Source organism: Lissotriton helveticus, chromosome 2_2, assembly GCF_964261635.1.
Source record: "Lissotriton helveticus chromosome 2_2, aLisHel1.1, whole genome shotgun sequence".
Classification (NCBI taxonomy): domain Eukaryota; kingdom Metazoa; phylum Chordata; class Amphibia; order Caudata; family Salamandridae; genus Lissotriton; species Lissotriton helveticus.
The window spans coordinates 53,117,149-53,405,506 of NC_136060.1; positions in this window are offsets into that span (position 1 = coordinate 53,117,149).

Sequence of the window (288,358 nt, forward strand, 5' to 3'; positions counted from 1 at the left end):
CCACACCCAAATGACCACTTTGGCCTCCGTGTCCTAACGATGGGTTTCCTTTGCATCTTTACAGTCAATACGTCTAAGAATAATATTTATAAAACAGTGTGCGCCTAGCTGAGGACAGAACCACAGTTTCAAGCTTTTTCTAGAAGAAAAGAAAGTATTTTTAAATAGTGCACTCCGAGTAGGTAAGATACATAAATAGGATCTCGGGAACAACCATATTCTTAACAGTTCTAATGTGATTGTCACTTTGAAAGAGAAATATCCAAATGGCAAAACGGCACAAAGAAGGTGAGGGAGAACTCATACAGACTGTGGGCCGTGCGTTTGTGGTTGGTCATTAAAGGAGGCAGAGAACAAGAGCGAGATCAAAACGCAAAATCAAAGGCGCCGAGAAGCTGCGAAGGACTAGGAGTGAGGCAAGTGTCGAGTTTTCAAATTGCATAGTACAGTCCAAGCCTCAAAAGAAACACAGTGGAGAGTGAGGTCAGAGGTGAAAAGCCACAGTTTAAAATTAATTTGAGACCTTGGAAGTATACAACAATGTGGTAGATCGAACTGCAAGACCGGGCAGGAATATAAAACGTGCGGACAGACGATAAAGGGGCCCTTTACTGCCGAGCTGCTCTCACAGAACTCAGGTCAGCTGCGAAAGGAGTTTGAAGGTCTGATTTCCATCTGGAGGCGAGAGAGAGGGGGGAAGGGGGCATTCCCACCGGGCCGCAACACTAACTCTATTTCGGCACAGGATTTTATCCTCTGGTTTATAAAAAAAGCTCCAATTAGATAAAAGCCTCCCCTGTTCCGTTTGTCTAGATTAGTGCCTAGGATCCTCAATGCCATGTACCTGCATTATTTCCATGTTATAAATGCATGGCATAAGGAATGTTCCATATTTTTAAAAACTCATACACTACTTATATTTAGATTGTTTTGGTGGTTTGGTAGTTTTTTAAGAAGGTCGGTAAATCTATCTTTGATTCCTTAACCATCTGAGTAAAAAAAAATATAAAGTATTAGAGGATCGATCCGGATGAATTGTACGAACTATACAATCTAAAACAAGAGGCAAGAAAAGTTCAAGGGACTACTGCTTGCTCCTTATGGAGGTTTAGTCAAGTGGGACATTTTGTGTTTTTCTGAAACGGCATCGGTTTCTTTGAAGAACTTGGGCTTATTTGGGAGTGCAAGCAATGGGATTGTGGTCTACTGTCCACTGTAGGCTACCATCCTTGTTTTTGCAACCAATCACAAGGAGCTGCAAATTGTGGCCTGCCTAATGAATATTAAATAGACAGGTCGTTTAGTGACGCCCTGTGAATGGTGATTTTCAAAAGAACCTAAAAGTACATAGGTTAGTTTGTAAAATCAGATTCCATTTGCAAAAAGTCAATGAACTACTCACACCACTTATTTGAGAATGGAATTTTACTACATAATTGTGTTAGAGTGCTAAACCCATAGTGCCAGCCTCAGCTGTGTAGCACATTCCTTTATGGCAAGCATTACAGTGATAAAAAAAGGCAACATATAATATATATCTGCACACCATGGTTAGTCCCATCATTTGTACTGCTATCATAGAAGGTGGCTCACTGTATATACATAGAATTAACCATTGGAAAACTGCAGCGATAATGCAAGATACTGCTTTATTTCTTATTTCTCGCCTGCGACCCCACACCTGAATCTAATCACCATCCACATACACTGCTGTGGTTAACTACGAGAAGGCCTAAGGTGCTTTCCCCTGACAGCTCAAAAACAGAATCAATTTCCTGGTCAATATATTTGTATTGAATGTAATTGATTGGAAGTAGGCGCAAGCTACATTCCTCGGAAAGAAGTCGTGGAGTGGAAAACATTTTAATGGATTTTAAATGTTGAAAAAGCATTTTGCTTTGTGTGCAGCTGGAAGAAGGTAATTGTAAATAAATCATTTCTGTTGACCCCCCTCTATCTGACTGTTAAAACATTAACATCACCCCTGCCTGTCTGTTTTATTCACTACTGTATGCATAAATGAAGCGCGCCTTTTGTTTCTTATCAGTTTCTTTAGCATTTCAGTTAGTTTACTGCTAGCCACAAGAATAAAAGAATTCCGTTTACAAAGGTAAAATGAGGCACTTTTGTAGCTTGCTTATCTCAGCATCAAGAGAAAATGTTGGGCACTTGAGTGAATGGTTGCTGTATTTAAATATAGATGCTGTGTTTTTAGAGACACAGTGCTAAAATAAAAACAGCCATTCTAATCGTTTTCACCGATGTCAGATTGAAAAGGAATGTTTAAACATTGAATTGAAAGGAGGACTGTCACATTTAATTTCATTTAATACTGCAATACAAGTCTATAGGGGTGTATTGTTCATAGGCATTAAGTAGTTATTTATTAGTACTAATAAACGGCACAACTTATGGCTGTGCAGGGAGCAGGGGATCGAAATGCTGGGCTGAGGGGAATAGTGACCATAGTCATTGTATGAGCTGTGAGAGCACTCCCACAAGGCCAAAATAATCTGATCGACAGAGGTACACTGATTTGTGTCAGGTCATACTGGCTTTGGTTACTTCTCACAAGCAGCAAGGCCTTCCTAAGTGAAATACACTTAACATAGGATTTGTAATTTCCAAACCAGGATAGTTACAAAGGCAGAAACTCAAACTAAACACCAGACAAATAGGGATTGAACAAAGGTGTTAAATATTACCTGGTTGTATGACAAAATATCAACCATCAAAATATTGTTTTTGCTTGCAATGTAAAGGACAGAAATATTGTTGTCAAAAATATCATTGTCGAAAAATGTATGCTTATAATTGAAACATTAAAGAACAAGTCCCATAAGGAAAACAAGGGCACACTCACCAAGTTGAATTTAAAACATGGCTTTATTGAGGCAGAAGCTTACCAACACGTTTCAGCCACAAATGATCATGACATAAAAGCCAATTCACTTGCTGCACGGTAAAATAAAAAAAACAGGGGGTTGCAAGTGTGCAGGTCTGTTGGTGTTTCTTGATGTACTCAGGCCCTCGCAATGTTCAGTGTCCTCAATGGATGTATTGGATGAGTCAGAGAAAGTTATTTGTTTGTTGTTCCGGAATCTGCCCCAATTGTGTGTTCTGGGTGGATTGTATGGGGTGTTATAGAATTCGTCACAGAGGTATGGGTTACAAATGGCGCAAGGACTATTTCAGAAAATCAGACATCCTTACAAACAAACTCATCTCCAGGGGTTACCCAGCATGACTTGTGAAACGTGCACGAAAAAGAGCCTGGTATTGCCACCGGGATGACCTCTTGACACCCCAGCCCAAAAGAACCAACACCCGCATCCCGTTCGTCACCAAGTACAGCCCCTGCAGTAACCAGGTCAAGAAAATCCTTACCTGCAACTGGTCCATCTTACGTTCACAAGGCCCCTTCCTTGAACCCCCACTGTTTTCATACCAACGTGGACAAAATCTTGCAAACCATCTTGTCCATGCCATCACATGGCAACCAGGACACACGAAACCTGACTCGTTAACAGCTGCCTGGGGACTACCACCAGTGATCGGACACTACCGGTGCCAGTCTTGTATTGTTTGTGATCTCACCCATAACACAAAGAATTCCGACACAACAACAAGACCTATCCACTCAAAACCTTCACAAACTGCAGATCCCAGAACGTGATCTATGCAATCCGGTGCCCATGTGACTTAGTTTACATCGGCCAGGCAACCCAGATGATCAAACAAAGGATTACACAACACAAAAGCAAAATCCATTCCAAGATCATGACGGCACCCTTGGTCTCACACTATGTTGAAATGAATCACACCGAACTCAAAATGTCCTGGCAAGTAGTTGAACAGCCTCCCCAACCAATCCGTGGTGGCAATCTCCAGTGCCTCCTGGATCGCAGGGAATGCAAGTGGATCACAATCTGCAACTCTGTGAACCAGGGGTTAAATACACTTGATGAATTGAACATCACCATACAATTGTAGAGCCCTCCGTTCACCAGTTCACCTCTGCAAACTTCTGGGCCTCTAGATGCCCTTTGTGTCCCAGGCCCATCAGTGTATCTAGGGCCGCCCTTAACCCAACAGCAACCTATTCTCATAGCGACAACCCTGCACAGCCACCCATTATGTACCAGCCCTGCCCTTATTGCAAGCAATCTATCCCATGAGCACTAATGGTGCCTGTCCTCTCGACCCTGACCCTTAGAGGGTAATCCCAGTCTTCCGCTCCAGGCTCATCGCAGTCATTAACACACACAGTCCATCACCTTACATGAGTTGCTAGTCATTGGACTATTACGACTTACTGCCTGCCACTAAGATAATCCTTCTCTCTACCATTACTGTGAACATATTGCATCATGACCTCTTGACCCCACTCAATTCCAAACGCATTGACCTCTGTGCTCTGAACATTATGTTAACCGCAGACATTGGTGATAGCTGTGCTATCATTTAAATCTGTATAAATTGTATTCGCTGAGACTTTTTGCGATGTACCATGTATATCAAGTATGTACCATGTATATTAAGTATGTACTGTAACACGTGTTCATACAATTCAGCCTCTAGATACCCTTCCCACCACCTCTGGCGAGGTGCGAGAGTCAGGCTTAACCTCTGTTTCCCTTCCGTAGCCCTCTGTGCAAACACATACTCCTCAGTACTTCTCTGCTGGTCCCTACCCCCTCCCGATGATGCCTAGGGCACACACGTCCAATCAACCCACCCGCGTCACAGGCCACGCCCACCCTGGATCTGTCTGCAGCCGGGTTCTCTTGATCACGCCACACTCCCTTGCCCGGCATGTAACACGATCTACTCATCAGATCTCCCACCGCCCTGCGGCCCCAGACTCTGACGGTGGACCACAATCCTTCGGTAAGCACCCGCACTCTGTGCGGTTCCCCCTGAATCAGATTGTCCCTACTTCATTTCAACCAGCCTCCCCTGGCTTCTTTATCCAGGTACCTTAACCGGACCCAGGCAGCGGATCAAGTGAATCCAACCCTGCTCCCCAACCCCTTAACTGCAACTAGACGTATCCCAGAACAGCACAGGGCTCCGTGTCCAAGCCCATGCCCTAATTATCCCGTAAGTTTCTCCTGCCGCGCTTTGTTGTCATTTCACCGACCTTCCGCAATCCCCCTCGCCCCTTTCCCCGACCTCCTTTGCTTTTCCTCACCACCCCTTTACTCTACCCCCTAGGAATCCACCCCGTACTCTGACGAACCCACACTGGCCATCGAATCCTTTCCTCCTCACGGTAGAGGTTTCCCCACCTCACCGCACCACTCGACCTTCCGCGATTATACCGGCCAGTATACGCCCGGTAAGTTCCTCCTTAGCCCACACCTCTTCTCCCACCCCTCCTCCTACCATCCTCCTTGATCTCACCCAAACCGCTCAGCAACCGGTCGACTGCCAGGCAGTTTACCACCGCACTTGCTCCTCTCTTCAACCAGTAGCATCTTGCACGCCTGGTGCCAACACGCACACCCAGTTTCCCCACCAGACCATGCCATGAAACGCTGCATAAGCATCTCTCATGCCGCGCTCCAGCGCGCACACCCTGTTGCCCCACCAGACGATGCCATGAAACGCTGCATAAATACCTCCTTGTGCCAGGAGCTCATACCCTGCTCCCTCCTTTACGGACTCACTCCGGGGCGGTTTTAACTTGTGTAGCCCCTGGACTTCCACTTAACACGTGCATTTAGCTCTCATGACACCAGCGCTATGTCCAGTCCTTCCCATCCTACGGTCACACTGCCCACGTCCCCACGCCATTGCATATTCCATGAACCGCCTCCACCAGCCTTCCCAGGGCCTGTCACCTTCAGGTCCTTCCCAGCTTTCCTCATTGACCTTGGCCAACGGTACCCCGTCCACCATGGACCTCTCTCCTTGCCCTCACTGACCCTGAGATCGCATTGCGTCCCTTCCCACCTTCCTGATCCCTTATTTGTCCTTTCCTCCCTCTGCAACCCTGGCCTGATGAAGATCCTGACTAGATAGGATCGAAAGGCCGTCGACCCTCAATACAGCACGACTCATGACGCACCATCTACCTTGGTTCCCAATCAAACATTAATGACTCATCCAGTGAGGAAGAACCATTGCTGTTGTACATATTGGTTTTTTTCACCATGTCACTCTGCGTCCTTTGCTGTGTTCACCCACTTGTCACTTGCGTCGTCACTCTTTGCTTCACTATCAACTAGTGCACAAAGCCCCCTTGGGTTACCACTGCATTCTATGCCTACAATGCTGCTTTAACTGTCTCGTATAAAATGTGGTCCTAAAATATATGATGCTCTATGCACTTTCTAACATTGAAAATTCTGTGTCTCTTTTTTTACCTGCGCTTTTTGTAATGTCTTGTACATACATATATACCTGCTGTTTTACTGAATCCGATTGAGATATTGTTGCTAAATACATATGTACACCCAGATCTCAATCTGGTCTACGGGTTATACTCCTGTCGCCTTGCCGGCTCACAACATAGAAACACTTTTGGAAATAAATGGCTTCAAATCAACTTGTGGCAATTGACAGGATCTTAATGGAGCCTTCTTTAAATATTGTACACATAATCAGTATTCAGGTTATCATCTGGTGGTGCAGGCATGTGCCTGGGTCCTGGCCCAACCAAGAACTGAGACGTAAAAAAGCATGGGAGACTGCATTTTTTCTTTTCAATTTTGCCATAAATTAATGAATTTGTCTCAAATGTACAGCAAACTAATTTTTTAATGGTTTTGGCCCTGGCGGGGTTACTAGGGGACCCCAGGACCTGGGCAGGGGTGTCAGGTCATTCCTACACTGCTCCATTCTCTTTTTGGTTTACATTTTTGTGTGATTAGGCTGAAGCCAAGTCCCAAAATGGCTGTCAACACTTCCTGGTTGAAGCAATGGCAGCCAATCAGAACTCTGCATTTCACCTCATGAGCTTGTTATTATTCACAAATTAGCTGCAATCACAGTTATATAAATTAGAATTTCCATAAACCTTTCAACAACTAATGAATGGATTTACGGCAAATAAGAAAAAGCACAATCTGCAAACCAAAACCTACCTTTCTTGGTGTAATTCCGTCTAGTAGTTCAGGCTGTAGTCGTTTTCAAAACCCCATTGGATTATCATAGGAAACACACTATTTTTGACACACCCTTTTTCTCGGCTCCCACTTGAGGGATCACCCCGGAACTCTACATGCACAACAAGAATTATCAGATTCATCAATCAGCGCCAAAGGTATAGGTAAGTCAAAAAGTGCTATTCCTGTGGAAACATGGCCCTAACTATAACAACCTACTGGCTATATATATATATATATATATATACCTTGGAAATTCACTGAAAAAACCATAGGTTTCAGGGGTGTTATAGTTAGCCGGACATTTCACTTGTACAAAACCATAGAAATTTGTCCTTTATAGTCAGTTCTGTTAACTATAACTCGCGCCCTGCAATGCACTGCTGATGACGTCACATACTACATCACTCATGACATGGTCAGTGATATCACTGATGACATCTCAAATGACATCACTGATGACATCATCCAGTGACTGTGTGTTTCTGTAAAGTTTAAATATGTTCAATATATATAGGGAAAGGCTTATTGAAGAATGAGTGGGAGTATAAGTGTCTGAATGGATGATTTAGTAGGTGCATAACTGACTCTATAAGTGTGTGATTAAACGTATTTTACTGAATGCATGGGTTAGTGACTAAACTGTGTGAATGTCTATTAGTTATTCATGCATTTATATGGATACTTACGGCGCTATAATGCCAAATATTCTCCTTGTTAGTTTTACCATTCAAATTTTAAACAAACACGTTATTTCACTTTAGCACCTTTTGCACATTTTGCATAACTAAAAACTTTATTGCACACTGTCACACCAAACAGACAGACAGTATCCGTCTGTCTGTTGGTGTGTAACCGGCTACATCAGTTTGTGAATAGCTACATGAGTGTCTATATGTGTTATTGATTGGTTGTCTTAGTATCTGTATGGGTGCCTGAGTGTTTATGTGGGTGGCGTGTGAGTGACTCTGTGCATAGATGTGTGAGTGGGTGATTCACTGGGTGCATGGTTTCAAGAGTGCATCTGTGATAGACTGTATGGGTGGGTGAGTGTGTGTGGGTGTGTTAGTGAGTGAATGTATATCTCAGTGGTATGTGTGAGTAACTACATAAGTGAAATGCAGTATCTATGTGTTTTGGAGTACATAAATGGCTATAAGTGAGAGTGTGTGATTCTGAAAGTGGCTGTATGGATGATTGTGTGCTTGTATCAGTGATTGTATAAGAGAGTAAGAATGTGCTAGTATTTGTATGAGCTGGTGTGTGTATAACTGTATAGGTGAGTAAATGGCAGTGTGATTAATTATTTGCATGACTGACTAGGTGTGTGAGTACCTCTATGGATGAGTGATAGTGTGTGAGTGTTTATATAGGTGTATGAGAGCATATACTAGTCCTGTACTGAGCAACCATAAGTATGAGTGATTGTAAAGGTGAGTGAGTAGATGTGTGTGTAAACCTAAGAATCAGTGAGTGTGTATGTAGCTATTGCTGTTAGAGTGTCTATAGTTTTGAGAATGGTAGTCTGTAATTTAGAGTGGGTGTGTCAAAGATTATATTAGGGTGTGAGAAGATGCATCAATTTATCACATGGATGATGTCACTGACCATGTCATGAGTGATGTAATATGTGATGTCATCAGCAGTGCATTGCAGGGGCGCGAGTTATAGTTAGCAGAACTAACTGTAACAGAGGATTTTCTATTGTTTTGTACGAGTGAAATGTCGAGCTAACTATAACACCCCTGAAACCTATAGTTTTTTTTAGTGAATTTCTAAGGTTTTTTAAATGCTAATTTCTAACTATAACTTGGCTGAAACCTATATTTTTTCAGTGAATTTCAAAGGTTTTACAAATGCTAGTTTCTAACTATGCCTACAGAGGTAGGACATGTGAAGTAAGCAGAAAAAACACACAGAAAGAACCAATAGAAATGCAGAAAGAAGCCACAGAAGTCCACAAAGACAAAGAAAAGTGCAGGAAAAAGCAAGACATGTGCAGAAAGAACCAACAGAGGAGCAGAAAGAGGCCTTGTTACAAAATCATCCTGTGCCTACAACTTTTTCAGATGGGTACTGGTGGTAATTGACTCTGACTAACCAGGCCTAGAGCCAGTGGTATGCTAAAAGACCCTTAGAATACAGTGAAAACACCTACATACACTAGGGAACACTATGCATTGGGGCACCCCTGTGATTAGCATAACCTCCTCTGTAAGGCCCTATAACATAATAGGGCAGGGGGATTAAAACTACCTCTTAAAACGCGATACGGGGCGCTTTTGCACAGTGATGATGGGAGGGGGGCCTGAGGTGATGTGTGCAAACACGCCCTGTGTCCGTTTTAAGTTGGGAGATTAAGTCCCCTTGAATCCTGAAGGTCCCTTGGGTCCAACTAGCCAACCAGGTACCTCCAGTAAGCGCCACCGAGCTGCATTGCAGAGAGATGTAAAGAGGGGTGTGGTCTGGACCACCTCTCTGCAACGCAGGCCTCTGGCACTTATTGGAGGTACCTGGTGGGCTAGTTGGCCCCCAGGGGCCCTCAGGATTGAAGGGGAATGAATTCCCCACCTGAGGGAAATCACCGGAGAAACTAAAAGAGCAATTAGTTCGTTCGAGTATACCAGTACAGCTTCTGGATGCCGGCTCCTCCTCTGAAGAAAGCCTAAGTTAGGCAGAAATGCATTAGGACAATAGAGCCTCCACGGAATGAAATAAAATGATTTTAAACTCACCACGAGTGTGCGATTCATACTTTCCCGTCGAGGAGAGGTGTTTTGCAATTTAATGTGGCTTGGTCCCGCCACGGAATACCGCACCATCACGAGAGAGCACCATAACTGCCCGCAATGGACCATCTTGTTTGTTCACCGAAATGAATCAGGGCAGCGGCAGCCACCGTGACCGGACAATGGCAGTGATTTACAACACGCACGAAAATGGCATGTAGACAATCGCGGTGGAAAATGAAAAATAATTGGTGAAAATCTTTTGAGCATCGCCCACCAAAGGTAAGGAATTGCATGCTGTAATTGGACTACTAGGACCAGAAGGCTCTGCACCTCTGGCCAACGCGGCACCCACCTGAGGGAAATCACCGGAAAAAACTAAAAGAGCAATCAGTGGGTTCGAGTATACCAGTACAGCTTCTGGATGACGGCTCCTCCTCTGAAGAAGGCCTAAGTTAGGCAGAAATGCATTAGGACAATAGAGCCTCCACCGAATGAAATAAAATGATTTTAAACTCACCGCGAGTGTGCGATTCATACTTTCCCGTCGAGGAGAGGTTTTTTGCATAGCTATATCAAGCTATAAATGTGCGTTGATGTGAACTCGTCATTCTGAAAATAAAACAGAGTACGTTTTAAATCCTACCTTGGAGTGCCGGATGATTGTCTGTTGCCTGTTGGATAATCCTATATTCAATATATATATATATATATATATTCACTGAAAAAACCATAGGTTATAGACCATATATAGTTAGGAATTAGCATTTAGAAAACCTTATTTTACTCACACAAAACCATTGAAATTCCATATATAGTTAGTTGCACTAACTATATATCGCGCACCCGCAATCCACTGCTGATGATGTCACATATTACATCATTCATGACATGGTCAGTGACATCACTGATGACATCACTGATGACATCTCAAATGACATCACTGATGACATCACTGATGACATCTCATTTGACATCATTCTTGTGCTAATACGATAAACCTCTTCAGACTCTAATATAACCTTAGATACACTCAGTGTATACAGACACTCACACACTGTCACTCATCCATGGAGTTACTCACACACCTAGTCAGTCATGCAAAGAAACAATCTCACCTCCATTTCCTCAACTATACAGTTATACACACCTTACTTATTCAAACATATACTAACACATATTTACTCTCTTATACAATCCCTGATACAAGTTCACAATGATCCATACAGCCACTCACACATTCAGTGGCTCTCATGCACAGTTATTTATATATGCCAACTCTCACATGTACTGTGTTTTACATATGTACTTACTATGACATGTAGCATTGAGATATCCATTCACTCATCAATACACTCATGCACACAGTCAACCGCCCATGTAGCTTTTTCCACATGCACTCTTGAACTCATACACCTAGTGAATCAACTGCTCACACATCTATGCACAGAGTCACACACCTCCCAGCCACCCCCACACAAACTCAATCTCCCATAGAAATACTTGGGCAACCAATTAATAACACATATAGCCTCTCGTATAGCTAATGATCAACACATGCAGCAGTTTACATCACAACAGACATAATGATGCACAAATTAAGACAGTTTAGTCACTAACCCATGCATTCAGTGAGACACATTTAATCACTCACTCATACAGTCAGTCACGCACCTACTAAATCCTTCATCCAGACACTTATACATCCACTCATTCTTCAATATCTAAGACATATTTTAACTTTACAGAAACATACAGTCACTGGATGTTGTCATCAGTGATGTCATTTGAGATGTCATCAGTGATGTCATCAGTGATGTCACTGACCATGTCATGAATGATGTAATATGTGACATCATCAGCAGTGGATTGCGGGTGCGCGATATATAGTTAGTGCAACTAACTATATATGGAATTTCAATGGTTTTGTGTGAGTAAAATAAGGTTTTCTAAATGCTAATTCCTAACTATATATGGTCTATAACCTATGGTTTTTTCAGTGAATTTTCAAGGTTTGTAAATGCTAATTCCTAACTATATATGGTCTATAACCTATGGTTTTTTCTGTGAATTTCATTGGTTTTTTAACAGCTAATATCTGTAGCTGTAAAATGTATTCTTCTTTAAATCCAAAAATATATTTTATATGTTTATGAATAATTTTTTTTTTAAATATTTTTTTTTCTTCGTTCCCGCTTCGCGAATCGGGAAGCTTCCCGTTAGCTGACCTTGATGCCGCGAAATAGACCGCGAGCCGGTAAACGTTTCTTTACCGCAAGTGCCGCGTTAGAAAACAACATCGTGACGCCTCCCGTCCGCATGACGTTTCACGTTGTCGCGTGATACGTCATATGACGTGCTACGTTAGCGAACTGGTACGCGAAGCGAGTCGCAAAGCGCAGGTTTCTGGAAGCAAACCGTGAGGCCCTGCAAAGCGCTTAACGTAAACACAGCAAGTCATGTGACTTGGTAATAACACTTTTCATTGGTTCATTTCACTTTTGGTTTCCTAATGATGTAAGACTAGGTCATATAATCTAAAATGAACACTTTTGATTGGTTGAGAACTCTTGTTTTTCCCAAATGATGAAAATCCCTCCTTCTTTCCTCACTCTGACTTTCATCATTGTGAGAGAAAGACCCTTTGTGATCACTGAGCAATGGCTTCTTTAGTAGCTTCAGCTGGTGCTTCCCCACCACCTCCACCACATCCAAGGAAGAGTGGACCACCTGCTCAAGTTGTAATTCAACAAGAAGAAGAAGAAGAGGAACAGGAGGACGAGCACGAAGAGAGGCAGTTTTTGCCTGAGCAGCCCAAGACGTCTCACCGGAAAGAAAACTTCATTTGGCAATTTTTTAAAATTCCCAAAGGTCAGAAAAAAGTAAATGCAAGATACGTAACTTGCCTTATATGTCAAGATAGACTGTCCAGAGGGACCGACAAAAAATACAGTTTCGGAAACTACACAATGCATCGCCATATGACTAGGTGGCATCCTAACAACTACAGTGCTGCACAGTTTCGGAACGACCTAGATAATCTCCCTATTATGGCCAGAAGATCTGTTGTACCGGAAGTAACGGGACCAGAGGGCAGGGAGATGGTGCCAAATATACAAATGAGATTTGGTGATGTAAAACACACCTGCGCATTTTGCGATGGATTCATTTCCTACGGAGAAAAAAGCATCACTCTGATCAACAGAGCTATTGACTATCATATGCAAGTTTGTCCGAAACGCCCAAAATAATAAATACTTCTTTTTTTTGTTTTGTTGCTCCTGTTGAGCCCTTTACAATGAATCGTTTTCATTGCCCCCTCCAAGAAAAACCCCAAAAAATATAAAACTGTTCCGAAAAATTCAAAAACAGTAAAAAAATGTTCAGAAAAATAAAAAAAAAAGTTCTTTTCAGAACTACCTCCCCGTTATTAAAAAATTGGTACAATATTTGGAACTGTGCCAACCTCTATTTCTCTTAGTTCGCTTCCTAGTTCGCTCGCTGGTACGCGAACTGGAAGCGAACCAAAAACAGTAAGTATAAGGGAAGGAAACACACACTTATGTTAAAAGAAAGACAGCTATAGGGGAGTAAACTAGAGATACCATTACCCATAATCCACTGCTGATGATGTCACATATTACATCATTCATGACATGCTCAGTGACATCATCAGCAGAGGATTGCGGGTTTTTTGGCAACATGCCTTATCCACGGTTTAATAACGCTGCCTTTTGCTTTATATAAGTTTTCAAATTGTATGAAATATATACCAATAGGTCGTTATGAACCTTTAGGTAGTGCTTTTCTTCATGAGGTCTGGTCGCTTCCATACACATACAGATGTTTCAAAGATGATCAAGAAGTTTATCTGAATGGAGAGGAATGCACTGAGACGCCAGATCATTCACTAATGTGTAGGCACATACAGTTACACGATTCATGCAACAAACACCGACCAAATATGGCTTGCGTGTTGCAAGGCACGCCAGTTCCTGCTATCATCCCCACGTTCAAGTTGTTGGAAAATGGTAGTTATTTGATGCTCAATAATGAAGATTGTTCTGAGTTAATTAAAAGTATTCCTTTTATCGTAACAGTAAGTGAACGGGTTATTTGCTGCAGAAATGTTCTATTTCCTCCCACACATGAACATAGGGAGTTTTCAATCTGGCCACAAATACCAACCTTGGGACACGTTTCAACGGCATGGCAAGAATAAGAGCTCTTTTGTCTCAGAGAGAGGTGGCCTTGAGTTCGGCCCGTGAAACTTTCGTACTTCACATAGCGAACACCCGTACACAGGTTTGCCTTTCAATTTCAGCAACATGTTTCCGACTATCTTTAACGCATCCTCCACAAAATCCCTGGCACACTTTTTTAAAGTTGTTACCAGTGGTCTCGTGACTTCATTTGAGAAAATCTTTGGAGTCATCCCTGCTTCTTTTCATTGTATTTTCTGCACTCTGGTTCGTGGATTGGCATTTTTACTTGCATTACCAGCGGACGCTCTTGTGCTTTTTTACATTTTTAAATATGGATGTCCCTCCTATGCAACCTCCGACCCTGCAGCTGCTGACACTGTTCCGCAATCGCATGCTAGAATATTATGGCACAATGCCGTTGGCGATATTAAGCACGGCATATGGATTATCTTTTCGGTTCTCCTACTTCACCTGTGTCCAGCCTGTATTTCACTGCCTGACCTGTGATTTCGATTGGGCCATTGATTTGTGTCTCTGCGGACCGGTTTCTCCTGACGTCGACTTTAATCAGCTGATGACTCCTATCATTACTCACGAGTTGGTTTGTCCTGGCGAAAGGATTATGGCTGTGGCATTGATGCATGGACTACTTGGTCCCTGGAATTTACTGGCGGCAGCACAGTCTTTCTTGGAAGAGAGCTTTCTTGAAAACCCACCGAGCTGTCCTCTGATGGTGATAGAGGATCCGGTGCTGGGAGAGCACGTATGTTCTTTTCCGCTTTTAAATTGGATGGCTGAACTGTTTTCGGATGAAGACGGTGACTTCCTATTGGAGGCTGTTGCAGCTTATTTTGCATACACAGTTATGTCATAGACCTTTTTCATGTTTGATATGCTGAGTACTAGCATTTCATTGACAATTCATTGACTTATTTGTCAAGTTTTTATTATTTACCTTGCCTATTGGCTTAAGACTCGATAAAGTACTTGGCTGTTTTATTTTTCTTTAGCATTGAATTTTCCTAGTTTTTAATGCTTTACCTTGCGGACCGTCCACATATAAACTTGCAATCTGCTCTCATGAGATGGCACTTCTATTATCTTATTCAGTTCGTTTCCGGATCATGAGGAGGTGTCATCTAGGTCCTGGATATCTTTACACCATGTTAAGTTAGCATGGGCTCATTACCGGTTTAAACGCCATTTTTCCTTTTTTGCAACTTCTGCACACGACACTTAGTTGTTGCTTTAGCTTTCCACCTAGTAGTTCATCGTGGTTTACATGAGAATAATATGTTATTGGTCTACTATCTGCTTTACTTGTTAAACTATATCTGTACAGCGAGTGCTAAAGTTTCAAGAACAACACGATACAGAATTGTTATGAGGTCTGATCTCCACGACTTCATACTCATAACATAAGTGCAACTTCTGCCAATTCTGGGCATGAGGCGGGTTTTATATTGCTTTGCCGAACACACATACACAACAGTTGATGCGGTTCACATGAAGAGAGAGCTGGTGTATGCTGATGTGATTCCTTCAAATCTAAGACACTAAAGTATGGGCACGCCCTAAACCAACACAAAGAGACCTTCTTAGCAAATAATATAATATGTGTATTAGGGAGGGTGAGATATAAGCAGCCGCGGGCCGTGGAGGGAGTTACGATGGGGCAGGGAGGCGGGGAGGGGGAGAAGCAGGGTGGAGCCCTCTCTACCTTGCCCCTCCCCCTCCCCGCCTCCCTGCCCCACCGTAACTCCCTCCACGGCCCGCGGCTGCTTATAAGTGTTGCTAACTCTTATTCATTTACAGCATGTTAACATACTGTCACCATTCGCTTTTTATGTACTAGTAACTATGCTGGTAATTTTGCTACTGATAATATGTGTACTTGTATTCTCCACCCTGCTTCTCCCCCTCCCCGCCTCCCTGCCTCACCGTAACTCCCTCCACGGCCCGCGGCTGCTTATAAGTGTTGCTAACTCTTATTCATTTACAGCATGTTAACATACTATCACCATTCACTTTTTATGTACTAGTAACTATGCTGGTAATTTTGCTACTGATAATATGTGTACTTTTATTATCTAAGGTACTACGCCTGAGAAGACGGCATTAGTAAATAAACATTTCAAATACACATCTGTTCTTCTTAACTCCATGTTCTGGTTTCTAAGAAATCTATAACGACCGACTGTTCATGAGTTCCACGTATCCTGAGGTACTATAAGTTCATATTCTGGATTGTCTAAACATTGAGAGTTTGTTATATCCAATGTGACACTGTACCTAGCTTGCTAAATAGTTTTTGATTACTAACGTGAGTTTTGGGACACCCTAATTCGCCGAGGTTCCAATCCTCTGTCCACAGTTCTGTGTGAGAACAGAAACCCTGCGACAGGGGCACCCCCGACCCTTGCTGGAGCTTCATCACACTTGCGATACAACTCCAGCAATGCATTCGCCGAGGTTCCAATCCTCTGTCCACAGTTCTGTGTGAGAACAGAAACCCTGCGACAGGGGCACCCCCGACCCTTGCTGGAGCTTCATCACACTTGCGATACAACTCCAGCAATGCGCCACCTTTACGGCACAGATACATCACGCATCTGTGCTGTTTTTGCCCCATGATGCGCCGCATTGTAAATGCAGCACACCATAGGTGACGGAACAGCGGCACAGAATGACTAACACATCCCTGGTGATGCGCCAGTCATCATAAATGTATCCCTATGCTTCTTATCTTGTTAGAGATGAACCGCCATATGTATCATCAAAGTTATTTGCATTTCCTAAATAGCGAACTTTAAGGAATAAATAGCGATTCTTTACCATTCCTAGTTTGCGATGAGCTATTTGCTAATTAGCCGAATGTAGCCCAATGAAGCCCAATGTAGCCCAATGTAGCCCAAAGATGGCCGCCAGACACACAAAAAAACAAATGTAGCCCAAATATCAGCCAGATGTAGCCCAACTATAGCCCAGTGACAGAATGACCAATCAGCTTCGCAAACCTCCGTTACGCGAAGCGGAGCGCTGTTACAGATATATATCTTTTTTTGAATGTTAATTTCTCAAAATCCACTGGAGCACATATATTGAGACCTAGCAAAGGCACATCGGGCTACCAGTCCCTAATATTTTGCCAAGTTTCGTGCAAATCCATTCAGCCGTTCAATTATTATTTTTATTATTTTTTTTTGCCCCGCGGGGCCCTTTTAAAACCTCCACATCAAACCTAGGGGGTCAGCGAGGATCTACTATGCCCCCTTATAGTTATTTCCCCCTTTGTTTTGACCTCCTCTTGTCTCTCGATCCTACCGAGAGACAAGATGGCGGCCGCTACGGACTGTTTGGAATGTTGACAGACGCCGGAGAACCAATCAGCTTCGCTTCACAAAGCTCCGTTGCGCGAAAAGTCCGCGAACCAGAGCGCTGCCTGGTCCGCGCTTACAGATATATATCTTTTTTTAAACGTTAATTTCTCAAAATCCACTGGAGCACATATATTGAGACCTACAAAAGGCACATCGGGCTACCAGTCCCTACAATTTTGCCAAGTTTCGTGCAAATCCATTCAGCCGTTCGGGCTAAAAGTGAGGCCAACCGCCCTATGGAAAACTCAATGTTAAAAACACGTTTTGGGACCCCCCTTTTTTCTCGGCCCCCACTGGACGAACCCCCCCCAAATTTTCAAGGGCTGCTCAGAAACAAAATGTGCCATTTTCCTGAAAATTTCAGCCAATTCCGTCCACAAACGCCAAAGTTATTAGACATAGAATTTTCAAAAAACCCATAGAGAAAAAATCCTAACTATATATACCTACTGGCGACCGCCAGTAGGTAATATATATATATATATATATATATTACCTACTGGCGGTCGCCAGTAGGTAGTTATAGTTAGGATCGTTTTCCATAGGAAATCCACAACATTCTATTGGGAATAACTTTGGCGCCGAATGAGGGATCTGCCTGTAATTTTCCTTAACTTTGCCTCGCAGCGCTCCGCTCTTTCCCTGAAAGTTTCGGGGGGATCCGTCTAGCGGGGGCCGAGATAAAAGGGGGGTCCCAAAACGTGTTTTCCCCATGTTAATTTCCATAGGGCGGTTGGACTCACTTTTAGCGCGAACGGCTGAATGGATTTCCACCAAACTTGGCAAAATTGTAGGGACTGGTACCCCGATGTGCCTTTGCTATGTCTCAAGATATATGCTCCAGTGGTTTTTACGAAAATTAACTTTGAAAAAATATATATTGAGCTACATTGGGCTATATATATGTTAGAGCCCAAATGTAGCCCAATGTAGCCCAATGTAGCCCAAACATGGCCACCAGAGACAAAAAATGTCCCAGAGTGTTCTAAAGAACACCTAGAGCGCTAACAGTCTTACTTATGGCACACCTGAAGTCATCTTGATTGGAATAAAGTGTTAACACTTAAAACATTTAATTTGCAAAGGAACAAAATGAGGGGGTTCATTTTGCCATAGAAATTATGATTAGTGCTGAAGAAAGAAAAATGAGGGCACATTTTGAGTGACTTCTCAAATCCTCTTATATTTCATTAAAACAATTATGATATGCAGTCTCCCACGATGGCCACCAGAGACAAAAGAGCCCAAATGTAGCCCAAATATCAGCCAGATGTAGCCCAACTATAGCCCAATGACAGAATGTCCCAGAGTGTTCTAAAGAACAACTAGAACGCTAACAGTCTTACTTATGACAAAAGTATGGCACACCTGAAGTCATCTTGATTGGAATAAAGTGGTAACACTTAATACATTTAATTTGAAAAGGAACAAAATGAGGGGTTTCATTTTGCCATAGAAATTTTATATATATATATATATTCACAGAAAAAACCATAGGTTATAGACCATATATAGTTAGGAATTAGCATTTACAAAACCTTGAAAATTCACTGAAAAAACCATAGGTTATAGACCATATATAGTTAGGAATTAGCATTTAGAAAACCTTATTTTACTCACACAAAACCATTGAAATTCCATATATAGTTAGTTGCACTAACTATATATCGCGCACCCGCAATCCACTGCTGATGATGTCACATATTACATCATTCATGACATGGTCAGTGACATCACTGATGACATCACTGATGACATCTCAAATGACATCACTGATGACATCACTGATGACATCTCATTTGACATCATTCTTGTGCTAATACGATAAACCTCTTCAGACTCTAATATAACCTTAGATACACTCAGTGTATACAGACACTCACACACTGTCACTCATCCATGGAGTTACTCACACACCTAGTCAGTCATGCAAAGAAACAATCTCTCCTCCATTTCCTCAACTATACAGTTATACACACCTTACTTATTCAAACATATACTAACACATATTTACTCTCTTATACAATCCCTGATACAAGTTCACAATGATCCATACAGCCACTCACACATTCAGTGGCTCTCATGCACAGTTATTTATATATGCCAACTCTCACATGTACTGTGTTTTACATATGTACTTACTATGACATGTAGCATTGAGATATCCATTCACTCATCAATACACTCATGCACACAGTCAACCGCCCATGTAGCTTTTTCCACATGCACTCTTGAACTCATACACCTAGTGAATCAACTGCTCACACATCTATGCACAGAGTCACACGCCTCCCAGCCACCCCCACACAAACTCAATCTCCCATAGAAATACTTGGGCAACCAATTAATAACACATATAGCCTCTCGTATAGCTAATGATCAACACATGCAGCAGTTTACATCACAACAGACATAATGATGCACAAATTAAGACAGTTTAGTCACTAACCCATGCATTCAGTGAGACACATTTAATCACTCACTCATACAGTCAGTCACGCACCTACTAAATCCTTCATCCAGACACTTATACATCCACTCATTCTTCAATATCTAAGACATATTTTAACTTTACAGAAACATACAGTCACTGGATGTTGTCATCAGTGATGTCATTTGAGATGTCATCAGTGATGTCATCAGTGATGTCACTGACCATGTCATGAATGATGTAATATGTGACATCATCAGCAGTGGATTGCGGGTGCGCGATATATAGTTAGTGCAACTAACTATATATGGAATTTCAATGGTTTTGTGTGAGTAAAATAAGGTTTTCTAAATGCTAATTCCTAACTATATATGGTCTATAACCTATGGTTTTTTCAGTGAATTTTCAAGGTTTTGTAAATGCTAATTCCTAACTATATATGGTCTATAACCTATGGTTTTTTCTGTGAATTTCATTGGTTTTTTAACAGCTAATATCTGTAGCTGTAAAATGTATTCTTCTTTAAATCCAAAAATATATTTTATATGTTTATGAATAATTTTTTTTTTTTATATATTTTTTTCTTCGTTCCCGCTTCGCGAATCGGGAAGCTTCCCGTTAGCTGACCTTGATGCCGCGAAATAGACCGCGAGCCGGTAAACGTTTCTTTACCGCAAGTGCCGCGTTAGAAAACAACATCGTGACGCCTCCCGTCCGCATGACGTTTCACGTTGTCGCGTGATACGTCATATGACGTGCTACGTTAGCGAACTGGTACGCGAAGCGAGTGCCAAAGCGCAGGTTTCTGGAAGCAAACCGGGAGGCCCTGCAAAGCGCTTAACGTAAACACAGCAAGTCATGTGACTTGGTAATAACACTTTTCATTGGTTCATTTCACTTTTGGTTTCCTAATGATGTAAGACTAGGTCATATAATCTAAAATGAACACTTTTGATTGGTTGAGAACTCTTGTTTTTCCCAAATGATGAAAATCCCTCCTTCTTTCCTCACTCTGACTTTCATCATTGTGAGAGAAAGACCCTTTGTGATCACTGAGCAATGGCTTCTTTAGTAGCTTCAGCTGGTGCTTCCCCACCACCTCCACCACATCCAAGGAAGAGTGGACCACCTGCTCAAGTTGTAATTCAACAAGAAGAAGAAGAAGAGGAACAGGAGGACGAGCACGAAGAGAGGCAGTTTTTGCCTGAGCAGCCCAAGACGTCTCACCGGAAAGAAAACTTCATTTGGCAATTTTTTAAAATTCCCAAAGGTCAGAAAAAAGTAAATGCAAGATACGTAACTTGCCTTATATGTCAAGATAGACTGTCCAGAGGGACCGACAAAAAATACAGTTTCGGAAACTACACAATGCATCGCCATATGACTAGGTGGCATCCTAACAACTACAGTGCTGCACAGTTTCGGAACGACCTAGATAATCTCCCTATTATGGCCAGAAGATCTATTGTACCGGAAGTAACGGGACCAGAGGGCAGGGAGATGGTGCCAAATATACAAATGAGATTTGGTGAAGTAAAACACACCTGCGTATTTTGCGATGGATTCATTTCCTACGGAGAAAGAAGCATCACTCTGATCAACAGAGCTATTGACTATCATATGCAAGTTTGTCCGAAACGCCCAAAATAATAAATACTTCTTTTTTTTGTTTTGTTGCTCCTGTTGAGCCCTTTACAATGAATCGTTTTCATTGCCCCCTCCAAGAAAAACCCAAAAAAATATAAAACTGTTCCGAAAAATTCAAAAACAGTAAAAAAATGTTCAGAAAAATAAAAAAAAAAGTTCTTTTCAGAACTACCTCCCCGTTATTAAAAAATTGGTACAATATTTGGAACTGTGCCAACCTCTATTTCTCTTAGTTCGCTTCCTAGTTCGCTCGCTGGTACGCGAACTGGAAGCGAACCAAAAACAGTAAGTATAAGGGAAGGAAACACACACTTATGTTAAAAGAAAGACAGCTATAGGGGAGTAAACTAGAGATACTATTACCCATAATCCACTGCTGATGATGTCACATATTACATCATTCATGACATGCTCAGTGACATCATCAGCAGAGGATTGCGGGTTTTTTGGCAACATGCCTTATCCACGGTTTAATAACGCTGCCTTTTGCTTTATATAAGTTTTCAAATTGTATGAAATATATACCAATAGGTCTTTATGAACCTTTAGGTAGTGCTTTTGTTCATGAGGTCTGGTCGCTTCCATACACATACAGATGTTTCAAAGATGATCAAGAAGTTTATCTGAATGGAGAGGAATGCACTGAGACGCCAGATCATTCACTAATGTGTAGGCACATACAGTTACACGATTCATGCAACAAACACCGACCAAATATGGCTTGCGTGTTGCAAGGCACGCCAGTTCCTGCTATCATCCCCACGTTCAAGTTGTTGGAAAATGGTAGTTATTTGATGCTCAATAATGAAGATTGTTCTGAGTTAATTAAAAGTATTCCTTTTATCGTAACAGTAAGTGAACGGGTTATTTGCTGCAGAAATGTTCTATTTCCTCCCACACATGAACATAGAGAGTTTTCAATCTGGCCACAAATACCAACCTTGGGACACGTTTCAACGGCATGGCAAGAATAAGAGCTCTTTTGTCTCAGAGAGAGGTGGCCTTGAGTTCGGCCCGTGAAACTTTCGTACTTCACATAGCGAACACCCGTACACAGGTTTGCCTTTCAATTTCAGCAACATGTTTCCGACTATCTTTAACGCATCCTCCACAAAATCCCTGGCACACTTTTTTAAAGTTGTTACCAGTGGTCTCGTGACTTCATTTGAGAAAATCTTTGGAGTCATCCCTGCTCCCTTTCATTGTATTTTCTGCACTCTGGTTCGTGGATTGGCATTTTTACTTGCATTACCAGCGGACGCTCTTGTGCTTTTTTACATTTTTAAATATGGATGTCCCTCCTATGCAACCTCCGACCCTGCAGCTGCTGACACTGTTCCGCAATCGCATGCTAGAATATTATGGCACAATGCCGTTGGCGATATTAAGCACGGCATATGGATTATCTTTTCGGTTCTCCTACTTCACCTGTGTCCAGCCTGTATTTCACTGCCTGACCTGTGATTTCGATTGGGCCATTGATTTGTGTCTCTGCGGACCGGTTTCTCCTGACGTCGACTTTAATCAGCTGATGACTCCTATCATTACTCACGAGTTGATTTGTCCTGGCGAAAGGATTATGGCTGTGGCATTGATGCATGGACTACTTGGTCCCTGGAATTTACTGGCGGCAGCACAGTCTTTCTTGGAACACAGCTTTCTTGAAAACCCACCGAGCTGTCCTCTGATGGTGATAGAGGATCCGGTGCTGGGAGAGCACGTATGTTCTTTTCCGCTTTTAAATTGGATGGCTGAACTGTTTTCGGATGAAGACGGTGACTTCCTATTGGAGGCTGTTGCAGCTTATTTTGCATACACAGTTATGTCATAGACCTTTTTCATGTTTGATATGCTGAGTACTAGCATTTCATTGACAATTCATTGACTTATTTGTCAAGTTTTTATTATTTACCTTGCCTATTGGCTTAAGACTCGATAAAGTACTTGGCTGTTTTATTTTTCTTTAGCATTGAATTTTCCTAGTTTTTAATGCTTTACCTTGCGGACCGTCCACATATAAACTTGCAATCTGCTCTCATGAGATGGCACTTCTATTATCTTATTCAGTTCGTTTCCGGATCATGAGGAGGTGTCATCTAGGTCCTGGATATCTTTACACCGTGTTAAGTTAGCATGGGCTCATTACCGGTTTAAACGCCATTTTTCCTTTTTTGCAACTTCTGCACACGACACTTAGTTGTTGCTTTAGCTTTCCACCTAGTAGTTCATCGTGGTTTACATGAGAATAATATGTTATTGGTCTACTATCTGCTTTACTTGTTAAACTATATCTGTACAGCGAGTGCTAAAGTTTCAAGAACAACACGATACAGAATTGTTATGAGGTCTGATCTCCACGACTTCATACTCATAACATAAGTGCAACTTCTGCCAATTCTGGGCATGAGGCGGGTTTTATATTGCTTTGCCGAACACACATACACAACAGTTGATGCGGTTCACATGAAGAGAGAGCTGGTGTATGCTGATGTGATTCCTTCAAATCTAAGACACTAAAGTATGGGCACGCCCTAAACCAACACAAAGAGACCTTCTTAGCAAATAATATAATATGTGTATTAGGGAGGGTGAGATATAAGCAGCCGCGGGCCGTGGAGGGAGTTACGATGGGGCAGGGAGGCGGGGAGGGGGAGAAGCAGGGTGGAGCCCTCTCTACCTTGCCCCTCCCCCTCCCCGCCTCCCTGCCCCACCGTAACTCCCTCCACGGCCCGCGACTGCTTATAAGTGTTGCTAACTCTTATTCATTTACAGCATGTTAACATACTGTCACCATTCGCTTTTTATGTACTAGTAACTATGCTGGTAATTTTGCTACTGATAATATGTGTACTTGTATTCTCCACCCTGCTTCTCCCCCTCCCCGCCTCCCTGCCTCACCGTAACTCCCTCCACGGCCCGCGGCTGCTTATAAGTGTTGCTAACTCTTATTCATTTACAGCATGTTAACATACTATCACCATTCACTTTTTATGTACTAGTAACTATGCTGGTAATTTTGCTACTGATAATATGTGTACTTTTATTATCTAAGGTACTACGCCTGAGAAGACGGCATTAGTAAATAAACATTTCAAATACACATCTGTTCTTCTTAACTCCATGTTCTGGTTTCTAAGAAATCTATAACGACCGACTGTTCATGAGTTCCACGTATCCTGAGGTACTATAAGTTCATATTCTGGATTGTCTAAACATTGAGAGTTTGTTATATCCAATGTGACACTGTACCTAGCTTGCTAAATAGTTTTTGATTACTAACGTGAGTTTTGGGACACCCTAATTCGCCGAGGTTCCAATCCTCTGTCCACAGTTCTGTGTGAGAACAGAAACCCTGCGACAGGGGCACCCCCGACCCTTGCTGGAGCTTCATCACACTTGCGATACAACTCCAGCAATGCGCCACCTTTACGGCACAGATACATCACGCATCTGTGCTGTTTTTGCCCCATGATGCGCCGCATTGTAAATGCAGCACACCATAGGTGACGGAACAGCGGCACAGAATGACTAACACATCCCTGGTGATGCGCCAGTCATCATAAATCTATCCCTATGCTTCTTATCTTGTTAGAGATGAACCGCCATATGTATCATCAAAGTTATTTGCATTTCCTAAATAGCGAACTTTAAGGAATAAATAGCGATTCTTTACCATTCCTAGTTTGCGATGAGCTATTTGCTAATTAGCCGAATGTAGCCCAATGAAGCCCAATGTAGCCCAATGTAGCCCAAAGATGGCCGCCAGACACACAAAAAAACAAATGTAGCCCAAATATCAGCCAGATGTAGCCCAACTATAGCCCAGTGACAGAATGACCAATCAGCTTCGCAAACCTCCGTTACGCGAAGCGGAGCGCTGTTACAGATATATATCTTTTTTTGAACGTTAATTTCTCAAAATCCACTGGAGCACATATATTGAGACCTAGCAAAGGCACATCGGGCTACCAGTCCCTACAATTTTGCCAAGTTTCGTGCAAATCCATTCAGCCGTTCGATTATTATTATTATTATTTTTTTTTGCCCCGCGGGGCCCTTTTAAAACCTCCACATCAAACCTAGGGGGTCAGCGAGGATCTACTATGCCCCCTTATAGTTATTTCCCCCTTTGTTTTGACCTCCTCTTGTCTCTCGATCCTACCGAGAGACAAGATGGCGGCCGCTACGGACTGTTTGGAATGTTGACAGACGCCGGAGAACCAATCAGCTTCGCTTCACAAAGCTCCGTTGCGCGAAAAGTCCGCGAACCAGAGCGCTGCCCGGTCCGCTGTTACAGATATATATCTTTTTTTAAACGTTAATTTCTCAAAATCCACTGGAGCACATATATTGAGACCTACAAAAGGCACATCGGGCTATTAGTCCCTACAATTTTGCCAAGTTTCGTGCAAATCCATTCAGCCGTTCGGGGTAAAAGTGAGGCCAACCGCCCTATGGAAAACTCAATGTTAAAAACACGTTTTGGGACCCCCCTTTTTTCTCGGCCCCCACTGGACGAACCCCCCCCAAATTTTCAAGGGCTGCTCAGAAACAAAATGTGCCATTTTCCTGAAAATTTCAGCCAATTCCGTCCACAAACGCCAAAGTTATTAGACATAGAATTTTCAAAAAACCCATAGAGAAAAAATCCTAACTATATATACCTACTGGCGACCGCCAGTAGGTAATATATATATATATATATATGTATATATATATATATATATATATATATATATATATATATATATATATATTCACTGAAAAAACCATAGGTTTCACACCAGTTATTGTTGGGAATTAGCATTTAAAAAACCTATTAAATTCACTGAAAAAACCATAGGTTTCACACCAGTTATAGTTAGGTGGAAATTTTACTCGCATAAAACCATTGAAATTCCCACGTTATAGTTAGTTGGACTCACTATAACTTGCGCGTGCAATGCACTGCTGATGACGTCACATATTACATCACTCATGACATGGTCAGTGACATCACTCATGACATCACTGATGACATCTCAAATGACATCACTGATGACATCATCCAGTGAATGTTTATCTTTCTGAAAAATAAATATTTTTTATATATGTATATCTAAAGGTTGATGGAAGAATAAATGGGTGATTGGTTAACTGACTTATTAAATGTATCTTAGTGAATACATATATTAGCGAGTAATGTTTAAATATTTAAATATCTGTATCTGTGTCTCACTTTGTGTATAAGTGGCTGCATGGGTTGGTGAGTAGCTACATGAGTGTGTATATGGGTTATTAGTTGTTTTTTTGAGTATCAGTATCAGTGTCTGTATGGTTCGGTGGGGGATATTACTTAGAGCACAGATGCATGAATGAGTGACTCACTATTTGTATGTATTTTGAAGACAGCATGTGTGCAAGACTGTATGGGTGGATGATTGTGTGTATGGGTGGGTTAGTGAGTATGTGTTTTTATAATTGATTGTTTAAGAGAGTAAATATGTTTCCTTTTCTGTAGAAGTATGTGTAGTGGTGTGTATATAGCAGTATAATCAAGTAAATGTTTTTTTGATAGTTTATTTGCATGTGTGAATTTGTGTGTGAGTAACTATATGGATGAGTATTAGTGTGTAACAGGATGTATAGGTGTATGAGTACACATGATGAGTAAGTACATGCATGAGTGACTATGTAGAACTGTTGGTGAATGAGTGGATGTGTATGTAGATGTTGGAATTACCTAATAAGTTGTTGTAATTGGTATTGGTTTCTCCTTTTTAAAGAAAATTTTAGTTTCTATTTTTGAATGTGTGTGTCAAAGGTTATTTTATGCTGATAGGAGGTCTGCCACTCTGTCACAAGGATGTTGTCATCAGTGATGTCATTTGAGATGTCATCAGTGATGTCATGAGTGAAGTCACTGACCATGTCATGAGTGATGTAATATGTGACGTCATCAGCAGTGCATTGCACGCGCAAGTTATAGTGAGTCCAACTAACTATAACATGGGAATTTCAATGGTTTTATGCGAGTAAAATTTCCACCTAACTATAACTGGTGTGAAACCTATGGTTTTTTTCAGTGAAGATATATATATATATATATATATATATATATATATATATATATATATATATATATATATATATATATATATTTTCAAGGTACTCTGCTTCTATTGCTTGTGTTTCTTTTCCAGAAAACAGATACGGACCACAAATTAAGTAGCAGAGTTATTTTATTTCAGTGCAAGATGTCGCCATGACGCGCTTTAGCCCTTCCTACGGGCCTTGATAACATGAAACAGTACAGCATTGCACATTGGCTTATAAAGTGCACATTGCGGACGTAGTCATTGGTGCAACAAGCATACAAGAATGGTCAATATTGGAAACAACCTCTCTAAGAACTACAAATCTTTTCTCTTTTTTCCTTAACAAATCATGAATGACTGGCTATGTAAAATATAAACAAAAGTCACTGATTTTGGGATAGACAATAATACCTTGCGATAAAATCATGATGAATTAAATGCATATACGTCTGCACAGGTAATGAAATGTGCAAAAAAGTTTTTAGTTGTGCAAAATGTGTAAAAGGTGCTAAAGTGAAATAAAGTTTGTTCAAAATTTGAACGGTAAAACTAATAAGGAGATTATTTGGCATTATAGCGCCGTAAGTATCCATATAAATGCATGAATAACTAATGCCATTGTTGGTGAACACTAGTAAATACATGGGTTACTGGAGCCCCAGTAATCCTTAACCAAGCATGGTAGGCATGAATTTACAAATAAATTCATGTATAGAGCATTGCGGTGGTCTCAACTTCGAGACAGTTGTGGATCACAATTTTGATCAGAGCCTGAACAAATATTGGTTTAAATACCAGAAGTCCTTACTTATTAAGCATACAAGATCATAGTGCTATTGATAGTGACTTTCAACAGGTGGAAAATAAAGTGTCCCGTTGATTTCTATGGACAAGCCCTGATCTTCACACACATATTAAATAAGCAATACAATGCAATCCATAATAAATAAAATCTGCTTAAATATTCTTATATGTAACAAATAAATATGTACGTAGAAAAATCACTTAAAGTTTTATAAATAATCAATAAATATGATTATAAAATCCACAATCATAAAATCTCATAAATATTGCTCCAAAAAATATCTAAAATTCCTGGTATATTCCTAGTATAAAAGCCGCAGTTTAAATTAGTGGACAATCTGGAAAACATTCTACAGGCATGTAAAAAGATCCTCTGTTACATTCAAACCAAAAGGCTACATTCCTTGTCAGTTTCATCAATGTTATTTTTTGTTCCAATTACTGAGGTATTGGTCCTAGATTCTGTCTCACATAATAAACCTACTTTTTCACATGGATTTGTTAATGGCATTATCTATAATCAATTAAGAGTATCCCCTTTCTATAAACCTCTGTTTACTCTCAGTCTGGGCTGTCAACAAATCATTATCCTTGCTATGAATACGCCTCAGCCAAAGCATTTCACCATAAGGAATACTGGTCACTAAGTGTTTCACATCAGAGCTGCTCGCATGGAGTGTCGAGTTACCAGCGGTTTACTTACGGTGAAGTTTTGTTTCAATTCTGTTGTTGTCAATATAAACCTTTGTATCAAGGAAACTCACTGTTGATGCTGGCAGTAAAATGCAAATTCAAATCATTTACATTAATAGCTTGTACACACTCCTGGGCTTCATCTGTACTACCGTCCCATATAATGAACAAGTCATCAATAAAGCGCAGCCATAACTTGACATTAGTTGTCATAGCCCCCCGGTGTTCAGTCATGAGGACCAGCTCCTCCCACCAACCCATGTGTAAACATGCATAGCTGGGGGAGAAGCTGGCCCCCATCGCAACACCTCCGAGTTGTCTGCAGAGTAGGTTATTGAACATAAAAATATTGCTCATGAGACAGAAATCAACCATTTCAATAAGCATCTTTTTGTGGTCTCTCCTTTTGCCCATTGTCTTGTCCAAAAAGTAATCAAGTGCCCTTAGTCCAACAGTGTGTTGGATACTCGTGTAGAGTGAGCTGATATCAAGAGCGATAAGCAAATAACTTTATTTCCATACGAAGTCCTTGATTTTCCGTAGGAAATCGTTTGTGTCGCATATATATATGTATATATATATATATGTATATTACCTACTGGCGGTCGCCAGTAGGTATATATAGTTAGGATTTTTTCTCTATGGGTTTTTTGAAAATTCTATGTCTAATAACTTTGGCGTTTGTGGACGGAATTGGCTGAAATTTTCAGGAAAATGGCACATTTTGTTTCTGAGCAGCCCTTGAAAATTTGGGGGGGGTTCGTCCAGTGGGGGCCGAGAAAAAAGGGGGGTCCCAAAACGTGTTTTTAACATTGAGTTTTCCATAGGGCGGTTGGCCTCACTTTTACCCCGAACGGCTGAATGGATTTGCACGAAACTTGGCAAAATTGTAGGGACTAATAGCCCGATGTGCCTTTTGTAGGTCTCAATATATGTGCTCCAGTGGATTTTGAGAAATTAACGTTTAAAAAAAGATATATATCTGTAACAGCGGACCGGGCAGCGCTCTGGTTCGCGGACTTTTCGAGTAACGGAGCTTTGTGAAGCGAAGCTGATTGGTTCTCCGGCGTCTGTCAACATTCCAAACAGTCCGTAGCGGCCGCCATCTTGTCTCTCGGTAGGATCGAGAGACAAGAGGAGGTCAAAACAAAGGGGGAAATAACTATAAGGGGGCATAGTAGATCCTCGCTGACCCCCTAGGTTTGATGTGGAGGTTTTAAAAGGGCCCCGCGAGGCAAAAAAAAATAATAATAATAATAATCGAACGGCTGAATGGATTTGCACGAAACTTGGCAAAATTGTAGGGACTGGTAGCCCGATGTGCCTTTGCTAGGTCTCAATATATGTGCTTCAGTGGATTTTGAGAAATTAACGTTCAAAAAAAGATATATATCTGTAACAGCGCACCGCTTCGCGTACTTTTCGCGTTACGGAGCTTTGCGAAGCGAAGCTGATTGGCTCTCCGGTGTCTGTAAACATTCCAAACAGTACGTAGCGGCCGCCATCTTGTCTCTCGGTAGGATCGAGAGACAAGAGGAGGCCAAAGCGAAGGGGCAAATGACCATAAGGGGGCATAGTAGATCCTCGCTGACCCCCTAGGTTTGATGTGGAGGTTTTAAAAGGGCCCCGCGGGGCAAAAAAAAAAAATAATAATAGTAATCGAACGGCTGAATGGATTTGCACGAAACTTGGTAAAATATTAGGGACTGGTAGCCCGATGTGCCTTTGCTATGTCTCAATATATGTGCTTCAGTGCATTTTGAGAAATTAACGTTCAAAAACAAGATATATATCTGTAACAGCGCTCCGCTTCGCGGAGATAAAATTATATCTGTATTACCTAGCTGTTGCTAACACCAGTTAGCGACGCCTAGTAGTAGATAGCGACCATCTTGGGTCCCACTTTGCATGTGAGTGATATTTATCACTAATGACATGCAAAGTGGGCATGCCAAGATGTTAGCGACTGGAAACAGTCGCTAACATCGCTATCTCCTATTATCAACTTTTGGAAATATTCGAGATAAGCGCGAATATCTCCAAAAAGTAACAGCTGCCCTGAGCAGTTCTTAGCCATGTTATCCAATGGGAGGTGGATAACATGGCTAAGAGCATTAGCTCGGTAATGCATGAATATCGCGGAGTTTTCAGCGATATTAATGCATTGCGCTCGTTTTTTATCGTATTTGCGATAAACCTTGATAATAGCAAGGTTTATCTGCGATAATTTCTGACGGTAAAAAAATCTTTGCAATGCATCGTTAGGGATAAATATCGCTTAACTTTGGTAATATGCCCCAACGTCTGTTAACGTTCGATTCGAAGGAAATCAGGAATTGTTGAAAAACATTGTGTGCGCCATCTTGTCTTTTTTCAAATGCCACACTTTTGTCGTGCACGGCAGCCATTTTAGATGCCTTGACCAGACCCACTCTGTGCATGCTGTCGATCCTTAGCATGGCTCCCCACCCTCGCAAGCATCTCACCCAGGCAGTGGTCACCCCCGCTCTCTGTCTTATGCATGGGTAATAAACCTCCCCCCATCTGCGCTGCTCTTCCCTGAGAATCACACCCTGTGCCCGCCCGACACCTCCCTTTCGCCCTATTCACTACCGCACCCTCTGACACTCCTTTTCCTCTGTGTCCGATTGTCCAGGCCGGTCCTAGGCTATCAGCTAGCCCTGCAGATGTAGTTTATGGCCACAGCTGTAAAGAATCACCCCTCTTCAAAGGAGTTATAGTAGATCAAGGCCCACACTCGATGAGATCCGTCACAGCAGAAGCGTTGCTATTATCTGAAAACCATCCTGTATTGTGATTGGGGAGGGGACCGAGCGTGAAGCGGAAGATTCCAGGGATGACTCTTTGTACATCAAAGTTTTTACAATTATGTGTCACATTAAAAATATATAGCACTCCGACAAAGTAGTAAGATTATAAAACTTTAATAATTTATAAATATATACAAGAAAACAAAAATAGTAATAACATATAAACATTTTTAGAGAAAAACAACGAAGTAGCGGTCGGCTGTGCGAATAGTCCCAACGCAGCACAACGTCCAGATTTCCGGCGTGGGGCGTCGCGGGGGGTGGGTCATCAGTAGCAAACTGTTGTGCGAATAGTTCCAAGGCAGCAGAACGCGCCGAAATCTAGATGACACGAAAGTGATGTCTAGTAAGTTGCCACCCAGCAAATAACGGCGTGGGGCGTCGCGGGGGGTGGGTCATCAGTAGCAAACTGTTGTGCGAATAGTTCCAAGGCAGCAGAACGATGGCACCAAGGTGATGTCCAGTAAGTTGCCGCACTGGTTTTGGTATCCTACAATGCTGCTCCGAATAACGGCGTGGAGCGCCCCGGGGGAGGCGGCGTGAACGGGCCTCTCCAGGTGGAGTCTCATCTGTTTTAGTGGGGCGCCCCTTTACCGTTTCAGTTGCCATTCCGTCCGCTTTTGGTCCACTGTGTCAAAATCCGCCATTCAGCTGAGTTGCGCCCACTCTTGCGGTGCAGCGATAGGCGGCTGCCACAGGACTCTCAAAATGGCGGCAGGCTCTTTCCTTTTTGGGCGTGGTCCACTGAAATGGCCCTGGGACACCTTGGAAATCGGACGCTTGTCTGCTAGGTCTTGGACCCCATTCTCGAAAGCGTCCCCTCCGCCTTGAGAATTCATCAAAAGTTTTGGGGGCCCCGACTCCTGCAGGCTTCTGGTGGGGAGCGGCTGCCATGATTGCTCGCGGAATGACCACGACGGAGCTACGAGATGGTGGTGCTCTCATGCTGACGCCAGTTTAGTCTGAAACATCCAGAAACAAGGTGGGGCTTTCATCGTTTGGGGGAAAAAAAAAGTTTTCATCCAATGAAAAGTGTTGTTTTTAGGTCATATGATCAAGCCTTCCATCATTCGGAAACCAAAAGTAAAATGAACCAATGAAAAGTTTTATAAACAAGTCACATGACCTGTTATGCGGCATAGGGTATAAAATGCGGAGAAAATACGTTGGCACGTGAGGCGGCGTCAGTAGCGGACCGATGTGCGAATAGGCCGAAGACAATACAACGCGCCAAGATCCGGATGGCACCGAGGTGGTGTCATAGTTGAGAGTTCTGAGCAGCGGTTGTAACACTGTCTGAAGCTTATTTGCAGCTGCTGCAGCTTCACTACGCGCCAAGATCCGGATGGCACCGAGGTGGTGTGTAGCAAGTTGCCGCACTGGTGTGGCCATCCTACAATGCTGAAAGTCGGCGTGGGGCGCCCCGTTGGCCTGTGAGTTTGCGTCAGTAGCGGACCGATGTGCGAATAGGCCGAAGGCAGCACAACGCGCCAAGATCCGGATGGCACCGAGGTGGTGTCTAGTAAGTTGTCGCACTTCTGTGGCCATCCTACAATGTTGAAAGTCGGCGTGGGGCGCCCCGTTGGCCTGTGAGATGGCGTCAGTAGCGGACCGATGTGCGAATAGGCCGAAGGCAGCACAACAATATTTTCTGACTGACACCAGAAGGCGCTGAGATGCCAAGATCCGGATGGCACCGAGGTGATGTCTAAGTTGCGGACTGATGTGCGAATGGGGCCAAAGGCAGAGTAACAATATTTTTTGTATGGAAGATACCACTAGGCGTTGAGATGCCAAGATTCGGATGGCACTGAGGTGATGTCTAGCAAGTTGGTGTGGTCATCGTACAATGCTGAAACTCGGCGTGGGTCGCCCCATTAGCCTGTGAGATGGCGTCAGTAGCGGACCGATGTGCGAATAGGCCGAAGGCAGCACAACGCGCCAAGATCCGGATGTCACCGTGGTGGTTTCATAGTTGAGAGGCACTTCATCTGCAGTGGGGCGCCGAGATCCGGATGGCACCGAGGTGATGTCTAGCAAGTTGCTGTACTGGTGTGGTCATCCTACAATGCTGAAACTCGGCGTGGGTCGCCCCATTAGCCTGTGAGATGGCGTCAGTAGCGGACCGATGTGCGAATAGGCCGAAGGCAGCACAACGCGCCAAGATCCGGATGTCACCGTGGTGGTTTCATAGTTGAGAGGCACTTCATCTGCAGTGGGGCGCCGAGATCCGGATGGCATCGAGGTGATGTCTAGCAAGTTGCTGTACTTGTGTGGTCATCCTACAATGCTGAAACTCGGCGTGGGTCGCCCCATTAGCCTGTGAGATGGCTGTTCTTTGGATTTGGGCCTGGTCCACCAAAATGGCCCTGGGACACCTTAGAACTCGGACGCTCGATTTTTTTTTCCTTTCCTGTACATGCAAAAAAAGGTAAATGCCCGGTACGTTACACGCTTCATCTGCCACGATGAACTCTCCAGAGGAACCGAAAAAAATATAGTTGTGGTAACTATACCATGCATCGTCATATGGAGAGGTGGCACCAATTAATTATAGTGCTGCATAAAAGAGAGATTTGGAGGAGAACCCCTGACCTGCTAGTACATTCATCAAAGAAGTGGCACTGAGAGCTTCAGAGGCAAGGGAAACGGTCCCAAATATTTAGAAGAACTTTGGAAAGATTAAAATGACATGTTTAGATTGTGGCAAATTAATTTCATGTGGACAGATGAGTGTTACTCTAATAAATACAGCATATGAACATCATCATAGTCGATGGTTGGTAGAGACATTTTGACTATATCCTGGACCTGCCCGTCCTCGCCCAAAATGGCGCCGGAATAAATGGGACTCGTAACTCCTTGTTGTGTACTGGTTGCAGAACCTTGAAATCACGAGATACGTATGCAGTTTTGAAGCACATGGCGGGCGGGGACGAGAATTGATTGAATATTTCGACATCCCTATTGATATTAAGTTCTGATGTGTTATTGATTACTGTACTGTTGAAAGTTCGAATTAACGTCACCCATGGTACTTGCCCGCAAATGTATATCTAGATAATTTTATTGTAACTGGCCCTGTCGTATTTTAATTATAAAATGTACGTCCACCGATTCCGTAACTGTTAGACACCTTAGTTCTTGCAACCTAATGGCCCGCCCGTTACGTTCCTCTACAGTGTAAATGTCTATTCATCATATACGATTACAGTTTGCTCTGTGGCAGGCCCACGTGGTTATAGGCTCGTATTTGTATAATGAAATTTTCACAATAAAGGTTTTTAAAAGAAAACATGGTAGTAGTATATACATTGGTAAAGTTTTTAATAATAGTGACTGTTTTAGAATCATTAAAAGGCAAGTGAAATAAAGCAGACCAATTACATGAAGGGTAAAAGGTATAATACGAAGGAACGCAGTAAAGATAAATGGTCAAGGGCTGTTGTGTTTTCTATTCCTGCAACATAAAGTGATCGATAAGAATCTCATATTCAGGCGTATCGGCGACTAAGACAGCAGGTCGACCCTCTTTTGCTCAACGGCTCCGTCATGGGACGAAGAAACGCTCTTTTTCTCGAAAAAAGAATATATTTTACTTGCAGGACAGTTGTAAAATTTCCGGGAAAGTACATTAGCCTGGAACATTATAACATATATTTAAGAAAAAATAATGTTCGGAAGTAATGAAAAGCGTAATTTTTAGGTCATATGACCAAGCCTTTCATCATTACAATAAGAAAAGTAAAATGAACCAATGAAAAGTTTTATTAACAAGTCACATGACTTGTTATGCTTACGTTACGCGCTGCGCGCCCCGGATGACTTCCGGATGCGCTAACGCGGCGCGTCATATGACGCATTACGCGACAACGCAGGTACAGAATATAGTCAAAATGTCTCCACCAACCAGCGGTCGGAACACAACCCCTTTCAGCAGGCTAAATAGTTCTGTTAAATGACAACAGAAGGGACAGGCAACAAGAACCATCAGTCAAAGAGGGGAGAGCTAGTTCTTCTCTACCGGGTTACATTGGGGCGCTACCGGAACTGATCGAATTGGTAGTCTACAGTGTTTCTGGATGTTTCAGACTGAAGCTGGGGTTAGCATGAGAGCAGCACCATTTCGTAGCTCCGTCGTGGTCATTCCGCAACCAATCATGGCAGCCGTTCTTTATCGTTATTTTGGGCGGGGTGGGTGGCGGAGCCGAGCTGTTTTGCAGCCATCATTGTGTGGAGTTCAGTTCATCTCACTAGTTTTGTATTTGTCATGAGGGGTTGTTCCTAATGTTTCTATTTTAGCGAGGTCAAAAAGAGATCCCATTAGTGGCCTACTGATTTTGCTCGATTCCTTTTCTTTTTTTTTTACACGATTTTTCGTTATCTGCAAAGACTAAACAGAGTATTGCGACTCTGTGTTTGTTTGTAAATAGAGAATGAACCAAAGAGAACTAATTCTAAAACAGTAAATACTTGGATAACAATCAATCAAATGGAGAGAGAAGCAGGCACGACGGATTACAATGGGGGCAAAGACCTGCGTTAACTACCTTTCACTATCTGCAAAGAGAGAGTACTCCTAATAGAAATGAGGGGGGGGGGGGCACCATTCAAAGCAGATCAGTGTGCATAAACACGAAAATGTTTTCACTTACCACGTACTTGACATTCGACAGCTTATGATATTTGCTATTAAAAAACCATTGAAATTCACTGAAAAAACCATAGGTTATAGACCATATATAGTTAGGAATTAGCATTTACAAAACCTTGAAAATTCACTGAAAAAACCATAGGTTATAGACCATATATAGTTAGAAATTAGCATTTAAAAAACCTTATTTTACTCACACAAAACCATTGAAATTCCATATATAGTTAGTTGCACTAACTATATATCGCGCACCTGCAATCCACTGCTGATCATGTCACATATTACATCATTCATGACATGGTCAGTGACATCACTGATGACATCACTGATGACATCTCAAATGACATCACTGATGACATCACTGATGACATCTCATTTGACATCATTCTTGTGCTAATACGATAAACCTCTTCAGACTCTAATATAACCTTAGATACACTCAGTGTATACAGACACTCACACACTTCCACTCATCCATGGAGTTACTCACACACCCAGTCAGTCATGCAAAGAAACAATCTCATCTCCATTTCTTCAACTATACAGTTAAACACACCTTACTTATTGAAACATATACTAACACATATTTACTCTCTTATACAATCCCTGATACAAGTTCACAATGATCGATACAACCACTCACTCATTCGGTGGCTCTCATGCACAGTTATTTATATATGCCAACTCTCACATGTACTGTGTTTTACATATGTACTTACTATGACATGTAGCATTGAGATATCCATTCACTCATCAATACACTCATGCACACAGTCAACTGCCCATGTAGCTGTTTCCACATGCACTCTTGAACTCATACACCTAGTGAATAAACTGTTCACACATCTATGCATAGAGTCACACACCTTCCAGCCACCCCCACACAAACTCAATCTCCCATAGAAATACTTGGGCAACCAATTAATAACACATATAGCCTCTCGTATAGCTAATGATCAACACATGCAGCAGTTTACAGAACAACAGACATAATGATGCACAAATTAAGACAGTTTAGTCACTAACCCATGCATTCAGTGAGACACATTTAATCACTCACTCATACAGTCAGTCACGCACCTACTAAATCCTTCATCCAGACACTTATACATCCACTCATTCTTCAATATGTAAGACATATTTTAACTTTACAGAAACATACAGTCACTGGATGTTGTCATCAGTGATGTCATCAGTGATGTCATTTGAGATGTCATCAGTGATGTCATCAGTGATGTCACTGACCATGTCATGAATGATGTAATATGTGACATGATCAGCAGTGGATTGCAGGTGCGCGATATATAGTTAGTGCAACTAACTATATATGGAATTTCAATGGTTTTGTGTGAGTAAAATAAGGTTTTTTAAATGCTAATTCCTAACTATATATGGTCTATAACCTATGGTTTTTTCAGTGAATATATATATATACATATATATATTACCTACTGGCGGTCGCCAGTAGGTATATATAGTTAGGATTTTTTCTCTATGGGTTTTTTGAAAATTCTATGTCTAATAACTTTGGCGTTTGTGGACGGAATCGGCTGAAATTTTCAGGAAAATGGCACATTTTGTTTCTGAGCAGCCCTTGAAAATTTGGGGGGGGTTCGTCCAGTGGGGGCCGAGAAAAAAGGGGGGTCCCAAAACGTGTTTTTAACATTGAGTTTTCCATAGGGCGGTTGGCCTCACTTTTAGCCCGAACGGCTGAATGGATTTGCACGAAACTTGGCAAAATTGTAGGGACTGGTAGCCCGATGTGCCTTTTGTAGGTCTCAATATATGTGCTCCAGTGGATTTTGAGAAATTAACGTTTAAAAAAAGATATATATCTGTAACAGCGGACCGGTTAGCGCTCTGGTTCGCGGACTTTTCGCGCAACGGAGCTTTGTGAAGCGAAGCTGATTGGTTCTCCGGTGTCTGTCAACATTCCAAACAGTCCGTAGCGGCCGCCATCTTGTCTCTCGGTAGGATCGAGAGACAAGAGGAGGTCAAAACAAAGGGGGAAATAACTATAAGGGGGCATAGTAGATCCTCGCTGACCCCCTAGGTTTGATGTGGAGGTTTTAAAAGGGCCCCGCGGGGCAAAAAAAAAAAATAATAATAATAATCGAACGGCTGAATGGATTTGCACGAAACTTGGCAAAATTGTAGGGACTGGTAGCCCGATGTGCCTTTGCTAGGTCTCAATATATGTGCTTCAGTGGATTTTGAGAAATTAACGTTCAAAAAAAGATATATATCTGTAACAGCGCACCGCTTCGCGTACTTTTCGCGTTACGGAGCTTTGCGAAGCGAAGCTGATTGGCTCTCTGGTGTCTGTAAACTTTCCAAACAGTACGTAGCGGCCGCCATCTTGTCTCTCGGTAGGATCGAGAGACAAGAGGAGGCCAAAGCGAAGGGGCAAATGACCATAAGGGGGCATAGTAGATCCTCGCTGACCCCCTAGGTTTGATGTGGAGGTTTTAAAAGGGCCCCGCGGGGCAAAAAAAAAAAAATAATAATAATAATCGAACGGCTGATGACCATAAGGGGGCATAGTAGATCCTCGCTGACCCCCTAGGTTTGATGTGGAGGTTTTAAAAGGGCCCCGCGGGGCAAAAAAAAAAAATAATAATAATAATCGAACGGCTGAATGGATTTGCACGAAACTTGGTAAAATATTAGGGACTGGTAGCCCGATGTGCCTTTGCTATGTCTCAATATATGTGCTTCAGTGCATTTTGAGAAATTAACGTTCAAAAACAAGATATATATCTGTAACAGCGCTCCGCTTCGCGGAGATAAAATTATATCTGTATTACCTAGCTGTTGCTAACACCAGTTAGCGACGGCTAGTAGGAGATAGCGACCATCTTGGGTCCCACTTTGCATGTGAGTGATATTTATCACTAATGACATGCAAAGTGGGCATGCCAAGATGTTAGCGACTGGAAACAGTCGCTAACATCGCTATCTCCTATTATCAACTTTTGGAAATATTCGAGATAAGCGCGAATATCTCCAAAAAGTAACAGCTGCCCTGAGCAGTTCTTAGCCATGTTATCCAATGGGAGGTGGATAACATGGCTAAGAGCATTAGCTCGGTAATGCATGAATATCGCGGAGTTTTCAGCGATATTAATGCATTGCGCTCGTTTTTTATCGTATTTGCGATAAACCTTGATAATAGCAAGGTTTATCTGCGATAATTTCTGACGGTAAAAAAATCTTTGCAATGCATCGTTAGGGATAAATATCGCTTAACTTTGGTAATATGCCCCAACGTCTGTTAACGTTCGATTCGAAGGAAATCAGGAATTGTTGAAAAACATTGTGTGCGCCATCTTGTCTTTTTTCAAATGCCACACTTTTGTCGTGCACGGCAGCCATTTTAGATGCCTTGACCAGATCCACTCTGTGCACGCTGTCGATCCTTAGCATGGCTCCCCACCCTCGCAAGCATCTCCCCCAGGCAGTGGTCACCCCCGCTCTTTGTTTTATGCATGGGTAATAAACCTCCCCCCATCTGCGCTGTTCTTCCCTGAGAATCACACCCTGTGCCCGCCCGACACCTCCCTTTCGCCCTATTCACTACCGCACCCTCTGACACTCCTTTTCCTCTTTGTCCGATTGTCCAGGCCGGTCCTAGGCTATCAGCTAGCCCTGCAGATGTAGTTTATGGCCACAGCTGTAAAGAATCACCCGTCTTCAAAGGAGTTATAGTAGATCAAGGCCCACACTCGATGAGATCCGTCACAGCAGAAGCGTTGCTATTATCTGAAAACCATCCTGTATTGTGATTGGGGAGGGGACCGAGCGTGAAGCGGAAGATTCCAGGGATGACTCTTTGTACATCAAAGTTTTTACAATTATGTGTCACATTAAAAATATATAGCACTCCGACAAAGTAGTAAGATTATAAAACTTTAATAATTTATAAATATATACAAGAAAACAAAAATAGTAATAACATATAAACATTTTTAGAGAAAAACAACGAAGTAGCGGTCGGCTGTGCGAATAGTCCCAACGCAGCACAACGTCCAGATTTCCGGCGTGGGGCGTCGCGGGGGGTGGGTCATCAGTAGCAAACCGGTGTGCGAATAGTTCCAATGCAGCAGAACGCGCCGAAATCTAGATGACACGAAAGTGATGTCTAGTAAGTTGCCACCCAGCAAATAACGGCGTGGGGCGTCGCGGGGGGTGGGTCATCAGTAGCAAACTGTTGTGCGAATAGTTCCAAGGCAGCAGAACGATGGCACCAAGGTGATGTCCAGTAAGTTGCCGCACTGGTTTTGGTATCCTACAATGCTGCTCCGAATAACGGCGTGGAGCGCCCCGGGGGAGGCGGCGTGAACGGGCCTCTCCAGGTGGAGTCTCATCTGTTTTAGTGGGGCGCCCCTTTACCGTTTCAGTTGCCATTCCGTCCGCTTTTGGTCCACTGTGTCAAAATCCGCCATTCAGCTGAGTTGCGCCCACTCTTGCGGTGCAGCGATAGGCGGCTGTCACAGGACTCTCAAAATGGCGGCAGGCTGTTTCCTTTTTGGGCCTGGTCCACTGAAATGGCCCTGGGACACCTTGGAAATCGGACGCTTGTCTGCTAGGTCTTGGACCCCATTCTCGAAAGCGTCCCCTCCGCCTTGAGAATTCATCAAAAGTTTTGGGGGCTCCGACTCCTGCAGGCTTCTGGTGGGGAGCGGCTGCCATGATTGCTCGCGGAATGACCACGACTGAGCTACGAGATGGTGGTGCTTTCATGCTGACGCCAGCTTCAGTCTGAAACATCCAGAAACAAGGTGGGGCTTTCATCGTTTGGGGGAAAAAAAAGTTTTCATCCAATGAAAAGTGTTGTTTTTAGGTCATATGATCAAGCCTTCCATCATTAGGAAACCAAAAGTAAAATGAACCAATGAAAAGTTTTATAAACAAGTCACATGACCTGTTATGCGGCATAGGGTATAAAATGCGGAGAAAATACGTTGGCACGTGAGGCGGCGTCAGTAGCGGACCGATGTGCGAATAGGCCGAAGGCAATACAACGCGCCAAGATCCGGATGGCACCGAGGTGGTGTCATAGTTGAGAGTTCTGAGCAGCGGTTGTAACACTGTCTGAAGCTTATTTGCAGCTGCTGCAGCTTCACTACGCGCCAAGATCCGGATGGCACCGAGGTGGTGTGTAGGAAGTTGCCGCACTGGTGTGGCCATCCTACAATGCTGAAAGTCGGCGTGGGGCGCCCCGTTGGCCTGTGAGTTTGCGTCAGTAGCGGACCGATGTGCGAATAGGCCGAAGGCAGCACAACGCGCCAAGATCCGGATGGCACCGAGGTGGTGTCTAGTAAGTTGTCGCACTTCTGTGGCCATCCTACAATGTTGAAAGTCGGCGTGGGGCGCCCCGTTGGCCTGTGAGATGGTGTCAGTAGCGGACTGATGGGTGAATGGGGCCAAAGGCAGCGCAACAATATTTTCTACTATATTTCCGGTGTAGAAGACACCACAAGGCGCTGAGATGCCAAGATCCGGATGGCACCGAGGTGGTGTGTAGCAAGTTGCCGCACTGGTGTGGCCATCCTACAATGCTGAAAGTCGGCGTGGGGCGCCCCGTTGGCCTGTGAGATGGCGTCAGTAGCGGACCGATGTGCGAATAGGCCGAAGGCAGCACAACAATATTTTCTGACTGACACCACAAGGCGCTGAGATGCCAAGATCCGGATGGCACCGAGGTGATGTCTAAGTTGCGGACTGATGTGCGAATGGGGCCAAAGGCAGCGTAACAATATTTTTTGTATGGAAGATACCACTAGGCGTTGAGATGCCAAGATTCGGATGGCACTGAGGTGATGTCTAGCAAGTTGGTGTGGTCATCCTACAATGCTGAAACTCGGCGTGGGTCACCCCATTAGCCTGTGAGATGGCGTCAGTAGCGGACCGATGTGCGAATAGGCCGAAGGCAGCACAACGCGCCAAGATCCGGATGTCACCGTGGTGGTTTCATAGTTGAGAGGCACTTCATCTGCAGTGGGGCGCCGAGATCCGGATGGCACCGAGGTGATGTCTAGCAAGTTGCTGTACTGGTGTGGTCATCCTACAATGCTGTAACTCGGCGTGGGTCGCCCCATTAGCCTGTGAGATGGCGTCAGTAGCGGACCGATGTGCGAATAGGCCGAAGGCAGCACAACGCGCCAAGATCCGGATGTCACCGTGGTGGTTTCATAGTTGAGAGGCACTTCATCTGCAGTGGGGCGCCGAGATCCGGATGGCACCGAGGTGATGTCTAGCAAGTTGCTGTACTGGTGTGGTCATCCTACAATGCTGAAACTCGGCGTGGGTCGCCCCATTAGCCTGTGAGATGGCGTCAGTAGCGGACCGATGTGCGAATAGGCCGAAGGCAGCACAACGCGCCAAGATCCGGATGTCACCGTGGTGGTTTCATAGTTGAGAGGCACTTCATCTGCAGTGGGGCGCCGAGATCCGGATGGCACCGAGGTGATGTCTAGCAAGTTGCTGTACTTGTGTGGTCATCCTACAATGCTGAAACTCGGCGTGGGTCGCCCCATTAGCCTGTGAGATAGCTGTTCTTTGGATTTGGGCCTGGTCCACCAAAATGGCCCTGGGACACCTTAGAACTCGGACGCTCGATTTTTTTTTCCTTTCCTGTACATGCAAAAAAAGGTAAATGCCCGGTACGTTACACGCTTCATCTGCCACGATGAACTCTCCAGAGGAACCGAAAAAAAATATAGTTGTGGTAACTATACCATGCATCGTCATATGGAGAGGTGGCACCAATTAATTATAGTGCTGCATAAAAGAGAGATTTGGAGGAGAACCCCTGACCTGCTAGTACATTCATCAAAGAAGTGGCACTGAGAGCTTCAGAGGCAAGGGAAACGGTCCCAAATATTTAGAAGAACTTTGGAAAGATTAAAATGACATGTTTAGATTGTGGCAAATTAATTTCATGTGGACAGATGAGTGTTACTCTAATAAATACAGCATATGAACATCATCATAGTCGATGGTTGGTAGAGACATTTTGACTATATCCTGGACCTGCCCGTCCTCGCCCAAAATGGCGCCAGAATAAATGGGACTCGTAACTCCTTGTTGTGTACTGGTTGCAGAACCTTGAAATCACGAGATACGTATGCAGTTTTGAAGCACATGGCGGGCGGGGACGAGAATTGATTGAATATTTCGACATCCCTATTGATATTAAGTTCTGATGTGTTATTGATTACTGTACTGTTGAAAGTTCGAATTAACGTCACCCATGGTACTTGCCCGCAAATGTATATCTAGATAATTTTATTGTAACTGGCCCTGTCGTATTTTAATTATAAAATGTACGTCCACCGATTCCGTAACTGTTAGACACCTTAGTTCTTGCAACCTAATGGCCCGCCCGTTACGTTCCTCTACAGTGTACTTTACTTTACTTTGTGTAAATGTCTATTCATCATATACGATTACAGTTTGCTCCGTGGCCGGCCCACGTGGTTATAGGCTCGTATTTGTATAATGAAATTTTCACAATAAAGGTTTTTAAAAGAAAACATGGTAGTAGAATATACATTGGTAAAGTTTTTAATAATAGTCACTGTTTTAGAATCATTAAAAGGCAAGTGAAATAAAGCAGACCAATTACATGAAGGGTAAAAGGTATAATACGAAGGAACGCAGTAAAGATAAATGGTCAAGGGCTGTTGTGTTTTCTATTCCTGCAACATAAAGTGATCGATAAGAATCTCATATTCAGGCGTATCGGCGACTAAGACAGCAGGTCGACCCTCTTTTGCTCAACGGCTCCGTCATGGGACGAAGAAACGCTCTTTTTCTCGAAAAAAGAATATATTTTACTTGCAGGACAGTTGTAAAATTTCCGGGAAAGTACATTAGCCTGGAACATTATAACATATATTTAAGAAAAAATAATGTTCGGAAGTAATGAAAAGCGTAATTTTTAGGTCATATGACCAAGCCTTTCATCATTACAATAAGAAAAGTAAAATGAACCAATGAAAAGTTTTATTAACAAGTCACATGACTTGTTATGCTTACGTTACGCGCTGCGCGCCCCGGATGACTTCCGGATGCGCTAACGCGGCGCGTCATATGACGCATTACGCGACAACGCAGGTACAGAATATAGTCAAAATGTCTCCACCAACCAGCGGTCGGAACACAACCCCTTTCAGCAGGCTAAATAGTTCTGTTAAATGACAACAGAAGGGACAGGCAACAAGAACCATCAGTCAAAGAGGGGAGGGCTAGTTCTTCTCTACCGGGTTACATTGGGGCGCTACCGGAACTGATCGAATTGGTAGTCTACAGTGTTTCTGGATGTTTCAGACTGAAGCTGGGGTTAGCATGAGAGCAGCACCATTTCGTAGCTCCGTCGTGGTAATTCCGCAACCAATCATGGCAGCCGTTCTTTATCGTTATTTTGGGCGGGGTGGGTGGCGGAGCCGAGCTGTTTTGCAGCCATCATTGTGTGGAGTTCAGTTCATCTCACTAGTTTTGTATTTGTCATGAGGGGTTGTTCCTAATGTTTCTATTTTAGCGAGGTCAAAAAGAGATCCCATTAGTGGCCTACTGATTTTGCTCGATTCCTTTTCTTTTTTTTTACACGATTTTTCGTTATCTGCAAAGACTAAACAGAGTATTGCGACTCTGTGTTTGTTTGTAAATAGAGAATGAACCAAAGAGAACTAATTCTAAAACAGTAAATACTTGGATAACAATGAATCAAATGGAGAGAGAAGCAGGCACGACGGATTACAATGGGGGCAAAGACCTGCGTGAACTACCTTTCACTATCTGCAAAGAGAGAGTACTCCTAATAGAAATGAGGGGGGGGGCACCATTCAAAGCAGATCAGTGTGCATAAACACGAAAATGTTTTCACATACCACGTACTTGACATTCGACAGCTTATGATATTTGCTATTAAAAAACCATTGAAATTCACTGAAAAAACCATAGGTTATAGACCATATATAGTTAGGAATTAGCATTTACAAAACCTTGAAAATTCACTGAAAAAACCATAGGTTATAGACCATATATAGTTAGGAATTAGCATTTAAAAAACCTTATTTTACTCACACAAAACCATTGAAATTCCATATATAGTTAGTTGCACTAACTATATATTGCGCACCCGCAATCCACTGCTGATGATGTCACATATTACATGATTCATGACATGGTCAGTGACATCACTGATGACATCACTGATGACATCCCAAATGACATCACTGATGACATCACTGATGACATCATCCAGTGATTATGTGTTTCTGTAAAGTTTAAATATGTTTTACATATTGAAGAATGAGTGGATGTATAAGTGTCTGAATGAAGGTTTTAGTAGGTGCGTGATTGACTGTATGAGTGACTGATTAAATGCGTCCTACTGAATGCACGGGTTAGTGACTAAACTGTCTGAAAGTGTGCATCAGTATGTCTGTTGTTGTGCAAGCTGCTGCATGTGTTGATCAGTAGCTATATGAGTGGCTATATGGGTTATTGATTGGTTGCACAAGTATTTGTATGGGAGACTGAGTGTGTGTATGGCTGGCTGGGAGGTGTGTGACTCTGTGCAGATCAATGTGTACTTGTATCAGTGATTGTATAAGAGAGTAAGTATGTGTTAGTATATGTTTCAAAAATGTAAGGTGTTCTGTGTTTAACTGTATAGATGAGAAAATGGAAGTGTGATTGATTCTTTTCAGGACTGACTAGGTGTGTGAGTAACTCCATGGATGAGTGGCAGAGTGTGAGTGTCTGTATAGGTGTATGAGTGCATATGATAGTGTTTTAAAGATGAGTGATTGTATGTATGAATGATTGTATGGGTGAATGAGTGAATGTGTGTGTAGACATAGGAATCAGTGAGTGCGTATGTAGTAACTAGTATTGGTGTGTCAATGGTTTCAAAAATTATACTCTGTATTTAACACTGGGTGTAACGGAGGTTATATTAGAGTGTGAGGAGATGCATTGTATTATCACATGAATGATATCATCAGTGATGTGATCATTGATGTCAAATGAGATGTCATCAGTGATGTCATCAGTGATGTCATTTGAGATGTCATCAGTGATGTCATCAGTGATGTCACTGACCATGTCATGAATGATGTAATATGTGACATCATCAGCAGTGGATTGCGGGTGCGCAATATATAGTTAGTGCAACTAACTATATATGGAATTTCAATGGTTTTGTGTGAGTAAAATAAGGTTTTTTAAATGCTAATTCCTAACTATATATGGTCTATAACCTATGGTTTTTTCAGTGAATTTTCAAGGTTTTGTAAATGCTAATTCCTAACTATATATGGTCTATAACCTATGGTTTTTTCAGTGAATATATAATATGTATATATGTATGTATAAATATATATATAGGCAAATCAGCTCCTCTCAACTTCCAGCTTCCAGCAGGCAGACAAGCAAACCACGCCGCGCCGGCGACGAAGGAGACGGACCACCAGGTGCAGAAATGATGTTATTTTATTGTGCCACAGACAACAGCTACGCGTTTCGGGCTAGGTTGCCCTTGTTCACACTGTAACAGTCATTATATATATGTTATGTTATGTTATGTTATGTACTATCTCTTCTATAGCGCGCGGCTACCCAAAAGGGTGTCCCGGCGCTTTGGCAAAGAGACCTGAAACTGAAAACACAACACGGCAGCTCACAGTGGTCCAAAGAATCATGCAGAAAAAAGCCTAGTCTTCAGCTCCCTTCTAAAAGAAAGGAGACTGTTGGCTTTCCGAAGGGTGACAGGGAGCTCATTCCAGCGGCATGCCGCCAGATACCGGAAGGACCGTCCTCCCATCCGGGCACGTCTAATAGGCGGCACACCGGCCTTGGCCAACCCGGCCGACCGCAGCGTCCTCCGCGGTGCATAGAAAGCCATGCGCTTCCTGATGTAGTTCGGGCCAATTGAATGAAGGGCCTTAAACTCCAAAGTAAGAATCTTAAATGCGATTCTTTTAGAGATGGGCAACCAATGCAACCTTTTGAGCAAATCCGAGGCTCTTGCTCTCCGTGAAAGGCCAAAGATGGCTCTTGCCGCCGAGTTCTGCACTATTTGCAGCCTGGGAAGCAAGTATTTAGGCAATCCTAAATATAGGGCATTGGCGTAATCGAGTCGTGATCCAATTAACGCCTGAACAATGATTTTTTTGTACTGCAAAGATAGCAGCGGGAGAAATTTTCAAAGCATCTTCAAGATGCCAAAGCATTTCCCCGACAGCCCAATGATCTGAGGTCTGAAAGAAAGGCCGTCATCGCGTCATCGCATATATATATATATATATCCTCGCAGCTTCTGTAAACGGCGTTTGGACCACAGAATAACAGACCACCAAGCAGCAAGTAAGTATTCCAGGAAGATTTATTATCTCTCATACGGTTTACTTAGGCATGACGCTTTTCGGTTGAATATATAGATATATATATATATATATATATAATATATATATTTTATAGCTAGGACCTCTTTTCCATAGGAAATCTGCAACATTCTATTTGGAATAACTTTTGCGCCGGTTGACAAATCTTCGCGGAATTTTCAAAACTGATGGGGCAGTCCAGTCCGCTTCTATCCTGAAAGTCTTGGGGTGATTCGTGAAGTGGGGTTTGAGAGAAAAGGGGGTCCTAAAACATGTTTTCCTCATGCAATTTGACATAGGTACCATTCATCGCGGCTACAGCCTGAATGGCTGAAAAGAATTACACCAAATTTGGCAAAGTTGTAGTCCTTGGTTCAGACTCATGCCTTTTGCTTATATGGTGTAAATCTGTTCAGTAGTTCCTGAGAAAATTACAATTAAAAGTACATATATATATATCTATTGCCTCGGTGGATCCATGCAACTTTCGCGGATTATAAGCGCACCGTCCCGATCACATGCAGAATGCTGATTGGCTGTGAAGTGGTTGTTAACATTCAAAACCAGGAAGTGTTGGCAGCCATTTTGTGCCTCGGTAGAAGCGAGGATCTAGTAATTAGTGGAACAAGTGTTTAAAACGTATAAAGGGGGGCAGGTAAGACATATTTTGACCCTCTAAACCTGCTTAGGGGGTACAACAAGGACCCAAAGGGCCCCAAAAAGATTTTTTTTTTTTAAAACAGAGAAATGTACGCTGGCTGCATGGATCCATTGTAAATAAAAAGTAAAACTAAGCCCGGGCTCCTGTGCTAGTTTAAAAATTAGCTACCTCGGAAGGAGAAATCCCGGGGTCTAAAATATTGCATTTGAAGCGGGGCCGAGAAAAAAGGGGGGTCCCAAAATGTGTTTTCCCCATGCAATTTTCCATAGGAATGGTTCATCACAGCTACAGCCCGAACGGCTGAACGGAATTACACCAAATTTGGCAAAGTGGTAGTCCTTGGTTCAGACTCGTGCCTTTTGCTTAAATGGTGTAAATCCATTCAATAGTTCCTGAGAAAATTACAATTAAAAATACATATATATCTATGACCTCGGTGGATCCGAGCATCTTGCGCGCACTCGAAGCGGACCGTCCTCATCACGTGCTAAATGCTAATTGGCTATCAAGTGGTTGTTAACATTCGAAACCAGGAATTGTTGGCAGCCATTGTGTGCCTCGGTAGAAGCGAGGATCTACACAATAGTGGGACAAGTGTTCAAAATGTATAAAGGGGGCATGTAGAAATATTTTGATCATCTAGACCTGCTTAGGGGGTCCCACGAGGACCACTAGGGTCCCCAAAGAAATGTTTTTGTGGGGTACAAAACGGAGAAATGAGCGTTGGGTGCATGGATCCGCCGTAATAAAAATAAGAGCAAAAAAAAAGCAGAGGCTCCTGTGCTTGCTTAAGCATTAGCTACCTGGGAGGGCCAAATCCCGGGGTCTAAAATATTACATTTGATGGGGGTCCAGAGGGGCACTGTAGCCAGGGGACCGCCATTCCTCGGTGCTGCAAAATAGATGGGTGAGGGAGCTCAAAGGTCCCCCTAAATCTCGGGAATTACCACCCTCCGGGGTTTTTATGTTTTGGGAGGGGACTGCTTGGTCTCCATTCTGGAGCAGTCTAAAGCCTTAGGGAACACCACCTCCCAGGAGCGGCTCCTGCTGTGTCTCGGGGTGTCTGCCCCCGGAACACTGCTGTTTTCTATGGCAGGGCGGGATTCGAGGATCCCGCTGTGTCATAGCAAACTTGTTGGCATATTAACAAGTGCCATTTCACCACAATTTTTGTAAAAAAGCCAAAAATGCTGAGAAAATTATATTGTCCTATTTACTAGGTGAAGCTAAGATGCATTAATGCATGTTAGCAGCCGGTTTTCTAAGGGCTCACCTCGTATCTCCAATGAGTTGCAATGTAGGTGTTCTCAGTGGGAAGGTAGGTGTTTCTATGAGAATATAAAAAGTAAGAGGGAGGTATGACAATAGCGTTGTATTTACAAAGCGGCCCTGGATTTGAGGACCAATAGGAAAACTCTCGCTATTTGCGGTTTATGTCGGATCCTACCATCTTTTCTGAAGTAGACTTAAGCATTTTTAATATGCGCGGTGAATTGATATGTTAAGTCCACAGTCTTATATTAATAAGCTTTTCACTTGCAAACATAAATTATCTATGTATATCTCACGATATTGGGGCATATTTACAAGGATAGCGTTAAAATGATCGTCGCTTTAGCGTTAGGAAAGTGTTGTTAAAGCTGCCATAATGGCTTAATAATAGGCTTTTGAGAATTCGTGAGAATTCCAATAGAATCCCAGGGTTACATCAGAACATGTTAACGCTGTCCTTAATACTATGCTCCCAAGTTTGCTATGGCAGGGCAAGAGTCTCGGCTCTCAACCTTGCATATCGAACAGCAATATTGAAAAAATCTTCCGGTAAGATAAGAAAGGATTTTGAAGTCCATTATCGCCGTTTCAGTTGTAGTTTGCTGCCGTTAAAGCGGTGACAATTTTAACGGCGTCCTTGTAAATATGCCCCTAAGTTTTGTAATGTCGACAATCCGGTCTCCCATTTAAATAGGCACGAAGTATTTAGTGAAGTGTATTATGAGTCGTGAAGCAACACTGTCTAATTGTGATCAATAAAGAATTCGAATGGTTGTGTCCTTCTTTTGCTCGTAATGTGCATAGGGGCAGATTTACAAGTTCCTTGCGTCACTCTTGCATCACTTTTAACATGGGAAAAGTGACACGAAAGTGGTGCAAGGGGCTTGTAAATCTGCTACACAGTGTTCTGTCTTAGTTTGCTTTCCTTTCTGTCATGTAGAGGATCCTGGGTAAATATAGTGGTTTCTGTACAGCCAGTACCTTTCAACCCTACCCCCAAACTGCTTACTGCCTGTTACCATTGCAACAGTTCATGGAACACTTAAGTGAGCACGCAGGTTACAAGTTCACCACACAATGTTGCTAATCCAAACGGTTACTGTGCTGGAGTTTTTAAAATTTTCCATAGGAACCGTTAATCGCAGCTACAGACTCTGGTAAAGAGCTGGTAAAGAGTTAGCCTCAGTATTATACTTCTAGTTATAAACATCATTTGTATTTTAATTGTTTAATGTTTTCTAAGCATATGATTATCACACTAAATAATAGTGAAATGTTGTCAGAAAAAGAAGACGTATATACTTTTTAAAAATTAACTTTTAATAAAACAACAATAAATAACTAGAAACGTAACTTTAAAATAACAATATAATAAATAACTAGAAACATAACAATATAATACAATGTGCCTACTGCGTCAGATTTACAGTATAGACCAACAGTTCTTTAAAATGACTCTGAGATGAGACAGAATTAGGTGAGAGATCACGTCATTATGCAAGGACAATATTCTTTATTTCTAATGTATTTAATCGGAGGCATTGTGTATCTAGGCCACTCTGCTTACCTTGTGTAAACACTGTGGCGAACAGAGTTCACAACTAGAACTCAGCTTTGGTTCTACACTGCAGACTATATTAAATTCAGCCTTGATTGTTTTATCGGCAGAGTGAACAGCAGCGTCCATAACTTTAAAAGAGAAAGAGAAACAATGTGAGAGAGAGTGAGAGAAGAAAGAGAGAAAAAACAACATTAAAAGTGTGAGAGAGAGAAAGTAATAGATGGGGTAGTTAATACTGGAGAAAATCTTTGTAGCTCACCTTTTTGCCTCCGTTGTGTGTCCAAGCACGTGCTGGTTCATAGTGCACCCTCAAGTTTAGTATCCTGAAAGATAGTATAGAGTTAGTAATAGCATAGTACATACAACTGCACAAGTATATTTTTGCTTTATGTCTTTGTACACTCGGGATACTCTATTTCATCAACATCCACTGCAAGGAGGTGTCTGCGCTGTTTTTCTTCCAAAGTACTATACCCCATGCACTCCCATTGCGTAGCGGTGAGTTCTCATTACTTCGTACCCAGACTGTTGCACTCCATTGACTCCCAGAGTCCGGAGGTGAGTGCTTTTTCTTGCGCACTCAGGGGCAGATTTATAAGCTCCTTGCTGCTGCACACTATCCACTCACTCCGCCCACAGGTGACTTCTCGTTGCTTCGGAAACAAGCTTCTTTGCTCACCTTGTGTCATTGGCGTGATTGAAAGAGGGTGCACCACATGTTGAAGCAGCCTTATCAGACGTTGTTACGATGGCCACGCATCATCGCAGAATCCTCGAACAATGAGCTTTGGAGCTGTTGGGGGGGGACGACAATTTGTGAAACACAACCTGTAAGATAAAAAGGAAGTTAACATTGTGCGTCATTTATTTTTCAAAGGAGAGAGGAAGTGAAAGAGTGATTGAAAAGAATATTCACAGCTCACCTTTCTGTCACCGGTGTGTCTTTCACCACTTGCTGGGACATGATGCACCCTGAAGCTTTACATCTAAAAGATAGTAAAAGAAAGATGTTATGATTGGTAATTGTTACTATCTTAATGTGGAGTAGAATTACATCGCCCTTTCACACACCTTCCCTCCCGCATTTAAAAAACAACTTGTTTATTAGGCTTCAATTTTTATAAAATTACTATAGTGGTAATGTTTTTTATCCGGTTGTGAAAGTAAGTGGTGCGCAGTGATACATGTGGTTTCGATCATCACAAGCGACGGACATTTGACCGATTATAAAAACTTTCCTGCTATTGAAAAAAATACAAATGCATTAAGATACGGTAAATAGGACTGCGTACGCCTAAATTGATGCGTCACCTTTTTCTATCCAGTCTTGTGCACCCCATCTACTCCCTTCGCTGCACACCCAGGTCTGACTGCTCACCTTTTCATGGACAGGGCACCTTCTACATCATGCAGTTCTGCCTGCCACCAAAAAATCTCACATATGGTGCTGAGTGTTGATATCGCTATGGCAAAGGACATACTCGTGCTCTCATCATCATCGCAGGTTGCTCACATGCTCAGTCCTTGCGGTACCACTAACTCAGTGACCAAAAAGGCCACGCACGTAGTGGTTGGCCCTCCTGCTCTGTGATTCAGGCCTATATGAGGCATCCGAACCATAAGGACGGGCCATCACAGCGCTTGCGATGGGAGCAACTCTAAAATGGCATAGAGCACATGCGCCCCATCTTTTTTATTGGTAGGGTCCCTTGTGTAGTGACGTATGTGCTGGATGGGTGTGGTGTGGGTGTATAGCAGCCATGAGGGAGTGTGGGTGTGCCGTTCTGACACCTAGACCTGAAAGTAAGAAATCACTACAATGGAAATCTGCGCCATGTACGTACCGTTGTTGTGTTTTCCTGGAAGCGTAAGCGGAGTGGGCTGGACTGACGGACGTATGCTAGTGCTGCACGAGGCTGTGAACGATGACTCCGGAGCTATGGGCATGATTCCGTTGTGAGCTATATGAAAAATCGACTGATTTGGGTGTCTGTGTTTTAGTGCTGCCGTCCCCCGGGTGTTACACGCAAATGTGTCATTATGTCTGTAAAGTCCCACAATATGGCTAACATGGAAGGTACGGGGTATCACTGACCCTATATTCATCCATAGATGCACACATAAAAGATGGTGGACATGACGTATTTCTGCAAATATGAATGTTTGTTGTACATTCAGTGGAGTGTTGTAGCTGTAGTAGGTTTAGGTTGCAGTTTTTAGCACATGAACTACAGATAATATATATACGTATGTGGTCATTCAGGTGTACTCTCTAACTTGGTGCTAGAAATCATTGTTTGAGGCTCGGAGTCACGTCCACATCCTCTTATTGTAGAGTAATGATGTAATCAACGCCTGCCTGAAAATGTACTGTAAATACGGTGCTCATGTAAATTGTTGATATAGTTTTAGGGCGACTTCGCGGTATATAAATATGCTTAAAAAAAATAAGAAATAGTACACATTTATAAATTGACTATACAGTTTATTCGCGGTATTGTAATGATCCACTTTGTACCTTCTTATTTGTAGAATGAGCGAGAGAAAGTTATGTAATCGATGGTTGCAAACGCTATTTACAGCACAATATAATGTGGTAGGGCACAGGAGCAGCATTTTACAAACATAATAACTACACAGACACAGATAGATAGTTGAAGTGGGTACGGGCATGCGTGCTCGACTCCATTTTATTTTGTTGCTGTTGGTAACAAGTAGAATAGTAATCATCATATCATACAGATATTCAATCATAAATGGTTTATGACTTTTGCTGTACAAAGGTAGGAGCACTGTATGTGAAATTATACACAGAAGATTCTATTGTAAAGGGTTCATGAGTTGTGGTACACTGAGGTAGGGGCGATTTGTGTAGAGCCTGCGATGATGCGTGGTTCAGGCAGAACGCACTGGTAATAATGTCTTTTGGTAACTGAATTTTGTCTTAATAAGGCCATGTGGCGATTATTTATGGTGCACTGAGTTAGTGGTACGTCTGGTGCTCAGTGTGTGCTCACTCTGCCATGATGCGTGGTTCTAGCGGTCTGTACTCAAAGCATTGTTTGATGCATACTGTACTGCATGAACTTTGAGGGGAAAAAAAACTAGGTCTAGTGATTATTCCCCATAACAAATTAAACGATTGCATTTCACACAGTGCATTCTAACTTTTTCAAAATGGGGACTTATGTCTGGTAGCGTGTTGCAGGTGATGCCCCAGAGGTACTTGGTATTGGCGGTGGTGGAGGTATATTTTGGCACTGTGTTCTACATTTTTTGTGAACATAGTTCACAGGATACAGGGATTAAAGTTGTTTGTGCATACTAGCTGTGCCACAGGAGTATTTCCTGTCTGTTCCTTAAATAAATCCAGGCTAAATTCCCTACTGTCTGTAGTGTAGATACAAAGCTGTATTCAAGTTGTGAATCCTACTGTCCACAGTGTACATCGAAGACACTAGTCAGCACAGTTATAGAGAATGCTTTTTTTCACTTATTTTAACAAAATGTGAAAACATACAGTATAATTGTCTCTGCATTAAGTACATCAAGGCTGAATTAACTACTGTCTATGGTGTAGATGCAAAGCTGAATTCAAGTTGTAAACCGTGCTGTCCACAATGCAGATCTTAGGGTGGACTGCATCATCTGTAATCATGATTGAAAGGAAAGATAGAACATGTATATAATACATTATTGAAATATGTATTTTTAAGGGACATTTAAAAGGGACAGTATGTCTCACTTTGACATAACTGTTCACTCTTCTTTGCGATGATTTATGGTGCACTGAGTCAGTACTATCTTTGGCGCTGAGCTCGTACGTATCCTGCGATAATGCGTTGTGCAGGGAGGCTGCACTGGGAGCAATGTTTTTTGCCTAGTGAATTCTGCCTTAATAAGGCTACGGGGAGATGACTTGTGGTGCAGGGAGTTAGTGGTACCGAAAGAACTCAGCGTGTGTGCACCCTGTGATGATTCGTGGTTCAGGAGGGTCGTAGTGATATAATGTCTCTTGTCTACTGGAATGCGTCATGTACAAACTCAATTCTACCTGAATCGTGAGCACTCACAATGTAGATCGAAGGCAGTAGTCATCACTGACATCAAGAAATTCTTTTTGTCATATCTTTTAACAAAATCTGAGGACATAAAGTACAATTATCTCTACCTTAAAAAAATCAAGGCTAAATTTCATGCTGTAGGTAGTATAGATTCAAAGCTAAATTCAAGATGTGAACCCTGCTGTCCGCACTGTAGATCGAAGGCAGTAGTCAGCAGAGATATCGACTAATGATTTTTGTCACTTATTTTAACAAAATCAGAACACATACAGTAAAATTTTCTCTGCATTAAATACATCAAGGTTGAATTTCCTTACTGTCTGTAGTGTACATGCAAAGTGGATTTCAAGTTGTGAACCCTGCTGTCCGCAGTGTAGATCGAAGGCAGTAGTTGACACAGACATCGAGTAATGCTTTTTTTGCCAAGTACTTTAACAAAATCTGAGGACACAGTACAATTGCCTCTGCCTTAAATAAATCGAGACTGAATTCAATGTTGTTTGTAGTGCTGATGCGCCACTGGTATCAAGTGGTAAACTCTGTTGATCGCAGTGTACATTTGAAGGCAGTAATCAGAATAGCTATTGAGGAATGTTTTTGAGGCATCCTTTAACAACATTGTCTCTGCCCTATATAAATCAAGGATAACTTGTCTACTGTCCGTAGTGTAGATGGAAAGCTGAATTCAAGTTGTGAACCCTGCTGTTTGCAATGTAGATCTTAGGCTGCTCTTCATTATCTGTAATGCACTCTATACATTGACTGTTGCATACGGGTCTGATGAACTGGTATCAAGTGGTGAACTCTGTTGATCGCAGTGTATATTTGAAGGCAGTACTCAGTACAGACATTGAGTAATGTTTTTTGTTGCATCATTTGACAAAAGTGTCTCTGCCTTACATAAATCAAGGCTAACTTGAATCCTGACCGTAGTGTAGATGGAAAGCTGAATCCAAGTTGTGAACCCTGCTGTCAGCAGTGTAGATCGAAGGCAGTAGTTGACACAGACATCGAGGAATGCTTTTTGTCACTTATTTAAACAAAATCTGAAGACATATAGTACAATTGTCTCTGCATTAAATAAATCAAGGCTGGATTTCCTACTGTCCATACTTTAACAAAATCTGAGGAGATAGTGGAATTGTCTCTGCCTTAAATAAATCGAGACTCAATTCAATGTTATCTGTAGTGCTGATGCGCCACTGGTATCAAGTTGTGAACCCTGCTGTCCACACTGTAGGTCGAAGACAGAAGTCAGCACAGATACCGGCGAATAATTTTTATCACTTATTTTAACAAAGTCTGAGGAGGTAGAGTAGAATTGTCTCTGACTTACATAAATCAAGGATAACTTCAATGCTGTGCGTAGTGTAGATCCAAAGAGGAATTCAAGTTGTAAACCCTGCTGTCCGCAGTGTAGATCAAAGGCATTAGTTGATACAGACATAAGTCTGCGGTGCTGTGGCGCTGAGTTCGCGATGGCCCTTTATCGATGAGGCATGTGGTCATGGCGGCAGCCATGTGGCAGGGTGAGTACCTTCACTGTGGCAGAGTCTTCTCTCTTTGCAGAAGTGAACCACGCCCAAGGCATAGGCTAATGATTTATACTCTTAGCCTGGAGTTGCGTACGTTGGATCAGCCCACTCCGCTTCTGCTTCAAGGGGGGGGAGACAACACAGGTACATGACCGAGATATTCCCCAGAGTCTGAGATAATATGGTTGCTTCCACTGTGCAGTACACACGTATCAATGCTATATCTACACACTGAAAAGTTTTTGGTTTGTATAGTGAGTTGTGTATAGCATATCACCGGTATTATTAGCAGTGTGTACATTATTGTTGATGTGCGAGTTCCTTCCCTCATACATAGTTGATTGCCACATCTCTGAACATTAAGCTAGTGTGCTGTTGAGGGGATATATTATTTTGGGAAGGTCCGTTGTCCTGTGTTGCGCTGCCTCTGAAGTAGTAGGATGGAGGGGTCCGGGGGGTGGTTGTGGTGGTGGTGGTGCTGGGTGTTGTAATTTCGTTGGGTGTCGGAGGTGCATGATTAGTACCTCTATCACATATTTGTCTTTAAATATGGGTTTGAGTTGGGTGTAATTCACGCAGCAGTTAGTCAACCTCCTTACACCATTACTGGTAAGTGGAGCTATGGCTTGTCTTTTTGGTGGTTTGTGGCGATTTTGTTGGCAGAAGGAATCAATTGAAGAGTGGTGATATTTGCAGTTTTTACTAGGTTGAGAATGGGATGATAATTAAAAAAGATAGAAAAAAACAGATATGCTTAATGAACATTATAATTGGAATTATCATTTAAAAAAACCTTTGAAATTCACTGAAAAAACCATAGGTTTCAGGAAGGTTATAGTTAGGAATTATCAATCAAAAAATCTTAGATATGCATTGAAAAAACCATAGGGTTCAGGGGTTTTATAGTTAGCTGGACATTTCACTCATACAAAACCACGCTTGTTTTTGATTTCAATGAGAATAGCTATTCTAAGCAGTATTTCTTTAATGTCTATGAGGGAGGAAGGGCTATATATACTCCCAGATGTATGGCAGCAATTTGATTGACAAAGGCTTCAGTGAAGCTGTGACGCGTCTCTTTTTACTTCGATATATATATATATTCACTGAAAAAACCATAGGTTATAGACCATATATAGTTAGGAATTAGCATTTACAAAACCTTGAAAATTCACTGAAAAAACCATAGGTTATAGACCATATATAGTTAGGAATTAGCATTTAAAAAACCTTATTTTACTCACACAAAACCATTGAAATTCCATATATAGTTAGTTGCACTAACTATATATTGCGCACCCGCAATCCACTGCTGATGATGTCACATATTACATCATTCATGACATGGTCAGTGACATCACTCATGACATCACTGATGACATCTCAAATGACATCACTGATGACATCACTGATGACAACATCCAGTGACTATGTTTCTGTAAAGTTAAAATATGTCTTACATATTGAAGAATGAGTGGATGTATAAGTGTCTGGACGAAGGATTTAGTAGGTGCATGACTGAATGTATGAGTGAGTGATTAAATGTGTCTCACTGAGTGCATGGGTTAGTGACTAAACTGTCTTAATTTGTGCATCATTATGTCTGTTGTTCTGTAAACTGCTGCATGTGTTGATCAGTAGCTATATGAGTAACTATATGGGTTATTGATTGATTGCCCAAGTATTTGCATGGGAGACTGAGTGTGTGTGTGGCTGGATGGGAGGTGTGTGACTCTGTACAGATCAATGTGTACTTGTATCAATGATTGTATAAGAGAGTAAGTATGTGTTAGTATATGGTTGAAAACGTAAGGTGCTCTATGTTTAACTGTATAGAGTAGAAAATGGAAGTGTGATTGATTCTTTACAGGACTGACTAGGTGTGTGAGTAACTCCATGGATGAGTGGCAGAGTGTGAGTGTCTGTATAGGTGTATGAGTGCATATGATTGTGTTGTAAACATGAGTGATTGTATGTATGAATGATTGTATGGGTGAATGAGTGAATGTGTGTGTAGACGTAGGAATCAGTGAGTACGTATGTAGTAACTAGTATTGGTGTGTCAATGGTTTCAAAAATTATACTCTGTTTTTAACACTGGGTGAAACAGAGGTTATATTAAAATGTGAGGAGATGCATTGTATTGTCACATGAATGATATCATCAGTGATGTGGTCATTGATGTCAAATGAGATGTCATCAGTGATGTCATCAGTGATGTCATTTGAGATGTCATCAGTGATGTCATCAGTGATGTCACTGACCATGTCATGAATGATGTAATATGTGACATCATCAGCAGTGGATTGCGGGTGCGCAATATATAGTTAGTGCAACTAACTATATATGGAATTTCAATGGTTTTGTGTGAGTAAAATAAGGTTTTTTAAATGCTAATTCCTAACTATATATGGTCTATAACCTATGGTTTTTTCAGTGAATTTTCAAGGTTTTGTAAATGCTAATTCCTAACTATATATGGTCTATAACCTATGGTTTTTTCAGTGAATTTCAATGGTTTTTTAATAGCAAATATCATAAGCTGTCGAATGTCAAGTACGTGGTAAGAATTTTTTTTTTCGTGTTTATGCACACTGATCTGCTTTGATTGCTGCCCCCCACCCCTCATTTCTATTAGGAGTACTCTCTCTTTGCAGATAGTGAAGGGTAGTTAACGCAGCCCTTTCCCCCTTTGTAATCCGTCGTGCCTGCTTCTCTCTCCATTTGATTGATTGTTCTCTTTGGTTCATTCTCTATTTACAAACAAGCACAGAGTCGCAATACTCTGTTTAGTCTTTGCAGATAGCGAAAAATCGTGTAAAAAAACAAAAGGAATCGAGCAAAATCAGTAGGCCACTAATGGGATCTCTTTTGACCTCGCTAAAATAGAAACATTAGGAACAACCTGTTGAAAATAGCAATGCGTATGTATATAAGCGGCGTTCATTTGTGTTCACAGTACCCCTTGTTGATTGTTTCAATCGAGCATTGAATTGTTCGAAGTTAATTCTCTTAACGATCTTCTCTACCTGCAAACGAGGAAGAATAGGAATATTCTATCTCCCTTTGCAGATAGTGAAGGGTAGGTAACGCAAGCCTTTAACACGTCGTACCTATTTAATTCCTCATTGATTGATTGATTGTCCGAACATTGACTGTTTGGGAATTAGTTCTTTTTGGAGGTATTCCCTGTTTGCAAATAAACGTAGGAAAATCTTTGCAAGTAGTGAAAGGGTACGTAATGCGGACCGTTCTCCCCCGTTGTAATCTGTCATGCCTATCTACTCCCCACTGATTGATGCACCTTTTTCACCCGGACCATTTACTAGAGATACGTCATCTGGCCCGACCAGAGAGCACCCCTAGTGAAAAGGACATATGCAATAATAACGAAGTGATCACTGTATCCTGTTAACAGAAACTTTACCATGAAACAACCTGGAAAGAAAAAAATAGGAAAACGAAAATCAGTAGGCCACTGATGAACATGAACTTTTATTAAACAACGAACAAAGAAACGATAACATAACGTAATGATAAAACCTATTAATGTCCTAGAAACAAGAAAACGTTAAAATATGCCAGTGGTGAGAGACCAGAAAAACAGTAAGAGAAACCAAATCACCCCTCGCTGTCCCACCGCCTGCCACGCCAAAAAAATCGATAGACTAGGGAAAATGCAAGTCAGTAGAACATCCACCCCCACTCTGGAAACTTCCAAGGTGGGGCAGGGTTCCGGCTACGCCCAGCCGGGAGCAGCCCATATAAGGCAGGTCCTGCTGCCACGCCTCGGCCAGGAGATCCTAACGTAGGGTGTAGCCGGAGGAGAGGCCGAGACCAGCGGGACCCGGCCAGGGGATTGCCTTTACAACGCTGAACAGTTGCAGGGGGGGGGAATGTCTCCTCGACCCTCCCCTCTCTCTCCCAGTCCGGCCGCGGTGGCCCTTGAGAGTTGCAGGTAGTCCCGCCACATGCTCTTCTGGTCCGACCACCAACGGTCGGGGGGCCGAGGCCGACGGGATCCGGCTGCAGCCGATAAACCAAGAAACCCGTTCATGGGGCCAGAGCCAGGGGCGTCCGGCCGACATCCACCGGAAGCCCGGCCCGAAGACGGACGGGACACTTCTTTCTTTTATAATGGCTGCGACAACACTGGAGGGGGATGTCTTGCACATGCCTCCGACCCCCCCCTCGTCCTCATCGCCTGGTCCGGCCATAACAAATCTCAAGCGAGACGCCGTGGGGTGCACTGGGAGGGAGAGACGGTGCGAACAGGCCTCTCCCGCCTCCCCAGGTGGAGGCTTCCCAGCTGCACCCTCAGCGCTCCAGGCGGTGGCATCCTAACAACTACAGTGCTGCACAGTTTCGGATCGACCTAGATAACGGTTCTTCCACTGTGGCCATGCTGCAACGTCTCGCCCGGCAGGGTGGAGCCCGTCCGCTCATGTGACCCCGCGATCGCCGGTAGCTGCCGAACTCTCAAAATGGCGGTCGACCTGGCAAGAGCGGGCCCAACATAAAGAAATGGCCCGGTCACTGGTTGACTCCACCACCGTAGTCCTCCACGACCTTGAAGATTCTAGAGGAGCCGCGGGAGTCTCCGACCCCCGATGGGGAATGACTGCCATGATCGCCCGTGGAGTGACGAAACTGTATCCGCGGGACGTCGGCGCTCCCATGCTGGCGCCAGCCTCACTTTGAATTACTACAATCCTGCAGACCTCACTTCCGGTGAAAGCACAGTGTGACCCGGTAGGAAAAATTATTGCACCCCCTCCCCTTTTTGACTGATAGTTCAAACCACCGATCCTTTCCTTTGCCCTTTTAACGGAACTTTGGACTGCCTCCCCCTCTTTTACATTTTCTAGAGAAAACAAAACATTAACCACTACATTAGCATAGCAGTTGACACCAGAACTGTTTTCAAATTGAAAACCAACAACATCTTCAACAGAATCCTTTTTGTTTCTGCTGTGACCCTGCTACAGCACAGGCATTGTCCCCAGCAGTAATTCTGCAATGCCGGTAAGAATAGCTGTGGTGCCTACTGGACTCACTCACCCCCGCGGCGCCCCACGCCGTTTTTTGCTGGGCGGCAACTTACTAGACATCACTTTCGTGCCATCTAGATTTCAGCGCGTTCTGCTGCCTTGGAACTATTCGCACAACAGACCGCTACTGACAAGAATATTTCATTATTGGTGCTGTCAATTTCAATAAATCTATTGGATAATTAAAAAGAAATTGCCACAGTCTCTTCGTTGTTTAAATGTTTTTACTGTTTTTGTTTTGTTGTATATATTTATATGTTATTAAAGTTTTATATTCCTACTACTTTGTTGGAGTGCTATATATTTTTAATGTGACACATAATTGTAAAAACTTTGATGTACAAAGAGTCATTCCTGGAATCTTCCGCTTCAGGCTCGGTCCCCTCCCCAATCACAATACAGGATGGTTTTCAGATAGTAGGAACGCGTGTGCTGTGACGGATCACATCGGGTGTGGGCCTTGATCTACTATAACTCCTTTGAAGAGGGGTGATTCTTTACAGCTGGGGCCATAAACTACATCTGCAGGGCTAGCTGATAGCCTAGGACCGGCCTGGACATTCGGACACAGAGGAAGAGGAGTGTCAGAGGGTGCGGTAGTGAATAGGGCGAAAGGGAGGTGTCGGGCGGGCACAGAGTGTGATTCTCAGGGAAGAGCAGCGCAGATGGGGGAAGGTTTATTGCCCATGCATAAGACAGAGAGCGGTGGTGACCAGTGCCTGGGGGAGATGCTTACGAGGGTGAGGAGCCATGCTACGAATCGACAGCGTGCAGAGAGTGGGTCTGGTCAAGACATCTAAAATGGCTGCCGTGCACGACAAAAGTGTGGCATTTCAAAAAAGGCAAGATGGCGCAGACAATGTTTTTCAACACTTCCTCATTTCCTTCTAATCGAACGTTAACAGACGTTGGGGCATATTACCAAAGTTAAGCGATATTTATCGCTAACGATGCTTACCAACCAATTTTTTACCACTAAGCATCGTCAGAAATTATCGAAGATAAACCTTACTATTATCAAGGTTTATCGCAAATGCGATAATAAACGGCCGCAATGCATGAATATCGCTAAAAACTCAGCGATATTCATGCATTACCGAGCTAATACTCTTAGCCATGTTATCCACCTCCCATTGGATAACATGGCTAAGAACTGCTCAGGGCAGGTGTTACTTTTTGGAGATATTCGCGCTTAGCGCGAATATCTCCAAAAGTTGGTAATAGGAGATAGATATCTTGCATGTTGTAATGCAAGTTATTGTGGTATATGGAACTCATACCATAATCTCTCAGGAAAGCAGAAACTGATCCTTTTGGGACCGCCTAAAAAGGCCTAGGGGGTGAGGAGTACTCTACTTTGCCCCCTTTTCACGTTCCGAACTATTTTATTTTACTCTCTTCTGTAATTACACAAAATACCAGCGATAAGATGCATCGGAGACACACAGTGAGAGAAAGGAGGCCGGAGATGAAGAAGACATGTCAAATACACATTGGAGATAATATAGTGGCAGAAGGGAAGTAAATATGAGTAAACTTACCATGTAACATAAAAATGTTGCACTCTATACTATAAGTCTCATTTTATACTACAATCACTTCGCTACAACCTCATAAATTAAAAATAAAAATGAATAATGTCTCAAACAATTTTTGATTTCTAAATATAAATTTATTCTTCAGAATTTTCTAAATTTGAAAGAACTAGTAACATGTCCTCATCAGTAATTTCCTCTTCAATCATCTCATCTGGAATCTCCTCATTAAAAGTCTGCAATGATGATTCTTGTAACTCTATGGTCTCCAAACACTCGATAAATTCGCCATCAAGAGATTGATCAAAAAAATCATTCAAGTCATCTCCTCCTTCTGACAATATTTCATTATTGGTGCTGTCAATTTCAATCAATGTAGTGGAATCATTCAAGTCATCTCCTCGTGACAATATTTCATTATTGGTGCTCTCAATTTCAATCAATGTAGTGGAATCATTCAAGTCATCTCCTCCTTGTGACAATATTTCATTATTGGTGCTGTCCATTTCAATCAATCTAATGGAATCATACAAGCCATCTCCTCCTTGTGACAATATTTCATTATTGGTGCTCTCAATTTCAATCAATGTAGTGGAATCATTCAAGTCATCTCCTTGTGACAATATTTCATTCTTGGTGCTGTCCATTTCAATCAATCTAATGGAATCATACAAGTCATGTCCTCCTTGTGACAATATTTCATTATTGGTGCTCTCAATTTCAATCAATGTGTTGGACAATTCAAAAGAAATTGCCACGGTCTCTTCATTGTGAGCCATTTTATTTTGAAATTGCTTGCTGTAAATTGCAGAAAAAAATAATCACTTTCATTTATCGTCTTTAGTAATACATAATATAAAACTAACTTTATCAAGTATTTAGTATAACAGAAGGACTGCAAATAAATAACAGAAAACATTTTTCAAATTATCTTCAAGTGTACAACATAGTTCCCCATACAAATTAACAACTCACCTTTTTAAAAGTAGCATAAGTGTTAGTACTGTGTAAATCAAACACCAGAAATTCACCACCAAAAATTCCTCACAAATGTACCTCAGACAGTAGTATCACAAAATGGCTGTGGTTTCCTCTCATTTGACATATATACATAACCAATTAACTTTCATCACACACAAATACAAAACCAAAGTAACATTTTAATTGGTTCTAAATTTCAACACTTTCAAATGTGTTTTCCCCATGCAATTTTCCATAGGACATTTACATACGTCTACAGCCTGAATGGCTGAACGGAATTACACCAAACTTGGCAAAATGGTACATCAAACCTAAGAGGTCAGGAAGGATCTACTATGCCCCCTTATGGTCATTTCCCCCTTCGCTTTGGCCTCCTCTTGTCTCTCAATCCTACCGAGGGACAAGATGGCGGCCGCTACGGACTGTTTGGAATGTTGACAGACGCCGGAGAACCAATCAGCTTCGCAAAGCTCCGTAACGCGAAAAGTACGCGAAGCGGAGCGCTGTTACAGATATATATCTTTTTTTCAACGTTAATTTCTCAAAATCCACTGGAGCACATATATTGAGACCTAGCAAAGGCACATCGGGCTACCAGTCCCTAATATTTTGCCAAGTTTCGTGCAAATCCATTCAGCCGTTCGATTATTATTATTTTGTTTTTTTTTTGCCCCGCGGGGCCCTTTTAAAACCTCCACATCAAACCTAGGGGGTCAGCGAGGATCTACTATGCCCCCTTATAGTTATTTCCCCCTTTGTTTTGACCTCCTCTTGTCTCTCGATCCTACCGAGAGACAAGATGGCGGCCGCTACGGACTGTTTGGAATGTTGACAGACGCCGGAGAACCAATCAGCTTCGCTTCACAAAGCTCCGTTGCGCGAAAAGTCAGCGAACCAGAGCGCTAACCGGTCCGCTGTTACAGATATATATCTTTTTTTAAACGTTAATTTCTCAAAATCCACTGGAGCACATATATTGAGACCTACAAAAGGCACATCGGGCTACCAGTCCCTACAATTTTGCCAAGTTTCGTGCAAATCCATTCAGCCGTTCGGGCTAAAAGTGAGGCCAACCGCCCTATGGAAAACTCAATGTTAAAAACACGTTTTGGGACCCCCCTTTTTTCTCTGCCCCCACTGGACGAACCCCCCCAAATTTTCAAGGGCTGCTCAGAAACAAAATGTGCCATTTTCCTGAAAATTTCAGCCGATTCCGTCCACAAACGCCAAAGTTATTAGACATAGAATTTTCAAAAAACCCATAGAGAAAAAATCCTAACTATATATACCTACTGGCGACCGCCAGTAGGTAATATGTATATATATATATATATATATATATATATATATATATTCACTGAAAAAACCATAGGTTATAGACCATATATAGTTTGGAATTAGCATTTACAAAACCTTGAAAATACACTGAAAAAACCATAGGTTATAGACCATATATAGTTAGGAATTAGCATTTACAAAACCTTATTTTACTCACACAAAACCATTGAAATTCGCATATATAGTTAGTTGTACTAACTATATATCGCGCACCCGCAATCCACTGCTGATCATGTCACATATTACATCATTCATGACATGGTCAGTGACATCACTGATGACATCACTGATGACATCTCAAATGACATCACTGATGACATCACTGATGACATCTCAAATGACATCACTGATGACATCACTGATGACAACATCCAGTGACTGTGTATTTCTGTAAAGTTAAAATATGTCTTACATATTGAAGAATGAGTGGATGTATAAGTGTCTGGATGAAGGATTTAGTAGGTGCATGACTGACTGTATGAGTGAGTGATTAAATGTGTCTCACTGAGTGCATGGGTTAGTGACTAAACTGTCTTAATTTGTGCATCATTATGTCTGTTGTTCTGTAAACTGCTGCATGTGTTGATCAGTAGCTATATGAGTAACTATATGGGTTATTGATTGGTTGCCCAAGTATTTGTATGGGAGACTGAGTGTGTGTGTGAGTGGCTGGGAGGTGTATGACTCTGTGCATAGATGTGTGAGCAGTTGATTCACTAGATGTATGGGTTCAAAAGTGCATGTGGAAACAGCTGTATGGGCGGTTGACTGTGTGCATGAGTGTATTGGTGAGTGAATGGATATCTCAGTGCTACATGTCAAAGTAAGTACATATGTAAAACGCAGTACATGTGAGAGTTGACATATATAAATAACTGTGCATAAAGAGCTAGTGAATGTGTGAGTGGCTGTATGGATCATTGTGAACTTGTATCAGGGATTGTATAAGAGAGTAAATATGTGTTAGTATATGTTTGAATAAGTAAGGTGTGTATAACTGTATAGTTGAGAAAATGGAGGTGTGATTGATTCTTTGCATGACTGAGTAGGTGTGTGAGTAACTCCATGGATGAGTGACAGTCTGTGAGTGTCTGTTTACACTGAGTGTATCTAAGGTTATATTAGAGTCTGAAGAGGTTCATCGTATTATCACATGAATAATGTCATCAGTGATGTGCTCAGTAATGTCATCAGTGATGTCATCAGTGATGTCATTTGGGATGTCATCAGTGATGTCATTTGAGATGTCATCAGTGATGTCATCAGTGATGTTACTGACCATGTCATGAATGATGTAATATGTGACATGATCAGCAGTGGATTGTGGGTGCGCGATATATAGTTAGTACAACTAACTATATATGCGAATTTCAATGGTTTTGTGTGAGTAAAATAAGGTTTTGTAAATGCTAATTCCTAACTATATATGGTCTATAACCTATGGTTTTTTCAGTGAATTTTCAAGGTTTTGTAAATGCTAATTCCTAACTATATATGGTCTATAACCTATGGTTTTTTCAGTGAATTTCAATGGTTTTTTAATAGCAAATATCAAAAGCTTTACAATGTATTCTTCTTTAAATCGAAAAATATATTTTATATGTTTTTAATACAATTTTTTAATGTATTTTTTTAATTATTTTTTTTTGTTTCGCTCCCGGTCCGCGAACCGGGTAGCTTCCCGTTAGCTCAATTTGGTGCCGCGACCCAGTCCGCGAACCGGTAAACGTTCCGTTTGCGCAACTGCCACGTTAGAAAACAACATCGTGACGCGTCGCGTTAGCGCGACGTATGGCGTTCTCGCGTAATGCGTCTTATGACGCGCCGCGTTAGAGCACCCGGAAGTGCTCCGGAGCGCGAACCGAGGCGCGAAGCGCAGCTCCCCGGAAGCGATCCGGGGCGCGGCGCGCAGCGCGTAACGGAAGCGGAACAGGTCATGTGACTTGTTAATAAAACTTTTCATTGGTTCATTTCACTTTTGGTTTCCTAATGATGTAAGGCTAGGTCATGTGACCTAAAAATAACACTTTTCATTGGTTTAGAACATTTTTTTTTCCCAAATGATGAAAGCCCCCACCTTTTTTCTCACTCTGACTTTCAACTTTGTGAGAGGAAGACCTATTTTGACTAATAAGCAATGGCTTCATTAGTAGCTGCAGCTGGTGCACCCCCACCACCACCACCACCTCCTAGGAAGAGAGGACCACCTCCTCAGGTAATCCTCAATCAAGAGGAGGAAGAAGAGGAAGAAGAGGAAGAGGAGCAAGAGAGGCAGTTTTTGCCTGAAGAACCAAGGAGGTCCCATGTAAAAGAAGATTACATCTGGCAATTTTACTCATTTCCCCGGGGCCAAAAAAAAGTTAATGCCCGCTACGTTACCTGTCTCATCTGTAAAAAAAATCTGTCCAGAGGGACTGATAAGAAGTACAGCTATGGCAATTACACCATGCATCGACATATGGAGAGGTGGCACCCTATAAATTATAGTGCTGCGCAGGTACGTCACCTGCAGGAAACCCCCTCCTGTGGCCAGTACATCATCTGGAGAGGCAGTGACGGGACCAGAGGCAAGGGAGATGGTCCCCAACATCCAGTTGAAGTTCGGGGAAGTGAAGCATGTGTGCATTTATTGCGGCAAATTAATTTGCTACAGGGAGAGTAGCATAAATTTGATCAACGTAGCAATTGAAAATCATAAATGTCCAAAACGACCCAGAAAGTAAATTATCTTTTTTTTTGTTGCTCCTGTTGAGCCCGTTATAATCAATGATTTTCGTTTCCCCCCCAAAAAAAACAAAAAAAATATAAAACCGTTCAAAAAATACAAAAAAAGTAAAAAAATGTTCAGAAAAAAAATAAAAAAATATAAAACAACAAAAACAATAAAAAAAAAGTTATTTTCAGAACTACCTCCCCTTTATAAAAAATTGCTAGAATGTTTAGCACTCTGGCAACCTCTATTTCTTTTGATTCGCTTCCCGGTTCGCGCGCCGGTACGCGAACCGGAAGCGAAACAAAAATTATTTTTTTTTAAAAACGAAGAGTGAGTATAAGGGAAGGAAACAGAGAGTAATGTTAAAAGAAAGACAGCTAGAGGGAGTAACACAGAGATACTGTTTAATACATCTATTTACCAAAGAAAAGATGTAAGAGGGTATAATTGAGAAACACAAAATAGATAAGGAAGTGAAAGAAAAAAAGGAGAGTAGAAGAATAATAAACAAGAGTTTCTTGGAGAATATGAGTGAATGTTCAAATTAAGAAGAAAACAGTAAAGGATGTGGAATGAGAGGTAGGGATAGAACCGGACTAAAAGAACAACCCTGAGGGAAAGTGTTAAGAAAAGAGTGAGTGAAAGTAAATAGGAATAAAACAAGATGTATGACAGTGACTAAGGTTAAAACATGTGGAATAACAGAGAGAAAAAACAGAAAGCAGAAAAGAAGAAGTGAGAGAAAAGGAATAATTGAAACAGCAATGAAATGTAAATAACATAGTGTGCTTGAACTACAGGGAGAAAGCATAATGAACAAGTAGTGAAAGAGTGATCAGTCAGAGACAGTAAGAGTAATAGAGACGGAGTGAGTGAACAGGAGTGAGGAACTATGAGAACAGAGGGACTGAGAAAAGGAGTGGAAGGAGTAGAGTAAGTAAGTAATAGAGAAAGGAATGAGGGAAGTAGCAAAGGCAGGAAACTGAGGGTTAAAGAAATGAAGCAGTGGAACTAATAGAAGTTAAATGTGATAGAAATGTAACGAAAAGAGTACAAAACACTTACCTTATAATTGTCGTTAACTTAGTCACTTGTTATTTTTATACTTTCAATCTGTGAAAGAAAGAACAAAAATTTGAAAAATGTTAAAACATGTATTTAAAAATTAGAAAAGACAAGGGAAAAGATTGAAAATCATCCAATTTTACAAAGAAATAAAGTTAGAGATAAACATGCAGAAAAAAAAAGAAAGAAACGGTGATAGACAGTCAGAGACAAAAAGAAATTGTAATAGAGTAAATTACTAAGAGAATAAAAAGGAAGATACTTTCAGTGACAGAAAAGAAGGATAAAAGAGAAAACTAAATTGAAGTTGTGTAAGCTACTAAAAGAAAGTGAGTAAGGTAAACTATATAAGGAAAGGGTGAATAAGGAAAAGAGAGTGAGGGAGAGAGGAGACAGAGGAAGTGAAGGAAAGAGTGTCAGATACAGACTGAGTGAGGCAACAAAGAAAGATAAATGAGTGAGGGTGAGTTATACTAACTGATTGCACCAAAAAAGGAGAACCCAAAAATATTTAATTTAGAAAACAAAGGGAGGAAAGATGGAAAAGACAAGCGAAGCAGAAGGTCTAAAAGCTGAAAAATGGTGCAAGGGAGAAAAGAAAAAAGCAGAGTTGGATTAGGGAAACAAAGGTTGAAAGATAAGTGGAGTTAGACAGCAAGGGTGAAAGAGAATAAAACAAAAGGCAATGTGAGTATGTAAGGAGGATTGATAGAAGGTAGTAAAACATGAGTGAGCATGAGATAAGACGAGTACAAAGTACAAAATTAATTATACATGTTAAATGGTTTATTTTTGCTGTTCTCAGAATATATCAAATTTCACTAAAAACAGTGAGTTGAAGGTATTCATCATATAACAGCGGGGAAAAAAACCACAATCAAAATGATTGTGTTTAAAAAACCCATATAACATAACCAATCAGAAATCAGAACTCCTTAAAAGTAACTTACTTTCCATGATGTCGAAGGATGTCCTATGAACAGCTTATACTCTGTTGTGCTGTTATTATTTTCAGCCCGCCACTTTCTGAAAGAAAAGCTCCATCGTTTTGACAAATATGTTACATACAATAAATGACTTCTCGCTCTCTACCGCACTTCTCCTCAAGGCCAAATCGTGTAAGAGCCATTTATAACTCTTGGAATTCTTCAAAGCAAATCCCGTCATTTTCTTTTTCCGCAACTTTCAGAAAGAAAACGTTCAAGATCACTTTCACAATCCTGTACTAGTAATATCTCACCCTTCTTGCTCACTCATGTTCCACATTTCCTATGACACTGATACTGCTTACTATGAGGCACACTTACACTACCTCTATGACTACTACAATTATTTAATTCTCTACATCACTTTTAATCACAAAGCAATTTAAAACAGTATATACAATTATATCAACTCCTAGAATCATTATAGGCCAGTTACCTACCCAAAATTCTCTCTTCTGAAAACAGAAAGTAAGAATATTTTTAAGGCAACATTGTTTCAAAGTCAAATGTGAATCATTTCCGAAACATCAGCTTGTTTTACATTTTAAATAGGCAGTGTAATAAGCGGATGTTGTCAAAGGACCATTATGTCATATAATAGCTGCAGTTACAAATGTTCTTCCTAAAATCAACGACTGTGTAGCCACAACATTTGTAATTAAAGTTGAAAACTTACTTTCATCAGGTTTATATAGTTGGAATTTTAAAATGACATTATATCCAAAAGTTTGTACAAATAATGTGGACAGCATTGCAGACTTACATTACCTCTACTCCACGTTTTGATTGGCTGCTTGAATTAGCTTATTAAAAGAAACAGTTTTTCTGAACTCATTCAAAGTGCAGTTATTTTTCCATGACGTCAAGTGTTATGGTAAGAACACCGTTTGCTTTGGGAAATACTCTGTTGTCCTTTAACTAATCCGTGCCCACCACTTTCTGTAAGAAAACCTTCTTTTTTCTCAGGAACTACTTAAAACTCAAAAATAACTTTTTACTCTGTACTACACTTATCCTCAAGGCCAAATAGTGTAGGAGCCATTAGAACCTCTTGAAATTCCTCAGAGCAAATCCCGAGATTCTTTCCCTAAAATTTTGGTTGTAAAAACACCAGGTAAGAATTTTTAAGGTCAAAAGGCAATTTTGTTTTGAAAGTTAAGTTAAAACAGAATCATTGCAGAATGACCAGCCGGTTCTAGACTTCAAATAAGCTGTGTAATGTACTGATGTTGTTGAAGGACCGTCATGATATATAATTGCTGTAGTTACAAAAGTCCTTCCTGATATTGACAACTGCGAAGCCACAACATTTTTAATTAAAGTTGTCAATTTTGTTCCATCAGGCCTACATCGTTGGAACATTAAAATGACATACTGGCCATATGTTCGTATAAATAATGTGGACAGCATTGCAGACTTACATTGGCTACACTCCATGTTGTGATCGGCTGCTTTTACTAGCTTATTAAAGGACACTGATTTACTGTCTGGCAAAGTTAAATATATAAATCTTTCTAAGTCTACACTAGTAGTACTTGATACCCTACAGTTCTCACAGTCATGCTGCCATTGATAAGAAAGGCCAAACAGATGATCTACATCTACACCTTCATCTTGCAATACATCAAGCATATACATTAAAAACTCCTGACAATCTTGCTGAATATTTTGAGAGAATTGCGTTTGACCTGAACATTTGTCTAACAGATTTCGAATTTCAGACACACTTTCTATTTTTGTTCTATCAGTGCTACATTTCTCTAACACAGAGTTCAGTAAACAGCAAAAACTTTGATCCGAATTGATCACAATCTGTTCTTTTAAAGTTTCTAGAGAAAAGACAACATTAACCACTACATTAGCATAGCAGTTGACACCAGAACTATTTTCAAATTGAAAACCAACAACATCTTCAACAGAATCCATTTTCTTTCTGCTTATAATTTCGGGTTCATCGACTTTTTGTCTTTTTGCTACAACCTCCCTACTATTGGTCACATTTCTTCGTTTCCGGCCTACCACACGTTTCTCAAACAAAGGATATTGAGGCAAATGTGGTGCATACTCTCTTCTTAACCTATTGTATTCCTTAACACAATCTAGATACGCACAAATGTTTGTGACATCACACTCAATCAAGTATAATCCCGATAAAGTTCTGACTCGTGACAATGCCACATATGCCATTCCCTCCTTGAACACAGAACTGCCAATATTCACCAATGCACTGTCTACACTTAAACCTTGCGATTTATGGATTGTCACCGCATTTGCCAAGCAAACAGGAAACTGCTTACGGCGAACATATAAGCCTTTTACAAGCAAAAATCTAGCAGAGCAACGACCAATTAACTGTACTTCCTCAATGCCATCAAATTTAATTTTTAAAAATTCAATTCCATCTCTATTTCTGTATTTCTCAAAATCAACAACATTACCCATTGATCCATTTACCAGACCTCTTTCAACATGTAAATTCCTTCTCAAAATGATACGGCAATTTAAGCACACATTCAGAGTCTTTTCAAAACCAGCAGTTTTAGATATAGTCTTCTCTAATGAATCCAATTTTGATTTCAAATTCTCAGACAAAATAATTGTTGCTCCCATATGCTCTATTCTGTCAATATCTTCCAGTTTCACAATCTCTTGGTTTTCTAAATTCAACATTTTGTTGTTGAAGATGGCACATTCTGCAAGAGTTGGCATCAAACATATTCCAGATTTCTTCTCAGTAATTTTCCGAAAAATATTCTCTGGCACAACGTCTTCTTCTGGATACAAATTTGACAGTAATTGTGCATGTAAAGCTTCTTTCCCATGCTCGGTCACTTTTCCGATTCTAACATCTTGTAGAATATTCTTATAATCTTCATCTTTCGCTTGACGCATATTTTCACGCAGTTCAGCATAATTGAAGTTTAACCATATATTAACGTTGCCAATGCTCCCTAGGCACTTCCTGGTATCTTCATGTGTAAGTAGTTTAAACACTGGTTGTCCTTTCACTGGTGTCAGCTGCAGAAGATCACCGAAAACAATGATGTGTTTGCCACCAAATAACACATCATACTCTGTTTTAAGAACTTCTTGCATTCTCAAATGCACAAAGGCAAGCATGACATTGGAAACCATGCTTACTTCGTCAATGATAAGAAGTTTCATTTTCCTCAAGACTCTTGAAACTTCACAACAAGCATCTCCAGATAACTTGTGGTATTGTAATTTGTTATCATGCTCCACTGGCAGCATCAGTAGACGATGCAAAGTAATACCTTTAATGTTATGTGCTGCCAGTCCAGTTGGAGCGGTGACAACACAAGACAGCGATGACTCAGTTCTTTTCTGCAAATAACATGAAATTGCTTTAATGAGGAAACTTTTTCCAGTTCCTGCTTCTCCACTCACGTACAGTCGGACAGGCTTCAACGACATACATGAGCACTCTTTCTTCTCATGACTTAATCCATGATCAATTTGGTTGGTAACTTCATCATATATTTTCCTTTGCTCAACGTTGAGTTGTCTTTCCAAATCTTCTAAGTTAACCGCATCCTCCTGAGCATGTGCCATGGCTCTTTCCACTTCAATCATGGCAGTGGCAGCTTCATTTTCGATAACTGGTCCTCCTAGTGGATCCTGACTCAATGAAACAGAACTCTGACTGTCCTGAGAACTGTCTCTAGCAATCCCGGCTGCAATTGTTGCTTCCTGCTCGATTTCCGCATTCAACATTTCTAGATATTTTGGAAAAACAGGACATTCTATGGTGTCCTTGGCTGCATTGAAAGAGTCTTCGTAACAGAGGAAATCTCCAAGCAGTTCCTCTTCTGCACGCCAAGGCTTGAAAAGTTGCAAAAGAGCTAAATAGAAAAACTCTTTTCTTTCAGGAGATTCGCCACTCAATTTTCGATGATTTACCAATTGGCATTTTCTTTGCTTGACCAGACATCCCTCAGTTCCACTTACAGCATACACTCCTTTATCAATATCTTCTTTGATGTTCCTCTTGAATATGTAATTTTGTAGAACCTCATACAGACAAACATTCTCGAGGTGACTGCTTCTATTTGGATAATATGTATCCAACATGTTGGTCTTCAAAATATCTGTACTGTTTGGCTCCTTTTCCGCCAAATACTCAATTTCCCGTACAGGTTTCAGAACTCGATTACGTGTTGCAGCAAGACCAAGACTCGCCCAAATGATACTCCTAGATTTGGCATAGAGACTTGCTGAAGATAACCGGTCAGAACATTCGTAAGCTCCGATTTCTCGATGCGACAACATCTTCAAACTGAAACTGTACAACTTCTTACTGAGGCTCTTTTCATGGGAAATGTCCTCCCACATATCCTTCAATTCTGTCTTTTCTTTTTTTGTGATGTAAGATGTCACATACCGAGCCACAGCCATACAGTTATCAGCCACAAACTGTATATCCATGTTAGCATTCCACATGGACAAAATCACTGGGTTGTAGTCGTTGATGTACTTGGACTCTTCGTTTCTTTTCAAATTGTATGTATTTTTGGGTGATTTTCTCGTCACATTATGTCGCAGCGAAGACATCAAAATGTTCACTCTTCCTTTAGAAATCACCGGTCGTGGAAAGCTGAAACAACATTTTGTGTAGAACTTGTCCTTGTTTCTGAATTTACGACGACAGTACTTTCCACAACGATGGCTTTGAAAGCGTAAAACTTGTTCTCTTAGGCTTTTGTCTTCCTTTGTCTTTGGAACAGCACATGTAGAATACTGTTCTATGAAACTCATCACTAAGTCATCCGGATCTGTTCCAAATTTGGGTGCATCTTTGATCCACAGCAGCATATGTATATGAGGAGCACCTCTTGCTTGATACTCCTTTCTCCAGAAGAAATCCAACACCTCTCCAAGAGGTGGATTTTTCTTGTTCATGATGAAAGACATCATAGCTTCAAATCTATGATTGAAGTACCTGCATACATTCACTGGATCCAAAGAGCACAGTTCTCCGGGTGTCTTGAATTCGATATTTTCAATGTTTCCATTTGCCTCTCGTAGAAATTCAAGTAAGTCTTCCCAGCCATACTCGGCACAGCTGAGAGTGAGGAACCATGTGGGAGTTCCTAAGTTCCTCAGCATACATTTTAAATCTCCATGTCGACGGTACCAGTACTCATTAGTACCACGCTGACATGCCATGAGATTAATCAGGTGAGAATCCAAAATACTGTCTTGCACATTGACTTTATCCATAAAGTCCCTTGCTGAGATATTTTGCATCTGTATACCACTTTTCAAGATGTGGTTCACTGCATATGACAGTCCAGACAGATCGCTTTCAAACAGTAGATGAAACAAATAGGGAATGCATTGACGAAACCTAGGATCTTCTGCATACAATCATAAAGTCCGGTATTCAGAAGCAGGAATTTGATCAGGTCGCTCATCATATCTTCCTCCTTGACCTGTTGGAAATAGTTGTGGGAAACACCGAGCTTCCAAACTTTCCTCCCAAACACTAATGGGACTCCCTTTGGCTTGTTTCATTTGAAACAACTCAATAGCATTCCCCATGACTTCCTTGGAATGCAAAGGATGAACACTGTAATGTTCATATATTTCTTCATTTTTAGAGGCTTCTACTTTCTCAATTTGTCCAGCACACAAATCGCTGTCCTCTTCTTCACTTACTTTCTCTTCTGCAACATATACATTCTTGTAGTACTTATTGTTTTTCATCAAATACAATGTTGCCTTTTTGACTTTCCTAACATCCACTAAATCTTGCCAGATTTTCTTACTCTTTGTTGGAACCCCATTAATTAAGATAACCAGAGGTTCCTCTTCCACTTTCTCCACTCCAATTGTATTAATATTTTTCTTCAAATCTAGAGGCAAATAAACAACTCTTCCCTTTAATCCTCTCTGTAAATCTGATGGAGGCAATTTCCCTGTCTTTGGCTCCATTCGTACAATAGCCTGAAAGGGATGGACACTTTGAATCAAAATAGATTCATAAGTATTTAAATCCTTCAATTCAGAAGGAATGTCAACCAATTCCAGATTATTATGAACCGCTCTAGCAGGCATCTGGTTTTGATTTAATTTGTTACAACAATAAGTACACACACGTTGATCCGATCCCAAATCAAAACAATTTTCTACCATCAAGTATGTTGCGAAATCCTTCCATTCACTATTATTTTCCCTTTCACTTTTTGCATATAAATCCACTAACTTAGTCTGATTCTTATAATAAGTGCGTCGACAACACACACAAGTGAAATTAGGCCTCTCACTTGATTTCACCTGAAACGTGGCAATTTCCTTCTGAAAATTATCTATACTGGAAACCTGTACACTCTCTCCCACATTACCTTCTTCTTCTGGGTCAATTTCAATATTCTTCTCTTTACTTGCAAAGTAACAAAACTCAATTTCTTCATAAATATTCTTCACATCTACTTCAGAACCATGCAAAAGAGCAGTGCATAATTGTTTAAGCATAATTGCTGGACTCTTAGCATAATACAACATTCTAACTAATTTCCTCACTTTATTATGATGCACTGCTAGCATTCTGAAATGATGAAAAACACTCTGGCATACTCTCCTGGAAAGACAAGACAGTGAATGACCATGCAAACCTGTCACTTCTCTCACTCTGCAAGGATCTAATTCTTGCAACAACTTCATTTTCTGTTTTAAAGTTTTCTTATTAAATGTCCGTACAAAATCACAAAGCAAATTGATGGAATCCTGTCGCACACTGCAAATACTACTACACTTCCAGGTGTACACTGGTCCCTTAGGACGTCTTCCTAAAACCTCATTACCTAACACCTCTTCTGCCTCTGTTGACACAAGTATTTCTTTTTCAACCGGACAACCATCTTTCACCTCATATGCTCGACCACTGGTGTCAACTGCATGCACCAAATCATTATCCTGGAAATAACTCTCCTCATTACAAAATGCCTCACAACTTGAACTATGCATCCATTCTCCTGAAAAAACTTCACAAAAATTACTACGATTAACTGTTCTCTTCCATCTACTATTTGTTTTGAAATCATAAATTACCTTGTTTAGTTTCCTAATTCTATTGATTATCAAAATAAATAACTTTCGCTTAATTTCGAATGCCTGATCAATAATTTTCTCAATGTTTCTCTTTCTCTTATAAAAAGCCACTTTCTGTTGACGTTTCTTAATATTTTTTAACAAATTGCCAATTATCCTGTTGCGGAACATTCGTCTACGAATGTCCCTAAACTGATTTTTCCTTCTACTACCATGCACAGAGTTATCTCCTGCTCTAGCAGTAACATTTTTGAGTGGCCTTTCCTTTCCGTTTAAATTGGCTCTCTTTTTCTGGACTAAAACATGTTCTGTAGTGATACTTTTTTTTCTGGAAATGTTTCTTAGGAAATATTTCGTTCTCTTACCCGGAGCTTTTTTGGTGACTTGACAAGTTTTTATTGTAGAGGACTGCTGCAAGCATGTAGTAAGCTGCTGTGTTTGACGTTTTGTAGCCTTTCTCCTTCTTTGCTTCGAAGGCATTGTGTAATTTTGAAACGATCTGCAGTTGAATCTGTGGTAAAATATAATAAAAAATGTTATTAACCACTATTACCAAACAGTAAATCAATAACAGTCGTCAAAAAATTAACACACTACTTGTCAATTCTACATACAATAATTTTTAGTGCATTGGCAAATTTAAAACTCACAAATAGTAGCAAAGAAATGGAATGCTTCTACATTTGACCTGTGCTATTTTATATGTGAATCTGAACTAATTTTATTAGCATATTTCACTATTTTATTAAAGACACTTCACACAAGCTGTTTTTGAAGTTGTATTTAATTTTAAATGAAACGGTTAACATGGTTACTTTTCATTTCCAGTAACTTTTAAAAATAAGTCTTTATAGTTTCATAGGCTCGAGCAGGTCAGCTTCCCACCCTATGTCATACAATTCTGACAAATCGGCATCCTCATCATATTCTTCATCATCCACAGGATTTAAATCATCCAAGGGATCTACTTCCACTGATGTTTCAATGACAAGTTCAATGATAAGATCGAGATCAACAGGATGCTCATTATCACTCATGCTTGATGTTGTCGTTATCTTTAAAGAAAGAGAACAACAATGAGATGTTGCAGAGTAAGAGACAAATCTCAGAGACTATAATAGTAAAATTGTTTAACAAGAGTAACATTTTGCAGATATTATTTAACCATGTCCAGCGATGCTGAGGAGGTGAGGCCTATGTCCAAGTTTTCAGTGAACAGGACTCATCTCTTCTTAACCTTGGATAAGCCTCACCAACTCTGTGTCCCCTGCTCATACTTAAATGTAAAGGAGCAGATTTATGTTAACTGGCGCATCCCCAGGGATGCACCAGTTAATGTGCGCCGCTGCTCTGCCACCCATGATGTGCCGCATTTACAATGTGGAGCACCATTGAGCAAAAACAGCACAGATACGTCACGCATCTGTGCCGCAAAAGCGGCGCATTGCAGGAATCACGTCCTAAGCACGACATGTCTACTGCAATGCACAGGGGCAAGCCATACATTGCATGGTGCATCACTCCTTATGCCTGTTTCAAACAGGCGTAAGGATTTGATTCAGCAATGCCATAAAGCTGACTCAGTGAAATCTTCTAAATTTCACTGTGTTAGTTTTACAGGGCTTTCATGCAAATGAATGCCCACCCTGCAACAAAACTCCCACATGAAACCTGACGCAGGTTTCATGTGGCACAGGACTTTACACCGTGACACATCTGCCTAGATGCATCAAGTTGTAAATATGTCGCAACATAGCGCATCTTTTGCGCCGCCGCTGCGTCACAAAAGTGACGCACAGCGGCGCAAAAGAGGCACACGGCCATCATAAATCTGCCCCTAACATTTTAAATGATTGGTTCAGGATGCCGATAAGGTGTGGCCTATCCAGGGGTTTGTTTGAGGTGAGGCCTACTCAGGGTTACAGATGAAATTTAGGCTTGTTGAAGAGTACAGAGGAGATAATACATGTGCAGGCCTACCAATGAAGTGAGTCATGTCCACTGCACTCTTGAACAAAGGTCAGACCTCCTCTGTCTCCCTGGACAGGCCTAAACCTGATCTGCACAATGCGATTCGTAATGTTAGGAAACACAGGTGATGTAATTGAAAAACGTGCAATTTATTTTGCTCATTTCACAATCACATCACCTGTGTTTCCTTTGCTTAGGTATCTCATTGTGCAGATGTAGTCTAGCATATGAAAGAGTACGTAGAAGGTGAGCACTGTATGCAACAACTTTGACACTTACAGAAACCTCAGCTTCTCCATGCCCCCTACACAGTCCTAAATGTATACAGTTTAAACTGACGGTATCTTGTTGCAGATGAAGTGAGGCCTATCTTGCAACATGGTGCATCTTTTGGACCACTGCTGCGTCACAAAAGTGACGCAACAGCGGCGCAAAAGAGATGCACGGCCATCATAAATCTGCCCCTAACATTTTAAATGAATGATTCAGGATGCCGATAAGGTGTGGCCTATCCAGAGGTTTGTTTGAGGTGAGGCCTACTCAGGGTTACAGATGAAATTTAGGCTTGTTGAAGAGTACAGAGGAGATAGTACATGTGCAGGCCTACCAATTAAGTGAGTCATGTTGACTGCACTCTTGAACAAAGGCCAGACCTCCTCTGTCTCCCTGGACAGGCCTAAACCTGATCTGCACAATGTGATTCGTAATGTTAGGAAACACAGGTGATGTAATTGAAAAACGTGCAATTTTTTTTGCTCATTTCACAATCACATCACCTGTGTTTCCTTTGCTTAGGTATCTCATTGTGCATATGTAGTCTAGCATATGAAAGAGTACGTAGAAGGTCAGCACTGTATGCAACAACTTTGTCACTTACAGAAACCTCAGCTTCTCCATGCCCCCTACACAGTCCTAAATGTATATAGTTTAAACTGACGGTATCTTGTTGCAGATGAAGTGAGGCCTATCTTGCAACATGGTGCATCTTTTGCACCACTGCTGCGTCACAAAAGTGACGCAACAGCGGCGCAAAAGAGATGCACGGCCATCATAAATCTGCCCCTAACATTTTAAATGAATGATTCAGGATGCCGATAAGGTGTGGCCTATCCAGAGGTTTGTTTGAGGTGAGGCCTACTCAGGGTTACAGATGAAATTTAGGCTTGTTGAAGAGTACAGAGGAGATAGTACATGTGCAGGCCTACCAATTAAGTGAGTCATGTCGACTGCACTCTTGAACAAAGGCCAGACCTCCTCTGTCTCCCTGGACAGGCCTAATCCTCATCTGCACAATGTGATTCGTAATGTTAGGAAACACAGGTGATGTAATTGAAAAACGTGCAAATATTTATGCTCAATTCACAATCACATCACCTGTGTTTCCTCAGCTTAGGTATCTCTTTGTGCAGATGTAGTCTAGCATATCCAAGAGTACGCAGAAGATAAGGACTGTATGCAACAGAGCAATGTACATTACTCACCTCCCTTGACACTTACAGAAGCCTCAGTTTCTCCATGCCTCCTACACAGTTCTAAATGTATATCATTATCATCATAGTGACTATGAAACTCTTGCAGAACATATTGTGAAACCTTAATGACTTCAAGAAACGTGTTTTTAAACCGGCAAACAAGGAAAATTATTCTCACATATTCATGGTGGAAAGTAAAATATTTATTTAAAGAAGCAGACACCATTATGACCTTCTCATAAATGTGAAAAGCATTTCTTTTTAAAAAAAAACGATTTTCTGGTCATAATTTGAAAACACAACACAGCTCCTATGTAGAAGCACACCCTGTCAGTACTTAAATTTGCCAAGCACACATGGGGGCGTATTTACAAGGACCTTGCACCACGGGGAAATGACTTAAATTAAAATGGGGAAAATAACATCAAAGTGACTCAAAGGCCTTGTAAATATGCCCCAAGCAGCCTATGAAACTCTAGCAGTACATATCAAGAAACCTAATTGACTTCAAGAAACGTTTTTAAACACATCAAGTAAACCAATTATTCACCCACATTCATGGGGAAGTGACTTAAAATGCCCTAACACACATGAAAGCGTATTTTTAAGGCCCTTGCACCATTTTTGCGTCACTTTTAACATGGCTATGTAACTCAAAGAAACAAAATCTAAATTTGCCAAGCACACATGGGGGCGTATTTACAAGGACCTTGCACCACGGGGAAATGACTTAAATTAAAATGGGGAAAATAACGTCAAAGTGACTCAAAGGCCTTGTAAATATGCCCCAAGCAGCCTATGAAACTCTAGCAGTACATATCAAGAAAACTAATTGACTTCAAGAAACGTTTTTAAACACATCAAGTAAACCAATTATTCACCCACATTCATGGGGAAGTGACTTAAAATGCCCTAACACACATGAAAGCGCATTTTTAAGGCCGTTGCACCATTTTTGCGTCACTTTTAACATGGCTATGTAACTCAAAGAAACAAAATCTAAATTTGCCAAGCACACATGGGGGCGTATTTACAAGGACCTTGCACCACGGGGAAATGACTTAAATTAAAATGGGGAAAATAACATCAAAGTGACTCAAAGGCCTCGTAAATATGCCCCAAGCAGCCTATGAAACTCTAGCATTACATATCAAGAAACCTAATTGACTTCAAGAAACGTTTTTAAACACATCAAGTAAACCAATTATTCACCCACATTCATGGGGAAGTGACTTAAAATGCCCTAACACACATGAAAGCGTATTTTTAAGGCCCTTGCACCATTTTTGCGTCACTTTTAACATGGCTATGTAACTCAAAGAAACAAAATCTATTTGTAAAACACTTGACACAAAGCAACATTTAAATACACAACTTTCTTCATAATTTTCTCCCTAAAGCATACTATTCTCTATCTAAATTAAATGAATCTTTTCTCACCTTAGCAAATACTTTTTGAGTTTCAAAACAGTCTCAGACACACACCAATTTTTCTTTAGCAGAGCAAAGGGTATGCACTCCAGAGGCTGCAACCAACAATGGCACAGAAATGCTGTAATTCATCACACATATCTCTCATGTCACCCAATCAAAACTCTTCCCTCACTTTTTTCAAATCAACACCCTTCCCCCCTCTGCCCTTTCTGCCTTTTTTCCATAGCAACCACCTCCTGAAAGACTCTCATGTTTACAAGTTCACACAACAATGTTTTAATTGAACTCTGAACTCTCAGTACACCTGCGTATCCAGTGCAATCTTTCATAAAATGATTTTTTCTTGACCATTCAAATTACATCTTTCAAAGAACTCATCCATGCACCCTAACTTTCTGTTTTCAGCAATCAAAATCCACCAATCACTGCTACTGAATCATTAGCACAGAAACTCCACAGTTTTTTTCATTATAAACTCCTACTGTTTCAACTGCCATTTCATACCCACACTTCATCTGACTGCAGCATAACCTCCTCTCACCATGTTTTCTGTCTGGATTGTTGGACATAGTTACATCCACTGGGCTCAAAGGTATGCTGATAACAGAAATTTACACAACCTCAATTTACAAAATGTGGAAATCAACTGGATTGGCCACAGAGGATTAAGATGTCACCAATTGATACCATTGGTGAAAACCTTTTTGCATTTGCCAAAACCTGACCTGTTAATTGTGCACTGTGGAGGAAATGACTTGGGCACTTTGACTGGGGTAGGTCTGGAAATGCTTTTAAAGGACACCTTTGAGCAATTGATGGCACTTTTTCCTCAAACTGCCTTGGTATATTCAAATATATGCCAAAGACAGAAATGGAGGTGGTCCAACCAATTTTGTCCACAAATTGAGAAATCGAGGAAGCATGTAAATAAGTCTGTTTCAGCTTACATGAGAGACCATGGAATGGGCTCCATCTACAACAATAACTTGCGTTACTACATGCAAGATATCTACAGAGGAGATGGAGTTCACTTCTCAGATGAGGGGAACAGAGTTTTCATCCTGAATTTAAGACTATGTATTGGTACCTACTTATAAGTACCTAAATCTACCACATACCCAAAAGCTCTTCTCAGAGCTACCCTAACTATGATAACTCTAAACAAATTTTAAATGTAACTTTTTTTTTTCTCTAATTTTCACGATTTACGCTTTCCGGAACGCTACCCGGTTCGCGCACCGGGCGCTAACCGCGCGAAAAATGTTAAAAAAATGTGGTTTTTTTTCTCGCACATATGGGCCTCCTCAGCCACCCTCAGAAAACCTAGGGGGTCAGGATACGTCTCCCGTGCCCCCTTATACCCATTTCCCACATTGTTTTTCCTCCATCTTGTGATTAAATTTCACCGAAACACAAGATGGCGGACTCCCGTTACGCTACCGGTTAGCTACCCGGTTCGCGTACCGGGTAGCGCCTCTACCGCGAAAAAACGAAAAGATTATTTTTTTTTTTTGCCCCGCGGGACCCTTTAATAACCCCCTCATCAATCCTAGGGGTTCAGGAGGGGTCTACCTTGCCCCCTTTCATTAATTTCCCCCTTCGTTTTTCTTCACCTCTTGTCTCTCGATCCTACCAAGAGACAAGATGGTGGCCGCTCCGGACTGTTTAGAATGTTGACAGACACCAGAGAGCCAATCAGCTTCGCTTCGCGAAGTTCCGTTACACGTCAGGTACGCGAACCGGGGCGCTAACCAGAGCGCTGTTACAGATATATATTTTTTTTGAACGTTAATTTATCAAAATCCACTGGAGCACATATATTGAGACCTAGCAAAGACACATCGGCCAAACAATATCTACAATTTTGCCAAGTTTCGTGTAAATCCATTCAGCCGTTCGAGCTAAAAGTGAGTCCAACCGCCCTATGGAAAATTGCATGGGAAAAACGCGTTTTGGGACCCACCTTTTTTCTCAGCCCCCCCTTGACGAAACCCCCCCACATTTTCAGGGGCTGCTCACAAACAAAATGTTCCATTTTCCTGAAAATTTCAGCCAATTCCATCCTCAAACGCCAAAGTAATTCGACATAGAATTTTCAAAAATCACATAGAGAAAAAATCCTAACTATATATACCTACTCGCGACTGCCAGTAGGTAATATATATATATATATATATTTTTTTTTGCAGCAAGCGTCCCAAGATGAGAGGAGCGGCCACAAGCTGGTGCAGGCGGCGAGGTTCAGGACACCCTCGCAAATCAATGATTACAGCAAAGTTTTACTTCAAATGAAGACGCCGCACACCACCTCAAATTTATGACTTGTTTGTTTATTTCTTGTAGGTTCCCCACCTACGCGTTTCAGACAGGTAAACTGTCCTTGATCACGGTTACAAACACGTGTCCATCGTTTGTGTCTACCATTTATACTGATAAGCTCCACCTGGCAGTTTAGGATGAATTGTGGGTTCAGTAGTTTATTAAGCATTTGAGTATCTTGCAATGCGTTTTGACCAACCGGATCGCGGCAATACAATGGCATTGGTGAACGTTTGTTATTATTGGTCAGAAATTGTATCATTGAAGTAATTTCATGATACTGTTAATATGACCAAAAAGGAGCGATCATGGACTGAGTGTCCATGTGGGATGTTACACGGCTGAGTGCCCGTTGGCCCTAAAATTTGCTCATAGTGTTATTGAGGCTAAGTGCCTCCGTTCGGTAATGTCATTGTATACTTTGATCAACAGCAGGTTAGGCGCAGAGTTAAAAGCTATTAATTACATTAGGTCAAATTAAATTGCACGGTCAATCAGGTTATGAAACTTTTGGCTTCAACAAATAGTTATCTACAAGGTCAATGTTCAGTTCAGAAAGGATGATTATAAGTGTACGCTCAGTTCTTCGTCCATATTGAGACCCCACGGCTGTCTGGTCTTAAACCTGATGATCAGTTTGGATTCGAGGCGTCTCAATTTTGTTACTCGATCACCTCCTCTTTCATTTTCTCCCACCATGGCAATTCCTGCATATTTCATATTTTTCCATGTTTTGCCAGGATGCGTCTTCAGATGTTTTGCCGTTGCGTAGCTCATGTCATTGTTCTGGATGGCTCTAGTGTGTTTGAGTATTCTTTTTTTGAGTGGGCAGATGGTTGAACCAATATATTTCTTTCCACAGAAGCAAACAATCTGATATACTACGAATGATGACTCACAAGTTATCTTGTCCTTTATATCAAATGTTCTTCCTTTCGGATCTTTTATGGTTTTTATGTTCTGGCCAATCGTACATGCTTTGCATGTTGTGCATTTACTGAATCCCAGCTGTCATTTTTCTAGCCAACTCAAAGTTTTGATTTGCTTTTTAAAGTGGCTATTAACTAGTGTGTCTTGTAGGGAGGGCGCTTTGCGAAAAGTGATTAGAGGTCTATCGCCTATTAACGCTCCTATCACATTGTCCTTTTTCAGTACATTCCAGAATTTTACCAAAATTTGACGGATTTTGTAACTTTCTCGTGAGTATGTTAGAATCAGTCGTGGTTTTTCTTCATCATCGTTCTGTAAAGGTTTGCCTTTGGGTATCAGTGTTTCAGCTCTTGTTTTGGCTCTTGCTTTTTGCTCGCCCTTAATTATGTCCGCCTGTTTGTATCCACGCCGGATAAAGCGATCTCTAGTTTCTGTAAATTTGTTTTCCATTTCAATCTCTTCCGAGCAATTCCGTTTCATTCGTAGGAATTCCCCGTAGGGGATGCTTTGTTTGAGTGAAGTGGGATGGAAACTTGTTTCATAGAGCACACTGTTTGTAGATGTTTTTTTTCTGAATACTGTGGTTTCCAGTTTATTGTTGTTGATGTAGATTTTCGTGTCGAGAAATTCGATTTCATTCTTTTGGATGTTTGATGTGAACTGTAATCCTACCTCGTTCACATTCAAAATCTCGATGTATTCCATCAGTTTTTGTTTAGTGCCTTTCCACAGGAGGAACAGATCATCTATGAATCTGAGCCAAACAACCACATCCGTGGTGTATGGCTCGTTCTCCTCTCTCCAAGCTATGTTTTTTCCCACCAACCCATGGTGAGGTTGCACTCAGCCGTGTAACATCCCACATGGACACTCAGTCCATGATCGCTCCTTTTTGGTCATATTAACAGTATCATGAAATTACTTCAATGATACAATTTCTGACCAATAATAACAAACGTTCACCAATGCCATTGTATTGCCGCGATCCGGTTGGTCAAAACGCATTGCAAGATACTCAAATGCTTAATAAACTACTGAACCCACAATGCATCCTAAACTGCCAGGTGGAGCTTATCAGTATAAATGGTAGACACAAACGATGGACACGTGTTTGTAACCGTGATCAAGGACAGTTTACCTGTCTGAAACGCGTAGGTGGGGAACCTACAAGAAATAAACAAACAAGTCATAAATTTGAGGTGGTGTGCGGCGTCTTCATTTGAAGTAAAACTTTGCTGTAATCATTGATTTGCGAGGGTGTCCTGAACCTCGCCGCCTGCACCAGCTTGTGGCCGCTCCTCTCATCTTGGGACGCTTGCTGCAAAACTATTGACTCATGAGAGAGAGCCCAGCATTATTTGGCGTGCTTTGACAGAAACAGATTTGTAAGGGTGTATCGTCGCAGAAGATTTTCTGTGGAACCAGAACGGCGCTGCACGGATTTCCGCTACTTGCCGGCTTCTAACCCTTCTGCCAACGGAACCTCGTCCTAGCACGCAGATCTTTCAACCCACGCGCTAGCAAGACGCCACTGGTCTTTCCGCCGGTTGAGCGCCGACTGGAAGTGTCGGAGGGCACCACCAGCGACGGGAGACTCCCGGGTAAGTGAAACGGCGAAAAAGCAAAAGAAAAACAAATCTTGTGGCGTGTCATAGCGCATGGGAATGCTGTAGCGAGCAATTGGCATAGCGCGCCTTCTAACTACTGAAATGCGCTGTTATTTTGTCACTGCTTCCAGACAGGAACCAGACTTTGCTCACCTCAAAAATACAGTTTATTTCTTGTGTTGGGTATCACTAACAACAACATCGCATTTCTCAACTGCGCAAATCCCCATATAAAATAAATAACAACCACGTGTAAAAAAGGTCACGAATGTTAAAATTGCACAATCAGAAAATCGTAATTTATACCTGAATCCCAAACCCCCTCAAATTAAAATGGAACAACGCACAGCGAAACGGCTAGAAAAAGCTGAGAGTATATTTGTTAAGAACACTGCAGCATCCAGTTCAACAACTGTCAGAAGTGCAACCAGCACAATTGTCAAATTAACTACTAAGCAACTCTTTTACCAACTAGAGAAACTCCAAAGAAAAGAAATCTCCAAAAGTTGGGAAATAATAACCCTGAATAAATACACGGAGCTAGGATTAGTTCCCAGGGGACTTCGCATTTTCACCCTACCGAACCACCCAGACACCAGTGCAGAAATGCTTGAAGAGTGGGGAGAGAACAACATGGAATGCTCACGTAGAATGATACTTATCATTGTTAAACATGCCAGAAAAGACTTAGAAGTCTTACATACCAAGATACAAGAAATGGAAGATCAAATCCAAGCACAAGGAGAAAGCGAAGAAACCATCAAAAATCTACGGCAAAACATGGATAAAAATCTCGACAAACATGACAGTGAAATTCAAGATAGAAAGGAACGCAAGTTCAGGCGTGATGAAGCAGACTTCGAAAATGGGACCATTTTCACCTTTGCTAAACGCTTTGAAACGCTAAAAATGCAACATCAGACTGGACCAACAAATGCACATCAAGACAATACTGTCAGTGAAACCGAGTCTGAAGTAAGCGACGGGGAACAAACTAGAGTGCCATCAAAAAAGCTTACTTTTTTAGAGGAGCTAGAAATGCTCCACAAAGACCAACAAACCCCAAAAACACGGGGAAGAGGACGTGGCAGCATAAGAACAAGAGGAGGTGGAAGGGGACAGGCATCAAATCCTACACAAGGAGGAAAACCCGGAGAGGCAACAAATCAAAGATACCCTCTTCGCAACAGGACATTCAAAAAGTAAAAAAGGTCAACAAATTGGATCAAAAGTTAATAATCAACCTATCTGACTATAAGCTGACAACTATTGAAGAGACTATTCTGAGCAAAGGCTTAACCTTTTGCCCTGACAAGCACCATGATGAAGTTGAGACTAGAATTGACATCTATAAATATGTGCGAAAGCTGAAACTAAAGAAACTCTTCTCGCGAAAAAAACAAGGAGAGGAGTTGCCTACAACCAGCATCAGCGCACAAACAAAACATCCAGAAACCTTTTCAGTCGCGGATGCGACAAGTTTACAAACAGCTCTTGAACTAGCTCACCAAGTGGAGCAAACGGACTTGACCAACACTCAATTCCTGTCTCAAATGGGTCAAGTGATAGGTACACATCCAAAGACCAATTTGAAAAAGAAGTCTAAATTCTGTCCTGTTCTTTACCCTGGCAATCGTATTGATACATTTCATGATTTGGTAGTGGCGGAACTGGAGACAATGAAAAATACAATCAACAACAAAGAAAACGTAACTAAGAACGAACGCATCGCTCTAAAAAATCTCCAATCTAATCCAATGATTGAAATAAAGCCCGCAGACAAGGGTGGGAACATTGTTGTTCTTAACAAAACTGATTACTTAGAGGAAGCACATCGCCAACTAAACAATGGGACCAATTACCAACTATTGGAGCACAATCCAACAATGGATATGATGCGGACTTTACATAAACAAATTGAGACATGGCAAGGAATTGGCTTAATAAGCAAAGAAGAAAAGAACTTCTTAACAGTCACCCATCCCATCATGCCAACAGTATATTTCCTTCCAAAGGTCCACAAGACCCTGATCAAACCACCTGGACGCCCGATAATATCGAGCTGTGGCTCTCTATGTGAAAACGTATCTTCCTATGTTGATTATTTTTTAGCTCCTCTAGTCCCAACCCTGAGCTCGTTCATTAAGGACACGGGCGACTTCCTACGAATCATCATGGGAGTTGAATGGCAACCAGAGTATTGGTTAGCAACCATAGATGTCGTGTCATTGTACACATCGATCCAGCACGACATAGGCATGAACGCAGTAAAATACTTCCTCAATCAGAGACCGATATCTGAGTTAAGACACACAAACATGCTGACTGACATGATGTCGTTCTGCCTGGAGAACAATGTCTTCACCTTTGACAAGAAAACTTACAAACAAGTCTGTGGCTGTGCCATGGGAGTCTCCTTCTCTCCGAGCTATGCCAACCTCACCATGGGTTGGTGGGAAAAAAACATAGCTTGGAGAGAGGAGAACGAGCCATACACCACGGATGTGGTTGTTTGGCTCAGATTCATAGATGATCTGTTCCTCCTGTGAAAAGGGACTAAACAAAAACTGATGGAATACATCGAGATTTTGAATGTGAACGAGGTAGGATTACAGTTCACATCAAACATCCAAAAGAATGAAATCGAATTTCTCGACACGAAAATCTACATCAACAACAATAAACTGGAAACCACAGTATTCAGAAAAAAAAATCTACAAACAGTGTGCTCTATGGAACAAGTTTCCATCCCACTTCACTCAAACGAAGCATCCCCTACGGGGAATTCCTACGAATGAAACGGAATTGCTCGGAAGAGATTGAAATGGAAAACAAATTTACAGAAACTAGAGATCGCTTTATCCGGCGTGGATACAAACAGGCGGACATAATTAAGGGCGAGCAAAAAGCAAGAGCCAAAACAAGAGCTGAAACACTGATACCCAAAGGCAAACCTTTACAGAACGATGATGAAGAAAAACCACGACTGATTCTAACATACTCACGAGAAAGTTACAAAATCCGTCAAATTTTGGTAAAATTCTGGAATGTACTGAAAAAGGACAATGAGATAGGGGCGTTAATAGGCGATAGACCTCTAATCACTTTTCGCAAAGCGCCCTCCCTACAAGACACACTAGTTAATAGCCACTTTAAAAAGGAAATCAAAACTTTGAGTTGGCTAGGCTATAAAAAATGACAACTGGGATTCAGTAAATGCACAACATGCAAAGCATGTACGATTGGCCAGAACATAAAAACCATAAAAGATCCGAAAGGAAGAACATTTGATATAAAGGACAAGATAACTTGTGAGTCATCATTCGTAGTATATCAGATTGTTTGCTTCTGTGGAAAGAAGTATATTGGTTCAACCATCTGCCCACTCAAAAAAAGAATACTCGAACACACTAGAGCCATCCAGAACAATGACATGAGCTACGCAACGGCAAAACATCTGAAGACGCATCCTGGCAAAACATGGAAAAATATGAAATATGCAGGAATTGCCATGGTGGGAGAAAATGAAAGAGGAGGTGATCGAGTAACAAAATTGAGACGCCTCGAATCCAAACTGATCATCAGGTTTAAGACCAGACAGCCGTGGGGTCTCAATATGGACGAAGAACTGAGCGTACACTTATAATCATCCTTTCTGAACTGAACATTGACCTTGTAGATAACTATTTGTTGAATCCAAAAGTTTCATAACCTGATTGACCGTGCAATTTAATTTGACCTAATGTAATTAATAGCTTTTAACTCTGCGCCTAACCTGCTGTTGATCAAAGTATACAATGACATTACCGAACGGAGGCACTTAGCCTCAATAACACTATGAGCAAATTTTAGGGCCAACGGGCACTCAGCCGTGTAACATCCCACATGGACACTCAGTCCATGATCGCTCCTTTTTGGTCATATTAACAGTATCATGAAATTACTTCAATGATACAATTTCTGACCAATAATAACAAACGTTCACCAATGCCATTGTATTGCCGCGATCCGGTTGGTCAAAACGCATTGCAAGATACTCAAATGCTTAATAAACTACTGAACCCACAATGCATCCTAAACTGCCAGGTGGAGCTTATCAGTATAAATGGTAGACACAAACGATGGACACGTGTTTGTAACCGTGATCAAGGACAGTTTACCTGTCTGAAACGCGTAGGTGGGGAACCTACAAGAAATAAACAAACAAGTCATAAATTTGAGGTGGTGTGCGGCGTCTTCATTTGAAGTAAAACTTTGCTGTAATCATATATATATATATATATATATATATATATATATATATATATATATATATATATATATTCCAACAACGTATTCCAAAGGAAAACAATGAAGCCGCTACTCCAGTCACGAATTGTATTTAGACACAGTTAATTTATTCTTGAATCCATTATCAGCGATTCAGCACAGCGAAAACCAACGTGTTTCAGTAGCTCCCCACTACCTTGATCACGGTTGTTAAACCTCTGTTTGCTGATTGTGTTTTATAAAACGGGAGATCCCACCCACGTGTAACACATGACCAACATCATTCTCATTTCCCTTTTAGGAATTCTGGGATATGTAGTCCATCTAATTCATGAAACATCCCTTCATTATCATTTTATGTATACAATCATGATTGGTTTAAAATACATACAAATAAACATTTAATTCACGATGAATTATGTCACTTAATAATAGTTCTTTTCAGTTGTGTTCCTTCACCCAACTGATTCGTTTATGCAAGTTATCGGGATGTCTCACGACCATTGGATAAATCAAGAGTTCTCTTAAAATGGACAAATTTGTCAAATGCATTGACTTTACTGAAAACGATAATCATGTAAAGTATAAAACAATGGTAGCAGAATTGCGGATAACATAATGATAACATAATGAATGTTTGAAAATAACCTCCATGAAAGGACAGTGAATGTAAATAGAATTCTTTCTTTTCCTTATTATTATGATTTTGATTATCGAATAAGTAAATCACTACAATGCCCAGAATGCCCCATAATGGTTGACTAGGCTTAAATAGTTGGGTTGGGTTCGTTTTTGAATAAACAAGTTTAAGACTTCCACTCTGGAGTGCTGTGCATTTTTGCCCGTAAAATTGAATTTCGGGGCCAGGATCCGGCTCCCACGCCAAGCACCCACTGCTAGAGCGCGCTGAAAGAAGGATCACTTTGTGGGTATTTAATTTGTATTTCACTGCTTTAAGATGGCGCTTATGATTTCGGACGTGTAGTCCTATTTTTATGTTTGCTTAATTTCGCCATTATTTATGTTCACCTCACGGACGCCAGTGTGAAACTGACGAAGGCAAAAGCCGACACACGTTTTTCTTTTACAGTGCAAATAAACCTAAAGGTTTAAACTCACTGGGAGTGCTGGATTTCTGACTTTGTCAGGGGGGAGCTGTAATATATATATATATATATATATATATATATATATATATATATATATATATATATATATATATATATATATATATATATATATATATATATATTCAGTACCAGTTGCCCTTGGGTAGGTATAGTTAGGTCTGCCTTTCCATTGACATAGCGCTTTCTTGATTTGCTAATAACTTTGGTGCTGTTTTATGAACTTTAAAAAAAATCTGTTTTGTCCACCTCAGCTCCTTCCTGAAAAGTTTAGTGGTGATCCATGAATTGAGGGCAAGAAAAAAAGGGGGTCTCAAAAGCAAATTTACTTATGCATTTTCCCTACACAAAAACTGCTGAACGACATTACACGAAGGTTTGCAGGAAGCTAGATCTTGGTCCAAAGATTACGCTTTTTGTGAATTGGTTTGCAGTCTCACTTAAAATGTTCTGATTAGCCCATGGATCTTTTTTCGCCTTGGGCCAGAGTGAGCGTTCTGATTAGCTGCCAGCTACATGAGAAAAATTTTGTTGGCAGCCAATAAAGGACTCGGGGACTCCCCCGTCCTGAAGTTTAAAAAAACATTATATAAGGTGGTAGGCATACCCTGCCCCCATAGGCCCTGTGGGGGGTGACCCAGATGGACCACCCTCTGGGGCAAAAATCATAAACAAATTTGTGTTTTTTCTCTCGATCCAGCTTGGCTCCCGCAAGAACGTGGCAAAAAAAAATGCCACTCTCTATTTTCTTTATTGAATATATAGGGAGGACGGTATGAGTAGGGCCCCCCTCCCCAAGCTGAGCTTTGAAAGACCCCAGGGACTCCAGCCCCTGGGACGGGATACATTTAAAATAGGAAGGGTGGTGGCTTGGAAATATGGGTTTGTTCCTGTCTGTTGGGAGCATTTTTACATCTCCAGCTAGATGGTAGCAAAATGCAAGTCTGCTCCACTCCGGTTTGAAATTTTAGTATGTTCCTGCTGGCTGGGAGCAGAAAAAAAACCCTTATTGCACCCGACCAGAGGGAGAAAGCCAAAAACTACTGCTCACTCCGGGCTGAAGCAATGCTGACTTCCACGCCATAGGGGGAGCCAACTGGGACTGCTGGGGCCTGGGTTTCCACCTGCGGTCCTCACTGTGGGTGTTCATGGGTGCCCCAGATGGGAACCTACCTATATAGTTAATGCAGGCCCCAGGGATGTTTTCTTCAGGGACAAAAGAAGCTCAGGAAGGGGGCCGTGCAGCCCCCTTCCCTCTTTAGTATATTTGGCCCTGGGGTATGTGGTTACTGGCCCTAATAAGGCCCTGGAAGGTGGCTGCATGTCCCTCCACTGTTCGATTGTTTTTGCCCCGGGGGTGAGGGTTCTTGGGCCTTTTAAGGATTGGGGAAGGGGATACATGCCCCACCCTTTTTATTGGAATTTGGACCCATAGCACACCCCCTCCCCTTAATATGTATGTTTTGGTCCTGGTGGATTGGGTGCCCAGGCCCAACGGCCAACCCTATGCCACACACACCAAAGGCTTTGTGTGGCATGGGGTTGGCTGCCTGCTTGAGGTTTGGGCACAGGGTCTGGTGGAGGCCAAGCCCTGTGGCCAACACCCCATTGTGTCTGGCTACAGACTGTTTGCAACCTGCAGTTGGCTTGCCCCTAGGGAGTTGGATGCCAGACCTGACTGCAAGCCAGGCCCTGCCACCAATCCCACTCCATACATAACCAAAGGCCATGTGCAGCGTGGGACAAGCTGATTGCTGGGGGGTTAGGAGCAGGGCCTGGCCATGCACTGCATGTTGTTGGCTGTAAGTATAGTATTAAGATATTACTGTTCTGTGAATTTCTAGTTTTTTTTTAAAATATAAAGTGATTAAGGCTTGCTCATCCTTTAGATATGCATCCTTGCTGCATATTCATGTGGTCCCAGGATTTCTCAGTATAGAATATTTTGTTTTAATGGTTGTGGATGGAAACCTCGGAGCATGAAGTGTAGTGTTTCCTGAAGCCAGTTTTCTATACACAAATTCACAGATTTTCTCATTTAGTCTTTTCATTTTTGTGTTCCTGAATTCCAACACCAGGTTACTTCTTGAAGTCGCAATCTATGAACTAAAGCCAGATGATGACTTTTTATTTATGATTTCAAAGCCAATATGCAAATTAGCATAACTGTGGCTGAAACAGGTGCCCATCACAGTTCCCTGGATCTGCTGATACAACTAATTATTGAAAGAGAAGATGTTATGTGTTAGACAGAGGCATATCCTCTTTAGAAGCATTTCAGCATGTCTGTACATTCTCATTGATCTTATTTTCAACAAAAATTCAACTGCTGTAATCCCATCATCGCGATTATTACTTATGTAGAGTGAGGTGATGTCTAGTGTCACTAATAAGAATATTTCCTCCCACTCCATGTTATAGGTTCTTTTGAGGAATTCTGAAGTAACATTGAGATAGGGCAAATGGTCAAAGAAAAAAATGGACATAGTTAAACACTTGGACACTCTCCCAATAACCGAAATATTATGCATCCCAGAGGGATTATGTAATTCTGTGGGTACTTTTGAAAGTGAATTTATTTTAGGTACAATGGGTTGGTCAATTCATAAAAACATGTATTCGTCATGTGTGTATAGACCTTGTCCATACCAATCCTGTAGGGATAGAAGGATTAAGCCTTTCATATTATTATAATTGAAACAATTGATACCTTCATAACATGTACTTTCACTTAATTGCCTTTCAGTCTCTCTCACACAGTCCACAATGCAATATTTTTCCCTTTATTTGAGGGTTCACTCACAAGCTGTGATTCCCTATTTAGATAGTTAACCAGTACAAAAAACAGAATATTGTATTTTCTCTTCATACTGTGCTTTTCAGATCATTAGTGAGCATATCCTTAAAGATATCAATAGCATCTAGTGTTGTCTGTGGTATTAATTTTTATATTAGTATGACATGTGTATTTGCACAAACACTAATCCATACCTATTCTCATGAGGCCAGGAGAAATGTCTTTGAATTTATTTCAAAGTTAATCAGAGTACACATCAATCCTATATCTCCAGTTTGAAGATTACTTACAACATTTCCATCAGTCCTATTTTATTGAACCATTATTTTTTTCTTCTGCAAAGTAAAATATTTTATTAATTTCACTTTATGTATGAACTTAAAAACTTCAATCCATGTTTGGCCATAGTCAAAACAGGTTTCAGGGCAGTAGGATAGAGAAATTGATCAAATGTAGGTTTTTGCCTTAGTCAATGTTCTGCCTATCCATCTGGCTTTCCTCACTATTGCTTGATATTGGTGGTCTTTATTGTCTTCTCATTGTTGAATGCCCTCTCCCTTGGCCTTCCATAACTGCCTCGCCTAAAATTCACTTTCTCTTTTGAGTAGTCTTCCCTATGTCTCTGACTTTCTTTCTGCTTCTTTTTGGATTGTTTGAATTCTTTTAAAAAAAGAGATTTCTATGATTCACTGTCTAGCTACTATTTGTTGGTACCACATCCATGTCAGAACACACTATTGACCCTCTTCCTGTTCAAGATTCCTGTCTTTGCCTATTTAGATCACAGCTGTTCCTTCTGTATATGGTCGAACCACCGACCAAATGCATAGACTATTCCAATGACAGAGTACATTTTATTCCATAGATACTTTTGTCGTTTCTTTTGCTCAACCCCAACCTTGAATTTAGTCAGGCGCTTTTCCAACTCTTAACAAAATTTCTCTAATGTATGTTTATGAACTTCATTCGATAATTCATGCCTTAAGTCCTCTATTTCTTTTAAAACCTTAACTCTGTCAGTTGTGGCGTATTTCAAAAATATTTTCAGCAATTCTTGGACATAAGCTATCCGTGAAGAAACAGGTAAAGTCAGTCTCATCTTCCTGCTTCCACACCCTATGCATGCTCTGCATGATCGTCATGTGTCTCACAGTCAACAGCAGAAGATGGTCACACAGGCCATTGTCTCCAGCAGGTGAGACTGTGGGAACATACTCTACGTAGGAATCATAGCTCTAATCCTGAAGAATTAAATTAAAAAATGTACAGTGCGTGTTGTGTTGAGCTGTCCGGAGCAAGAGGATATGCCTGGCGGCTCGCTGTAATCCTGAAAATCACTAAGGTTCCCCTGTCATCACTGTTGGATGTATACTGTATTGGTGGATGAGTGCTCTGAGCACCATTGAACCTTGGACCCTTGGTGGACTTGTACCCTTGGGATCCCTGTAACAAGACTTACCTGTGTAACCAGGCTTGGCACCAGGATGAGGTTGCCACTCCATGTCCTGAAGTAGACTCGCAGCTGAGGCTTCACCTTTCCTCAATGTGTCAGACGAGTCGAAACGTCGACAATCTCCACCTGTTAAGACCTGTACCTACTTCCATCCCGTTATCCCATTGAAAATGCATTGATTGCACATGTACATATTTACAGATTACATGTAAATAAACATATTGGGACAGGTCCACTCTAACTGGTCTCTGATTACCAGTAATTCTGAATTGTCTAAACTGTTCGTATTGTATTCCTATGATTCAACCCTTACCACATCCCTCACTTCCTGATCCCCTTTTCCTACTTGCAACCTTCTCAGATTGAAAATTATTAATTCTGGTGACAATTAAATATTAAATATTGTTGTTGTGAACAATCTAAAATTGGCTGGTGCTTAATTTGTACTTTTTATGTGGGCTTTCTACACATGTATTCATGAATGACGATTGAGTATATGTATGTAGGCTTTATATTGATTATTAGTGTTGTAGTACTCAACACAACACGCACTGTACAATTTTGAATTTATTTCTTGTAATAATTTGTCACAGACCAATTGTAATTCCTGTATTGTACCCAGGTCCGTACTGACTTTTTGGGTTACCCCATTTTATATAATGATGGTCAAATCCTGAAGAGACTGCAGACAATTCAGCTTCAAGACTCATCCTCGACCTTACTAGATGACCCACATCAAACCTCACCTCAAGAAGCTACACTGGTTCCCGATCCAGAAGAGATGCTAGTTCACGATGCTACTTCAAAAAGTTGACCCATGCATACAAAGCCATGGACTCTGGCTGTTTGAGTGAGCAGATCACCATGAAGCCGTTAGCAGCTCCAGCACCTTGATACGCTCACGGGTGATTTGCCAAGCTTTATAAATCATGATTGATTGAAAAATGTTAATTTATTAAGAACAACATTTTAATATTATACATTATAAATAACAATACACTTATAGAAAAGTAATTCCGAAATAAATATATAATTATTCTAAATTATATTAAATAATAAAACACTGTAAAAACCTTTTGTTCATTAAACATATTTTAAAAATAATAAACCAATATAAATCTATGTAAATATAAAAACTTAATATTCTTAAAGTACTGCAAAATACCCTGAACATATATTTGAAATATACAAAACAATGCAGTATATAATAAACTAACTTCAATCCAAAGTAATTAAAAATCAAAAAACAATTCAAATACCTAATTCTAACTAAAATCCTACAAAAATTGGGAAAAACACATACAATGTGAGATTAAAAATTCTAACTCCAAAAAATCAAAAACCTACGGGCAGTGCATACACTAATAAAAAATATCAAAATAGGACAAAACTAGCATTTAATTTAATAAATGGAGAATAATTTAAAAAAGCAATGTCCCTTGACCACCAGCCAACATAATACAGAGAAAGAAACGTAAAAAATCTGTTACAAGAAAATCTTTTTTTTACTTAAAGTATACCATTTTTATTTGAATAAAGAACAGTACTCACTAATTTGTCAAGATACCCCACATACCAAAAATACATTGTAATGTAACAAACAAATTTAAATAAACATTTTAAAAACAAGTAACAATTATTAATATGCACCTTAAAAATAATATTCATGCCCACACAATTGCCAATATGCTAGACTATAGACAAAAATGCATAAAATAATGATTTAAGAAACCATATATACAAATATTCCACAAATTTAAGTATAGGAAGTAATAGATACAAAATTTGAATATGTTGGCATAATTAATTAATTGATTAATCAGTTGTTGTCAATTTGAATACACTTGGCTTAAATACTACTGTTGGACTTGGCCCTTCTGGCAGGTTCACCCCTAATCTTTTTGCTTTTAATATGTGATCTGTGTTAGTGATTTTTGGGTCTCTGCGCACTTTTTCCCTGTGTCCCAGGGTAAAGTGCTTGCGTGTAGTATGGCTGGCCTGCCCTCCCATAGGAATGCATGGGGAATGTGTGTGTCCATGTTAGTTCCTGATGTGTGGGTAGTGCAGGCTCGAGTTTGGTATGTGTGAACTCGTGAGAGTGAATGCTGCGCGATGGTATGTGCGGCTTGTATGTGTCTAGTAGGAAAGTGCCACTTCTAGACATTGATGTGTGTGTGCAGTGAGGGTGCTGGAGCGTGATTGGCTGGAGCTGGATGGCAAGCCTGGCTCCAGGAAGTCTGGATGGGTCTGCCCAGGAGTGAGTGGAGAGATCAGCATGAGTGATGTGTGGGAGGGCTGCACCTGGTTCCTGATGGGGCTGGGCTTTCCCCACACAATGCTGGCTCCGCCCCCTGTGGTGCGTCTAACGACCCTAGCCTCCCCAGTGAATGAAAGGGATGGTTGGGCCATCAAGGGTGCTCCAAAACCAGCTTCGACTGGTTTCCCCCCACCCTGCACCCTGAGACAAAGGATTTATGAGTATAAGAAGGGGCTGTGTCCCCTTACAATTTGTTCTGCTTTTTGGGTCCTAGCTGAGGGGGCTGCTGCTGTTGCTGGGGCCAGGAGGACCGCCACTTGGATTGTCTCCCTGCCTGGAGACCCAGTGAGCTGGCTCTGGGCCCAGCCTTGCCCCTGCCTGCCTCCAGACCTTTGCTGGAGCTATACTTTACCAGAGCGCCTGGAAGTGCTTTTATTTGACTGATAGCACTAGAAGCGCTTTATTTTTGCCCTAGCGCTCATAGCGCTTTACTTTGCCTTCTGGCGCCTCAGAGCGCCGAAATTGACTCAGCGCTCAGAGCGCTGTTACTTTTGCCCAGCCGGTGCCCACCCAGCATTTGCGGAGTTCTGCTGCGCTTGTTATTGATTTACGAGTGCCCACCTCGCTTTACAAAAAAGAGCCGGTGCCCACCCGGCATTGCCCTGTGTTTTCACCGCCGCAGCCCCGGAGTGTTCTCAGACGTTGCCGGGCCGCTGCCTAGTGCGACACGGAAGTGTTGGGCCAGCCGGCCAATCGCTGCGCGTCCTGAGAGAGGAGGCCGGAAGTCCCGCCCCCGCAGCCAGGCAGCGAGGAGGGAAGCGCCGCCAGCGAAGCCCCGGGAGAGGAGAGCCGTCCCGCCAGCGAGACAGCCGGTGAGTGGAGTGAAGGGAGGAGGGCGTCGGGGCACATTGCCAGTGCCCGCCCCTCCCCTCTAGTATGCGGGCCTGGCGGAGCGAGGCCCCCGTTGTGTCTAGAGCCCTGTGAGGGCTCCGGGGGCATCACTGGCTTTTGAGTCCCCCGTGATGGACTCCGACGTTCCGCCCACAATTGCGAGGGAGCCCAGAGAGGCTTCAGGGGCATTTTCTTGTGTGTAGAGCCCCGAGGCTCCCGCCCATATTCGTTACGAGTCCCGAGAGACTCGAGGGGGCAGTTCTTTTGTTAATCAGAGCCCACGAGGCTCAGGCGGCATCTCTGCGTTTTCGAGCCCACGAGGCTCCGTGCCCCCCCCATTGTTCTGTGAGCCCTGAGAGAGGCTCATCGACAACAGTTAATTTATGAGCCCCAGACAGGCTCTTGAGTGACATTATATTTGTTAGAGCCCCGCGAGGTTCTTGAGGGGTAGTGAGTTGGTTAGAGCCCCGTGGCTCCCACGCTGTGTTTCCCTCCCCATTGTTCTTGAACCCACAAGGCTGCAACGTTGTCTCATCATTGATTTACAACTGTCCAGCACTTAGTGGACAGTTGCTACGTTTAGGCTTGTGTTCCTGGCTGCCTGCGCAGCCTCCCTGACATTGTGGACTAAGGGCATTTGAGCCCTGGTGAGGCCAGTTGGCCTGGGGGACATTTCTAGTATTGTGCCATGTGCACCTTGCGCAATTTATGATTTACTTGCTTATTGAGTCCTGCGCAAATGTTCTACCTGCACCTCTGAATGTGTTTCAATGCCTCATGTGCAATGTTTTTTATGTTTCTTCCCCTTTGCTAAAAGTGACCTGCTTAGAGGATTGTTTATGGTTTATTACCTTTGCTAAATGTGACATGCTTAGGTGATTGTTTTTCTTCCCCTTTGCTAAAGGTGACCTGCTTAGAGGATTGTTTTAGGTTTCCTTCCCTTTGCTAAATGTGACATGCTTAGGTGATGGTGTGTTCCTTCTATAGGTCCTGAGAATAAGGTCCTGGTTCCCTGCGTGATTGTCCTACAGTGTTTAGGGTTGCGTAGGAGGTATTTACCCTTTACCAGTAAGTACTGGTTGTGTGCTACATTTACTATTTTAATGCTACAGTCATTATATGTCTATGTGTTAAGTGTTATACCTACAAGTGCTATTTCTAAAAAGTGCATACCCCTGACAGTGGTCCAGATGGCCCTGTCCTGTACATAATCCTTTGTAAATTCTGCCCATGCCTGTTGGCACATTGTAAAGTGTGTGGTGTTATCTACTGTGTTTTTATTATAATACAAAGGTTATTTTTGATATAACCTTGTGTGGAGTTTCCTTTGGGGTGGGCCTTGGGTGTTGTTGCTGGGTGCGCGCGCAAACGCTTTACACATCGCCTCCGAGATTAGCCTTGCTGCTCGCGTCACGTTACCTAGAGGGTGAGCAGGGGTTATCTTGGTGTGTAACTCCCTTGCCCTGACTTAGAAATGGTGATCCCTGACTGACTTTGGCGTGAGCAATTGCCGGCCGGGGGTCCCGTTTCTAACATTGGTGGCAAGCGGTGCGGATTGGACTTTCGTTTGCGCTGTACCACAGTGGCGACAGGCCACACTACAAAGCTCTACATTTTTAGATAACCACATTTTGGGGATTATTGTTTTTTAGTTGAAGTTTAAGTATTTCTTCTCCTGAAAGGTGTCATTTTGTAATTGTGTCCAGTACATTTGTTCCCCACCCTGCTTCCAGATTGGTACCTGTGTCGCTTATGGTCTGGTTGAGAAATCAGGGGTGGTAGAAACTGCCTTACCGAGGGGGGGGGTGTGAATGAGTGGTGTGTTACACTGGACAGAGGAGTGCAAGTTCTCTGAGATAGGAATCTTGCTGAATTTTTGTAATTGTGTACTCCTGTTAAGCTCAGACCCCCAGGTTCCCTGTGTCAAACTCTTCTTGAGAACGTCCGCCAAAATGGAGCCTGCTTTTGATCTCTGTGGTCTTTTTAGGTACAGTAGGTCGGAGCTGGTCAGATTCTGTGAAGAGGGAGGCATGGAGGTGAGTGAGTCGGATACTCAGTCCCAGCTTAGGGACAGCCTGATCCAATGGCAGAAGTATCAGTGGGATCTTGAGCACAGTGAGAGAGAGAGGGCCCGGGCCGCACGCCATGAGGGTGGTGAGTCTGTGGGGAGCCCTGGAGAATGTGATGGAGATGACAGTGAATGGGCACCAGCAGATGGTGAGGACCCCATATATAGGGAGTCCCTTGCTGGGTCCAGTGTCAATACCAGCACCCCATCCCTTTTTCTGTCCCCAGATGAGTGGCTGGATAGGAGGGAAGAGCGGGAGCATCAGCTAGCGATGGAACAGCTCAGGTTAGAGCACGCCAAGCTAGAGGCTGAAAGGGCCTTGTTCAGGGAGAAGGTAACCCTAGAGGGTAGGTTATCCCCTGAGTACAGTTATAATTTTCTGGATTCCCCAGGGAGGGTTGAGTCCAGTGGTGGCAGCTATTTAGATTTAAGTGTAGAAAGTCCCACTCCCAGTTCCCACAGTATGCTACCTGTTCCCCCAGAGGAGGAGTTCAGGAACCTTAGGAAACCACCCCACCAGGAGTGGAAGTATTTTGTGGATGACTGTTCTGATGCCATGTGGGATTGGCTGACGGCTAACTCAGACAATGAGGTGGACGGAGTAGTGAATATGTTCCTCAAAGAGAAGTTGCTCAGTGTTGTTTGTCCAGAGTTGCGCCAGCACCTTTTGAGGTGTGGTTCCTTTTGTCCTTGGGACCTTGCAGAGGAAGCAGAAGGCTGGGACAGTGCGAGAGGTTCTTTAGAGTCACTAGTGAGTGATTCCAACAATAGTGGGTCAGGTGTCCTCCAGCCCAGCGTGGTGGAGGAGGGTGAGAGTAGCCCAGCTAGGTCCCAGTATAGTGAGGAGGGTGTAGGGGCTTACTGCCTGTCTCAGTGGAGCGGGAGTGAGTGTGTGACCGAGAGTCCCCAGGCGCCCGAAGCCCTGCCTCAGAGCCTGGATGGTTTCTTTAGGGAACACCAGGATGGGAACCTAGGCTTGCCTGTTAGTTCACTTGAGGGAGATCTCCTAGTGTGTAGAGGACCTGGAGCATCTGTAAGCGGAGCTTCTATGGTTCTAGAGTCTGGCAGTACCGCTCCAGTAGGGAGGGTACAGGAGTCCAGCGAAAGGAGTGATTGGGGATAGTATGTGAGTCCCCAGAAGTCCTGGAGTGCCAGGCATTGGTTCCACCAAAGGTTTTAGACAAGAGGTTGGAAGGACAGGTTCAGGATCTGCCTGACCTGAAGGGTGGGACTACTGTAATCAGTGTCCTGACCAGTTCTTCTTCCAGAGGTACCGCCCCGGTTGGGAGGGAGCAGGACTCTGGGAGGGGGTGCAGAGGGTGGGAGAGCCCACCTCTGACCCCGGTGCAACCTGAGGGGTTAAACCCTAGGTTGGGAGAATGGTGTTTTGAGGGTACTCCTCGCAGGAGGAGGAGGAACCCTAGAAGAAGAGGTAAGGGGAGGAGAGCCTTCCCTGAGACTCCTGGTCCACCTGAGGTTGTTGACCCTAGGCTGGAGAACCAGTGGCAGTCTGGCCTTGTCTTGCAGACAGGAAGGGTGGAGAATGGCTACTATGTGCCAGGGGTTACTACCCCCCACTCTGTGAGTAGGCAGGAACCAGTGGCACCTGGGTGGCCCAGGGCCTGGTCCTGGCAGAGGGCAGCTGGAGAGTACCAGTGGGGTAGCCCAGTTAGTCCCTACAGTAGTTTTAGAAGGAACCCCAGGGGTTCACCGTGGCATAAAACAGGAGGGTGTCCCTGCAGTTGCGGGCCCGCGTCCGTGTTTTATCGCCCCAAGCAGGGAAGTCCATCACGGTGGTGATTGGTCTGCCCTGCGTTTTGGCTGGAAGGGGGTTGTGTTGGACTTGGCCCTTCTGGCAGGTTCACCCCTAATCTTTTTGCTTTTAATATGTGATCTGTGTTAGTGATTTTTGGGTTTCTGCGCACTTTTTCCCTGTGTCCCAGGGTAAAGTGCGTGTAGTATGGCTGGCCTGCCCTCCCATAGGAATGCATAGGGAATGTGTGTGTCCATGTTAGTTCCTGATGTGTGGGGAGTGCAGGCTCGAGTTTGATATGTGTGAACTCATGAGAGTGAATACTACGCGATGGTTTGTGCGGCTTGTATGTGGCTAGTAGGAAAGTGCCACTTCTAGACATTGATGTGTGTGTGCAGTGAGGGTGCTGGAGCGTGATTGGCTGGAGCTTGCTGGCAAGCCTGGCTCCAGGAAGTCTGGATGGGTCTGCCCAGGAGTGAGTGGAGAGATCAGCATGAGTGATGTGTGGGAGGGCTGCACCTGGTTCCTGATGGGGCTGGGCTTTCCCCACACAATGCTGGCTCCGCCCCCTGTGGTACGTCTAGCGACCCTAGCCTCCCCAGTGAATGAAAGGGGTGGTTGGGCCATCAAGGGTGCTCCAAAACCAGCTGTGACTGGTTTCCCCCCACCCTGCACCCTGAGACAAAGGATTTATGAGTATAAGAAGGGGCTGTGTCCCCTTACAATTTGTTCTGCTTTTTGGATCCTAGCTGAGGGGGCTGCTGCTGTTGCTGGGGCCAGGAGGACCGCCACTTGGATTGTCTCCCTGCCTGGAGACCCAGTGAGCTGGCTCTGGGCCCAGCCTTGCCCCAGCCTGCCTCCAGACCTTTGCTGGAGCTATACTTTACCAGAGCGCCTGGAAGCGCTTTTATTTGACTTATGGCGCTAGGAGCGCTTTATTTTTGCCCTAGCGCTCATAGCGCTTTACTTTGCCTTCTGGCGCCTCGGAGCGCCGAAATTGACTTAGCGCTCAGAGCGCTGTTACTTTTGCCCAGCCGGTGCCCACCCAGCATTTGCGGAGTTCTGCTGCACTCGTTATTGATTTACGAGTGACCACCTCGCTTTACAAAGAAGAGCCGGTGCCCACCCGGCATTGCCCCGTGTTTTCACCGCCGCAGCCCCGGAGTGTTCTCGGACGTTGCCGGGCCGCTGCCTAGTGCGACCCGGAAGTGTTGGGCCAGCCGGCCAATCGCTGCGCGGCCTGAGAGAGGAGGCCGGAAGTCCCACCCCCGCAGCCAGGCAGCGAGGAGGGAAGCGCCGCCAGCGAAGCCCCGTTAGAGGAGAGCCGTCCCACCAGCGAGACAGCCGGTGAGTGGAGTGAAGGGAGGAGGGCGTCGGGGCACATTGCCGGTGCCCGCCCCTCCCCTCTAGTGTGCGGGCCTGGCCGAGCGAGGCCCTCGTTGTGTCTAGAGCCCTGTGAGGGCTCCGGGGGCATCACTGGCTTTCGAGTCCCCCGTGATGGACTCTGACGTTCCGCCCACAATTGCGAGGGAGCCCAGAGAGGCTTTAGGGGCATTTTCTTATGTGTAGAGCCCCGAGGCTCCCGCCCATATTCGTTACGAGTCCTGAGAGACTCGAGGGAGCAGTTCTTTTGTTAATCAGAGCCCACGAGGGTCAGGCGGCATCTCTGCGTTTTCGAGCCCACGAGGCTCCCAGCCCCCCCATTGTTCTGTGAGCCCTGAGAGAGGCTCATCACAAACAGTTGATTTATGAGCCCCAGACAGGCTCTTGAGTGACATTATATTTGTTAGAGCCCCGCGAGGTTCTTGAGGGGTAGTGAGTTGGTTAGAGCCCCGTGGCTCACACGCTGTGTTGCCCTCCCCATTGTTCTTGAGCCCAGAAGGCTCCAACGTTGTCTCATCATTGATTTACAACTGTCCAGCACTTAGTGGACAGTTGCTACGTTTAGTCTTGTGTTCCTGGCTGCCTGCGCAGCCTCCCTGACATTTTGGACTAAGGGCATTTGAGCCCTGGCGAGGCCAGTTGGCCTGGGGTCATTTCTAGTATTTTGCCATGTGCATCTTGCGCAATTTATGATTTACTTGCTTATTTGAGTCCTGCGCAAATGTTCTACCTGCACCTCTGAATGTGTTTCAATGCCTCATGTGCAATGTGTTTTATGTTTCTTCCCCTTTGCTAAAAGTGACCTGCTTAGAGGATTGTTTATGGTTTATTACCTTTGCTAAATGTGACATGCTTAGGTGATTGTTTTTCTTCCCCTTTGCTAAAGGTAACCTGCTTAGAGGATTGTTTTAGGTTTCCTTCCCTTTGCTAAATGTGACATGCTTAGGTGATGGTGTGTTCCTTCTATAGGTCCTGAGAATAAGGTCCTGGTTCCCTGCGTGATTTTCCTACAGTGTTTAGGGTTGCGTAGGAAGTATTTACCCTTTACCAGTAAGTACTGGTTGTGTGCTACATTTACTATTTTAATGCTACAGTCATTATATGTCTATGTGCCAAGTGTTATACCTACAAGTGCTATTTCTAAAAAGTGCATACCCCTGACAGTGGTCCAGGTGGCCCTGTCCTGTACATAATCCCTTGTAAATTCTGCCCGTGCCTGTTGGCACATTGTAAAGTGTGTGGTGTTATCTACTGTGTTTTTATTATAATAAAAAAGGCTATTTTTGATATAACCTTGTGTGGAGTTTCCTTTGTGGTGGGCCTTGGGTGTTGTTGCTGGGTGCGCGCGCAAACGCTTTACACATCGCCTCCGAGATTAGCCTTGCTGCTCGCGTCACGTTACCTAGAGGGTGAGCAGGGGTTATCTTGGTGTGTAACTCCCTTGCCCTGACTTAGAAATGGTGATCCCTGACTGACTTTGGTGTGAGCCTTGGCCGGCTGGGGGTCCCGTTTCTAAAAACTACCTACCCAATCCTTCACTAAACCCTATAACCAAATTATTGAAATCTTTTGAAATATATATACACAGACAAACTTGTATGCCAATTCATCAATTTGTTGTATATATATATATATATATGACTGGAACTCCTCCCATGACTGAAGAAGCAGAGGCCACAACGGGGGTAGCGTTGGAGACACTTTTAATAGCAGAATCAGCATAATGCATTTCGGCCAGAAACGGCCTTCCTCAGATGCCTTAAAAATAATCCTGTAGACTGGTTTACAATTAAATACTGCCCCGCCACTGTCCCATTGGTCTAGGGTCGCCACACCCCCTCGCACACTGCTTGCAGACCATCGCAACTACAAGCCCCAGAATCCATTGTCCAGGTAAGTGCTGCCTTTGGGGTGTCCAAATGGAATGGTGATATGTGGCAGAGTCTAAAAGAGCCAACACAGTCAAAATGCAGGAAAAATTAGATGCTGAGCACCTCCTCCGGTCCCCTTGACGTTCCAGCCTCGCATTCACAGAAATCAGCCGGGCATGGATTGAAATGACAATGCTGATTTCCATCCGTCGTGAAGTCACGGCCCACAATACAGCCGCCCTGGATATCACTGTGTTTTGAGGCAGGCACCGGGCTATTGCAATACCTTGCACCAACAAACTGCCATAGCAGACACCAGATAAGCCCGGGCCTCTTGATAGAACGGGGTCTCTGTAGCGCGTTACTGGACACCGCGCGAAACATGACTGGAACTCCTCCCATGACTGAAGAAGCAGAGGCTTCAACGGGGGTAGCGTTGGAGACACTTTTAATAGCAGAATCGGCATAATGCATTTCGGCCAGAAACGGCCTTCCTCAGATGCCTTAAAAATAATCCTGTAGACTGGTTCACAATTAAATACTGCTCCGCCACTGTCCCATTGGTCTAGGGTTGCCACACCCCCTCGCACACTGCTTGCAGACCATCGCAGCTACAAGCCCCAGAATCCATTGTCCAGGTAAGTGCTGCCTTTGGGGTGTCCAAATGCAATGGCGATATGTGGCAGAGTCTAAAAGAGCCAACACAGTCAAAATGCAGGAAAAATTAGATGCTGAGCACCGCCTCCGGTCCCCTTGACGTTCTGGCCTCGCATTCACAGAAATCAGCCGGGCAGGGATTGAAATGACAATGCTGATTTCCATCTGTCGTGAAGTCATGGCCCGCAATGCAGCCGCCCTGGATATCACTGTGTTTTGAGGCGGGCACCGGGCTATTTCAATACCTTGCACCAACAAACTGCCGTAGCAGACACCAGATAAGCCCGGGCCTCTTGATAGAACGGGGTCTCTGTAGCACGTTACTGGACACCGCGTGAAACATGACTGGAACTCCTCCCATGACTGAAGAAGCAGAGGCCACAACGGGGGTAGCGTTGGAGACACTTTTAATAGCAGAATCGGCATAATACATTTCGGCCAGAAACGGCCTTCCTCAGATGGCTTAAAAATAATCCTGTAGACTGGTTCACAATTAAATACTGCCCCGCCACTGTCCCATTGGTCTACGGTCGCCACACCCCCTCGCACACTGCTTGCAGACAATCGCAACTACAAGCCCCAGAATCCATTGTCCAGGTAAGTGCTGCCTTTGGGGTGTCCAAATGCAATGGCGATATGTGGCAGAGTCTAAAAGAGCCAACACAGTCAAAATGCAGGAAAAATTCGATGCTGCGCGCCTCCTCCGGTCCCCTTGACGTTCCAGCCTCGCATTCACAGAAATCAGCCGGGCAGGGATTGAAATGACAAGGCTGATTTCCATCCGTCGTGAAGTCACGGCCCGTATGTATATATATCAAAACTAAAGTGCAATAAATTCTAAATATATTAAAAATGCAAGCATATACATAACAAATAAAATCAAATGAATCAATTCAATTCAATTGAATTCAATGTCTTTATTCGATCTGATTAAACATAGACCATTAAAGTACGTAAAATATAATACATATCCACAGTCTCTCAAAAGCCTAAAAACAATTTTACCTTAAATTAAAAATGGTTAAAAATGTAGATGCGGAGGGGCGTGGTCTCACTGCGAATGGCGTGAGACGCACACTGTGGGAGCTCCGGTCACCCGCTGCATCTTTAAGCCATTATCACGGAGTTTGGGGCGCTGGTGGCACCTATCTATGGGGCACTTGTGTGGCAGCCTGTGAGGGTCACCTTTGGAAGTGTGGATGACAGTCGGGGCACGATCATAGTGGGGGGCCGGCTGCCTTGACCTGGACCCTTGCCCGGATCACGGCAGCTGCCATCTTGAGACTTCCGAGCACTGCCCTTCCTCGTGGCTGAGGGGTGAGAAACTGAGCCCCCCCCGGACCCAGCGGATGCTGCACCCATCAAGAGAAAACCTGCCCGCATGATTGCGGCAATCGTGACAGCAGCGATGCTGGGGGTCCGAGGGTGACTACCTCACCACGCGTACTGGAACCTCCATTTTGAGTCTGGAATCGGGCCTGACGGAGCCCAATTTTCCCTGGCGTGAGAGACTGAAGGAGCTGTTCCCTGGTCCCAGCACACACCAGCTGTGAGTGGAGCTGCTGTGCGACGGGTGGTGGGAGGGACAGTCCTGCGGATGGGCCCCAGCTGGGGGAGCACACTTTACAGAGGGCAATACTGCGCCCGGGTTTTGGCGCAACCCTCGCAGGGGCTCGAAGCTCCCCGGGGTAGGGACTCTAGTGGCGCTCCCCACCCTCTCTACTTGCCTGATCACCTCCCTGAGCTGCCTTTGTGGGGAACCTGCTGGGAGCTGTTCTCTCCGGGACCTCACGGAGCCGCGCTGCACCGCGCTGCTTGAACGGAGGCTGAAACAGGCCTCCTCACGGACGAATCACCGTCCGTGAGGAGGCCATTGGCTGGGGGCGCAAAGGCAGGTGCCAGGTGTTGCTGTGGGAGTCCGTGGGCTGCGGTGCTCCGGTGGTGGCCTGAAAGTGCCTGGGTTGCATAGGCCCTGAGGTGGGCGCAATCATACTGGAAAGCATTGCAGAGGGGGGGACTTAACCTTACACCCCCCACAGAGACTCTACTGGAGGCTGGGGCCTACGCAGGTGCCTTGGTTCTGTGCTGGTCCCTGATTTCCGCGTCTTCTGCACAAACTGAGTCTGCCTTGTACTTTGCGGCCTCAACACCACAACTTGCCCGGGGGCGCCACATCGCGGCTTACTCTTCCCTTTGCCCCCCAGATTGCGAGAACGATACCACCTGAGGTGGAAGTGCTTCCCTTAATTTTACTGGAGGCCTGCCCCTTATAACTCTACCTCTTGCGACTTCTGACCCCCCCTGCCTACATAACCTGGAATTGACGGGTGTTGACCAAGGCCTGCGACTGCTGCCCACCAGTGTGGTGGAGGGAGTGACTGCATGCTAGAGAGGTGAGCTGCTGTGAATATTGCTCTGGACCGCATTCAACTGTCTAACCCTGGCGGAAGGCGAGGGGCAATTAGCGTTAGCCCCGCAAGAGCAGGCCCCATCTGTAGTGGGTCGGCTGGAAGGCTGCGGTGCGGTGGGCCCGCCTGGTAGCTGGACACCCGGTGAGCTGTCTCGTGAACCCCCGTTGGGTCTTTGGGACTGGTACCCAGCTGGACAGCTTCAACTCGACAATGACAAGCACCAATCGCAGCAAGGACACCCCTGGGCCAACCTCTAAAGACATCTATGTTGCGGCAATGTGGGGTAAGACAGGCACGTCCGTTCCCATGGAGATGACTCCGCAGCCTGGAGGGGACTTGCAGCCGGTGACACAGGCATTCATGACCTCCTTAATGACCAAGCTGTAATCTAAAATCAGGTCCTTGCGCACCGAGGTCCATTCCTGTGTCCGATAGCTCAGGAAGGAAGTCACGGACTTGGGCGAGCGAGTGGACGGACTAGAGAGGACAGTTGACGCCCGCATAGAAGATCAGGAGCAACTCTGGCAATGCCTGTCCGCCCTAGAAGACCAACACATAGATTTACAACTGAAGCAGGAGGATCTGGAAAATCGAAGTCGCCGGAACAACCTTTGCCTCTGGGGAGTTGCTCTTGGGGCGGAATGAAAGAACATACTGACCTATGTGGCACAGCTCCTCCATGAGGTCTGGGGGGATGCGGACGCCTCCCCGCCGGCTTTGGATCGGGCACATCGGGTCGCCGGGCTCGCGTGCAGGCTGGGTCTCCTCCCGGACATTTTAACCAGGGTCCACTTTTTTACAGAGAAGGAAGCCATACTTCGGGTGGCGAGAGCCAAGCAGGACCTCAAGTATGATGGACATAAGATACAGATTTTCCAACATTTGGCACCCAATACCCTGTGACGCCGCCACGATTTCAGGCCTGTAAAGGACAAAATGCGAAGCCTAGACATCCCCTACCGGTGGAGCCACCCAATTGCCATTATTTTCCAATGGGAATCCAAACGTAAGGTGATACGGTCCTACCAAGAAGCGGCTCAACTGCTCTGACTGCCCACCTCTTGGCCTGCCACCCCCACCCATCCCCTGCCTACTGCACGGGTACCTGCTAAACCCTCTTAGTCCACTGTGTGTTGGAGCAGACGCTCACCACCTCTGGATGAGCAAGCATCTTTGCAGGCTAAAAAGGACATCATTGAGCATATAAGGTCCCTGGAGGGGGACAAGACTGACATGGTCCCGGACTCCCCAGTTCCTAGCTGAACAGCCTATGTGCCCATAACGAACTCTGGGACTTCTTCTCTGGCCGACCTTACTGTATGCTGCTGAATTCTAGACACTGCCCCAACTCCCCTTTCGCAGAGTAGCTGGTGCTGGAATGCCCCACCTGAATGGACTTAAGTGCAGCAAACCACCTACCCCCATCTGTTTCTCAGAGAGTGACAACTCTGGGTTCCTCCAAACCCTAGAGTGCAGGATGACCCACGACTGGAACAGAACGATGTGGCCCGGTTGGCAGATGTTGATTGTTCTTCTTTTTCTCTTCTTTCCTACTATTTATCTGACTCTTTCTTTCTCCCCTTTGCTGCTTCTTGGGTGTTCCGGGTGGGTGACTGCATGGCTACAGTGGGCACCGGTTCTTGGGCGGACCCCCCTATACTCTCTTCTTCCCTTATTTGGACATGTCTCTTCAGGGGGCACAATGGCCTGATCCATGATCTGATGAGTTAATGGCTCTTCCTGACCCTTTAAAGGTCCTTTCCCTTAAGGTTAAGGGGCTTAATTCAGCCAACAAGAAACAGCAAGTGTGGCGCTACATACTACAGCATAGTCCAGACATCATTTTCCTTCAAGAAGGACACAAATATCCTCTCCAATTCTGGGCCGCAGCAGACACCAAAACAGCGGGAGTGGCAATCCTATGCAGAAAGGGTATCAGGCAGGGGACCCCAAAATCTTTCTGTAGCACAGATGGACGTTTTGTCAGGGCAGGGTAGAGGTTGGGAAATGCCTACTCACATTGTGTAATGTTTATGCACCGAACCAGATGCAGGACTTCTACCTCCAGATGCTATTACGGGAACAGGTACCACAGAGCGACCCCTCTTTGATTGTGGGAGGGGTTTTTAACTTGGTGTGGGACCCTACGCTGGACCGTAGTGAGGCCTCCTTGAATGGATCGGGAGCCATTTCCTCTGCACTCCGAAAACAGATAACGGACCTTGGCCTAATAGATTCTTGGCGTTACCACTTTCCTGAGGTGCAAGACTCCTTGTACTACTCGCATATCCACCACTCGAACTCGCGTATTAATTATTTATTTATATTGCACTCCCTTATAAGGGATACGTTGGCGGCAGCCCTGTCTGACATCTCGATCTCCGATCATGCTCACGTTGAACTTCTCCTGCAGGATCCAGCCGCTTGCCCCACCCGTCAGCCGCGGTGGAGCCTGCCGTCACATATTCTGCAGGACTCGCCCAATGTGGAGTCTATATGGACTGCCATTGACTCTTGTTTTGCAAGCAATGACCTACCCGAGACCCCATTCCCTGTGGTGTGGGATGCCTTTAAGGCGACAATCCGAGGCCACATCTTGTCCATTGCGATCACCCGGATGGGGAGGCTTGCAGCCTAGAGGATAGCATCCCCACGGATATTAAGAAGCTGGAGAAGCAGGATCGGGAGTGCCCTTCCCTCGCAACCTGGTGGAAACTTGCAAACCTTCGGAGCCAGCTCCGCACTTTGCGAACCAATAAAGCTGAATGGGCCTTGCTTGCCTTGGTACAACAGTACTTCACAACAGTACTTCGAGGGGGGGACAAAGTGGGTAGGTTGTTGGCGAGGCGTCTGCGGGTCCGGGCAGCAAAGGCTTACATTGGGAACATCCAATTACCTGATGGAGGGCGGGTCACTGCAGAGCGAGCTAAATGTGCGGCCTTTAGGGGCTATTATTCCACGCTCTACGAGGCCGCAACGCCCTCTCAAGCTCATATCGATGAGGTACTGAACCAATGACCCTGGACCCCAATACACTCACACTACGTTAAACAACTGGAAGGTCCCCTAATGGCGGTGGAACTGACAGTGGCGCAGAAGGACCTCCCCCTTGGGAAAATGCCAGGCCTGATGGCTTGCCAGTGACCTTTTATTGTATGTTCATATCGCAACTCCAGCCTTACCTGCTGCGACTATATAATTCCTTCTCGGACACGGTGGGGCCGTAGCCTTCCAGGGGTATGGCAGAAATAGCTCTTATCCCCAAACCAGGAAAGGACCCCACGCTATGTGCTTCTTACCGTCCCTTAGCATTGCTAAACACTGACCTCAAACTTTACACCAAAATGCTAGCTAAGCGCCTGGATCCCCACATGCCTGGCCTTGTGGAGCCAGATCAGGTCGTCTTCATCCGCAACAGACAGGGGGCGGATAATTTGTGTAGAATTGCGCATTTGGCAGGGAAAGCACACCACTGGAATATACCAGCCTGCCTTCTATCGCTCGGCGTGGAGAAGACGTTCGACCGGGTGGACTGGGGTTTTCTTCGCGCGGTGTTACACAAGGTCGGTCTGGGACAAAACATGATTTCTATGATCATGGCTCCCTATCTCTCCTCTCAATCACAGGTCCACGTAAACGGGCAGCTTACGGATCCCTTCTTCATACACAGGCAGGGCTGCCCTCTATCACCTCTGCTATTTGCCCTGGTAATAGAGCCGTTGGCGGAGATGATTAGGCAGAGCGCGGACATCCACAGCCTCGCTTTAGGAGGTCGACAGAATAAAGTAGCATTATTTGCTGATGACCTTATTCTCACGTTATCGCGCCCACATACCTCTCTCCCGGCGCTCCGTACTCTTCTACGGACCTTTGAAAGGGCATGCGGCCTTAAAACTAATCATGACAAATCTTGGGCTTTAAACCTCACGATCCCGAAAGAGGAGCTGCCAGTCTTGAAAACACTGGCTCCCTATCAATGGACTGTGGACCATATTTGTTATCTAGGCCTCCAACTGACCCCTTCCCTGAACATGTGGTCTCGAATAAATTGGTGTGAATGCAAGAAAGCCGTCCAGGAAGACCTGCGTAGGTGGAAATCTTTAACTATCTCTCGGCTCGGTAGGCTTAACGCTGTCAAAATGACGATGCTCCCTAAAATCTTATACTTGTTCCAATGTCTTCCCACCCCTATACAACAACAACAGATACAGGACCTCCAAAAAGAGATCACTAAATTTATTTGGGGCGGTCAACGACCGCGGTTCTCCCACAAGATCGTCATGTTGCCAAGGGATAGAGGGGGACTAGCGTGCCCTGACCTTTTGGACTATTACTGGGCCTCACACCTTCGTATTGTCCCGGAATAGACAACCACTGAAAGCGAAAAGGTGTGGGTCCATATGGATAGGAAGGTAACGGGGCGTACTGTATGGGATCTTACATGGCTCCACCGTGTGGCGCGCTCCTGCAGTGCCTATATGGCAGTGCCTACCAAAAAGGTCCTTGATATCTGGGACAAAATAACCGTGCTTAAGGGGCTGATGACCTTCCCCTCACACTCCCATATTGGGCAGCCCGCTCTTCCCTCCGGCCCGCCATACACAATCATTTGCCAAATGGCTATAGGGAGGGTGCAGAGTGAGTGGAGATATGTTTGTGGGGGGAATCCTAAAGACATTTGCCCAGTGCAGAGAAGAATTTCATCTCCAATCAGAAGTGGGCCTACAGTATGCCAATTGCGGCACTGGGTATCGTCACCCGAAATGCTACAGGCTGCTACTCGGCCATACACACCCTTTGAGTGGCTGGTCTGCTCCTTTGACGATTCGAAGGGCCTTATATCTCGGACATAGCAGAACCCACAACACCCTCCTGTGCTGACTGCGCACCCATATCAATGCCAATGGCAAATGACGTCGCCTGGGCAGTGGAACCGTCTATGGCGAGACATTCCTAGGGTAGCATCTAGTACACACAACTAAGGGAAACAGCGATCATGTAGCTATGAATGATTGAGCATATCTAGGAAAGGCCAAGAAGTATCTTTAACCCTGATTTGTGGTTTTTATGACAAAAAATAGTGTCTGTCTTTCTGTCTCTCTTTTGTGGTGTAAGGCCTATGAGTATTGAGTTTAGGTAATTGTTTTGTTTGTTTTAAAAACCTGTGTTTCGAAATATAGTGCTTGTATTAGACCTATGAAATTCAGTTGTACACAAATGCGTAATAACAGTATATGCTTTTAATGACAAGGTATTTTTAAGATTGATTGTTGTAATGCTTAAGATGTTGTTTTTAACCAAAAAATAAAGAATCTTTATTAACTAGTTATTTTGCAATCTATGGTGTTAGTATTAGATGGTCATTCTAATACATGGGCTACAATTGGTGTGAAGAGCACACAGAGTAGTGTAAGAAAGTTTGGTCCACCAAGGGATTTTCTTTTTTGTACTGTTTGAAAGTACCCTAATCCCCTGGTTTCATAAAGGGGCCTCTCTCATTTATTTATACACTATTGTAGCATCCCACAGAGAGAAAATGCATACAAAATTATGACATAATGGTACTATACGCCCGTCTGGCTACACAAAATGTTCCCTGCCATGTCCCCCTTGTGCTGGAATGCATATAGCGACTTCATTCACATTTGGTGGGCCTGCCCGCTCCTGACCCTGCTCTGGAAGGAAGTCCTTAGTCATATTAAGGAGGTGCTGGGCTTCCCCTGCCTGAATCTACAGCCACGATCCTCTTTGGCCTCAAACCTGATAACTTAAAAGCACTCACTCACAGCCACGGGACTATAGCTTTACACATGCTTGGGGCGGCTAAGCAACTCCTAGCACTATATTGGAAAAAGACAGAGGCACCCTCAATTGCTGCTTGGTTTGTGCACCTGTGGCACGTCATAACTATCGAACTTTTCACAGCACGACTGCAATTGCGAGACATCCCATTCAACAGTGTCTGGCGTCCCCTAGTTCGGTATCTCTGTAAAATAGAACATGCGCGACATTTACCCTCCAAGCTTAGAGCGCTGCGATTCTTTGAGGATGCCCTGCTCCCGCCAAATCCCGATAAGCTTCTCGCATGCCTAGACCGGTCATAATCACCCACCCTTTTAATAATAATTAAGGTCCCCATTGCTACTCAAGCTGGACATAGCCACACAGCACTTCCTGTCTGTCCACTCACTTACCCAGGTAGCTGTTTACTTCTCCTTTATCTCCTTTCTTCTTTTTTCTCTGATTGTTTTCTGTCCATCTACCACTATCCACTTTATAGGGGCTCCTAGCCCTTGGTTACAACGTTACTGGTTCTCAATGAGTCCTGAACTATTACACAGTCTGTTACTATTGATATATGTACTAGTGCACGCGGCCGGCCCAACAAGGGTTGTAGGCGACACGCTGTGTTACCATTAGTTTCCTACTTCCTTTGTCTACACTGAGAAGCATTTAATAACAAAGCGGCCGGCCCTAAATGGGTTGTGGGCTTAACGCTGTGCATGCATGGACTCGTGATGTATTTTTTCTATTTTGTTTTTAGAAAATATAACAGATTTCAAATAAAAATGACTCCACGGGGCAAAACCGTAACAGACAGCGATAAATATCGCAAATCGCACTTAGCGCTTTTATATTTATTGCCGTCTATCGCTGGAATTTATTGCCCGGTTAGCGCGTTATCAACAACGCGTTACTCAAGGGAGATATTATTCCAGAGAAATGGGCCAGCATTGCTGGAAAACCAGCGATGTTGCACCCAAAACGGAGATAGCTTTGGTGATACGACTATGCCTTAGCCAAGAATTTATCAGACTTTAAATTTCTGCGTTAAGGCATAGTTAAAAGAATTTAAAATATCGCTACCCCTCGTTGATGATATTACGAAGCTGGGGTAGCGATATTTTCCCATGGTGTTTGGTCAGGCACGCCTCCTTTGCGTCTCATTAGCGATGCAATGGGAGGCTTGCTTACAAGGGGCGCTAATGCAAGGAAACACACACTAGCGTGTCGTAAATTGTCCATCCGAGCACTCGTTCAGTATCACAATAGTCTTTTACGGTTTTCACCAGTCCATTTAATATCCAATTTCTTCAGTTGTATCACAAATCATAAGTCCCAGTCGTATTCCAAATCATAAATCCAACATATGAAACGATGCAGCCAACACGTGTTTCGTCTGGTCAGTAAGACCATTGACTTCCTCAGGGCTCCAAACTTTAGTATCCAGCACCGTATTCCAAACTGTGTTTCCGATATCTATTCACGTAACATCCTCCTAGTCTCAATTCAATATACTCCTTGTATTCCAATCCTATCTTTAATCACCACACGTGTACGTGTCGTTTGTATTAGTTCTCTCGCGTGTCAAATGGCGTTGAGCACCACATTTACTTTGATTCTAGATTTCACTTGTACCTTTACTGTGCTGAGCGCTCATACTAACTGTTACCACTGAGAATTACACACTAGCGTGTCCTTGTTGATAATGTTATCGCCGCCCCTACATTTAATTAAATATGCAACTTTATAAAAGAACGATAAGTGCAATTCGCAATCAGGTTTTTAAGGCATCAATACACTCATCACAATTGGTCGAGGTTAAAGGAGAGTAAGGGAAAAAGAAGGAGAGCAAAAACCTCAAATAGGGTCCGCTATGTGTCCAACTAACACAGGAGTTAACCGACCTATCAAAGCCACGCTCTATATGAGTCATGGCTATCTAAACGTTAGCGAATAAACAGAAAAGAGCTAACACAGAAAATCGCACTCCACCCATGAGGAAAGAAATATATTGGCGTCAACCTAGTGACCCACGGCATGCATATGGTTCCGAATGGTAGCCAATCTTAGTTGTTATGGGCCGAATGACTGCTTTCAAAAAGGCGCAGACACTGGAGGATATTTAAAGTTAGCTTAAAATGTGTAAGTGGAGCAAAGCTACTGTACACCATCGGAATCCTAACATGCATAACAAAGGTGTCAAAAAGTGCTTTTGTGTTAAACTGTGCAATTTGCAAAATAAATAAAGGGCAAAGGTGATTGTGCAGATTGATTGTCACAGGGATAAGTAGGCACTATCTTTCACTCTTGGTCTAAACATTTTTTTTAAAACCAGGACCAATAAATTGACCCTGCCCTAAAGTGGAAAAGGAGTGATAACTCCCATCTTGTGAGATCTAAAGATTAGTACATGGGGGGGTTCACCTGCGAATACATATCTACAGTATTTCAAAACTGTGGGTTATGCTAACTGTTTTTCATTATCGTGTCTACGCAGTGCTCCATGAATGATGTTTTCACCTCTGCCTTCGCAGTTCTGGAAATGATGCAAGGTTCGCTGAACTAATAGGATAAACCCAGGGTTCCTAGAGTGTCCCATATATAACTTAACCATGAAATAGAGTAGACCTTATCCAACGTTACACAATCAAGTATAATATCCCTGCATATCTTTGCTGTTGGGTTCATCCAGATACTAGCCCATACAAAGTGCAACCAAATGTACCTTGTCCACTATGAAACCCTGATTTAATTCAGAATGAGTAACAAGACTAGAGATGGTTGGTGATAAACTCAGCAACCGCTAAAGAAAACACTTTTCCTCAGGAAGTAAGGCGCAATTTTGGTTAAAAACCCTAGACTTCTGCGCCATAAGTGACTGCACTGATACACTGCAAATTATACACCTTGAATGGTGGTAAGACAGTCCTCCTAAAGTCTGTTCTAATAAGGTTACAGACTGTCCAAGCAGTTTTACTAAGCTTAGGGCTAGTAGGACCAGGATTCCATGACCCTAACGAGCTAAAGTTAATCCTAGATAACAAAAATTATCAACACATGTTAATTCTTGCCCATTGATACTGATTTTGTTTAGCCTTAATTTACCCGGTCCACAAGACATACTTTGCGACTTGGTGTAGTTGGTTTTTAAATTCAGATTGTGCATAAAAGAAGTAAAACGGTCCACCTGGTGTCTCAGTGGGTTAGGGGTAAGGGGTAGCAATATCGTGTAATCAGCATAAAGTAACACTGAAATTGGAGTGCCTGCTCTTCTGGGTATATCTACATATACTATTCTAGGTATATATGCAATGAATAGTAGGAGAGCCAATATGCACCCTGTCGCACTCCACTCTTCAAAGGAAAATCAGAAGAAAGCTTGCCATAAGAATTAAAATGAACTTAATCACAGTTTATCAAAGTAGGGTCCACTCCTTGATCCAGAAACATTAATCATAAATTGGTTCCCTGAATCAAAGGAAGTGGACAGATCCATGAAAGCAAGATAAATAGGAGAGCGCCTGGCATTTGTGTATTTAGAAATTGAAAGGGCCAGAACCAGATATTGTTCATTGGTGCCTAATTTCAGATGGACACCAAATTGAAAAGGGTAGAGAATGTCCTTATTAGCTGCCTATTTAACCAAACAGTCATAAATGACTCTAGCAATGATTTTAATTGTGCTGTTGATGAGTGAGGACGATAGCACTTAGGGGACATGCGGTTGCACCTATTTGAATATTGGCACAACCGCTGCTAGAGTCCAGGAAAGAGGAATATTTGTTGTTAAAAAAGAATTAAATGTGTTGGTAATAAGGGGATTCCATATGTCAAGCTTGGATTTCAACAAATCCATAGGTACCCCATCTGGGCATATCACTTTTCTGCCCTTGCTATGTTGAATGGCCAATTCCACTTCCTGCAATGATATTAAAAGGGTAGGGAGTTCTGCAATCTATTGCGCAGGAAGGTTAGCGTACTTGGAACATCCTTGCTATAATAAATAGAGACAAAGTGAGTGACCCAGTCGGAGACTAAGATATTGTTTTGCAGAATGTGATTAGTAGGCAAGTTTCATGATCTTTTTTGTTTTACTAAATCCAAATATTATTTACCATCGTTCCCCAGGGCTGCATTTTCCAGCAGCTCTCAATCACTTTTATATTTATAAACCTCTTCCTATTTGAGAGCGTGGTTTTATATTCACTTCGTGTCAGGGATATCTCACTCCTTACCCTGGGCTCTGCAGTTAGAGCTTTCCTCAGCTTTCGATTTGCCTTAGAACAGGCCCCAACAAAGCACCTAGGGTCCACATTGGATGTGTAGATTGGCTTAAGCATAGACTCCCTGATTATGCGTGTTAATCTATTGTAATGCAAGGTTGTCGACTCTTGTCCACTCTCAACTACGCAACTGAGAAATACGTCTAGGTGTGTCTTGAGTAGAACTGATAATGAATGATTCTATAGGTTTTTTAAGGTGCCACACTAGTCTTCAACCATCCAAAGATTGTTGTGTGATGGAAATTAATCAGTTACAATGAATTACAATATAATAAAAAATAAAAAAAACACTATCCATCCAATCATCCAATAACTCCAAAACATGAAGAAAATTGAACAATACTAAAAAGTATTGATTAAAAAAAATTACATTTTTTCCACATTAATAAATACTGAAATAAAATATATTACACATCAATACAATAAAACAGTCAACTATATTTTAAACTCTGATATTATTGTAAAAAAGTAATACGCAGACACCTTTAATAATTTTGTCCACAATATTTTTGTATTCATTAGATTTTGACCAAGATTTTATAGTCCAACAATATCATTGTTTTGATATATAGGGGGAAAACTGTATTACACTACGCTGAATGCAAAAGCTGTAAAAAAACATAAATAAAACAAAAATATCTGTAAGTCAGGCGCTCAGACATCATTTGAAAGGTAAGACTGAAAGCTGGTTAAGCTGCCAAAGGTTCAGCTATCTGGTGTAAACATTAGCCTAGAATTTACCATCAAAAAGCTCCAGACAAGAATAAGCGCAAAGACGTCAATTGTGCATTTATTGGGGACGTGTGTCAGATTCTACCTTATCTTCTATATACAGATATTTAACTTAAAACATCTTACAAATGTTCTCCTATTAAAACCACATTCATCAGTCCACATTTTATAGTTGCAGGAGAATTCCCTCAATACTGTTTTCAGATTTACAAGAAATTTCCAATTCTTACTGGTCCACTGGATTTCTTCCATGCATGAAACAGTCTTTCCCTGTTCATGGATCCTTTGCATGCTTCTGTCTCAGGAAGAAAGGTTCATAGAGTAAATTAGAATAAATGTTCAGTACAAGCTAGTGCAAAGCAACACTAAACGGCAGATCACAGCATCTTCTGTCTCAGAACACTTGAACCCTCCCAGTCTCATGAGGGAATTTCCATGGGGACAAGCAGTGTTACTTACAGGATTATGACCCCTTTAAGCATTTCTGTCATCATAAGACTGGTCGTACCAGTCCTGCAGCTTCAAATCAAATCTTCTCTCCTTAGTCAATACTTGGTCCAGACTTCCTGTCCATCCTGGTTGAATGAATCTACTTTTATGATCTTAAATCTTAAGATCGAATAAAGTTACTTTGGGTTGAGTTGAGTTGAATGTGCTTAATGTAAAATACTATATGGCAGTCCATTCACGCTGTCAATTACATATGTCTCACTTGGCAGCCCTTAGGAGATTCCATCCAACCTGCTCATTGAGTGGCGAGTCCTTTAAAGTGATAGCTAGCAGACACATCCAGCAACATGTATGAATGGGTTATAATCCCATACAGAAAGCTAAAATGCCATAAGCATGCACTTTAGCTGAATTCACGGAGAGTAGTAATTCATGTTCCCCCCATTCCTTTCAGTTCAGATCAGTTACCATGTTGCAGAAAAATATATTTTGATAGTCCTTTTCAATTAAACGTTGCAGATTCAAGGTTACATTACAGATTGTGTACAAGGAAATATATATAATGAGTTATGTTTTTGAGGTATGTTGGCCAAATATTTCTCTCATTTCCACTTCCCATTACTATTCTCTGTGCAGCAGCTTACTAGTTGGGCACACAGCCATTTGCATTGCTAAATTGTCAACCAAGGTAATTTGCAAGAAAAACTTCCTGTCAATTGAAACACAACACTCTCATGTGTTCCTGTTTGGCAGATGAGAACCTTTACCAAAATGTAGCGAGCAACCCATCCACCAAGTGCCAAAAGCTATTTGACCACCGCCATATTTGTGACAGAGTATCCCATCCACCAAACTCTAAATAAGGCATTATATTGCTGAAATGTCCAGGGAAATTAAATGGGAAGACTCTAGCAAAAGGTTAGATTTCCTGACAAAGTTATTTTTCTTTTTAGAAAATATTTACTGTTTTATGAAAACCCACTTTTTTACCATAACAAGTGGTGTGCCAGCCTCTTACATGTGTTGAAAATTGGCACAACAGTTTTTTTTAATGTATAAGTTCATAATTTGCCAGCTATTGACAACCATATTACTTATGTCATATTATGTCATCTGGTATTTGCATAGCGCAAAATTATCAATGATGTGGAATCATATCTCTTTTACATTGTCTGAGAGCAATTGCAAGCCAGAACATGAATATATAGTTTCAGAGGTGCATATGTGGAGCATTTCTTTACTCTTAGGGGCTGTATTATAGGAAGTGGTACAGGGCCCAATAGGCGTTTGCACCCGCTTAACGCGCCCTGGGGCACTTTGGTATTACAGAAGGAGCCACAGACACTTGTGCGACCCCTTCTGTAATACCAATAGCACTGGCACACTAAAGTAAGAATAAATAAAAGTAAGTGTCGACTTTCCATTTGCTGTGTAGCCAGAGTATCATATCCTGCAACCCTGCATTGCTGCTATCCTCAACGTGCTCGATGCAGCTGTGGCCCAACACAACTTTTGTGCGCCATGGCATCACCTGTAGAATCTGTGCGCTGCACCCCATGGTGCTTGCTGAGCGTGCGTGAGTCCAGTAGGCACCACAGCCATACTTACCGGCATTGGCAGTATTACAGCTTGGGACAATACCTGTGCTGTAGCAGGCCGGGTCACATCAAGCAGAGCAGTGAATGCCAATGCCGTCGCCATCCCTGGACCTACTAATTACAGGCAGCACTAGTAGTGACATCACCTGCTGTGCTCGAGCAGCTACCTGTTCTACAAATAACTCAGTTATACTGCACTGATTAATATATGCAAAAAAAGAATTTTCCTTTGGTGTATATTTTGTTTTTGCACTCGGTGTAGGTGAGAAAGTAAAACACATGTCACCTTCCTCTTCTTTAGGAAAGACAACAAGAAAACGCAGAGTTCAAAATAGCAGGGACACGTACAGGCTGACGACAGGGGTCACAGGCAGCAGCTGTGTTTTAGATGAGAGAGAGAGAGCAGGAGTAAAGAGGAGAAAGAAACAACAGGAGAGGAGAGAGATAGACGGAGTTAAGTGGAAGAAAAGGAGAGCAAATCAGATAAAAAGAGAAAGTAGCCATGATGTGAAGAAGAGAGCATTAAGAAGATAGAATGAAAGGATGCAGAGGACAGGACAGAGGAAAAAAGGCAGACAAATGATAAAACGGAAACACAGCTAATCACTGCTAGAAGAGTGATCGTAAAGAGCCAAGATCGAGGGGAGAGAGAGTAGAGCATGGATAAAAATGAAGAGGAAAAATGGCAGGGGTAGAATGAATAGAGGGCAAATCAGAAATGCAGGGAATAAGGTAACACACCAGGTGTGACAAAGATGATAGAAAACAATTAGAGAGGTAAGAAGATAGACTCTTGGAGCAAAGACGTAGGGGACAGACAAGAGATCAAGGTTAGAAGTTAGAGACTGAGGTGGTGAGAGTGTTGAAAGGTGGGACTCACCGGAGGAAGAAGTGAGCTGTGGCCTCCTTGGCAATATTTTCAGCACCTGCTCTTCTTTTTTTACAAATTAAGCACTGTGTGACTCTGGGCAATAGCTCACTTACTTTCCACGACTGCCCCCAGCCCACAATCGAGGGATACTGTTGAAACTTAGTGTGAGTCCAAAGCAACATTGGATCTTATTTGTTCCAAAATTTTCTGAGTTTGCTCAATCAGTAGACTTTAGGTCTGATATCAAAAAGATAATCATAACTGTTTTGGAGTCCCAATCCAACTCACATTTGGTAACCATAAAAAGCATTAGCCACGATATTCAGAACGAGGTTCAAAAAGAGCTTCATTAAAAAAAAACATTTTATTAAATGTTGTCCATAGTCCAGGTCACACCAAAAGGACAGGCTCAGTAATAGCGAAATGAAATATATAAGCATGTCTGTAACAGTCCCTCTACCCTCCCTGCCTGGAAGCCTATTCCCCAAATTTGCTTCAATCGAGGTTCTAATTTTGGTGTCTAAGCACCTATTTGGACTCCCACTAAGTTCCAACAGGATCGCTCTATAGTGGGCCTAATTTCTACAGAATTTTTAATATTTGTGTAGGTATCCCCTGGCAGTGTAAGCTGTAGGTATCCCCTGGCAGTGTAAGCCGGGTCCTCCAGGCTCATGGGTGGTCAAACCCTTTTTTCCAATGCATCAGTGGAGATATTATGCACTTTCATCACTATTCATTTGTTTTTTTGTCATTTCTTCTGCTCACAAATCATCATTTCATATTCATAAACCATCATCTCATATACTCTTCCTCTTACATTTCTTAAATCTCCTGACTGATGCCCTTTCCCTTCCTATCAACCGGGGTACATAAAAATGCCCACCAACCCACCAGCACGTGCCTAATGGTTGCACACCCCACCTCTGCCACCTCCAGAGGATCTTCTGAAGGGATATTAAGGCCTGCCGTTTCCCAGAGGGTGTGTCAAGTCCCTTTCACACAAATATTCGACAGCTGCTGGGCTTATTCTTCCTACATGTCATCATTCAATCTATATTCCTGGAGTCAATGTCTTATCAGATGACCGGTGGGTCTGAACACTTTCTGATGGGCCTTGAAATGACGGGGCATATTTTCCTATACTGTCCTCCTTGCATTTTGTTTGCTGTATACTACCGTACAGTAGGCACCAGAAACCTAGTCAGGGTACATCCGATACGCAACCTAAATTATACTGTGCTCACCCTCTGCTTGCTTGGCACAGAGCAGTCAGGCTTAACTTAAGAGGCAATGTGTAAAGCATTTTTGTAACACTTAAATTACATTAACACTGTGAAAACACCACAACAAGTCTTTACACAAGTTTAGAAAAATAGAGACTATTTATTTGAGTAAAACAAGATCAGAATGACAACAATCCAAAAAGAAGAACTCTCAGTTGTGAATTTTAAAGGAATAAACTGCAATATACTGCTTTAAAGTCAATAACGCTAAAAGGTTACTTGAGATCATGCTAGACCATGGTAACTCGCCAGTTTAAATGACATCGATGGAGGGCAGGCAGGCTACAGGACTCAGACATGTCTCTCTGACAAAGAACATTGGATAGAGCAAGCGTCAATGTCGAAGACTCAAGGAGTTGAGGAGGCGCTGTGCCATTGTTGATGAAGGCTTCACCACAATGCATCGTCGACGTGCCATGCTGTTCGTCGTGGAGATATCATTGGCATCGAACCTTACAGAGGGGTATTTGGGTCAGAGATACATCGGCGTTGAACCTCGCAGTCGGGACCCACTTTGTCATTGTCAAGATGCACAAGTATGTCCTCAGCTCAGCACTGCCTCCTCATTGAAGGGCACTGCATCACTTTCGATTAGCACAAAGTCATCACTGCGACGACTTTGAAGCAAAAACAGCTGCAGAACTCACTTCTGAGGACCGGACTGGATTGGCACCTCAGGCAGGGGAGGGCTCACAGATAGCAGAGTCCAGCAGCTGAAGCAGAGTTGAAGGAAGTCTTTGATGGCCCTGAGACTTCAAGAACAGGGTGTAAGCCAGCAAGCCCTTGGAGAAACTTGGGTAAAGGTATAAAGAGAGCACATCTAGGGCCAGATGTAGGAGAGCAAATACCGGTCGGTAACGGCCGAATTAGTCCGTTACCGACCGGTATTTGGGTTTTCAGATGTAGGGGCCATTATTTTACAGAATCGGTAAATTTACCGATTCAGTAAATTTACCGAATCTGTAAAATACCGAATCGGTAATTTTACCGATTCGGTAAATCCAAATGTAGGTGACACTCCTGAGAGTGTCACAGGCCCTTAAGAGTTGGTATTTTACCACACAATCCTGACTCTAGAGAGCTCATCTACCAATAAACGGTGGTTCCTCCGTGCAATGAGAAAGCGCTGAGGCTTAAAATATAAGCTTTTAAATGTGTGACAATCATCAGAACAAAGTCCACTACAAGACAACGACTTGAAGCAATTGATAAGCTTTATTTTTTAGTCAAAACACAGATACGCCCAAAAGTTTTTTGTCCTGATGAAGGTGCAAAGACTGAATGGCACCGAAACGCCACGTCGACTTTTTGGGAAATTTTGATTGTAATTGATTGATTGTGTTACCTTTTAAAAAAGGTTTTTAGTTGGTTTTAATTCTGTTTTAGATTGTAACCCAGTTGGGAGGCTTGAATAAATTTCGAGATTAATTTTTATTCGGTTGTATGTGCCCATTACTTAATTATAGTGCATTTCTGTTGCTTGCCTATATTGGATTGTCGTTTGGACCACCTCTTGAATTGTGTAGAAACCCCTCAGGGATAGTTTCCCTCAGCAATTAGAGGCTGCTACGTACAACAGGGATTTTCTTGATACATGTTTAATTCCCCCTCCCTGACATCCGTCATAAGGGGATCCTCCGTTTTTTTGAGGCTGTGAGCCACATGTCACACATGCCTTTACTTCGGGTGCTAGAGGGTGTCAAAGTGACACCCCCTTCACCCTTGCAACATTCGGTATTTACCGATTCGGTATTTCCCATTGATTCCTATGGGCTTCACAGCCCATAGGAATCAATAGGAAATACCGATTCGGTATTTAACGATTCGGTAAATACCGAATATTACCGATTCGGTAAATCTAATTTAAAAATTTGCTACATCTCCCTCCTTCATATTTACCGATTCATAAATACCGAATCGGTAGAATTCGGTATTTATGAGTCGGTAAATGTCCCTCACCTACATTTGGCCCCTAGTCCTTATCACTCTCAGGCAATAAACAGCAGGCAAACACAGCAAAGAAGGTAGAGAAGTGGCAGTCCCTTCAACAGAACAGCAATCAGCAGGCCAACATAGCAAAGCAGTTAGCAAAGTGGCTGTCCCTCCAACAGCACAGTAACTCTTCTTCCAGGCAGAATGTCCTTGGTTCCAGAAAAATTCTGCTTTGGTGTTGTTAGGGTTCCAGTGCTTATACCCAGTGGTGCTCTTGAAGTGGGGGAGGCTTCTAAGAGGCCTTTGAAGACCACAAGGTCCCTGCCTGTATGACCTGGTTTCAGACTCACTACAGGGCGTCATTCAGCTCTTTGTGTGGGGACAATGACAGCCCAATTCAGGTACAAGTGTAAGTTCCTCCCTCCCAACCTGCCTCAGGAAGGCCCATCAGCCTCTTGTTGGGCCACCAGGATGCAAATCTCACCCCCCAGCTCCCTTTGTGTGTTACTGTCTTGAGGAAATACACAAGCCCAGATGTCAATCACCCCAGAAGTGTATTTAGAGTAACCCTGGGCGAAGCACTACGCTACGCTCGCGTAGTTTGCGAAGTTTGCGCAACTTCGCACTACCCGAGCTGCACGTAGCACAGTGCGAACACGCATAGCGCAGCGTAGCGTAGTGCAGCGGACATTTTTTGTATGTTCGCGTTCCTCAACGTCATGTTCGCGACCGCGAGCAAGCAAAATGACATCCTGGCGAGACTCTCAACGCGGGTAGGTCAGGTTTCTCATTGCAAGTGGTCGCGCATGCTCGCGACCACTCGCGATGAGAAACTACCAGTCCGGGTTGAGAAAGCTGCCGCTCGAGTAAAAATCTACTTGAGCGGCAGAAAACTACAGCTCGCACTGTGCAAGATGCCGTTTTCAATGATTGCACAGTGCCGGATGCTTGTCCGCACCGTTCAATCATTGATAACGCATCTTGCACAGTGCGAACATGCTACTACGCAGCTCGCGTAGTGCTACGTGAAGTTTGCGTAGTGCGAAGTGCACTTCGTGTAACTTCGCGTAGCGCTACTTCGCGAACAACGCCCAGGGTTAATTTAGAGACAGGCAGTGGCACAGAATGGTTAAAGTAAGAAAATACCAACTTTCTAAAAGTGGCATTTTCCGACTTACAATTTAAAATCTGACTTCACTATAAGGTGTGATAATACATTGTGAGTCCAGTGACAGTAAACTACACATCACTATATTTTCCCAATTGGAAATTACACTAAAATGATGTTTGAAGGCAATCCCAATATTAACCTATTAGCGTGATAGGCTTTGCACTAGTGAAAAATGAATTAAGCATTTTTCTACTACCAGGAGATGCAAAACTTAAAGTATATCTACTGCCTTTTAAATACACAGCACTTTGCCCATAGGGCTGCCTTGGGCCTACCTTGGAAGTGACATATGTAATATTTTTTTGCGGATTTGCACCAAGATCTTGAAGCAACAGTCAGATTTAAACAAACAGGCAACCTATCACGCAGCATTCGCATTATTAAAAGGGTGAGGCAGGGTTGTATTCTGGCCCCAATTGTATTTACTTTATATATCAATGATCTTGAAACAGTTTTATCAGGTGCTAGCATGGACATTCCCCGCGTTGGTGAGAAATCAATTCCAGCTCTCCTTTATGCAGATGATGCTGCTTTAATAGCCAGAACATTGCAAAAAACACAGTTGATGGACAGAATGTAGAACAATGTCATACATTCACCCCAGTACAAGGATCTGGGCCTAAATCCATTGTTTTTTTGCACTCCACACCACCCTGGGTTAGACACTGGCTATATGCAAATCAGCTCTGACCCTGTGCCTCATGGGAACAGTCCAGTCCGAACTACCAAGCCATGTCTTTCCCAGACCGGAGTCAAGCATCCAAGGACCGGTTTCTGGCTATCAGCCTTCATTCAGCCTGGATAGCTTGACTCCAGTGGTGTGGAGAGCCTGGGACTCACGTCTGAGCATACCCAGCCCACTCGGGGTGAAAATTGCAAAAAAACACAGTTGATGGACAGAATGTAGAATAATGTCATACATTCACCCCAGTACAAGGATCTGGGCCTAAATCCATCGTTTTTTTGCACTCCACACCACCCTGGGTTAGACACTGGCTATATGCAAATCAGCTCTGACCCTGTGCCTCATGGGAACAGTCCAGTCCGAACTACCAAGCCATGTCTTTCCCAGACCGGAGTCAAGCATCCAAGGACCGGTTTCTGGCTATCAGCCTTCATTCAGCCTGGATAGCTTGACTCCAGTGGTGTGGAGAGCCTGGGACTCACGTCTGAGCATACCCAGCCCACTCAGGGTGAAAATTGCAAAAAACACAGTTGATGGACAGAATGTAGAACAATGTCATACATTCACCCCAGTACAATGATCCGGGCCTAAATCCATCGTCTTTTTGCACTCCACACCACCCTAGGTTAGACACTGGCTATATGCAAATCAGCTCTGACCCTGTGCCTCATGGGAACAGTCCAGTCCGAACTACCAAGCCATGTCTTTCCCAGACCGGAATCAAGCATCCAAGGACCGGTTTCTGGCTATCAGCCTTCATTCAGCCTGGATAGCTTGACTCCAGTGGTGTGGAGAGCCTGGGACTCAAGTCTGAGCATACCCAGCCCACTCGGGGTGAAAATTGCAAAAAACACAGTTGATGGACAGAATGTGGAACAATGTCATACATTCACCCCAGTACAAGGATCTGGGCCTAAATCCATCGTTGTTTTGCACTCCACACCACCCTGGGTTAGACACTGGCTATATGCAAATCAGCTCTGACCCTGTGCCTCATGGGAACAGCCCAGTCCGAACTTCCAAGCCATGTCTTTCCCAGACCGGAATCAAGCATCCAAGGACCGGTTTCTGGCTATCAGCCTTCATTCAGCCTGGATAGCTTGGCTCCAGTGGTGTGGAGAGCCTGGGACTCACGTCTGAGCATACCCAGCCCACTCGGGGTGAAAATTGCAAAAAACACAGTTGATGGACAGAATGTAGAACAATGTCATACATTCACCCTAGTACAAGGATCTGGGCCTAAATCCATCGTTTTTTTGCACTCCACACCACCCTGGGTTAGACACTGGCTATATGCAAATCAGCTCTGACCCTGTGCCTCATGGGAACAGTCCAGTCCGAACTACCAAGCCATGTCTTTCCCAGACCGGAGTCAAGCATCCAAGGACCGGTTTCTGGCTATCAGCCTTCATTCAGCCTGGATAGCCTGACTCCAGTGGTGTGGAGAGCCTGGTACTCACGTCTGAGCATACCCAGCCCACTCGGGGTGAAAATTGCAAAAAACACAGTTGATGGATAGAATGTAGAACAATGTCATACATTCACCCCAGTACAAGGATCTTGGCCTAAATCCATCGTCTTTTTGCACTTCACACCACCCTGGGTTAGGCACTGGCTATATGCAAATGAGCTCTGACCCTGTGCCTCATGGGAACAGTCCAGTCCGAACTACCAAGCCATGTCTTTCCCAGACCGGAATCAAGAATCCAAGGACCGGTTTCTGGCTATCAGCCTTCATTCAGCCTGGATAGCTTGACTCCAGTGGTGTGGAGAGCCTGGGACTCACGTCTGAGCATACCCAGCCCACTTGGGGTGAAAATTGCAAAAAACACAGTTGATGGACAGAATGTAGAACAATGTCATACATTCACCCCAGTACAAGGATCTGGGCCTAAATCCATCGTTGTTTTGCACTCCACACCACCCTGGGTTAGACACTGGTGGCCTCATTTATGAGGCCTTGCGTGAGTTTTGCGCATCCGATGCGTCACTTTTTGTGACGCATCGGCGGCGTAAAACATGCCTCCTGATGCGCACTATTTACAAAGTGACGCATCTAAGCAGATGCGTCACTTTGTAAACCCCTGCGCTACATTATACCTGCGTCAGGTATAATGTATGCAGAGGGGGCGTTCACCCGCAAAAAGCCTCGTAATAGTGACGCAGTGAAATCTATGAGATTTCACTGCGTCACTTTTAGGACGCTGTTGCGTCAAAATCTTGCGCCTGCCTCACAGCAGGCGTAAGAATGACGCAAGCCCTTTCACATGGGGCTTTCCCCATGTGAAAGGAAGCATTGCTGGAGTTCCGTCACTTTTGTGACACACTCCAGCAGTGCGTCACTTTTGCGCCTACAGATCCGTCAGAAATACTGACGTATCTGTAACTCCTTGCGACATGATGCGTCATATTATAAATATGACGCATCAATCATGTCGCAGGGAGAGCGCAGTGAAAAGTGACGCATCGCTGTTTTCACGCAGCGATGCGTCACTTTTCATAAATGAGGCCCTGGCTATATGCAAATCAGCTCTGACCCTGTGCCTCATGGGAACAGTCCAGTCCGAACTACCAAGCCATGTCTTTCCCAGACCGGAATCAAGCATCCAAGGACCGGTTTCTGGCTATCAGCCTTCATTCAGCCTGGATAGCTTGACTCCAGTGGTGTGGAGAGCCTGGGACTCACGTCTGAGCATACCCAGCCCACTCGGGGTGAAAATTGCAAAAAACACAGTTGATGGACAGAATGTAGAACAATGTCATACATTCACCCCAGTACAAGGATCTGGGCCTAAATCCATCGTTTTTTTGCACTCCACACCACCCTGGGTTAGACACTGGCTATATGCAAATCACCTCTGACCCTGTGCCTCATGGGAACAGTCCAGTCCGAACTACCAAGCCATGTCTTTCCCAGACCGGAATCAAGCATCCAAGGACCGGTTTCTGGCTATCAGCCTTCATTCAGCCTGGATAGCTTGACTCCAGTGGTGTGGAGAGCCTGGGACTCACGTCTGAGCATACCCAGCCCACTCGGGGTGAAAATTGCAAAAAACACAGTTGATGGACAGAATGTAGAATAATGTCATACATTTATCCCAGTACAAGGATCTGGGCCTAAATCCATCGTTTTTTTGTACTCCACACCACCCTGGGTTAGACACTGGCTATATGCAAATCAGCTCTCACCCTGTGCCTCATGGGACCAGTCCAGTCCGAACTACCAAGCCATGTCTTTCCCAGACCGGAATCAAGCATCCAAGGACCGGTTTCTGGCTATAAGCCTTCATTCAGCCTGGATAGCTTGACTCCAGTGGTGTGGAGAGCCTGGGACTCACGTCTGAGCATACCCAGCCCACTCGGGGTGAAAATTGCAAAAAACACAGTTGATGGACAGAATGTAGAATAATGTCATACATTCACCCCAGTACAAGGATCTGGGCCTAAATCCATCGTTTTTTTGCACTCCACACCACCCTAGGTTAGACACTGGCTATATGCAAATCAGCTCTGACCCTGTGTCTCATGGGAACAGCCCAGTCCGAAATACCAAGCCATGTCTTTCCCAGACCGGAATCAAGCATCCAAGGACCGGTTTCTGGCTATCAGCCTTCATTCAGCCTGCATAGCTTGGCTTCAGTGGTGTGGAGAGACTGGGACTCACGTCTGAGCATACCCAGCCCACTCGGGGTGAAAATTGCAAAAAAACACAGTTGATGGACAGAATGTAGAACAATGTCATACATTCACCCCAGTACAAGGATCTGGGCCTAAAATCCATCGTTTTTTTGCACTCCACACCACCCTGGGTTAGACACTGGCTATATGCAAATCAGCTCTGACCCTGTGCCTCATGGGAACAGCCCAGTCCGAACTACCAAGCCATGTCTTTCCCAGACCGGAATCAAGCATCCAAGGACCGGTTTCTGGCTATCAGCCTTCATTCAGCCTGGATAGCTTGGCTCCAGTGGTGTGGAGAGCCTGGGACTCATGTCTGAGCATACCCAGCCCACTCGGGGTGAAAATTGCAAAAAACACAGTTGATGGACAGAATGTAGAACAATGTCATACATTCACCCTAGTACAAGGATCTGGGCCTAAATCCATCGTTTTTTTGCACTCCACACCACCCTGGGTTAGACACTGGCTATATGCAAATCAGCTCTGACCCTGTGCCTCATGGGAACAGTCCAGTCCGAACTACCAAGCCATGTCTTTCCCAGACCGGAGTCAAGCATCCAAGGACCGGTTTCTGGCTATCAGCCTTCATTCAGCCTGGATAGCTTGACTCCAGTGGTGTGGAGAGCCTGGTACTCACGTCTGAGCATACCCAGCCCACTCGGGGTGAAAATTGCAAAAAACACAGTTGATGGATAGAATGTAGAACAATGTCATACATTCACCCCAGTACAAGGATCTTGGCCTAAATCCATCGTCTTTTTGCACTTCACACCACCCTGGGTTAGGCACTGGCTATATGCAAATGAGCTCTGACCCTGTGCCTCATGGGAACAGTCCAGTCCGAACTACCAAGCCATGTCTTTCCCAGACCGGAATCAAGAATCCAAGGACCGGTTTCTGGCTATCAGCCTTCATTCAGCCTGGATAGCTTGACTCCAGTGGTGTGGAGAGCCTGGGACTCACGTCTGAGCATACCCAGCCCACTTGGGGTGAAAATTGCAAAAAACACAGTTGATGGACAGAATGTAGAACAATGTCATACATTCACCCCAGTACAAGGATCTGGGCCTAAATCCATCGTTGTTTTGCACTCCACACCACCCTGGGTTAGACACTGGCTATATGCAAATCAGCTCTGACCCTGTGCCTCATGGGAACAGTCCAGTCCGAACTACCAAGCCATGTCTTTCCCAGACCAGAATCAAGCATCCAAGGACCGGTTTCTGGCTATCAGCCTTCATTCAGCCTGGATAGCTTGACTCCAGTGGTGTGGAGAGCCTGGGACTCACGTCTGAGCATACCCAGCCCACTCGGGGTGAAAATTGCAAAAAACACAGTTGATGGACAGAATGTAGAACAATGTCATACATTCACCCCAGTACAAGGATCTGGGCCTAAATCCATCGTTTTTTTGCACTCCACACCACCCTGGGCTAGACACTGGCTATATGCAAATCAGCTCTGACCCTGTGCCTCATGGGAACAGTCCAGTCCGAACTACCAAGCCATGTCTTTCCCAGACCGGAATCAAGCATCCAAGGACCGGTTTCTGGCTATCAGCCTTCATTCAGCCTGGATAGCTTGACTCCAGTGGTGTGGAGAGCCTGGGACTCACGTCTGAGCATACCCAGCCCACTCGGGGTGAAAGTTGCAAAAAACACAGTTGATGGACAGAATGTAGAACAATGTCATACATTCACCCCAGTACAAGGATCTGGGCCTAAATCCATCGTTTTTTTGCACTCTACACCACCCTGGGTTAGACACTGGCTATATGCAAATCATCTCTGACCCTGTGCCTCATGGGAACAGTCCAGTCCGAACTACCAAGCCATGTCTTTCCCAGACCGGCATCAAGCATCCAAGGACCGGTTTCTGGCTATCAGCCTTCATTCAGCCTGGATAGCTTGACTCCAGTGGTGTGGAGAGCCTGGGACTCACGTCTGAGCATACCCAGCCCACTCGGGGTGAAAATTGCAAAAAACACAGTTGATGGACAGAATGTAGAATAATGTCATACATTCATCCCAGTACAAGGATCTGGGCCTAAATCCATCATTTTTTTGCACTCCACACCACCCTGGGTTAGACACTGGCTATATGCAAATCAGCTCTCACCCTGTGCCTCATGGGACCAGTCCAGTCCGAACTACCAAGCCATGTCTTTCCCAGACCGGAATCAAGCATCCAAGGACCGGTTTCTGGCTATAAGCCTTCATTCAGCCTGGATAGCTTGACTCCAGTGGTGTGGAGAGCCTGGGACTCACGTCTGAGCATACCCAGCCCACTCGGGGTGAAAATTGCAAAAAACACAGTTGATGGACAGAATGTAGAATAATGTCATACATTCACCCCAGTACAAGGATCTGTGCCTAAATCCATCGTTTTTTTGCACTCCACACCACCCTAGGTTAGACACTGGCTATATGCAAATCAGCTCTGACCCTGTGTCTCATGGGAACAGCCCAGTCCGAAATACCAAGCCATGTCTTTCCCAGACCGGAATCAAGCATCCAAGGACCGGTTTCTGGCTATCAGCCTTCATTCAGCCTGCATAGCTTGGCTTCAGTGGTGTGGAGAGACTGGGACTCACGTCTGAGCATACCCAGCCCACTCGGGGTGAAAATTGCAAAAAAACACAGTTGATGGACAGAATGTAGAACAATGTCATACATTCACCCCAGTACAAGGATCTGGGCCTAAAATCCATCGTTTTTTTGCACTCCACACCACCCTGGGTTAGACACTGGCTATATGCAAATCAGCTCTGACCCTGTGCCTCATGGGAACAGTCCAGTCCGAACTACCAAGCCATGTCTTTCCCAGACCGGAATCAAGCATCCAAGGACCGCTTTATGGCTATCAGCCTTCATTCAGCCTGGATAGCTTGACTCCAGTGGTGTGGAGAGCCTGGGACTCACGTCTGAGCATACCCAGCCCACTCGGGGTGAAAATTTCAAAAAACACAGTTGATGGACAGAATGTAGAACAATGTCATACATTCACCCCAGTACAAGGATCTGGGCCTAAATCCATCGTTGTTTTGCACTCCACACCACCCTGGGTTAGACACTGGCTATATGCAAATCAGCTCTGACCCTGTGCCTCATGGGAACAGCCTAGTCCGAACTACCAAGCCATGTCTTTCCCAGACCAGAATCAAGCATCCAAGGACCGGTTTCTGGCTATCAGCCTTCATTCAGGCTGGATAGCTTGGCTCCAGTGGTGTGGAGAGCCTGGGACTCACGTCTGAGCATACCCAGCCCACTCGGGGTGAAAATTGCAAAAAACACAGTTGATGGACAGAATGTAGAACAATGTCATACATTCACCCTAGTACAAGGATCTGGGCCTAAATCCATCATTTTTTTGCACTCCACACCACCCTGGGTTAGACACTGGCTATATGCAAATCAGCTCTGACCCTGTGCCTCATGGGAACAGTCCAGTCCGAACTACCAAGCCATGTCTTTCCCAGACCGGAGTCAAGCATCCAAGGACCGGTTTCTGGCTATCAGCCTTCATTCAGCCTGGATAGCTTGACTCCAGTGGTGTGGAGAGCCTGGTACTTACGTCTGAGCATACCCAGCCCACTCGGGGTGAAAATTGCAAAAAACACAGTTGATGGACAGAATGTAGAACAATGTCATACATTCACCCCAGTACAAGGATCTGGGCCTAAATCCATCGTCTTTTTGCACTCCACACCACCCTGGGTTAGGCACTGGCTATATGCAAATCAGCTCTGACCCTGTGCCTCATGGGAACAGTCCAGTCCGAACTACCAAGCCATGTCTTTCCCAGACCGGAATCAAGAATCCAAGGACCGGTTTCTGGCTATCAGCCTTCATTCAGCCTGGATAGCTTGACTCCAGTGGTGTGGAGAGCCTGGGACTCACGTCTGAGCATACCCAGCCCACTCGGGGTGAAAATTGCAAAAAACACAGTTGATGGACAGAATGTAGAACAATGTCATACATTCACCCCAGTACAAGGATCTGGGCCTAAATCCATCGTTGTTTTGCACTCCACACCACCCTGGGTTAGACACTGGCTATATGCAAATCAGCTCTGACCCTGTGCCTCATGGGAACAGCCTAGTCCGAACTACCAAGCCATGTCTTTCCCAGACCAGAATCAAGCATCCAAGGACCGGTTTCTGGCTATCAGCCTTCATTCAGGCTGGATAGCTTGGCTCCAGTGGTGTGGAGAGCCTGGGACTCACGTCTGAGCATACCCAGCCCACTCGGGGTGAAAATTGCAAAAAACACAGTTGATGGACAGAATGTAGAACAATGTCATACATTCACCCTAGTACAAGGATCTGGGCCTAAATCCATCATTTTTTTGCACTCCACACCACCCTGGGTTAGACACTGGCTATATGCAAATCAGCTCTGACCCTGTGCCTCATGGGAACAGTCCAGTCCGAACTACCAAGCCATGTCTTTCCCAGACCGGAGTCAAGCATCCAAGGACCGGTTTCTGGCTATCAGCCTTCATTCAGCCTGGATAGCTTGACTCCAGTGGTGTGGAGAGCCTGGTACTTACGTCTGAGCATACCCAGCCCACTCGGGGTGAACATTGCAAAAAACACAGTTGATGGACAGAATGTAGAACAATGTCATACATTCACCCCAGTACAAGGATCTGGGCCTAAATCCATCGTCGTTTTGCACTCCACACCACCCTGGGTTAGGCACTGGCTATATGCAAATCAGCTCTGACCCTGTGCCTCATGGGAACAGTCCAGTCCGAACTACCAAGCCATGTCTTTCCCAGACCCGGAATCAAGAATCCAAGGACCGGTTTCTGGCTATCAGCCTTCATTCAGCCTGGATAGCTTGACTCCAGTGGTGTGGAGAGCCTGGGACTCACGTCTGAGCATACCCAGCCCACTCGGGGTGAAAATTGCAAAAAACACAGTTGATGGACAGAATGTAGAACAATGACCTACATTCACCCCAGTACAAGGATCTGGGCCTAAATCCATCGGTTTTTTGCACTCCACACCACCCTGGGTTAGACACTGGCTATATGCAAATCAGCTCTGACCCTGTGCCTCATGGGAACAGTCCAGTCCGAACTACCAAGCCATGTCTTTCCCAGACCGGAATCAAGCATCCAAGGACCGGTTTCTGGCTATCAGCCTTCATTCAGCCTGGATAGCTTGACTCCAGTAGTGTGGAGAGCCTGGGACTCACGTCTGAGCATACCCAGCCCACTCGGGGTGAAAGTTGCAAAAAACACAGTTGATGGACAGAATGTAGAACAATGTCATACATTCACCCCAGTACAAGGATCTGGGCCTAAATCCATTGTTTTTTTGCACTCTACACCACCCTGGGTTAGACACTGGCTATATGCAAATCAGCTCTGACCCTGTGCCTCATGGGAACAGTACAGTCCGAACTACCAAGCCATGTCTTTCCCAGACCGGAATCAAGCATCCAAGGACCGGTTTCTGGCTATCAGCCTTCATTCAGCCTGGATAGCTTGACTCCAGTGGTGTGGAGAGCCTGGGATTCACGTCTGAGCATACCCAGCCCACTCGGGGTGAAAATTGCAAAAAACACAGTTGATGGACAGAATGTAGAATAATGTCATACATTCACCCCAGTACAAGGATCTGGGCCTAAATCCATCGTTTTTTTGCACTCCACACCACCCTGGGTTAGACACTGGCTATATGCAAATCAGCTCTGACCCTGTGCCTCATGGGAACAGCCCAGTCCGAACTACCAAGCCATGTCTTTCCCAGACCGGAATCAAGCATCCAAGGACCGGTTTCTGGCTATCAGCCTTCATTCAGCCTGGATAGCTTGGCTCCAGTGGTGTGGAGAGCCTGGGACTCACATCTGAGCATACCCAGCCCACTCGGGGTGAAAATTGCAAAAAACACAGTTGATGGACAGTATGTAGAACAATGTCATACATTCACCCCAGTACAAGGATCTGTGCATAAATCTATCGTTTTTTTGCACTCCACACCACCCTGGATTAGACACTGGCTATATGCAAATCAGCTCTGACCCTGTGCCTCATGGGAACAGTCCAGTCCGAACTACCAAGCCATGTCTTTCCCAGACCGGAGTCAAGCATCCAAGGACCGGTTTCTGGCTATCAGCCTTCATTCTGCCTGGATAGCTTGACTCCAGTGGTGTGGAGAGCCTGGGACTCACGTCTGAACATACCCAGCCCACTCGGGGTGAAAATTGCAAAAAACACAGTTGATGGACAGAATGTAGAACAATGTCATACATTCACCCCAGTACAAGGATCTGGGCCTAAATCCATCGTTGTTTTGCACTCCACACCACCCTGGGTTAGACACTGGCTATATGCAAATCAGCTCTGACCCTGTGCCTCATGGGAACAGTCCAGTCCGAACTACCAAGCCATGTCTTTCCCAGACCGGAATCAAGCATCCAAGGACCGGTTTCTGGCTATCAGCCTTCATTCAGCCTGGATAGCTTGACCCCAGTGGTGTGGAGAGCCTGGGACTCACGTCTGAGCATACCCAGTCCACTCGGGGTGAAAATTGCAAAAAACACAGTTGATGGACAGAATGTAGAACAATGTCATACATTCACCCCAGTACAAGGATCTGGGCCTAAATCCATCGTCTTTTTGCACTCCACACTACTCTGGGTTAGACACTGGCTATATGCAAATCAGCTCTGTCCCTGTGCCTCATGGGAACAGTCCAGTCCGAACTACCAAGCCATGTCTTTCCCAGACCCGGAATCAAGAATCCAAGGACCGGTTTCTGGCTATCAGCCTTCATTCAGCCTGGATAGCTTGACTCCAGTGGTGTGGAGAGCCTGGGACTCACGTCTGAGCATACCCAGCCCACTCGGGGTGAAAATTGCAAAAAACACAGTTGATGGACAGAATGTAGAACAATGTCATACATTCACCCCAGTACAAGGATCTGGGCCTAAATCCATCGTTGTTTTGCACTCCACACCACCCTGGGTTAGACACTGGCTATATGCAAATCAGCTCTGACCCTGTGCCTCATGGGAACAGTCCAGTCCGAACTACCAAGCCATGTCTTTCCCAGACCGGAATCAAGCATCCAAGGACCGGTTTCTGGCTATCAGCCTTCATTCAGCCTGGATAGCTTGACTCCAGTGGTGTGGAGAGCCTGGGACTCACGTCTTAGCATACCCAGCCCACTCGGGGTGAAAATTGCAAAAAACACAGTTGATGGACAGAATGTAGAACAATGACCTACATTCACCCCAGTACAAGGATCTGGGCCTAAATCCATCGGTTTTTTGCACTCCACACCACCCTGGGTTAGACACTGGCTATATGCAAATCAGCTCTGACCCTGTGCCTCATGGGAACAGTCCAGTCCGAACTACCAAGCCATGTCTTTCCCAGACCGGAATCAAGCATCCAAGGACCGGTTTCTGGCTATCAGCCTTCATTCAGCCTGGATAGCTTGACTCCAGTAGTGTGGAGAGCCTGGGACTCACGTCTGAGCATACCCAGCCCACTCGGGGTGAAAGTTGCAAAAAACACAGTTGATGGACAGAATGTAGAACAATGTCATACATTCACCCCAGTACAAGGATCTGGGCCTAAATCCATCGTTTTTTTGCACTCTACACCACCCTGGGTTAGACACTGGCTATATGCAAATCAGCTCTGACCCTGTGCCTCATGGGAACAGTACAGTCCGAACTACCAAGCCATGTCTTTCCCAGACCGGAATCAAGCATCCAAGGACCGGTTTCTGGCTATCAGCCTTCATTCAGCCTGGATAGCTTGACTCCAGTGGTGTGGAGAGCCTGGGATTCACGTCTGAGCATACCCAGCCCACTCGGGGTGAAAATTGCAAAAAACACAGTTGATGGACAGAATGTAGAATAATGTCATACATTCACCCCAGTACAAGGATCTGGGCCTAAATCCATCGTTTTTTTGCACTCCACACCACCCTGGGTTAGACACTGGCTATATGCAAATCAGCTCTGACCCTGTGCCTCATGGGAACAGCCCAGTCCGAACTACCAAGCCATGTCTTTCCCAGACCGGAATCAAGCATCCAAGGACCGGTTTCTGGCTATCAGCCTTCATTCAGCCTGGATAGCTTGGCTCCAGTGGTGTGGAGAGCCTGGGACTCACATCTGAGCATACCCAGCCCACTCGGGGTGAAAATTGCAAAAAACACAGTTGATGGACAGTATGTAGAACAATGTCATACATTCACCCCAGTACAAGGATCTGTGCATAAATCCATCGTTTTTTTGCACTCCACACCACCCTGGGTTAGACACTGGCTATATGCAAATCAGCTCTGACCCTGTGCCTCATGGGAACAGTCCAGTCCGAACTACCAAGCCATGTCTTTCCCAGACCGGAGTCAAGCATCCAAGGACCGGTTTCTGGCTATCAGCCTTCATTCTGCCTGGATAGCTTGACTCCAGTGGTGTGGAGAGCCTGGGACTCACGTCTGAACATACCCAGCCCACTCGGGGTGAAAATTGCAAAAAACACAGTTGATGGACAGAATGTAGAACAATGTCATACATTCACCCCAGTACAAGGATCTGGGCCTAAATCCATCGTTGTTTTGCACTCCACACCACCCTGGGTTAGACACTGGCTATATGCAAATCAGCTCTGACCCTGTGCCTCATGGGAACAGTCCAGTCCGAACTACCAAGCCATGTCTTTCCCAGACCGGAATCAAGCATCCAAGGACCGGTTTCTGGCTATCAGCCTTCATTCAGCCTGGATAGCTTGACCCCAGTGGTGTGGAGAGCCTGGGACTCACGTCTGAGCATACCCAGTCCACTCGGGGTGAAAATTGCAAAAAACACAGTTGATGGACAGAATGTAGAACAATGTCATACATTCACCCCAGTACAAGGATCTGGGCCTAAATCCATCGTCTTTTTGCACTCCACACTACTCTGGGTTAGACACTGGCTATATGCAAATCAGCTCTGTCCCTGTGCCTCATGGGAACAGTCCAGTCCGAACTACCAAGCCATGTCTTTCCCAGACCAGAATCAAGCATCCAAGGACCGGTTTCTGGCTATCAGCCTTCCTTCAGCCTGGATAGCTTGACTCCAGTGGTGTGGAGAGCCTGGGACTCACGTCTGAGCATACCCAGCCCACTCGGGGTGAAAATTGCAAAAAACACAGTTGATGGACAGAATGTAGAACAATGTCATACATTCACCCTAGTACAAGGATCTGGGCCTAAATCCATCGTTTTTTTGCACTCCACACCACCCTGGGTTAGACACTGGCTATATGCAAATCAGCTCTGACCCTGTGCTTCATGGGAACAGTCCAGTCCGAACTACCAAGCCATGTCTTTCCCAGACCGGAATCAAGCATCCAAGGACCGGTTTCTGGCTATCAGCCTTCATTCAGCCTGGATAGCTTGACTCCAGTGGTGTGGAGAGCCTGGGACTCATGTCTGAGCATACCCAGCCCACTCGGGGTGAAAATTGCAAAAAACACAGTTGATGGACAGAATGTAGAACAATGTCATACATTCACCCCAGTACAAGGATCTGGGCCTAAATCCATTGTTTTTTTGCACTCCACACCACCCTGGGTTAGACACTGGCTATATGCAAATCAGCTCTGACCCTGTGCCTCATGGGAACAGTCCAGTCCGAACTACCAAGCCATGTCTTTCCCAGACCGGAATCAAGCATCCAAGGACCGGTTTCTGGCTATCAGCCTTCATTCAGCCTGGATGGCTTGGCTCCAGTGGTGTGGAGAGCCTGGGACTCACGTCTGAGCATACCCAGCCCACTCGGGGTGAAAATTGCAAAAAACACAGTTGATGGACAGAATGTAGAACAATGTCATACATTCACCCCAGTACAAGGATCTGGGCCTAAATCCATCGCCTTTTTGCACTCCACACCACCCTGGGTTAGACACTGGCTATAGGCACATCAGCTCTGACCCTGTGTCTCATGGGAACAGTCCAGTCCGAACTACTAAGCCATGTCTTTCCCAGACCGGAATCAAGCATCCAAGGACCGGTTTCTGGCTATCAGCCTTCATTCAGCCTGGATAGCTTGACTCCAGTGGTGTGTAGAGCCTGGGACTCACGTCTGAGCATACCCAGCCCACTCGGGGTGAAAATTACAAAAAACACAGTTGATGGACAGAATGTAGAACAATGTCATACATTCACCCCAGTACAAGGATCTGGGCCTAAATCCATCGTTGTTTTGCACTCCACACCACCCTGGGTTAGACACTGGCTATATGCAAATCAGCTCTGACCCTGTGCCTCATGGGAACAGTCCAGTCCGAACTACCAAGCCATGTCTTTCCCAGACCGGAATCAAGCATCCAAGGACCGGTTTCTGGCTATCAGCCTTCATTCAGCCTGGATAGCTTGACCCCAGTGGTGTGGAGAGCCTGGGACTCACGTCTGAGCATACCCAGTCCACTCGGGGTGAAAATTGCAAAAAACACAGTTGATGGACAGAATGTAGAACAATGTCATACATTCACCCCAGTACAAGGATCTGGGCCTAAATCCATCGTTTTTTGCACTCCACACAACCCTGGGTTAGACACTGGTTATATGCAAATCAGCTCTGACCCTGTGCCTCATGGGAACAGTCCAGTCCGAACTACCAAGCCATGTCTTTCCCAGACCGCAGTCAAGCATCCAAGGACCGGTTTCTGGCTATCAGCCTTCATTCAGCCTGGATAGCTTGACTCCAGTGGTGTGGAGAGCCTGGGACTCACGTCTGAGCATACCCAGCCCACTCGGGGTGAAAATTGCAAAAAACACAGTTGATGGACAGAATGTAGAACAATGTCATACATTCACCCCAGTACAAGGATCTGGGCCTAAATCCATCGTCTTTTTGCACTCCACACCACCCTGGGTTAGACACTGGCTATATGCAAATCAGCTCTGACCCTGTGCCTCATGGGAACAGTCCAGTCCGAACTACCAAGCCATGTCTTTCCCAGACCGGAATCAAGCATCCAAGGACCGGGTTCTGGCTATCAGCCTTCATTCAGCCTGGATAGCTTGACTCCAGTGGTGTGGAGAGCCTGGGACTCACGTCTGAGCATACCCAGCCCACTCGGGGTGAAAGTTGCAAAAAACACAGTTGATGGACAGAATGTAGAACAATGTCATACATTCACCCCAGTACAAGGATCTGGGCCTAAATCCATCGTTTTTTTGCACTCTACACCACCCTGGGTTAGACACTGGCTATATGCAAATCAGCTCTGACCCTGTGCCTCATGGGAACAGTCCAGTCCGAACTACCAAGCCATATCTTTCCCAGACCGGAATCAAGCATCCAAGGACCGGTTTCTGGCTATCAGCCTTCATTCAGCCTGGATAGCTTGACTCCAGTGGTGTGGAGAGCCTGGGACTCACGTCTGAGCATACCCAGCTCACTCGGGGTGAAAATTGCAAAAAACACAGTTGATGGACAGAATGTAGAATAATGTCATACATTCACCCCAGTACAAGGATCTGGGCCTAAATCCATCGTTTTTTTGCACTCCACACCACCCTGGGTTAGACACTGGCTATATGCAAATCAGCTCTGACCCTGTGCCTCATGGGAACAGCCCAGTCCGAACTACCAAGCGATGTCTTTCCCAGACCGGAATCAAGCATCCAAGGACCGGTTTCTGGCTATCAGCCTTCATTCAGCCTGGATAGCTTGGCTCCAGTGGTGTGGAGAGCCTGGGACTCACATCTGAGCATACCCAGCCCACTCGGGGTGAAAATTGCAAAAAACACAGTTGATGGACAGTATGTAGAACAATGTCATACATTCACCCCAGTACAAGGATCTGTGCCTAAATCCATCGTTTTTTTGCACTCCACACCACCCTGGGTTAGACACTGGCTATATGCAAATCAGCTCTGACCCTGTGCCTCATGGGAACAGTCCAGTCCGAACTACCAAGCCATGTCTTTCCCAGACCGGAGTCAAGCATCCAAGGACCGGTTTCTGGCTATCAGCCTTCATTCAGCCTGGATAGCTTGACTCCAGTGGTGTGGAGAGCCTGGGACTCACGTCTGAATATACCCAGCCCACTCGGGGTGAAAATTGCAAAAAACACAGTTGATGGACAGAATGTAGAACAATGTCATACATTCACCCCAGTACAAGGATCTGGGCCTAAATCCATCGTCTTTTTGCACTCCACACCACCCTGGGTTAGACACTGGCTATATGCAAATCAGCTCTGACCCTGTGTCTCATGGGAACAGTCCAGTCCGAACTACCAAGCCATGTCTTTCCCAGACCGGAATCAAGCATCCAAGGACCGGTTTCTGGCTATCAGCCTTCATTCAGCCTGGATAGCTTGACTCCAGTGGTGTGTAGAGCCTGGGACTCACGTCTGAGCATACCCAGCCCACTCGGGGTGAAAATTGCAAAAAACACAGTTGATGGACAGAATGTAGAACAATGTCATACATTCATCCCAGTACAAGGATCTGGGCCTAAATCCATCGTTTTTTTGCACTCCACACCACCCTGGGTTAGACACTGTCTATATGCAAATCAGCTCTGACCCTAAGCCTCATGGGAACAGTCCAGTCCGAACTACCAAGCCATGTCTTTCCCAGACCGGAATCAAGCATCCAAGGACCGGTTTCTGGCTATCAGCCTTCATTCAGCCTGGATAGCTTGACTCCAGTGGTGTGGAGAGCCTGGGACTCACGTCTGAGCATACCCAGCCCACTCGGGTGAAAATTGCAAAAAACACAGTTGATGGACAGAATGTAGAACAATATCATACATTCACCCCAGTACAAGGATCTGGGCCTAAATCCATCGTTTTTTTGCACTCCACACCACCCTGGGTTAGACACTGGCTATATGCAAATCAGCTCTGACCCTGTGCCTCATGGGAACAGTCCAGTCCGAACTACCAAGCCATGTCTTTCCCAGACCAGAATCAAGCATCCAAGGACCGGTTTCTGGCTATCAGCCTTCATTCAGCCTGGATAGCTTGACTCCAGTGGTGTGGAGAGCCTGGGACTCAAGTCTGAGCATACCCAGCCCACTCGGGGTGAAAATTGCAAAAAACACAGTTGATGGACAGAATGTAGAACAATGTCATACATTCACCCTAGTACAAGGATCTGGGCCTAAATCCATCGTTTTTTTGCACTCCACACCACCCTGGGTTAGACACTGGCTATATGCAAATCAGCTCTGAACCTGTGCCTCATGGGAACAGTCCAGTCCGAACTACCAAGCCATGTCTTTCCCAGACCGGAATCAAGCATCCAAGGACCGGTTTCTGGCTATCAGCCTTCATTCAGCCTGGATAGCTTGACTCCAGTGGTGTGGAGAGCCTGGGACTCACGTCTGAGCATACCCAGCCCACTCGGGGTGAAAGTTGCAAAAAACACAGTTGATGGACAGAATGTAGAACAATGTCATACATTCCCCCCAGTACAAGGATCTGGGCCTAAATCCATCGTTTTTTTGCACTCTACATCACCCTGGGTTAGACACTGGCTATATGCAAATCAGCTCGGACCCTGTGCCTCATGGGAACAGTCCAGTCCGAACTACCAAGCCATGTCTTTCCCAGACCGGAATCAAGCATCCAAGGACCGGTTTCTGGCTATCAGCCTTCATTCAGCCTGGATAGCTTGACTCCAGTGGTGTGGAGAGCCTGGGACTCACGTCTGAGCATACCCAGCCCACTCGGGGTGCAAATTGCAAAAAACACAGTTGATGGACAGAATGTAGAATAATATCATACATTCACCCCAGTACAAGGATCTGGGCCTAAATCCATCGTTTTTTTGCACTCCACACCACCCTGGGTTAGACACTGGCTATATGCAAATCAGCTCTGACCCTGTGCCTCATGGGAACAGTCCAGTCCGAACTACCAAGCCATGTCTTTCCCAGACCGGAATCAAGCATCCAAGGACCGGTTTCTGGCTATAAGCCTTCATTCAGCCTGGATAGCTTGACTCCAGTGGTGTGGAGAGCCTGGGACTCACGTCTGAGCATACCCAGCCCACTCGGGGTGAAAATTGCAAAAAACACAGTTGATGGACAGAATGTAGAATAATGTCATACATTCACGTCAGTACAAGGATCTGGGCCTAAATCCATCGTTTTCTTGCACTCCACACCACCCTGGGTTAGACACTGGCTATATGCAAATCAGCTCTGACCCTGTGCCTCATGGGAACAGCCCAGTCCGAACTACCAAGCCATGTCTTTCCCAGACCGGAATCAAGCATCCAAGGACCGGTTTCTGGCTATCAGCCTTCATTCAGCTTGGATTGCTTGGCTCCAGTGGTGTGGAGAGCCTGGGACTCACGTCTGAGCATACCCAGCCCACTCGGGATGAAAATTGCAAAAAACACAGTTGATGGACAGAATGTAGAACAATGTCATACATTCACCCCAGTACAAGGATCTGTGCCTAAATCCATCGTTTTTTTGCACTCCACATCACCCTGGGTTAGACACTGGCTATATGCAAATCAGCTCTGACCCTGTGCCTCATGGGAACAGTCCAGTCCGAACTACCAAGCCATGTCTTTCCCAGACCTGAATCAAGCATCCAAGGACCAGTTTCTGGCTATCAGCCTTCATTCAGCCTGGATAGCTTGACCCCAGTGGTGTGGAGAGCCTGGGACTCACGTCTGAGCATACCCAGTCCACTCGGGGTGAAAATTGCAAAAAACACAGTTGATGGACAGAATGTAGAACAATGTCATACATTCACCCCAGTACAACGATCTGGGCCTAAATCCATCGTTTTTTTGCACTCCACACCACCCTGGGTTAGACACTGGCTATATGCAAATCAGCTCTGACCCTGTGCCTCATGGGAACAGTCCAGTCCGAACTACCAAGCCATGTCTTTCCCAGACCAGAATCAAGCATCCAAGGACCGGTTTCTGGCTATCAGCCTTCATTCAGCCTGGATAGCTTGACTCCAGTGGTGTGGAGAGCCTGGGACTCAAGTCTGAGCATACCCAGCCCACTCGGGGTGAAAATTGCAAAAAACACAGTTGATGGACAGAATGTAGAACAATGTCATACATTCACCCTAGTACAAGGATCTGGGCCTAAATCCATCGTTTTTTTGCACTCCACACCACCCTGGGTTAGACACTGGCTATATGCAAATCAGCTCTGAACCTGTGCCTCATGGGAACAGTCCAGTCCGAACTACCAAGCCATGTCTTTCCCAGACCGGAATCAAGCATCCAAGGACCGGTTTCTGGCTATCAGCCTTCATTCAGCCTGGATAGCTTGACTCCAGTGGTGTGGAGAGCCTGGGACTCACGTCTGAGCATACCCAGCCCACTCGGGGTGAAAGTTGCAAAAAACACAGTTGATGGACAGAATGTAGAACAATGTCATACATTCCCCCCAGTACAAGGATCTGGGCCTAAATCCATCGTTTTTTTGCACTCTACATCACACTGGGTTAGACACTGGCTATATGCAAATCAGCTCGGACCCTGTGCCTCATGGGAACAGTCCAGTCCGAACTACCAAGCCATGTCTTTCCCAGACCGGAATCAAGCATCCAAGGACCGGTTTCTGGCTATCAGCCTTCATTCAGCCTGGATAGCTTGACTCCAGTGGTGTGGAGAGCTTGGGACTCACGTCTGAGCATACCCAGCCCACTCGGGGTGCAAATTGCAAAAAACACAGTTGATGGACAGAATGTAGAATAATATCATACATTCACCCCAGTACAAGGATCTGGGCCTAAATCCATCGTTTTTTTGCACTCCACACCACCCTGGGTTAGACACTGGCTATATGCAAATCAGCTCTGACCCTGTGCCTCATGGGAACAGTCCAGTCCGAACTACCAAGCCATGTCTTTCCCAGACCGGAGTCAAGCATCCAAGGACCGGTTTCTGGCTATCAGCCTTCATTCAGCCTGGATAGCTTGACTCCAGTGGTATGGAGAGCCTGGGACTCACGTCTGAATATACCCAGCCCACTCGGGGTGAAAATTGCAAAAAACACAGTTGATGGACAGAATGTAGAACAATGTCATACATTCACCCCAGTACAAGGATCTGGGCCTAAATCCATCGTTTTCTTGCACTCCACACCACCCTGGGTTAGACACTGGCTATATGCAAATCAGCTCTGACCCTGTGCCTCATGGGAACAGCCCAGTCCGAACTACCAAGCCATGTCTTTCCCAGACCGGAATCAAGCATCCAAGGACCGGTTTCTGGCTATCAGCCTTCATTCAGCTTGGATTGCTTGGCTTCAGTGGTGTGGAGAGCCTGGGACTCACGTCTGAGCATACCCAGCCCACTCGGGATGAAAATTGCAAAAAACACAGTTGATGGACAGAATGTAGAACAATGTCATACATTCACCCCAGTACAAGGATCTGTGCCTAAATCCATCGTTTTTTTGCACTCCACATCACCCTGGGTTAGACACTGGCTATATGCAAATCAGCTCTGACCCTGTGCCTCATGGGAACAGTCCAGTCCGAACTACCAAGCCGTGTCTTTCCCAGACCTGAATCAAGCATCCAAGGACCGGTTTCTGGCTATCAGCCTTCATTCAGCCTGGATAGCTTGACCCCAGTGGTGTGGAGAGCCTGGGACTCACGTCTGAGCATACCCAGTCCACTCGGGGTGAAAATTGCAAAAAACACAGTTGATGGACAGAATGTAGAACAATGACATACATTCACCCCAGTACAAGGATCTGGGCCTAAATCCATCGTTTTTTGCACTCCACACCACCCTGGGTTAGACACTGGCTATATGCAAATCAGCTCTGACCCTGTGCCTCATGGGAACAGTCCAGTCCGAACTACCAAGCCATGTCTTTCCCAGACCGGAATCAAGCATCCAAGGACCGGTTTCTGGCTATCAGCCTTCATTCAGCCTGGATAGCTTGACTCCAGTAGTGTGGAGAGCCTGGGACTCACGTCTGAGCATACCCAGCCCACTCGGGGTGAAAGTTGCAAAAAACACAGTTGATGGACAGAATGTAGAACAATGTCATACATTCACCCCAGTACAAGGATCTGGGCCTAAATCCATCGTTTTTTTGCACTCTACACCACCCTGGGTTAGACACTGGCTATATGCAAATCAGCTCTGACCCTGTGCCTCATGGGAACAGTACCGTCCGAACTACCAAGCCATGTCTTTCCCAGACCGGAATCAAGCATCCAAGGACCGGTTTCTGGCTATCAGCCTTCATTCAGCCTGGATAGCTTGACTCCAGTGGTGTGGAGAGCCTGGGATTCACGTCTGAGCATACCCAGCCCACTCGGGGTGAAAATTGCAAAAAACACAGTTGATGGACAGAATGTAGAATAATGTCATACATTCACCCCAGTACAAGGATCTGGGCCTAAATCCATCGTTTTTTTGCACTCCACACCACCCTGGGTTAGACACTGGCTATATGCAAATCAGCTCTGACCCTGTGCCTCATGGGAACAGCCCAGTCCGAACTACCAAGCCATGTCTTTCCCAGACCGGAATCAAGCATCCAAGGACCGGTTTCTGGCTATCAGCCTTCATTCAGCCTGGATAGCTTGGCTCCAGTGGTGTGGAGAGCCTGGGACTCACATCTGAGCATACGCAGCCCACTCGGGGTGAAAATTGCAAAAAACACAGTTGATGGACAGTATGTAGAACAATGTCATACATTCACCCCAGTACAAGGATCTGTGCATAAATCCATCGTTTTTTTGCACTCCACACCACCCTGGGTTAGACACTGGCTATATGCAAATCAGCTCTGACCCTGTGCCTCATGGGAACAGTCCAGTCCGAACTACCAAGCCATGTCTTTCCCAGACCGGAGTCAAGCATCCAAGGACCGGTTTCTGGCTATCAGCCTTCATTCTGCCTGGATAGCTTGACTCCAGTGGTGTGGAGAGCCTGGGACTCACGTCTGAACATACCCAGCCCACTCGGGGTGAAAATTGCAAAAAACACAGTTGATGGACAGAATGTAGAACAATGTCATACATTCACCCCAGTACAAGGATCTGGGCCTAAATCCATCGTTGTTTTGCACTCCACACCACCCTGGGTTAGACACTGGCTATATGCAAATCAGCTCTGACCCTGTGCCTCATGGGAACAGTCCAGTCCGAACTACCAAGCCATGTCTTTCCCAGACCGGAATCAAGCATCCAAGGACCGGTTTCTGGCTATCAGCCTTCATTCAGCCTGGATAGCTTGACCCCAGTGGTGTGGAGAGCCTGGGACTCACGTCTGAGCATACCCAGTCCACTCGGGGTGAAAATTGCAAAAAACACAGTTGATGGACAGAATGTAGAACAATGTCATACATTCACCCCAGTACAAGGATCTGGGCCTAAATCCATCGTCTATTTGCACTCCACACTACTCTGGGTTAGACACTGGCTATATGCAAATCAGCTCTGACCCTGTGCCTCATGGGAACAGTCCAGTCCGAACTACCAAGCCATGTCTTTCCCAGACCAGAATCAAGCATCCAAGGACCGGTTTCTGGCTATCAGCCTTCATTCAGCCTGGATAGCTTGACTCCAGTGGTGTGGAGAGCCTGGGACTCACGTCTGAGCATACCCAGCCCACTCGGGGTGAAAATTGCAAAAAACACAGTTGATGGACAGAATGTAGAACAATGTCATACATTCACCCTAGTACAAGGATCTGGGCCTAAATCCATCGTTTTTTTGCACTCCACACCACCCTGGGTTAGACACTGGCTATATGCAAATCAGCTCTGACCCTTTGCCTCATGGGAACAGTCCAGTCCGAACTACCAAGCCATGTCTTTCCCAGACCGGAGTCAAGCATCCAAGGACCGGTTTCTGGCTATCAGCCTTCATTCAGCCTGGATAGCTTGACTCCAGTGGTGTGGAGAGCCTGGTACTCACGTCTGAGCATACCCAGCCCACTCGGGGTGAAAATTGCAAAAAACACAGTTGATGGACAGAATGTAGAACAATGTCATACATTCACCCCAGTACAAGGATCTGGGCCTAAATCCATCGTCTTTTTGCACTCCACACCACCCTGGGTTAGGCACTGGCTATATGCAAATCAGCTCTGACCCTGTGCCTCATGGGAACAGTCCAGTCCGAACTACCAAGCCATGTCTTTCCCAGACTGGAATCAAGAATTCAAGGACCGGTTTCTGGCTATCAGCCTTCATTCAGCCTGGATAGCTTGACTCCAGTGGTGTGGAGAGCCTGGGACTCACGTCTGAGCATACCCAGCCCACTCGGGGTGAAAATTGCAAAAACCACAGTTGATGGACAGAATGTAGAACAATGTCATACATTCCCCCCAGTACAAGGATCTGGGCCTAAATCCATTGTTGTTTTGCACTCCACACCACCCTGGGTTAGACACTGGCTATATGCAAATCAGCTCTGACCCTGTGCTTCATGGGAACAGTCCAGTCCGAACTACCAAGCCATGTCTTTCCCAGACCGGAATCAAGCATCCAAGGACCGGTTTCTGGCTATCAGCCTTCATTCAGCCTGGATAGCTTGACTCCAGTGGTGTGGAGAGCCTGGGACTCATGTCTGAGCATACCCAGCCCACTCGGGGTGAAAATTGCAAAAAACACAGTTGATGGACAGAATGTAGAACAATGTCATACATTCACCCCAGTACAAGGATCTGGGCCTAAATCCATTGTTTTTTTGCACTCCACACCACCCTGGGTTAGACACTGGCTATATGCAAATCAGCTCTGACCCTGTGCCTCATGGGAACAGTCCAGTCCGAACTACCAAGCCATGTCTTTCCCAGACCGGAATCAAGCATCCAAGGACCGGTTTCTGGCTATCAGCCTTCATTCAGCCTGGATAGCTTGGCTCCAGTGGTGTGGAGAGCCTGGGACTCACGTCTGAGCATACCCAGCCCACTCGGGGTGAAAATTGCAAAAAACACAGTTGATGGACAGAATGTAGAACAATGTCATACATTCACCCCAGTACAAGGATCTGGGCCTAAATCCATCGTCTTTTTGCACTCCACACCACCCTGGGTTAGACACTGGCTATATGCAAATCAGCTCTGACCCTGTGCCTCATGGGAACAGTCCAGTCCGAACTACCAAGCCATGTCTTTCCCAGACCGGAATCAAGCATCCAAGGACCGGGTTCTGGCTATCAGCCTTCATTCAGCCTGGATAGCTTGACTCCAGTGGTGTGGAGAGCCTGGGACTCACGTCTGAGCATACCCAGCCCACTCGGGGTGAAAGTTGCAAAAAACACAGTTGATGGACAGAATGTAGAACAATGTCATACATTCACCCCAGTACAAGGATCTGGGCCTAAATCCATCGTTTTTTTGCACTCTACACCACCCTGGGTTAGACACTGGCTATATGCAAATCAGCTCTGACCCTGTGCCTCATGGGAACAGTCCAGTCCGAACTACCAAGCCATATCTTTCCCAGACCGGAATCAAGCATCCAAGGACCGGTTTCTGGCTATCAGCCTTCATTCAGCCTGGATAGCTTGACTCCAGTGGTGTGGAGAGCCTGGGACTCACGTCTGAGCATACCCAGCTCACTCGGGGTGAAAATTGCAAAAAACACAGTTGATGGACAGAATGTAGAATAATGTCATACATTCACCCCAGTACAAGGATCTGGGCCTAAATCCATCGTTTTTTTGCACTCCACACCACCCTGGGTTAGACACTGGCTATATGCAAATCAGCTCTGACCCTGTGCCTCATGGGAACAGTCCAGTCCGAACTACCAAGCCATGTCTTTCCCAGACCGGAGTCAAGCATCCAAGGACCGGTTTCTGGCTATCAGCCTTCATTCAGCCTGGATAGCTTGACTCCAGTGGTGTGGAGAGCCTGGGACTCACGTCTGAATATACCCAGCCCACTCGGGGTGAAAATTGCAAAAAACACAGTTGATGGACAGAATGTAGAACAATGTCATACATTCACCCCAGTACAAGGATCTGGGCCTAAATCCATCGTCTTTTTGCACTCCACACCACCCTGGGTTAGACACTGGCTATATGCAAATCAGCTCTGACCCTGTGTCTCATGGGAACAGTCCAGTCCGAACTACCAAGCCATGTCTTTCCCAGACCGGAATCAAGCATCCAAGGACCGGTTTCTGGCTATCAGCCTTCATTCAGCCTGGATAGCTTGACTCCAGTGGTGTGTAGAGCCTGGGACTCACGTCTGAGCATACCCAGCCCACTCGGGGTGAAAATTGCAAAAAACACAGTTGATGGACAGAATGTAGAACAATGTCATACATTCATCCCAGTACAAGGATCTGGGCCTAAATCCATCGTTTTTTTGCACTCCACACCACCCTGGGTTAGACACTGTCTATATGCAAATCAGCTCTGACCCTAAGCCTCATGGGAACAGTCCAGTCCGAACTACCAAGCCATGTCTTTCCCAGACCGGAATCAAGCATCCAAGGACCGGTTTCTGGCTATCAGCCTTCATTCAGCCTGGATAGCTTGACTCCAGTGGTGTGGAGAGCCTGGGACTCACGTCTGAGCATACCCAGCCCACTCGGGTGAAAATTGCAAAAAACACAGTTGATGGACAGAATGTAGAACAATATCATACATTCACCCCAGTACAAGGATCTGGGCCTAAATCCATCGTTTTTTTGCACTCCACACCACCCTGGGTTAGACACTGGCTATATGCAAATCAGCTCTGACCCTGTGCCTCATGGGAACAGTCCAGTCCGAACTACCAAGCCATGTCTTTCCCAGACCAGAATCAAGCATCCAAGGACCGGTTTCTGGCTATCAGCCTTCATTCAGCCTGGATAGCTTGACTCCAGTGGTGTGGAGAGCCTGGGACTCAAGTCTGAGCATACCCAGCCCACTCGGGGTGAAAATTGCAAAAAACACAGTTGATGGACAGAATGTAGAACAATGTCATACATTCACCCTAGTACAAGGATCTGGGCCTAAATCCATCGTTTTTTTGCACTCCACACCACCCTGGGTTAGACACTGGCTATATGCAAATCAGCTCTGAACCTGTGCCTCATGGGAACAGTCCAGTCCGAACTACCAAGCCATGTCTTTCCCAGACCGGAATCAAGCATCCAAGGACCGGTTTCTGGCTATCAGCCTTCATTCAGCCTGGATAGCTTGACTCCAGTGGTGTGGAGAGCCTGGGACTCACGTCTGAGCATACCCAGCCCACTCGGGGTGCAAATTGCAAAAAACACAGTTGATGGACAGAATGTAGAATAATATCATACATTCACCCCAGTACAAGGATCTGGGCCTAAATCCATCGTTTTTTTGCACTCCACACCACCCTGGGTTAGACACTGGCTATATGCAAATCAGCTCTGACCCTGTGCCTCATGGGAACAGTCCAGTCCGAACTACCAAGCCATGTCTTTCCCAGACCGGAATCAAGCATCCAAGGACCGGTTTCTGGCTATAAGCCTTCATTCAGCCTGGATAGCTTGACTCCAGTGGTGTGGAGAGCCTGGGACTCACGTCTGAGCATACCCAGCCCACTCGGGGTGAAAATTGCAAAAAACACAGTTGATGGACAGAATGTAGAATAATGTCATACATTCACGTCAGTACAAGGATCTGGGCCTAAATCCATCGTTTTCTTGCACTCCACACCACCCTGGGTTAGACACTGGCTATATGCAAATCAGCTCTGACCCTGTGCCTCATGGGAACAGCCCAGTCCGAACTACCAAGCCATGTCTTTCCCAGACCGGAATCAAGCATCCAAGGACCGGTTTCTGGCTATCAGCCTTCATTCAGCTTGGATTGCTTGGCTCCAGTGGTGTGGAGAGCCTGGGACTCACGTCTGAGCATACCCAGCCCACTCGGGATGAAAATTGCAAAAAACACAGTTGATGGACAGAATGTAGAACAATGTCATACATTCACCCCAGTACAAGGATCTGTGCCTAAATCCATCGTTTTTTTGCACTCCACATCACCCTGGGTTAGACACTGGCTATATGCAAATCAGCTCTGACCCTGTGCCTCATGGGAACAGTCCAGTCCGAACTACCAAGCCATGTCTTTCCCAGACCTGAATCAAGCATCCAAGGACCGGTTTCTGGCTATCAGCCTTCATTCAGCCTGGATAGCTTGACCCCAGTGGTGTGGAGAGCCTGGGACTCACGTCTGAGCATACCCAGTCCACTCGGGGTGAAAATTGCAAAAAACACAGTTGATGGACAGAATGTAGGACAATGTCATACATTCACCCCAGTACAACGATCTGGGCCTAAATCCATCGTTTTTTTGCACTCCACACCACCCTGGGTTAGACACTGGCTATATGCAAATCAGCTCTGACCCTGTGCCTCATGGGAACAGTCCAGTCCGAACTACCAAGCCATGTCTTTCCCAGACCAGAATCAAGCATCCTAGGACCGGTTTCTGGCTATCAGCCTTCATTCAGCCTGGATAGCTTGACTCCAGTGGTGTGGAGAGCCTGGGACTCAAGTCTGAGCATACCCAGCCCACTCGGGGTGAAAATTGCAAAAAAAACAGTTGATGGACAGAATGTAGAACAATGTCATACATTCACCCTAGTACAAGGATCTGGGCCTAAATCCATCGTTTTTTTGCACTCCACACCACCCTGGGTTAGACACTGGCTATATGCAAATCAGCTCTGAACCTGTGCCTCATGGGAACAGTCCAGTCCGAACTACCAAGCCATGTCTTTCCCAGACCGGAATCAAGCATCCAAGGACCGGTTTCTGGCTATCAGCCTTCATGTTAATGTTAATGTTAATGTAGGCCGTACTTTTAGAGCGCACGGCTACCCCAAAAGGTGTCCCGGCGCTTCATTCAGCCTGGATAGCTTGACTCCAGTGGTGTGGAGAGCCTGGGACTCACGTCTGAGCATACCCAGCCCACTCGGGGTGAAAGTTGCAAAAAACACAGTTGATGGACAGAATGTAGAACAATGTCATACATTCCCCCCAGTACAAGGATCTGGGCCTAAATCCATCGTTTTTTTGCACTCTACATCACCCTGGGTTAGACACTGGCTATATGCAAATCAGCTCGGACCCTGTGCCTCATGGGAACAGTCCAGTCCGAACTACCAAGCCATGTCTTTCCCAGACCGGAATCAAGCATCCAAGGACCGGTTTCTGGCTATCAGCCTTCATTCAGCCTGGATAGCTTGACTCCAGTGGTGTGGAGAGCCTGGGACTCACGTCTGAGCATACCCAGCCCACTCGGGGTGCAAATTGCAAAAAACACAGTTGATGGACAGAATGTAGAATAATATCATACATTCACCCCAGTACAAGGATCTGGGCCTAAATCCATCGTTTTTTTGCACTCCACACCACCCTGGGTTAGACACTGGCTATATGCAAATCAGCTCTGACCCTGTGCCTCATGGGAACAGTCCAGTCCGAACTACCAAGCCATGTCTTTCCCAGACCGGAATCAAGCATCCAAGGACCGGTTTCTGGCTATAAGCCTTCATTCAGCCTGGATAGCTTGACTCCAGTGGTGTGGAGAGCCTGGGACTCACGTCTGAGCATACCCAGCCCACTCGGGGTGAAAATTGCAAAAAACACAGTTGATGGACAGAATGTAGAATAATGTCATACATTCACGTCAGTACAAGGATCTGGGCCTAAATCCATCGTTTTCTTGCACTCCACACCACCCTGGGTTAGACACTGGCTATATGCAAATCAGCTCTGACCCTGTGCCTCATGGGAACAGCCCAGTCCGAACTACCAAGCCATGTCTTTCCCAGACCGGAATCAAGCATCCAAGGACCGGTTTCTGGCTATCAGCCTTCATTCAGCTTGGATTGCTTGGCTCCAGTGGTGTGGAGAGCCTGGGACTCACGTCTGAGCATACCCAGCCCACTCGGGATGAAAATTGCAAAAAACACAGTTGATGGACAGAATGTAGAACAATGTCATACATTCACCCCAGTACAAGGATCTGTGCCTAAATCCATCGTTTTTTTGCACTCCACATCACCCTGGGTTAGACACTGGCTATATGCAAATCAGCTCTGACCCTGTGCCTCATGGGAACAGTCCAGTCCGAACTACCAAGCCATGTCTTTCCCAGACCTGAATCAAGCATCCAAGGACCGGTTTCTGGCTATCAGCCTTCATTCAGCCTGGATAGCTTGACCCCAGTGGTGTGGAGAGCCTGGGACTCACGTCTGAGCATACCCAGTCCACTCGGGGTGAAAATTGCAAAAAACACAGTTGATGGACAGAATGTAGAACAATGTCATACATTCACCCCAGTACAACGATCTGGGCCTAAATCCATCGTTTTTTTGCACTCCACACCACCCTGGGTTAGACACTGGCTATATGCAAATCAGCTCTGACCCTGTGCCTCATGGGAACAGTCCAGTCCGAACTACCAAGCCATGTCTTTCCAAGACCGCAGTCAAGCATCCAAGGACCGGTTTCTGGCTATCAGCCTTCATTCAGCCTGGATAGCTTGACTCCAGTGGTGTGGAGAGCCTGGGACTCACGTCTGAGCATACCCAGCCCACTCGGGGTGAAAATTGCAAAAAACACAGTTGATGGACAGAATGTAGAACAATGTCATACATTCACCCCAGTACAAGGATCTGGGCCTAAATCCATCGTCTTTTTGCACTCCACACCACCCTGGGTTAGACACTGGCTATATGCAAATCAGCTCTGACCCTGTGCCTCGTGGGAACAGTCCAGTCCGAACTACCAAGCCATGTCTTTCCCAGACCAGAATCAAGCATCCAAGGACCGGTTTCTGGCTATCAGCCTTCATTCAGCCTGGATAGCTTGACTCCAGTGGTGTGTAGAGCCTGGGACTCACGTCTGAGCATACCCAGCCCACTCGGGGTGAAAATTGCAAAAAACACAGTTGATGGACAGAATGTAGAACAATGTCATACATTCACCCCAGTACAAGGATCTGGGCCTAAATCCATCGTTGTTTTGCACTCCACACCACCCTGGGTTAGACACTGGCTATATGCAAATCAGCTCTGACCCTGTGCCTCATGGGAACAGTCCAGTCCGAACTACCAAGCCATGTCTTTCCCTGACCGGAATCAAGCATCCATGGACCGGTTTCTGGCTATCAGCCTACATTCAGCCTGGATAGCTTGACCCCAGTGGTGTGGAGAGCCTGGGACTCACGTCTGAGCATACCCAGTCCACTCGGGGTGAAAATTGCAAAAAACACAGTTGATGGACAGAATGTAGAACAATGTCATACATTCACCCCAGTACAAGGATCTGGGCCTTAATCCATCGTTTTTTTGCACTCCACACCACCCTGGGTTAGACACTGGCTATATGCAAATCAGCTCTGACCCTGTGCCTCATGGGAACAGTCCAGTCCGAACTACCAAGCCATGTCTTTCCCAGACCGCAGTCAAGCATCCAAGGACCGGTTTCTGGCTATCAGCCTTCATTCAGCCTGGATAGCTTGACTCCAGTGGTGTGGAGAGCCTGGGACTCACGTCTGAGCATACCCAGCCCACTCGGGGTAAAAATTGCAAAAAACACAGTTGATGGACAGAATGTAGAACAATGTCATACATTCACCCCAGTACAAGGATCTGGGCCTAAATCCATCGTCTTTTTGCACTCCACACCACCCTGGGTTAGACACTGGCTATATGCAAATCAGCTCTGACCCTGTGCCTCATGGAAACAGTCCAGTCCGAACTACAAAGCCATGTCTTTCCCAGACCAGAATCAAGCATCCAAGGACCGGTTTCTGGCTATCAGCCTTCATTCAGCCTGGATAGCTTGACTCCAGTGGTGTGGAGAGCCTGGGACTCACGTCTTAGCATACCCAGCCCACTCGGGGTGAAAATTGCAAAAAACACAGTTGATGGACAGAATGTAGAACAATGTCATACATTCACCCCAGTACAAGGATCTGGGCCTAAATCCATCGTTTTTTTGCACTCCACACCACCCTGGGTTAGACACTGTCTATATGCAAATCAGCTCTGAACCTAAGCCTCATGGGAACAGTCCAGTCCGAACTACCAAGCCATGTCTTTCCCAGACCGGAATCAAGCATCCAAGGACCGGTTTCTGGCTATCAGCCTTCATTCAGCCTGGATAGCTTGACTCCAGTGGTGTGGAGAGCCTGGGACTCACGTCTGAGCATACCCAGCCCACTCGGGGTGAAAGTTGAAAAAAACACAGTTGATGGACAGAATGTAGAACAATGTCATACATTCCCCCCAGTACAAGGATCTGGGCCTAAATCCATCGTTTTTTTGCACTCTACCCCACCCTGGGTTAGACACTGGCTATATGCAAATCAGCTATGACGCTGTGCCTCATGGGAACAGTCCAGTCCGAACTACCAAGCCATGTCTTTCCCAGACCGGAATCAAGCATCCAAGGACCGGTTTCTGGCTATCAGCCTTCATTCAGCCTGGATAGCTTGACTCCAGTGGTGTGGAGAGCCTGGGACTCACGTCTGAGCATACCCAGCCCACTCGGGGTGCAAATTGCAAAAAACACAGTTGATGGACAGAATGTAGAATAATGTCATACATTCACCCCAGTACAAGGATCTGGGCCTAAATCCATCGTTTTTTTGCACTCCACACCACCCTGGGTTAGACACTGGCTATATGCAAATCAGCTCTGACCCTGTGCCTCATGGGAACAGTCCAGTCCGAACTACCAAGCCATGTCTTTCCCAGACCGGAATCAAGCATCCAAGGACCGGTTTCTGGCTATAAGCCTTCATTCAGCCTGGATAGCTTGACTCCAGTGGTGTGGAGAGCCTGGGACTCACGTCTGAGCATACCCAGCCCACTTGGGGTGAAAATTGCAAAAAACACAGTTGATGGACAGAATGTAGAATAATGTCATACATTCACGTCAGTACAAGGATCTGGGCCTAAATCCATCGTTTTCTTGCACTCCACACCACCCTGGGTTAGACACTGGCTATATGCAAATCAGCTCTGACCCTGTGCCTGATGGGAACAGCCCAGTCCGAACTACCAAGCCATGTCTTTCCCAGACCGGAATCAAGCATCCAAGGACCGGTTTCTGGCTATCAGCCTTCATTCAGCTTGGATAGCTTGGCTCCAGTGGTGTGGAGAGCCTGGGACTCACGTCTGAGCATACCCAGCCCACTCGGGGTGAAAATTGCAAAAAACACAGTTGATGGACAGAATGTAGAACAATGTCATACATTCACCCCAGTACAAGGATCTGTGCCTAAATCCATCGTTTTTTTGCACTCCACATCACCCTGGGTTAGACACTGGCTATATGCAAATCAGCTCTGACCCTGTGCCTCATGGGAACAGTCCAGTCCGAACTACCAAGCCATGTCTTTCCCAGACCTGAATCAAGCATTCAAGGACCGGTTTCTGGCTATCAGCCTTCATTCAGCCTGGATAGCTTGACCCCAGTGGTGTGGAGAGCCTGGGACTCACGTCTGAGCATACCCAGTCCACTCGGGGTGAAAATTGCAAAAAACACAGTTGATGGACAGAATGTAGAACAATGTCATACATTCACCCCAGTGAAAGGATCTGGGCCTAAATGCATCGTTTTTTTGCACTCCACACCACCCTGGGTTAGACACTGGCTATATGCAAATCAGCTCTGACCCTGTGCCTCATGGGAACAGTCCAATCCGAACTACCAAGCCATGTCTTTCCCAGACCGCAGTCAAGCATCCAAGGACCGGTTTCTGGCTATCAGCCTTCATTCAGCCTGGATAGCTTGACTCCAGTGGTGTGGAGAGCCTGGGATTCGCGTCTGAGCATACCCAGCCCACTCGGGGTGAAAATTGCAAAAAAACACAGTTGATGGACAGAATGTAGAAAAAATGTCATACATTCACCCCAGTACAAGGATCTGGGCCTAAATCCATCGTCTTTTTGCACTCCACACCACCCTGGGTTAGACACTGGCTATATGCAAATCAGCTCTGACCCTGTGCCTCGTGGGAACAGTCCAGTCCGAACTACCAAGCCATGTCTTTCCCAGACCAGAATCAAGCATCCAAGGACCAGTTTCTGGCTATCAGCCTTCATTCAGCCTGGATAGCTTGACTCCAGTGGTGTGGAGAGCCTGGGACTCACGTCTGAGCATACCCAGCCCACTCGGGGTGAAAATTGCAAAAAACACAGTTGATGGACAGAATGTAGAACAATGTCATACATTCACCCCAGTACAAGGATCTGGGCCTAAATCCATCGTTTTTTTGCACTCCACACCACCCTGGGTTAGACACTGGCTATATGCAAATCAGCTCTGACCCTGTGCCTCATGGGAACAGTCCAGTCCGAACTACCAAGCCATGTCTTTCCCAGACCGGAATCAAGCATCCATGGACCGGTTTCTGGCTATAAGCCTTCATTCAGCCTGGATAGCTTGACTCCAGTGGTGTGGAGAGCCTGGGACTCACGTCTGAGCATACCCAGCCCACTCGGGGTGAAAATTGCAAAAAACACAGTTGATGGACAGAATGTAGAATAATGTCATACATTCACGTCAGTACAAGGATCTGGGCCTAAATCCATCGTTTTCTTGCACTCCACACCCCCCTGGGTTAGACACTGGCTATATGCAAATCAGCTCTGACCCTGTGCCTCATGGGAACAGCCCAGTCCGAACTACCAAGCCATGTCTTTCCCAGACCAGAATCAAGCATCCAAGGACCGGTTTCTGGCTATTAGCCTTCATTCAGCCTGGATAGCTCGGCTCCAGTGGTGTGGAGAGCCTGGGACTCACGTCTGAGCATACCCAGCCCACTCGGGGTGAAAATTGAAAAAAACACAGTTGATGGACAGAATGTAGAACAATGTCATACATTCACCCCAGTACAAGGATCTGTGCCTAAATCCATCGTTTGTTTGCACTCCACATCACCCTGGGTTAGACACTGGCTATATGCAAATCAGCTCTGACCCTGTGCCTCATGGGAACAGTCCAGTCCGAACTACCAAGCCATGTCTTTCCCAGACCGCAGTCAAGCATCCAAGGACCGGTTTCTGGCTATCAGCCTTCATTCAGCCTGGATAGCTTGACTCCAGTGGTGTGGAGAGCCTGGGACTCACGTCTGAGCATACCCAGCCCACTCGGGGTGAAAATTGCAAAAAACACAGTTGATGGACAGAATGTAGAACAATGTCATACATTCACCCCAGTACAAGGATCTGGGCCTAAATCCATCGTCTTTTTGCACTCCACACCACCCTGGGTTAGACACTGGCTATATGCAAATCATCTCTGACCCTGTGCCTCGTGGGAACAGTCCAGTCCGAACTACCAAGCCATGTCTTTCCCAGACCAGAATCAAGCATCCAAGGACCGGTTTCTGGCTATCAGCCTTCATTCAGCCTGGATAGCTTGACTCCAGTGGTGTGGAGAGCCTGGGACTCACGTCTGAGCATACCCAGCCCACTCGGGGTGAAAATTGCAAAAAACACAGTTGATGGACAGAATGTAGAACAATGTCATACATTCATCCCAGTACAAGGATCTGGGCCTAAATCCATCGTTTTTTGCACTCCTCACCACCCTGGGTTAGACACTGTCTATATGCAAATCAGCTCTGACCCTAAGCCTCATGGGAACAGTCCAGTCCGAACTACCAAGCCATGTCTTTCCCAGACCGGAATCAAGCATCCAAGGACCGGTTTCTGGCTATCAGCCTTCATTCAGCCTGGATAGCTTGACTCGAGTGGTGTGGAGAGCCTGGGACTCACGTCTGAGCATACCCAGCCCACTCGGGGTGAAAATTGCAAAAAACACAGTTGATGGACAGAATGTAGAACAATGTCATACATTCACCCCAGTACAAGGATCTGGGCCTAAATCCATCGTTTTTTTGCACTCCACACCACCCTGGGTTAGACACTGGCTATATGCAAATCAGCTCTGACCCTGTGCCTCATGGGAACAGTCCAGTCCGAACTACCAAGCCATGTCTTTCCCAGACCGGAATCAAGCATCCAAGGACCGGTTTCTGGCTATCAGCCTTCATTCAGCCTGGATAGCTTGACTACAGTGGTGTGGAGAGCCTGGGACTCAAGTCTGAGCATACCCAGCCCACTCGGGGTGAAAATTGCAAAAAACACAGTCGATGGACAGAATGTAGAACAATGTCATACATTCACCCCAGTACAAGGATCTGGGCCTAAATCCATCGTTGTTTTGCACTCCACACCACCCTGGGTTAGACACTGGCTATATGCAAATCAGCTCTGAACCTGTGCCTCATGGGAACAGTCCAGTCCGAACTACCAAGCCATGTCTTTCCCCGACCGGAATCAAGCATCCAAGGACCGGTTTCTGGCTATCAGCCTTCATTCAGCCTGGATAGCTTGACTCCAGTGGTGTGGAGAGCCTGGGACTCACGTCTGAGCATACCCAGCCCACTCGGGGTGAAAGTTGCAAAAAACACAGTTGATGGACAGAATGTAGAACAATGTCATACATTCCCCCCAGTACAAGGATCTGGGCCTAAATCCATCGTTTTTTTGCACTCTACACCACCCTGGGTTAGACACTGGCTATATGCAAATCAGCTCTGACGCTGTGCCTCATGGGAACAGTCCAGTCCGAACTACCAAGCCATGTCTTTCCCAGACCGGAATCAAGCATCCAAGGACCGGTTTCTGGCTATAAGCCTTCATTCAGCCTGGATAGCTTGACTCCAGTGGTGTGGAGAGCCTGGGACTCACGTCTGAGCATACCCAGCCCACTCGGGGTGAAAATTGCAAAAAACACAGTTGATGGACAGAATGTAGAATAATGTCATACATTCACGTCAGTACAAGGATCTGGGCCTAAATCCATCGTTTTCTTGCACTCCACACCACCCTGGGTTAGACACTGGCTATATGCAAATCAGCTCTGACCCTGTGCCTCATGGGAACAGCCCAGTCCGAACTACCAAGCCATGTCTTTCCCAGACCGGAATCAAGCATCAAAGGACCGGTTTCTGGCTATCAGCCTTCATTCAGCTTGGATAGCTTGGCTCCAGTGGTGTGGAGAGCCTGGGACTCACGTCTGAGCATACCCAGCCCACTCGGGGTGAAAATTGCAAAAAACACAGTTGATGGACAGAATGTAGAACAATGTCACACATTCACCCCAGTACAAGGATCTGTGCCTAAATCCATCGTTTTTTTGCACTCCACATCACCCTGGGTTAGACACTGGCTATATGCAAATCAGCTCTGACCCTGTGCCTCATGGGAACAGTCCAGTCCGAACTACCAAGCCATGTCTTTCCCAGACCTGAATCTAGCATTCAAGGACCGGTTTCTGGCTATCAGCCTTCATTCAGCCTGGATAGCTTGACCCCAGTGGTGTGGAGAGCCTGGGACTCACGTCTGAGCATACCCAGTCCACTCGGGGTGAAAATTGCAAAAAACACAGTTGATTTACAGAATGTAGAACAATGTCATACATTCACCCCAGTGAAAGGATCTGGGCCTAAATCCATCGTTTTTTTGCACTCCACACCACCCTGGGTTAGACACTGGCTATATGCAAATCAGCTCTGACCCTGTGCCTCATGGGAACAGTCCAGTCCGAACTACCAAGCCATGTCTTTCCCAGACCGCAGTCAAGCATCCAAGGACCGGTTTCTGGCTATCAGCCTTCATTCAGCTTGGATAGCTTGGCTCCAGTGGTGTGGAGAGCCTGGGACTCACGTCTGAGCATACCCAGCCCACTCGGGGTGAAAATTGCAAAAAACACAGTTGATGGATAGAATGTAGAACAATGTCATACATTCACCCCAGTACAAGGATCTGTGCCTAAATCCATCGTTTTTTTGCACTCCACATCACCCTGGGTTAGACACTGGCTATATGCAAATCAGCTCTGACCCTGTGCCTCATGGGAACAGTCCAGTCCGAACTACCAAGCCATGTCTTTCCCAGACCTGAATCAAGCATTCAAGGACCGGTTTCTGGCTATCAGCCTTCATTCAGCCTGGATAGCTTGATCCCAGTGGTGTGGAGAGCCTGGGACTCACGTCTGAGCATACCCAGTCCACTCGGGGTGAAAATTGCAAAAAACACAGTTGATGGACAGAATGTAGAACAATGTCATACATTCACCCCAGTGAAAGGATCTGGGCCTAAATCCATCGTCTTTTTGCACTCCACACCACCCTGGGTTAGACACTGGCTATATGCAAATCAGCTCTGACCCTGTGCCTCGTGGGAACAGTCCAGTCCGAACTACCAAGCCATGTCTTTCCCAGACCAGAATCAAGCATCCAAGGACCAGTTTCTGGCTATAAGCCTTTATTCAGCCTGGATAGCTTGACTCCAGTGGTGTGGAGAGCCTGGGACTCACGTCTGAGCATACCCAGCCCACTCGGGGTGAAAATTGCAAAAAACACAGTTGATGGACAGAATGTAGAATAATGTCATACATTCACGTCAGTACAAGGATCTGGGCCTAAATCCATCGTTTTCTTGCACTCCACACCCCCCTGGGTTAGACACTGGCTATATGCAAATCAGCTCTGACCCTGTGCCTCATGGGAACAGCCCAGTACGAACTACCAAGCCATGTCTTTCCCAGACCGGAATCAAGCATCCAAGGACCGGTTTCTGGCTATTAGCCTTCATTCAGCCTGGATAGCTCGGCTCCAGTGGTGTGGAGAGCCTGGGACTCACGTCTGAGCATACCCAGCCCACTCGGGGTGAAAATTGCAAAAAACACAGTTGATGGACAGAATGTAGAACAATGTCATACATTCACCCCAGTACAAGGATCTGTGCCTAAATCCATCGTTTGTTTGCACTCCACATCACCCTGGGTTAGACACTGGCTATATGCAAATCAGCTCTGACCCTGTGCCTCATGGGAACAGTCCAGTCCGAACTACCAAGCCATGTCTTTCCCAGACCGCAGTCAAGCATCCAAGGACCGGTTTCTGGCTATCAGCCTTCATTCAGCCTGGATAGCTTGACTCCAGTGGTGTGGAGAGCCTGGGACTCACGTCTGAGCATACCCAGCCCACTCGGGGTGAAAATTGCAAAAAACACAGTTGATGGACAGAATGTAGAACAATGTCATACATTCACCCCAGTACAAGGATCTGGGCCTAAATCCATCGTCTTTTTGCACTCCACACCACCCTGGGTTAGACACTGGCTATATGCAAATCATCTCTGACCCTGTGCCTCGTGGGAACAGTCCAGTCCGAACTACCAAGCCATGTCTTTCCCAGACCAGAATCAAGCATCCAAGGACCGGTTTCTGGCTATCAGCCTTCATTCAGCCTGGATAGCTTGACTCCAGTGGTGTGGAGAGCCTGGGACTCACTTCTGAGCATACCCAGCCCACTCGGGGTGAAAATTGCAAAAAACACAGTTGATGGACAGAATGTAGAACAATGTCATACATTCATCCCAGTACAAGGATCTGGGCCTAAATCCATCGTTTTTTTGCACTCCTCACCACCCTGGGTTAGACACTGTCTATATGCAAATCAGCTCTGACCCTAAGCCTCATGGGAACAGTCCAGTCCGAACTACCAAGCCATGTCTTTCCCAGACCGGAATCAAGCATCCAAGGACCGGTTTCTGGCTATCAGCCTTCATTCAGCCTGGATAGCTTGACTCGAGTGGTGTGGAGAGCCTGGGACTCACGTCTGAGCATACCCAGCCCACTCGGGGTGAAAATTGCAAAAAACACAGTTGATGGACAGAATGTAGAACAATGTCATACATTCACCCCAGTACAAGGATCTGGGCCTAAATCCATCGTTTTTTTGCACTCCACACCACCCTGGGTTAGACACTGGCTATATGCAAATCAGCTCTGACCCTGTGCCTCATGGGAACAGTCCAGTCCGAACTACCAAGCCATGTCTTTCCCAGACCGGAATCAAGCATCCAAGGACCGGTTTCTGGCTATCAGCCTTCATTCAGCCTGGATAGCTTGACTCCAGTGGTGTGGAGAGCCTGGGACTCAAGTCTGAGCATACCCAGCCCACTCGGGGTGAAAATTGCAAAAAACACAGTCGATGGACAGAATGTAGAACAATGTCATACATTCACCCCAGTACAAGGATCTGGGCCTAAATCCATCGTTGTTTTGCACTCCACACCACCCTGGGTTAGACACTGGCTATATGCAAATCAGCTCTGAACCTGTGCCTCATGGGAACAGTCCAGTCCGAACTACCAAGCCATGTCTTTCCCCGACCGGAATCAAGCATCCAAGGACCGGTTTCTGGCTATCAGCCTTCATTCAGCCTGGATAGCTTGACTCCAGTGGTGTGGAGAGCCTGGGACTCACGTCTGAGCATACCCAGCCCACTCGGGGTGAAAGTTGCAAAAAACACAGTTGATGGACAGAATGTAGAACAATGTCATACATTCCCCCCAGTACAAGGATCTGGGCCTAAATCCATCGTTTTTTTGCACTCTACACCACCCTGGGTTAGACACTGGCTATATGCAAATCAGCTCTGACGCTGTGCCTCATGGGAACAGTCCAGTCCGAACTACCAAGCCATGTCTTTCCCAGACCGGAATCAAGCATCCAAGGACCGGTTTCTGGCTATCAGCCTTCATTCAGCCTGGATAGCTTGACTCCAGTGGTGTGGAGAGCCTGGGACTCACGTCTGAGCATACCCAGCCCACTCGGGGTGCAAATTGCAAAAAACACAGTTGATGGACAGAATGTAGAATAATGTCATACATTCACCCCAGTACAAGGATCTGGGCCTAAATCCATCGTTTTTTTGCACTCCACACCACCCTGGGTTAGACACTGGCTATATGCAAATCAGCTCTGACCCTGTGCCTCATGGGAACAGTCCAGTACGAACTACCAAGCCATGTCTTTCCCAGACCGGAATCAAGCATCCAAGGACCGGTTTCTGGCTATAAGCCTTCATTCAGCCTGGATAGCTTGACTCCAGTGGTGTGGAGAGCCTGGGACTCACGTCTGAGCATACCCAGCCCACTCGGGGTGAAAATTGCAAAAAACACAGTTGATGGACAGAATGTAGAATAATGTCATACATTCACGTCAGTACAAGGATCTGGGCCTAAATCCATCGTTTTCTTGCACTCCACACCACCCTGGGTTAGACACTGGCTATATGCAAATCAGCTCTGACCCTGTGCCTCATGGGAACAGCCCAGTCCGAACTACCAAGCCATGTCTTTCCCAGACCGGAATCAAGCATCCAAGGACCGGTTTCTGGCTATCAGCCTTCATTCAGCTTGGATAGCTTGGCTCCAGTGGTGTGGAGAGCCTGGGACTCACGTCTGAGCATACCCAGCCCACTCGGGGTGAAAATTGCAAAAAACACAGTTGATGGACAGAATGTAGAACAATGTCATACATTCACCCCAGTACAAGGATCTGTGCCTAAATCCATCGTTTTTTTGCACTCCACATCACCCTGGGTTAGACACTGGCTATATGCAAATCAGCTCTGACCCTGTGCCTCATGGGAACAGTCCAGTCCGAACTACCAAGCCATGTCTTTCCCAGACCTGAATCAAGCTTTCAAGGACCGGTTTCTGGCTATCAGCCTTCATTCAGCCTGGATAGCTTGACCCCAGTGGTGTGGAGAGCCTGGGACTCACGTCTGAGCATACCCAGTCCACTCGGGGTGAAAATTGCAAAAAACACAGTTGATGGACAGAATGTAGAACAATGTCATACATTCACCCCAGTGAAAGGATCTGGGCCTAAATCCATCGTTTTTTTGCACTCCACACCACCCTGGGTTAGACACTGGCTATATGCAAATCAGCTCTGACCCTGTGCCTCATGGGAACAGTCCAGTCCGAACTACCAAGCCATGTCTTTCCCAGACCGCAGTCAAGCATCCAAGGACCGGTTTCTGGCTATCAGCCTTCATTCAGCCTGGATAGCTTGACTCCAGTGGTGTGGAGAGCCTGGGATTCACGTCTGAGCATACCCAGCCCACTCGGGGTGAAAATTGCAAAAAAACACAGTTGATGGACAGAATGTAGAAAAAATGTCATACATTCACCCCAGTACAAGGATCTGGGCCTAAATCCATCGTCTTTTTGCACTCCACACCACCCTGGGTTAGACACTGGCTATATGCAAATCAGCTCTGACCCTGTGCCTCGGGCGACAGTCCAGTCCGAACTACCAAGCCATGTCTTTCCCAGACCAGAATCAAGCATCCAAGGACCAGTTTCTGGCTATCAGCCTTCATTCAGCCTGGATAGCTTGACTCCAGTGGTGTGGAGAGCCTGGGACTCACGTCTGAGCATACCCAGCCCACTCGGGGTGAAAATTGCAAAAAACACAGTTGATGTACAGAATGTAGAACAATGTCATACATTCACCCCAGTACAAGGATCTGGGCCTAAATCCATCGTTTTTTTGCACTCCACACCACCCTCGGTTAGACACTGGCTATATGCAAATCAGCTCTGACCCTGTGCCTCATGGGAACAGTCCAGTCCGAACTACCAAGCCATGTCTTTCCCAGACCGGAATCAAGCATCCAAGGACCGGTTTCTGGCTATCAGCCTTCATTCAGCCTGGATAGCTTGACCCCAGTGGTGTGGAGAGCCTGGGACTCACGTGTGAGCATACCCAGTCCACTCGGGGTGAAAATTGCAAAAAACACAGATGATGGACAGAATGTAGAACAATGTCATACATTCACCCCAGTACAAGGATCTGGGCCTAAATCCATCGTTTGTTTGCACTCCACACCACCCTGGGTTAGACACTGGCTATATGCAAATCAGCTCTGACCCTGTGCCTCATGGGAACTGTCCAGTCCGAACTACCAAGCCATGTCTTTCCCAGACCGCAGTCAAGCATCCAAGGACCGGTTTCTGGCTATCAGCCTTCATTCAGCCTGGATAGCTTGACTCCAGTGGTGTGGAGAGCCTGGGACTCACGTCTGAGCATACCCAGCACACTGGGGGTGAAAATTGCAAAAAACACACAGTTGATGGACAGAATGTAGAACAATGTCATACATTCACCCCAGTACAAGGATCTGGGCCTAAATCCATCGTCTTTTTGCACTCCACACCACCCTGGGTTAGACACTGGCTATATGCAAATCAGCTCTGACCCTGTGCCTCATGGGAACAGTCCAGTCCGAATTACCAAGCCATGTCTTTCCCAGACCGGAATCAAGCATCCAAGGACCGGTTTCTGGCTATCAGCCTTCATTCAGCCTGGATAGCTTGACTCCAGTGGTGTGGAGAGCCTGGGACTCACGTCTGAGCATACCCAGCCCACTCGGGGTGAAAGTTGCAAAAAACACAGTTGATGGACAGAATGTAGAACAATGTCACACATTCCCCCCAGTACAAGGATCTGGGCCTAAATCCATCGTTTTTTTTGCACTCTACACCACCCTGGGTTAGACACTGGCTATATGCAAATCAGCTCTGACCCTGTGCCTCATGGGAACAGTCCAGTCCGAACTACCAAGCCATGTCTTTCCCAGACCGGAATCAAGCATCCAAGGACCGGTTTCTGGCTATCAGCCTTCATTCAGCCTGGATAGCTTGACTCCAGTGGTGTGGAGAGCCTGGGACTCACGTCTGAGCATACCCAGCACACTCGGGGTGCAAATTGCAAAAAACACAGTTGATGGACAGAATGTAGAATAATGTCATACATTGACCCCAGTACATGGATCTGGGCCTAAATCCATAGTTTTTTTGCACTCCACACCACCCTGGGTTAGACACTGGCTATATGCAGATCAGCTCTGACCCTGTGCCTCATGGGAACAGCCCAGTCCGAACTACCAAGCCATGTCGTTCCCAGACCGGAATCAAGCATCCAAGGACCGGTTTATGGCTATCAGCCTTCATTCAGCCTGGATAGCTTGACTCCAGTGGTGTGGAGAGCCTGGGACTCACGGCTGAGCATACCCAGCCCACTCGGGGTGTAAATTGCAAAAAACACAGTTGATGGACAGAATGTAGAACAATGTCATACATTCGCCCCAGTACAAGGATCTGGGCCTAAATCCATCGTTTTTTTGCACTCTACACCACCCTGGGTAAGACACTGGCTATATTCAAATCAGCTCTGACCCTGTGCCTCATGGAACAGTCCAGTCCGAACTACCAAGCCATGTCTTTCCCAGACCGGAATCAAGCATCCAAGGACCGGTTTCTGGCTATCAGCCTTCATTCAGCCTGGATAGCTTGACTCCAGTGGTGTGGAGAGCCTGGGACTCACGTCTGAGCATACCCAGCCCACTCGGGGTGAAAATTGCAAAAAACACAGTTGATGGACAGAATGTAGAACAATGTCATACATTCACCCCAGTACAAGGATCTGTGCCTAAATCCATCGTTGTTTGCACTCCACACCACCCTGGGTTAGACACTGGCTATATGCAAATCAGCTCTGACCCTGTGCCTCATGGGAACAGTCCAGTCCGAACTACCAAGCCATGTCTTTCCCAGACCAGAATCAAGCATCCAAGGACCGGTTTCTGGCTATCAGCCTTCCTTCAGCCTGGATAGCTTGACTCCAGTGGTGTGGAGAGCCTGGGACTCACGTCTGAGCATACCCAGCCCACTCGGGGTGAAAATTGCAAAAAACACCGTTGATGGACAGAATGTAGAACAATGTCATACATTCACCCCAGTACAAGGATCTGGGCCTAAATCCATCGTTGTTTTGCACTCCACACCACCCTGGGTTAGACACTGGCTATATGCAAATCAGCTCTGACCCTGTGCCTCATGGGAACAGTCCAGTCCGAACTACCAAGCCATGTCTTTCCCAGACCGGAAGCAAGCATCCAAGGACCGGTTTCTGGCTATCAGCCTTCATTAAGCCTGGATAGCTTGACCCCAGTGGTGTGGAGAGACTGGGACTCACGTCTTAGCATACTCAGCCCACTCGGGGTGAAAATTGCAAAAAACCCAGTTGATGGACAGAATGTAGAACAATGTCATACATTCACCCCAGTACAAGGATCTGGGCCTAAATCCATCGTTTTTTTGCACTCCACGCCACCCTGGGTTAGACACTGGCTTTATGCAAATCAGCTCTGACCCTGTGCCTCATGGGAACAGTCCAGTCCGAACTACTAAGCCATGTCTTTCCCAGACCGGAATCAAGCATCCAAGGACCGGTTTCTGCCTATCAGCCTTCATTCAGCCTGGATAGCTTGACTCCAGTGGTGTGGAGAGCCTGGGACTCACGTCTGAGCATTCCCAGTACACTCGGGGTGAAAATTGCCAAAAAACACAGTTGATGGACAGAATGTAGAATAATGTCATACATTCACCCCAGTACAAGGATCTGGGCCTAAATCCATCCTTTTTTGCACTCCACACCACCCTGGGTTAGACTCTGGCCATATGCAAATCAGCTCTAACCCTGTGCCTCATGGGAACAGTCCAGTCCGAACTACCAAGCCATGTCTTTCCAAGACCGCAGTCAAGCATCCAAGGACCGGTTTCTGGCTATCAGCCTTCATTCAGCCTGGATAGCTTGACTCCAGTGGTGTGGAGAGCCTGGGACTCACGTCTGAGCATACCCAGCCCACTCGGGGTGAAAATTGCAAAAAACACAGTTGATGGACAGAATGTAGAACAATGTCATACATTCACCCCAGTACAAGGATCTGGGCCTAAATCCATCGTCTTTTTGCACTCCACACCACCCTGGGTTAGACACTGGCTATATGCAAATCAGCTCTGACCCTGTGCCTCGTGGGAACAGTCCAGTCCGAACTACCAAGCCATGTCTTTCCCAGACCAGAATCAAGCATCCAAGGACCGGTTTCTGGCTATCAGCCTTCATTCAGCCTGGATAGCTTGACTCCAGTGGTGTGGAGAGCCTGGGACTCACGTCTGAGCATTCCCAGTACACTCGGGGTGAAAATTGCCAAAAAACACAGTTGATGGACAGAATGTAGAATAATGTCATACATTCACCCCAGTACAAGGATTTGGGCCTAAATCCATCGTTTTTTGCACTCCACACCACCCTGGGTTAGACTCTGGCCATATGCAAATCAGCTCTAACCCTGTGCCTCATGGGAACTGTCCAGTCCGATCTACCAAGCCATGTCTTTCTCAGACCGGAATCAAGCATCCAAGGACCGGTTTCTGGCTATCAGCCTTCATTCAGCCTGGATAGCTTGGCTCCAGTGGTATGGAGAGCATGGGACTCACGTCTGAGCATACCCAGCCCACTCGGGGTGAAAATTGCAAAAAACACAGTTGATGGACAGAATGTAGAACAATGTCATACATTCACCCCAGTGAAAGGATCTGGGCCTAAATCCATCGTTTTTTTGCACTCCACACCACCCTGGGTTAGACACTGGCTATATGCAAATCAGCTCTGACCCTGTGCCTCATGGGAACAGTCCAGTCCGAACTACCAAGCCATGTCTTTCCCAGACCGCAGTCAAGCATCCAAGGACCGGTTTCTGGCTATCAGCCTTCATTCAGCCTGGATAGCTTGACTCCAGTGGTGTGGAGAGCCTGGGACTCACGTCTGAGCATACCCAGCCCACTCGGGGTGAAAATTGCAAAAAACACAGTTGATGGACAGAATGTAGAACAATGTCATACATTCACCCCAGTACAAGGATCTGGGCCTAAATCCATCGTTTTTTTGCACTCCACACCACCCTGGGTTAGACACTGGCTATATGCAAATCAGCTCTGACCCTGTGCCTCATGGGAACAGTCCAGTCCGAACTACCAAGCCATGTCTTTCCCAGACCGGAATCAAGCATCCATGGACCGGTTTCTGGCTATAAGCCTTCATTCAGCCTGGATAGCTTGACTCCAGTGGTGTGGAGAGCCTGGGACTCACGTCTGAGCATACCCAGCCCACTCGGGGTGAAAATTGCAAAAAACACAGTTGATGGACAGAATGTAGAATAATGTCATACATTCACGTCAGTACAAGGATCTGGGCCTAAATCCATCGTTTTCTTGCACTCCACACCCCCCTGGGTTAGACACTGGCTATATGCAAATCAGCTCTGACCCTGTGCCTCATGGGAACAGCCCAGTCCGAACTACCAAGCCATGTCTTTCCCAGACCGGAATCAAGCATCCAAGGACCGGTTTCTGGCTATTAGCCTTCATTCAGCCTGGATAGCTCGGCTCCAGTGGTGTGGAGAGCCTGGGACTCACGTCTGAGCATACCCAGCCCACTCGGGGTGAAAATTGCAAAAAACACAGTTGATGGACAGAATGTAGAACAATGTCATACATTCACCCCAGTACAAGGATCTGTGCCTAAATCCATCGTTTTTTTGCACTCCACATCACCCTGGGTTAGACACTGGCTATATGCAAATCAGCTCTGACCCTGTGCCTCATGGGAACAGTCCAGTCCGAACTACCAAGCCATGTCTTTCCCAGACCGCAGTCAAGCATCCAAGGACCGGTTTCTGGCTATCAGCCTTCATTCAGCCTGGATAGCTTGACTCCAGTGGTGTGGAGAGCCTGGGACTCACGTCTGAGCATACCCAGCCCACTCGGGGTGAAAATTGCAAAAAACACAGTTGATGGACAGAATGTAGAACAATGTCATACATTCATCCCAGTACAAGGATCTGGGCCTAAATCCATCGTTTTTTTGCACTCCTCACCACCCTGGGTTAGACACTGTCTATATGCAAATCAGCTCTGACCCTAAGCCTCATGGGAACAGTCCAGTCCGAACTACCAAGCCATGTCTTTCCCAGACCGGAATCAAGCATCCAAGGACCGGTTTCTGGCTATCAGCCTTCATTCAGCCTGGATAGCTTGACTCCAGTGGTGTGGAGAGCCTGGGACTCACGTCTGAGCATACCCAGCCCACTCGGGGTGAAAATTGCAAAAAACACAGTTGATGGACAGAATGTAGAACAATGTCATACATTCACCCCAGTACAAGGATCTGGGCCTAAATCCATCGTTTTTTTGCACTCCACACCACCCTGGGTTAGACACTGGCTATATGCAAATCAGCTCTGACCCTGTGCCTCATGGGAACAGTCCAGTCCGAACTACCAAGCCATGTCTTTCCCAGACCGGAATCAAGCATCCAAGGACCGGTTTCTGGCTATCAGCCTTCATTCAGCCTGGATAGCTTGACTCCAGTGGTGTGGAGAGCCTGGGACTCAAGTCTGAGCATACCCAGCCCACTCGGTGTGAAAATTGCAAAAAACACAGTCGATGGACAGAATGTAGAACAATGTCATACATTCACCCCAGTACAAGGATCTGGGCCTAAATCCATCGTTTTTTTGCACTCCACACCTCCCTGGGTTAGACACTGGCTATATGCAAATCAGCTCTGAACCTGTGCCTCATGGGAACAGTCCAGTCCGAACTACCAAGCCATGTCTTTCCCCGACCGGAATCAAGCATCCAAGGACCGGTTTCTGGCTATCAGCCTTCATTCAGCCTGGATAGCTTGACTCCAGTGGTGTGGAGAGCCTGGGACTCACGTCTGAGCATACCCAGCCCACTCGGGGTGAAAGTTGCAAAAAACACAGTTGATGGACAGAATGTAGAACAATGTCATACATTCCCCCCAGTAAAAGGATCTGAGCCTAAATCCATCGTTTTTTTGCACTCTACACCACCCTGCGTTAGACACTGGCTATATGCAAATCAGCTCTGACCCTGTGCCTCATGGGAACAGTCCAGTCCGAACTACCAAGCCATGTCTTTCCCAGACCGGAATCAAGCATCCAAGGACCGGTTTCTGGCTATCAGCCTTCATTCAGCGTGGATAGCTTGACTCCAGTGGTGTGGAGAGCCTGGTACTCACGTCTGAGCATACCCAGCCCACTCGGGGTGCAAATTGCAAAAAACACAGTTGATGGACAGAATGTAGAATAATGTCATACATTCACCCCAGTACAAGGATCTGGGCCTAAATCCATCGTTTTTTTGCACTCCACACCACCCTGGGTTAGACACTGGCTATATGCAAATCAGCTCTGACCCTGTGCCTCATGGGAACAGTCCAGTCCGAACTACCAAGCCATGTCTTTCCCAGACCGGAATCAAGCATCCAAGGACCGGTTTCTGGCTATAAGCCTTCATTCAGCCTGGATTGCTTGACTCCAGTGGTGTGGAGAGCCTGGGACTCACGTCTGAGCATACCCAGCCCACTCTGGGTGAAAATTGCAAAAAACCCAGTTGATGGACAGAATGTAGAATAATGTCATACATTCACCCCAGTACAAGGATCTGGGCCTAAATCAATCGTTTTTTTGCACTCCACACCACCCTGGGTTAGACACTGGCTATATGCAAATCAGCTCTGACCCTGTGCCTCATGGGAACAGCCCAGTCCGAACTACCAAGCCATGTCTTTCCCAGACCGGAATCAAGCATCCAAGGACCGGTTTCTGGCTATCAGCCTTCATTCAGCCTGGATAGCTTGGCTCCAGTGGTGTGGAGAGCCTGGGACTCACGTCTGAGCATACCCAGCCCACTCGGGGTGAAAATTGCAAAAAACACAGTTGATGGACAGAATGTAGAACAATGTCATATATTCACCCCAGTACAAGGATCTGTGCCTAAATCCATCGTTTTTTTGCACTCCACACCACCCTGGGTTAGACACTGGCTATATGCAAATCAGCTCTGACCCTGTGCCTCATGGGAACAGTCCAGTCTGAACTACCAAGCCATGTCTTTCCCAGACCGCAGTCAAGCATCCAAGGACCGGTTTCTGGCTATCAGCCTTCATTCAGCCTGGATAGCTTGACTCCAGTGGTGTGGAGAGCCTGGGACTCACGTCTGAGCATACCCAGCCCACTCGGGGTGAAAATTGCAAAAAACACAGTTGATGGACAGAATGTAGAACAATGTCATACATTCACCCCAGTACAAGGATCTGGGCCTAAATCCATCGTTTCTTTGCACTCCACACCACCCTGGGTTAGACACTGGCTATATGCAAATCAGCTCTGACCCTGTGCCTCATGGGAACAGTCCAGTCCGAACTACCAAGCCATGTCTTTCCCAGACCGGAATCAAGCATCCATGGACCGGTTTCTGGCTATAAGCCTTCATTCAGCCTGGATAGCTTGACTCCAGTGGTGTGGAGAGCCTGGGACTCACGTCTGAGCATACCCAGCCCACTCGGGGTGAAAATTGCAAAAAACACAGTTGATGGACAGAATGTAGAATAATGTCATACATTCACGTCAGTACAAGGATCTGGGCCTAAATCCATCGTTTTCTTGCACTCCACACCCCCCTGGGTTAGACACTGGCTATATGCAAATCAGCTCTGACCCTGTGCCTCATGGGAACAGCCCAGTCCGAACTACCAAGCCATGTCCTTCCCAGACCGGAATCAAGCATCCAAGGACCGGTTTCTGGCTATTAGCCTTCATTCAGCCTGGATAGCTCGGCTCCAGTGGTGTGGAGAGCCTGGGACTCACGTCTGAGCATACCCAGCCCACTCGGGGTGAAAATTGCAAAAAACACAGTTGATGGACAGAATGTAGAACAATGTCATACATTCACCCCAGTACAAGGATCTGTGCCTAAATCCATCGTTTTTTTGCACTCCACATCACCCTGGGTTAGACACTGGCTATATGCAAATCAGCTCTGACCCTGTGCCTCATGGGAACAGTCCAGTCCGAACTACCAAGCCATGTCTTTCCCAGACCGCAGTCAAGCATCCAAGGACCGGTTTCTGGCTATCAGCCTTCATTCAGCCTGGATAGCTTGACTCCAGTGGTGTGGAGAGCCTGGGACTCACGTCTGAGCATACCCAGCCCACTCGGGGTGAAAATTGCAAAAAACACAGTTGATGGACAGAATGTAGAACAATGTCATACATTCACCCCAGTACAAGGATCTGGGCCTAAATCCATCGTCTTTTTGCACTCCACACCACCCTGGGTTAGACACTGGCTATATGCAAATCATCTCTGACCCTGTGCCTCGTGGGAACAGTCCAGTCCGAACTACCAAGCCATGTCTTTCCCAGACCAGAATCAAGCATCCAAGGACCGGTTTCTGGCTATCAGCCTTCATTCAGCCTGGATAGCTTGACTCCAGTGGTGTGGAGAGCCTGGGACTCACGTCTGAGCATACCCAGCCCACTCGGGGTGAAAATTGCAAAAAACACAGTTGATGGACAGAATGTAGAACAATGTCATACATTCATCCCAGTACAAGGATCTGGGCCTAAATCCATCGTTTTTTTGCACTCCTCACCACCCTGGGTTAGACACTGTCTATATGCAAATCAGCTCTGACCCTAAGCCTCATGGGAACAGTCCAGTCCGAACTACCAAGCCATGTCTTTCCCAGACCGGAATCAAGCATCCAAGGACCGGTTTCTGGCTATCAGCCTTCATTCAGCCTGGATAGCTTGACTCCAGTGGTGTGGAGAGCCTGGGACTCACGTCTGAGCATACCCAGCCCACTCGGGGTGAAAATTGCAAAAAACACAGTTGATGGACAGAATGTAGAACAATGTCATACATTCACCCCAGTACAAGGATCTGGGCCTAAATCCATCGTTTTTTTGCACTCCACACCACCCTGGGTTAGACACTGGCTATATGCAAATCAGCTCTGACCCTGTGCCTCATGGGAACAGTCCAGTCCGAACTACCAAGCCATGTCTTTCCCAGACCGGAATCAAGCATCCAAGGACCGGTTTCTGGCTATCAGCCTTCATTCAGCCTGGATAGCTTGACTCCAGTGGTGTGGAGAGCCTGGGACTCAAGTCTGAGCATACCCAGCCCACTCGGGGTGAAAATTGCAAAAAACACAGTCGATGGACAGAATGTAGAACAATGTCATACATTCACCCCAGTACAAGGATCTGGGCCTAAATCCATCGTTTTTTTGCACTCCACACCACCCTGGGTTAGACACTGGCTATATGCAAATCAGCTCTGAACCTGTGCCTCATGGGAACAGTCCAGTCCGAACTACCAAGCCATGTCTTTCCCCGACCGGAATCAAGCATCCAAGGACCGGTTTCTGGCTATCAGCCTTCATTCAGCCTGGATAGCTTGACTCCAGTGGTGTGGAGAGCCTGGGACTCACGTCTGAGCATACCCAGCCCACTCGGGGTGAAAGTTGCAAAAAACACAGTTGATGGACAGAATGTAGAACAATGTCATACATTCCCCCCAGTAAAAGGATCTGAGCCTAAATCCATCGTTTTTTTGCACTCTACACCACCCTGGGTTAGACACTGGCTATATGCAAATCAGCTCTGACCCTGTGCCTCATGGGAACAGTCCAGTCCGAACTACCAAGCCATGTCTTTCCCAGACCGGAATCAAGCATCCAAGGACCGGTTTCTGGCTATCAGCCTTCATTCAGCGTGGATAGCTTGACTCCAGTGGTGTGGAGAGCCTGGTACTCACGTCTGAGCATACCCAGCCCACTCGGGGTGCAAATTGCAAAAAACACAGTTGATGGACAGAATGTAGAATAATGTCATACATTCACCCCAGTACAAGGATCTGGGCCTAAATCCATCGTTTTTTTGCACTCCACACCACCCTGGGTTAGACACTGGCTATATGCAAATCAGCTCTGACCCTGTGCCTCATGGGAACAGTCCAGTCCGAACTACCAAGCCATGTCTTTCCCAGACTGGAATCAAGCATCCAAGGACCGGTTTCTGGCTATAAGCCTTCATTCAGCCTGGATTGCTTGACTCCAGTGGTGTGGAGAGCCTGGGACTCACGTCTGAGCATACCCAGCCCACTCTGGGTGAAAATTGCAAAAAACCCAGTTGATGGACAGAATGTAGAATAATGTCATACATTCACCCCAGTACAAGGATCTGGGCCTAAATCAATCGTTTTTTTGCACTCCACACCACCCTGGGTTAGACACTGGCTATATGCAAATCAGGTCTGACCCTGTGCCTCATGGGAACAGCCCAGTCCGAACTACCAAGCCATGTCTTTCCCAGACCGGAATCAAGCATCCAAGGACCGGTTTCTGGCTATCAGCCTTCATTCAGCCTGGATAGCTTGGCTCCAGTGGTGTGGAGAGCCTGGGACTCACGTCTGAGCATACCCAGCCCACTCGGGGTGAAAATTGCAAAAAACACAGTTGATGGACAGAATGTAGAACAATGTCATACATTCACCCCAGTACAAGGATCTGTGCCTAAATCCATCGTTTTTTTGCACTCCACACCACCCTGGGTTAGACACTGGCTATATGCAAATCAGCTCTGACCCTGTGCCTCATGGGAACAGTCCAGTCCGAACTACCAAGCCATGTCTTTCCCAGACCGGAATCAAGCATCCAAGGACCGGTTTCTGGCTATCAGCCTTCATTCAGCCTGGATAGCTTGACCCCAGTGGTGTGGAGAGCCTGGGACTCACGTGTGAGCATACCCAGTCCACTCGGGGTGAAAATTGCAAAAAACACAGATGATGGACAGAATGTAGAACAATGTCATACATTCACCCCAGTACAAGGATCTGGGCCTAAATCCATTGTTTGTTTGCACTCCACACCACCCTGGGTTAGACACTGGCTATATGCAAATCAGCTCTGACCCTGTGCCTCATGGGAACTGTCCAGTCCGAACTACCAAGCCATGTCTTTCCCAGACTGCAGTCAAGCATCCAAGGACCGGTTTCTGGCTATCAGCCTTCATTCAGCCTGGATAGCTTGACTCCAGTGGTGTGGAGAGCCTGGGACTCACGTCTGAGCATACCCAGCCCACTGGGGGTGAAAATTGCAAAAAACACACAGTTGATGGACAGAATGTAGAACAATGTCATACATTCACCCCAGTACAAGGATCTGGGCCTAAATCCATCGTCTTTTTGCACTCCACACCACCCTGGGTTAGACACTGGCTATATGCAAATCAGCTCTGACCCTGTGCCTCATGGGAACAGTCCAGTCCGAACTACCAAGCCATGTCTTTCCCAGACCAGAATCAAGCATCCAAGGACCGGTTTCTGGCTATCAGCCTTCATTCAGCCTGGATAGCTTGACTCCAGTGGTGTGGAGAGCCTGGGACTCACGTCTGAGCATACCCAGCCCACTCGGGGTGAAAATTGCAAGAAACACAGTTGATGGACAGAATGTAGAACAATGTCATACATTCACTCCAGTACAAGGATCTGGGCCTAAATCCATCGTTTTTTTGCACTCCACACCACCCTGGGTTAGACACTGTCTATATGCAAATCAGCTCTGACCCTGAGCCTCATGGGAACAGTCCAGTCCGAACTACCAAGCCATGTCTTTCCCAGACCAGAATCAAGCATCCAAGGACCGGTTTCTGGCTATCAGCCTTCATTCAGCCTGGATAGCTTGACTCCAGTGGTGTGGAGAGCCTGGGACTCACGTCTGAGCATACCCAGCCCACTCGGGGTGCAAATTGCAAAAAACACAGTTGATGGACAGAATGTAGAATAATGTCATACATTCACCCCAGTACAAGGATCTGGGCCTAAATCCATAGTTTTTTTGCACTCCACACCACCCTGGGTTAGACACTGGCTATATGCAAATCAGCTCTGACCCTGTGCCTCATGGGAACAGTCCAGTCCGAACTACAAAGCCATGTCTTTCCCAGACCAGAATCAAGCATCCAAGGACCGGTTTCTGGCTATAAGCCTTCATTCTGCCTGGATAGCTTGACTCCAGTGGTGTGGAGAGCCTGGGACTCACGTCTGAGCATACCCAGCCCACTCGGGGTGAAAATTGCAAAAAACACAGTTGATGGACAGAATGTAGAATAATGTCATACATTGACCCCAGTACATGGATCTGGGCCTAAATCCATCGTTTTTTTGCACTCCACACCACCCTGGGTTAGACACTGGCTATATGCAAATCAGCTCTGACCCTGTGCCTCATGGGAACAGCCCAGTCCGAACTACCAAGCCATGTCGTTCCCAGACCGGAATCAAGCATCCAAGGACCGGTTTCTGGCTATCAGACTTCATTCAGCCTGGATAGCTTGACTCCAGTGGTGTGGAGAGCCTGGGACTCACGGGTGAGCATACCCAGCCCACTCGGGGTGTAAATTGCAAAAAACACAGTTGATGGACAGAATGTAGAACAATGTCATACATTCACCCCAGTACAAGGATCTGGGCCTAAATCCATCGTCTTTTTGCACTCCACACCACCCTGGGTTAGACACTGGCTATATGCAAATCAGCTCTGACCCTGTGCCTCATGGGAACAGTCCAGTCCGAACTACCAAGCCATGTCTTTCCCAGACCGGAATCAAGCATCCAAGGACCGGTTTCTGGCTATCAGCCTTCATTCAGCCTGGATAGCTTGACTCCAGTGGTGTGGAGAGCCTGGGACTCACGTCTGAGCATACCCAGCCCACTCGGGGTGCAAATTGCAAAAAACACAGTTGATGGACAGAATGTAGAATAATGTCATACATTCGCCCCAGTACAAGGATCTGGGCCTAAATCCATCGTTTTTTTGCACTCTACACCACCCTGGGTAAGACACTGGCTATATTCAAATCAGCTCTGACCCTGTGCCTCATGGGAACAGTCCAGTCCGAACTACCAAGCCATGTCTTTCCCAGACCGGAATCAAGCATCCAAGGACCGGTTTCTGGCTATCAGCCTCCATTCAGCCTGGATAGCTTGACTCCAGTGGTGTGGAGAGCCTGGGACTCACGTCTGAGCATACCCAGCCCACTCGGGGTGAAAATGGCAAAAAACACAGTTGATGGACAGAATGTAGAACAATGTCATACATTCACCCCAGTACAAGGATCTGTGCCTAAATCCATCGTTGTTTGCACTCCACACCACCCTGGGTTAGACACTGGCTATATGCAAATCAGCTCTGAACCTGTGCCTCATGGGAACAGTCCAGTCCGAACTACCAAGCCATGTCTTTCCCAAACCGGAGTCAAGCATCCAAGGACCGGTTTCTGGCTATCAGCCTTCATTCAGCCTGGATAGCTTGACTCCAGTGGTGTGGAGAGCCTGGGACTCACCTCTGAGCATACCCAGCCCACTCGGGGTGAAAATTGCAAAAAACACAGTTGATGGACAGAATGTAGAACAATGTCATACATTCACCCCAGTACAAGGATCTGGGCCTAAATCCATCGTCTTTTTGCACTCCACACCACCCTGGGTAAGACACTGGCTATATGCAAATCAGCTCTGACCCTGTGCCTCATGGGAACAGTCCAGTCCGAACTACCAAGCCATGTCTTTCCCAGACCAGAATCAAGCATCCAAGGACCGGTTTCTGGCTATCAGCCTTCCTTCAGCCTGGATAGCTTGACTCCAGTGGTGTGGAGAGCCTGGGACTCACGTCTGAGCATACCCAGCCCACTCGGGGTGAAAATTGCAAAAAACACCGTTGATGGACAGAATGTAGAACAATGTCATACATTCACCCCAGTACAAGGATCTGGGCCTAAATCCATCGTTGTTTTGCACTCCACACCACCCTGGGTTAGACACTGGCTATATGCAAATCAGCTCTGACCCTGTGCCTCATGGGAACAGTCCAGTCCGAACTACCAAGCCATGTCTTTCCCAGACCGGAAGCAAGCATCCAAGGACCGGTTTCTGGCTATCAGCCTTCATTAAGCCTGGATAGCTTGACCCCAGTGGTGTGGAGAGACTGGGACTCACGTCTTAGCATACTCAGCCCACTCGGGGTGAAAATTGCAAAAAACCCAGTTGATGGACAGAATGTAGAACAATGTCATACATTCACCCCAGTACAAGGATCTGGGCCTAAATCCATCGTTTTTTTGCACTCCACACCACCCTGGGTTAGACACTGGCTATATGCAAATCAGCTCTGACCCTGTGCCTCATGGGAACAGTCCAGTCCGAACTACTAAGCCATGTCTTTCCCAGACCGGAATCAAGCATCCAAGGACCGGTTTCTGCCTATCAGCCTTCATTCAGCCTGGATAGCTTGACTCCAGTGGTGTGGAGAGCCTGGGACTCACGTCTGAGCATTCCCAGTACACTCGGGGTGAAAATTGCAAAAAACCCAGTTGATGGACAGAATGTAGAACAATGTCATACATTCACCCCAGTACAAGGATCTGGGCCTAAATCCATCGTTTTTTTGCACTCCACACCACCCTGGGTTAGACTCTGGCCATATGCAAATCAGCTCTAACCCTGTGCCTCATGGGAACTGTCCAGTCCGATCTACCAAGTAAGCATGGGCGGATTTTGCGGATCCACGATTCACGAATTTGCGGATTCACGGATCGTGGATCCGCAAAATCCGCGGATTTTGCGGATCGGCGGATTTGGGGGCGGGGCTTCCTCGAGTGTGTGGGCGGGGCCAAACGGACGGGGCTTCCATGCGAGCGCACATGCCTCTTGTGTATACAAAAGGTCAGAGACCGATCAGAGCAGCAGATTAAGAGACAGAAGTCCCTGGTCACAGGAACAGCACGGGGATTGCGCTTGTGAAAGTCAAAGATGCAAATGCCTCTGGCCAGCATCACAGCGGATTTTCGATGGTATATTTGGGAAGAAGGCACATCTGCCCAGCCTCCCAACGCTCACGATTTTTTTTGGGCTGATGAATGAGTCACTGCATTTGCGCTTCAACTAGTTCCAGCGACCAAGTGTGTGTTACTATGCAATCGCGCCGAAGTGCGCAGGGGTCCCTTGAGTGAAATGTCCATCATAGTGGGTAAATGGCGGGAAGACGGTGCACACCTCGAGTGTGTGGGCGGGGCCAAACGGACGGGGCTTCCATGCGAGCGCACATGCCTCTTGTGTGTATAAAAGGTCTGGTATATTTGGGAACAAGGCACACCTGCCCAGCCTCCACAAGGCTCACGATTATTTTTTGGCTGATGAATGAGTCACTGAATTTAAGATGCAACTAGGGCACATGCGTTATTGATATCTGCAAGTGTTTCCTGTTGAGGTTTATTTTTTGTGCCAGGACCGTCGTGCCAGAATGAACCCTGCCCTTCAGACACCATGTAAATAATTTACGATGGCGCCGGCAAGCTGCCAGCGCCATCCTGCAAAAGTTACTTAATTAGCTTCAACAGGAAGCTCCAACTGATAAAATAAAGCAGGCGCTCGAGCCCCTGCTTTATCTTATCTGTTAGAGCTTCCTGTCGAAGCTAATTAAGTAACCATTTGAGGATGGCGCTGGCAGCTTGCCGGCGCCATCGTAAATTATGCAGGCTTGAACTTTTGACCGCAAAATCCGCTCCGATCGCGGATTGCGGATTCTCGGTAAATCCGCGAGAGTTCGCGGATCGCGGATTTACCGAAAATCCGCAAAATCCGCGATCGGAGCGGATTTTGCGCTCATGCTTACTACCAAGCCATGTCTTTCTCAGACCGGAATCAAGCATCCAAGGACCGGTTTCTGGCTATCAGCCTTCATTCAGCCTGGATAGCTTGGCTCCAGTGGTATGGAGAGTCTGGGACTCACGTCTGAGCATACCCAGCCCACTCGGGGTGAAAATTGCAAAAAACACAGTTGATGGACAGAATGTAGAACAATGTCATACATTCACCCCAGTGAAAGGATCTGGGCCTAAATCCATCGTTTTTTTGCACTCCACACCACCCTGGGTTAGACACTGGCTATATGCAAATCAGCTCTGACCCTGTGCCTCATGGGAACAGTCCAGTCCGAACTACCAAGCCATGTCTTTCCCAGACCGCAGTCAAGCATTCAAGGACCGGTTTCTGGCTATCAGCCTTCATTCAGCCTGGATAGCTTGACTCCAGTGGTGTGGAGAGCCTGGGATTCACGTCTGAGCATACCCAGCCCACTCGGGGTGAAAATTGCAAAAAAACACAGTTGATGGACAGAATGTAGAAAAAATGTCATACATTCACCCCAGTACAAGGATCTGGGCCTAAATCCATCGTCTTTTTGCACTCCACACCACCCTGGGTTAGACACTGGCTATATGCAAATCAGCTCTGACCCTGTGCCTCGTGGGAACAGTCCAGTCCGAACTACCAAGCCATGTCTTTCCCAGACCAGAATCAAGCATCCAAGGACCGGTTTCTGGCTATCAGCCTTCATTCAGCCTGGATAGCTTGACTCCAGTGGTGTGGAGAGCCTGGGACTCACGTCTGAGCATACCCAGCCCACTCGGGGTGAAAATTGCAAAAAACACAGTTGATGGACAGAATGTAGAACAATGTCATACATTCACCCCAGTACAAGGATCTGGGCCTAAATCCATCGTTTTTTTTGCACTCCACACCACCCTGGGTTAGACACTGGCTATATGCAAATCAGCTCTGACCCTGTGCCTCATGGGAACAGTCCAGTCCGAACTACCAAGCCATGTCTTTCCCAGAACGGAATCAAGCATCCATGGACCGGTTTCTGGCTATAAGCCTTCATTCAGCCTGGATAGCTTGACTCCAGTGGTGTGGAGAGCCTGGGACTCACGTCTGAGCATGCCCAGCCCACTCGGGGTGAAAATTGCAAAAAACACAGTTGATGGACAGAATGTAGAATAATGTCATACATTCATGTCAGTACAAGGATCTGGGCCTAAATCCATCGTTTTCTTGCACTCCACACCCCCCTGGGTTAGACACTGGCTATATGCAAATCAGCTCTGACCCTGTGCCTCATGGGAACAGCCCAGTCCGAACTACCAAGCCATGTCTTTCCCAGACCGGAATCAAGCATCCAAGGACCGGTTTCTGGCTATTAGCCTTCATTCAGCCTGGATAGCTCGGCTCCAGTGGTGTGGAGAGCCTGGGACTCACGTCTGAGCATACCCAGCCCACTCGGGGTGAAAATTGCAAAAAACCCAGTTGATGGACAGAATGTAGAACAATGTCATACATTCACCACAGTACAAGGATCTGGGCCTAAATCCATCGTTTTTTTGCACTCCACACCACCCTGGGTTAGACACTGGCTATATGCAAATCAGCTCTGACCCTGTGCCTCATGGGAACAGTCCAGTCCGAACTACCAAGCCATGTCTTTCCCAGACCAGAATCAAGCATCCAAGGACCGGTTTATGGCTATCAGCCTTCATTCAGCCTGGATAGCTTGACTCCAGTGGTGTGGAGAGCCTGGGACTCACGTCTGAGCATACCCAGCCCACTCGGGGTGAAAATTGCAAAAAACACAGTTGATGGACAGAATGTAGAACAATGTCATACATTCACCCCAGTACAAGGATCTGGGGCTAAATCCTACGTTTTTTTTGCACTCCACACCACCCTGGGTTAGACACTGGCTATATGCAAATCAGCTCTGACCCTGTGCCTCATGGGAACAGTCCAGTCCGAACTACCAAGCCATGTCTTTCCCAGAACGGAATCAAGCATCCATGGACCGGTTTCTGGCTATAAGCCTTCATTCAGCCTGGATAGCTTGACTCCAGTGGTGTGGAGAGCCTGGGACTCACGTCTGAGCATACCCAGCCCACTCGGGGTGAAAATTGCAAAAAACACAGTTGATGGACAGAATGTTGAATAATGTCATACATTCATGTCAGTACAAGGATCTGGGCCTAAATCCATCGTTTTCTTGCACTCCACACCCCCCTGGGTTAGACACTGGCTATATGCAAATCAGCTCTGACCCTGTGCCTCATGGGAACAGCCCAGTCCGAACTACCAAGCCATGTCTTTCCCAGACCGGATTCAAGCATCCAAGGACCGGTTTCTGGCTATTAGCCTTCATTCAGCCTGGATAGCTCGGCTCCAGTGGTGTGGAGAGCCTGGGACTCATGTCTGAGCATACCCAGCCCACTCGGGGTGAAAATTGCAAAAAACACAGTTGATGGACAGAATGTAGAACAATGTCATACATTCACCCCAGTACAAGGATCTGTGCCTAAATCCATCGTTTTTTTTGCACTCCACATCACCCTGGGTTAGACACTGGCTATATGCAAATCAGCTCTGACCCTGTGCCTCATGGGAACAGTCCAGTCCGAACTACCAAGCCATGTCTTTCCCAGACCGCAGTCAAGCATCCAAGGACCGGTTTCTGGCTATCAGCCTTCATTCAGCCTGGATAGCTTGACTCCAGTGGTGTGGAGAGCCTGGGACTCACGTCTGAGCATACCCAGCCCACTCGGGGTGAAAATTGCAAAAAACACAGTTGATGGACAGAATGTAGAACAATGTCATACATTCACCCCAGTACAAGGATCTGGGCCTAAATCCATCGTCTTTTTGCACTCCACACCACCCTGGGTTAGACACTGGCTATATGCAAATCATCTCTGACCCTGTGCCTCGTGGGAACAGTCCAGTCCGAACTACCAAGCCATGTCTTTCCCAGACCAGAATCAAGCATCCAAGGACCGGTTTCTGGCTATCAGCCTTCATTCAGCCTGGATAGCTTGACTCCAGTGGTGTGGAGAGCCTGGGACTCACGTCTGAGCATACCCTGCCCACTCGGGGTGAAAATTGCAAAAAACACAGTTGATGGACAGAATGTAGAACAATGTCATACATTCACCCCAGTACAAGGATCTGGGCCTAAATCCATCGTCTCTTTGCACTCCACACCACCCTGGGTTAGACACTGGCTATATGCAAATCAGCTCTGACCCTGTGCCTCATGGGAACAGCCCAGTCCGAACTACCAAGCCATGTCTTTCCCAGACCGGAATCAAGCATCCAAGGACCGGTTTCTGGCTATTAGCCTTCATTCAGCCTGGATAGCTCGGCTCCAGTGGTGTGGAGAGCCTGGGACTCACGTCTGAGCATACCCAGCCCACTCGGGGTGAAAATTGCAAAAAACACAGTTGATGGACAGAATGTAAACAATGTCATACATTCACCCCAGTACAAGGATCTGTGCCTAAATCCATTGTTTTTTTGCACTCCACATCACCCTGGGTTAGACACTGGCTATATGCAAATCAGCTCTGACCCTGTGCCTCATGGGAGCAGTCCAGTCCGAACTACCAAGCCATGTCTTTCCCAGACCGCAGTCAAGCATCCAAGGACCGGTTTCTGGCTATCAGCCTTCATTCAGCCTGTATAGCTTGACTCTAGTGGTGTGGAGAGCCTGGGACTCACGTCTGAGCATACCCAGCCCACTCGGGGTGAAAATTGCAAAAAACACAGTTGATGGACAGAATGTAGAACAATGTCATACATTCACCCCAGTACAAGGATCTGGGCCTAAATCCATCGTCTTTTTGCACTCCACACCACCCTGGGTTAGACACTGGCTATATGCAAATCATCTCTGACCCTGTGCCTCGTGGGAACAGTCCAGTCCGAACTACCAAGCCATGTCTTTCCCAGACCAGAATCAAGCATCCAAGGACCGGTTTCTGGCTATCAGCCTTCATTCAGCCTGGATAGCTTGACTCCAATGGTGTGGAGAGCCTGGGACTCACGTCTGAGCATACCCAGCCCACTCGGGGTGAAAATTGCAAAAAACACAGTTGATGGACAGAATGTAGAACAATGTCATACATTCATCCCAGTACAAGGATCTGGGCCTAAATCCATCGTTTTTTTGCACTCCTCACCACCCTGGGTTAGACACTGTCTATATGCAAATCAGCTCTGACCCTAAGCCTCATGGGAACAGTCCAGTCCGAACTACCAAGCCATGTCTTTCCCAGACCGGAATCAAGCATCCAAGGACCGGTTTCTGGCTATCAGCCTTCATTCAGCCTGGATAGCTTGACTCCAGTGGTGTGGAGAGCCTTGGACTCACGTCTGAGCATACCCAGCCCACTCGGGGTGAAAATTGCAAAAAACACAGTTGATGGACAGAATGTAGAACAATGTCATACATTCACCCCAGTACAAGGATCTGTGCCTAAATCCATCGTTTTGTTGCACTCCACATCACCCTGGGTTAGACACTGGCTATATGCAAATCAGCTCTGACCCTGTGCCTCATTGGAACAGTCCAGTCCGAACTACCAAGCCATGTCTTTCCCAGACCGCAGTCAAGCATCCAAGGACCGGTTTCTGGCTATCAGCCTTCATTCAGCCTGGATAGCTTGACTCCAGTGGTGTGGAGAGCCTGGGACTCACGTCTGAGCATACCCTGCCCACTCGGGGTGAAAATTGCAAAAAACACAGTTGATGGACAGAATGTAGAACAATGTCATACATTCACCCCAGTACAAGGATCTGGGCCTAAATCCATCGTCTTTTTGCACTCCACACCACCCTGGGTTAGACACTGGCTATATGCAAATCATCTCTGACCCTGTGCCTCGTGGGAACAGTCCAGTCCGAACTACCAAGCCATGTCTTTCCCAGACCAGAATCAAGCATCCAAGGACCGGTTTCTGGCTATCAGCCTTCATTCAGCCTGGATAGCTTGACTCCAGTGGTGTGGAGAGCCTGGGACTCACGTCTGAGCATACCCAGCCCACTCGGGGTGAAAATTGCAAAAAACGCAGTTGATGGACAGAATGTAGAACAATGTCATACATTCACCCCAGTACAAGGATCTGGGCCTAAATCCATCGTTTTTTTGCACTCCACACCACCCTGGGTTAGACACTGGCTATATGCAAATCAGCTCTGACCCTGTGCCTCATGGGAACAGTCCAGTCCGAACTACCAAGCCATGTCTTTCCCAGACCGGAATCAAGCATCCAAGGACCGGTTTCTGGCTATCAGCCTTCATTCAGCCTGGATAGCTTGACTCCAGTGGTGTGGAGAGCCTGGGACTCAAGTCTGAGCATACCCAGCCCACTCGGGGTGAAAATTGCAAAAAACACAGTCGATGGACAGAATGTAGAACAATGTCATACATTCACCCCAGTACAAGGATCTGGGCCTAAATCCATCGTTTTTTTGCACTCCACACCACCCTGGATTAGACACTGGCTATATGCAAATCAGCTCTGAACCTGTGCCTCATGGGAACAGTCCAGTCCGAACTACCAAGCCATGTCTTTCCCCGACCGGAATCAAGCATCCAAGGACCGGTTTCTGGCTATCAGCCTTCATTCAGCCTGGATAGCTTGACTCCAGTGGTGTGGAGAGCCTGGGACTCACGTCTGAGCATACCCAGCCCACTCGGGGTGAAAGTTGCAAAAAACACAGTTGATGGACAGAATGTAGAACAATGTCATACATTCCCCCCAGTAAAAGGATCTGAGCCTAAATCCATCGTCTTTTTGCACTCCACACCACCCTGGGTTAGACACTGGCTATATGCAAATCAGCTCTGACCCTGTGCCTCGTGGGAACAGTCCAGTCCGAACTACCAAGCCATGTCTTTCCCAGACCAGAATCAAGCATCCAAGGACCGGTTTCTGGCTATCAGCCTTCATTCAGCCTGGATAGCTTGACTCCAGTGGTGAGGAGAGCCTGGGACTCACGTCTGAGCATACCCAGCCCACTCGGGGTGAAAATTGCAAAAAACACAGTTGATGGACAGAATGTAGAACAATGTCATACATTCACCCCAGTACAAGGATCTGGGCCTAAATCCATCGTTTTTTTGCACTCCACACCACCCTGGGTTAGACACTGGCTATATGCAAATCAGCTCTGACCCTGTGCCTCATGGGAACAGTCCAGTCCGAACTACCAAGCCATGTCTTTCCCAGAACGGAATCAAGCATCCATGGACCGGTTTCTGGCTATCAGCCTTCATTCAGCCTGGATAGCTTGACCCCAGTGGTGTGGAGAGCCTGGGACTCAAGTCTGAGCATACCCAGTCCACTCGGGGTGAAAATTGCAAAAAACACAGATGATGGACAGAATGTAGAACAATGTCATACATTCACCCCAGTACAAGGATCTAGGCCTAAATCCATCATTTGTTTGCACTCCACACCACCCTGGGTTAGACACTGGCTATATGCAAATCAGCTCTGACCCTGTGCCTCATGGGAACTGTCCAGTCCGAACTACCAAGCCATGTCTTTCCAAGACCGCAGTCAAGCATCCAAGGACCAGTTTCTGGCTATCAGCCTTCATTCAGCCTGGATAGCTTGACTCCAGTGGTGTGGAGTGCCTGGGACTCACGTCTGAGCATACCCAGCCCACTCGGGGTGAAAATTGCAAAAAACACACAGTTGATGGACAGAATGTAGAACAATGTCATACATTCACCCCAGTACAAGGATCTGGGCCTAAATCCATCGTCTTTTTGCACTCCACACCACCCTGGGTTAGACACTGGCTATATGCAAATCAGCTCTGACCCTGTGCCTCATGGGAACAGTCCAGTCCGAACTACCAAGCCATGTCTTTCCCAGACCAGAATCAAGCATCCAAGGACCGGTTTCTGGCTATCAGCCTTCATTCAGCCTGGATAGCTTGACTCCAGTGGTGTGGAGAGCCTGGGACTCACGTCTGAGCATACCCAGCCCACTCGGGGTGAAAATTGCAAGAAACACAGTTGATGGACAGAATGTAGAACAATGTCATACATTCACCCCAGTACAAGGATCTGGGCCTAAATCCATCGTTTTTTTGCTCTCCACACCACCCTGGGTTAGACACTGTCTAAATGCAAATCAGCTCTGACCCTGAGCCTCATGGGAACAGTCCAGTCCGAACTACCAAGCCATGTCTTTCCCAGACCGGAATCAAGCATCCAAGGACCGGTTTCTGGCTATCAGCCTTCATTCAGCCTGGATAGCTTGACTCCAGTGGTGTGGAGAGCCTGGGACTCACGTCTGAGCATACCCAGCCCACTCGGGGTGAAAGTTGCAAAAAACACAGTTGATGGACAGAATGTAGAACAATGTCACACATTCCCCCCAGTACAAGGATCTGGGCCTAAATCCATCATTTTTTTTTGCACTCTACACCACCCTGGGTTAGACACTGGCTATATGCAAATCAGCTCTGACCCTGTGCCTCATGGGAACAGTCCAGTCCGAACTACAAAGCCATGTCTTTCCCAGACCGGAATCAAGCATCCAAGGACCGGTTTCTGGCTATCAGCCTTCATTCAGCCTGGATAGCTTGACTCCAGTGGTGTGGAGAGCCTGGGACTCACGTCTGAGCATACCCAGCCCACTCGGGGTGCAAATTGCAAAAAACACAGTTGATGGACAGAATGTAGAATAATGTCATACATTCACCCCAGTACAAGGATCTGGGCCTAAATCCATAGTTTTTTTGCACTCCACACCACCCTGGGTTAGACACTGGCTATATGCAAATCAGCTCTGACCCTGTGCCTCATGGGAACAGTCCAGTCCGAACTACAAAGCCATGTCTTTCCCAGACCAGAATCAAGCATCCAAGGACCGGTTTCTGGCTATAAGCCTTCATTCTGCCTGGATAGCTTGACTCCAGTGGTGCGGAGAGCCTGGGACTCACGTCTGAGCATACCCAGCCCACTCGGGGTGAAAATTGCAAAAAACACAGTAGATGGACAGAATGTAGAACAATGTCATACATTCACCACAGTACAAGGATCTGGGCCTAAATCCATCGTTTTTTTGCACTCCACACCACCCTGGGTTAGACACTGGCTATATGCAAATCAGCTCTGACCCTGTGCCTCATGGGAACAGTCCAGTCCGAACTACCAAGCCATGTCTTTCCCAGACCAGAATCAAGCATCCAAGGACCGGTTTCTGGCTATCAGCCTTCATTCAGCCTGGATAGCTTGACTCCAGTGGTGTGGAGAGCCTGGGACTCACGTCTGAGCATACCCAGCCCACTCGGGGTGAAAATTGCAAAAAACACAGTTGATGGACAGAATGTAGAACAATGTCATACATTCACCCCAGTACAAGGATCTGGGCCTAAATCCATCGTTTTTTTTGCACTCCACACCACCCTGGGTTAGACACTGGCTATATGCAAATCAGCTCTGACCCTGTGCCTCATGGGAACAGTCCAGTCCGAACTACCAAGCCATGTCTTTCCCAGAACGGAATCAAGCATCCATGGACCGGTTTCTGGCTATAAGCCTTCATTCAGCCTGGATAGCTTGACTCCAGTGGTGTGGAGAGCCTGGGACTCACGTCTGAGCATACCCAGCCCACTCGGGGTGAAAATTGCAAAAAACACAGTTGATGGACAGAATGTAGAATAATGTCATACATTCATGTCAGTACAAGGATCTGGGCCTAAATCCATAGTTTTCTTGCACTCCACACCCCCCTGGGTTAGACACTGGCTATATGCAAATCAGCTCTGACCCTGTGCCTCATGGGAACAGCCCAGTCCGAACTACCAAGCCATGTCTTTCCCAGACCGGAATCAAGCATCCAAGGACCGGTTTCTGGCTATTAGCCTTCATTCAGCCTGGATAGCTCGGCTCCAGTGGTGTGGAGAGCCTGGGACTCATGTCTGAGCATACCCAGCCCACTCGGGGTGAAAATTGCAAAAAACACAGTTGATGGACAGAATGTAGAACAATGTCATACATTCACCCCAGTACAAGGATCTGTGCCTAAATCCATCGTTTTTTTGCACTCCACATCACCCTGGGTTAGACACTGGCTATATGCAAATCAGCTCTGACCCTGTGCCTCATGGGAACAGTCCAGTCCGAACTACCAAGCCATGTCTTTCCCAGACCGCAGTCAAGCATCCAAGGACCGGTTTCTGGCTATCAGCATTCATTCAGCCTGGATAGCTTGACTCCAGTGGTGTGGAGAGCCTGGGACTCACGTCTGAGCATACCCAGCCCACTCGGGGTGAAAATTGCAAAAAACACAGTTGATGGACAGAATGTAGAACAATGTCATACATTCACCCCAGTACAAGGATCTGGGCCTAAATCCATCGTCTTTTTGCACTCCACACCACCCTGGGTTAGACACTGGCTATATGCAAATCATCTCTGACCCTGTGCCTCGTGGGAACAGTCCAGTCCGAACTACCAAGCCATGTCTTTCCCAGACCAGAATCAAGCATCCAAGGACCGGTTTATGGCTATCAGCCTTCATTCAGCCTGGATAGCTTGACTCCAGTGGTGTGGAGAGCCTGGGACTCACGTCTGAGCATACCCAGCCCACTCGGGGTGAAAATTGCAAAAAACACAGTTGATGGACAGAATGTAGAACAATGTCATACATTCACCCCAGTACAAGGATCTGGGCCTAAATCCATCGTTTTTTTTGCACTCCACACCACCCTGGGTTAGACACTGGCTATATGCAAATCAGCTCTGACCCTGTGCCTCATGGGAACAGTCCAGTCCGAACTACCAAGCCATGTCTTTCCCAGAACGGAATCAAGCATCCATGGACCGGTTTCTGGCTATAAGCCTTCATTCAGCCTGGATAGCTTGACTCCAGTGGTGTGGAGAGCCTGGGACTCACGTCTGAGCATACCCAGCCCACTCGGGGTGAAAATTGCAAAAAACACAGTTGATGGACAGAATGTAGAATAATGTCATACATTCATGTCAGTACAAGGATCTGGGCCTAAATCCATAGTTTTCTTGCACTCCACACCCCCCTGGGTTAGACACTGGCTATATGCAAATCAGCTCTGACCCTGTGCCTCATGGGAACAGCCCAGTCCGAACTACCAAGCCATGTCTTTCCCAGACCGGAATCAAGCATCCAAGGACCGGTTTCTGGCTATTAGCCTTCATTCAGCCTGGATAGCTCGGCTCCAGTGGTGTGGAGAGCCTGGGACTCATGTCTGAGCATACCCAGCCCACTCGGGGTGAAAATTGCAAAAAACACAGTTGATGGACAGAATGTAGAACAATGTCATACATTCACCCCAGTACAAGGATCTGGGCCTAAATCCATCGTCTTTTTGCACTCCACACCACCCTGGGTTAGACACTGGCTATATGCAAATCATCTCTGACCCTGTGCCTCGTGGGAACAGTCCAGTCCGAACTACCAAGCCATGTCTTTCCCAGACCAGAATCAAGCATCCAAGGACCGGTTTCTGGCTATCAGCCTTCATTCAGCCTGGATAGCTTGACTCCAGTGGTGTGGAGAGCCTGGGACTCACGTCTGAGCATACCCAGCCCACTCGGGGTGAAAATTGCAAAAAACACAGTTGATGGACAGAATGTAGAACAATGTCATACATTCATCCCAGTACAAGGATCTGGGCCTAAATCCATCGTTTTTTTGCACTCCTCACCACCCTGGGTTAGACACTGTCTATATGCAAATCAGCTCTGACCCTAAGCCTCATGGGAACAGTCCAGTCCGAACTACCAAGCCATGTCTTTCCCAGACCGGAATCAAGCATCCAAGGACCGGTTTCTGGCTATCAGCCTTCATTCAGCCTGGATAGCTTGACTCCAGTGGTGTGGAGAGCCTGGGACTCACGTCTGAGCATACCCAGCCCACTCGGGGTGAAAATTGCAAAAAACACAGTTGATGGACAGAATGTAGAACAATGTCATACATTCACCCCAGTACAAGGATCTGTGCCTAAATCCATCGTTTTTTTGCACTCCACATCACCCTGGGTTAGACACTGGCTATATGCAAATCAGCTCTGACCCTGTGCCTCATGGGAACAGTCCAGTCCGAACTACCAAGCCATGTCTTTCCCAGACCGCAGTCAAGCATCCAAGGACCGGTTTCTGGCTATCAGCCTTCATTCAGCCTGGATAGCTTGACTCCAGTGGTGTGGAGAGCCTGGGACTCACGTCTGAGCATACCCTGCCCACTCGGGGTGAAAATTGCAAAAAACACAGTTGATGGACAGAATGTAGAACAATGTCATACATTCACCCCAGTACAAGGATCTGGGCCTAAATCCATCGTCTTTTTGCACTCCACACCACCCTGGGTTAGACACTGGCTATATGCAAATCAGCTCTGACCCTGTGCCTCATGGGAACAGCCCAGTCCGAACTACCAAGCCATGTCTTTCCCAGACCGGAATCAAGCATCCAAGGACCGGTTTCTGGCTATTAGCCTTCATTCAGCCTGGATAGCTCGGCTTCAGTGGTGTGGAGAGCCTGGGACTCACGTCTGAGCATACCCAGCCCACTCGGGGTGAAAATTGCAAAAAACACAGTTGATGGACAGAATGTAGAACAATGTCATACATTCACCCCAGTACAAGGATCTGTGCCTAAATCCATCGTTTTTTTGCACTCCACATCACCCTGGGTTAGACACTGGCTATATGCAAATCAGCTCTGACCCTGTGCCTCATGGGAACAGTCCAGTCCGAACTACCAAGCCATGTCTTTCCCAGACCGCAGTCAAGCATCCAAGGACCGGTTTCTGGCTATCAGCCTTCATTCAGCCCGGATAGCTTGACTCTAGTGGTGTGGAGAGCCTGGGACTCACGTCTGAGCATACCCAGCCCACTCGGGGTGAAAATTGCAAAAAACACAGTTGATGGACAGAATGTAGAACAATGTCATACATTCACCCCAGTACAAGGATCTGGGCCTAAATCCATCGTCTTTTTGCACTCCACACCACCCTGGGTTAGACACTGGCTATATGCAAATCATCTCTGACCCTGTGCCTCGTGGGAACAGTCCAGTCCGAACTACCAAGCCATGTCTTTCCCAGACCAGAATCAAGCATCCAAGGACCGGTTTCTGGCTATCAGCCTTCATTCAGCCTGGATAGCTTGACTCCAGTGGTGTGGAGAGCCTGGGACTCACGTCTGAGCATACCCAGCCCACTCGGGGTGAAAATTGCAAAAAACACAGTTGATGGACAGAATGTAGAACAATGTCATACATTCATCCCAGTACAAGGATCTGGGCCTAAATCCATCGTTTTTTTGCACTCCTCACCACCCTGGGTTAGACACTGTCTATATGCAAATCAGCTCTGACCCTAAGCCTCATGGGAACAGTCCAGTCCGAACTACCAAGCCATGTCTTTTCCAGACCGGAATCAAGCATCCAAGGACCGGTTTCTGGCTATCAGCCTTCATTCAGCCTGGATAGCTTGACTCCAGTGGTGTGGAGAGCCTGGGACTCACGTCTGAGCATACCCTGCCCACTCGGGGTGAAAATTGCAAAAAACACAGTTGATGGAGAGAATGTAGAACAATGTCATACATTCACCCCAGTACAAGGATCTGGGCCTAAATCCATCGTCTTTTTGCACTCCACACCACCCTGGGTTAGACACTGGCTATATGCAAATCATCTCTGACCCTGTGCCTCGTGGGAACAGTCCAGTCCGAACTACCAAGCTATGTCTTTCCCAGACCAGAATCAAGCATCCAAGGACCGGTTTCTGGCTATCAGCCTTCATTCAGCCTGGATAGCTTGACTCCAGTGGTGTGGAGAGCCTGGGACTCACGTCTGAGCATACCCAGCCCACTCGGGGTGAAAATTGCAAAAAACGCAGTTGATGGACAGAATGTAGAACAATGTCATACATTCACCCCAGTACAAGGATCTGGGCCTAAATCCATCGTTTTTTTGCACTCCACACCACCCTGGATTAGACACTGGCTATATGCAAATCAGCTCTGAACCTGTGCCTCATGGGAACAGTCCAGTCCGAACTACCAAGCCATGTCTTTCCCCGACCGGAATCAAGCATCCAAGGACCGGTTTCTGGCTATCAGCCTTCATTCAGCCTGGATAGCTTGACTCCAGTGGTGTGGAGAGCCTGGGACTCACGTCTGAGCATACCCAGCCCACTCGGGGTGAAAGTTGCAAAAAACACAGTTGATGGACAGAATGTAGAACAATGTCATACATTCCCCCCAGTAAAAGGATCTGAGCCTAAATCCATCGTCTTTTTGCACTCCACACCACCCTGGGTTAGACACTGGCTATATGCAAATCAGCTCTGACCCTGTGCCTCGTGGGAACAGTCCAGTCCGAACTACCAAGCCATGTCTTTCCCAGACCAGAATCAAGCATCCAAGGACCGGTTTCTGGCTATCAGCCTTCATTCAGCCTGGATAGCTTGACTCCAGTGGTGAGGAGAGCCTGGGACTCACGTCTGAGCATACCCAGCCCACTCGGGGTGAAAATTGCAAAAAACACAGTTGATGGACAGAATGTAGAACAATGTCATACATTCACCCCAGTACAAGGATCTGGGCCTAAATCCATCGTTTTTTTGCACTCCACACCACCCTGGGTTAGACACTGGCTATATGCAATTCAGCTCTGACCCTGTGCCTCATGGGAACAGTCCAGTCCGAACTACCAAGCCATGTCTTTCCCAGAACGGAATCAAGCATCCATGGACCGGTTTCTGGCTATCAGCCTTCATTCAGCCTGGATAGCTTGACCCCAGTGGTGTGGAGAGCCTGGGACTCAAGTCTGAGCATACCCAGTCCACTCGGGGTGAAAATTGCAAAAAACACAGATGATGGACAGAATGTAGAACAATGTCATACATTCACCCCAGTACAAGGATCTGGGCCTAAATCCATCATTTGTTTGCACTCCACACCACCCTGGGTTAGACACTGGCTATATGCAAATCAGCTCTGACCCTGTGACTCATGGGAACAGTCCAGTCCGAACTACCAAGCCATGTCTTTCCCAGACCGCAGTCAAGCATCCAAGGACCGGTTTCTGGCTATCAGCCTTCATTCAGCCTGGATAGCTTGACTCCAGTGGTGTGGAGAGCCTGGGACTCACGTCTGAGCATACCCTGCCCACTCGGGGTGAAAATTGCAAAAAACACAGTTGATGGACAGAATGTAGAACAATGTCATACATTCACCCCAGTACAAGGATCTGGGCCTAAATCCATCGTCTTTTTGCACTCCACACCACCCTGGGTTAGACACTGGCTATATGCAAATCAGCTCTGACCCTGTGCCTCATGGGTACAGCCCAGTCCGAACTACCAAGCCATGTCTTTCCCAGACCGGAATCAAGCATCCAAGGACCGGTTTCTTGCTATTAGCCTTCATTCAGCCTGGATAGCTCGGCTCCAGTGGTGTGGAGAGCCTGGGACTCACGTCTGAGCATACCCAGCCCACTCGGGGTGAAAATTGCAAAAAACACAGTTGATGGACAGAATGTAGAACAATGTCATACATTCACCCCAGTACAAGGATCTGTGCCTAAATCCATCGTTTTTTTGCACTCCACATCACCCTGGGTTAGACATTGGCTATATGCAAATCAGCTCTGACCCTGTGCCTCATGGGAACAGTCCAGTCCGAACTACCAAGCCATGTCTTTCCCAGACCGCAGTCAAGCATCCAAGGACCGGTTTCTGGCTATCAGCCTTCATTCAGCCTGGATAGCTTGACTCTAGTGGTGTGGAGAGCCTGGGACTCACGTCTGAGCATACCCAGCCCACTCGGGGTGAAAATTGCAAAAAACACAGTTGATGGACAGAATGTAGAACAATGTCATACATTCACCCCAGTACAAGGATCTGGGCCTAAATCCATCGTCTTTTTGCACTCCACACCACCCTGGGTTAGACACTGGCTATATGCAAATCATCTCTGACCCTGTGCCTCGTGGGAACAGTCCAGTCCGAACTACCAAGCCATGTCTTTCCCAGACCAGAATCAAGCATCCAAGGACCGGTTTCTGGCTATCAGCCTTCATTCAGCCTGGATAGCTTGACTCCAGTGGTGTGGAGAGCCTGGGACTCACGTCTGAGCATACCCAGCTCACTCGGGGTGCAAATTACAAAAAACACAGTTGATGGACAGAATGTAGAACAATGTCATACATTCACCCCAGTACAAGGATCTGGGCCTAAATCCATCGTCTTTTTGCACTCCACACCACCCTGGGTTAGACACTGGCTATATGCAAATCATCTCTGACCCTGTGCCTCGTGGGAACAGTCCAGTCCGAACTACCAAGCCATGTCTTTCCCAGACCAGAATCAAGCATCCAAGGACCGGTTTCTGGCTATCAGCCTTCATTCAGCCTGGATAGCTTGACTCCATTGGTGTGGAGAGCCTGGGACTCACGTCTGAGCATACCCAGCCCACTCGGTGTGAAAATTGCAAAAAACACAGTTGATGGACAGAATGTAGAACAATGTCATACATTCATCCCAGTACAAGGATCTGGGCCTAAATCCATCGTTTTTTTGCACTCCTCACCACCCTGGGTTAGACACTGTCTATATGCAAATCAGCTCTGACCCTAAGCCTCATGGGAACAGTCCAGTCCGAACTACCAAGCCATGTCTTTCCCAGACCGGAATCAAGCATCCAAGGACCGGTTTCTGGCTATCAGCCTTCATTCAGCCTGGATAGCTTGACTCCAGTGGTGTGGAGAGCCTGGGACTCACGTCTGAGCATACCCAGCCCACTCGGGGTGAAAATTGCAAAAAACACAGTTGATGGACAGAATGTAGAACAATGTCATACATTCACCCGAGTACAAGGATCTGTGCCTAAATCCATCGTTTTTTTGCACTCCACATCACCCTGGGTTAGACACTGGCTATATGCAAATCAGCTCTGACCCTGTGCCTCATGGGAACAGTCCAGTCCGAACTACCAAGCCATGTCTTTCCCAGACCGCAGTCAAGCATCCAAGGACCGGTTTCTGGCTATCAGCCTTCATTCAGCCTGGATAGCTTGACTCCAGTGGTGTGGAGAGCCTGGGACTCACGTCTGAGCATACCCTGCCCACTCGGGGTGAAAATTGCAAAAAACACAGTTGATGGACAGAATGTAGAACAATGTCATACATTCACCCCAGTACAAGGATCTGGGCCTAAATCCATCGTCTTTTTGCACTCCACACCACCCTGGGTTAGACACTGGCTATATGCAAATCAGCTCTGACCCTGTGCCTCATGGGAACAGCCCAGTCCGAACTACCAAGCCATGTCTTTCCCAGACCGGAATCAAGCATCCAAGGACCGGTTTCTGGCTATTAGCCTTCATTCAGCCTGGATAGCTCGGCTCCAGTGGTGTGGAGAGCCTGGGACTCACGTCTGAGCATACCCAGCCCACTCGGGGTGAAAATTGCAAAAAACACAGTTGATGGACAGAATGTAGAACAATGTCATACATTCACCCCAGTACAAGGATCTGTGCCTAAATCCATCGTTTTTTTGCACTCCACATCACCCTGGGTTAGACACTGGCTATATGCAAATCAGCTCTGACCCTGTGCCTCATGGGAACAGTCCAGTCCGAACTACCAAGCCATGTCTTTCCCAGACCGGAATCAAGCATCCAAGGACCGGTTTCTGGCTATTAGCCTTCATTCAGCCTGGATAGCTCGGCTCCAGTGGTGTGGAGAGCCTGGGACTCACGTCTGAGCATACCCAGCCCACTCGGGGTGAAAATTGCAAAAAACACAGTTGATGGACAGAATGTAGAACAATGTCATACATTCACCCCAGTACAAGGATCTGTGCCTAAATCCATCGTTTTTTTGCACTCCACATCACCCTGGGTTAGACACTGGCTATATGCAAATCAGCTCTGACCCTGTGCCTCATGGGAACAGTCCAGTCCGAACTACCAAGCCATGTCTTTCCCAGACCGCAGTCAAGCATCCAAGGACCGGTTTCTGGCTATCAGCCTTCATTCAGCCTGGATAGCTTGACTCTAGTGGTGTGGAGAGCCTGGGACTCACGTCTGAGCATACCCAGCCCACTCGGGGTGAAAATTGCAAAAAACACAGTTGATGGACAGAATGTAGAACACTGTCATACATTCACCCCAGTACAAGGATCTGGGCCTAAATCCATCATCTTTTTGCACTCCACACCACCCTGGGTTAGACACTGGCTATATGCAAATCATCTCTGACCCTGTGCCTCGTGGGAACAGTCCAGTCCGAACTACCAAGCCATGTCTTTCCCAGACCAGAATCAAGCATCCAAGGACCGGTTTCTGGCTATCAGCCTTCATTCAGCCTGGATAGCTTGACTCCAGTGGTGTGGAGAGCCTGGGACTCACGTCTGAGCATACCTAGCCCACTCGGGGTGAAAATTGCAAAAAACACAGTTGATGGACAGAATGTAGAACAATGTCATACATTCATCCCAGTACAAGGATCTGGGCCTAAATCCATCGTTTTTTTGCACTCCTCACCCCCCTGGGTTAGACACTGTCTATATGCAAATCAGCTCTGACCCTAAGCCTCATGGGAACAGTCCAGTCCGAACTACCAAGCCATGTCTTTCCCAGACCGGAATCAAGCATCCAAGGACCGGTTTCTGGCTATCAGCCTTCATTCAGCCTGGATAGCTTGACTCCAGTGGTGTGGAGAGCCTGGGACTCACGTCTGAGCATACCCTGCCCACTCGGGGTGAAAATTGCAAAAAACACAGTTGATGGACAGAATGTAGAACAATGTCATACATTCACCCCAGTACAAGGATCTGGGCCTAAATCCATCGTCTTTTTGCACTCCACACCACCCTGGGTTAGACACTGGCTATATGCAAATCATCTCTGACCCTGTGCCTCGTGGGAACAGTCCAGTCCGAACTACCAAGCCATGTCTTTCCCAGACCAGAATCAAGCATCCAAGGACCGGTTTCTGGCTATCAGCCTTCATTCAGCCTGGATAGCTTGACTCCAGTGGTGTGGAGAGCATGGGACTCACGTCTGAGCATACCCAGCCCACTCGGGGTGAAAATTGCAAAAAACGCAGTTGATGGACAGAATGTAGAACAATGTCATACATTCACCCCAGTACAAGGATCTGGGCCTAAATCCATCGTTTTTTTGCACTCCACACCACCCTGGGTTAGACACTGGCTATATGCAAATCAGCTCTGACCCTGTGCCTCATGGGAACAGTCCAGTCCGAACTACCAAGCCATGTCTTTCCCAGACCGGAATCAAGCATCCAAGGACCGGTTTCTGGCTATCAGCCTTCATTCAGCCTGGATAGCTTGACTCCAGTGGTATGGAGAGCCTGGGACTCAAGTCTGAGCATACCCAGCCCACTCGGGGTGAAAATTGCAAAAAACACAGTCGATGGACAGAATGTAGAACAATGTCATACATTCACCCCAGTACAAGGATCTGGGCCTAAATCCATCGTTTTTTTGCACTCCACACCACCCTGGATTAGACACTGGCTATATGCAAATCAGCTCTGAACCTGTGCCTCATGGGAACAGTCCAGTCCGAACTACCAAGCCATGTCTTTCCCCGACCGGAATCAAGCATCCAAGGACCGGTTTCTGGCTATCAGCCTTCATTCAGCCTGGATAGCTTGACTCCAGTGGTGTGGAGAGCCTGGGACTCACGTCTGAGCATACCCAGCCCACTCGGGGTGAAAGTTGCAAAAAACACAGTTGATGGACAGAATGTAGAACAATGTCATACATTCCCCCCAGTAAAAGGATCTGAGCCTAAATCCATCGTCTTTTTGCACTCCACACCACCCTGGGTTAGACACTGGCTATATGCAAATCAGCTCTGACCCTGTGCCTCGTGGGAACAGTCCAGTCCGAACTACCAAGCCATGTCTTTCCCAGACCAGAATCAAGCATCCAAGGACCGGTTTCTGGCTATCAGCCTTCATTCAGCCTGGATAGCTTGACTCCAGTGGTGAGGAGAGCCTGGGACTCACGTCTGAGCATACCCAGCCCACTTGGGGTGAAAATTGCAAAAAACACAGTTGATGGACAGAATGTAGAACAATGTCATACATTCACCCCAGTACAAGGATCTGGGCCTAAATCCATCGTTTTTTTGCACTCCACACCACCCTGGGTTAGACACTGGCTATATGCAAATCAGCTCTGACCCTGTGCCTCATGGGAACAGTCCAGTCCGAACTACCAAGCCATGTCTTTCCCAGACCGCAGTCAAGCATCCAAGGACCGGTTTCTGGCTATCAGCCTTCATTCAGCCTGGATAGCTTGACTCCAGTGGTGTGGAGAGCCTGGGACTCACGTCTGAGCATACCCTGCCCACTCGGGGTGAAAATTGCAAAAAACACAGTTGATGGACAGAATGTAGAACAATGTCATACATTCACCCCAGTACAAGGATCTGGGCCTAAATCCATCGTCTTTTTGCACTCCACACCACCCTGGGTTAGACACTGGCTATATGCAAATCAGCTCTGACCCTGTGCCTCATGGGAACAGCCCAGTCCGAACTACCAAGCCATGTCTTTCCCAGACCGGAATCAAGCATCCAAGGACCGGTTTCTGGCTATTAGCCTTCATTCAGCCTGGATAGCTCGGCTCCAGTGGTGTGGAGAGCCTGGGACTCACGTCTGAGCATACCCAGCCCACTCGGGGTGAAAATTGCAAAAAACACAGTTGATGGACAGAATGTAGAACAATGTCATACATTCACCCCAGTACAAGGATCTGTGCCTAAATCCATCGTTTTTTTGCACTCCACATCACCCTGGGTTAGACACTGGCTATATGCAAATCAGCTCTGACCCTGTGCCTCATGGGAACAGTCCAGTCCGAACTACCAAGCCATGTCTTTCCCAGACCGCAGTCAAGCATCCAAGGACCGGTTTCTGGCTATCAGCCTTCATTCAGCCTGGATAGCTTGACTCTAGTGGTGTGGAGAGCCTGGGACTCACGTCTGAGCATACCCAGCCCACTCTGGGTGAAAATTGCAAAAAACACAGTTGATGGACAGAATGTAGAACAATGTCATACATTCACCCCAGTACAAGGATCTGGGCCTAAATCCATCGTCTTTTTGCACTCCACACCACCCTGGGTTAGACACTGGCTATATGCAAATCATCTCTGACCCTGTGCCTCGTGGGAACAGTCCAGTCCGAACTACCAAGCCATGTCTTTCCCAGACCAGAATCAAGCATCCAAGGACCGGTTTCTGGCTATCAGCCTTCATTCAGCCTGGATAGCTTGACTCCAGTGGTGTGGAGAGCCTGGGACTCACGTCTGAGCATACCCAGCCCACTCGGGGTGAAAATTGCAAAAAACACAGTTGATGGACAGAATGTAGAACAATGTCATACATTCATCCCAGTACAAGGATCTGGGCCTAAATCCATCGTTTTTTTGCACTCCTCACCACCCTGGGTTAGACACTGTCTATATGCAAATCAGCTCTGACCCTAAGCCTCATGGGAACAGTCCAGTCCGAACTACCAAGCCATGTCTTTCCCAGACCGGAATCAAGCATCCAAGGACCGGTTTCTGGCTATCAGCCTTCATTCAGCCTGGATAGCTTGACTCCAGTGGTGTGGAGAGCCTGGGACTCACGTCTGAGCATACCCTGCCCACTCGGGGCGAAAATTGCAAAAAACACAGTTGATGGACAGAATGTAGAACAATGTCATACATTCACCCCAGTACAAGGATCTGGGCCTAAATCCATCGTCTTTTTGCACTCCACACCACCCTGGGTTAGACACTGGCTATATGCAAATCATCTCTGACCCTGTGCCTCGTGGGAACAGTCCAGTCCGAACTACCAAGCCATGTCTTTCCCAGACCAGAATCAAGCATCCAAGGACCGGTTTCTGGCTGTCAGCCTTCATTCAGCCTGGATAGCTTGACTCCAGTGGTGTGGAGAGCCTGGGACTCACGTCTGAGCATACCCAGCCCACTCGGGGTGAAAATTGCAAAAAACGCAGTTGATGGACAGAATGTAGAACAATGTCATACATTCACCCCAGTACAAGGATCTGGGCCTAAATCCATCGTTTTTTTGCACTCCACACCACCCTGGGTTAGACACTGGCTATATGCAAATCAGCTCTGACCCTGTGCCTCATGGGAACAGTCCAGTCCGAACTACCAAGCCATGTCTTTCCCAGACCGGAATCAAGCATCCAAGGACCGGTTTCTGGCTATCAGCCTTCATTCAGCCTGGATAGCTTGACTCCAGTGGTGTGCAGAGCCTGGGACTCAAGTCTGAGCATACCCAGCCCACTCGGGGTGAAAATTGCAAAAAACACAGTCGATGGACAGAATGTAGAACAATGTCATACATTCACCCCAGTACAAGGATCTGGGCCTAAATCCATCGTTTTTTTGCACTCCACACCACCCTGGATTAGACACTGGCTATATGCAAATCAGCTCTGAACCTGTGCCTCATGGGAACAGTCCAGTCCGAACTACCAAGCCATGTCTTTCCCCGACCGGAATCAAGCATCCAAGGACCGGTTTCTGGCTATCAGCCTTCATTCAGCCTGGATAGCTTGACTCCAGTGGTGTGGAGAGCCTGGGACTCACGTCTGAGCATACCCAGCCCACTCGGGGTGAAAGTTGCAAAAAACACAGTTGATGGACAGAATGTAGAACAATGTCATACATTCCCCCCAGTAAAAGGATCTGAGCCTAAATCCATCGTCTTTTTGCACTCCACACCACCCTGGGTTAGACACTGGCTATATGCAAATCAGCTCTGACCCTGTGCCTCGTGGGAACAGTCCAGTCCGAACTACCAAGCCATGTCTTTCCCAGACCAGAATCAAGCATCCAAGGACCGGTTTCTGGCTATCAGCCTTCATTCAGCCTGGATAGCTTGACTCCAGTGGTGAGGAGAGCCTGGGACTCACGTCTGAGCATACCCAGCCCACTCGGGGTGAAAATTGCAAAAAACACAGTTGATGGACAGAATGTAGAACAATGTCATACATTCACCCCAGTACAAGGATCTGGGCCTAAATCCATCGTTTTTTTGCACTCCACACCACCCTGGGTTAGACACTGGCTATATGCAAATCAGCTCTGACCCTGTGCCTCATGGGAACAGTCCAGTCCGAACTACCAAGCCATGTCTTTCCCAGAACGGAATCAAGCATCCATGGACCGGTTTCTGGCTATCAGCCTTCATTCAGCCTGGATAGCTTGACCCCAGTGGTGTGGAGAGCCTGGGACTCAAGTCTGAGCATACCCAGTCCACTCGGGGTGAAAATTGCAAAAAACACAGATGATGGACAGAATGTAGAACAATGTCATACATTCACCCCAGTACAAGGATCTGGGCCTAAATCCATCATTTGTTTGCACTCCACACCACCCTGGGTTAGACACTGGCTATATGCAAATCAGCTCTGACCCTGTGCCTCATGGGAACAGTCCAGTCCGAACTACCAAGCCATGTCTTTCCCAGACCGCAGTCAAGCATCCAAGGACCGGTTTCTGGCTATCAGCCTTCATTCAGCCTGGATAGCTTGACTCCAGTGGTGTGGAGAGCCTGGGACTCACGTCTGAGCATACCCTGCCCACTCGGGGTGAAAATTGCAAAAAACACAGTTGATGGACAGAATGTAGAACAATGTCATACATTCACCCCAGTACAAGGATCTGGGCCTAAATCCATCGTCTTTTTGCACTCCACACCACCCTGGGTTAGACACTGGCTATATGCAAATCAGCTCTGACCCTGTGCCTCATGGGAACAGCCCAGTCCGAACTACCAAGCCATGTCTTTCCCAGACCGGAATCAAGCATCCAAGGACCGGTTTCTGGCTATTAGCCTTCATTCAGCCTGGATAGCTCGGCTCCAGTGGTGTGGAGAGCCTGGGACTCACGTCTGAGCATACCCAGCCCACTCGGGGTGAAAATTGCAAAAAACACAGTTGATGGACAGAATGTAGAACAATGTCATACATTCACCCCAGTACAAGGATCTGTGCCTAAATCCATCGTTTTTTTGCACTCCACATCACCCTGGGTTAGACACTGGCTATATGCAAATCAGCTCTGACCCTGTGCCTCATGGGAACAGTCCAGTCCGAACTACCAAGCCATGTCTTTCCCAGACCGCAGTCAAGCATCCAAGGACCGGTTTCTGGCTATCAGCCTTCATTCAGCCTGGATAGCTTGACTCTAGTGGTGTGGAGAGCCTGGGACTCACGTCTGAGCATACCCAGCCCACTCGGGGTGAAAATTGCAAAAAACACAGTTGATGGACAGAATGTAGAACAATGTCATACATTCACCCCAGTACAAGGATCTGGGCCTAAATCCATCGTCTTTTTGCACTCCACACCACCCTGGGTTAGACACTGGCTATATGCAAATCATCTCTGACCCTGTGCCTCGTGGGAACAGTCCAGTCCGAACTACCAAGCCATGTGTTTCCCAGACCAGAATCAAGCATCCAAGGACCGGTTTCTGGCTATCAGCCTTCATTCAGCCTGGATAGCTTGACTCCAGTGGTGTGGAGAGCCTGGGACTCACGTCTGAGCATACCCAGCCCACTCGGGGTGAAAATTGCAAAAAACACAGTTGATGGACAGAATGTAGAACAATGTCATACATTCATCCCAGTACAAGGATCTGGGCCTAAATCCATCGTTTTTTTGCACTCCTCACCACCCTGGGTTAGACACTGTCTATATGCAAATCAGCTCTGACCCTAAGCCTCATGGGAACAGTCCAGTCCGAACTACCAAGCCATGTCTTTCCCAGACCGGAATCAAGCATCCAAGGACCGGTTTCTGGCTATCAGCCTTCATTCAGCCTGGATAGCTTGACTCCAGTGGTGTGGAGAGCCTGGGACTCACGTCTGAGCATACCCTGCCCACTCGGGGCGAAAATTGCAAAAAACACAGTTGATGGACAGAATGTAGAACAATGTCATACATTCACCCCAGTACAAGGATCTGGGCCTAAATCCATCGTCTTTTTGCACTCCACACCACCCTGGGTTAGACACTGGCTATATGCAAATCATCTCTGACCCTGTGCCTCGTGGGAACAGTCCAGTCCGAACTACCAAGCCATGTCTTTCCCAGACCAGAATCAAGCATCCAAGGACCGGTTTCTGGCTATCAGCCTTCATTCAGCCTGGATAGCTTGACTCCAGTGGTGTGGAGAGCCTGGGACTCACGTCTGAGCATACCCAGCCCACTCGGGGTGAAAATTGCAAAAAACGCAGTTGATGGACAGAATGTAGAACAATGTCATACATTCACCCCAGTACAAGGATCTGGGCCTAAATCCATCGTTTTTTTGCACTCCACACCACCCTGGGTTAGACACTGGCTATATGCAAATCAGCTCTGACCCTGTGCCTCATGGGAACAGTCCAGTCCGAACTACCAAGCCATGTCTTTCCCCGACCGGAATCAAGCATCCAAGGACCGGTTTCTGGCTATCAGCCTTCATTCAGCCTGGATAGCTTGACTCCAGTGGCGTGGAGAGCCTGGGACTCACGTCTGAGCATACCCAGCCCACTCGGGGTGAAAGTTGCAAAAAACACAGTTGATGGACAGAATGTAGAACAATGTCATACATTCCCCCCAGTAAAAGGATCTGAGCCTAAATCCATCGTCTTTTTGCACTCCACACCACCCTGGGTTAGACACTGGCTATATGCAAATCAGCTCTGACCCTGTGCCTCGTGGGAACAGTCCAGTCCAAACTACCAAGCCATGTCTTTCCCAGACCAGAATCAAGCATCCAAGGACCGGTTTCTGGCTATCAGCCTTCATTCAGCCTGGATAGCTTGACTCCAGTGGTGAGGAGAGCCTGGGACTCACGTCTGAGCATACCCAGCACACTCGGGGTGAAAATTGCAAAAAACACAGTTGATGGACAGAATGTAGAACAATGTCATACATTCACCCCAGTAAAAGGATCTGGGCCTAAATCCATCGTTTTTTTGCACTCCACACCACCCTGGGTTAGACACTGGCTATATGCAAATCAGCTCTGACCCTGTGCCTCATGGGAACAGTCCAGTCCGAACTACCAAGCCATGTCTTTCCCAGAACGGAATCAAGCATCCATGGACCGGTTTCTGGCTATCAGCCTTCATTCAGCCTGGATAGCTTGACCCCAGTGGTGTGGAGAGCCTGGGACTCAAGTCTGAGCATACCCAGTCCACTCGGGGTGAAAATTGCAAAAAACACAGATGATGGACAGAATGTAGAACAATGTCATACATTCACCCCAGTACAAGGATCTGGGCCTAAATCCATCATTTGTTTGCACTCCACACCACCCTGGGTTAGACACTGGCTATATGCAAATCAGCTCTGACCCTGTGCCACATGGGAACTGTCCAGTCCGAACTACCAAGCCATGTCTTTCCAAGACCGCAGTCAAGCATCCAAGGACCAGTTTCTGGCTGTCAGCCTTCATTCAGCCTGGATAGCTTGACTCCAGTGGTGTGGAGTGCCTGGGACTCACGTCTGAGCATACCCAGCCCACTCGGGGTGAAAATTGCAAAAAACACACAGTTGATGGACAGAATGTAGAACAATGTCATACATTCACCCCAGTACAAGGATCTGGGCCTAAATCCATCGTCTTTTTGCACTCCACACCACCCTGGGTTAGACACTGGCTATATGCAAATCAGCTCTGACCCTAAGCCTCATGGGAACAGTCCAGTCCGAACTACCAAGCCATGTCTTTCCCAGACCGGAATCAAGCATCCAAGGACCGGTTTCTGGCTATCAGCCTTCATTCAGCCTGGATAGCTTGACTCCAGTGGTGTGGAGAGCCTGGGACTCACGTCTGAGCATACCCTGCCCACTCGGGGTGAAAATTGCAAAAAACACAGTTGATGGACAGAATGTAGAACAATGTCATACATTCACCCCAGTACAAGGATCTGGGCCTAAATCCATCGTCTTTTTGCACTCCACACCACCCTGGGTTAGACACTGGCTATATGCAAATCATCTCTGACCCTGTGCCTCGTGGGAACAGTCCAGTCCGAACTACCAAGCCATGTCTTTCCCAGACCAGAATCAAGCATCCAAGGACCGGTTTCTGGCTATCAGCCTTCATTCAGCCTGGATAGCTTGACTCCAGTGGTGTGGAGAGCCTGGGACTCACGTCTGAGCATACCCAGCCCACTCGGGGTGAAAATTGCAAAAAACGCAGTTGATGGACAGAATGTAGAACAATGTCATACATTCACCCCAGTACAAGGATCTGGGCCTAAATCCATCGTTTTTTTGCACTCCACACCACCCTGGGTTAGACACTGGCTATATGCAAATCAGCTCTGACCCTGTGCCTCATGGGAACAGTCCAGTCCGAACTACCAAGCCATGTCTTTCCCAGACCGGAATCAAGCATCCAAGGACCGGTTTCTGGCTATCAGCCTTCATTCAGCCTGGATAGCTTGACTCCAGTGGTGTGGAGAGCCTGGGACTCAAGTCTGAGCATACCCAGCCCACTCGGGGTGAAAATTGCAAAAAACACAGTCGATGGACAGAATGTAGAACAATGTCATACATTCACCCCAGTACAAGGATCTGGGCCTAAATCCATCGTTTTTTTGCACTCCACACCACCCTGGATTAGACACTGGCTATATGCAAATCAGCTCTGAACCTGTGCCTCATGGGAACAGTCCAGTCCGAACTACCAAGCCATGTCTTTCCCCGACCGGAATCAAGCATCCAAGGACCGGTTTCTGGCTATCAGCCTTCATTCAGCCTGGATAGCTTGACTCCAGTGGTGTGGAGAGCCTGGGACTCACGTCTGAGCATACCCAGCCCACTCGGGGTGAAAGTTGCAAAAAACACAGTTGATGGACAGAATGTAGAACAATGTCATACATTCCCCCCAGTAAAAGGATCTGAGCCTAAATCCATCGTCTTTTTGCACTCCACACCACCCTGGGTTAGACACTGGCTATATGCAAATCAGCTCTGACCCTGTGCCTCGTGGGAACAGTCCAGTCCGAACTACCAAGCCATGTCTTTCCCAGACCAGAATCAAGCATCCAAGGACCGGTTTCTGGCTATCAGCCTTCATTCAGCCTGGATAGCTTGACTCCAGTGGTGAGGAGAGCCTGGGACTCACGTCTGAGCATACCCAGCCCACTCGGGGTGAAAATTGCAAAAAACACAGTTGATGGACAAAATGTAGAACAATGTCATACATTCACCCCAGTACAAGGATCTGGGCCTAAATCCATCGTTTTTTTGCACTCCACACCACCCTGGGTTAGACACTGGCTATATGCAAATCAGCTCTGACCCTGTGCCTCATGGGAACAGTCCAGTCCGAACTACCAAGCCATGTCTTTCCCAGAACGGAATCAAGCATCCATGGACCGGTTTCTGGCTATCAGCCTTCATTCAGCCTGGATAGCTCGACCCCAGTGGTGTGGAGAGCCTGGGACTCAAGTCTGAGCATACCCAGTCCACTCGGGGTGAAAATTGCAAAAAACACAGATGATGGACAGAATGTAGAACAATGTCATACATTCACCCCAGTACAAGGATCTGGGCCTAAATCCATCATTTGTTTGCACTCCACACCACCCTGGGTTAGACACTGGCTATATGCAAATCAGCTCTGACCCTGTGCCTCATGGGAACAGTCCAGTCCGAACTACCAAGCCATGTCTTTCCCAGACCGCAGTCAAGCATCCAAGGACCGGTTTCTGGCTATCAGCCTTCATTCAGCCTGGATAGCTTGACTCCAGTGGTGTGGAGAGCCTGGGACTCACGTCTGAGCATACCCTGCCCACTCGGGGTGAAAATTGCAAAAAACACAGTTGATGGACAGAATGTAGAACAATGTCATACATTCACCCCAGTACAAGGATCTGGGCCTAAATCCATCGTCTTTTTGCACTCCACACCACCCTGGGTTAGACACTGGCTATATGCAAATCAGCTCTGACCCTGTGCCTCATGGGAACAGCCCAGTCCGAACTACCAAGCCATGTCTTTCCCAGACCGGAATCAAGCATCCAAGGACCGGTTTCTGGCTATTAGCCTTCATTCAGCCTGGATAGCTCGGCTCCAGTGGCGTGGAGAGCCTGGGACTCACGTCTGAGCATACCCAGCCCACTCGGGGTGAAAATTGCAAAAAACACAGTTGATGGACAGAATGTAGAACAATGTCATACATTCACCCCAGTACAAGGATCTGTGCCTAAATCCATCGTTTTTTTGCACTCCACATCACCCTGGGTTAGACACTGGCTATATGCAAATCAGCTCTGACCCTGTGCCTCATGGGAACAGTCCAGTCCGAACTACCAAGCCATGTCTTTCCCAGACCGCAGTCAAGCATCCAAGGACCGGTTTCTGGCTATCAGCCTTCATTCAGCCTGGATAGCTTGACTCTAGTGGTGTGGAGAGCCTGGGACTCACGTCTGAGCATACCCAGCCCACTCGGGGTGAAAATTGCAAAAAACACAGTTGATGGACAGAATGTAGAACAATGTCATACATTCACCCCAGTACAAGGATCTGGGCCTAAATCCATCGTCTTTTTGCACTCCACACCACCCTGGGTTAGACACTGGCTATATGCAAATCATCTCTGACCCTGTGCCTCGTGGGAACAGTCCAGTCCGAACTACCAAGCCATGTCTTTCCCAGACCAGAATCAAGCATCCAAGGACCGGTTTCTGGCTATCAGCCTTCATTCAGCCTGGATAGCTTGACTCCAGTGGTGTGGAGAGCCTGGGACTCACGTCTGAGCATACCCAGCCCACTCGGGGTGAAAATTGCAAAAAACACAGTTGATGGACAGAATGTAGAACAATGTCATACATTCATCCCAGTACAAGGATCTGGGCCTAAATCCATCGTTTTTTTGCACTCCTCACCACCCTGGGTTAGACACTGTCTATATGCAAATCAGCTCTGACCCTAAGCCTCATGGGAACAGTCCAGTCCGAACTACCAAGCCATGTCTTTCCCAGACCGGAATCAAGCATCCAAGGACCGGTTTCTGGCTATCAGCCTTCATTCAGCCTGGATAGCTTGACTCCAGTGGTGTGGAGAGCCTGGGACTCACGTCTGAGCATACCCTGCCCACTCGGGGTGAAAATTGCAAAAAACACAGTTGATGGACAGAATGTAGAACAATGTCATACATTCACCCCAGTACAAGGATCTGGGCCTAAATCCATCGTCTTTTTGCACTCCACACCACCCTGGGTTAGACACTGGCTATATGCAAATCATCTCTGACCCTGTGCCTCGTGGGAACAGTCCAGTCCGAACTACCAAGCCATGTCTTTCCCAGACCAGAATCAAGCATCCAAGGACCGGTTTCTGGCTATCAGCCTTCATTCAGCCTGGATAGCTTGACTCCAGTGGTGTGGAGAGCCTGGGACTCACGTCTGAGCATACCCAGCCCACTCGGGGTGAAAATTGCAAAAAACGCAGTTGATGGACAGAATGTAGAACAATGTCATACATTCACCCCAGTACAAGGATCTGGGCCTAAATCCATCGTTTTTTTTGCACTCCACACCACCCTGGGTTAGACACTGGCTATATGCAAATCAGCTCTGACCCTGTGCCTCATGGGAACAGTCCAGTCCGAACTACCAAGCCATGTCTTTCCCAGACCGGAATCAAGCATCCAAGGACCGGTTTCTGGCTATCAGCCTTCATTCAGCCTGGATAGCTTGACTCCAGTGGTGTGGAGAGCCTGGGACTCAAGTCTGAGCATACCCAGCCCACTCGGGGTGAAAATTGCAAAAAACACAGTCGATGGACAGAATGTAGAACAATGTCATACATTCATCCCAGTACAAGGATCTGGGCCTAAATCCATCGTTTTTTTGCACTCCTCACCACCCTGGGTTAGACACTGTCTATATGCAAATCAGCTCTGACCCTAAGCCTCATGGGAACAGTCCAGTCCGAACTACCAAGCCATGTCTTTCCCAGACCGGAATCAAGCATCCAAGGACCGGTTTCTGGCTATCAGCCTTCATTCAGCCTGGATAGCTTGACTCCAGTGGTGTGGAGAGCCTGGGACTCACGTCTGAGCATACCCTGCCCACTCGGGGTGAAAATTGCAAAAAACACAGTTGATGGACAGAATGTAGAACAATGTCATACATTCACCCCAGTACAAGGATCTGGGCCTAAATCCATCGTCTTTTTGCACTCCACACCACCCTGGGTTAGACACTGGCTATATGCAAATCATCTCTGACCCTGTGCCTCGTGGGAACAGTCCAGTCCGAACTACCAAGCCATGTCTTTCCCAGACCAGAATCAAGCATCCAAGGACCGGTTTCTGGCTATCAGCCTTCATTCAGCCTGGATAGCTTGACTCCAGTGGTGTGGAGAGCCTGGGACTCACGTCTGAGCATACCCAGCCCACTCGGGGTGAAAATTGCAAAAAACGCAGTTGATGGACAGAATGTAGAACAATGTCATACATTCACCCCAGTACAAGGATCTGGGCCTAAATCCATCGTTTTTTTGCACTCCACACCACCCTGGGTTAGACACTGGCTATATGCAAATCAGCTCTGACCCTGTGCCTCATGGGAACAGTCCAGTCGGAACTACCAAGCCATGTCTTTCCCAGACCGGAATCAAGCATCCAAGGACCGGTTTCTGGCTATCAGCCTTCATTCAGCCTGGATAGCTTGACTCCAGTGGTGTGGAGAGCCTGGGACTCAAGTCTGAGCATACCCAGCCCACTCGGGGTGAAAATTGCAAAAAACACAGTCGATGGACAGAATGTAGAACAATGTCATACATTCACCCCAGTACAAGGATCTGGGCCTAAATCCATCGTTTTTTTGCACTCCACACCACCCTGGATTAGACACTGGCTATATGCAAATCAGCTCTGAACCTGTGCCTCATGGGAACAGTCCAGTCCGAACTACCAAGCCATGTCTTTCCCCAACCGGAATCAAGCATCCAAGGACCGGTTTCTGGCTATCAGCCTTCATTCAGCCTGGATAGCTTGACTCCAGTGGTGTGGAGAGCCTGGGACTCACGTCTGAGCATACCCAGCCCACTCGCGGTGAAAGTTGCAAAAAACACAGTTGATGGACAGAATGTAGAACAATGTCATACATTCCCCCCAGTAAAAGGATCTGAGCCTAAATCCATCGTCTTTTTGCACTCCACACCACCCTGGGTTAGACACTGGCTATATGCAAATCAGCTCTGACCCTGTGCCTCGTGGGAACAGTCCAGTCCGAACTACCAAGCCATGTCTTTCCCAGACCAGAATCAAGCATCCAAGGACCGGTTTCTGGCTATCAGCCTTCATTCAGCCTGGATAGCTTGACTCCAGTGGTGAGGAGAGCCTGGGACTCACGTCTGAGCATACCCAGCCCACTCGGAGTGAAAATTGCAAAAAACACAGTTGATGGACAGAATGTAGAACAATGTCATACATTCACCCCAGTACAAGGATCTGGGCCTAAATCCATCGTTTTTTTGCACTCCACACCACCCTGGGTTAGACACTGGCTATATGCAAATCAGCTCTGACCCTGTGCCTCATGGGAACAGTCCAGTCCGAACTACCAAGCCATGTCTTTCCCAGAACGGAATCAAGCATCCATGGACCGGTTTCTGGCTATCAGCCTTCATTCAGCCTGGATAGCTTGACCCCAGTGGTGTGGAGAGCCTGGGACTCAAGTCTGAGCATACCCAGTCCACTCGGGGTGAAAATTGCAAAAAACACAGATGATGGACAGAATGTAGAACAATGTCATACATTCACCCCAGTACAAGGATCTGGGCCTAAATCCATCATTTGTTTGCACTCCACACCACCCTGGGTTAGACACTGGCTATATGCAAATCAGCTCTGACCCTGTGCCTCATGGGAACTGTCCAGTCCGAACTACCAAGCCATGTCTTTCCAAGACCGCAGTCAAGCATCCAAGGACCAGTTTCTGGCTATCAGCCTTCATTCAGCCTGGATAGCTTGACTCCAGTGGTGTGGAGTGCCTGGGACTCACGTCTGAGCATACCCAGCCCACTCGGGGTGAAAATTGCAAAAAACACACAGTTGATGGACAGAATGTAGAACAATGTCATACATTCACCCCAGTACAAGGATCTGGGCCTAAATCCATCGTCTTTTTGCACTCCACACCACCCTGGGTTAGACACTGGCTATATGCAAATCAGCTCTGACCCTGTGCCTCATGGGAACAGTCCAGTCCGAACTACCAAGCCATGTCTTTCCCAGACCAGAATCAAGCATCCAAGGACCGGTTTCTGGCTATCAGCCTTCATTCAGCCTGGATAGCTTGACTCCAGTGGTGTGGAGAGCCTGGGACTCACGTCTGAGCATACCCAGCCCACTCGGGGTGAAAATTGCAAGAAACACAGTTGATGGACAGAATGTAGAACAATGTCATACATTCACCCCAGTACAAGGATCTGGGCCTAAATCCATCGTTTTTTTGCTCTCCACACCACCCTGGGTTAGACACTGTCTAAATGCAAATCAGCTCTGACCCTGAGCCTCATGGGAACAGTCCAGTCCGAACTACCAAGCCATGTCTTTCCCAGACCGGAATCAAGCATCCAAGGACCGGTTTCTGGCTATCAGCCTTCATTCAGCCTGGATAGCTTGACTCCAGTGGTGTGGAGAGCCTGGGACTCACGTCTGAGAATACCCAGCCCACTCGGGGTGAAAGTTGCAAAAAACACAGTTGATGGACAGAATGTAGAACAATGTCACACATTCCCCCCAGTACAAGGATCTGGGCCTAAATCCATCATTTTTTTTTGCACTCTACACCACCCTGGGTTAGACACTGGCTATATGCAAATCAGCTCTGACCCTGTGCCTCATGGGAACAGTCCAGTCCGAACTACAAAGCCATGTCTTTCCCAGACCAGAATCAAGCATCCAAGGACCGGTTTCTGGCTATAAGCCTTCATTCTGCCTGGATAGCTTGACTCCAGTGGTGTGGAGAGCCTGGGACTCACGTCTGAGCATACCCAGCCCACTCGGGGTGAAAATTGCAAAAAACACAGTAGATGGACAGAATGTAGAATAATGTCATACATTGACCCCAGTACATGGATCTGGGCCTAAATCCATCATTTTTTTGCACTCCACACCACCCTGGGTTAGACACTGGCTATATGCAAATCAGCTCTGACCCTGTGCCTCATGGGAACAGCCCAGTCCGAACTACCAAGCCATGTCGTTCCCAGACCGGAATCAAGCATCCAAGGACCGGTTTCTGGCTATCAGCCTTCATTCAGCCTGGATAGCTTGACTCCAGTGGTGTGGAGAGCCTGGGACTCACGGCTGAGCATACCCAGCCCACTCGGGGTGTAAATTGCAAAAAACACAGTTGATGGACAGAATGTAGAACAATGTCATACATTCACCCCAGTACAAGGATCTGGGCCTAAATCCATCGTCTTTTTGCACTCCACACCACCCTGGGTTAGACACTGGCTATATGCAAATCAGCTCTGACCCAGTGCCTCATGGGAACAGTCCAGTCCGAACTACCAAGCCATGTCTTTCCCAGACCGGAATCAAGCATCCAAGGACCGGTTTCTGGCTATCAGCCTTCATTCAGCCTGGATAGCTTGACTCCAGTGGTGTGGAGAGCCTGGGACTCACGTCTGAGCATACCCAGCCCACTCGGGGTGCAAATTGCAAAAAACACAGTTGATGGACAGAATGTAGAACAATGTCATACATTCACCCCAGTACAAGGATCTGTGCCTAAATCCATCGTTGTTTGCACTCCACACCACCCTGGGTTAGACACTGGCTATATGCAAATCAGCTCTGAACCTGTGCCTCATGGGAACAGTCCAGTCCGAACTACCAAGCCATGTCTTTCCCAAACCGGAGTCAAGCATCCAAGGACCGGTTTCTGGCTATCAGCCTTCATTCAGCCTGGATAGCTTGACTCCAGTGGTGTGGAGAGCCTGGGACTCACGTCTGAGCATACCCAGCCCACTCGGGGTGAAAATTGCAAAAAACACAGTTGATGGACAGAATGTAGAACAATGTCATACATTCACCCCAGTACAAGGATCTGGGCCTAAATCCATCGTCTTTTTGCACTCCACACCACCCTGGGTAAGACAATGGCTATATGCAAATCAGCTCTGACCCTGTGCCTCATGGGAACAGTCCAGTCCGAACTACCAAGCCATGTCTTTCCCAGACCAGAATCAAGCATCCAAGGACCGGTTTCTGGCTATCAGCCTTCCTTCAGCCTGGATAGCTTGACTCCAGTGGTGTGGAGAGCCTGGGACTCACGTCTGAGCATACCCAGCCCACTCGGGGTGAAAATTGCAAAAAACACCGTTGATGGACAGAATGTAGAACAATGTCATACATTCACCCCAGTACAAGGATCTGGGCCTAAATCCATCGTTGTTTTGCACTCCACACCACCCTGGGTTAGACACTGGCTATATGCAAATCAGCTCTGACCCTGTGCCTCATGGGAACAGTCCAGTCCGAACTACCAAGCCATGTCTTTCCCAGACCGGAAGCAAGCATCCAAGGACCGGTTTCTGGCTATCAGCCTTCATTAAGCCTGGATAGCTTGACCCCAGTGGTGTGGAGAGACTGGGACTCACGTCTTGGCATACTCAGCCCACTCGGGGTGAAAATTGCAAAAAACCCAGTTGATGGACAGAATGTAGAACAATGTCATACATTCACCACAGTACAAGGATCTGGGCCTAAATCCATCGTTTTTTTGCACTCCACACCACCCTGGGTTAGACACTGGCTATATGCAAATCAGCTCTGACCCTGTGCCTCATGGGAACAGTCCAGTCCGAACTACTAAGCCATGTCTTTCCCAGACCGGAATCAAGCATCCAAGGACCGGTTTCTGCCTATCAGCCTTCATTCAGCCTGGATAGCTTGACTCCAGTGGTGTGGAGAGCCTGGGACTCACGTCTGAGCATTCCCAGTACACTCGGGGTGAAAATTGCCAAAAAACACAGTTGATGGACAGAATGTAGAATAATGTCATACATTCACCCCAGTACAAGGATCTGGGCCTAAATCCATCGTTTTTTGCACTCCACACCACCCTGGGTTAGACTCTGGCCATATGCAAATCAGCTCTAACCCTGTGCCTCATGGGAACTGTCCAGTCTGAACTACCAAGCCATGTCTTTCTCAGACCGGAATCAAGCATCCAAGGACCGGTTTCTGGCTATCAGCCTTCATTCAGCCTGGATAGCTTGGCTCCAGTGGTATGGAGAGCCTGGGACTCACGTCTGAGCATACCCAGCCCACTCGGGGTGAAAATTGCAAAAAACACAGTTGATGGACAGAATGTAAAACAATGTCATACATTCACCCCAGTACAAGTATCTGGGCCTAAATCCATCATTTTTTTGCACTCCACACCACCCTGGGTTAGACACTGGCTATATGCAAATCAGCTCTGACCCTGTGCCTCATGGGAACAGTCCAGTCCGAACTACCAAGTCATGTCTTTCCCAGACCGGAGTCAAGCATCCAAGGACCGGTTTCTGGCTATCAGCCTTCATTCAGCCTGGATAGCTTGACTCCAGTGGTGTGGAGAGCCTGGCACTCACGTCTGAGCATACCCAGCCCATTCGGGGTGAAAATTGCAAAAAACACAGTTGATGGACAGAATGTAGAACAATGTCATACATTCACCCCAGTACAAGGATCTGGGCCTAAATCCATCGTCTTTTTGCACTCCACACCACCCTGGGTTAGACACTGGCTATATGCAAATCAGCTCTGACCCTGTGCCTCATGGGAACAGTCCAGACCGAACTACCAAGCAATGTCTTTCCCAGACCAGAATCAAGCATCCAAGGACCGGTTTCTGGCTATCAGCCTTCATTCAGCCTGGATAGCTTGACTCCAGTGGTGTGGAGAGCCTGGGACTCACGTCTGAGCATACCCAGCCCACTCGGGGTGAAAATTGCAAAAAACACAGTTGATGGACAGAATGTAGAACAATGTCATACATTCACCCCAGTACACGGATCTGGGCCTAAATCCATCTTTTTTTGCACTCCACACCACCTTGGGTTAGACACTGGCTATATGCAAATCAACTCTGACCTTGTGCCTCATGGGAACAGTCCAGTCCGAACTACCAAGCCATGTCTTTTCCAGACCGGTATCAAGCATCCAAGCACCGGTTTCTGGCTATCAGCCTTCATTCAGCCTGGATAGCATGACTCCAGTGGTGTGGAGAGCCTGGGACTCACGTCTGAGCATACCCAGCCCACTCGGGGTGAAAATCGCAAAAAACACAGTTGATGGACAGAATGTAGAACAATGTCATACATTCACCCCAGTACAAGGATCTGGGCCTAAATCCATCATTTTTTTGCACTCCACACCACCCTGGGTTAGACACTGGCTATATGCAAATCAGCTCTGACCCTGTGCCTCATGGGAACAGTCCAGTCCATCAACTGTGTTTTTTGCAATTTTCACCCCGAGTGGGCTGGGTATGCTCAGACGTGAGTCCCAGGCTCTCCACACCACTGCAGTCAAGCTATCCAGGCTGATGAAGGCTGATAGCCAGAAACCGGTCCTTGGATGCTTGATTCCGGTCTGGGAAAGACATGGCTTGGTAGTTCGGACTGGACTGTTCCATTGAGGCACAGGGTCAGAGCTGATTTGCATATAGCCAGTGTCTAACCCAGGGTGGTGTGGAGTGCAAAAAAATGATGGATTTAGGCCCAGATCCTTGTACTGGGATGAATGTATGACATTGTTCTACATTCTGTCCATCAACTGTGTTTTTTGCAATTTTCACCCCGAGTGGGCTGGGTATGCTCAGACGTGAGTCCCAGGCTCTCCACACCACTGGAGTCAAGCTATCCAGGCTGATGAAGGCTGATAGCCAGAAACCGGTCTTTGGATGCTTGATTCCGGTCTGGGAAAGACATGGCTTGGTAGTTCGGACTGGACTGTTCCCATGAGGCACAGGGTCAGAGCTGATTTGCATATAGCCAGTGTCTAACCCAGGGTGGTGTGGAGTGCAAAAAAACGATGGATTTAGGCCCAGATCCTTGTACTGGGATGAATGTATGACATTGGTCTACATTCTGTCCATCAACTGTGTTTTTTGCAATTAATAGCCAGAACGGCAAATGGCCTGCAGCATCTTTTAACAATGTTTGCATCTTTTATGAAATCTTTGGACCTGGATGTAATTTTCTTTAAGTCCCGTGTCATGAACATGGGGGCAAAAGTGAAGAAATGTAAAACCTAGTCTTGTGAGGGTAATACACTTACACAGGTGGCATCATTCTCATTCCTGGGAGTAATATTTGATGAAAGGGGCACATGGATCCCTCAAATGAAAGCTAAAAGAAATTTAATGGCTAGATCTACCATTGCAGTTTTAGATTTTTCGTGCAGATTGGGAGCTAAACCGATATGTGCATGTTAAACATTTACAAGGCAAAATGTCTTGCTGTTGCAAGATATGCTTCTGAACTTTGGGGTTATAGGGATGTTGGTGAGGTCCAGATAGTCGAAAATAAATTCTTAAGAAATTAGCAATCCGTACCATCATCAACTTCCACCTATATCATACATCAAGAGTTGGGTTTAGGTTTTATCTCAGACATTATAGGTATGGCTCCTTTACTCAAATGGATTAGTATCTGGTTAAATCCAGATCGTGAAATGAACCGTGTCATTATTCGCGATTGTCTTACACTTGATCTAGCAAGCAGCATACCGTGGTTAAACTATGTTAAAAAATCTGCAATTTATTCGGGGAGACCCAAATTATTTACTGCCCCAGAAAAACTCCTAACAGCAGATAAGGTCTGGGTGAAAAGTACTTATCTTATTATATCACAATGTGAAAGAGAGGCCAGGGAATTAAATAAACCCCTTGTGCTTTCTCATCAATTGCTATGTATGTCACAAACGATTGAGCCTTATCTCACTATTGTAACTAATCAGCATCATCGTTTCCTCTTGGTCCGATTCAGATTGAACCAGTTGTATTTAATTCTTTCTGATCCAAGGGGATGGAAAAAGCTGGAGGATATGGCAGTCTGCACATGCGACAATGTTTCTATCCAAGACTCGATGCACTTTGTTTTATTTTGTGATCACTTTTTGCATATCAGAAAATCGTTTATATTACCTATTTTAAAAGACGAAGGTTTTACTCAGGCCAGACTGGATTTTTATGTATCTACAAATGCTTAACAATGTCTGGGAAATTTTTAATAAAGTTAGTTTTTTAACCACAGCTGTTAGACTAAGGAGGAAAGGAAAATTGGTACCCCTGTTAGATATTGCATGAAATTCTTATTTCTCCTTATATCATGTGCAAATTGATGAAATAGATCATGTCTTCGATATTTTGTGATGTATATGACACTGTAATACCAAGGAAATATTTGTATGTCCTCCTCTTCCGGATTAGGTAACAATGTTGCTGGATTCAAAACATTACATCGCTTGATGTGTATGTGGCTAGCTAAAAGCGTCAACTCATACCCAAACAAGCGAGCACTCGTGAGATGTTGCGTTTTTGTTCTGTTCAAAAGAGTATCTAATGCATGTGGTACCATAACAACAAGAGTGTGATCCAATACCAATCCAGCGAGTTGACGAATAGAAATCGCCGCTGCTGCTGTTGCTCTGAGACAACTAGGCAATGCCTTGGCTACTGGATCCAAAGTAGCCGAAAAATAGGCACATGGCCTTTGTTTGTCTCCAAATTGTTGTGTTAAAACTGACAATGCACAACCTTCTCGTTCATGCACGTAGAGTGTAAAAGGCTTACTATAATCTGGAGTACCCAACACAGGAGCAGGACACAAAGCAGTACGTAGATCAGAAAAACTCTTCTGACATTCGTCAGTCCAAGGAAGAGGTTGGGGTGTGTCTTTCAGAGTAAGTGCCAACAGAGGTTTAGCCAATAAAGAAAAATTCGGAATCCACTGTCTGCAGTCACTTCCTTTTGTGTGGATGGTACAGACATTCGTGAAATTGCATGAATACGTTCTGGGGTCAATCGCCTTCCCTCCTTCGACAAGAGATGACCTAGATAGGTAACCTCTTGCCGGCAATATTGTAACTTAGAAGGTGACACCTTATGATGTAAATCAGACAATTGACGCAAAAGCGAAACAGTCGCATTTTTATAAACATCCTCTGAATCAGCAGCCACTAACAAATCATCCACATACTGAATAAGAGTAGCACCTGGAGGCAAAGAGAAAGCATCCAGCTGGGATTTCAAAGCTTGGCTATAAATGGAGGGACTTTCACAATAACCTTGAGGTGCACGTTGAAATCTAAAACTTCGGCCTCCGAGAGAGAAACCAAAGAGATCCCTACTTTCCTCTGTAATAGGAATGCTAAAGAAAGCATTCTTGAAGTCGATAGCTGAGAACCAAGCAGCCGAAGCAGGTATCATTGTGAGCAAAGCAGTAATATCCGGGACAACAGGAAACTGAGGGACAACAATTTTGTTGACCTCTCGAAGATCAATCACGAAACGATATACAGGAGGCTTAGAAGGATCCGTACGTTTAAGAACAGGCAAAACAGGACTGTTGCAAACATTTCCTCTCATTTCTTCAACAACACCCTTCTGAACTAAATCATACACAATAGCCAACAGAGCTCTTTCGCCATCGTTAGAAATCTTGTACTGAGGAATACATGGCAACTGAACATCAGATTTGACAGTAATCACGTAGTGTGGAATTTTGAGCAAACCAACATCATTCGGACCCGTGGCCCAAAGCGTAGCAGGAAGTCAATGCAATTCAAGTGGTAGTTGATCTTTAGACAAATACATAGGGGAAACCAATTTATCACCCAAAGTAAGATGTACACCAGAGGGGGAACAATACAACGTGGCATGTAGACGTTTCAATAAATCCAAACCCAACAAATTCTCACCGCAACCAGTCGTTAAAATGAGCGGGGCTTCCAAATCATAAGGACCTATAGAGATGGGCAAGGGACAAGAGACTGGGTTACTAACTGGGGCACCAGAGAATCCTACAGAAACATTCGTTAAGCCAGACAAAGGTGCCCCAGGGAGTTTGGAGTGAATAATAGAACTTCTCATCGCACCAGTATCCAAAAGAAACGGCTCTGAAACACCCAATTCAACAACGTTAACATAAGGCCCATACTGATCCACTGGAACTGATACCACTCCCTTGATTTGTCTACGGCTGTCCAAACTAGCAGAAAAATCAGTATTTTCGTTCTCAACACAATAATCATCGTTGTAATATTGTGCAAACTGAGAATTCTGCTGATATAAATAATTCATAGTATTCTGAGGGGGTAAGGAACGCTGTCCTTGAGATGGCGCACCTCGCCCTCTTCCCCTAGGTACTGACTGAAAACCACCACGGCCTCGTGGCCCTGATAGTCCACTGGTATGCTGCAATAAAACCGTACAACTATTCCTGAAATGCCCTTCCTCTTTACAATAGGCACATTGATCAGGACCCAACAAAGGTCGCGGAACAAACGGTGCAGGTTTCTGTAACAATCTCTGAAACTGTGGAGACTGTTGTAATTGACACTGAGCAGAACGAGGGGGATAGGCTTGCTGCAAAAGAACCTTCGTTTTCAACTCTTTAGTCTTTTTCTCTACTTTATCCTTTTCTTCCTTATCCCTATCTCGTAATACTGAGCAGTGGCTAATATCTGCGCAGACGAAGAAACAGCCCACGAACTTTCGGAGTCTTTCAATTTATGCGATAATTCGGGAAGTAAATTAAATACAAATTTATCCACAAATAATCTCTGTCCACCTTCGTACTCATATCTTGACCACTGTGGTCGATGAACGTCTCTTCGAAATGAGTAAAGAAATCAGAGACACTCTCATCTTTCTTCTGTTTACACGCAGCTAACTTATCCCAATTAACTCGGAGGGCAGGCATCATTGTTTTCATTAGAGCTATTATTCTACCAGGCAATTTAGTGATCAAATCATCGGGTTTAGCACCACCTACTTGTTGCGCATCTGCAGCAGTCAAAGCAGCCCAATTACCACCTAAAGCTTGATCGTGGTCCTCCTTATGAATCCGAGCCCATAATGCTTGAGGGACTACATTTCCCATCAGCAAATCAATATCTACCGAATTCATAAAGCACGCATCAATCTGGGACAACTCTTTGTAATATCCAGCAGGATTCTTACGAGGGTCCGGTAGAGACTGTTTAAGCGCCAGAACTTCAGATCTTTTCCAAGGGACATATACCCATATACGCTGAAAATGAGCAGGGACAGGCGGATTAGCAGCTGGATCCCCATCCCTCCATATCGGAGGTACTTCTTGCATAGGATAGTGTTTCACTTTATGCCTTACTGCAGGATCCGGTTCGAGAGAAGCTTGAGAGAAAAAGGAAGACCTAAAAGTGATAAGTGTTCGAACAGCATCCTCGACATCGGAACCCACAATTAGTCCCTTATCAAATTTAGCCTGTATATCAAACAAACCCTGAGGAGGTAAATCCAAATCCATATCACCCCATCCTTTAACAAGAGTATTACACATAGCATTAAAAACATATTTTTGTGTAGGCGCATTCCACTGAAGAAAAGTATCCAAGATATCGCGCACATTATACTGTGGACCACTCATGATCCAATTGTGAGCGACAGAGTCCAACCTAATTCGTTCGTCAGTATCTGGAATTTGACTACGGGATTGTCTTCGGGACGAAGCAGGAGTCAAATTAAGAGACCCGAAGAAAGGCAACAAAAGACCGGAAACAGTATCAACTAATTGTTGACGAGCCGTAGGAGAATCTGACAGTAAAACTGGAGACAACGTGTTAAGCACAGCAGGAGAAGAACTGTCAGTGGTAAAAGAAACTGACGGTAAAGGAGACGGAGGTACAGAAGTCGGTGGCAAAGGAGGTGGAGGTGGAATTACTGGAAGAGGCAATTGTGGAAGAACCGGAACAACTGGTTGGACAACAGGTTGCTGAACAACAGGTTGTAATGGGGGTGCAATAGCACCTAATACATAAGGTGGAGGTAATCTCAACAAATGAGACATTAAAGGATCTTCGTCAAGATCTTTACTCTTTGTGGGAGGAGGCATTACCGGATAACATCTATCTATTGCCATACGATGCTGTTGTTCTGATATTTCAACCTGTAGAATCGTCATATCCTGTGCTTTCTTATCTTTTTTTGTTTGTTTAATTTCTTTCTGTTTGGCTTCCTTACGCCATAGGCGGAAAGAGTCAAACATTGCCGGCTGGGCTTTTCTCTTACATAAAATTGCTTCTAAATTGTCTAATATGTCAGGCTCAAAGCTACCATTTTGTGGCCACTGCAAAACACCATCTTTCTTTGTATATCGAATCCATGTTTCATTAAAAATAATAGGACCAAGACCATGTTTTGAATAGAGCTCATAAGTGGGAGTTCCAACCGGAGGAATTGAACAAGAGTCCTCTAGCCGGGAATCCCTAGTACAATTAAAACAGCAAAACTTCTTAAACTTACTAAGTCCAGGCATTTCGTAACAAACTGGACTAATCTCAAACTTCAAGGGGTTTAAGACAATTAATACAGCACAAACGTACTTACCCCTCGGCTTCGACTAATGCATGAGTTGAATAACAAAAAACCAAACAAAAGAGTGGGCGCTACCCACGAATACTTAACTAAATATTTTCTCACGCCAACAGGTGTCCGTCTAACGTCTCGCGATACAATCATCACCAGAGGGCCATGGCAGGGCGACAGTCAGGGCAGCAGTCGTCTGCAGCCGTCGGAAAGGAGTAGCCGCGCTGCAAAAGACCTTCGGTCCACTTTCGACATACAGGGGTCGCTTGACGTGGTTCGAGAATCCTCCAGAATTTTCTTGCGAGGCTCCTCACGATCTTCGGGCTGAACCGCTACCACTGAAGTCGCCCCACGTTGGGACGCCAATTGGAGAACTTGGCCTTATGGGCCGAGCGGCGCAGGGCACGCCTAAAATCTCCAGGTTCACCTGCCTTATCAGACAGAGACATGAGACACTCCGTTAGGCGTAGAAAATCAGGTTTTATTAGCTGCAGCTAAGCACAGTTGTCCAAGAAGTACACCAATGGTAGGTTCTCAGGAGACTGCCACTTCATTCCATGGCGCACAGTCTTTTATATCATACATTTTAACAATGCCTACTCCCAAAAAATACAAAACTGACAAATGAGAAAAGTTCGAAAACAAGCTATCAAGTATCTTGTATACGCCCTTCTTTCAAACACCGTGTTCTCCCCTCCCCTCAAGTTAATCAATGTAATTTAATTTGCAGGTGGCAGGACGTATTTGTGAGCCTCAAAGGATAGTTGTGTAACAGGAGAGTACACGGAGAGAATAGTGAAGGCCAGTCAAACAAGATAAAGTAAAGGAAGAATGGTGGGACCCAAACAGTCAACTAAGACAAGGATCATATAGTCTAGACATGGATTAACTAACTCGGTCAGTCCCTGGCATCGGTTTCATAAACAAGGACAAAGGGTTACTTTTTAACAGGAGAGACGAGCAGCTGAAAAGGTAAAAACACTATGTTCGCTGTGTCGCCTGAGTGAGGGCAACACAAAATGGCGGCTGTCACAAAATGGTGGCTGACTACGAAGCGAAGTCGAAAATCACAGAACCTCAATACCTGTAGAAACCGTACCCGCCAGACTTCGCGTGGTACTCACATCGTCAAGGATCCTGCCCCGCGTATTTACCTATTCGGTCCTACACCCCGGGCTTTCGCCCTGATCAATGCCTGCTGCCCGTTTTGAAGGAGGTCAATGTAATCGGCATGCTAAGGGACGGTGCTCATGACCATGACCGGTGTAACCGGAAGTGAGGTGTCAAGCATGTTGCTTCTCTTAAGATGGTGGGACTTGTAGTCCGAGTTACGTATCGGGGCTATAAAGAATAGAGAAAAAAGCCCACAATAATTAGAAGAGATGCTGTAATAACTAACTTAATGTTGCCGGTAGCTGAATTTAAGCTTCCCACTTTTTTTTACATGTTGTGGTCTGACTGTTATCTATTAACACATTGGCAAATGCGGTAAAAAATACGCATTAACACCAACAGGTAATTAAGCCTTCGACACGGCCTGCCACTGCACCCTACGCACACGCCTCCACGGCGCTGGGATCCAAGACAAGGCTCTCGACTGGACCACCTCCTTCCTCTCCGGCAGACACCAGAGCGTCTGCCTGCCCCTTTCCGCTCCGAAGCCACCAAGATCATCTGCGGCGTACCCCAGGGCTTATCCCTCAGCCAACATTGTTCAACATCTACATGGCACCGCTTGCCGACATCGCCCGACTGCATGACCTCAACATCATCTCCTACACCGACGACACCCAGCTGATCTTCTCCCTCACCAAGGACCCCCTCACCACCAAAACCAACCTCCACGAAGGAATGAAAGCCATCGCTGAGTGGATGAAGAACAGCCGACTGAAGCTAAAGTCGGACAAAACGGAAGTCCTCATCCTCGGCTCCATCCCCTCAGCCTGGGACGACTCCTAGTTGCCGACCACACTGGGAACAGCTCCAACAGCCACCGACCACTCACGCAACCTAGGGTTAATCCTCTACTCTACTCTCTCCATGACAAAACAGGTCAACGCCGTCTCGTCCTCTTGCTTCAACACCCTCCGCATGCTCCGCAAGATCTACAGGTGGATCCCCACAAAAACAAGAAGAACGGTCACCCAGGCCCTCATCTGCAGCAGGTTGGACTACAGAAACGCCCTCTACGCAGGAGCCTCAGCTAAGCTCCTGAAATGATTCCAACGCATTCAATACGCCTCCGCACGCCTGATCCTCGACATCCCTCACCGCAGTCACATCACACCCCACCTGAGAGAACTGCACTGGCTACCCGTCAATAAGAGGATCACCATCAAGCTCTTCACCCACGCACAGAAAACACTCCACAACACCGGATCAGCATACCTCAACAGACGACTCAGCTTCTACACCCCAACCACCAGCTTCGCTCCGCCAACCTCGCGCTTGCAACAGTCCCGCGCATCTGAAGAGCTACCTCCGGCGGCAGATCATTTTCCCACCTTGCCGCCAAGACCTGGAACACCCTCCCCATCCCTCTAAGGCAGACCCAGGACCTCCTAACCTTCAGAAAACTCCTCAAGATCTGGCTATTCAAGCAGTAGCAGCATCTCCCCCTCCAGTGCCCTGAGACCCTCACAGGTAAGTAGTGCAGTTTACAAATGTTCTAATTGATTGATTGATAAATAAAAAATGGTATATTCTAACTTCCAACATGCTAACGTTTGAAAAGCCAATGTTCTTGTTTAAGAAATAGAAGCTTTAAAGACTCCTTGGTACATACAGATGTTTTCAAACCAAAAAACAATTCCCAAATAACATGGTGGAACCAACCCCTTGTCATGGGCCACTATCCCTGTGGCAACTGTGTGGTGTGCCAACTTACCATGCACACGAAACAAGTTGAACTAGGCTTAAGTTATCCATGGGAAGAACGGGCACACACCAATTGTAAATCGGAACATGTGGTGTAGCCCATCACTTGCCCTTGCCAATTGATGTATGTGGGCATGACAACAGGAAGGTAAGGTTCCACATAAGCGAGCACTGCAGCACAATCAGGCGGGCAATAACAGCAACCAAACTTACATCCCATAACTTGGAAAAGAACCATACTGGCAAAGATCTAAAATGGACAGTGATCTAAAAGATAAAGGGAAGTGGCAATCTAGTAAAAAGTCTCCTTGAACACAAACATCGTTGGGTTTACCGACTGAGGACGCATGGGAGAGGCCTGAATGATTCAATCCCATGCAATCAACTAAATCAGAAATAGAATAACACAGGAAGCCATGGTTATTATATGTAGAACAACCGCCCATAGAACAAGTGCATCAACAGCATTTTGCCTCTTCAGTGTGGTTGATACACTATGTATGGAAATAGAATGACACAGGAAGCCTACTTAAATATCTCCTGAAGGGAGGTGGCATGATGGTTAAGACTTCCCTCAATGGCACCATTAACTGTCTCACATGGAGAAGCAGTGAAAATCATCACAGGGCTGACTCTCTAGGGCCGTAATCGGATATATGATTTGGAATGACAAGATAAGCAACTCTTGCAGACTCTTTTCTTACCCATTTCCTCCTTTGTCACCATTGTCTACTTTTGCCTCTCGTGCTCTACGTGAAAGTCCGATCTTGAAAAATAAATTCGGGTCCACAGAAAGAAGTGCCAGTGGCCACTACCTGCAACCACCAGCACAAATTAAGCATGGTTGCAAGTCTACAGTGACAATGGCGATCCCCTCTGGATCTCACATGCAACATCCAATGCTTCCCAAAAAGGGCGCACTGTAATAAGTACTGTACTGCACAACTTCTGCACAGTGCTTGAGGACCACCAGCGGTAGCCACATGCTGTGCGAATACTAAGGCCAATAAAATGCCACCCCAGTCTCCACTTTGGCAAAAAATAACATGGGTGTGTGAGACATGGCCACGAGGCTAAGCAGATATTAGTAGGAAATAATGTAATTGTGTGCGCAGAGAAGTTACCTGTCTTTATCATGTCATATGATCTGATTCCTCGTGGGATCGAGATGCACAGTATCAAGAAATAGATAAATGTATAAACACTATATTTGTGGATGATGTATGCTTATAATTTGGGACATGTGCTTGACATGGATTTAAGTGCAGGTCAACTGTTTGTGTGGAGATATTTATGCACGGTCTGTTTTTGAGTCTGTATTTTTGCGAAGGCTGTTTTCCAGTGAAAACAATACACTAAAAGCAACAAGCATGGCTACACACCACTGTGCCCTGCATGGTGCCTGCTAGGACATGCAGCACTGCCTATGCTGGCCTGGGCATTGCCTTCCTAAAGAAAGGAATGAACTTGCATTGGAGGTGGGGGTGGTGATGCTGCCAACACTACTGAGGGGGCAGCGTGAGCTGACTGGCCCCTTAGCCTCTTCTTCCTCTAGCATCAGGGGCTGGAGATCATCCCTCAAATTGTTGATTTCCAGGATACCAGGGGGAGGAGTAAGGGAGGGAGAAGAGGAGGGAACATGGTGGGGAGAAATAGGGGGTAAAAGTTAAGGGGTTGCAGGGTGCGAGGGAAGAGGAAAGAATGGGAGAAAGTGATTTGGGAAAGAAAGGAGGAGGGGAAGAGTAGAAGAAGGAAGAAAAGATTAAAAGGAAGTAAGAGACGCATAAAGGAAGGACGGACAAAAGGTGTTCGAAATAAGTGAGAGCAAAAAGCAGGAGAGATAAAGAGGACCGAATGAGTGCAAGAGAAAGAAGGGGTAAAATGGCAGAGAGGTACAAAGGTTTGTGAGTGTTGAAAGAAGAATCAGATGAGGCGGCGATGGGTGAAGGAGAAGAGATGAGGAGGCAAGGAGCAAATGGTAAGAGAAATAGTTGCGAGTTGGAGGTGAAGGAAGGGCCAAAGAGAAAAAACAAAGATGAGGGATGAAAGCACAATAGCAGTTATGATGAGGGGTGTAAGAAAGACCCAAAAGAGGTGGGGTAAAGTTTTGGAAAATTGTATCAACTGGAATATTTTCAGTGCTTGCCTCCTCGATAACATTTTTTTTGCAAGAGTCGGTCGGGCTAATTCCTGCTACAGCCCATGTAGTATGTACTTGCAAACAGAAGAACCACATCACGGCGGACAGGTTTATATTTGAAGAACGATTTATAAACTTTCTTTAAATATAAACGTCCGAACAGCAAGGATATGCATTGTTTTTAGCAAAACAGCACCCTTTCATGCCTGCTGAGCTTCTTGAAAAAGACCTGAGAAACGGCCTGAGGCATTTCCTGCACATCCCAAAACTGGTGCTTAATTAAAGAGTCTGTGTCAAGTTTCTGTGGTCCGGGGCATAGTGACTCCAGCCATCTTACTATAGTTGGTTGGACTAATCCCTGCGATAGCCCACATATTATGTAGGTGCACACAGACGAACCGCATAATGCGGACATGTTTAGATCAAACGAAAGACTGACAGGGCTGTCGAGAGAGCACCAGCAAAGTGCATTCGTTTAGAAACACGCGCCCACTTCATGACCACTAAACTTCATGAAACATTAAGTTTAGAACCAGTTAAGCTGGTGCTGTGCTGATAAAAGGAGGGCAGCAGCATGCACACCCACAGAAGTGCAGGAGTAAATGATAAGAAAACAAGACAACTTGCTGCTAAAGCAGCTGTTAAAGCAAAGTGTTACCAACATGTACAGTGGTGAAACAGAAGCCCCAGCAGCCAGTAGTGAGTGCAAGGTCGGCACCACAGCTAAGCCCCACTATTCAGGTACACTCTTTATTTATGGACTGAGCAAAGAGATAACCGAAAAATGCCAGGACACAGTTTAGGGAGCGGAAAGAGATAAATACTCACATAGGTCAACTGTGCCCTCAGTAACTTTGTCAAACAAACAACGGTGTCTCTCCCCTGTGCCTGCAGCGAGGCAGCCGTCTTCGATTGCGACATCACCTGGACGTCACATGGGTACGCCCACAACATTAAAGAGATAGCCGTAAGATTAAACTAATAAAGTAGCGGCCGTAAGCGTGCGCTGCACTGTTGCAGAGTCATTAATATCAGTGAAGTTAATTCCTTCTTACCGACTTGGCATATGCCAGTCTAACAATGAAGTAATTTGGTCCTTTTGAAGCTCCTACAAATGGGAAGCGTGCTGGATGTGAAGCATGTGTGGCGCTGAGGAAGGGAAACACATGATGAAGAAAAGTAGTCCCCGCACAAAGACATAAACACGTAAAGCGTATTGATGTTGTACTTGGTCGGTGCTGCACAGAGTAAACCGGAAATGAGAAGGAGGGACAAAGGCGGCAGATTGCCCATTGGAAAGCAAGTTTTTTAAAGGACACAACCACCGACAAATAAAAAGCACCGGCAAAGAATGGGTGGAGTTCAACAAGAGGTCGTTAAATGACAGCGCAAGCACTATACACTCGATCTAAAAAGTGGGAAGCTGAAATTCAGCTACTGGCGACATTACGTTAGTTATTACAGCATCTTTTCAAATCATTGTGGGCTTTTTTCTCAATTCTTTTCAGCCCCGATATGTAAGCCGGACTACAAGTCCCACCATCTTAATAGTCGCATTACGCTGGACACGTCACTTCTGGTTACGCCGGTCACAGTCACGAGTAGTGCCCCCTTAGCACGCCGATTACAGCGACTTCCTTAAAAACAGGCTGCAGGCATTGATCAGGGCGAAAGCCCGGTGTGTAGGACCGAATAGGTAAAGATGTGGGGCATCATTTAAGCCTATGTATCTCTTTTTCAGTTTTTTCCCTCAATCTATGTTACAAATTCGAATGAAAAAGGAAGAGCGGCTAATTCAAATTATGCACATAGTATTCCAAAGTATGTAATCAAAGTCCAAAGGTTGTGCACAAGACGTCCAGAGTATGCCGCACCAATACTCTCTTGCAAAGCAGATCCCAAAGTTCATGTATATAGGGACGGTGCACCAAAAGGAGTCCTCGAAAGCTCCAGATATTATTTCAAAATTTATTTTATTTTATTGCTTCTCATAAAAACAGACTCCTCAGCCAACGCGTTTCGTTCACATTGAACTTCGTCAGGGCTGAAACAATTAAAAATGTGCAATCAATACACAGCTTGAAAAACGTACGATGGAAAAACACCAACTTACAAAACAATCCATTAAAAACAATTATTTACATGTGCCTTAATCGCATAATGTAACAGTGTTTCCTAGATTGGAAGGGAAACCTCAGGAAGCACAGTAAAAATCAGAAAAAACACTCTCTAATCAAGTATTCTAAATTTTAAGAATATATATATCACCTCACAGGTACGAGGGAACACAGATTAAACATATTCATGGATTCCAAATATCAACAGGTTTGGGCATATTTGTGAAGCAACCTACATAGTCTGTCCATTACTTCCTCAAGTGTTACATCATTACATTAATCTCCAGTTTCCAGCCATCAAATAACATAAATTATGAAAAAGAGAAGGGAAACAGAGAAGATAAAGAAAAAAGAAAGAAAGAAGAACCAAGAAAAAAGTTGTCACCTATTGAAGTGAGAGAACAGATCCGCTGTATTTAACTTGTTCCAATGTTGTCACAATGGTTTCACAGTGGGCAGTTCCAAATATAGACCATATAATAACCAGTCGCTTTATTAGTAATCAAGTCTATTTCCGTTCTGTGAACAAGAAAAACTAATTATAATAAAGTTTCTATATAATGTGGTTGTTTAGGGTCCAAACATTTATAATAACCATAGTTCATACATATTATCGGTCCATTGGGATTTTTTTTTATCAGAGATCGATATCTACAGTCTCAACTCTATATGGTGACAAGAAAAAATCTTGCCTCTCTACAACAGAATAACTGGCTTATTCCCAAAAGCTTGATAACTTGAGGAGGGTCCCGCCATAGGTCTTGGCCGCCCGTTCTAACGCATAGTTCGAGAGCAAATAAAAAACAAAAGAAAGAACCAATTGAAATTAATCCGTGTCACCGATAGGTGTAAAAGACAAAAGAGGACTCCATAGAACAACATTAAAGACAATGAGACGTTAAGGCATAAATATGCTAACGATTATCAAGTTAGACTCCAAGCCTCATAATACCCAAGTTCGTGTTGACAGGGGGCTCAGAGGGACCAGAGAGGTAGGTAGATTTAACACAGAACCATACAAAATCTACCGATTTTAAACAAGATATCGTAAAGCACGACAAGCAAACAAAAATTGACCTGCCCTTCTCCCCACACGGTCCCGCATCATAGTAAAGAGACAGGCGGGTTGAGATTTTGTTGCTACAAATATATAACATCCATGTATATCTGTCCATCGTGAGCCCAGATATTATCGCTGGGGAATGTGGGAGGAAAATCTCCTTCTAACAAACAAAAGCGGGGAGGGAAACATCCTCCTTCTCACTCACCGAATAATTCGCCGTGTCCCGAATGGAGAAAAAATCGCAAGCCGAGCCGCGGTGGTTCCCTGGTTTAAATATCCTAACTAGCCCCGCCATGATTCCAATTTCCTGTTACGTCTAAGCGGAAATGACTCATCAGTTCTACCGTCATACTGTCAGCGCCATCTTAGAGTATGCACCGTATTGTAACAACCATATAATGCTTGTGTAAATTACAGACACGGACTGATTAGAGTATTATGTTGGCTTAAGGGAATTATCCCAGTATTAGTCCAAATCTTCAAATTCGAAGGACCCTAATTAAACGAGGATATATCATCACGAAGGATGGTATCCCAGATTGGTTCAGCCAGATATAGAAGGCGTGCATATTTTATCTTGTTACTCGTCTATATAATAGCGTGACACATACATCTCATATATGGACTCTACTACTATAACGGGAAATGTTAATGCATCTATCGTTGATAGTCACGAACACAAAAAAGGACTAGCCAAATAGTAACTGGGGCGCCATCTTAAAGGGGTCAAATCCTATAAGTCACATATGGTAATCTTACGAGTACTCTTATTTAAACTAAAGTTGACATGATAAGATATTACGTTAGGTAAGTTTAATCAAGGAGAATGTAAAAACGTTTCTCCATAAAGAAGGCGGGGGGAAGGGGGGCCCCGGAGTGCAAAAAAGTTGTGGCATACCAACAAATCTATATATAATCGATTTTTTAAAAGTTAAGCAATTAACGATTGAGGCTGTAGTAAGGAACAAGTAAGAGAGAAAGTTGAGGGAGAACAAAGAACAGACAATATAGTTTACATAATTTATACGTAATTCAAAATCCAATTAATTTTGCTAAATACCAATCTACAAATAGTTCACTCGCTTTGTTTTCACATCATAGTTCCATGATGTGTCATGGGCAAGTGAACCACGTACATTATGTAGGTTATTCATTCATTTACTTCGTTTTTATTCCATAATTTCATGGTGTGTCATAAACAAAAACATCATTTGTATTGTATTAAATTATCGATTGAGTTGCAGTTACATTCAAATTTATTTATCAGCCTAGCCACTCATGATGTATTATTTGTTTATATTTAAATTGACTCCACTGAGCCTAATGGAATATGGTAATACATAGTTCACCTTATAGGAAATGATGCATCTCATCATCAGTATTGAGCCCAAGACTGATGGCCCTCAAACGACAAATCCACTTTGCCTCTTTTTGTCGTAGTAAGAGTTCTCTGTTACCCCCCCCTTTTTGGAATTGGAATGTGATCTATAGCATGGAACCAAAAGTCAAGATCATCAGCATGTTCAGCCATATAATGATTCGTGATGGGATATCTAGTGTCCCTGGTTCTAATTGCACGTCCATGTTCTTGGATTCTCAGTTTAAGGGGGCGCACTGTGCTACCTACATAAATGACATTGCACCTACATCCAAGTATATAAACCACATGTGTGGTGTTGCAATTTATGAAAGAGTCAATTCTGTACTCCTTATTCGAGTTGTAACGAAAACTACAAATCTTGTTTTTACCCCTAGGGCATATATCCCAGACTGTTCCAAGAATAAAGGGATACAGGGAATATTTAGAGGATTTTTACTCTGTAAGACCCCCTGGCCATATCTTCAAAGAGCTCTCTGAAATATGGTTGAGCCCACCCTGACTTTTAGGGGACAGGGTGACCCGATGATGAAGCATGACACCACTAGGGTGTGTGAGGGTAACTAAAACAAAAGGAATTTTTTTCCTTTCCCACAACCTGGTTGGTAATATCTAGGTTGCTTCATGAATCATCTTCCCAGGGTTAGTTAATGTTATCTCTGCATACTGTGGGGTACTGATTGTGATTCTGAGTTTATTAAGGGAGGACGTACTCCCACCAGAGATTTCCTGTCTGCCCTTGTGACACAGGAGCAGTGTCCCTCCTCTGAGTGCCCTAAGTTTTTCATAAACTGATCTTGATGCCAGAGGCCTACTGAGGTCAGGATTGGTTTCCGTGAGGCATTGGTTGGTGGTGCAGATAAAGACGATAGGCCTAATTGGAAATCAAATGCAAAGCTAATGAATAATGAATGCTTAAAGATTTCGAATGCACTGCATAGATTACTTCAGCTAGTGGATTAAATCAGAGTGACTTTTGACTGTTTCTTTTACCGGGAGAGACTAAACACTGTGGGGCTTATTCACAAGCCTTTTGGGCCACTTTGCGTCATTTTTAACATAGGAAAAGAGACGTATGGGTGGCGCAAGGGGCTTGTAAATAAGCCCCTGTGTTTGGAGCCAGACTGAATAGAAACACCACTTCTTCAAAACATGATAACGCGAAAATGAAAAGGGAGAAAGAAAGCATTTCATCCCATGTTTTTCTACAGTGAGAAACAAAGGGGACTTTGAGTCTGAGGCAACAGATTCTTCAAAATGCACTAATTCCACATTGAATAAATCAGTATTTCTTTTGGATCTCAGAGATTTACAACCTACCACAGAAACCAATAAATAGAAAGTGACATCTATGAATCGTTGATAGCACTTAATAGAGGGATTACCAGCATTAATATAGGGTTTTCAAGCTAATTTAATGGGTGCTGCCAATGAAAAGTGTTGATGATCATGGCTTCCAGGGTAAGGCACTTTCGTCTCTAAAAATGCCTCGAATAGTAACCCGTTAGAAGATGTTGCATGCTTTGGCAATGTGCACGTGTGCTCTGAGGCTGCTGCCTTAGGACTCTTCCTTGCACAATGAGTAACCAATAGTTTAACAGAGCTATCTTGCCCTGAAACTCATCAGGTGTTGCAGAGATTAAAAACCACCCACAAGGAAAGCAACCTCCAAGAATGAGTTGAAATAGATGGTGATTGGAACACTGTAGACCGCATCTAGATGGGTACCAGTATTGAGAGTGGTCAAAACAAGGCAAGGCAAAGGGTGACCCTTGAGGAGGCAAAGGTCCTAATGTTCTCGAACTGTATCAGTCAGATTCAACAGCAGAGTCAACAATCACAATGACTCACGAAAGAACATCTGTCCCTGAGGATGGATGGACCTTGCCTCAAGTGAAACAAGCAGGGTGAAATGCGTGGGCAAGATAAATGTCTTCCCACAAGTGGCGGCTGTGGAATCATTCTTAGAAAGGGTAGATGTCCCTCAAAGGGGACATGGGGCAAGAACTGCTGGATTCCCTGATCAATCAATTGGCATGGGATGCACTGAGCACTACTGAGTTGTGCAGCGGTGCTGCATGCTGAAGGCACTACAGGGTGTGTGTTGTTCTCCTTTTCCTTGTCTTCCTTTTCGGTTCCCTTTTGCCTTTTCATGCAGCATTGGGAAAAGGGTGTCTATGGATTAATGTCAGAGTAAGTGAATGTATATGTTTCATGGAACGGATCAAGTTTCTGTCACAAATCTTAACCTAAGGATTCATGCCTTTCCTTTTCTTTTATTAGTCTGCCCTCACAGCATGATGGCTGCAAATATGAAAAATGATGAAATGTCCATTTAGGGAAAATACAGGAGTCCAGTAGTAATTCAAAAGAGTTTATTCATGTGGCATAATGACCCAACACAGCATCCAACTGAAGTCCAGAAACTGCGATGCACAGCATGATGGTCGCAGATATGAAAAATGATGAAATGTCCATGGAATGAAAACACAGGAGCCCTGCAGTAATTCAACAGGGCTTATTCATGCAGTATAATACCCCAGCATAGCATTCAACTGAAGTCCAAGAACCATGCACAAATGCATCCACCTCCAATCCACGCATCACACCAGCCAGCGCTCACACATTCCAAAGAGAACACACTCAAACCGCTTTAATCCAGAACACACCATTAAGATCAATTAATGTGTCACCAATATATGGCCAAAAGGCACTACAGATCTACCCTTCAAAATACATAAACAACAAATACAATATTGCATATTGACCATATCAACTAAACAGGACTGCCATAAGAATGAAAACACAACACAATCCCATGTTGTACAATAAGGCTCTTGTAGGAGAACTATATACTGCATATGTAATCTTGTAACCTTGAAAAACTGCTCGAGGTGCCAAGAATATACTGCGACCTTTGATCACCATCACCCTAACTTCATATGTACCTAATATCCATCCTTACCTTCACCTTCCATACAGTGTGTCTGAAATGTTAATACAACTTCTACCATTCTTGTGAATTCTCTACATTGACTTTTGTGTTTTCGGTATTCAACAAGAATACCCTTGCAGGATCAAGTCATCTAAGCACACTTTGCTTTTGGGTACAGAGCCACACATTACATTGAATGGAGCATTCCTAGTAGAATCTAAAAGCATAGCGTGAGACAACCGCATCATAATTTCAAATTTATGCTCAATTTTCCATCCATTTGCAATAGCTTCTTGCACAGCCCCTTTAACCACGTTGTTAAATCGCTCAACTGTCTTTATCTTAAAGAGATTTGGTTCTATGATTAAGATTTGGGGACATACTTATGAATTTCGTGGCACAGGTTAGGACAGCAAGTCACCTTGCTGCGCCACCCTGCGTCATAGGTAAAGGGCAGGAATGTGCTGTATTTAACCAATATGGTCGCATTTCTGTTCTTTTCCCTTGTGCTGGCGCCGTTTCAGCAGCCTAGCGCCAAAACTGCACGCTTGCACCATGGTGGAAGGGTGCCTGTGTTGTGGCCAGCATTATTTTTTGTGAAGGAAGGGGCAACGTTCTGCACAAAAACAATCCAGGGAGGTTTTTCCTATTTCGTTGTGTGCTGCAAAATGCAACGCATATACAAAGAGGAAAACACAAGCAGAAATAAAAAATATTTTTCTCCGTTATGCATCACCTGGTGAGGCGTATCTTTTTAGATCATTTCCAGGTTTACAAGGCCTTGTTAATCTGGGTATGCATCAAATACCATGGGAGTTGCGTAGGAATACCCACGCAATGTTGATGGAACGACTACCCAGGGTAGAGTAGCGCAACACAGCAATTTGCGTTGTGTTGCATTGCGTTACTAATGTCATGCAAAGTGGCTTTACATGGCTCCAAAAATCTGACTTAATGTGTGCGTGGTGTAAGAGCGACACATACTGGGTCATAAATTTGGCCCTTGGTACCCCTAATTAGTCCACCTCATATCTGATTTCAACTGAGTGCCATTACCAGTTGAAATGCATTTGGAAAAACCTTCCCTGAAGAAAATTCAGAACACAGCATTGTCAATTTGCACAGTGTACACCTTGTCTGTGACTTCTCAATCAGGCCATTTTAAAAATCAATCTATCAAAACCAGAATACATTTAGGGCGTTATGTACAAGATTTTTCCATAGGGCAATGCCACAGGCCTTCCTGCTGCGCCGCCCTACTCCAAACGTAAAGGGCAGGAATGCGCCTTATCAGACACAGTGCCTTCCTGTCCTTTTCCACTGTGCTGTTGCACAGTGGGCTGCAATGCGCCAAAGCAGCTACCTATGTGCCATGGCGCAAGGGTTCCTGCGTTGCAGGGATGGGTTTTTTATATGCATGAAGGAAAACCTTCCTGTAAAAAAACAATCACAAGAGACTTTTTCTTTCTATGTGTGCTGCATAATAGAAAAACGAGGAGAAATAAAGGTATTACTCCTCGTTGGGCCTCTCTTACACCTCCCCTGGGGAGGCGTAATTTTTTGGCACTGTCTCAGAGTTACGATTCCTTGTAAATCTGAGGCAGTGTCAAAAAGCCAAGGGTGTTGCTGGAAATGCCCACAACAACACACTCTTACACAGAAAATTGTGTTAAAGAGAACGATATTCACAAGGCTGCATTTACAGCACGCAAAGTGGCTTAGCGCTGCCTAGTAAATATTGAGCAGACCCCTGCGTCAACGGAGCATCACAAAAAGTGACCCCCCTGGTGGTGCAGTCTCATTTTAAATGAGGTCCTTAGTTTTACCAGCCTGCCAATTATGTCCAGGCTTAGCCACCCCCATTGCAAATAAGGACAATACATTGGCTTTACAGGTGGCTTCACAGTTTTGTATGACTATTCCGCACAGACACATTCTAACCAAGCCCAAGCATATTGCTATAATTCTAAGCCAGGTCACCAAAAAACATAATGCAACTTTCTTCTAGTTTTCACAATCCCTGTATGACCTGTGTGGCATCTATAATCTTCTTTCTCAAAATATACCGGAGGGCTGATCTTCACTCCTCTCATTACCAACAAACCCCCAACACTCAGTTCATTGTTTACCTCCTATTCTGCTCTCCCATAAGAATCCAACTCTGACTTAGTCAGCCAGCCAACTCAGATCCAAAGTTTCACAATTTCCAAGACAGCATCATCATTATACACTTTTTCCAATTCCTCTTCAGCAACAGTGAATTCCACACATTATACCAAATCTAGTACTCTAGTAACAGAAAATGAATGTAATGTAGCTATATCACATACCCTCAGAGCCAATGGCCATCTTCTCAAACGATCTGTGGCAGTATTTTTGCAAACGGGCGCATAGTCTATTGTGTAGATACATTTTAGAAGGATTCCAGAAGGCCTGGCAATCCAGGCAGAAGCTGTCTGTATCCCACTAGTGGTCAGAGATTTTGTAAGTGGCTTATGGTCACTTCCCAACAGAAAATCACTTCTCCAAATATAGTTCCTGAAACCCAGACACAAACAAGTGTCCTTTTTAATTGTGGAATACGTTTCCTCCACTGGAGAAAGTGATCGCAAGTCATACGCTACCATTCCTTCATACCCCTTAGAATCCTCCTGTGATTGGACTGCACAAAATCCATTACCACTATTATCTATAGTGACAAAGGTGACTGAAGTGTGATCCAATCCTTCTAAGAAGGTGGCTTTACATATTAAGGGTCTGATTTAGATTTCAGCAGCAGGAGCCACTCCGTCACAACGGTGACGAGTATTCTGTCTGCTGAAATATAAATCCCATAATATCCTATGGGATTTATATTTCGGTGGATGGGTATATCCATTACTGTTGTGACAGAGAAACCCGTCCGCCGAAAACCAAATCAGTCCCAAAGGGGCTTATTTACAAGCCCCTTGCACGACCAATGCATCACTTTTGACATGGGGGAAAGTGATGCACCGGTAGCAAAAGGGGATTGTAAAACAGTCCCTAAGTACTTTATGGAAAAAATGGCTGTTCACTCTCCTTTCTCCATTCGAAGTAGGACTTTTTGGGAGAAGTTGTTTAAGAGAAAACGTCAATGTTGAAAAATGTCATACAAATTTTTGAGGAAATGTAGGTAAATCTAAAAATTACCCAAGGCCATGTTTAATATGGGGTGCTGATGCTCTCCTGATGGCCTTCAATAGTATCTTCTTCAGTCTTATGCCTTTCTCTCATAGCACATCTGATGTAAAATACGGGGCATATCATCAACAACGGGCGTTAAATATCGCCAAACGCGTCTAGCGCGTTTTACATTATCGCTGTATCTCGCCAGATCACATTGCCTCTTTATCGGCGTATTTGCAACTATTTGAAGACAGGCGAATGTGAATCGGGCGATATACAGCGATTTCCATCAATATCGCCTGAAAACCAGCTTTATCTGGACTGCGCTGTTGAAAATGTTGATGATAGGGAGAAGTGGATGTAACCTTACAAGCCACCTCCCATTATGCACATAGCTTAGTCAACAATTTTGCAGACGTTAGTATCCGGCGATATCTGCGGTTAGCACAGCTTTTTCCATTGCTACGCTTTGTCTTGGCCGGCTTGTTAATACCGCGATGTCCGGTTAGCGAGCATTTTCATGTTGTTTCCTGTAGGTATGTTTACTTTGCATCTCATTAGCGATGCGAAGCAAGGTGGTACTAAAACGCCTGCTAACATGCGCTACTGCATGTTAGCGCCACCTAGTTAATAGGTCGATGTAATTTTTGCCGTTTTTTTGGCTTTAAAAGCCTTTGATAAAATGCCCCTACATTCTTTTCTGCAAACTTAAATTAATCACTAAAATATTGTCCTGGAAATATATATTAACAGGGAAGTAACCAAATAACACAGACATTACTCTTTGGAATGCCTCAGTGACACAAAGCTGAATACCATTCTACAGAAACAATTACATCCAAATGGTGTTATAAATGCGTTTAGACTTCTAATATCAGGATGTCATTTGGCCTGATGATATGCTACAGATAAATAAAGAGTAGAAAACCAGCTGTAGCCTTTTGTCTTCACTTGCATTTCTCCAATTTTGGGGCAAAGGGAATTGGTCAACAAGTATATTGCGATTAAGCTTCACTGAGAGCCACACACCACCTTACAGTACCATTTGCACAGTGTGTTACAAACCTGGGTAGCAACCTACTCCACTATTTCTACTTTCTGTATATTTCATACCTACTATATATTTTCAATCACAGTTTCAACTTTTCACAATATTAAAATCACACATCCTTTCCTTTCCTTGTGTAGCCTAGGAAAAGCCTTCTGTAAGAAATCCAGGGAGAAAGGCTATCAATTTTGCTATTCGTCACTTGAATACTTTTAGAAATGTATCTTGTGCAGTTTTCATTTTTTCACTTTCATCAATGTTAAAAGTGGCATCTTTGGCTTGGTTTCCCCAGACGTTTTGCCTCTACCTCCTGTATTTTTGATGATGTGCTGGATTTCATTTTTCTGATTTGGGCACTTTGCCACTGTTGATCTGTGTCAAAGTGCAAATGCTTCCTGTGTAAACTGTTGTTACAATTGGTTCTCCTTGATTGGAATATTTGATTTACTGGTAAGTCCCTGAAGTGTGCCAGGGCCTGTAAATCAAATGCTACTAGTGGGCCTGCATCACTGATTGTGCCACCCAGATGAATAGCCCTGAAAAGGAATCTCAGACCTGCCACTGCAGTGTCTGTGCGCAGTTGTTAACTGCCATGTTGACTTGGCATGTGCACACACTTGCCAGGCCCTAACCTTCCTTTTTCTTTCCAGGGAAGGCACCCCTATGGTAGGCCCAAGGTACCCCCCTGGGCAGTGTGTGTTAAAGGTAGGACATGTACTGGTGTGTGTGGCATGACCTGATAGTGAAATACTTAACCCTGGGCGTAGGACTACGCTATGCTTGCATAGTTTGCGTAGTTTGTGCAACTATGTGCTACGCGAATTGCATGTAGCACTGTGCAAAAATGTGCAGCGTAGTATAGCTGGCATTTTTTGGTTGCTCGCCGTCTTCAACGTCAAGTTGGCAACCGCGAGCGAGCAGCATGACATCCCGGCGAGACTTTTTCCTCGTTTGCCATCAGCAACATCAAGTTGCCAATCTTGAGTGTGGAAAATAAACCTTTCGGCGAGATTCTCAATGCGGGGAGGTCAGGTTTTTTATTGCGAGTGGTCGAGTATGCTTGCGACCGCTCCCGATGAGAAACTACCAGTCCACATTGAGAAAACTGCTGCTCGAGTACATATCTACTCAAGCGGCAGAAAACGACTGCTTGCACTGTGCAAGATGCCGCTTGCAATGACTGCACAGTGCATACAAGCATCCGGCACTGTGCGAACACCATTTTCCCTACCGCAATACGCAGTTTGCGTAGCTAGGCCAAGTGCACTTCGCACTACGCAAGCTACGCGACTACACAAACTAAGCCCAGGGTTAGAAAAACTCCCAATTTCGTTTTTTCACCACTGAAAGGATATCTTGCCCCATAGGATAGAATGGGAAATGCTTTGTAACATCTTACAAGTATAATTTTACACTGGGACAAGATAGAGAAAATAAGTATAAGCTAACACTGGGCGTAGTGCGCGTAGTCACGCTATGCGAAGATGTTCTTGCACTACGCAACCTACGCGTAGCATCGCGAGTGTGAGTAGCTGCTTGTCGCGTTTTTCTTTTTTGGGAGTGCGTTGTGCGTGTTCGGACGCTGTTTGCGTGTTCGGGGATAGCAGCTCGCAAACTTACCCATGCGGTCTCCTGTGGGCATGGCCATTTTGTTTTTTCAATTGTCCCACCCACTCCCGATGCCTTGTTCCCTGTTCCGGTTCGCGTATAGCGTGTTCGCACAGCTCATGTCATGTTCGGGATTGCTATTTACTTGTTCGCGGTGACTAGTTCGTGCTCGCGGGAAATATCACGCGAACTTACCCATGCGATCGCGATGGGCGCGGCCATCTTGTTTTTTCACTCTATGCTATGGTTCTGGGCCTAGTTTTCTATCCTTACCTAATCTTTGCAATCCTTAGCTTTTGACACTGTTTTTCTGACTTTTTTTTATTTATCCTCTATCTCTCTCTGTCCCAAAGTTTATATTTTAATTTTATTTGTACTATTACTGTTTTTTTTTACTATTCTACTGTTTTATTTTCCTTCTTTCTTTAAGCTCCTACTTCTTCCCCCTAACTTTATTTTTTCCTTCTAACTTTTCTTTTCCGCCTCCACCCCAGAGCAATGGCCAAGGGCAGCATTACCGGCTCCAAGGGCAAGGCGCCGGCACCCAAGAGCCGGCTGCCTTGAGGCAGAATGAGCCCTGCAGGGGTGCAGGCCCGGCAGCTTTTCAGAGGGGCGGAGGTGGCCGCCCTAGTTTTTTTCATCCAGTGCCACCTCCCCATGACCTTGGCAACAGGCAGCAGGATCAGGGATCCGGCGCACCCACAGCGAGCTGGCCCACAGGTGGTCAGACATTCTGGACCGGGAGCAGGACCTGTTGGACCTGCTAGGTGTCGAGGTCATGGGGCTTGGTGAGTAGCTAATATATAGTAGTATAAGTATTGTGTATAATGATTTGACAAATAACACGGTTACTGGTGCTTACATTGCAGGTAAATTACGTTTCAAAATCTGTGATTGTAGGACACATGTGCTCGGCGCTACTTTTACTTGTTTGCAACTTTGCACTAGCTTGGGCTGATTAATGTAAAAGTTTACTTTAGAGAACTGAAGTTAGTTAATGCTATTGCTAGAGAGAGTCTAGTCCTTCCATTGTCCTTCTGTGAAATAATAGTGGATGGATACTAGGTTTACTTAGTATTAGTTCATATTTTTTTTTACGGTCTGCGTGACGCCTCCTCTGGCACTAAGTGCTGCTTACCCCAGCCCTCCGTAGAACCTTTTGTAGTTTGTTTAGTGAGTGGTAGGCTTAGCAATGCCAGTCAGTAGCAGAACAACATCAGACGCAAGTTTGCAACCAACCAACAATTTGGTGTATGCACAAATGTATGCATGTGTCCTCCATCTTATCTATCCATTTTTAAAGGCAAAAATGTAATGGAAATGCAGACTTACTGAACAATTGGCCCGTCTGGAATAGGTGGTCTAGGTCAGGTGGTACTTAGGCTTCGTTAGCATTCTGGAATCAGAATGATTATGAAACATTTGATTAGTGTTTATAAATAAGTAGACGATCTGTGAATCCTGCAAGCCAGTAGTCGATCTGATTAGATAGGTCAATTATATTGCAGTTGTTTACTAAAATGTTTTTTGAACGTTTTTTTAAATGATTTATTTGTTTCACAGCACTCATTAATGTTTGTCTCTTTCTTTATTATTTCTTACATGATCAGCACCCAGGCACAAGAAGACGGGGTCTGAGTCGGCGGGACAACCACCAGAGGACTGCTCCTCTACCGAGGGCCCTGCTGCTGGCCCCAGTAAGTCCTCCAGTGGTTATATTAACAATTATATTTCCCTAACTTTTACTGCACCTTTTTTTTTCAAACTATTAATTACAGTTTCACTTCCTTATTCAATTTTTTACAAAAGCTTCTTTGACCTTGACTATCTGTTTCCAAATTCTGGTTATCCCTGCCTTTAAGTTCCTTCTAACTGCCTCTGCTATGACTCTCTGTACTACTACTATGAGTCTGTCTGTAGCTAAGCTTGCCCAGTTCGCCATGGATTATGAATGCAGTGCCCGCAACAACATTTGTTTTATTTATTTATATGTTTACTTACCAGTAATTGTCCGCAATCCACAGTTTATTACTCCCCACCATGTCCCTCCCCCTCCCCATGTCACTACCCACCAGCACTCCCACCCCTGACCACTACTGTATTGCTATGTCATTGTTCCATATATAAGAATGATCATTGGATGAGATACATATTATTAATCTGCCTTTTTGTAGTAGCCAGGGCAGAGTGAAAGGGAAATTGAGCACTTGCCATTTATGTAACAGAGAGAGTATGGCCAGTGCCACCTGTAATTGAAAAAAATACGAGCTTCCCCACCTGCAGACGGTAGTAAATAAAAGTAACGGGAGTCTGCGTATTGATTCGTATGTTGGTCTTGGATGCAAGCTTAGCTGACTGAGCTGGCATGCCGGCTACAACAAGGTTATGTAATTTAGCTAAACTAGAGATAAGAAAAAGACAAGTGTTCTGTGTACTGGAGTCCATAGTACTAGGGCAAGTATTATGCCTAAAAAAAACTCCAACAAATGTTAGAGGCCGAGGAAATGGGAGGATAAATGCTTCCCACAAATGTTATGTACTGCGCTTGCTAGTGCTACTGTGCCGCTATGTGTTGAATTCATTTTGTGTTACAATTCTGTTTCTTTATTTATAGATCCTCCTTCCCATGAAAAACCAATGTGAAAGGAGTTGGCAGGCAGGGCCTGGCGCCGGAAACTGGAGGCCATCTGCGATGAATACCGCCGGCTGGTGGCTCAGGCAGAGGAGGAGGAGGCGGCAGCAGCTGCAGCCTCTTCCAATGCCCCAGGCCCCAGCCAGGCCCCTCCTCCAGTGGTACGGCGCCGCGGTCAGGCAGCCGCCCACCACTGCACATTTTTAACAACTGCTGCCCCCCATGGACGCAAATGCAAGTGCAGGGCATTTTGCCAGCAAATTCTCCTCCGGGTGACAAAGCTAGAGGACCAGTTAGAGGAGAGAGTAAAGATCGTGGTGGACAAACACCTAAATGCCCGCCAAATGTAGAACCCCGTTAAATTGCCCCTATTTTATTACTTTTGTTGGTGGGTGGGAATTGGGTGTTGGGGTTTCTGACTTTCTGGACATTGTTTGGACTTTTTTCGATTTCGACATTGGTTGGCGTTAGGTAGAGGGGTGGGTCAGGTGTAGGATAGTTTTTTTTATTAAGGAAATAAATTTGATTTATTTATACTTATACATACGATGTTAATGTTTTGTGGGGGGGTTACTGTTTTACGAATATATTTACATCACATGGTTTCCTTGCTGCTGCAGGGCAGCATCCAGTGTTGGATTTAAATAATCTGCCAATTTTCTAACAAACAAACAGATAGATGTGGTACCCCTCACTAAGTTATATTTGTCCTACTAGTACTGTCAGTCCCTCCTCCTAGTCCATTATACCTCCCAGCAAAGTTATCTTACCTGTGATTGATGATGATTAAGTTCGGCACAGCAATGGCTGCATGGTTTCCCAAGAAAATCGAGAATATGCCATGGTTGTGGTGGTAGTAGACACTGGCACTAGCATTTGCAAACAAAAAAGAAAAAGAGACAGTCACTTGCCTGAGAGAGACTGTGGGAGTAGTAGAATGAAGTTAAGTACAGTACAGAAGAAGACTGCCAAACAAACAATATTGCAACTGCTAAAGTAAAATAAAACATAAAGGTGGGGGGATAGCCTAGTACAAGAAGTTAAGAAGTTATAATAAACTGTAGTTGGGTCGAGCGAGTGACTTAGCACAATTGTAATTCGTAAACTTTACTGCTGTGAGGTAGGATGTTGAATTTGATGATAAATCCAATCAATGTCGGCAAATAATTATGATGTATTAGGTAGACCCTTTGGAAAAAAAATCGGCTTGTACATACTGGACTGAGCATGGGAGGGAAGCAGAAGAAGATCCTCGCCCTGCCTTGAAATTGAATCAGTGTTGCTTTCACTCCATCTGCCCCAGCAAGCGTGTGATCAATTGTTGGAGTACATTTAATGTAGACACACCACACCTCAATAAAACTCACACAGCCCGGGGTTTGATGAATGGATGGGAAGGGGGGTTAGGGGAAAGGTTTGACAAAGAAAAACAGTACGCATAGACACAACAAAAGTAAAACACAATCTTTGAAGACGACGATGATCCACTACCCAATAAATCTATTAAGAGAGAAAAAGGAAATGCATGCCTGATGAAGATAACTCGATGGTTAATGAGTAGTACTTACTAACTACTACTACACAATTAGAGAGTACCGTTCAGCAGTATTATATGAAATTTGCCTTGGCTGTATGCCCTCAGATGGACCCAAATTACCAGCTGTACCGGGCTTACTTTTAAAGCTAGCAAAGAAAATTAAAATATAGGTATAGGGATCAATTACCAAACAAACAACAATACAACAACACACAGTCGTAATGATTGCAGAGAAAAAAGGAATCAAAATATTTAAAAGACCAATGATGAATATGATACTAAAGTTACTGTATTATCCAGGTCCAATTGTGGAGTTGCATCTCGGCATTCATCTTGGTCCTCCCTTTCATGGACACTCTGCACATCATTCTTGGGTGCCACTGCCTGCCTGATGTGGATTGGTAAGGTAAGTGTGAGTTGTTGCTCCCAGTATAATAGCACTGGGTAAAGGCTGGCCTGTAAGTGTAGATGGAAAAACAAAAGGGGTATTACGGTGTAGTGCAAGAAGACAAGACTCTTAAGCGAGAACACTTTCAGACTGAGGCGGCTTGGATACATTGTGTCTACTCTAGTATTTACACAGCATTAAGCTACAACAACAACAGGACAGGACCCAGCACAATACTGGCCCATGGCACCGGGCCCGGCCCGTGACCGAACCTCCATTTACCTTAAATTTTGACAGAGCCAGATAAAAGGCATATGCAGCAACTAAGCATTTTCCAAATCAAGTGACTAAATCAATGCGCCTCTGTCAGTCATACCACTATTCAACTACACGGACATGTAGCCTAGGTCTGCTGTGGTTCTTGGTTGAATTGTTGTGTTTACCTTTTATGCCAGTTCATGAAACGCAGTTATTCCATCAATCATCTCCGATCCAACCCATCAATCATCTCCGATCCAACTGACTGACTGCGTGCAAAGATAGTATGGCCATCATCATCATGGTGTGGTACGTGTACGTGTTGTCCAACACCAACTCAGTCTGTAGTGAGGGACTCCGATTAAGTCCAGACTGCACCTGCAGTAGTAGGAGTACAATGTGGTTATTAAACAACAAGGAAACATTGACTGTCACTTGAGTCACTTTTACTTTGTAGATTAACTATTATAGTTCGACTTCTTGCACATTCCCTCAGAGTCAGCAAGCTACCAATGCAATGCATGGCATCATTCATTAATCATACCTGTCTCGCTCTTCTCTTTGGCTGTCAGATCAGATGCCGAGCCTTCTGACAGTGATGAGTTTACTTTTGGATGCCTGCTCAAGTTCTGACAGTGAAGAGTTGTGGATGCCTGCAGACAGAGGCGGTAGCCTTAGGACAGTAATGAGTTTCGGCTTGGAAAGTACAAAACAGAAGATATCTATAGTCACGTACGTTTCACTTCTTATGGGACTGTTAGAGGCAACATTTATTGTACTATTCTCCATCTCCATCCAATGTCTGGCTTGATGGAAATGTATTGAGGACGAGTCAGGAAGATGGAGCAGGACTCTGAGGAGTGGAGTGGACAGTTAAGTGCACAGACTTGCAGCTCCAATAGGTAAATGGACATAGGAGACAGTGATTATGGATTATTTGTGGTTTTATTTGAACCAGAAAGACAGATACACACACAAATACAGGAAGGAAGAAAGTAACAATTTGAAAGCCTAGTTGTCAGGGAAGAGGAGCTCGTCCTCAAACTCTGGTGGTTCGGACAGAAGTAGGTCATGTAACCCACTACTTATGTCTTCAGAGTCGCTCTCCTCTTCCTCCTGCTGTGATTCACGTATTTTGTACTCCGGTGGTATAAAGTGCTGATTCATTTTGATCATGGTTAACCTCTCCACGCTTTTGGGCGAGAGACTGGTCCTTTTCACAGTTACAATGGCACCAGCAGCACTGAAAACATGCTCACAAGAGATACTTGTGACAGGGCAAGTCAGATACTTTATCGCCAGCCTGCTGAGCACTGGCCATTGTTTTCTTTTCCCATACCAATACACCAATGGGCTTTGCTCCATGAAGACCTATGTTGTATCATCCAGATAGTCCTGGATCATCCGTTCAATGTTCAGGGGTGCTCCGATTTGCTTGGCCTCTTTTGACTTTGCATCAGCAATGGACTTACCCATCCCTTTCCTTAGAAACCAATCAGTTACCATTTGGTTTCATGTGGCTGATGATCCTGTTGGTGCTGTTGTTGATGTTATTATTGGTAGTGTTGGTGACTGCTAAGAGGCAAATGCACTGCTCTCATGCTCTGAAGTAGAACTTGATTTTGGATGCCCTGTAGTACTTCCTCTGTCCTGGGGTGGCAGGCCTCTAATTAAGAGCCGTTCGTTTTCTAAATCAGTGGCTTCCTCAGCTATCAAAGTTTTGTACTTGGCAACATCCACTTCTGAAAAAGGAATCACTGCATTACGGTTCAGGAATAATTTGTACAGTGGATCAAAAATTGTGGCAGCAATGTAATCTTGATGTGACACAATCTTATTTTTAATCTTTGTATTTTCAGATAAGCGAATGCCGTTCACCAAATAACATGCGTCTACTTTGTCATTCACACCTTCGTACATTTCAGACACCTTCTTCAGCTGTTGCTCTAGCATGTACAACAATGGGATAGCTTGGCCCATAGGACAGTCCTCACTGATGACTGCATGTGTGAAGACCTCAAAAGTAAGTAGCAACTCTGTCAGGCATTTAACGAGGTCCCATTGGCCCATCTAAATGGTCATGGCTTTCACAATAGGATCCCCTAATCTTCTTGTCATGACATAAGCATTAAGTGGTATGCACTGCTCAAACAGACGATCAAGCATGTAATAAGTTTAGTTCCAATGTGTTGGCACCTCCTGGACGAGTGTTTTGACTGGCATTTTATGCTCACATTGAATGACCCTCAGCTGCTTCCGGGCTTTAAAAGAATGGTTGAAATGTGTGCATATTCTTTTGCAGGTGGTCAGTAAGTTGCTGACTGTGCTTTCATTTTTCAGAAATAGCTACCATCTTTCATGGCCTTAACTACTTTACTGCCATTGTCCGTGGCAACAAAACCAATGTTAAGCCCTCTTGGTTGCAGCCACTCAAAGACCTTGCTGTTAAACTCATTCAAAATGTTTGCAGCAGTATGAGATATCTCCATAGCAAACATGGCTACAGTTGCATGTTTGCGAGTGTCATTAAAATCTCAGCAGTATCAAAGCCTTCAGATAACTTTTCTCTAACACCCGAAAAAGAGATCCATCCATTGTGCAGTGATGCACATGTAATCCGTGGCTTGGGAACTGGTCCACATGTCTGTTGTCAGGTGGATGCGCTGAACAGTACTCTGTTTTAAGGCTTTTCCAAGCAATTCCAGCACGTCAAGTCGTGCTGGAACAGCAACTCTGGTAGAACAGTAGCGGCTGGGAACCTTCCATTTTGGGCAGATGGTTGCCACAAATTCCAGAAAACCCACCCCTTCAACAAAGGAAAAAGGGAGAAGGCCCAGTTCTAACATTTTAGCCAGCTTCGCATTGTACAAACGTGCTATTGGGTGGTTGCGTTCGTACTGTGCCTCCTGCCTAGTAAACATGCTAAGAATGGTACACTGCGTGGTATTCCTTTCTGTTCGGCTCGACGTGGCACTTTTTTGCATTGCAGTACACCTTGGTGCCTCAGGCTGACTCTCACTCTTGTGCCACTGAGATGTTGCTGATGCTGAGGATGTGGGCGGTACCATGCAGTGCTGGGGACAGGCCTACTTTTTGTACCACTACGAGAGAGAATGTCTCCCTCTACTTCTTCTTCCTGTTCCACCATGAGCGGACCTTCTACTCATTTATCCCCACCAACAGCAATGGTTCCAGTTTTTATGCAACTAAGGTGTCCTCCCAGTTGATTGCTTGGTGTTTTTTTAGATGGGTTATTTGACCTCCGGTACCATAGTTTGTACCAAGCTTACCATGACTAACAGAGGTATGACAAATGGCATATAGCAATGTTCTCCTCCTTTATGCTAAACGTAAAGAAGTCCCACACTGGGGAGCTTAACTTTTGTCTCCTGCTGGATGCTGGATGCACTTCCAATGCCGGATGAGCTGGAGGGTGTGTGTTGAATTTGACTCTGTGGCTGTGCAGTACAACTACCTTCGTCAGCTGAGGTGGTGCTTGTGCTGGATATTGGACACTGCCGGCCCTTTGCTAATGTAAATATGGGAGTTGGAGGTAGTGTTGGTGTTACCTGTGTTGGAGGTATACATGCTACATCCCTACTAGTCGCAGCCATTCTGGATAGGGTAATGATGTTGGTATCCATGTCCTCGGGACCGGAAGTGATCTTCGTGATGACTGCCTCATCATCATTATCCTGCTGTTCTACATCGACCTCCATAAGTCTAAGGCTTTCTGGAACCTTCCTTTTCCCTAGCCTGGTCTTGGGATATGTCTCCCTCTCATGCTCAGATTGTTGTGGCTCCCAAGTGAGATCTAGAACATCAGAAGTGATGCTTGGCGAAGAACTCGAAGGACTAACCCTCCTTTTCCTTGCTGGGGATTTGGAAGGCAATGGATCTCCTGAATGAGTGGCTTCCTCTTCTTCTTCCTCTTCATGAGACTCAATTTCCTGAACTGCCACTACTTCGGGAGGAACAACAACTACTATTGCGGACATGGTTGCGGCTGTTGTTGTTCACCACTTATCTGCTGTGTTCCCTCCTGCGTTAATTGTGTACCACTTTGAGATAGGTCAGGCTCAGCATCACTGCTTTCCACCATTAGGTTGGCTACCTCTTCCACACTCATCTGCTTGGGCCTGGGTTGGTGGGTTGGGTCCACTGATGCGGAGGTGCTGCCCCCAGATTGCCCCCCAGACACCGCTGCTGCAGGTGTAATTTTTGCTTTCCCAAAAAAGGTTTTGGGGTTAACACCAGACTTAAGTGTCACTTCCTATTCTGTTCTTCCTTCTTCTCAGCAACTTTCTTGGTCTTGGAGGACCTGGTACCTGCTTTCTTTGGGCCCATCTACTTCAGATGTCAGCAGCACTGAGTTGCACAAGTTGCAGAGATGTTTGGTTAGGTCACACCACACGTCACGTCGCGTACAACAGCAGGACATCTGTCTGGCAGTACAACGGGCGATGATGACAGACACCTCCTCCTCAGTCTTTTGTGCACCTAAAAGCAAAAAAGCCAGAAGAACATCAGTCAAACGTGGAATTTGTTGTGCTTTAAATTTAATTACCACTAGTGTACTGTGTACACTCAGGAAGAGTAAGAATAGCAAAGAACAAAAATACTAATGTAGTGGAAGTGGAACCTGTTTGGCCTTAATTTGTGCATCATGTGGGATGGATGCGCAGCATCAGTGACCTGCAGCTGGCAATGGGGATGGAAGCAGTAAGCCAAGAGAAACAATGGAAAGACTCACAGGCCTATGTGGCAAAAACAGCACACTACTACTACCACCACAAAATGGCCGCCAGCCACATGGTCACTCATCATAGACATAAAAGTCGTTATCTCGTGCGCGAACACACAGATTGAGAGTGCAAAGAAGCCAAAAACTGTAATTCAGCTTTGTCGCGCTGAGCAGAGTTACCAAAACTACGCGAGCTGAACTCCTAGGGTTACCTACTGGCAGAAAATCCCCATTTATTTAACACACTTCCAAAAACTGAAATTCCACCCCAAAAAACACATTTTGCAATTCAATCCAAAGCCATCCATGCCATACATGATGTTAAAAATTCAACAGACAACACAAAAACAGTTGTTTAACTTTCATGCATCCTTGATGACTGATGATGAGTAGTACCTCTGGGCCTACTGGCAGAGTAGGCCACAAGCTTGGAGGCCTATGGCAAAAGCACAGTGCTGGTCCCACAAAATGGCCGCCACCACATGGCCAGGCCACCCACAATAAAGAAAGAACATACAATGAACTCAAGCAGGCCGATATCACTATATTTACTCCTAGGGTTACCTAATGGCTGAAAGGCCCTTATTTAAGTAACACACACCCATAAACTGAACTTCCACTCCAAAAACTAAACTACATTTTGCAATTCAATCCAATGCCATCCATGATGTTTAAAACTTGAAATTCAACAGACACCACAGAAACATGGTTGGACCCATGGGTACCTCTGGGCCTACTCGAAGAAATTTCAAAGAAATGCAACTTGGCCCCTACTGAAAGTACAGGCCACCCACAACAATCATTTTTTTAAACAATGAAAAGCCCAGAAAACTGTAGGTAAAAAAAAAGCCCCAATCAAACAAACATGTACACCAATTCTCCAACTTACTTGTAAAATAAAATCTCAAATCCAAAAGTCCTCAATAAATTCAATCCAATGATATGATGCAGCAGACATACACAAAAAGTGATCCTTCCAGCTCCAAATCCAAATGAAAGTGGACAACACATGGACAAAGCACTGGGAGGAGCCTGTTGGACAGGAACAGGAAGTTGGAGACTCAGGGGCACTTTTTTCCCTTGAAAAAAAGAGTATAAAAAAGAGGACTCCTTGCACAAAAGACTACAGCCAAATCACAACCTGAGCAGTTTTTCTTAGCAAAATTATCATTTTCGAGAAGGTTTTATCGTGCTCGAGAGATATTCTGTGCCAGATTGTAGTTTCTGAATGTTCGGGAACGCGATCTTACCAACACTGCCGCCGGAAGGAGATAGCGCATCCGAATGACGTGTTTGCACGTCCGAATGACGCGTTTGCATTCGCACAGTCTTGTGGGCTCATGCGGCCGGATTCCAAACTTCGTGGCGCACGCGACCGGGATAGAAAATCAAATCAGCGAACGCAGAATCACGGTAAGACGTTACTGCTCCCGCGAGAATGCATATTGAGCACGCGAGGAAGAAAAACAACTACGCTACGCTGTAGATTGCATAGTATTCGGGAACTTTGCGCTCTACGCGAACCGCGAAGTTACCGAAACTTCGCAAACTCCGCAAGCGGAGCCTAGTTCACTGCCCAGGGTTAGTATAAGCTCTCTGAACTCAGAATTTGATAACACATCTTTTAGTAAAGATGGATTTTAAATTGTATGTTTGAAAATGCCACCTTCAGAAAGTAGGCATTTTCATGTTTAACAATTCTGTGTGCCGCTGCCCGTTTGTGTATCAACGGACTGGTTTGGGAGTGACAGGGGCTGGGGATTTGTATTCACTGTCGACAGCCACCGGGGGGCGGGGTTTGAAATATGCCTGGTCCTCCCTAGATGACTCAGAGCTGAGTTGAGTAGACCTTGGCTGAATTTAGAGTAGTGGGAGGAGATTTCCTTGCACCTGAATAGGGCCTATCTCCCTTGCCCAGTGCTGTATATACCCCCTGTGGTCATACTGCACCAGTGAGTATGGAACTGGTGTGGAATGGACTCAGAGACCCTTGCTCAAAGAGAACAAATATATTTTGGGATAAACATATTAGGTCTAAACCTCTAGAGTTTAGATCACTTCTGAACTCAATAGGAACCTTTGCCAAGGAGAAGAGCTGAAGAGGTCTGAGGAGGAGTACCCCCCCCCTTTGCTGAGTGCTGTGTGGGGTTGGCCTGCAGTTGCTGTTTCTGCCAAGGAATGGACAGAGACTGGAACTTTGCTTTGAACCTGCTTGAAGAAGATCTCCAAGGACATGTGTGTGCTGGTCTCTGACCTCTGACTTCCAATACTTTGGACCCCAACATATGAATCTATTTTCATACACAAATGTATCATTGAATTGATGTGGGTCTAAAAATTACCTACACCATCAGCAAAATATTTGTACATATTATGTCACAGCCGAGTATGGATAACCTGAGCGTTCAACAAAAGGTATAAGAAATGCGCCAATATGTGACATGTGGGTTTGTTTTTGTTTACCTCTATGGCTACACTGGGACTGCCTGCCCTCTAGTGCTTATAACCCACTCTGCTGCACTGCTGTTTATTGAATGTATTGTATGTGTTTCTCATTACATTAATTTGTTTTTTTGGTTTTCTTTACCCCCTGTTCATCGTTCTCACCATTTTCCCACTCCCGCCATTTTTCTTTCCCACCCTGTGCCTACCACCGCCCTCAAGCCCGCCCCACCTCCCAGGACTACTAAAAGAGGCTGCAGCGCGGCCCCTATGAGCAGCCCAAGACCTCTAGTCAGTACACCGCAGCTGGCAATCGCTCTGTAGGTACACTGGGATTGCCTGTTCTCTAGTGCCTGTAACCCATTCTGCTGCACTGTACTGCTGTTTATTGTATGCATTGTATATGAGTTTTTCTTTACTTTCATTTAGTTTTCTGTTCTCTTTGCCCCCTAATCACCACTCCTGTCATTTTCCAACTCTGCCATTTTTCTTTCCAATTCACGGAAGGGTGAGCAACCCAATATACCCTTGTGGGCTTGGGCAAATGTTAAATTGAGAAAAATGGGCCAGCAAGGGATTTTATTCAGTTTGTTACTATCAGCAACTGGGTAACTGTAATTAATTGAGAACCCACACTGTTAAGCATTAGTGGCTGAGAATAAAAGATCTTTTCTAAAACTAGAAAATAATGTTACCACAATAACAAACTAAATAAATACAATAACCAGGTTTTTAAGTCAAAAGATTATTATTTTCTTAAAGACAGCAGAATATATTTTTGATTTAACAGGGTACAAAAGAATGCATTTCGGATAAGATACACCTTGTATATCCGAAATGCATCGCTCTGCACGCCTTAGAATCCAAGAACTAAATTTTCCTCTGCAACCTCAACTTTCACCTCGGCAACCCCAATGATACCAATGCCGCCAACCTCTTCGAAAGCTTGAGCAACATCGTCCTCACCCAACTGTTCTCCATCCCCACCCACATCGCAGGACACACACTCGACCTGATCTTCATGGCTAGTGACCGAATCAATTACAGCCAGGTCACTGAACTCACCTGGACTGACCTTGCCATTGTTACTTCACCATCTCAAGTTTGCCATGCACCACCACCAAACCAGCCATCACGTCACACTGCAGCTGGACCAAAATCTCAGAGAGCCTCTGACACCCTCAACTGCTACCGCCCTGACACCGCAACCAACTTTGATCAGGTAGTCAAGAACTTCTGTGCCTGGATCACAAACTGTGCCAACATAGTCACTCCCTACAGTCCCATCAAGTACAAAAGATTCTCCAAGCAAGTCAGCTGGTACATGACTGATCTAAGAACCTCGAAGCATACCTGCAAGCAAATTTAAAGGAAATGGCACAGCAGCTGGGAGCCCGCGGACCGAACCTCCTTCAAAACTGCCCTTAACCAATACCACCAACTACTGAAAAGATGAAAAGAAGCACTCTGGCCGACAGCATCAAAGCAAGCTCTAGCAACAGCAAATAACTGTTCAACATCGTCAGAGAGTTCTCTTGCCTCTGAGCCACCGAAAACATGAATATTATATCACAAAACATAAACGGCTCCCTGGCAGACTTCTTCCACAACAAGATCTCCACCATCTACAGAAACTTCAAACACCAACCCTCCAACTTCCCCAGCCTTCTCAATCCCACAAATGACAAACACCTCCTGCTCACTACCTAGGACCAGGTCACCACGCATGATACCACTGCCGTCATGATCTCCGTCCACTTAGGGCAACCACGGACCCTTGCTCCCACCACATCTTCAACCTCTGGAGAAACACAGGCAGCAGTGAGCTCACCACTATCCTCAACAAATTGATCAACATGGCCATATTCCCCGAGGAATGGAAGCATGCAGAACTCAGGCCCCTACTCAAGAAATCTTCTACTGACCAAAAACGAACTCAAGAACTATTGCCACATCTGCTACCCTTCCCCAATAAAGTCCTCAAGAAGGTCACCAATTGCCAACTCATGGAACACCTGGACTACCACAATCTTCTGGACACCTCCCAACCTGGATTCCACACCAAACACAGCATCAAAACCACCTTGTTGGTAGCCACAGAAAACATCAGATCCCTCCTTCACCAACGAAAAATGGCAGACCTGATCCTCCTTGACCTCTCAACAGTGTTAGACACAGTATTGCACCATAACCTGATCAATGAACTGTACAACATTTGAATCAAAGGAAACATCATCAGGTGGATCACCACCTTCCTCACAGGTAGGACTCAGAAAATCCATCTCTCTCCCTTCACATCCAAACCCAAGAATAACATCTGCAGAACCCCTTAAGGCCCGTCCCTCAGCCGCCCTCTGTTCAACACCTACATGACTCCCTTGGCCAATGATGTAAGATCGTATGGACTAAACATCATATCCTATGCCTCTGATATCCAGTTCATCAGAAGACCTGTCACCATGACGACAAACTTCTAAAAGTGCATGTTGTACACTGCTGAATGGATGAGAACTAACTGCCTACAATTCAGCACAGACAAGACAGAAGTGCTGATATCTGGAAACTGCTCTCATTGGAATGACACATGGTGGCGCTCCTAACTAGGACCCTCACCTATCCCAACCAAACACGCCCACAACCTCGGCATCATCCTGGACAGTAAGGTGACCATGTAAAAAAGGATCAATGCAGTCTCATCCGCCTGTTTCCTCACCCTCTGCATGCTCTGAAAGATTTTTAAGTGGCTCCCTATCGACATTAGATGCACCATAACTCAAGCCCTGGTCATCAACCCACTGGACTATGGCAACACACTCTATGCAGGAATCACCAGGCAACACATCAAGAGACTGCAGACGATACAGAACTCAGCAGCCAGACTCAACCTTGACAGCCCCAGACCCACATCACTCCCCACCTCAGGAAACTCAATTGGCACCCCATCCAGAACAGATGCCAGTTCAAGATGCTGATCCATGCCTTTAAAACCCTCCACAAGCTAGGACCAGCGTACATCAACCACCAACTGAATTTACACCTATCGCCCAAACACCTGCGCTGTGTCTGCCTCTTCCTCACCCATATCCTCTGCAGCTACAATGGAGGATGCTCCTTCTCCCACCTTGCCGCAAAGTTTTGGAACAACTAACACTTCACTTATGGCCTTGATCCTCCCTGCTGGAATCCAGAAAAAGGACGCGAGACCTGGTTATTTGAATGAGGCCCAGCAGCATTACTCCCAGAGTCTGGACACCCCCTCAACTAGTGATTAGCAGCGTTCTAAAAATGGAATTGGATTGGATTGTTGAGAATCTTATCTTCCACGTTCAGATCAACCTATTTTGACTTAGATTTTGAGGTCATTTTGTCAATGCCTTCACTGTCATATGTAATGTAAGGAAATTTGTTGAGTTTAGACACTAGGGGCCCGATGTAGGTCGGTCGGTAACGGCCGAAAATCGGTATTTTCGGCCGTTTCCGACCGGTATTCAGTAATCGGTATGTAGGGACACATTATTTTACAGATTCGGTAAATTTACCGATCGGTAAATTTACCGAATCTGTAAAATACCGATTCGGTATTTATACCTATTCGGTATTATTGATATGTAGGTGGGACTCTTCTGAGTCCCACAAGCCTTACAGAATCGGTATTTTACCATGAAATCCAACTTCATGGTAAAAAACCGATTCCGGTGTGCATGCACATGTGTGCATGCACACCTGTGCCATATGACAGGCAGACCTGCCCTTAGGGCAGGTATGCCTGCCACATGGCCCCCGAATCTTTTTTGGGGGTGCTAGAGGGTGTCAAAGTGACGCCCCCTGCACCCTTGTCGGAATCTGTATTTACCGATTCGGTAAATACCGACCGGTAATGCCCCATTCAAAGCCCATAGGAATGAATGGGCCATTACCGGTCGGTAGTTACCGAATCGGTAAATACAGATTTTTACCGATTCGGTAGCAGGAACATCTGGATGTTCCTACATCTCAACCCCTTAGATTTACCGATTTTTAATTACCGAATCGGTATGATTCGGTAATTTAAAATCGGTAAATCTATTTTACCTACATCTGGGCCTTAACGTCTGTTCTTTCCTTTCTGGCAGACTCTGGAGAAATAGTCCTTGATTCCACACTCCTTGAACTCTTCAGATTAGCAGGGAGTTTTATCTTTTACTCAAGACAATTCTCATCATCACAACTAACCCTGGGCAAAGCACTACGCTAGGCTCGTGTAGTTTACAAAGTTTGCGCTACTTCGCACTACGCGAACTGCACGTAGCACAGTGCGAACATGTGTAGCGTAGTGCAGCTGTCATTTTTTGCTTGCTCGTGGTCCTCAACGTCAAGTTGGCGGCCTCGAGCATGCAAAATGACATCCTCGCGAGACTTTTTCCTTGTTCGCGATCAGCAATATCAAGTTGCCGATCGCGAGCATGGAAAATAAACCTCCTGGCGAGAGTCTCAACGCGGGGAGGCCAGGTTTCTCATTGCGAGTGGTCGCACATGCTCGCGAAAGCTCGTGATGAGAAACTACCAGTCCGCGTTGAGAAAGCTGCAGCTCGAGTAAGAATCTACTTGAGCGGCAGAAAAGTACAGCTCGCACTGTGCAAGATGCCGTTTTCAATGATTGCACAGTGCCGGATGCTTGTCCGCACGGTGCAATCATTGAAAACAACATCTTGCACAGTGCGAACATGCTACTACGGAGTTCGCGTAGTGCTACTCGTAACTCGTGTAGTGAGAAGTGCACTTCGCGTACTACGCCCACCCCTAACAACAACACATTAAATTAAATCTAAAGATTTCTTGGAAACTTCAGGTGTAGGACCTTATTTACAGTTTAGTGGATCTGAGGTTCCATCACAAACAGGGTAGATATATTGTCCTTCATAATAAAAGTGCATTAGTGCTTGAGACTTGCAATAATGTGGACAGGATATGTGCCACGTTTTGGTAGAGTAGCCGGTAAGCCAAACTCTAAACAAGAATCTTTGTCTTAGTTCTACTTATGTGTGCATTCATTTTCCACATTATAAGAGAATTACTCTGTTTTTTGTAGTTAACATTGTCTTTGAAAGTGGTAACGTGACCCACAAGAGGACATAAAGTCACACTTATGCACTATGATTTATGAGCAAGATGTATGTCACTCCTAGCTTGCATGTAGATATATGTGTATCACAGACATGTACTGTTTTGGGAAGATGAACTCTATCGACATACAATTCCAAAATGGTTGTGATGATTTTGTTATTAATGTGCTTTGTGCGCTGTAGATGAATGATCTAAAACATGTAGAATAAGGTAAATGAACAGATTTTGAAGTCTCTTGAGTGTCTGGAAATTGTATCGTGTGTAATTAGCACCGCAACAGTAGCACTGCTTGAAAACTTCGTCCGTCCCACAATGAACATCTAATCAGAATAAGCATGAGGCCATGCTGCTAGGGTGCTGTATGAAAAAATCCTTCTAGCGACCATGAAGGATTCCAGCATTATTTCAACTATTTTTATTTGTGTGGTATAATGCTACAGCACAGCATCCAAATAAAGTAAATGAACCTGGCACAGACGCATCCACGCGAACGCCCCCTCACATGTTCCATACAGAACACACTCCAAACACCACATTCCAGAGTACAGTATTAAGACCAATTAAAGTGTCATACAAATATATACACAAGATACAAAAGTCTTCATTCTCTGGGAGAAAACTCACAACACTTCTAGGACATTAGTGTTTTTTATTTCTGCAGACACGCCACCAAGTTTGTGCTTTGTCTTTAGACAAAAGTGCTGGCAGGTTCACCATCCTGCTATTGCAAAGTGGACTGGCCATCAATGCTTATCGTCCCCGAATTGGCTACTCCCCATGGACGGCCAAAACTGCTATGGGATACAAAAGTATACCTTGGTGGCAAACGTTAGTTACTGAGGGCGAGCCAAGGCACTGCAGTCATTTGTGTGCCCTGGCATAAGCGCTGCTTGGACTCCACTACAAGCAGAAAACAGTCTGGTTCATACTTCACTTGAAAACTATCAATGCTTTCAATGGAAACAACGTAAATATTGGCGATTGTCTGCTAGAATATATTACGTGCAATGACATGATAGAGTTTGTGGAAAGCTTATTTGAGAAGGCATGCAAACAAACCATTGCAGAGTATGGCTTGAACTGCCTCCCATAAGGAGATTTTAACTTTATGTCACTTGGCGTATTTTCATCAAAGTTTGTCACCTTGTGGAAATATAGGGGCATATTATCAAGGGCGGCATTAAAATTATCGCCGGTTTAGCGGCAGAAAACTGCAGCTAAAGCGGCGATAATGGGCTTGATAATATGCCCTTGAGAATTTCAATAGAAGTCCATGTTCTGGTGTGAACATGGGCTTCTATTGGAATTTTCAAGGGCATATTATCAAGCTCATAGTTTTCTGCCGCTAAACCGGCGATCATTTTTAATGCTGTTCTTGATAATATGCCCCTTAATTTGCAAGCCTCAACGGTAGCATGAAAAAAATGTTATGAATTCTTCGTAAACTCTGAACGTACAGTCTCAAACGTGAGTTTACAATTTAAGTAGGTTCGGCTCCTTGAATCATGTGTTGTATTCACAAACACTCGGCAAGTCTGCTAACTTTTCCGAAAAACGGAGAAATCTGAAAAACCAAGGGGCATATTATCAAGAACGGCGTTAAAATCATCACCGGTTTAGCGGCAGAAAACTGCTGCTAAAGCGGCAATAATGGGCTTGATGATATGCCCTGGAGAATTCCAATAGAAACCCATGTTCACACCAGAACATGGACTTCTATTGGAATTCTGAAAGGCATATTATCAAGCCCATTATCGCCGCTTTAGCAGCAGTTTTCAGCCGCTAAACTGACGTTATTTTTAACGCCGTTCTTGATAATATGCCCCCAAGTTCTAGTTCTGCCATCTCATTGATAGGGTTCTGAAACAACTTCGCCTGATATCTCAACTTTACCTTACATTTTCAGGCAACTTAACACTAAGCTTTACATGAAAGTAATAAACATATGTATGAGTATATTTGCATATTTAGAGAATATTCTTTTTCTGCCACAATGGCTTTGGTTAAGAGTTCAAGTTTACGACTTGCCAAATAACAAAATATCAAGATGTATGTTTGCCAGCTGCAGCCAATAAGAATCTGTCTTTGGAAAACCTGAATGTTTTATAGATGAGGTGAACTGTGCTGTAAGTTAAATAAATTGTAATTGTGTAACTCATTTTATGTATTTATATTTGTACTTTTAAGAAAAAAAATCAACAGTTTCTTAAATCCTTCTAATGTGTGCAATTTCAGGAACAGTATCCAAATGTAATAATGATATTGTTTCTAGGCAGTTATTATTAATGCTATAACAAAGTGGTGCAAAACAGCTATTCATTTGTTTTTGCAGCCCTCAATCTACTTTTATTTTCTGTTTTTTATAGTTAACTTCTCATTTGCGAATTCGTAGTTATATACTAGCGAAAACGTGTGTTGAACACGTTTCTGATAATTTACTTGACTATTCAATCATTACCAAAAAATTATGCTGCACATCAAAAGTGATGAATGAACCCTTTTATTCCATGCCAAACCAATGGACAGGATGTGCTTCTGCCTGCAGCTTTCAGCTGCTGCCAGAATTATTACAGCTCTCTACATTTTGTTTCTCTCGCGAATGCTTTCCATTGCAGTTTACCCATTTCAAAGAAGCTCAAACAATAGCTGTGTTTGTAAATTGTCTCTCAAGCTTTAGTTATGCATTTCAGTGTACCGTATTTCATTTGTAAAAGGTCTGCAGTGGGTAATCATTGGTTCTTTCTTAGTTCTAGGTGCGGTTTCATAGTCTCATTGTATGCCCTTCTTTTACAGTCAATAAAGTTGGCTGCATACTGGGACAGCACCCAGCTGGGAAAATATTAAGTATATTGAGGACAGTGAAATGCCACCGACAAAGAGCACATCTCTCAATAGTCCATCTTTTTTCATTCCATCAATTTGACACTGCCTACATGGATTGAAAAAAAGCATTTTCAGAATACAGAAGGTGAACAAGTTAAAAAAAAAGTCTCAGAATTAATTATTCAAAACGGGCACATGTCCAGCAAAATTGGAAGGAGGAGACCCCCTGTTATGATCCTATTACATACTTGAAAAATAAAACACACTCTGCGGTGATTGAAATGTGAAACTTGCTATCTCTGGACCACCAGTAGGTCACCTGCTTTAATATGCCAATAAGGTGACAGGTCATGTCGAGGAAGGGTCACCCAGGCAACCGGCTTAATTGTTGATTATGAATGTGTGCTTGTAATTACCTTTTCAACACACACACACATACAGGGACCCATGTCCTTGAAGTGCAACAGGCATGCAGGTGCCCAGGACGCTTACAAGCGTCAGTGCACACAGCCCAATTGTATAAATACCCCTGTGCAGCAGATCCAACAGGGTGATATGCATTACTGAATCATGGAATGCTTACATCATAGCCGCACTTGATAATGTACTCAAATGATCACCTAAGGAAGCACATTGTGTTAAGGTACTTCATAGAATAACTAGATGATGTGCTTAATGAGAGCAATTCATATATGCATTAGATGAGCACTCTAGACGTACCTTTAAAAAGTAGAGGTCAATAAGGGACCACAGGGAGATATACATCATTTACAGAAGGAGAGCATGTTGATATAAGTCAGTGATTAAAGGGTGATGTCAGAGAAGGCCAGTGCAAGGTGTGAGGTGCTCGTCCTTTATGGGATTTAATTTGCATTCTAGAACCTGCAGTTTATTTTTTAAATTTTAAAAGCCACCTGAAATTACCAAAATTCAACGGGAAAAATATCGCCACCACCACAGTGTCATCCTTGTATGTAATGGTTCTGATTTACTGCGTCATTAAAGATACAGCTGACTCCATACTTTTACAAGCTCTACAGTTCATGGCTACTGAGCTTTAGAACTGGTAGAATTATGCAATGAGTTCTAGCTTTAATGATGGAGGAAAGTGGCAGTATTGCTCCTGGATCTGTTGTCAGCCTTTCGTGCTGTCAAGCATGCAATTCCATTGTTACTTTAAGGTTGTGGACTAAAGGGCAATGAACATAGCTGGCTATTATCCTTTCTATCCAGCCACTCACAGTTTGTTTTCATTCCACCTCCCAGATCCAATATCTTCGATAATGTATGTGGTGTCCCACAAGTAGCAAACCTGTCCCTAATATTGCTTAACATCTACATACAGCCACTGTTGTAACTAATCAGAGATCATGAATCTACTGTATTCTCTTCTGCAGATAACACACAATTCCTCTTCAGGCTGAAACGGGATCAAGGTAGATATAAATCCAATTTTGCAGGCTGTTTGGATATTTAAATTTGAATATTGCATAGCTTACAATTGAATGCAAACAAAACAGAACTAATGATAGTTGGCACTCATCATTAGTACTGGAATGAAAACCACTGACCATCAAAGATGGCCCTGCAACCATCAAAAGTTGTAAAATCACTGAGCTTTTGGTTTGGTAATAAGCTATCTCTGAAATATAAATGTAATTCCTTACCCTCTACGTGTTTCTTCTAGCAAGTTTCTTAAAAAGAAATTCTACATGTGTTATACCTAAAGCTTTCCAAATTCAAATTATGACTTCAATGATTCTGTCTAGACTGCATTATTGCAATCTAGTTCATGATGGAATAATTGAAACTATTATACAACCCTCAAATCTATTTAAATATATAACAAGGACTAAAAAGGTTTCTGAAGCTACAAAAGCTTTTTACTGTCTCCCCATCAAGCAAATGATTCTATTTAAAATGTTGTGCATAATGCGGAAGACTTTTTTTAATATAAAAAAGTCTCCTATAGCAAGGAGCTTTTCAATACACAAAGAACTGGATGTAGAACATTGGGAGTTGGGGGTCCTAAATGTTGGAACTCTATTACATATTATCCAAAAAATAACCATGAATATCTACTGTTTATGAAATGACTCAAACCCTTTTTGTTTGTTAGGGATAGTTTATTTTTTCTGTGTTCTTAATGTTGATAGCTTGTGAACTGATTGTCTAAATCTACGATTTTTGGCTTTTAGGTTTGTTCTTTCATTTTCTTTTCAGTATTATTAGGTCTTAGCCGTCTTATATCTTCGCTCAGTCTTGTCTGTCTTCCACTACTTTGTGCGCCTGGACAACAGCGCTTTGTTTTCTGAGATTTTTAAGTATTTTCAGCCTCTTAGGTTTGTTCTTTCATTTTTTTTTCAGTATTATAAGGTTTTAGACTTCTTATATCTTTGTTCAGTCTGTTTTCGTCTACTTTTTGAACCTGGACAACAGCACTTTGTTTTCTGAGATTTTTAAGTCTACAATAGCATCAAAAGCAAAATTGCAGGTCAATTCAATTCAATTTTTTATTATGATTTGGAACTCCAAAGAGTTTCCACATAAAAATATACAGGGAAAGCTCCAATATACCAAATCATCCACTGCTTAATATGGGTAAAATACATACATGCACCTAACAGTTACAGATTTCATTATACAATACAAAATTCATAGAAGCAAAAAACCCCACATACATTAAGAGTACAAGATGTATAAAGTGCAAGTGTTCATGTATAAAAACAATTGCATAGATCAATTAAAATACAGTGCTAACTAAGTCAGTGCCAATGGTGTTATACCATTTAACTACTCTAACAACTTTGATTGTACAATTCAGAGTACCTGAAATTCTACGTATAAAGTGCAAAGTATGTTGCCTAACGGGGACCATGTTCAACATACCAAAGCTAAGCACAACACAATAGTCCTCTCTAAAATATATTTGATATATGATGTTTTACTTTAGAAACAGTGACCTTAAAAAACAACGTTGTAATGGCTGTAGTGGGGGACAGACAAATAACACATGATTTAAATCCTGCACAGAGTTTCCACACAGGTAACAAAGTCTGTCCTCCCTGGCTAATCCCTCCCATACCCCTGTTATAATTCACATGGGGAGACAATTCAACCTTAGCAACAGGACAGTTGTACGCACTCCATGGGGAAGGTTCCATACAACGTACGGTTGAGGTTGTTTATACATACTTCTCCCAACTATTGTGTCATTACTGGAATGCCCTAAGCACAGTACAGTATATCTTTTACGGGAGACATCATACATTATTTTTTTGATTAGCGTTTTCAAGACTTGTCTCAAAATTACAAGTTCAATTGATGAAACAGACCAAAACAGTCTGAACCGCTCACACATTTATTGTTTTTTTAGCTTTTGCAAAGTGTTGAGCGTCATCTTGCAAGAACTTGAAAAGTGAAAAACTAATGGGAAACAGACGTAGTGGATGTTAGAATCAAACTGGATTTTGGGGCTGACTAAATTTTACATTGCTTGATCATTGAACATGTGGTCAACAATCAGTTGAATGCTTTACTGAGCGGTTCTGTTTTGAGGAGTTCATGAGGAGAAATTGAGGTAGATATATTTTGCTCTGAGACTGGGGTCCAGGGCATTCCAGAGCATTAATCCATGAACGCTCAAAGAAAGGCGGGCATATTTTAATCCAGTGAATAGAAAAGGGTGAATCCACATATGCACATTGGAGGTTCCTGGATAAGTGGCCCTGGAGATTTGGAGGCCGTGCAGCTTTTGAAGACTAGGGGTCGTATTTAGTACTTAGCATGGGATACTCTGTAAAAATGTGATAAATATCATGTCAGTAAAATTACAAGTGCCATAGGCAAAATCGCACTTGTGATATAGAAAAGAGGACATCTTTCACATTGGAGACAGATTATTCCATGAACCAAACTCTAAATAGGGCCCCAAATATTTATTCTGTTGAGTTTTCTGAATAATATGGGGCATAATGAGTTTGATGATGGTCTCCACTCAAATCGTTAAACCACAAAGATCCACCCTCAAAAAGTTTCAAAGGCCATGTCCTCCAAGGTTGAGTATGCTTCCTACAATGGTGGGAAAAATACACAGTGTTTCTAAATATCCCTTATACACCAAAAGGGCCCTTGGTCATAGGGGTCTTCCCACCCCTTTACTGGACGGGGCGTGCTACAACCTACGGTTATGCGGGAGCACTGTTGTTGTGAGACGACTGTGTGTCATGTAGGAGTGTGAGTGGAAGTGTCAGGAGTGAATGGAAAAGTGACGAAAGTGACGAAAACAGAAGGGGGTACCGAAAGTTATTCATTTAGAAAGGATATGTTCCCGAAATAAAAACGCCTGCCGTGCCTTGTAACAGCTATGAGAGCTCTACCCATTGGAAGAGTCTCTGACTAATGTGCCCGCTATCTATGTTTGGATCCCACAGGAATACCAACGAGTGATGTACACGTCATTTTCAAAACACTGTGTACCGCCGGTGTCTTTAGAAATTCATAGTATTGACTCCGCTTTAACAAAGGTTGGCAGACTAGTACTAGCTTCACCTCAAAGCGTTTATCCCTTTCCGGATACATGTTTTACGTCATACTCGGCCACAAAGTAGTGACGCTGTTACACACAGTTGCACAGAATCTATTGCACCTCACTGGAACACCTCCCGGAAAAGATCTGAGGTTAGCGCTCTAAACCTACAGAGCCTTCCGGGGGAATACAGGTGTTACCAATCACGCTCTGGATTCGGAGTGGAAACAGTAATTAGGAGTCGTATTTAAGACCCTCCCCGATCGAAATTCATTGTCCAGCGAAGCCACGGGGGGCTAGACATGGTGGGGTAGTGTCCCAGGAGCAGTGAGTACGGCATAGCCGGGGGTAATTTGTGCTGATGAGGTTTTGTTTCTGGACAAGGCAATCACTTTAGAAACAAACTTGCCTATCTGTATTTCCCTCTAGGTTGCAACTATCTGTACCCCTCCCACCTGTTACAGGCTCGTGGGGAGCTTTCACTTTTGAAAACAAGTAGATTATCCTTTCCCTACCGTGATGCTTTTTTTTCCTGAAAAACAATGTAAAATCAGGTGTTTTACTGGACAGGTGTGACAATACCCTACGGACCAATTACACCTGGTCATTTTGCAGAGAGTGTGTGCTTTATGTTTCATATGTGTGAGTCTTTGATAAATGTCTTTTTTCTCCCGTAAACAGCGGGCCATACCACCATCAAACTGCTCTATGAATTAACGATAAGGAGTATATGTTCACTCATTTCACTTCTTTTTCAGGTCACTACTATATCACGATGGATGGTGCATATTTTGTCTCGCATTTTAAAATATATGGGTGATGCCATTTTTTCTTCCAGATAAACGATCAAAGATACCTATTTAGGTATCGTATATGTGCATTGAGAATCCACATGCACAGTATATTTATTTTAACAAACACACTTTCTTGTAGAGGTTTAGTTTAATGAACACCCCACATAGTAGGTGAGTGTAGAAGGGATCTGTTAAGTCCTGAAGTCCTGCTAAAGAAGCCAGGGGTGCTTCGAAACATGTTGACTAACTTTGAAGGCATAGCTCATTAAGGCAGATACACCTCTGTCCCCACATTTTTTAACAATACCAGCTCACAGGTATATTAAAAATGTTCTAACTGATGAGCCAGGTATTTTTTAACCTCACTTTTCCATTCACTCCTAACCCTTCCACTCACACTCCTACACAACACATAGTCGTCTCACAACAACAGTGCTCCCGCGTAACCATAGGTCGTAGCATGCCCCATCCTGTAGAGGGCTGGGAAGACCCCAATGATGAAGGATGACACCAATGGCCCTTTTGGTGTGTGAGGGGTATTAAAAACACTTTGTGTTTTTACACAGTTGTAGGAAGCATACTCAAACTGGGAGGACATGGCCTTTGAAACTTTTTGAGGGTGGATCTTTGTGGTTTAATGATTGTAGACTAAAGGAGGACGTATTCACCTCCACTGCTTGTGATAAGTAGTACCTCTTTGCACCCCCCTTTTGTTTTTTCTGGTCTCCACTGAAAGCCAGTGGAAAGATTTCGCTGATTTTTTGATGTAGTCAGATCTATCAGACACTTCCTGGCAATCTGGTTTGGAGGTTACATGTGAGAACTTCAAAAAGAGACATATTATGATAAGAAATATCACAGCCTAAACATTGAAAGACAAAATACTGTGGAGATAAGTAGACTTTAACCAGCAATGTTAACTCAGCATCCACATACCTCGACATTTTTTACAACATTAACAAAACTATATGAGGAGTTAGGTATAGTAAATCTATACTTCTATATAGTTATTGTCACAAAATTTCAGGCAGGATATTCTGGAAGTATACCAAGTTTTATACCTTTGTAGTATGTATACAAGATTTGGAAGGTGTGCATCTAATGTACGGCTATAATTATCCATAAAAGGGTCCCTTTTAGCCTCAATTCTGTTGTTGGAAACAATGAGGGAAGATACATCATTGGCACAGGGTCCCTCATGGCACACAGCACTTCCCTGGTATGTGTATATGGCCCGAAAACTGATACACCCAATTTTTGCATTCATTACATGCTCAGCTAGTAAGGTTAGAACCCAGTTTGCTCCTGGTAGGGGGTGATTTCAATTTGCACCTTAACTACGAGCTTGCAGCACCCTTTTAGATCTCTGCGAGCAACTATCGCTTCTAGATATTTGGCGCATGCACAATTCCACCCTAACAGACTACACACATCATTCTGGCCAGCACAACCCCTGGACTAGAATCGACTTTTGGCTGGTTTCCCCTGGCATTTCCGGCTGGTTCTGGTCTCTTGTGATACTACCGAGGACGTATTCTGACCACTCTCCGGTACAGCTTCACTTGATGGTCCCTCGTCCTGAGGGATTTAGGCGGCAATGGTGATTCCCGTGCCGCGCCCTCTACGATCTTTTTAATGCAGAGGTACGTGAAGCCATTGAGGACTACTTCTCCATTAACACTGCCTAAGTTGATATATGGGCAGTCCTATGGGAGGGTTTTAAAGGGTACGTCAGGGGTTTTTGCATCGCCAAACATGCCGGAGTACGTAAAGATCTCTGAAACACACTTTCACGCATTGAGCGCAACCTCGTGGACTTAAACACCACTATGTTTCACTCTCCGGACACAGGTGTGGCGGGACGATGCTTGGCCCTCCTTGTTGAATTCTGTGAGGCTGCGGACCGTGAGATGTTATACATGGGCAAATATCAGACCACCAGATATGGTTTTTATATTGCGCACATACCTCATCAGATTGGTTTGGGAGGGGCAAGAAGGCACGCATTCACTGACAGATGCTCACCCTCCCATATGATAGGGAGGATATAGCGTGCCAGATCTGCAATTGTAATATTTAGTGGCCCAATGCTGCTATGCTTATGCGTGCTTTCATCCAGATGCAAGGATCCCATTTCTTCGCCCGGGGGCGGATTTTGTCCTGCAGGAGCGGCTGTCCACTATTCTGCCCAAAGGCGTTCCCAGAGACCCTAATGACATACAGACAGTTTCCACCACCAGTTGGGCCTGGGATAAACTGCAGTGGCTTACAGGTGCCACCACATTGTATTCTTCCGCCTTACCGCTTCCAAACGTCCACCTCTCATGGACCTGTCCCAAACTTCAGGCCTACTGGTAACAGATACACAGCACACTAGGAGCCATTACATAATTGTCCCATATGCCTAACCCGGAAGTGGCTCTATTGGGCTATACAGTCCACTTTCCCAAAAAGGGGAGAAGGTTTGCATCCCTCCGTCTGTTGCTGGCCAAAAGAGAAATTCCTATACTGTGGGGCCGTAAGTCAGCTCCTACTTTACAACGTTGGCTGCGCAGCTTGGCCTACTGTAATACCAATTACGAGATCTACGCCGGCATCATGTCTAGCTCATCCCACCCTAAAGACATATGGGGCCCTTTTCGAACCTATGTGGAGGCTTCACGACAGACTTCCCAACTGGAGCATGTGGGGTAGCAGATCTCATCCTTTTTATATTATGAGGCAGGTTTCTAGTACTCCCCACGAATACAAATTACCTCTGACTATTTGGCTTTTTATGTATGTTGAATCAAGGATCCGGGGATATCGTGATGGACTGGTAACGAATAAAGAGAGATATTAGAGAGGCCGCTGGGACTGTGATTTTAGAGATCTGCTGAGTCTTATACTTCAAAAGCTGATGTCATGACGTTATTGCAATGCTCAATAATGATGCTTTTATTGCTACTTCAGTGATGTTATAACTGACAGTGAACCACCATACCTGTTTACTTTGATATGTTTATCAAAAAGTTAGCGACCCAAAGTAACCCTTGAGGGCTTGGGTAATTTAGTAGAGGGGTATAGGTGCCTACAAGGGATATGATTTGAATTAGGTACAGATTGTAAGTTACAATTAACTCAAGGGGAGAAGTCAATCATCCTGATGTGTAGCTAATACATCAAAATCGAATAAATCAAGATTATGAAATCACATATAACAAATTTGAACACATACACAACATATAAACAGGGATAAGGGATAAGATGATAGTGTCACTATCATCTTATCCCTGCAGTGCTTAATTCGTCTTGATTTGGGATAGATGTTTCTTTAGGTTTTGCTGTGACACTTATTAATTTGGCATCAACTTTGTTGTACCTGCATCTCCTATTTTCTGCTCTGTTGAATTATTTTAAAAAAAACTTTTGATAAAATTCATTTTTTTAGATACACCTTCGTGTTTTGTTGTTTATATGTTGTGTATGTGTTCAAATTTGTTATATGTGATTTCATAATCTTGATTTATTCGATTTTGATGTATTAGCTACACATCAGGATGATTGACTTCTCCCCTTGAGTTAATTGTAACTTACAATCTGTACCTAATTCAAATCATATCCCTTGTAGGCACCTATACCCCTCTACTTTGATATGTGGCACCTTGGAAAATAAAGTAAAAAAAAAAAAAAAGTGTGCATGCATCAAACACATGGCAATAATTTAGATGTCTCCGATCAGGCATCTTAGCAGTTCAATTCAGTGGAAGGTTTCAGATTTTTCAAAATTACAAATGTTTTTATTAAGACTAATTGTCTTTAAAGTAAAACATTTAAATTGCACATCATTTAAACATCTTTAAACTTTTTTTTGTCAAATTCTCCTTGCACAATTGAGCCAATAAAGTCATTGAACGAGTTGAAATTCTTTTTCTTGTAAAATGAAGATTTTGAATACAAACAATGGAGGGTTAAGAAAAAGAAATCTGACAACACAAGAGTTATTGTAAAGTTAACATTTAAAATGCATATATAATTTCCCGTCACTTAAATTCAAAAGGGGCAATACAATGAAGAAGAAAATAGGGGCTTTAATTCTAGCCTTACTTTTAAGATCTCTATTCCCATTCTATGGATGGCTAAATTAACCATAGAAAGAGACACCTCTGCATCTTTCAATTACATTCTAGCAGGATCTACTGAGAATTTACTTTTCAAATCCTCCATATTTGTCCCCAATTGTATGAGACTCCTAATTATGAATACCACAAAACATGACATGTTTCTTATGAAAGTTTACTTAAGTTAGTGTTTGTTTGGTCCAAGATCTATCAATATTCATTGTTTGCTTCACACACATGGAATGGGTATTTTCTTATTATCCTGATGACAAGAGTGCAAACATCTCAGCAGTTTATCTCCAGCTATGGTTGCATGACAGAGACACGCATGACTAAACAATGTGTGCCTCTACCAAGCAGTCCGAACCACGAATGCGTCTTAACCATGCACTCCTTTACCACAAATGACTTTACCACGCAATTTTGTTGTAAAGGCATAACTGGCAAGGGGTGTGCATGGTTAATATCGCCTCTACCCGGACCCCCCCGCCCAAAGCCCTAAAATTCTAAACTCCTACCTCACCCCTCTGCCTAAAACGAACCCTGCCCGTAAAACTATCCCTTCACCTCCCCTTCCCTGGGGCCTAAAACCATGCTGCCTACCATAAAAAAAAACATCCCCCATGCCCTGAGCCCTAAAACTTCCCCCACGCTATCCACAAAACTACTCAACCCCTTTCACTACCCTGAGGCCTAAAACCCTGCCCCCAAATAAAAAATGTACTTGAGCCCCCCTGCCCTGAGACCTAAAACCGACCTCTCCTAAAAACTCCCCCAAACCTAGCCCCAGCCCTCAAAAGTACCTCAATCCCTTCCCTGAGCAGTAACAACCTAACCCCTTCCCAAAAGCACCCCGACCCCCTGCCCTGAGCCGTAAAAGCGACCCACAACCGTAAAAACTACCTTCCAAACCCAGTCCCACTTACTTGTTCGGGTCCAGAGCTGCCTGTTCCAACGCTTTCTCTTCTTCTCCCCGCCTACCCTGAAGACTAGTCTGCTAGATGCCTTAACCACGCATATGTGTGGTTAAGATCAGATGCGTTGTTCATGGCATACGTGGTTTTGCTTGTGTTGTTCCAGTAGGCGTGGCTCTGCCGCATTGTTCCAGATGTTCCCCTCCAGCCATTACTGCATGAGATTAGGTACAACTCAAATACTAAGCGTCAGGAGCGGCCCGTGCAGGTCAGAGCAGTCGGGCAGTATGGAGGGTCTCGACAGATACCGACAAGGGAAAACTAATTAAATTATCAATTGTTCTTTGTCGCCGTCTGTCAAGTCCCCCCACCGTGCCCTACCACTCTTACCTCACTGGCCGCTCCTGCTAAGAGCTTTACTGATTGTATTTGGTGGGAAACTCAATACACCTGAATTCTCAATAGGGAACTATATAACATTTGGTTTTGGATGACAAGACAATACTTCTTCAACATTGAGGGCCACTGGTAGAATGTTTAATATAAAAAAAATTAAAGAAGTCAAGGTTAAACCCTGAGCGTTCAATATTGAATCTTACTAGGCTTCCGCACATTGCCATGTCCCTTGCATTACATGAAGACCAATTTAACATTGTATAAAAAACTATGCTTAAATTCCTAAATGTCCCACCAGTGATCAATTATCAAAGGGTCGAAGTACCAAAAGAAGACCTGTCAAAATGTCACACATTTTTTTATTCCGTGATTGGAATCTTTCTACTACATCAAATGCAACCAGATATCAATAAAATACCAACTTAAAATTCTTAATTATTCCATTGATTTCTACGCTATAGCCCGGAGAGCAAAGCAATGATCAGCTGTCAAGTGCCCCTCAATAAAGCTGAGGTGTTACATCTAAATAACTTATTTTCATGAGCCCAACTATTTAAGACCAAAAGAATAACTTTTAAATACACTTCAGCCACAATATAGAGCTGCTCATAGTTCTATAATTGGCAGGGACCTTTCTTGAATTTAAAGTTAACAATCCAGCACTTCCACCTTGTGGTAAAACGCCCTGTTCTGAATACCCAACATAGAAAGAAGGGGCCCAATCTACAAGAAAATGATGCAGTGCAGCGCCGCAGGTCATTTAGCAATGCTGTGCTGCATCACTTTCAAAGCACAGGAATGCTGCGTATTAACAACAAAACAATACATCCCTGGGCTTTCCCTGTGCTGGCGCACAATTGGCTGCCATACGCCAGTGCAGGCACCCTTATGTCATTTTGGAAGTGTTACTGTGCTGCAAGGACGATTGCTTTTGTGCAGGAAGGGACACCTTCCTGCACATAGAGACACCTTCCTGCACAAAAACAATCATTAATGGCATTTTGCTCTTTTCATGCGGGCTGCAGATTGGAGCAAGCATAGAAAGAGGAAAATAACAAGAAGAAAACAAGTATTTCTCTTTGTTGCATCATTCCTATGCTTTCCCTGGGAGGCGTAGGATTCTGACGCATTCACAATTTTACAAAATGTTGAAAATTGGGGGATGCGTCAAATTCCATGGATGTTGTGTGGTAACTCCCAGAGCAACTTCCATGGAACGCCCCTTTCACACAGAGTAATGCGTGAAAGGAGCCAATATGTACAAGCCCAGTGCGCCGGCGGTGCGTCAAAAATAGTGACACACTGTCAGCGCATGGACTTGTAAATACACCCTAAAGTAATTTTCCATCCCACCAAGTCACAACCAACTTTAAAAATACTGCTGGGAGATTATCAGATCCTAGAGGTAGCCTTGAGTTCACTGAGGTTATTGCTATAATTAGTGAATGTATGGTATATAAAAAAATTATTTCAAGGTTTGCTACAAAAGTTGGATCGATACAGTTGTCTCCATGACAGGCATGGATTGCTTGATGCAGTTCTCTTCTGGTACTCCAGAAGGCAAGGAACCTTTCTTAACTAATTCCCAAATTTCCTCTGGTTACCTGAGTTTTTTTTACCAACGGATTGGTATTATACATATTTTGTTTCCTTTCTTTAAACAGATCTCTATATTTTACTGCAACATCTATTACTCTCGCGCTAACAAGTCCAAGTGCCCGTTGGTACTAAACCCCTTTTTTCTTATTTCACTTTTTAATTTAGAACACCTACTATCAAACTATTTGTGACGACTTTGTGGCAGAAGGACTCGTTTGTTTTTAGGAATCCCACCTGCCTTTAACCGGTGTGCTAAAGTGGTCTCTAGCCAGGCTTTAAAAAAATGGGCAAATTATCTTTGAATTAAAAGAAGAAAAAAACCTTGGTATGAGAAAAAAAACGTGTTACTGCATCCAGCTGTAGAGTGTAGATTGTTTTTGCTCACTGGTGTATACATTTCCTAAGAATGTAAAATGCACTAGTAAAGCAACAATTCAAACGAACACTTACCATCAGATACTTATCATAAAGGCCAAGATGTATTTGAGGTTAGAGGGAATTGTTCTTCTATTAGTTTGTGTTCAGTCCTTGCCGATAGAAAGCGTTTATATCAACAGAAATATATTTACCAATGGTATGAACCCGTTAAATGCTCAACAGACAGTTGCTTGTTCTTATTCAAAATATGCACGTGAATGCAAGTCTTGACAGAAGCCATCCGGTGTAACCATGAAGCGCCTTCTGCTTCCGTTTTACAGACTCTTAAGAACCGGCTTTTTTAGCTCACTCGAGGGATTAACATGCACGTTGGTAAAAAGACGAACAGGTATTCCTTAAATGCACTTGAGGCTGTCATTGTGCTTTCCAGACTCATGAAAGCAGCCATTGTTGCTAACAGTTGTACCATGAAGTAGCTTAAACCAGACATCACTGCCTGCGGAGTCGGTGCTTGAATATTTCAAAACACTGAAATTATAGTTTGCAGATGTGAAAAATGGAGACAATACAACAACTTGTAACACTCTTAACCCACTTTATTATTTGTTGGCGATATGTATTGAGAAATACGATTATTTTAGGCACCTAACAATGCTTTCTAAAATCCAATTACTTTAAAAGAAATGTCGGCATCAGCATATGGAAAGCAGCCTTTTAAAGTACGAATAATGCCCTAAATACGTTCTAATAATAAAAGGGAAACCTAGGCGCATTTATAGTAGATTTTCAAGACAGTAATTGTGGTTGCCATAATTTGTCACAAGTGCAGTTATCCCAGGGAGCAATTACTGAAATTGTAGTTCTCACAAGTTAAAAATATCAAGCATTGAAAGGCGACTAGCAAACCTTGAAGAAAGAGATTATGCATCAGTTGATTTCACACATTGAGAATGGCGTGTGCTTTATTTTCTCCCAGATTGACATGAGGTTGTGGCTCATCTGCTCAGTGATCCTTGGTCGGTGGAGTAGCTCTGCTTCGCTGCGACCCCAAGACACTCGTTTATTTATCTACTGCATGCATCCATTTGTGTAAACCTCTGTATGCATATGTTTGGGAAAAAACTGCTAGAAATGCAACTTTCGTAGAGACAAAATGTATCTTTCCACAAATTAAATAATGAAAAAAATCGAGTACATTTTGGTCTTTGCTTCGCAATAGCACCTGTGGTAAATAAAATAAAAACAATAATTTTACTTTGTATAGAAATGGCCACAATGTAGGCATGCATTTAGGAATACTTGATTTGTCAGCGGGGACAAAGAATCCAGAAAATGTCTGGCTTTAGCAAGAGGAGTATTTGTTTAAAGGAGCTGTCCAGTAACAGGTAAGCGACAGCAGCTATGACAATATCACATCATATATGACATAACATGGTGTATGATGAGGCAACTGAGTTTTTTTTCTGACATAATGTTGAGAAACATTGCAAATGCATGGTCTGCCCTCATATGAACAAGGTTGATAGTCTTAAAGAAGTTGTTGCTCCTGGGCTGGACTCCATTGCCCACAAGCCCTTTGAACAGGAAGTAAGGAGCAGGGGCACCAACTCCTTAAAACTCGCTTTGTTCTCCTGCAGCACTGAGCCCACAATCCCTTTATTGATAAGGGAAGCTTTTCTAGTTGAAGACAGATTGGGAGTTATGGTCACTGGAGCTTTGTCTGTAGGTTATTACAATATAGGTTTGATGTCCATGCAACGGAAATATTTAAATTTTGTGGTTGAGAAGGGCATTTGCGGGGAACACAGCCACCAGAGTCAAGGATAAATTCAGCCCTAAGGAAAGACTGCAGAATATATGAGGAAGATCGTGGTCTTCTGCCATGATCTGTAAATCAGGGAAATGATGATTGGTGAGACTTAATAAAAAAAGATCCATTGGTTCGCTAGGCGAATCGGCCCAAGCCCATGTTTGTTAAGGGAAATAATCATAATCATGATGTTTTTTGTGAGAAGTGTTCTCATGGGGTTGTATGGTGATATATTTGATGCTTCTTCTGCAGGCAAGTTTCAGTTCATAGCAAAATCAAGGCTCTACCACTGGGCTATTTTTTTTGTTGAGAATATTGATAGACTGCAGCTAAGTGACTCCGTAGTATCTTATGGTTTAGAGGTGGGACAGTTTTATAGAGCTGTCAAAATGTATTAGATGTAAGCATGATATTGATAGTCAACTGGAAGATTTGATCAACACCCAGAGAGACTGCATCCCACTGGTTTCCTGGAATGCCACAGGGATAGCTTCCAAATCCAGATTGGCTTGTATATGTAAAGAATTTCGACTTGATTTTTGTACAAGAGACCTTGGCCATTGCAGGTTACTGTTTTTTCTTTACACCTGCATTACCTTCCAGAGTGGGAAGAGCAAAAAGCATGGACTAGCGTTGTTTATTTCAGTTTTTTTGCCAAGTAAAATGTGTTTGGTCTAAATGTGATTACAATTTTTACCAGCTGTTACATATTCAATTCCCCAGGGCTCTTAACATCTTGTGAATTCATTTCTACAATAACGTCTTTGTTTGCGATATTATCTATGGAATCAATCAACTAGGACAAAACCTTGATAGACATATCACCAAGTACAAAGGCAATACTCCATTGTAGGTGGGAAACATCGAGATTCTCAACTTGTCCCAAGCCAACATTTTGATCGTCCAGTCTGGTGATTTTATGGTTCATATCAGTTTTATTATTTCAAACTTGAATACACATACTCCCACCTACGTCCAGCGGCCAGTGGGGCTGGTAGAGCTGCGGAAGGTGGGGTGGGAGTGAGAGGGAAGGGAAGTGAGAATCATCAGGGATCTTCAGAAAACAAGGGTAACATTAAGAAGAGAGGGAGGCCCCAGTCGCTATCTTGTACAGTTCGGATAAGAGCCACTTGTCTTCAGGTTTCTTAAGCAACCATTGCTCAAACCAGGTGAGTTTTCTGGTAGCATGGGGCTTAGAGGTGGGGTAGAAGACCCAGAGGCTTATAAGTAGATATCACCTCCATTCAGATTCTGGCAGCCCCTTTGCCCACTGATGGTGGTCAAATGACAAGAGGCCCTCCGAGTCAAATAAATCTTATATTTGATTGCCGCTGGCATCCTGCCAGGCCCGAAAACCTTCACCAGTAGCAGCTGGGGGAAAGTTGGTATTGCCAATTACTGGAGTAATTGGAGAAATTAAAATGGAGAGAACTCAGCGAAGGGCCCCTTTGTCCAAGGACTCAAGAGTGTCTCAAAGCACTGGAGAGGATTGAAAACCTCCTCGTCCACTGTGTCTAGGAAATACGTTTTCTTCCAAATATTTATTCCAGCAATCGCCTGGTCTATAAAAACCCAGTACCTATGCTATTCCATCAAGTATTGCAGCTGGGCAGCAAGTTAGTAATTTGTAAGATTTGGAAACCCAAGGCAACCTTATGCTTGGCGGTGGTATGCCCTAGTCTGGCCAATGCAAGTTTTCTTCCTCCCCCATATAAAAAACTCCATCAAGTGTTGCAGTTTAGTGTGGAGAAGAGGTGGAGGTTGAGACAGGAGGGTCTACAATACATTAGAAATAGGATTTACGCAGAAGGGTTATATTCACCTCTGCCATACAGCCTAATCAGGAGAACCCCCAGAGTGCCAAGAGTGCAGTTCGGCAGATATGAGTGCTTTAGAATTGTGCTCTACCATACCCTCTATTGATGTACACAATGAGAGGCCGAATTTGTGATAGGCTGAGGCACCTATGCCAGAAGGCACATACCTTGTATGGCAATGTGGCGATGGCCAAGGTGGAAAGGTTAAAGATCTGGGAATTCTGAACTTTTTTTAAACCCTGAACCTTATCAAAAAGACAGATCTCATCAAGAAGGGCTGGAATGAAGGCTCGTTTGTTTGTTAGGGCAACCAGGACATCGTCCGCGTATAGCTCCAGTTTATGACCCCTTCTTTCCATCACGATTCCAATTATCTACTGATTCACTTGGATCTGCTTGGCAAGGGGCTCATATATATAAAGCAAAACAGAGGCGGAAAAATGGGCAGCCCTGTTGCATGCATAGAAGGACTTTGAAGGGGTGCGAGAGGATGCCATTGACCCTTACCCAGCCTGAAGAAAGCGTAAGCACTCCAGTTCCACTTGCGGAACCAGACTCCCAAGCCAAATTTTTCCAGAGTTGCCTGTAGGAATGGCCAATGCACTCTATCGTATGCCTTCTCAGCGGCGAGAAAGATCAGTAGAGCAGGCATTCGAGCACGGGAGGCCTTGTCAATAAGATGTAAAATGTGCTTGATGTCATCACTAGTGCTTCTCTCCAAAACAAAGCGAAACAAAAGGGGATGATGGACGGAGCGTTTGAGCAAATCAAACACTCACCCCCAGTCAACTGATCTGGGTTTAATCCATCACCATTCTTTAGCTCACTCGGCCACCCCAGTTCAGACATGGCTATATGCAAATCAGTCTGACCCTGTGCCTCATGGGAACAGTCCAGCCCGAACTGCCAAGCCATGCCTTCCCTGGACCGGAAACAAGCTTCCGAGGACCGGTTTCTGGCATTTCAGCCGTCTTCAACCCGGCTTTCTTGAGTCCAGCGGCAAATTGAGCAAAGGACTCACATCTGAGCATACCCTGCCAACTCGGGCGAACAAAGTGGTACAAAAGGGGGTGGTGATGGACGGAGCATCTGAACCAATCAAATACTCACACCCAGTCAACAGATCTGGGTTTAGTCCATCACCGTTCTTTAGCCCACTCTGCCACCCCAGTTCAGACATGGCCATATGCAAATCAGTCTGACCCTTGGCCTCATGGGAACAGTCCAGCCCGAACTGCCAAGCCATGCCTTCCCTGGACCGGAAACAAGCTTCCGAGGACCGGTTTCTGGCATTTCAGCCGCCTTCAGCCCGGCTTGCTTGAGTCCAGTGGCAAAGTGAGCAAGGGACTTACGTCTGAGCATTCCCTGCCAACTTATGGCGAACAAAGTGGTACAAAAGGGGGTGGGGATGGACGGAGCATCTGAACCAATCAAACACTCACACCCAGTCAACGGATCTGGGTTTAATCCATCACCGTTCTTTAGCCCACTCTGCCACCCCAGTTCGGTGGTGATGTATTAAACCCAGATCTGTTGACTGGGTGTGAGTATTTGATTGGTTCAGATGCTCCGTCCATCACCACCCCCTTTTGTACAACTTTGCTTACCACTGTAGCATGAAGTGCAGATCTCGTTCTGCCAGGCGTTGTTGGCGGTCACTGTGGCATGAAGAGTTGGGGTAGCCAGAACTTCACTGGTGGATGGTGTGGACTGCTAGGTCTTGGCGCAAATGTGCCCCTTTCTGTTCGTGAAGAGCCCAAAACCTCACGAGAGCTTAACTGAGGCTACACATCAGGGTTCAGTAACTTAAGTAGAGGTCAGCAGGACTTAGCCAGGTCCAGGCAGTAGGTCAGCTGGGCAGTTGTGGAGTTTGGTATGCCCCTGTAGCTCACAAGACGAGGCCAGCTGTCTGGCTCTTGGAGTCAATTCAGTCTTGGATAAAGGCTGCAGGTTCAGTCTTCCTTCTCAGCAAGCACAGCATCAGAGGCTGGAGGCGAAGTAGCACAGCAGTCCTTCTTCTGTTGTATCCACAGTTCCAGAGGTGTAATGAAGAATTGGGTCTGAAGGTCAAATATTTATATATGGTGCCCACTTTGAATTAAGAGAAGGTTCTGGAGGTGTCCTGTTGAAGTCCTTGAAGAGTCCTGTCTTCCCTGTCCTTGCTGCAAGCTGGCTGCATGAACGATGCAGTGACAAGTCCTTTGTGTTATGGCATGGCACAGCCTATTCAGTTGCAAGTGAGGTTGTGCCCAGTTCCGCCCTCCCATCCTGCCAGTGGAGGTCCCATTCCGGCACACCTAATCCCCCTATAGTGTGCCGTCTAGGAGGAGTAAATAAAGTTCAACTGTCAACTGGCACAGGAACAGTCTTGATTCCGGTCTGGGAAAGACATGGCTTGGTAGTTCGGACTGGACTGTTCCCATGAGGCACAGGGTCAGAGCTGATTTGCATATAGCCAGTGTCTAACCCAGGGTGGTGTGGAGTGCAAAAAAACGATGGATTTAGGCCCAGATTCTTGTACTGGGGTGAATGTATGACATTGTTCTACATTCTGTCCATCAACTGTGTTTTTTGCAATTTCACCCCGAGTGGGCTGGGGTTGCTCAGACGTGAGTCCCAGGCTCTCCACACCACTGGAGTCATGCTATCCAGGCTGATGAAGGCTGATAGCCAGAAACCGGTCCTTGGATGCTTGATTCCGGTCTGGGAAAGACATGGCTTGGTAGTTCGGACTGGACTGTTCCCATGAGGCACAGCGTCAGAGCTGATTTGCATATAGCCAGTGTCTAACCCAGGGTGTTGTGGAGTGCAAAAAAACGATGGATTTAGGCCCAGATGCTTGTACTGGGGTGAATGTATGACATTGTTCTACATTCTGTCCATCAACTGTGTTTTTTGCAATTTCACCCCGAGTGGGCTGGGGATGCTCAGACGTGAGTCCCAGGCTCTCCACACCACTGGAGTCATGCTATCCAGGCTGATGAAGGCTGATAGCCAGAAACCGGTCCTTGGATGCTTGATTCCGGTCTGGGAAAGACATGGCTTGGTAGTTCGGACTGGACTGTTCCCATGAGGCACAGGGTCAGAGCTGATTTGCATATAGCCAGTGTCTAACCCAGGGTGGTGTGGAGTGCAAAAAAAACGATGGATTTAGGCCCAGATCCTTGTACTGGGGTGAATGTATGACATTGTTCTACATTCTGTCCATCAACTGTGTTTTTTGCAATTTCTCTCCAAAACAAAGCCTACATGGTGTGGCTCCATGGGACCCTGCAAATAAGGATTCAGGCAATTTGTCAAGACTGCAGTGAAAGAGCTTGGATAAGCATTTAGCAGCAATATAGGCGATATGAGGAGCAGTAAACAGGCACTGTCCCGGTCTGGGGTCACAGAAATACTGCGATGCACATAGTGGACAGGAGTCAGTCGATGGTGCTGAGCGAGTTGAAAAGGCAAAGAAGCAGCGGGGCCAGTTGTGGTTAAAAAATCTTATAAAAAGCTGGGGTAAGCCATCAGGGCCTAGAGCTTTTCCATTTTTAAGGTGAGAAATGCCAGAAATATTCTCACTCAGTTGGATATCTTCCTCAAGGTAGACTACCTTTTGCGATGGGAGAGGTATGATACAAGCCCCAGAGATGTATTTATCAATAGCCATCAGCTCACACTGTTCAGGGGAATAGAGGGTTCGGTACAAGTGTTTGAATTCCTAGGCAATGCCCTCATCCATCACAGCTTCTCTCCCATCTCTACTGAGAATCTTCATTATGCATTCGCTGTGACGTTTAGCTCTGAGTTCACAGGGAAGCAATCGCCCAGCTTTATTCCTGCCAGCGTAATATATTTGCCGCACCCTCAAGAGTGCGTACTTTGCCTTATTGTAGAAATGGGCTTTAAGCTCCTTGCGGGCAGTGGTTATCTGTCACAAGACTGAGCATGCTCCTGTTTGCTTGTTGTGGGTGTTGGAACTGGCCCTTTTTGCAGGGTTTTGTCCAAACTTTTTGCCTTTCTCCTCCTATTTTTCTGACCCTCTTTTTGTCGGCTTTAAGACTCTGGGTACTTTACCACTGCTAATCAGTTCTAAAGTGCATGTGCTCTCACCCCTAAAACAAGGTATGATTGGCTTTCACCTATTTGGCATATTAAACTTACCTGTAAGTCCTTTGTACAGTGGTATTTCATATACCCAAACGCTGTTTGCGCCACTCACAGAAGTAGCCTTTCAAACCTGTCTCAGGCCGCTGTCACTGCAGGACCTGCATGCACAGTTTACTGCCACATTAACTTGAAATTTAAAATTACTTGCCAAGCCTGAAAATCCCCATTTACTACATATAGGTCACCCCTAAGTAGACCCTAAGTAGCCCAATGGGTAGGCTGCTGTGTAGGTACAAGTCAGGACATGTGCCCTTTTTGTGTGACATGTTCTGGTAGTGACAAATACCCCATTTGTTTCGCACTACTGTGAGGCCTGCTCCTTCCACGAGCTAACATTGTGAATCCCCTTACATGTGTTAAGTGGTAATTCCTGATCAGAAAGGAGTAGTGCTGCCATGTTTGCAATGTTTAGAATCTTAGTGAAAAATCTTGCTTTCTGCTGTAGGTGGATCTTTTATTGCTATGTTAGAAATGCCACTTTTAGAGAGTGGGCATTTCTCTGTGGTTATAACTCTATGTTCTTTGCAGCCTCACTCAAATCCAAGTCTGGTTTAGATTGACGGGGTCTGTTTGCGCATTCACTCCAGACAGTCACACAAAGGGAGCTACGGTGTGCCCCGCATATCCTGATGGCCCGTCACCAGTCTTCCTGAGCTATAGTGGTCAGAGGAGTTGTCATTGACACCTGATTAGGGTTGTGCCTGTCCTCTCACAATGCTGTCTCTGCCTCACTGTAGTGTGTCTGGAGCATATGCTGGGATTGAATGGAGGTGTTGTGCACTTCTAAAAGTTCTTTTGAAGTCACC